General features: G+C 43.8%; 1 protein-coding gene across 1 annotated transcript; it reads right to left on the bottom strand.

Moving 5' to 3' along the window:
- Positions 1 to 34,034: 34,034 nt before the first annotated feature.
- Positions 34,035 to 173,366, bottom strand: SLCO3A1 (solute carrier organic anion transporter family member 3A1). Its single transcript, XM_064669054.1, has 10 exons — positions 172,761 to 173,366; positions 149,548 to 150,013; positions 69,097 to 69,195; positions 65,933 to 66,196; positions 57,621 to 57,785; positions 55,498 to 55,696; positions 54,472 to 54,610; positions 49,975 to 50,150; positions 47,449 to 47,513; positions 34,035 to 43,100 (listed from the first exon to the last, which is right to left on the bottom strand). The coding sequence occupies exons 1-10, from the start codon at positions 172,929 to 172,931 to the stop codon at positions 42,721 to 42,723; spliced, it is 2,124 nt and encodes a 707-aa protein (XP_064525124.1). The 5' UTR covers positions 172,932 to 173,366; the 3' UTR covers positions 34,035 to 42,720.
- Between the last annotated feature and the right edge of the window lie 48,203 nt (positions 173,367 to 221,569).

The following is a 221,569-nucleotide window of genomic DNA, read 5'->3' as shown; positions in this document are numbered from 1 at the left end:
AGCTTCGTCTTCAATATCCTGCTGCTACCGACCAGGTCCTGCATTTTGCAGCAATTTGCTCCACTTTTGCTCTGTTATGACACTTTAATTTACACTGCACAGGAGTCCATAGCCTCAATGCTCAACTTTGACCTTTACATTATATGCCATGTTATTTTTGGCTTTTAAAAGTAGGGGTTTCCTTGGCCAATTTATTTTGTACCTCCTCCTGGGGCCATGGGCAGTAATTTGGTTCCCTGCTAGCATAGGTTGGAAGCATACTCCTTTCTAAAGAGAGCAAGATTGTCACTAAGGTGCAGAACAGTTAAGACAGAGACCTTCCACCTCATCACATGCCTGAAACTCTCACCTCTACACCAATTTTTCAACTGCTGCTGGTTTTGCTTTCAGAGGCATTAAACTCCAAACTCTCTTTCCCTACTTTGCTGCTATATCTAAGCTGCTTCTCTCTGGAGCTGGATCACCTGAACAGAGAGAGCCACAGCACTCCTCATATTGCCTTGGCTTGGGAAGTTGTTCCTGCCTGCCCTTTCGTGCTTTGGAACAGCAGGAGCTGTCAGTGCAGGCTGCCGTTGCTGGGTGTGATAAGCAGAGTGGTCCAAGAATAGCCCTTGGTCCTGACAGGGCATAATCCCAGAATAGCTGGGATGTTAGGAAGTTACTAGAAGGGGAAAGAAGTCACTGAGAATTTTGACTTTCAAGCAGGGACAGCGAGACTCCCAAAATCACATGTATTGAGAAAGGCAATGAACTGAGCACAGGACTCATCAGGCTCTTGCCCTTGCACATCACAGAGGGGATTCACCTGCCTGAGGGAGGTTAATAGGACCTCTCTGGGCAGGTGGGGTGCTGATGCATGTTACCTCCCCAAGAGCAGATCTGGAAGGGGTGTTTCCAGTGTATTGTGGTCTCTAAACTTCTTTTTCAATTTGGCCACTGAGCATGAGCAGCCCCAGAGCTGGAAGGCTGAGTGCAAACCCAGTTAGCAGGGCTGGGAAGATCTCGGGGGACAGAGCAAGGGGGAGGAGAGGCCTTTTTACTTGTCTTTCTGCTGAACTTGTGCAGAAGCTTGTCAGTCTCTAGCCCATAGGAGCAAACTATCTTGAAATCCAGGAAACAGCTGCTAAATGACAGAGATGTCTTTGCATTTATACGATGATCATTACTGGAGTGTGTGAACTCAAGCTCCTGCACATAAGCTCTAAGAGTGGGTGGGTGCCACATCACTTTGCTTCTTCCTTCAGAAAGGTCTTTCAACAAATTGTGCCTTTCCTCCCCTGACTTTCTCTTCTCTCTTTCCTTCTCCTCCCCACTCCCACGCTGTTGCTGTGGGAAGTCAAACATCAAGTCAATTGAACAGTTTTCCATTTTGCCTTGACAGTTGCGGGCACTTGAGGCCACCTGGAGCTCCTGTGGCCCAGGTGATGGACCAGGCCAAGGGACCACTGTCTCCCTCTCAGATGAGCCTCGGTGGTGCTCCTGGCAGATCCTGATGGGTGCCACGTCAGAGTTTTCCTGCTTAGAGGTCGCCTCCTGGCCAGCTTAGGACATTTCCTGGGAGGGATTTATAACTCTGAGTAGAAGAGCTGTAGCTCTGAACTGAGCTTGATCTGGTGATAGAGAAAACATTCACCTTCCTGCTTTCAGAAATGGGGTGATGCTCAGTAAACCACTTGGGATGCCAGACAACATAAATGGCAAGGGTGAAGCACCATTATTTACTGCTCAGGTCTTTTCTGTCTGGTGGGTGCAGCTATGCTGGCACCTTCAAGACCAGATCTCATTGCAGAACCAGGGGAGAGGTGTTGGATGTGCCACAGATGAGTTTTTCAGAGCAAGCTCAGGGGTTAGTGCACCCCAAGACATCTCTTGGAGGTGTATCTACTGCTGGCATCTGCCTGCAAACAGGGAGAGGGAGGGATGTGGAGGTGACTGACCGTGCTTTTGCTGAGCTTTCAGGAGTGGGCACAGCTGATAGTTCCAGCATAAAGAAAGCTGAATATTCATTCCCAAGCGCTACCAGCCGCAATTCACTCCCCAAACACCTATTACAAAGTTGCTTTTGTGATGGGCTGCGAAAAAGAAAATCATCTGGCTAGTTACCTTCTTATATATTTAGGTGCCTATGGCCCAGTTCTACTGAAAAGGCTCTTCTGAAGTGAAGCATCTCTTAGAGATCATTTTTTTACTATAGCTCTATGTAAAATCTCTCTGCTTCTCCCCCATATTTGAATCAGATCATTGATCTTACACTGCAGGCTTTGCCTTTCCCTTTTCACCTGCCTCTGCCTCTGTTCCACATAGTCTGGTAATGATTTCGAAATACAAAAGCTCAGTGCCTTCCTCATAATGAGTCCACTTCTGTCACAAAGCCTAATTTTGGGTACCTAGATGGAAAATATTGTCAAGATCCCATCTATAAAAATGTCTTTAATTCTGAAAGAAGGATGATTTTGCAGTTCTATTTAGGAAAAATGAGGACAACAAAGGGAATTTAGTGCAGAAAGGCCTACAAAAGATCTGTTCCACATGCTGCAGGCCACAAAACACTTTCCATCTTCTTTATCTTTCTTAAGGCCTACAGGAAAGAGTAAGCTCACAATGTATTGTGCTGCAGGAGGTCTCCCACCATCTCAAGTCAGCATGTTTGGGAGAGAAAGGGACCTGAAAGATGGGTTTATGTGAATGTTGCTGTGGTGGTTTAAGATGTTGCCTCCTCCTTAGAGAGAAACATGGACATGGACCTCAGTTGCATCCAACCAGGTTCTGGCATCTTTCTTCAAAGCCACTGTCACCATGTGTAAGAAACAGACCTGTGTGCAGAAGAGGCTGAGGTGCTGAGCTTTGGCAGACAGGCAGCAAAAGAGCCAGAGGCAGTAATTTCCTAGGCTGTTTCAGTAACAATTCATCTGGCAATGCTCTGTAACCAGGAGGTCCCGGTGAGTATGTGGCTGTACACCCATTTCCAGCAAGACTTAGGTCAGTTGTGATTTTTGTTCCCCAGCTCTGTAATGGGGAAAGGCAGAGAAAAGCTGTCTTTCTAAGTGGATTGATATAATTGACTCAAGCAAACATCAAAAACTCCTAGGAGACCAGGAGTATGTTCTTCTTTGAGTGCAGATAGTTCCTAGCACAACAGAGCCCTGACTTTGGTTTGGCCTACTGCAAATTAATAAGCGAAATAAATTATATAATTGAACAAAACACTTCGCCCAAGAAAGTAGAAATGATTTTTCAATAGCACACTTTCCAGGTATTCAGCAGGCTTTGGCTGCTTTTTGAATAATGAAATACATGAACAAGTGAAATACATATGCTTAAACCACATTCTAATTGAAATACATTATGGTCAAACAGGGCATGTTCTACACAGGCGGAGATCAGTGTGATAAAACCAGGAACAAGATGGAATAGTACTTCAGGAGTGTTTAAAAGCTCTTCCCATTCTGCAGGAGTGGCTCACATTTGCAAAACATTTATTCAAAGTCTCAGTTGAAAATAAATCCTTGAATGTAGCTGTGCTACTGAGAGGTTGCAAAGTGGCAGTGGCCTCTTTAATCATTGTCCCATTCAAGCCCTAATCAGGGCAGCATATGCAGGAATGAGTGGTAGGAGCTGAGAATTCACCTCCTCAGCAGGGTGAGGTTGTCTGTGTCTCTTCTTTCTAATTAGAAGCTCTATTCAAATGTTAATCAGCAACACCATGATTAAGGAGGATTAAAGAGAACACTTGGCCATCACTTCACTGATGTGGCTAAAAACGTCTATTCTTTTTTGTAACAAATAAGGATGTTCTGCTCCAGGTGGAAGTCAGTGTTGTTTGACTCCACTTTAGCATCGAGAATGCCACCCCTCCTTCAGGATGCTGTGGTGATGCAGGGCAGTTGTTTTACTTCCAAGAGCTTCTGCCTTCTGCCAGACATCTGAGCCACCTGCCCTTGGTAAACACTGCTGATCTGCTGAGGAGTGATGAGGGACTCAGCCATCACAGCCGAGAGGAACTTGGGAAGTACTGGAGACAAAGTTGTCCTGAGAGAAGGTCACAGGAATAAGCTCTCTGCTCCCTTGACATTACCTTTGAGCTCTCTCCTCAGTTATTCCAGTGCTTTAATGCCATTTTTATTCCATCTTCTTGCCAATATAGGCTTCTAAATGGTCCTGCTTGGATTTTGCTTTAGAGAAAGGAAGAAAAATCACTGGCAGGGTAAGATGAAATCAAATAAATCTGAGACAAATGGGAGAAGTCAATGAGGAATAGTCCTATAACTGATGGAAATGGATGTAACCCTGCAACTGGAAGGGAGAAAACCACTGGAGATTATACCAGGATGACTCCAGACCAGACAGAATAAAGATGGACCACAGAACCAATGGGCACTTTTCCATCCAGAATTTCTCTTCTCTCCTTCAGTCAAAGGCAAAAGGCACTACATGATTAGAAATCACGTTCTTCTCCAATGTCCTCTCCCAAGGTGCCTGCATCACATGCCATGCCTTGCTCAGGGATACCACGTCATTCCCAGTGCCTTCCCATGCCCCATAATTAGGAGAAACAAAAAGCTCTCTTGTGTTTCTTCTGAGAAATAAGCTCAGCTGGCATAAAATGAAACCATTTGTCTAATGGTCTAATATTTGGAAAAAATCCCTTCAAAGAGACTGTACTGGAACTGGGTAGTCCTCCAAATACATGAAATGATTTAATTAAAGGTGACAATTTAAACAGAAATTTTGGTGGATTGTGACCTCATTGCAAGTCTGTATTTTGCCTTTACAAAAAGTTAGCAGCAGGTGAGGCTGCCCTCCCAAATCAAATGTCACAACATAACTGAGATCCCAACATTAAAATATTCCTCTGAACTCTGGGGCCAGGGAGAACTCCCTTCATTTGCATATTAAAAAAAAAAAAAAAAGAAAAGAAAAAGAAAAATTCAAGGCAATCAGCTCATTTCTGGTGGAGAATTTGGATGCTGCCTCCTGCATCCATGCATAATCCTCAGCACAGTGTTCATTAAGCTGTGATGATTCATAACTGGCTTTTCCAGCTGAGACACACGATGGATTCAGCCCCAGATTGCCCTCACTATCTGGAGGCATTTAACTCCAGGGATGACAACACAGAGATTGCTGTGGGTATTTTGAGACTGGCTCTGCTCTGCAAAGTTAAGTGTTGACTTCAGCTGAGTTTCTGGTAATACAAAAGCAGGCATGTAGAAATTCAAGCCTGTACTATATGTTATATGTAGTTTTATATATATATATATAAACTAGCAAGAGACTACCAGTGTCTTTAATACTTCTTGGTATTGTACAGGAAAGTGGTGGCAATAATAGGCTGTGTGCTTGTAGAGTCCTTCCAGACTGGATTCATTTTTAAAGTCAGCTAAAGGTTAGCACAGAGTCTTCAAGGACTTCCGAAAATTAGGGGTTTTCAAGGCATCCAATTCCCATGTTGAGATGCTGTTTGCAGTCAATATCCAGCCTGAATCTTAAAATATCAGGTGGGCCCTCGGCATATCTTTATGTCACACTAATAGACATTCACATCCCAGACACCACCACTAAAAGAGTGACTCCTTGAGCTGGAATCCTGTCCTACCTAATGGAGATAGACTGTAATCTTGGGAGGCACATCTATGCCAAAACTGATGTATCCAGCATGGACAACAACAATAGTGGAGGTCTGATGGAATAGACAGTTGTGTAAGCTATACAAACACACAGTCTACTGACCCATGGCAACACCCACATCCCTCCACTGTCACAGCTCGCTGGTACCTGCACTAGGTAGATTAAGCACAGCCGGATCGACCTGCCCACATTACAACATAGCTACACAGAAAAATCTGGGGAGAACTGGAAGTGTAGCAAAGTGTGCCAGAGGGAAGGTGAGTACGAAACAATTATTCACTGTTCTTGCAGCAGAAGAACAAGGGATCATCAAATGAAACTCTGAAATTGCAGAGTCAAGCAAATAAGCATTTTGCACACATAGTTAAACTGGAGTCTACTGCCACAGGATTACACTGAGGCCAAAAATATTCATGGCCAGGAAAACCTGTCAGGAGTCATTAAAAAGAAAGACTTAAACATTGCCTGAAGAAGTGCATACAGTACTACTGCCTAAAGGTGAAAGGACACAGAGAGTTGTTTTCTCTCTTTCTATACAAAAAGCTTTTGCTGCTGATCACTGCCTACAGACAGAAACCAGAGCAAAGCTGATGTTTGGTTCGGATGAATACAACCATTCTTACATCCCTATAAAAACAAATAAAAAATTCTGTTCATGGACTTGTGCTTTCTGGGGAAGTTCAGGATCTCCAGATATCATTTTGACAAATTTTGGGAACTAATCAGATATGCCTTTGACTGATGCTGGCCAAAGAGCATTTTCTTGGCTGATTACAATTAATCCCAAGAGTCCCTCCATAGCCTCATGGATTACCAGGACTCCTAAAGGTCATCTCCTCCCAGCAGAGCACTCCCAGCATAGATGAGCCCCATGTTAGCAGTGCCACCCATGTCCTGATGCAGCCAGGGTATCATTGCTGCTTCTCCTCACTTCCTGTCCCTCAGCATGAGCCAGCAGACTGAGAGGAGCCTGTCTCAGCTCCTCAGCTGCCCAGGTCCCTGACATTTTACTGCTGTCACTGTGGCCGTGTCTATGCAGCATAATTCAGTGCTCTGCAGAGCTGTGTCAGCCAGCTCCAGTCAGCAGCATCTGCACTGTTGGCATCTGAGCCGCACGCACGTGGAGCTCCCTGGCAGCTCACATCATTATTTCTGCCCATAGAGCTACTTTGGTGCCTCCTGCACCTTTGCACCATGGGGACACACCTTTGCTTACATTTAAGCTCATCGTGATGAGGTCTAACACCCCCTTTTGCTCATCACTGAGACTGTAAGACTGCAAAGAACCACCATGTTGGGCTGTGCCACCTCTGCACATCTTGCACTCCCTGCCAGCCTCGGGAAGGTGAGGAGCAAGACTGGCAGGATTAACAATGCACCAGAAGTACAGACTTACAGCTTCAGTTGTTGGCACAGCGCCATCAGATCCCGGGATGAAGCTCAGCAGGGCAAGCAGCATGTTCCTCATGATTTCTGCACGCACAGTCACCTCCTCAGCAGCATGTCTGGTGCCATGCTGGTCCCAGGTGGTCCAGGGAGTGCTGTCTGGACACATCAGAAGCCCACACTTGGAGACACTTTGTCTGCAGCTCAGGTGAATCACATCTTGTGGTAGCCTCAGGTCTCTCCTTATGTTCACTGTGGGCAAGGGTAAAATACTCTTACTAACAAGCTGGCTCTTCTTACCTAGACTAAGATCACCTGGTGCCACTTAGCAAGGGACAGCCAGTAGGTACCACTGCACTAGCACTGTTCTGGAGAACTTAGGAAAGGGACTGGGAAAAATTGAATTTCCTATCTCCATATCTTTTACTTAAAACATGGCTTTGCATCCTAGCCCTTCCATATGCCCAAGTGTTGGACACTTTCATCTGGCAATAAAATCCTCTTAAAGCATTCAATTCAAAATAAAAACATCAAAAAGTTACAAAACACTGAGGCTTTGATTTGAAATCATTACATTCCCACATGCTTAGTAACATATTCATATTTTTCTTGCTTGCTTCTTTCAGCTAACAGTATCTCCAGAGGAGTTCTTCCAACATCACCTATTTCTTGGCTTGCAAAGAAATAAAAATCCTGATTGATGATCGCAGGCAGACGTGATGAAAGCATCCCAGCCAGAGGTACAACACTGGTGCCTGAGTAATGGGTTTCCCACGCCCACAGGAGGCAGCACGTACCAAGTGATGAGGTTGCTCTTCTAGCAGGCAAAATTCTGCACCAACAGATCTACATGAACAGCCACAAGCTCACGTCATAGGGCCAAAGAAAGCAAATAGATAAACTCAAAATAACTCCCTGTGCTTGTCTTTCCTCCTGTTAACATCCAGGCGTGAGCAGTAGCCTGTTGCAGTAGGTCATTTGTTTTAAGATTGTATTTGGCTTGACAGGGAGTCTAGACAGAAGAGTGCTCTGTTAATCTGTCAAATTCCCATTGCTCCTCCGTGTCTTGAGCAAATCTTGGATGGGCTGGTGCCTTGAAGGCGTAGCTCAGTCCTGCAGGGAGGCTGAAGTAGAGGCTTTGCTGCAGAGCAGCCTAGAGGAAAGGTCCTGGCTGACCATGCCAGGACACCTCTGGAAGCAGGAAAGGAAGGAGGTCATCTTCCTCTGGAGCAGGGCTGAGACCTTTCAGGGTGCCATGACCATGAAAACTTTCTCCAAATCATGAGTTAAAAGACTGGTGAATAAGCTGCTAAGGCCAGTGTGAATGAATAGATAGGTTGCTTTTTAGGGCAGCAAGACTTTGCTTTACACAGAGTCAATAATAAATAATAAAGAATATTTCCATGAAAGACACTGGGTCCTACCTCAGACTGAGTTTGAGCCCCAGTGGGACACAAGCTGGATCCCTTTTCTGCTTGCAAACATTAACAGTGACTGGAAACAGCTGCATCTTATTGTAGTGCCCTCTGACATGCTGTAATTCCCACCTCCAGGCTCTTCTTTGCCACCCTCCTGGTGTGTCTTCTTTGGCACACGTAGGTGACCTCTGTCATAAAGTGGCCACCACATGGCTGCTGTCTCGTAACACCATCCATTCCCCTGGTCCCAGACAAGCTCTGAGCAGAGACCAGCCAACACAAACCCTTTCAGTGGTCACCAGGGATTCTGGACCCAATTTTGCATGCACTACTGAGAAACAGGCAGCCCACCAGGTACAGTGATCCAACTTTAATGCCAGGCTCCAAATACTGAATCTGTAATTCTTACAGCAGCAAAAATCAGCCACAGAGCCATGGAAAGACGGGCAGGCCAAGTTCATTTTAGATAAGGGAACTGTGAAAAATGACAGCATGACAGACAACTGCACAAGAGAGAACTCTTTACACAGTTTAGGCTCTACTGACAAAATGCTGCGACTTCCCAGCAAGAGCTGGTTGGTCGGCTCCAGAGCTTCAGCTGCTGGTGTGTCTCAGTTGATGCCATCCAGGTGGGATTCTTCAAGGAAAAGGAGACAGGGAGTGGAAGTTATGACAGATGTGGCTGTTCTGGGATAGAGAGCTCTGGAAGTAAGAATGAACATGCCCATGGCACTGTGTAGTCTGGTTAGGGCCTATATTTTGCTTTGTTGGAAGATGCTGAGGTGAGGAACAGGGTGCTCATCTATAAGCACCTATCCTCTGTCTTCCCACCCCATTTCTCCCCACCATGCATACAAATGCACAAAATTGTCAGCAAATTGCCAAAAACTGCTTCTGGGGGACAGTATCAAGTCCAAGCCCCTGGATGTTGCACAGAGCAGGGTGCACCAGTTTCTTCAGCTGCTGCAACTGAAGGGCAGCCTGCAAAAACTGCTGTGCACTGAGCTGGGCATGATGCTGGGTGAGAAGCCCACACCTCTTCCTTGCATGATCCTGGCTTTCCCTAGCCCTGGTCATCCCTTTGCTGTGTGGTATCCAGAGCTGGTGTGTGCTGCTGCATCCCTGAGGGAATAGGAGCAAAAGGGACCGTGGAGGCAGCTCCAGATGAAGATTTTTGGCTGCATCTCTGAACGCTCCTCTGACAATGAAATATTTATGATGACATGTTGCCTAGCAATGACCAGATTGCCCTGAACAGGCAGGAGATAAAATATACTACGGGATGTGGGAACCAGGGAGAGATTGTGAAGGAGGAAAAAAAATATTAAAGGAAATCCAACTCCAAATGGCCACTGATTTTGCTTGGGTTAGAATATTTTACTAGTAAGAGAGAAAAAAACAGGTTTTGTTCAGTGAAGTGTTGGATTGGTCAGACTGATTTCACCAGCTAGGTAGAAGCTTATAGGGATAAAAGCAGGCAGTCAGGAAGCACTTAGCTGTTATGTAGCAAAATGGTTTATTTTTGTCACTGCTTGGCGATGTGTGTCCAGACAGCACTGTCCTGTGGTGTTTTCTTTCCTCTCCTTGTCAACATGCCAAAGCTAATTAAAGTGAGCTGGGTCTATCTGTGAAGTGGGATTTACTGAAACAAACTAATCAGGAAGGCAAAAATAGCATGCATTTTTGTCATTTGGAGAGAATTGGTTGGCTCAGAAAGAGGATGGATGGAAGAGCTGATAGCTACCGGATGTCGTCTGTTTTGCCATCTGATGCTTCTCATTCATCCTGGTGTATATTCAAAGCACTCTCAGGTTGTTTTTTCATTTTTCACCTCCTACATTTAACCCCATTTCCAACAAACTGGAGAGCCAACAGGTGAGTGAGCCACTGAAAAACAACCACTTTAAAAAAGCTGGCGGTACATTTGCTTCTTGATGGATCTCAGTATAAAGAGGGGGGAAAAGGGAAAGAGAGAGGTTCTTTTTCTGTGAAAAGAGATCATCTTGCGACTTCATCCGCAGCATTTGTTTGCTGGAGCCTTTGCAGGGGCCAGCTGTTAATAGATGGGCTGCATGAGGCTTCTCATTCAATTTATCACCAGTCTTGTGCAGAATGATTCTGCTGCTTTCACTAGGGCAGTCAATCTAACTATCTCCCATATCTAGAGGAGCCCTGATTATTTTACCATCCATTGCCTGGCAGTCTTTATTCTTCCCATATCTCTGTGGGGAAGGGATGGTTGCTAGCTCCATTTTACAGATTCACAGAGAAGTAGTGCTTAAAGCCAGAAAGGAACTTTTCGTCATCCAACCTAACACAGAAAGGGACATTTCATTGCTTACCTCAAGTCTTGTGACTGACTGATGTCCTCCTTCCTCATAGCATCCCATCCCACTACCAGTCAATGGAGACTCCCTGCAGAGCTTTTTGCTTTTGGTTAAACTGCCTGGAAAACGCTTTAATCTTGAATTAATGCATATCTATTTGAAAAAATATAAAATATCATGGGCAAAGATTGACAGCCTCAGGTGGGTGCATGGCAGTGTGCCAGGGAAAAGTGTAGGCCAAATTACCCTCTCAGCAGGGAGATGTGGTACCCCGGGGAATGGTCTCCAGAGGGGTCAGAGGAGCCAATGTGTGTCTTTCACTGTAACAATCATTCTTGTAAGAAACCACAAACTCCCAGGTCTATAGGAGGGGCTTCCCTGGCCAGACCAGGGGAAGTGCTGTTGATGGGACCAGTATTTTCCCTGCCCAGGTTTCCTCATGCTCATGGGCTCTGGTCCCAGCAGGCTCCCTCAAGCATTTTGTCAACAGCTTGAATTGCTGCACCACTCTGGCTTCGTGGAAGCTTTTTTAGCTTTGTCATTTTGACAGGCCAATTCTATTACATTTCTCCTTTGCTGGGTTTGCCAGGCAGAGGTGACACAACATGCTCTAGTCGAGCTCCCAGCACTGTCCCTTCACAAAGCAACACCCAGGCACCTGCCCAGGCTGCAGTAAAGTTTGCCAAACTTGCAGTTTTTTCCCTCAGCTTTTATCCAGAGCAGATGTTTAGCTGGACCATTGCGGATGTTCATTCCACTGCTTGCATGGAGGGAAAAAAATCCCTTTCTTCAAGGTGGGCAATCACTGTGGAGCTGTACAAAGGCATTGGGGTTTTTGTGCCATCCTCTTGCAGCAGTTTTGGGGACAAGGTTACCTTGTCCCCTCCCAGCTCTCACTTAGAGTCAGCGTGGGGGAACTAATTGCTGCCACCTTTAATAGATAAACCAAGGGCTGTTTAACCTTTGATGACTGAGTGGATCTGGGAAATAAATTGAACAATCTTAAACACAACAAATTATGTGGTCAAAAAGAAGCAGAATGTGACGGCAGCTGCTAAAATCAAGGGGCAAGAGGCCAGAACGTGACTCTCCTTCCTCCATCCAAATAAAAGGCTGTCCATCAGAACAGGAGTTCAGGGGTGGGGTGATCAGAGGTGACAGGTCTGTGTCAGGAGCCAGGATCATCAATTACCATTGACAGACCGTCACCGGCAGGATATTCCCCTGGCACAGGATCAGATAATGCTGAGTCAAACCGTGCCCTTCAGGAGATTTCAAAGGCCCTCACTTCTTGCCCGATGCTATCGCTTTTATTAGCAGCTGGAAGTGTGAGATGCAGGGAGTAAGAACCAGCTCCCCTGGGTTCAGTGGCTGGCTTGGCCAGTGATTTGCTGGATGCCCTTGGAAAAGCCAATTAAGTTTTGTTGCCTCGGATTTCTCAGTTGTACAATCCAGAGCCGTTCTCAAGCATAATTAACTCGTGATCTGACCGCGGTTTCGGGCATGTGGTTTGTAAGAGGAAGGCATGATGTTTAAAAAATCAGAAATTGAAAGTACTAATAGATTTTTAGGGCCTGAAGCAATGACTGTGCTAATTTATTTATACAGCATTTGTTAACCAGACCACAGAACCTCTTCCAGCAGTATCTACACTGAAGGCACGCCTGTGAGTCCTGTCTGCACTATAGCACATCCTCCAAAGAGATGCTAACTCTTGACTTAAAGATTTCAAGTGACAGAGACTTCATCATATCTGTAGGTCTGCTGTTGAAAGGCTTATTTACCTGCCCCTCTAAAGCATTGCTAGTCTGAGTGTATCCAGGATCAGTTCCCACTGAGATAGGATTAAAGAGCTGTAAATGTGAGCAATTTCTAACCCAAGTGGAAGGCTGCAAACGGTGACTGAGTGAGCTCTTTGCATTCTGGTGGATAAGCTGAATAGATTACGGCTTAAGCCACTCACAATAAAGAGGGCTTTCAAGGTCTTAAATCATTCCTGGAACTCTCTCCCATTTTTCCAGCATCTTTCTTTGAGTTTTAGATGTCCAAACTGAAGAAAGAACCAAACTCATCTCACTGACATTTCATTTAGATGTAACATCTCTGCACTACTTATAATCTCTTCCCTTATTCATTCATGGCTCATATTTTTCCTTTTGGCTGTAGCTTTGTACTGGGAGCTTGTGTTTGAGTGGTTTTCTAATGTGATGCTTTATTTCTATTCCAACAGTGATTTTGAACACTCTCAGAATACCTGTTTTACAACCTGAGCAATGTTTAAACATAAAGGTAGGATGAATAACTGGATATTTTGATCTAAGATAACAAGTGCCCAGAAGTCAGTCTGAGTTGGAGAGGTGGAGCCAAATTCACAGCTGGAATTGTTCAACCAAGACTTGAAAGGATACCCTGGATGGAGACTGGAATTAACTTTCAAGGTGGGGTTTGCTGCGGAAGGACATCAAACCTGGCATTAAGCTTATGAAATGCACTTTTTTTTCTTTTTCCTTCACTGTGGCTTTGAGCAAGAACCAGCTTAGGGAATTACAGGGGAAATGCTGCAGACATTAATTCTAAATTTTTATTGCTGAAATGGGAATGTAAAGAGGATCCCTAATCTGAGACAGTAGACCAAAATACAGCCAGGAGCAGATGAGTTTGGGATACTGATGAGAGAAGATGGACAGTGAGTTTAACTGGTGTGCATATTAGATCTGTTCTTTGCTTACACCTTATTTAAGTAGAAAGTCTTTTTGAATTGCTGTGGGACCACAAATGACCTCCTCTACATCTAATTAGGACCCATCTCAAGTGCATGGCTGCAGAGCCACAACAAAAGAAATAACCAAAAATCTTTGAGTGACCAGGCTTTAGAGAAAGGTAGAAATAAAATGTGTCCATTAAAAATTAATTAAAAACCCCCTGTTCCTTCAACATGTTAAAGAAGTTATGGCTCTGGGTTGTGCCTTCTTGCAGGGAAGGAGGAGCTGTGTTTTATGATGAGCTGTTGGAGTTCTCTCTCAGAGGCCACCTGCACCTTCATGTGTTGCTCCTCTTCTGATCAGGTTCACAACTTCTTTCCTTTGTTTCTGTTGCTTTACATCCTCTACCCCACAGCTTGTGAGGAGAAGCCTGAATTAAAACAGCAGTGCCAAGCCCTGGATGGCCCTGGGATATGACACTGAGGTAAAGTGCTGATGCTCTCACATTTCTTCTGTGGGTCACAGCCAGTAGCTGGAGACCAACCTGGGCAGGAGGCTCCAGGGCTTGGCAATAGAAGCCTTCCTCTGTTGGTCAGTGCTGAGCTGGCACACGTCCTGTGCTTCCACCACAACCCTGCTGAAATCTCACTTCAAACAAATGAATTCCCTGACAAGTATTGCAAATGCTTCTTGCAAAGATAAGCCGGCAGTGCCCAAAAGCCTTCACCTTGTCACTGCCAACGAGAGCTGGAGATGGCTCCAGCTGTACATGGATCACTTCCAGAGCAGCTTGCACAGGCATAGGATGGTGCAAACCTCCAAGGAGCATCCATTGGCAAAGTCAGGAGAGGAAATGCAAGAAAGATGTAGGACAGTGGAAGTGCAGACGGAGGAATAGTCTCTGGGAAAAATTTTTGTGGGAAGTGAAAGGTATTGACAGGTAGAAAAAGGGGGTTTCACTAAATAGAATGTAAATGGTAAGAAGCTAAAATACCAGGACTTGCCTTAATAATACACCCTCCCCACACACACTGAAACCAAAAAGAGATATAAGAGATGCTTGCAGGGAAACCTGGAGCTGAAAAATGCTTGCTAACCTGAACTGAACCTAAGGATGGCTAATTCCAATTAATAAATCCAAGTTAAGAACCCCATTTTCTTGCCAAGTATATATATCCTGCTAAGTGGAATGGACAGTGAAGAAAGACAGTAGGCAGAAAAAAAAAAGAGAGCATACACTGCATATGAGGTGTCAGGATAGACTAGAGGCTATAACAAAGAAATAACAGATTTGAGTGTTCACTTTGAGGGGAATAAAGGGGAAACTGGGGGAAGTGAGAAATAGAGATGAGAATTGTCCAAATGAAATCATGGCTCAAAATCAGAAACTGTGAAACTAGTGGAAAGGGAAACTGAAGGGAATGGGGACAAAATCCTGTTCGACAACAGGGAAAGAAAGAGGGACTGCTGGCAGAGGAGGAACAGGGAATGGTTTGCAAGGGTGAAAGGGAAGTTCTTCTGCAAAATCTTGTACTCAAAAATCCCATAATGCAACGTTTTGACCTCTGGGAAAGTCCTTGAGGAGCTTTATACAGTTTCAGCTGCTGTGTTCAGATAGACAATCATCATCTTCTGGGAGGTTTTGTGTCACTGTGATGGAGCTGGACAGAGCAGGAGGCAGTGCCATGATTTACTGTGTCATACATTAATAGTATCAAATTATGGCTCCGTGGTTATGGGGGTATATGGTAGAATGTGTTTTACTCCTGGCAATAAATGTAATGTTTGCCTTGGGATGTCAATCAATAAACTATCTGCCTTAATTGCTATCGATTTATTCATTCATTATAACAGTGTACAATGAAAACCAACACTCCTGAGTTGTCACAGCCCCTGCAGCAACAGCAGCAAAGCTCTCACAAAATCCATTTTGCACAGCAAAACTCAGGATTTCAAATGGGAACAGACCTCTGTGAAACTCGCAGTGACTCCAGCTCTCCACTAGGACACCAAGGGGCTGCCGTCCAGTCCATCAGTTCTGGTGGTTGAGGACAAGTCCCTTGATGTCTATTTTTGCCTGTTCCATCATCTACTGCTGAATGGGAAGAGAAAGCCTCTCTCTCCTTTCCTTCTACCTCAGTCCAGTGGTGGAGAACAAACCTTTCCCTAAGTGAAAGTGTAAACATGGATACCTCATGGGCTTGAGGTGTGTTTCAGCCTGCAGAGATGCTCAGCAGTTTGGTGATTGTCTTTGCTTAGTAATGGTGCCAAAAGCTCCTTATCCTGCCAAAGCAGCATTAAAACCTGCCCTGCACAGAGGGCCACGTGGCAGGGGCAGTGCTGGGGGCTCACAGTCCTTCCCAAAGACACCTGGATTCTGCTGTGCCGTGTTTACAAGGCGAGAAGGTTTCATTCCACTTTTGGCTCAGTTGAATGCTGCCAGTTTAACAATTTCTCCTCTCTCTTACCTGGGAGAAGGCAAAACACTCCAGTCGAAAAATTAACTCTGTCATGAATCTGAAGCTGCTCCAAAGGGGCAGAAGGGATGCAGTGGTGTGTCCAGACAGGAGAGCACAAGTTTGGGATGGGGCTGAGGACTGGGTGCTCTGCTCATGTCTCTTTTTAAGTTAAAAAATTATGACTGAAAATCAGGAACTGTGAAACCGGTGGGAGGGGAAGCTGAAGGGGATGGGGACAAAATCTTGTATGACAACAGTGAAAGAAAGAGGGACTGCTGCCAGAGGGGGGAGGGAGAATGGCTAGCAAGAGTTTTAGTTAAAAGAATAAAAAATCTGTTTATTGCTATTCCCATATTTTAAACAATGCTCAAGATACCAGGCAGTCACAGAACTTATAGCACGATACAGAAAGAGAAGCCTCTTTTCCTACCTCACTGGTACCTCAGTCATGGCTTTGTTCTTTGTTCTGGGGATACCCTGCTCCTTCTGATGCCTTTCCCAGACAGGAATGTATGTGCTGGCAATTAGACTTAGTGCAGGCAATTACACTTCTGGGGTTTCTCTCTGGTCTCACCTCATCTGAGCGAGTCAATTAATCTGCCTGCATCTCAGTTTCTCTGCCTGTAAAACAGATAATAATGTGGGCACCACCCAGCGTGGCTTAATCGAAGTGCTGGCATCTCCCTGGCTGACAGGGCTGTGGAGGTGCGATGGGCTCTTCATCTGAAGCAAAGCAAAATGTTGCTGTCTGACTGGTGGTCATTATACTTGCCAAACCACTATGCTCCTCTGCCCACCCCCAGGATTTGCTGGGTCACCCCCCAGACCCTCCCACCTGCTGTGGCTCTGAGCCATGGGAGACCCTGCTAAAAATAGCGGTCCTGGCACTTCTGCTCCGGATGCTGCAGTTCATCTATTTTTTCTTTCTTTTTTTTTTTTTTTTTTTAAGTGCTGATTTCACTGACATTTCTTAAAAAAAAAAGAGGAAAGGAGAGAGAGAGAAATCGTTCAATTAGAGATGAAAATAATGGCCCCATTAGGCGGTCGCTGCTGCATCGGGCGGGATGAAGGTGAACTGCAAAGATCTCATGTTGGGAGTAAGGGTGTTCAGGGCGTGAGGGGTTTCTTTGCAAATAGTGGCCAGTGTGATGTGAGGAGAGCAAGGCTACAAAGGGAAGGAACTCCAGAGGGATGACAGAGCTTGCCCAGGGTTGTGCACTGTGGGTAGGAACAATGTCCATCCCTCCTGGTAGGACAGACCACCACAGATCACAAAACCTCTCCATGTCTCCCCACCCACACTCTTATTCCTCACAGCACTACAGAGCATTACTTTGATACCCCCTCGCAGCAAAAAGCAACCCAATTAGATCCCAGGATGAAAATTTTCCAGTTAAGTAACTTTTCTACAGAGAGAATTGCAGCAGACATGCCATGTCTCTTCAGGAGGAGATGTCCATTAATGCTAAATATGCTGGTGGCTTTGGTAATGGAGACATTGGTCTGGAGTTGGAGGGACAAAGCTTAATCCAATTTAAGTTATGCTACCAAACAGATAGTGGCTGTTAATTACTTTAGTTGCTAATTCTCTGTATCACAGTATAACCCATGCTCTAGAAGGGAAAAGTTTTGCATCCCATTATCATATCCCATGCATCAACTAGTGACTCCAAAAATAAACAACATGTTTAAATTAATAGTAATTTCTACGTGCTTTGCGACAACTCTATTTCCAGCATAGGGTCTTTAAATGTTCTGAATTTTTATGCAGAACATGTATTGTGTTAAAGCTGGGAAAGCTATTTATTTGGGTATTTTTGGTATACAATGAGTGCTTTTTTGGCATTAGTCCATCTCATGTCCACTTGGATTTTAAGGAGAGACTAAGTGGCTCTGACAGGAGTAGAGGAGGGTGAGCAAATGGAATAAAGTGTAATTGGAGTAGATGAACTTTTCAAGACTCAAAGAAGACTGTAAGAAAAACCATTCTAGAGTCTGGAGAATCTCCACATTCCCCAATAACAACCTACTCCAAGAAAAAGCCTGTAGCTCTGCAGCCAGTGGTGGGTACACAAGCAAGACACAGGAGCTGGGGCATGCTGGAGCCCTTCTCTGGAAAATCCTTTGTGTTCTCAGCAAAACATCTCCTTCCACACAATACATCAGCCATATTCCCAAGATTTCAAATTTTCATTGGAAAGCTATGGATTTGTCTATGGAAATCAATTTCTTCTCATAATTTGTGGTTTAGGGATGGAAAATGTTGGTTTACTATAAAATAATAAAAAAAGTTTTCCCAGATTCCCACATCTTCTCATTTTCTCATCCAGTTCCTGTCAGTCTCATCCATCTTTAAGCACATTAGGAAGGGCTCTTTTGGGTGGGGTTTGGTTTTTTATAATGCAACCCCAAAACAACATTTGGAAATCAGGCACTGACGTGTCTGAATGGGTGTGCTGAGCCTTCAGAACAATTTTTATGACAGGCAGACAGGTGAAAGGGAGAAATCACAGGAGGATTCAAATGTCTTATAAAATGCAAGAACCAACCTGAGAGCTCACACGGTGCTGGAACAGATGGCTTTCTGAGAGGTAATCTGTTTTCTCAATTTGGTGCTGTGGAAGGCACATAAACATTTCCTAAGGAGAAGATGACTCCTTGTCTTTTGATAAAAGGCACCTGCCCTCCATGCAGCCACTACCTGAACAAGGACGGAAAGAGATAAAATTAAAAAAAAAATAATACAAAAATCATGTTGTGTTTTTCAAGTTTTTGTTGGAAAAAGGATGTAGAGAGGGTGAACATTCTTAATTATTATCTGAGAAGCATTCACAGACAGTAGCTTTGGGGAAGCCTGTGGCAGGTTAAGAGAGCACATCAGCAAGTGCACACAAATGAAAAGGTACCTGCTCAAAGAAAAACAATGCATAAAACATCCTCCTTATGCAAATGTATGATGATGACATTACCAGGCACTGATTAGAAAATAAATCTGATTTGCTTAGAGCTCTTTTTATCAACAATGCTCTGTTTTTTAAAGATATCTTGTGGCTGTAACCTTGCTTCCTTCCTCCTTATTTGGCTGTCCGCTGAGGTTTGTTTCAGCACTTTGGAGATTAGCAGAGGAGGGAAGGCTCCAGCTTTCAGGGTGTCCTGCAAGGGATACTCCAGGCCTGACTGATGAACAGCTCAGGGTGGTTTTATGCTTGCCACAGGTGAAATGGCTCTTTATGCATCCTGTAGTCTGTGTGTCCTGCTCCTAAGGATGCTCAGCTGTACATCAATTCCCTTCCAGCCTCCCCCCATACACTAGTCATGCAGCAGAAGGATAAATACTGAAATAACTTACAGAATAGATTGGTTTTAAGTTCTTCTTGCTGTGTTTACAAAGGTTTACAACTTTCCTGTTTTCACTGCAGGGGCAGAGGCATCAGGAAATGGCAGGAATGCTCCACCCATATCAGCCGATATGGTCCCAAATACCAAGGTGCAGCATGGTCTTTTTTGATGGTGTTCATTGCTAAGAAGATTTTTCTGATAAACAGTGGCCATTAGCACATTCTGCAAGTGCCTTTTCTAAGCCTGTCTCATCTTGGCATGCATGACCTGCAGAGACTGGTTCCTAGCTCTACAAATTGGCAGCGGATCACATTAACAGATGGCCTTGGGTACATGCGTGCCAGGACTCATTATGCACCTCTTTTTTTTCTTTTTTTAAGAGCTGTGTGTGGACTCTGTCCAAGTATGTGGCAACATCTTTCACATCTGGGATCATGGCAGTAGCTCCTTCCTTGTAAAATGAAGGTGTGTCTCATCTGTGATGCTCTCCCAAGTCCTCACTCACACTCAGAGGGAGTGAAGCATCTGTCTGGTTGGAGTAAACAGCTGTGCATTCCTTTTGGATAGCCTGGAGTGGGCTGCTGGCAGCCTACACAAAATGGAGCTACTGGGATCCATCCAGTCCTCAGTACACTCCCAATCTCAGTAGATTTTCCCAGCCAAAGAAAACCTCAAACACTCCCCCAGCCAATATTCCTGGGGCAGCCATAGCACACTGAAAATGGAGCACAGAGTAGGAATTTTCTGGCAAACAGCAGCAGGTTGCAGAGAATGCCTATAAAAAGGGCAAACAGAGCCTTATCACCTCCTTCCTTGGGGATATTCAAAAGCTGTCTGGACACAATCCTAAGTAATGTACTCTCAAGGACTCTGCTTGAGCTGGGAGGTTGGATCAGGTGACCTCCAGTTGTCCCTTCCGACCTTATCCATCCTATGAATCTGTGATTTTACTGCTCAGAGCTCATGGATGGGGCTGCCTCTACTGCAGAACTGGACAGAAAACTTCTTAGAGGTGACAGCTAAAGGGCACAGGAACCTCCTGATCTAACAGACACTGGTTGTGAGGCTTTTAGCTTAATTTGCATAACTTCAGGTCTGTGTTATTTACCTGATGGAGAAAGACTTGTCCCTTTGTCTTCCTGAAGATCATCACGACTGCTGCCTTCCCTCTGTGTCAACCTCAATTTTTTTTCCTGGGAGAAATATGTCATGCACTGATCTGTCAGTCATTTCTTCAGGGATATGGAATCTATAAAAAAGAAAAGCCTGGTTTTAAATGACATGTCATACTAAACTGCCTCATTACCTCCAAACTGAGATGAAATGCATTCTCTCTATGTATTATTTTTTCCCCTATTTCCCAGTATTATTCTTCATTCATGGGAATGGTGCTTAGCCTGGAAGATTATAGAGTGGTCATAACCAAAGAAAAGGAGAGAAAGATTTACTCCAATCATGTCAAAGGGACCTCAGTGAATATTAACTGATAAAGCATCCACAGGTCTCAGCACACCCTCACAGCCCGCCTGTGAATTTATCCGGCTTGATAAATGGGAGCAGTTTACAGAGCAGGCAGAAATTGATATGGGAGAGGTTTCTATCTGGAATGCTCTGTATAAATTACTGGATGCTTATCTGTGAGTAATTCCCTTGCATATGCTAACTGTCCAGACATTTACAGCCTATGGCAAAGACATTAGATAACCTTCGATTCACAATTGCCGGGGGCAATCTTCAAGCTAAATAAATAGTCCATCTCTTTCGGACTCAAATGATATATCTGTTTGCAAGCACCACGAGTACTGGTCTAGAAATGGATACTTCAGCTATAATTTTTTTTAAGCTGTCCTTCCTTTTTTTTTTTTTTTGTGCCTGCAATTTGTGGCTGCACTTTGTATAATTCAGCAGCCCGCTACTCTTGCCGCATCTGTTTTATCCATCAGGTTTCTAATATCCTCATCTAGGTGTCTGTCAGGTAGGTGAACATTTAAAGATATGATTTTTTAGCTTACTCTTTCTTGCTATACACAGTCTATTGAAGGCACAAACTACCCCAAGCACGTTCTCCTGTTTGCCTCTTTGGCAACTTTGCCCACAACCTCTTCTTGCTTCAGATCTATGTGCTGAGCTGAAAAGGAATTATTTTTCTACTGAGCTCTGCAGTCTTGAGATCAGAATTCATCTGAGCAAAAAGGGAGGCCAAGATGCAGGCAGGGTGAAAATCAAGCAGTCAGTACATAAAGACAAGAGCATTTTCAGCACTTAGACAGGTGAGTGACAAATATCATCCTCTTCTGACATTACTCCCCCACCCCACCTTAATACAGACATTGCATAGTGTTTGTTTGGCATCAGCTGAATTTATAGCTCTATTTTCTAGAAATAAAATCACTATGTCTTCCTGAAAGTCAAAGCAGATTTTTTTTTCCCAAAGGAATTACATTGGCACTCTCAACCCATCTTGCAGCCCAGTGCTAACCAAGTGTAAACGATCCAGGAGGAAGTTCATCACAGTAAGAGGAAACAGGCTGTTGAAAAGCTGCAGGCAACATACAGCAGCAGATCCAAACCAGATGGGGGAAGCTGCTACTTCTCCAGCCATCAAGAGCCAAGCCAGGGATGTCCATCCTGTTGTGAACCAGCTCCTGAGCCAGGGAAACTTTCTACCTCTCTGTGAGGGTGAACTGGAGCTGTGATCAGCATGTGGCCAAAAGCCATGGTGTGCTAGGACATGAGTCACACATGGAACTTCTGTCCTTGCCTGGAGAGACACAGCCCTCCATGGAGGACAAGCACAAAGCTCAGGGGGTCCCAGTTGCTGCCTTTGATTAAATCTTCTGCTACACATCTGTCAAAATGAGCACCTTCAGGCTGATCTGCAACAAGCTGAATGGGGGGTCTGCACCAGTATCCTCACCCCAGCCATAAAATAAACTTGAAATTATTAAAACCTGGGCTTAAGACACTCTTCAGCAAACAATATTCTTTCATCTAACTTTTGCTGCCCAACAAGTTGTGCTGATAAGTGCAATTTCCCTTGGCTGGCCCTTTTCAGCTCTGGAAGAGGTGCTGATCCCATGCCTCATTCTTGGCATTGCCAGGGTCCCTGGCAAAAAGCTGTGCACAGATCTCTCCACAGGGGAATAGTTCATTAATCAAGTGCTGACAGAGCTCCTCACTGGTTTTTTCCCTATGATGGTCAGACATGTAATTTTTGCTCCTGAGCGATGCTGCCTGCAATCCTGCACAGCACAGCTGCATCGCACAGGCCCCAGCGGTGGCAGAGGGTCTGGTGCTCAGCCTCTATCTTTGGGGCAAGGAGCAGTGCTTCCCAGGAGCCCTCCAGGATCTGGTACAGATGCAGAGACAGAGCTTTCCTTTTGACAAGTTTCTTCCACCTTCTGGGTTTAACAACTAGTGACAGCCCATCTCTCATGGTCAGAGCCTCTGTGAATGCTGTAAGCTGTGGCATCATCTCAGGCTTGGCTGCCTTCTCTCTTAAAGTCAAGATTAACCCATCCTTTTTCTAATTTGCTGTGTGAAAGCAGCACTCAGCAGCTGTCCACAGCTGCAAGGCACAGCTAAGTACCTGGAGCCTATACCCCCAGTGAGGGGTATCCCACCCCAGTGTAGGGGTATCCCAAGGTATCATGGAAGCAAAATGACTCTCTCATTTTCAGTGGCCTCCCTGATATTTTGCAAAGGGTTTTTTGGCTGCCACTGCACATTGAGCTAATGATATTGGAGAGCTGTCATAATTAACTCCAGCTATGCCCAGTCCAAACTCAGCAAATGCAGAGATGGCTCAGATTGTTTCTCCCCACATTCATTATGGTTGGTTACACTGAAGCTCAGATTTACCTACTCACACAGATTTCCAAAGTCCTTCTGAGGTTCCCCACCACTCGGATGGCGTTTGGCTGCCCAGAAGGCCTGAGCTCTTCCCCCTCACTCCAGCTGTGTTGTGAGCAAAGGCACAGCTGGAGGGATGCCTAGTTGGTACAGATATTGGACCTCAGCTCTCTTTGGGCCTCTAACCCATCAATTCTTGCTCCCAAGAACCTGAAGGCAGATTTTACACCACAATTATTTTTTTCATAAAGAGCTGACATCATTGACTATTAAAGGTCAGTGAGAGGAAGAAATCTCTTTGCATTAGTCTCTTTAGCTGAAATCTGGGAGCTACTGCCTGTCTGCCAGGGTCCAAACTCAGCAGCAAGATAAATCTCCTCTAGATCTGGCCAGAGCAAATAACATCTCTTGCCACCGCTACGTCTGTGATTTGTGTCAAATAAACCTCTTGTTACATGCTTGCAATGATTTGCACAAATTCCTTTAGACCCAGGGTCCAACAAATGTTCTGTGCAGAAGGGAAATGGGCTCAAGTTTCTTTCTCTGTCTCAGCAGAAACATGCACGTTTCCATCTCACAGGAGAGAAAATCTAGATGCTATTTTTGCCTCCTCGTGGCTTGTTGCAACAAAGACTCTCCCTACTACCTTTCCCAGAGGGGAGAAGAGTTGCCTTCAATTCTAAATTTAGCTTTAATGAGTGCAAAATGAATAAGGCAGCAGGGGAACCTAATCTGGTTAGCAGAGCAGCAGTAGAAGCACAAGATGTTTGTGTATAGTGTTGGGTTTTGATTTCCTGTGCTGAATCCACAGGAGCACTGAAAGGACTTGAGGCTCCTGAAACTTCAGTGGTTTTGTGGATAAACAGTTGGGTATGAATTAGGCAGGTAGTCCCTACTGCCAGTGATGAGAGTGGAGCTGAATTTGGCCTTGGGCAAACACACATGCCTGCTGAGTTTGCTGCTTGGATGCTGTTTATGAAGGGAGAAAGAGCACAGGCTGGAGTATATAAATTTCTATGTAAAGTCACCCACTTGCCAGACTTGCAGATGTACTGTGCTCCCAACATGCACCCTCTGGGTGTCCCTGCTGTTGTCCTGCCCTCTGGTCTGGGAGGGCCTGTGTCGCCTTTTTCCTCCTGTCCTGGAGCACTGCAGAGCTCTGAGCATTCATTAATTTAAAGTAAAATTATTTGCTGCATTTATTCAACTCCAAGATCCCAAAATAACTCTACCAACACACCTCAGTTTTGCTCCATACCTGATTCTCCAAGTCTCTACTGATACCCTTCGGTCCTGACTTGCATCATCCTTATTATCCTTTCCATCCTTCACAGCCCAAAAGGAGAGTGCTGCTGAGCTCAGCTGTGCTGCATGGCAGTACAGATCTGCACAATATCTATTTGGATAGGATGCCCTATCTGACTTCTGCAGCTGGGATTTGGTATTTACATAAAGTCTTTCCTCCAAGGACCCAAACCTTTAAAACCCACATTCCTTGGTCCTCTGCTGGGAAGTAGCTACACAGGCCAAAAAAAAAAAAATAAAAAAAATTGGCACCATTGTAACCAAAGTAGCTTCACTGCCCAAAAGCAGAAAAAAGAACGTGTACACTGAGATAAATTATTCAGATTCCACTGCAGGGCATTTTAAGCCAGAATTAGCACCTGGCACTTGTCAGAAACGGCAGAGGATGGCTCAAGATCTTAAATGATCAAGGCACTTCCTTCGGTCTCATGTGAAAGCCGAAACTATCTTCAGAAATCATACATTCTGCTAATCCTGTGCTGATGCCACCACTTTCTGCAGAGTCCTGGGGCTTCCTCGGAGGTCTTTGGGCCAGAGATACATAAAGGATGAGCAGATTAAATTTCAAAAGCATCTCTGCACCCACAACTTCTAGTGAAGTCATCTGAGGAGGCTGCAATGCTCCGAATCCTTTCCTAATTAGATCAGCAGTCTCATCACCTCCTGAGAGGGCTTGGTATATCTTCTGTCTCTTAAAGGAATTCTGTATCAAAAGCAGAGATCTGACAAATTGGAGCCTCCTTGAATACAGAAAGAAAGGTAAAGACAATAAAGATCTTCCTCTCACCCCACTTCTGAGTAATGACAGCTGCAGAAATAACACTTGTTTGTAAATAACCCATGACCCTTTTTATCCAAAGGGAGCTTAGTAGTGAATTAATCAATGTGGTTTTTCAAGACATAGAGGGTATTAATAACACGCTCGGTCAGTTTTCTCACCTGGATTTCAACTTTTTCAAGGCTGTGACCACACATTCCCAGCAGAAGAAATAGATAATGTTATCTTTAATTTCTCACTAATTTATAATGGGCTTATTTTCACAGGGAGAAGCAGATATAATTTATTTTTTATACACACTTCTATTTCATGGGATGAATGCAAACAGTAAGCACCATCAATTATTCAATCAAGCACAGAGGCAGAAAATCAGCTGGGTATGAGCAAACCGCTCATATGAGCACCAGGGTCCATTGTGCCCCTCCATAAGATATTTCAGCAGTATATAAATGAATACAAAGGGATGGATTTGTGTTTCAGTGCTCTCACATTGCCTGGTGTCATGTAGATATCACATGTTTATTTATCATTGTTGGGATGAGGGTTCATTTATATGAGTGGGTGTAAAGATGACGCTGGATCTGTGTCTTGTAGCATTTGCAGGCTGAGCTGATATGGCAAGGAAACAGTACCTGGGAAAGGAGGAATTGTTATTACTCCCATTTTATGGGTGAAGAGTGAAGGTCTCAGGAAACAAGGCCAAGTGGAAGTCTATAAAGGACTGAGAGGTGAATCCTGTGCTCAAGCCACAAGGTATGTGTCTTCTCAAGAAGCTCTACACCTCAGAAATTCAGCAAGCAGCTGGGAAACTGCAGCTCTGCCCTCCCCACCTTCAACAAAATGAATGGGATTAGAGATGCTCAGAGATAACAGGTGGCCCAGAGGTCACCAGGGAGCCAAAACCTCACATCTATAAACCCTGTGGTGAGATCTGTGCAAGCCAAAATGAGCAAACAGTGGTGAAGTGTTTGTGAAGATTTATATAAATGATTCTTGAGTGTTTTCCTCGGGGATATTTCTGCCCTTTGCCATGAATCTTCATATAAATGATATTTTTGTGAGCAAGAATAATTGTGCAAAGGGAAATGCTTGGAAATATGCATTTGAGTGAAGTTTCACTACAAAGGGGCTTATACAGCCACACAGAAATCTTTGTGGTGTATAAAAGTTTCAGTCCCTCAGTGACTGAATTGAAGAAATACAATCTAGGTAATACATTTTGCAAACCAGAAAACAGCAACAAAAGGTTGGCAAACAGCCAGATGCCATGGAAATGAACTCAAGGACTGAGATACATCACAGACTGTGTTTGAATAAGGAACATTGTCATAAAAAACAAGCCTGTTCATTCATGAATAATACAGGACCAAGGGACAGGTCTGAATTTGTCATGTAAATTATTTACTGTAACTATGAAATGGGCACCTGTCTGGGCTTGTGGTAGCATTTGAACTACAACCCTTTAAATAAAAAAAAAGAAAAGATAAAGTTGATTAAACTGAAGAGGAACTTCCTTGCTACTGTGGAGTAGCACACTCTGCCCTTATGCACAGATGTGTGACTAGGGATGAGACCTCCACTGGGCTGAGCCCTCCCTGTTATTGAGCTGGAGAGCATCTTCAGGGGGGCTTTTCACTTTGTTCTGCTGGTGAGGCCAGTGATGAGTTTGTCCATGGGCCCAAGTTTGGGACGAGGCCACCAAAGGGATGCCAAGGTATCCCAGAACCCTCCTGAACCCACCAGCAGGATTGCTGAAGTGCCAGGAGGCAATGGCATGACCCCCCTTCAGAGAGGAGTTTGGGTTTAGGCTTAGTGAGATTGTAACAATGCAGAACAGTTATGAGCTCAGGGCAGAGATGTCTTGATTTGCAGAGGCACATCCTACATGGGATGGAGAGCAGCTCTGCAGGACACATCTGCCAAAACCAGTCTGACCTCACCCTGATCAGACAGCAGCTCTTATAAACACAGCACCCTCGTGCCCAGCTATAGCAATTTTTAAAGATCTAATGAAATCTGCGATGGAAGAAGTCTAAAACACATTTCTAAGGGTTCTGGACTCATCCTTACATGCCTGCCCCAGCCTGTTCCCAGCATCTCACCTCAGTCAGCTCCTCCATGGTGATGTGCAGCTCTGTGCAACCTGAGTTAGAAAAGAACAGAGCTGCTCAGGATTTGTAATCTTTTGTTTCTTGGTTTCCTTTTTTTTTTTTTTTTTTTTTTTACCTGTTACTCTCTAAAGAACTTCCAAAAAAATCCCAGCAGATTAATAATGAACAAAAGTTACTTCAGAAAGCCACTCGGCATACTTGTTTGAATAGCCTCTCTTACTCCTCAATTGCCTTGTTTTTCTCAGGGTTGTCATAGAGAGGAAGATATTGATGAGTTAGTGGTCTGTGAGGGAGCACAGATGAGAGTGAAGTCATTTACTCTGTTCTCAAAAGCATTTATTTTTGACCTATTTCTCCAGTGTTGTAGCTACAGCGTCTCTCTGTTCCTTGATCCAATTTGGTCATTGGGAAGAGCATCCTGAAGCAGAGGCAGTGCACAGACATGGTTAATGCTGCACTGCTGGGACTAGAGGAGTGTCTGTCATGTTTAATACATCTTGAGAGGGAAGACGCCTTGTAGCGGGATGTCAATAGGTTGTTTAGTTAATACTGAGCTTCTAGAAGGCAAAACCTCATTTTCACCTCTCTAAAGAAAGGAAAGGTCTTGGGTATCTGTGCATTAGATCTTAAGAATGTCCCATCAAAACACAGGCTGCTGTAAAGGTTGTTACCTTTTAAGAGAAATGTCTTACTGAAATCAGCAAGGTCTCTGCTCCTGTCTCATATAAGAGAGGCGATGAATGAAAGCAGGCAGTAGGTTCTCAGATAGCTTTCCCCAGAAATAACCCAAAACTTTTCTTCCTGGTGCATTGCAGTCTTGTTTGCACTTAACTAGAAAACTGGAAAAGAAGAGCTCAAAGGTGAATGATGCCAGGCCAGGCTGTCTCTGAGTTTCAACCATCAAAAGGCTTCTTTAGCAGAAGTAGCATTATGAAAAGTCCAAGCCAGCACATATGATGTGGATCAAGAGTAACCTACAAACTACAGCCCTTCTGGAAGCTACACTCGCTATGAAAGACTTTCCTCTGGATATTTTTTCCTGCTCTTGCTGAAATGCACAGTTTTATTTCTAACCCACACAACACACCTGTTCTCCTCAGGTGTGTCTAACAATCTCTCGGTTCATGCTGGAAGGCAGCACTGTCAGTAGAAGAGTTTTGACTGTAGCAGTATATTAACTAAACATCCTAATTAACTGATTCACCCTTTTATTGTCTCACATCTCCACTATTACTGGGCCTGCTGTGCTCTAACAATGCTTTAAAATTCTAACTTGTTTTGTCTCTCCTGGCTTTTAAATACCCTTGCATTCCCATTCAAGGCTTTTAATAGGGATATACATACAAAAACAAATAAACATGCATCTTGAAGACTGCTTCACCCTCTTCTGAACACAGCCCCGAAAAGGTGGCTGCCCTACTTGTTTCTAAAGCTTTAACCCAAGCAATGACCACATACAAATAAACAGAGCTACAGTAATACTGGGTAACTAATTCCAGTGATGGCAATAACAGAGCAGGGAAAGGAGGGGGGGGAAAAAAGGAATCAGCACAAATAATATTTTCTGAAAGGTGATCCTAGACGTTATTAATCTGATTCCTCTCTGCTCTCAAAATTACACCAAGGGATCTCTGGTTCAATGAGATTCAGATCATGAAAGGTAACAAAATCCTTTCTGTTAACAAGCCCATAAACTAATGGCACTTGAAAACTTAGCACACCAGGCTTTATGACCCACAGTGAAACAGATTAGAAGTACTGGAAGGGCAGAGTCCCCTCAAACCTCATCTTCTCCTCCAAAGAGCATTCCTGTGCTGAGCAAGTTTTGGTTTGCAGCTCAGCACCCTCTTCTGCATCTCCAGAAGGTGGTTCAGCAGCATGTTTACACAATATTGGAAAAAAATAAAATTAATCAATCACTTTTTTGTTCAAATGTAATTTCAACAAAGGCTGGGTTATGTTCCGGTTTCATCCAGAAATCTAGATATTTCTCAAGCTGCTCTGCTTCTTTCCAGAGGCATTTGGAACTTGTGTGGGTGTTAGCACTGGATGAGTGCTGATTTCAGTGGGGAATTAGTACATGTCCTGAATTGAGAAGATATGCTTTGTATACACCCAAAGCTTGCAGGAAAAGGTCTCCAGGATTTCAGGTAAAAGCATTCCTAATTAATCTGAGGGGCAGGGTAGTATTCAGCATCCTCCAAGGGCTGCCACAACATCATCACCATATCAATCATTCATATCATCGGCTCAGCAGTCCCTTTCTTCCTGCATGTGAGGGGAGGGTTGGAGAGATAACAAGTAGAATTCCAGAAGCCATCTCTAAGAGAGAAAAGCAGGATGAGGCTCCACTCCATCCCAGGCATTTCTTAGCCTCCTGGATTTCTGGTTGCTGAATTTCTGTTTGCTGGCAGCAGCTTGAGGACCCCTGTTCACTTTGCACAGGCCATCCTGCAGCCTTCTGGGACACATTCAGTCCTCACTGCCTTCCTAAGTCCATCCGAAAATAAGATAAAAGTTTCCATCTCTTTTGCTCTCCCACCTCTCAGCAGAAATTTTCCTAATTTGCTGTATAATGAGACCATTTTTATTCTTTCTGGCTACCTCCTAAAGATGAAAATGGGACCTCTGCTGAGCATCAGCATCCCAGGCTCAAGGCTTTTAATGAAAACCTCAAATTCCTTTATTTAAGGCCACCGAGGTGACTAATGGACTAAACAGCCTGAGAGATGGAGGAATGGCTCTGCAGAAAAGCACTGTGGCAGCAAGGTCCCTGTGCTGAGCTAATGTTCACGACAGCCAGCCAGCACCACAGACCTCAGGCAGGGAGCAAACTCCCCTGAGCTGCACTTTGTTCTCCTCAAGCAGCTCTTTCATATCTACAAGGCCAGTAAAACCTCTGTTTCTACAGCTGCATTCTCCTACTGAGAATTCTACGTTCTAAAAAATTCAGGCTAAAGCTACACAGCCTGTGCTCAAAGGCAGTGGGACATGAGCAAGCTCAGCCCCTGAACAATACTCCCAGTCTGAGGGTGAGCCCAGCTCAAGCATCACAATGGCAGCATCTTCCTATCCCCTGCTGGGAGGACCAGAGAGGGAAGATGCAAATTTGCAAAAGAATAGACACAAAGCCAATTTTAAAACCAATGTTGGCCTTAAGCTAACAGGAAAAATGCACCATTAGCTTTGACTTATAAATACATTAGTTATTCTATCAAAGGCTGGATCAATGGAAAAAAGAAACTGAGAGATGGATGAACCTTTACTTGCTTACAAGCAGGATTTATCCTCACACTGCCTGGTAAGAGCATGGCCTGCTGCTGGGTGACTATGTGCTCTTGCAATTCCCTGACAGCAGCTGTGTCTGCTCCCACGTCCCAGGTGACCTCCAGTCATGCACCCAAAGTACTTTTCTGGTGGGGTGTAGATTGGCAAAAGGCATTTGTGAAAAATTCCAGAAGGCTTTTGTGCACTTGTGTTTCAAAATAGAAGAAAACACTGAATTTCAGAATTTCCATATAAGTATAATGTTAAGCAGAAAATATTGCTTGAAGGCAATAGAAACATTTCATTTTCATAAAGGTCCAAATACTCTACTTTATTTTATATGCTGAGAGAATTCAAGCTACAGTTTCCCAAAGAAAACTCTAAGTGCTCCAATTCCAACAAGACAGCGCAAGCTCATCAGCTGTTGTTTGAATGAAATGCCACTGAAATGGAGATATTCCCACAAAAAGCAGTAATTTGGAGGAAATGATGTTTTTTTTAACTCACAGAGAATATTCTGACTGGTTGTATTTAGCAGTTTGGTTTTGCACCTTGCTTGCACGGCCCAAAGGCACTTGTGTAGAAGGACAATTGCTACCTCATGAAGGAGCTGAGACCCACCATGTCATGGAGGAGACACCTGAGGCTCCTCCTCGTGCTGCTGAAGTTTGGCTCACAAAACCAAGGGAGGTCTTGACTTGCAACACCTCCTCCAATCAGGCTAAAAAGATTAGTAGTTTTTCTTTCTCTCTCTCATTAATCAGCCTGCATCTGGTCACCTTTAGCGTGGATCACAGGCACTCCTGTTGTCAGATGCACAGCACTTGTCTCAGTTTCAGCTCATGCAGTGTCAGGAACTGGAGGTTCTGCTGCAGCTCATGGACAACAGCATCACTTGGGAATGTGCCAAGCACTTTCCTTCTGCCCCTTACAGTAGCAGCCTTACACCAGATGCCTGTATTTACTGAGCTCCATGTGCATCTCTCCCAGCTACTTGCATGACATAAGGTGTCCTTTGCCATGCAGGACACAGGGAGCCCATTTGGGAGCAGTGAATGGGAGGATGCCTGATGTCATTGCCTGACATTGCCACGTGAAGCAGGATCCATCCCTACAGAGCTGAGAGATAAGCAGCAGGAGGCACAAATGGAAGAGTTGTGGATCAAGAGGCAGCTGCCTCTTTCAGAACAAACCTTTTCTCCTGTTCAGGAGACCTCCATCGATGTGCAGTGAGAAGAGAGCACAGTTCTGGCTGCTTAGGGTCAGCCAGGACACAAGCTGCAAACAGCTTTCTGCAGGCAGGCAATTCTTGGTCTTGCAAGGCACAAACCCATGCTCCTGCCTGGCACATATTTGTCACAAGAGTGATGGGAAACCAGAAACAAGGGATAAATACCTAACTTTGCCCTGCCAAGAACAACATTGGATCTGTCTCTCTGACTGGCTGAGCAAGGCTCTTCAAATAATGTTTGGGGTTCAGAAGTTCACAATTGTAATGGCACATTTCATCCTTCCAGCATTCCCCACTCCTGACCACCAGACTGCTCTTTGCATGGTCCTCACTCCAGTACACACACAACGCAGGGCATGCTCTGGCTGCAAGCAGATGGAACATCAGAATGCAAAACTAAAACAAGTTCTTCCAAGCCCTAACAACTACTCCATGCCATTCAGTCAGCTCAGGGGCACCCTAAAGAGCACCCAAGGCTTCAGGAGCTGAGTAAAACTGGTGCAGAACTAAGACCCTCAGCTAAGCACATTGATAGGAACACCACAACCTCCTCAGCTTGGAGCTCCCCAGACATCATCACCAGTCACTGCCTTAGACCCAGCTCAGGCTCAGGCTAGCCTTGGGAAGGCTTCCAGCACACATTCTCCCTGCGATGGGCACCAAAACATCAAGACTTACCCAAGGTCCTGGAACAGCAAGGAAGAGATGGATCAGAGAGGGCTGAAGGAGGCAATAAACCGATGCCGCTGATGTGACCCATCTTTCAGTCCTTTCTAATTAAAGCACAGCCACACACAGCCCTGTTGCTAATTAGGGAGGGCTGAGCACTGACACATTAACCTCCCAGTCTCAAAACATTAACTTTACCAGGTGTAATATCTTCTAGGTGACATAAAGGTTAATAATCTGCATCCACAACAGAATTCAGCTCAGTAAATACCCAATTAGCCTAGCTCTGTCAGATGCAGTAGCCAAAATGCAAGGTCTACAGCAGCTGAAGGGAGGTCCTAAAATGCTGGGTGTGATGTGTGCTGATGTGCTCAACCACTGTGGGGGACAGTGGGGACCAGTCTGGAAGGACCAGTGGAGCAAGTAGGAATGATGCCTTTAGAGGGAGCCTGTGCAGGCTCCAACATCAGCAGTAGCTGGGCTGAGGGAAAGCAATAAAGTGAAATAAATAAAAGATTCTTTGCTGTCAACATTTAACAAAACATTTTTTCCCAGCCTTCCTCCCTCACTCATGAACTGTTTTCCAAAGCTTCTGCTGTTAGAAAGTGATTTCAAAGCAACAGTGGTTGGATTCAACTCATTTGAAGTAAAATGTTTGGGTTTTTTTTTTTCTGACTTTTAATCTTTGTTTTGCTCTCTGCCTTCCAGAAGAGGGAATTAGAACAGGGAAAGATAAAAAATGGAACAAACAAGGAATAACTGAATATTCAACTCAGTTGGAATGTAATTGCCTTGTTTAGCATCATTTTGTAGAAGCTCAGGAGAAAACTACTCTTTTCATACAACAGATTTGAAACATTTAAAAATAATGGCTCGAAAAAGTGCTTACTTTTATTCTGACCAATGCAGCAGCTAGAGCAAAGGGAAGTGGATATCCTGAATTCTCAGGATATCAGGAATGTGGCCTGATCCTACATCACAGGGCATGTCGATGGAGATGAAGTCCCTACAGCTGCATGGGCTCAGGGTGCTTTGCAGGGCTCAGCCACTTCACTGAGCTGTTGCTATTTCAGCTAAAAGCTCATTTTCTTTTTCTCCTCCACAGCTGAACTGACACAGAGTGTCAGACACATTCGTCACCACGGAGACATCCAGCATTTTTCCCAACTGCTCAACTCATGTTCCCTCTGAGCTCCTCCTCATTTTACTGACTTCCAGGTGTTCGAGTTCCTCCATTCTGCAACCATCTAGGATGTCCTCATTCTCCCTTTCCTTTCTCCATTAATTAAACTTCATCTTGTCCTTTCCCAAAAATCTGTCACAACCACTTCTTCAGCAGGACCTCTCCTCTGAAGGCAGCACATGCATAGGAACATGTTCACCCCCACTGTCATTTCCAGCAAACTTTCAACCTCAACATGCAACTTCCAACCCGAACTTTCTATTGGGTTGGATAGAAAAATCCTGCTTTTACTGAAACGGAAAACTTTCTGGGACAGTCTGAGCATGAGCCCAGCCAGCCAACCTGGGAGAACCAAAGACATCATCCAGTGAGACAGGAGAAGAATGAAAATAGTGATTTTAATATAATTTACAGCAAACTTACAGTATGTATTTCACATCACATTATTTCTAAACTGCTCATCTGGAAAATATAAGCTGCAAAAATACAGAACACAGTACTCAAAATATATCGAGCATGTGGTTTCTCTTTCTTTTTTTTTTTTTTTCTTTAAATCAATTGTACAGTGAAACATTTCCTTTTCCAAACCAGGTTTTGCTTTGTTTTGGAAGTGCTGCTAAACACCTGCAAAATTACCAGCAGTCAAACCAGCACACTTCAAAAACCTTTTCAAGGACTGCTTTTCCTTGGGCATCCACAGCCTGAGGCAGGGGCAGCGGCACATGGGCTCATCCAGGTCCCACACAAGCTGCTACAGACCATCTGTGGGAGATGTGCTGTGTAGGATGAACCTTCTCCACAACCAACCACCCACAAATGCTGCTCTGCCCAGGTGACTGTAAAGGACAGCAATGGTATGATGGTACAGAGGTAGGTAGATACTCCTCCAGTGTTGTGGACCCTGCAGAGAGCTCTGCAGGGGAGTTTTGAGCCATAGGTGTGACAAACTGCATGGGGTGGTCTTGTTCTCCAACAGGACAATTAGTGTGGAAGCATCCTCCAAGCATCAATGGAAGATTACAGCCACACACCGGCTGCAAACACTTGTCAGAGAAGTCCTGAACTTCTGAAGCCTGGAGAAACTCCCACCTCCAACCTAGTTAAGAGATGCCTCAGGATTTGGAGGGCACATGGCAGACCTGCCTCATAGAAATGTGTTATTTATTACACCATGGAGAAACAGAAGGATGGAGAAGGGAGTGGGTTAAGGAACAAAGTAAGTTCCCAATATTCTTATTAGCCAAAAACACAAGCCCCTCAGTCTCTGCCAGAGACACAGAGGAGCCAGCTGGTTTAGAGCAGAACTTCTTTCTCAATCTGCTGTGAATTTTAAGCTGTCAAGTTTGCTCAGCTGTAGCTGCCACTAAGGGATCTCAGGGGTGGAGGTTAACCAGGTTACACAGGCAGGGCATATGCTGCTGGTCACCCTCTGCAGCAGGAAAACAAAGCAAGGAGAAATCAGCCAAACTGAAACTTTGCTTTCCCTCCACCATGAATGAAGCACGGCCAAGGACTGGCTGGGCAGCAGTTGCTTCTGCTCAAAATCATTTCACGTCATGAGCTGTTCTCCTTCTGCCTGTTTAAGCTGCCCCCACTCCCTCCCTTCTGGCTGGTTTTCAGATGGTGCTCGGGTCTCATCTATACAGGGCAAAAGGAATTTTAAAACAGTCTTACTGCAAACATTCCCCATCTAATGCCATTTATGCATTGCTAGCTCACATGACTCCAAACATCCCCGTGCCTGGAATGTGATATAAGTACATACAGCAGGGAAAAAAAACATTTCTGCAGACTGCATTTGACTTGTATCAAAATCCTAACGAACACCACATTTATTGTACTTTATTTACATGGTAGTCACGTATAATATAATACAATACAGCGTTCCATTTGCAGTGGTAGGCACTATGGGTTTTAAAAGGTCACAGCTCTTCCCCTGCTCCATCCCCACCCCTCCTCCCTACAGATGTGGTACCGAAGTGAACCGAGAGCCCCCTGTTGTGCGGTCCCAGCGCTGCTCCAGCTTCCCACTGAACCCGCTCTGAGACAGCTCCTTCCCAAAAGTAGGTGAGGGAAGCTGCTTTCATGTGCTAACATGGAGACTCCCAAACCCTGGTGGTCTCAGACCACTGGCAGCCCTTAGCATCTGTCAGGGGCAGTCATGCACAACCTCCTCACCATGCTTTGCACCAAGAACATCATGAAGGCAACGTGGGGCTGTAGACAAGTTACAGACCCCTGAGCACAGCGAACAGGCCACCTGCAAACACAGAGCACCGTTTGTTAAGACTTCAGGGAAACGGCTGTGAGTCGTCCAGAGGGATCACCATCCTCCCCTGATCAGGCAGGAAGCATTGTGGGTGAAGAACAGGGGTCTTTTCTTCCCTTCAAGTTCACAGTTAAGAGTTGTGAGGCACCAAAAACATAGCACTGAGATGCAGTTTGCACTGAGGGGTAAATGCACTGGTATTTGTGCGATGCCGTACTGCAAAAAAAAAAAGGGGTTTCAAGGGCTAAGATATATGTGGCAGAGAAAGATGCCTTTTTGCTGTCCCACCAATGGGCAATTCAGCTGGGAAGAACTAAGATGTTAGGCCATATACAACTCTCTTAATTCCCAAGAGGTTTTTGCTTCCGATCCAAGAGCTGTGCAAACATCACAAATAAAATTTACACCACCTGCTTCACCTCAATACCAATTTGGTTTCATCTGGGTTCATACCCTTCTGGTGTTTGCTCTCAGTAATTACTCAAATGAATGTGTTAAGTGGTAGGAAGAGTAGGAAAGGCTGAGAATTTCAAGCATCTGTGAGAGAATATTCCTGGGAAGTGGACTGTGAGTTGGAAGCCAGCACTTTGGCTGTTCTGGAGCTAGTATGTGTCCAGTGGCTCCCTGCCCACTGGCACTGACCAAGGATCCTCCTACTCAACTCCTGATCCCACACTTTTGAACTAAACATTTGTACAGATGAGAAAATTCCTGTATAGGGAACTCAGGGAGCAGAAACATCCCATGTGATTTCTATGTCCAGCCAGAACAAACCAACGTGTATGAATTATAAGAAAGCTCTTCCAGCCCCTCCAGACCACAGATGATATGCAGAAATGACCTTGCAAATACACTTGGAAGCATTTTCTTGGTTCTCTCAGCAATTCACAAGAAAGAAAAAAAAGGGAAAATTCACTTATGAAGTTGCTATAGATTATTTGCTGAGTTGGAGCTGACAAGTTTCTTATTGCTTTCTGCTATTTGCAGGCACCAACTTTGTGTAGAACAAGCCCAGCACTACAAACTGTCAGGGCATGGCTAATCTTTTCCTTCCTAGGGTGGGACACCCTTCTCTGCCACACTTAATCTGAATAAAGTGGGGTAAACATCACAGATTCATTGTACTCCAAAGACCCCATCCCTGGGGTCGCTCCATTCATCAAACAAACAGAGACTGAAGAAAGGTTCTGACAAGCAAAACAGCATCAACACTACAAACATCCCATGGTCCTACTCCTTCAGCCATCTAAATGGATTCCTCTGTCCACGTGGTTTCTCCTGAATTCCCTGTGTCCTTCTGGGACCAAGGGATGCTCATAGATGAGCAGCTGTGACAAGACTAAAGCTGAAAGAAAAGCTGTCCATTTTCTTACTCTGCCACAGAAAATACCAGTATTGCTTCTGAGCAGGCAGAGCTTCCTCCTGCTCCACCGGATTCAGGAAACAGACAACGGCCAAAGATTTTAATTGGCATCACTAGTACCTCATGTCTAAGATCTGCTGAAAGGCCATTTTTCAGCAAAGCAATTGTATTAAGACTCAGATTGCCTAGAAATGTCAATGGAATGATAGAAAACACAATTTGCAGCCTAGAAGAAACAGATTTAGTGTATACGAGCAGAATAAACTATAATATTTTGAGCATCTGTAACACTGAGACCTGCTGGCATCCCAGGCAAATGTAAATGCCACTCAGTAACTCTGAATGCCTTGTTTTGACTTGGTATTGCTGAGCTGTGGTTTGCCATCAGGGGGAAGGAAGAACTGTGGCTGGAGAAAGGATGCTGATGGTCAGTTTGGAAGAAATGCCCACAAACCATGGGTCTAGGGGAGGCAGGGCTATCCAGGAGCATGGAAGGGTGGATAATCCTTTCAGAGACACCAAAGGGCTCAGTTACAATGTCTTTTTTTCCTCGGATCAATCTCAACCATCAGATAACCGCAGCTGGGCCTGGCTCATGCCAAAGACTCCCATCATATGATTGTCCATATTAATAAACTGCTGCCTATGTTCCACCAATTGTGTCTTGGCTACCTGTCTCCTGGAGTTGCTTCCAACAAAACAGGTGAGTACCATCATCAGTATGGGATGCTGGGAGAGGTGAACTCAGATCTAGGTAAGAAAACCCAGAACTCCTAATGCAGATGGGAGGTCAGTATTAATGCTTACACATCGAGGTGCTCTGCCCTATGCACAGAAAGCCTGTGAGCTTTGCATGTATTAATCAGATCTAGAGAGAGAACAACAACAAAAACTGCTTCTGTCTGCAAACACAGTTCACGTGAAATTAGGGGGACAGATGAGCATGGCTGTGTCTAAAGGCAAAGCAGGAATAAGTCTGGAAACCCTTGTCAATAAAGACACAAAGCTGTTATCACATCAGTCCAGTGAAGCATTTGCATGTATGTTTTATACTGACAATTCCCCACATCACCTGCCAAGAATAAAAACAACATCAAACCAAGAATGTCGAAGTCTTAAGAAAATACCAGGCCCAGCACACTGAGCTGTGACAAACTCACATGGCAGCAACAGCCAAGGCTGGCTCAGGGGCTAAAGCTTCACAGTGCTGGTAGCCTTTAGGTTGTCTTGGGTTGGCTGTGGAGTGAAACTGCTCATTGTGAGATGGAGTCACCTTTCTGTGTCCTAGGACCACCTTTACTGAGAAAAAACATGTGTCTGTCTGAGACTCAAAGGTGAACCTTAAGTACATTGCCTCCAACAGCAATGTGATGAACTTAAAACTCTCATGGGGATAGAAGGGACTCCAATCTCTTTCATTCCCTTATTTTTTTTTTCAAGGAAAAAGAAGTCAATGCATCTCAGCCATTTGGAAATACTCCAATCACTTTCCAAATGTCCGCAGACCATCAGTTCAATTCAGAAGCATTTTGAAGTGTAGCTAACTCAGCTAATGGAAGCTAATTCCTCTCTGCATCTTTCCCTTCTCACCTTCTGAGCAAGGTGAGACCCAATCAAGATGAACTGTAGCTGCCCAGAGGAGTTCAGTGCATCTTGCAGGGGTATGGCAGTGGGAGGTCCCTGTTAGCTGAATTCCCAAGGAATGGAAGGTTTGTGATATTCAAGTCATAATTCAAGTGATGGCCTTTTTGGGCCCATCCTACATCCAAGATGTGCTGGGCAAAGTCAGAAAAATGGATGATTTCTGTATATATAAAAAGAAGGTTGTGTAAATGCATCATCTTTTTAACAAGGGTGCAAAGAAACTGATTCTAGTGTCATCTGCACCAATTTTAGATTGGGGTCCCCTTCTGATTCCACCAGGGCTACGCCAAGGTGGGATCTGTGCAAGGGAAAGGAAACCCTAACCTGAAGTCATGCAAGGCCATTGGGCAATCCCAGAGAGACTGGGATTCTCAAGTAGTTTATTTTTACAAACATCCCATTCCTTAGCAGACAGCCACACAGGGAACACAGTGCTTGGAAATGTCAAAATAACATTTCTGAAGAGACTGAGGTCTCAACAAACCCCTGAATTTCAATGCCCATGAATATGGGGAAAAAAATTCCAGCGTTCCATTCTAACTCCATCCTTGCTCTTAAGTTTCCTGCATTGTTAAGGCAGTTGAGGGATGGAAGCAAAGTGCTGACAGGCAAAGGCCCATACTTGCAATTTGGGAAGCAGGAGGATGTGTGACTCTTTTAATTTGTTATTCTATAACAAACATTGGGTTGCAGGAAAAACTAGCTTGTGGTTTTGAAATCAGAAAAAAACCAAAATGCCTGCTGGGATGGATGAAGCTTTTGGTCTGTGTATTTTCTTAAAACTAAAGCTCTGTTCTTAAATCTATACCAAAGCACTGACAGCAAAGCCCTTCACGATGCAGGCATTGGATACAACCTTGGGAAAAAAAAAAGAGTGGGATGAGGAGAAAGCTTTTCAAAAGTTGCATTATCAAAAGAAATAAAATAACAATCACGTAGGAATTTCAAGTTACAGCTTAAAAATAATGTAAGTAACCCCATTCAACTGCATCTCCCATATATACTAAGAGAAGAGATCAAATGAAAAAAAAAGAAAACAAAAATAAAAACTAAAACATTCTGTGCCCTGGAATCCTGCTTCTATAACTCCGGTCAAGGGGGACTTTTGACTGCACCGACAAACCACAGCTTGTGAACGCTGGGAGTTTGTTTTGCATCATGTCAGCATGCTATTGTCCTTCACCTTGGACTTTCAGAGGGGAAAATAATGAAACTGTGGAAGGGGTTATGGAATTTCAAGCAATCAGGCTTTTAGAAAGGTTCTATTCTGTGACATTTGTGTTTGAGTCTGAATGTGTGTGTATAGTATAAAATTATGAGCTAACATTTGGAAAGATAGCAGTCTAAGTAATAAATCTGCAGAACGAAGAGAACTGTACAGAATGATTTCAAAGGCTTATACTTGACAATTACATATATTCTATGAGACAGTTATGCACCCTGTGCCTTTTGTAAATTCATTGTTTTATGGATGCAGTATCTCTATTTTAGCAGACAGGATACACTAAACCAATCTAATGATCTAAAAAGCATCATTTACCACCCAGCGTAACAATGGCACTGCATAGCTTAATAACCTTTTTTTTCCTTAAACTCCTTCATCAATCAAGTGATTCTTAACATGGCTGAAACCCAAGAATCAAATATCTGCAGTTACAATATTTGTGGAGTATTTGGCACAGTGGAGTTTATTTGATACACCCTTTTTTCCTGCCCTTATTGTTGCTGAACATATAATGCTGTGCATAAATTACAAAGACACATGTAAAGTCAGTCAAATGGAAGCAGTTTGATACCCCACACCCATGTTGCAATGCCTAGATAAAAGTAAAGTCTGCTAAAAAGATGTTGAACATGAGCGGCAAGTTATCAACCCTCTGTAATTGTGCCAACTCTAGGGTGTCCATTGCCAGCAATGAACAAGGACTTGGGGAAGATCAGCCCCTCCAACAGCTGCATGGAAGAGACATCCAGCATTTGACTCAACATGCCAGGTTTCTAAACATCCTCAAGTTCACAACAGCTTCAAAACTCAAACAAAAAAAGGAGCTTTTTGTTATGATGCTAACCCTTAAAACCCTTCTGACATTTAGTCCATTGGAAATGGGTCTGGTTCCTGGGGAAAGATTCATCAAACACCACCAATTTATATTCCTTCCCAGCAGGAATGTTTTGGAAAACAAAAATATGCATACAAAATAAGTCTGAATCCCATGCTTCTTGTAATCAGATGAAAGCTCCCCCATGATTTTTACAGGCTTAGGTAAGACTGCATTGCAAGAGCAAAGCCGAATCTGCTCCTGCATGGATGCTTCCCGGGGAGCTGAATGAAAGTTTGAGTTTCTCAATGCTGGCCAGCCTCTGCTCCCATAACCCAGCCTTCCAGAGGAACACTATTTCCACATCTAAGGGCAAAACGTGGCATCCAGGAGGGGAGGTTACTCCATCTTCCTCACATGGCTTCCACTGAAATCAGTGGAATTTCTCAGGTGAAGAATAAAATACCAGTTGTGAGGCTTGAAGGATTAAGGTCAGTATTCCTCTCATCTTGTACACGTACACACACACACACACACACACTTTAAAGAAAACATCCACCACACAATTTCTAGATTGCAAATTATATATATATATATCTTTAAAAACCGGAGAGAACATAAACAGCCTCTCCACATATATATGTATTCACTGAGTCACATAGAATATGAAAAAAACTATATTATGTAAATCATCATATTAGCTATAATTTTCCAACTGACAATTGTTTTTATAGAGACACAGTGCATTCGTTCTCTTTTTTAAAAACATATTATGTGTCTTCATTGGCTTGGTAGCATATTAGAATGAAGGCGTATGGATAAAAAACGCAGAGGATTAAACAAACCCCTTGAGTCACATTATGTTTGGGTGAATTAAACAGGATCCTTCCCCAAACTAGCATAAATAAATCCCCCCCATGGAAAAGTGTCAGCGATTTAAGGGTTAACATAGATCTGAAAATAATTTTAAAAAAACATCTTATTAGAGGACTACGCAGATAAGTATTTGGAACTCGTCCCCCTTTAAAAATGACAGCACGTTTGGCAAGTGTGAGCAAATGTCTTGAACTCTACTGGGTTTGAGATCTGAGCGCAGTTATTCACAGGCAGCCACAGAGCTGCAATCTGCGAATAAGCCTGGGCTGGAAGGACTTGGATACCCCTGACAGCATTGCTCGCCACCGGGAAGGTTTCCAGCAGCTTTCAAGGTATTTATCGTGGACTCGTGGCTGGTGACAGAGTGTGACTGGTGGAACGACTCCAGCATTGCTCCCTCTTTGCCACTGCAGAGCACAGCAGGTTTGAGCAGCAGCACCCAGACTGGCCAACCCTTCAGCCCGTGCTGTGGGTGCTCCACACACCCCCCAGGACCCCGTTTGCAACCGCAAACACCTATTGCCATCATCACCTCGCTTTCTCTACGCCTCATGCCCAAGCCTGCCCGTGTGCTGAGCTCTCCAATGAACCTCTGCAGACGCCCTCCTTGGGAGCTCGTACTGTCATCAAGGGGGCTGGTACCCAGCCACAAATGGCTCCCTGCTTTCTCCATCACCCTGCAGGATGTCACAAGTGATCCCATTAGAAGATGCTGTTCTCAAGAATCATGGCTGGGTCTGACTTTGAGGAAAAGACAAAAGTTTCCTGTGTTGCCGTTGTTGTTTCGCAGTTGTGTATCTTCATTCGTGCTCTCTCCTTGTTTTTATTAAAAAGGACCCTTGAATTATTAATATAGTTCACCCCTCCACAGTCACTATAAAACAGACTCCATGTTTTCACACCACTCATGATCTTCAAGGTTATAGATAAATTTTGTCCTATGTGGTTGACTTTGGGGCACCGAGTCCCGCCCCAGATTGTCTAGGGTGAGAGTAGAGGCAAAAAACTCACTAGTGCTGAGACCACCTTCGTGGTTCTTGATGTATCTTTTATAGTTTTTCCTCAAGCACTGCCAGGTGGTTGTGTATAAGATGAATGCAAAAGACTTCAGGGCTATAGCAATACTGACATACAGGTATCTATAGACCACGTTGTCGTACAGGGCGCAGGCTCCTTGCTCGCCGCAGAACGTGCTCCAGAACAGACACGTGGAGTCAATTCCAGCCCCAAAGATCAGCGGAGGTGGGATAAAACCTGTCAAAATAAGAGAGACAAATTATGCTTTTATGATCCTTATGATAGAGAGAGAGGACGTGACTGCAGTGAATGGAAAGAGGGCACTTTATCAAGGTTAATGGTCCCAGCTGCAGCCTGTGATTTTAATTTTTAAAGTTCTAAATCAACCTAAACCATGTCTGTGGATGAGATTTTAGTTTGGACTCGATGTCTACGGAAGGATTCCTGCTGATATCAACATGCAGCAAGGATTTTACTCAAGTTTAAGTGGCTTTTATTAAGCTTCTCGTTTGCCTAATGAGACTGAGGAGGGGTAAATGAATGAGGAGGAGGACAGCCCTGCAACTATGCCCTCTGTTTAGATACTGGCAATTCTGCACTTTAGGGTGTTCACCTGAAGGATGTCACAGCTCTCCAGTTCAGAGCCTGAAATCGGCTGGGACACAGAGTTTTGGACCTTTCCCTGATACAGGGAAAGGTTTTCTCTAGGTCTAAGGAAAAGAAACAATGACCTCTGAAAGATGTCAAAGATGTATTCTGCAATGAAGGGAAAATTTCAGAGTGCCATTAAATGAAATATCACAGCAGGATTCTCCCACAGCCACTGCAGCTAACTCCCAATGAGTGTTTCTCAATCATAGCTTGCAGCAGAGCTGCAATCTTAAAGCAAAGTAATCACTCCAATCTCATTTAACTAATAAAGTCAATGTTTTTCTTCTCTATTTTTCCCCATCCTACCATGACACTGTAGCAGCCCCCCCATTTCACATTACCCTGATGGTGATTAGGACATCCACGTTCCAGCTCTGCACTCCCCAGCCAGCATATGTGCACCAGGAGTGCAGCACTCAGAAGAAAATGTGAATGTTCTACCATAATGTAACCATTTCTCTTCCTTCTGCTGTATTTATGGGGGGAGGCTGGAAGCAGATAACCCTTGGAAAAAGACCCTGATTGATAAAGCCACTGCTGTGGGTTAAGACAGCAAGCAAAGGAGAGCAACGTATCCACTGAAATCCAACAGCACGTAGGCACAACATACCCCTGATGGTATCACTTCCTCCATAGGTGCTGTGATGCCTGAGACTCTATAAATATATATGAAAACAGACACAGGGATTGCAGTTTTTAGACAGGAAAGTGTTTAATCTCAGATCCAGTTTCATCATTAACCTGGATTTCCAGGCTTAAAAAAGATACTTTCCTTCAGCTTGTCATGAGCAAAGTAGTGACATTCATGATGTGTATCCTAAGACTACAAATAAATTGGTTGCCTTCACTGTTCCCTGTGGTAACTAGGATCTCTTTATTTTATTTTGTTGATGACTAGAGCTCTGCAGATTTTGTTTGATCTTCCTTCTATGTTAATAAATGCAGGAATTAAGAAAGGCTATATGGGCTTTTTGTACTCATTTTAACCAGTCATTAATAGCACAAATGTAGTAAATAAAACCAGATGATACGAAAGCAAGACAATCTGTTTGTTAGAAACACTAGTTTCTAAACATCACATCTAAAAACCTGGTTATGTTCCGGAAAAAATGTCAGTGCTAGCTCTCAGTTTGTCATTTCAATGACTGGAAATTCCAGACAGTTTAAGTTAAAAGACTCTTATTGTTGAAACCTGTGAACAACCACACACTGAACCTGGATTTTAAAAATTCAGCTGGGCTCAAGCAAGAGGATGTGCTGCTGACTGTGTGCCTACTGCTGCTGGATGGCACCTCAGGGGGTAACATTCACATGTGGCAGTGAGGAGCCTCATGCTTTCTGGAACAAGAGAAAACTGGATTGGGATCATAATTTTAAGGTGTGAGCCCCTGCTTGTTAACATGCTGAGAGATGTTGATACAAAGCTTTGGAGATGTACAGGCTGAACTTCAGAGAGAGCTACCATCCCCATCTGCTGGCTTCAGCTGGCTTGCCTGCTTTCCACAATAATTTGGCCTGCAAATTGCTCCTCATAAGACTTGAGGAAGGGCCTGTTTTCACTTAACTCCAAAGCTACTCCTCTGTGAATGCAGGCATGGATGTGGATATGGAAAACTTTTATCAACCAGTGAGTGTTTCGGGTTGTTTTTAGCAGAGGAGAGGACAAGACTCCCTGAGACAAGGGAGTTGAGGGGTTGCACCGCAGATTGGAAACTCCTGAGAGAGAAAGACTGTGGGGTTTTGTCATGTTAGAAGAAGAAGCAAACAACAACATGGGCTTGTAGGAAAAAATCAAAGGAAGTGCCCTGGAGGCTTGGCTAGGATGCATGGTGAACACCATCCAGAAAGGATGCATCCAGGATCTTACAAGTCTGAAACTCTTTGCCATTCCAGACAATTCCATTCCACACCTTTGGCTCCAATGGCATTGCTTTACTCTCTTCTCTGAGAAACTGCAGTAATGCTTTTATATGAAGACACTGTTCCGCTGCCCTCTCACAGCAGAATTCCTATGAAATAAGATAACACATGCAGGAGGATACCAGGAGTATTCAGTCATGTTTCATGTTATTACAGTGAATATTAAAGAGAGTCAATCATGTCTTACCTCTTACTGCAAAGTGTTGCAAAAATTTCATATATATATACATATATATTTCTTTGTTGAAACTGTAGGGCTGCATAAAAAAGCTGCTTCTGTCTTATTGAAATCTATTAGCTATGATGGCACCTTTGGGTCTCATACCTCCTGTATTTAATACTCTCCTTTGGTTCAAGAAACAGCTATCATCACTGTCTTCTTAAGTCAAAGCTTAAAGGTGAACTGAAAAGCTTTTAAAATAAATCAGTAAAGCTATTCTCAAACCGCAGGTTGTTAAGGGCACAATTTGGATACCCTTGCTCATATTGAAAAGTACCTTTTTCTTCATTTTCTGTGTGTTCTAAGCTACATTGCTGCTATGCTTCAAGATGTATTGTCTTATTACACAGGAATCTCTTAGTGACAGAGCAACATATAAAGATTTGAGTTTAAATTTTTACTATGGCTTCTTTACTGTTACGAAAAGAAGAAATCTGTCCAACTTAAGCATATATGCCTGAGCCTGGTTTTAGAGGAATTCAGGATGCTGCTATCTCAGGAGGCTTCTCTCTTTCAAAAGGAGCAAAGAAAAGAGAATAATCTCTCCCCTTAAGTACTTTTTCCTTTGGAAACAACAGCCCACAGCCATCCTCCTCCCACACTTGCCTGCTGACTCTCCACATTCAGCCAGTCAGAGCTGAAGACAGGTCAAAACCCACGAGCAGCACCAGCAGTTAAAGAAAATGCTGTGTTTGCAAGGCTTGAACCAGAACTGACCCAAGTCATCCCAGAAGCTTCCCTTTGAGTTATCTGAGCTCTGGATAAGTTTACTTGATGGAGCTTTTTGTATTACTGCAGCTACTTCACCAAACACAATGAAAATCTAACTAGCTTTACTGTAAGTTGGTCTGGGAGCACCATTTCCCCTTCAGCTAATGGGGAATAAGGTATTAAAAAAATAAGTAAATAAATGAGGTAATTTATTCAAAGCAATGTATGGTACTGCTGGATTTTCTGTCCTGTACTTCCCAGTGTCTTGCTGTAGCCTCAGTGATGGCACTGGGGGAGCCATGCAGGGAAGGTGCTGCCAGTGCCCTGCTAAAAAAAAGTAAATTGCACTCCCACAACATGCAGAAACCCTGGGCATGAGACGGTCCCATACAATGATGGATCAGAGGATTTTGTCCTGAATCACTGAGATTAATGAGCTGAAATAGAAGAGCTTTAAAATAGGAGCCGTTTCTTCCAAAGGGGAAAAAAATTCCACCCAGAAACAAACAGCAGGCAAACAACAGCCTGGTGTGTTCCTTTTAATTCATACATGAGAAGCACATACTGGTCCAGAGGAGCAGCCATATGCATTTTAATGGGATATTAACCCACAGGAGGATACAAGGACTCAGCCTGTCTCATTTTTCTGTTTTCCTTTCTGAGAGACCTGAAGGAAGGGACAAAACCACCATGTAACGCAGGTCCTGTCCCTCAAAGGAGGGTGAAAATACATATCCCTCTACTTCAGCAATATGCAATACAGCAGTAATTTTGCAAGCTGCTGACACGTTAATAACAGCTATAGAAGAGAAACTGTTTGTGTTGGGACCATGGGAGAAACAGTCATTTCTCATGCAACACTGCATTTTCTTCCATTAGTACAATACAAACGGCAGGAAAAGTGCCTTCAGGAGCCTTGATGTGATATCCTTCATGGAGAGGCTTGGATCCCTGTGTGTCAGACCACACTGATGACAACCATAGTACTACACGGAAGAGAAATCAACTTCTGCATGTTAAAAATAGAGTTTACCATGAGGGAAGAAAGGACAGGAGAGAAGGACATTCAATTTTTGTACCTACCCAGCAACCGGAGCAGTAGGAAAAGCACCCCCAGAGCGTAAGATTTGAGTTCAGGGCTCACGGTTCTGCAGGGAGGAAGGAGGGAGAGAGTGAAATCAATTCCTGTTGTTCTGCTTTGATTAACACACCCCCTGGCCATTCTGTGCTGTCAGCCAGGATGCCACCACCACCTTTTCAAAAAGTCATTAATGGGGTTTTTCTTCTGCCTTCGCCTGAACTGCCTACAGCCCCAAAAGTAATTGCCTATGTGATAGGTCCAGGAATTAGCTAAGTCATTAATAACAGCAGCTAATCTTGTCATTGGATGGGGAAAAATGTAATTCCCATCCCATTAAATCATTGTTTACAAGCTCCCCATCATGTTTTCAAGGCTCCAGATGTTCAAAATTGGAGGGAAAGAAAACTTTTGGTTCTGAAACTCCCCAGACTACTGGGAACAAGAGAGGAAAGGGAGCATGACAGACCAAAAGGTTTAGTCAGCCTGTTAATTCAAGTCTTCCAGTGAGGAAGTGCTCAGGACTAGTTTTCACAGGTGTGAGTTTAGCATGCAATTTTTTTTATACTGGGAAGACAGTGTTTGCAGTGTCTTTTGCTATGAACACAACCCCCTATTGTATTAGGGTTATCCTTCAAAGGCGCTTTAAAAAAAACATTCACAGCTTTCTAATTCGCTCAGCTCAAGGATGCTACTGGCATCATCCTCTTGGGGTAGGCTCAGCAAAGCCTTTGGAACTTTAGAAGTCATTAATTTGGTCTTGAGTCTTGTAACAGCATTTTATTTCCTACAGAATATAAAGGCTGGGAAAGCAGGACAGTGATCCCCATGGGAACAGATTCATCACACAGGGGAACTTCAAAGATTTAAGTTGCTTTTTCCTTTAGCTCCTTACAGAGGTCTGCAGGCATCACTGCTAGTGGCATCCATGGTGGCAGACGTGGTCCTCTATATAAATACACTGTGGGGGCATCAGACAAAACTGATAAAACAATTAGAACCAGCGAGTGCTTTTAAGTTAAGATCACCCTTCTGATCACCTGCCCTCCTTTCACACGTTCACAGGCCATGTAACACCATACCATGAGTCCTGCATGAAGCCTGTGACCTCTGAATGAATTTCAGCAGTTTTCAGGCAGGTCCTCAGGCTCTATAGAAAGCCTTTATGCTAGGAAATATCTGACCTTGGAAAAATGTTCCAGTGGTTAATGGCTTGGCTCAAATACAGTTGTGTGGGAAATGAAGGAAATGGAGTATTAGAAGTTTATTTTATGGAAAAAATAAATTATCGTGTGAAATATTCAGAGTGGGTTTTTAATTGGTGGTGGTGTCCTTCCATCCACTTTTCTGTATTTAATACCAAAGTCAACCCACACACCTTAGAGTGGAGTAAAAGGTGCCACTTGGGGACATTTCCTTTTCTCACTGAACAAATGACTTGCCTAGACAAGACATCCACTTTGTATACACTGAGTTCATTTTTAAATAATCATAGGAGCTGCCAATGCCACTTGTCCTGCCCTGGACACCAGGGACACACATACACATCAAAACTTCCTTTAGGCGATGCAAGAGGTGCTCTCTTGGCTAAGAGCTCTTCCCTGTACATTTTGGTAGCTATCAGTGATTCTGAGTGAAGTTACTAATCTGGATGTGTGAATTGTTTATTTCCTACAGCTGTGAACTGAGTATGTTTAACATTCCCTTCGGTTTTCTTATTCCCTTGTATTCTTCTTCCCGGCTAGTGCCAGACTTATCTCATTTGAAGGCAGCACTAAGATGTCTCCATGCAGGATCCTAAAGGTGCTGGCAGCTTCCTTGAACAAAGAACTCTTCAAACTTCAAATTACTTTTGCCACAATATTTATCATGAGAAATTTGATTTCCCTTCAGCTACCAGAGATGCAAAGAGAGAAGCGAACTAGTAGGTGGAATATCTCATTTTGTATCCTGCAGGGAGACATGCCCTCACAGAGCTGTTCTGTCCAAAATCCACTCAAGAGTGTGTTTCTAATACAGACCTTATTGATTGAATTTTATTGGAATTTTCCAGGCAGCAAAATGGATCTGCTATTTATGCCCCTGGTTATTATTCTCAGTAAGTGACAGCCTGGACAGCTAAGTAATTCTGGATAAATGTGGGCTTAGATATATATGTATATTATAAGGTGAAGTGTTCCATGTGTCTGGAAATAACACAAGGTCAGTTATTTGAGTAAGCTACTTTTGTCTACCTATTCACACTGGCTTAACTCAAGACATGTCCTTCAGACTTCCAAGTTCTTAGTGTCCTTGGACTTGGTCCAGGGTGAGAGAAGTTAAAACTCTGGACAGGTGGGTATTGACCAAAGCTAGCCTTTGCCACAGCTTTTCACTTTTCCGTGTTTTCTATGGTGTCCAGGCCCTATGGGACCCTCAGCTCCATGCAGCTCCCAGTGGTTCCCATGGCCCCTCCAGCCCTGCTCCCACCCCTGAGCAGCCCCTCTGGGATCACTGTGGGAACCCTCCGGGTTCCCCGGCCGTGGTCCTACCTGATGAGGATGATGACTGACGGCGTCTGCGCCATGGCCCCGATCATGCTGCAAACACACATCACGCAGAGGAATGTCAGGAAGGCCTCTTCGCAGCCGGGGCTGGGGCATTTGCCAGGAACCACGGTGGCATTTTCGGCAGGGACCGAGGTGAGGCACGAACAGCCACTGAGGTTCTGCAAAGAAGCACAAGGAGTCAGGAGAAAGGAGAGCTGTGATCTCCACCATTGACCTCTGTAATGAGGGCTTGTCAACAGCAACTCCTAATCCTCTAATGTTCAATTAAGTAACTCCTAAGTGCTTGTTTGGAGGGGGTTTGGAAAGAATTTCAGGAGCGCCAGCTCTGACGCATGTTACCAGCAAGGGAAAGCTGTCCCTTGGCTTGTTTCTTTTCTTCTGCTCCTTTCAAGTCTCTCCCATAAATGTCACTGCAACAAAATTATTACCAAGTTATACCTCTTTGGAGGGGAATAAAGAAACAATCTGTGTCTCTGCGACAAGGAAGATCCCCCAATTATGGTTCTAATTACTTGCTTATTTACTTCCGTCCTCTTGGCTGTTGCAATTAAACTGAAGTACATTAAAAGCAGGTAAATCCGCAGCCCTGTTCTTGGCTGCAGGTTCGGTGGCTGCTTCCAGCACCCTGAATCCTGGGAAGGAGCCACCCAGGATGGGTGTTGCAGCTCACCGACGGCTGAACTACCACCACTTGGCAGCACAGACGCTGCTGGACTTTAAAGCACTCCAAGGCTAATAAGTGACATCTGGTTCAGAGGGATTTGTGCTGAGCTAAGAGCTGAAGTCAAGCGAGATAAACTTTATCAATATGTGATCAGAAGGAGGGTGGAATGACTGCATTTTGCTTTGATCTCTCCGGCAAGTGCAGGATGTGAAAAGAAGCTTTGTTTGCCAGTCACAGATTTAAGGATTTACTTTTTTTTCCTTATTTTCCAACTCGCCCTCCTGAATTTCTGAGTGGGGGATGGCAGTGCAATTAAGGCACACAATACCACCAAGAAATCCCTTAACGAATACAGAATGAAACGGTCATAAATGATTCATGGCTTGTCTTCATCAGCCCGCTGGGTTTGCAGGTCACATGCTTGTATGAGGAGTAACGCTATAAAATAAAACATATTGAAAACCAGCTAAATCTCCTCCCCTTTCCCTCTACCATGTTTGAGCAGAAATTCCTTTGCTTTTCCGCAAAGGGCGTCCCCTTAGGACCATACAAAAGCACACTTACTGGTTCACTGCCTCCAAAGATAAGGATCAGCAAGGATACTATTCCAACCTTTCTGACACCAATCTCTTTCTTCTGCATAGGAGTCAAATGATTTTCTTCCAACTAAGTGCATAGAGGGCAAGAGAGACTGCTGTGCAGAACTCCAGGAGAGCTGGAGCAGACATGCAGTGCCTTTCCGGCTGGCAAGCAGTAATTAACATAACAAATTATTGTGCTGTGAGTTAGAAGCTGACACTCGAAGGCTTCAGAATGGTGACAATTAGCACCACTGATGTGGTGTTTGCACAGACAACAGGAATTTGTAGATCCTGGCACTTACTGCAGCGTATTGCTAGCAACCAGCTGGACACAGCCCCGTGGATCAAAGCCCATCTAAGTCTAGAAAAGTATATACCTGCACTGAAAACTCCTCGGACAAAATTCCCATCACAGCAAACATGCAGAACTGGGTGCTTATTTTCCATGGGTTCTTATCAAGGGACAGATGTGCCCCACCTGTTTCTGGCAGTGGTGGGGCAGATTCTCCTCCTATTGGTGTGATTTTTTTACAAACCGCAAGGCAGATCCCCACCTGCATCGCCTGAAAATTTGCCTCTCGATCCACTTTTTCAACCATTTTGCATCAAGGTTCTGGCCCGAAGCAGTGTGAGTAGTTTGAACCAACTACATCTGCTTCCTTAGCACTGCACCTCATTCTTACCTGGGAGATCTTTGATCTTTTATTACTCACACACTATACAACTCGCAGACATCAAACAAGCAAACATCAAAGATGGAGTTATAACTTTGTCCTGTGGAGAGGCGACTTTTTGCTACCTGTGCCAAAATTGCTATAGATTCCCTTGTCTGCAACCCCACTGCATTCAACCACATATTATCACAACCCTCTTCTGCCCAGCAGCTTGCACACCCAGATTTCTGTGTGCGTGTGAGGCTACACAGATGCAGAGTTTACACCTTTAACAGCATGCTGAGTTTGGTGTGATTATCTATGCAAATTACATGTTTTTAATTACTCATTCCTTAAGCTCTGGCTCTGACAGGGAAGGGACAGGCTGGTACTTCAATGCAAAGCTGTGAGATGCCAGCACAGTAATGCCAGGCTGGAATTTGTGTGTCTCCAACCAAAAGGCTGAGAGAATCAATGGCATCAAACAAGCAAGACACAAGCATCACTTCCAGGAATGGCTTGAAAGAAACACTCCTGAGGTTGCCAGAGCTCTGCCTATCAGCACCGATATTCCTGTGGCTTTTTAGACAGGTGCACCTCTGGAACCAGCTCAGTAAGAGAGAAGAAATGAAAAAGAAAAAACTAACTGAGCTACATATCGCTTTTAGAAATTGTTCACAGAGGAAAAGTGGAACGAGGCAGTCAGAAACATCCAGTGTAGTAAAGTTAAATAAAGCATTCAGAGAATTTTATGTCCCAGTAAAAAGCAACCCTTGGCTCATCTCAAGCATATAACATTCACAAGACCCTCTAGACAGGTCATTACCTGGATTATGGGTTTAAAACTTGGTTTGGCAGTTTGGCTTTGCCTCAAGGCCATTGCATGGCCAAACTGGTCCATAATTTTTGATAATGCCCTTTCCAGAGGATGCTATATTGCTTCACTAATTTGTGTTCAAAACGCTACTGCAAAAAAACCCACAAACAAAGTGATGAAAAGAACTCCAGGATGATGACGAAAAGGCAAAATAAGAAGGAATGAGTAAGAGAGAGGGTGAGGATCAGTGAGTTTTTTGCTGAGAGGTTTTCTCTTGCAGAACATGAGGTCAGGCAGCTGCAGACTGAAGGGGCAGAGCTGAATTTTTATTACCATACTCCTTCCAGAGGAGCCAGAGCTTTGACCTGAACTGCACAGTGGGGAGGTCACTCCCACACTCCAGCCACGGACCACACCAGCTGTATTCTTGCTAAAGGCTTGGTGAACTGGTGAGACACAATTCTGTGTGTCTGAAACAAGCTGGTGTCTTGTTAAAATCATCCTGCTGCCACCCCAGGTATTGACCTGTTGGGAGGAGGAGGAAAAAGAGGGCAGGAGGTAACACCTTCACATGTGTCACACACTCATGGAGATCCTTGTGGGGTTTTGAAAGCAACTTGAAACTGTGGTATTTCAAAGGGATGCCTGTGTCTCTGGGCTGTGAGGCTGCACTGACAACAGTGAGTGTGCACCTCTGCTCAGTGGCACTGGCATGTGCTTTGTCTCTTTGGGGCAGGAAGGGAGGTCTGATGCCTCCTCAAAAAGCAAGGATGAAGCCATGGAGGGATAATTGCATGTGGTGATCACTAATGTCCCTGCAGCCACAAACAGTCCCTGTGACCAGGCTGACTGACCTCCAACAGACTCCACACAGGCAGTGAGGCAGCAATCACCATGCCTGGCACGGCCCCAGGCAGGGAGCAAGGATGCAGGAATCCCACCAGTCCCCACCCCCGGGAGCAGCAGGCACTCATTTTCAGCATAACCCAGAAGACATTAACATTTCAGCAGCAAGAATGAAAAAGCTGGCTTTTAAGATATTGTTAAAAATTTCCCACATCTTTTTATACAGAGATGGTTTGGTCTTTAAGAGTTTTCTAAGGGAAATAAACTCTTAGATATAGAGAACTGAAAAATACAGAATGCCTTTGGATGGAGTCTCTGCTCCCCTGACAACTGCTCTTGCTGCTGCCTCAGAGCAAAGCAAGGAAAGAGAGAGAAGTGAGAGGAAAGAAAGGAAAGCTTAAAAAAGGGTGAATAAAACCATAATCTGCTCGTAGGTGTCTAGGAACCAGATTCAGGGAAAGAGCAAGAGGAAAAAGAATAAAAGTGTTGGGCAGGGCAAACATAGGCAGGTGGAGAAGAGGGGAGATGAGGAGCTGCAGGACAAAAGAGAAGCTGGTCCCACAGCCTGGGCCAGGAAGCTCTCACAGAGGATCTGGGTTCTGCCACTGGACAACCGTGCAGATCTTCATGTTCCTTGCTTCCACGCTGAGGAGAAAGACCAGAGGAGAAGGAGAAGGATGTGAAATCCCATCCTGCTCCATGGGTAACCCTGGCAGACTGTTGCCAGAGAGAGTGGGCATTTATGCAATAGAGTGAAAAATAAGGGCTCATGCCCACCTGAGGTGTGAGGTCAGCTTTTGGGGGTGAAACCACTGCTGGCTGTGGGTGAGCTACTCTACCAGATACGCACTAACCTCACTCACTTGAGCTCTCAGAATTGTTCCTACAGGTGAGAGGTCCCGAGGAAAGCCCACTCACCGTGCTGCTGCAGCCAGCAAAGCAGGCAGATAAGTATGTGACCCCGTCTGCCCCACAGACTGGAGTGAAGGAATCAGTTTGGCATTCACAGTTGTTATTGCAGGGGGAATATGGGTCCAGAGATGAGGTTGGAGTTGAGCTGTAAGAGAAACAGAAAGAGAAATTAATGGACAGTGTGATGATATCAGCCAGTTTTTCCAATCGCTGCCTCACAAAAATGGCTTTGAGAGTGGAGTTAACACACTACAAAAAAGCAGTGGGCAGGCTAGCTGGGTTCCAGCTTTAAGAAATCCAGGCTACAGCCTCTCCCTGGGGACTGAAATGCCATGGCCACTATCCCTCTGCAACGGGGAATCTAATGCAAGGCTTCAGCTGCCTTGTTACCCCAACAAGAAGCCCCAAGGAAGCCCAAAGAGATGATCTAGAGATTGCTCTGTATTTTTCTATAATACTGTGAGGAGCTGAGAAGCTGAAGTTTTCATCTTCTGAAGAGTCGCCACTGCATACTGAGGAGCACTCGAAAAGAAAACACAGAATAACTGTCTCCAAATCCTGTGAGTGCTACAGGGCACCATGGGCCTCATTTCTCACATAAAAATAGACCTAGAGCCACAAACAGTCTCTCTTCACCATATCTGTATTTCCAGGCATCCAAAACCTGATTCTACAAATTCCCCTCAGGCATTTAAATCAATGTACAAAGCAGTGCATGTCCCTCACTGGGAGTGGAAACCAGAGGGTGTGATGGACCAAGTGCTACACAGGTGGCCAAGGGCACAGAAGCAGGTCTGGTGCCTTTTGATTCAGTTTGACCGATTGTAGTAAAACTCTGTTGTCAGCTGCAGGTACTCAACTCTCACAGAAATGAGTGGCATGGAAACATTCCTAAGTAAGAGCCCTATATCACACTGCCTTCTGCATGCTTGCTCTGTGGTTGTCTGAGGGTCAGCACTGCCTGTCGAGGACAATAACATGGATTTATGTTGGTAAAGCTCTGTGAGACCTTGAAACTGTCTGGGGACTCACTTGTTTCCATAGGGAACAGTAACCCCTGCCACAGGCCCTGTGTCACATCCCAGGAACAGGAAAGACACGTAGCAAGCTGTGGACACCAGGTTCACCAGCATGGCCATCCTGATGGCTCCCAGAGCAGATAGGCTGAGCTTCTTCACTAAGAGGCCACCCAGGAATATGCCCAGACACGCACATGGGATTGCTGTCATCCCTGCAAGAGAAAAAATCAGTTAGCAAGAAGAATGAGTAAGGCTCAGTGAACTACACTATGACAGGGTTTTACTCTCCAGCAGCGAGATCTGTGCATGGGGAAACCTTGCAATGACCAACTGCTGGAGTAGCACCAAGCTGGGCTTGCCCAAAAAAGGAGGAATGGATAAAAATGGGTATGCTGCTTTGAACAGAAGAACCAGGACCTTCTTCCAGTTCTCATCCATATTGGAGGGAAATGCCAAACTTGCTGAGATTGGCCCAACTTAACCTAACCAACAGCCTCTCCAATGCTTCCTGCAACAGTTGGCAGAAAAATAATCTTCCAAGCTGTCTAGAAGCTTTGGATGAGCCCTGCTTGGTATAATTCACAGCAGTCTGAACTTCAGAGACTAGGCAAGAGTTGCATTTGAAAATATGAAGTCTCCCTTAAAGAATTTTAAACCGTAAGATGCGAAATCACTGCCAGAAGCAACTCTGTTTCCAGACACAGACAGGCATTATCACACTACGTTTATTTGCGTTCACTTTTATACCTTTGCTGCCAGTTATACTCTAGATCTCTCCTACCTAGACTAAGCTTAGGAGAGCATCCCAATCCTGGCATTTCTGGACTCCCCTAGATGTCATGTGGGAAATGTGGTAACAACTTTTTTTAATTAAGTTACTGTGAGAAACACAGAGGTATCAAAGTCTCCTTTCCCACAGTCAGGTCAGAAGCAGTACGTGCTCTGGTTCCCGGGTGATCCCTTCTTTGCTGCCCACCCAGCTGTACTCACATGTTGACTGCCCAGGCAACTCCCACCAAACAGCTTTTTTCCTTCTCCCAGTGGATCAACAGTGAAGTTGCTTTCCTTTGCCAAGCCTTTAATTTTCAGAAAAGATGGAAGACCCTAACATCTTTGAGACCTCTGGCCTTCTGTCAAAGCATATTAAAATTCACTAGCAAGTTCTGGTGTTGCCGGGGGAGGCAAGGCTGACTGCAGGGGATTGTTTCTTTTGGAAAACCAGGCCAAAACCAGAAAATATTGATGAGTTTAATAGGAAAATAAATAACTGTCAGGAGAGCAGCTTGCAAACTCCTTATTTTGATATTAAGATCCACCCATTTCCTGATGTCCCAGTTTTTGACAGATCACTGCCAGCTGCCCATCTGGCGAGCTGTGGTTGCAGATCATCCAAGATCAACTTGCAGATATCTTAATTGGGTGCTGCTGAGAGAAGGGCTGTCATAAATAAATGGCTGGGCCTACTAAGGAATGAGCAGCAGCCACAAATAAATGAAGATTCTGCCATCAGTGTCCTGACAGGGAACAAATGAACATTGAGAAATATATAAATGGGAAACTACAGCAGCATGGAATGGTCAGAGAAAAGGGGCATTTGAAAGACAACTAAGCTTCACTAGCTCAGGTTCTTTAACTGCTAATGGCAATCCCATCATTTCCAGGCCAAGGGGAAAGGTGTGACTAACAGGAGAAACTGGGCTTCCTAACCCAAATGGAGGTGGGATGGAGAACTCTGGGGTACCTGAACAAGCAATGGGCTGCTCAGTCAGAGAGCAACTACAGCCTTGGGCAACCAAATGGCTCAATTCTGCTGCATTCAAGGCTATCAGAGACTTTCATATCCTGTCTGTCCCATACCACTTCTGACACGATGGGCGTGGCTGCAGGGGAAGCAATGGCAGCAGGATGCAGTGGAGAGCACAGTCATGAAGGAGGGATGCTGGAGGTCTCCTCTGTGCTCTGTAGCCACGGCACAGCTGGATCCCACCCTCCCCATTCACGGACACATTTCTAGATGTCAGAAAAGTCACTTTTTGGGCAGCCTAACCAGAGAAACTGGGTGCAGTTACCAGCCATGCTGAACACTTTTAAATACCTTTGGATGCTGGAGATTTGGTGGCCCCTGTGGTTACTCACCCAGGAGCTGGTTGGCAGATGAGGTGGTGAGGTTGAACTGCTGCTCCAAGTACTTTCCAAGGAAGGCGGCGAATCCGGCCACCACCGCGATCTCCATGCAGGCTGCCAGGATGATACAGGTGAAGACGGGATTGGAGAGCAAGTGCTTAGTTACTTTGGGGATCACTAGAAGAGAGGAAAAAGGGAGAGATGTGTTTGTGTAGACTTTCCTTGAGGTGCTGGAGGTGCCTTTCTGCTCTCCTGAAGGGCAAACTCACTTCAAACCAGGAGGAATTTACTGTCTGCACAGACAAGCTGGTTAAAATGTGGCAACACCAGAAGAAAAGGAAACACCCAAACAGTGCCATCTAAAGATTCAGATATCAGAATGGTGAAAAAGGAAGTAACCTGTTGTTATAATGGAATATTCTGAGTTGCAAGGGATCCACAAGGATCACTGAAGTCCAACTCCTGGCCCTGCACAGGACAGCCCCAAGAAGGACACCTGAGAGGGAAGAGGACATGCTGAGCTGTTCACTGTGTAGGATGAACACACACGTGGCTTTGGTCTCATGATCCCTTGGCTACCCCCTCCCAAATCATTAGCGTCCAGAGTCCTCTCTCCTCCAAGCCTGTCTCAAGTTCTGATAAGCAAACACGAGTTACCTTACAAAGGGAAATCAGGCTAATGAATCAGATCGCACATTTTCTACTTCAGCGAACATTTTAATTATTGTCGAGATAACACAGCTTGAAGAGGAGAGGATCCCAGTACAGGAGAGAGCCTTGCTTTGTCTCCATACCTGATGACTAATTTCTTCCTGAATTAAATGTGAAAATCATTAAGTTTGAAAATTACCTTGCTGAAGTGTAGTGAGGCCTCAACGGACCTCTATTTGCATTTTGAAAATCCATCCCCCATATCCCCTATGGTGTACCAGGGTCTGGCAGATGACATTTCCCTGGTGTTGGCTTCTGTTTTCCCTTAGGGCTTTTTTTGCATTGCCCTCAGCAAGACAATGCACAGCTCACTGTCAAGGCTCTGTTTGGGTGCCCTTGGTTCTTTCTTGGGGAAAGGGGAAAAAAGGGTTATAATTAGGTTAGATCTAATATTTTTGGAAGGGGCCACTCCACAGTTTCTGGTCTCTTTATATCACAAATGTTTTTCCATGCTGTATAAAATTCTTGCTTCCTGAGGATTTTCTGAACATAATGAAGGTACAAGAGGCATAGCAATTTTTAGTAGAACCAGGGGGGTGGGGGGAGGAAGGAAAAAATACTCTGTGGGAGGAATGGGGATGGGGGAATTCAGACATGGATAAATTTCAGAAGCCACCTGCTGCCTCCTTCAGTTCTTTGGTGGCCACCTACAGAATTTTCCCTTCTTGCCAGGAAAAAGATAGAAAATGCAAAGGTAGACTTGGCACTGCTGAGCTTGAAAAGCCATATTTAAGGTATTAATGCCTGTTGTGCCTCTGGAGTTCAGCTTGTTCAAGATTAATGGATTCCTCAAGATGTAGCTTTGTGCCAATTCAACTCCAAAGACACAAAGGTCTACTTCTAACTTTATCCACCAAATAATAGTGATGACAGCCTGCCTTTTGCAGGAGGGAGTTAAAGATCACGCACATTTATTTCTGAAGTTGACAAGGCTGGTACCCGGCCATCATGCACTACCAAGGTCAAAATCCATCTTCTGTGCTTGGGGTGGACAGCGAAAATTTTGCAGAGTTATTGCACCGTCTCACACAAGAGAGGAGCCCCTTGTGACTGCCTTGCCTGGCAGTGCTGGGCTACGAGTCACATCACTTCATCACCTAAAGGGGCTACAAGAGAGCTGGAGAGGGACTTTTGACAAGGGCATGTAGTGATAGGACAAGGAGTAATGGCTTTAAACTGAAAGAGGGAGGAATTTGATTAGGTATAAGGAAGAAATTCTCTACTGTGAGGGTGGTGAGACACCGGAACAGATTGCCCAGAGATGCTGTGGATCCCTCTGGAAGTGTTCAAAGCCAGGTGGGACAGGGCTTTGAGCAACCTGGTCTAGTGGAAGGTGTTCCTGCCCATGGCGGAGGGGCTGCAACGAGATGACCTTTAAGGTCTCTTCCAACCCAAAACATTCTGTGATTCTATGATTCCATGATCATTGCATCTCCTCCCTGTGAGTTTTCTGGGACAGAACCTGCCTCCACTGCCTGTTTGACCACTGTCTACTGCAACAGGTCTCTGTACCAGCAGGTAGGTGTAACACAAAACCCAGTGCACAGACAACTCAAACAATGCCTGGCAGCCTCCACCATCTCCTCAGCCAGGGCCAGCTCATTCCCTTTCATCTTCTAAGGGAAATGACAGGAGGCTCCCCATACAAATGAATATACTTTCATCTTGCCGCTGTCATTTGTTAAGATCAATCATTTGACACCTGCTGCTGCCTTATCTGTCTCAGTTCTTGGGGTGAAATACCTCTGGGAACAAGATTAAAAGTCAGCAGTGAAGTTTAAAAATCTCTCAATAGACTAGAGTGACACACTTTCAGCTGCCTGGCATATGGTGCTGGGTATAGAGGGGGAATGGAAAATGTCTGATGGGGGACAGTGAAGCCCTGGGGAACACAACAGCTAAGGATGTCACTTCCTCACTGGAGCCGATCCCAGCAGAAGTCATGATAAACATTTGAAGGACATCTTCTGGGATCAGCTCCAGCGAGGAGGAAAGGTCTTTTGGAGCCAAAAGAGTCTCAAAAATCTACTTGGAGAATGCAAAAACTGTGCCGACAAGGTACAGGTAGACTCACCCTCCCACTCTTGGAAGGACCAGCTCATTTAACATCCTTATCTTAATGCACCTGATACGCTCCAGAAATGACGGCAGAAAAGCAATTCTTACTGGCACTGCAAGATACACTGAAAAGAACATGACACCTCTTTTTACTGCTGAAGTACTTTAAACCCTACCCTTCAGACCATTCACGTGTGGCATCGGTCATAGGATCATCCACAGATTGGAAGGGACCCAGGCAGACATCCGAAAGCTCTGCAACACCCCCACCAATCCCACCTTTTAACACTCAACACCCATGCCAAGGCATCAAGCATCCCCCACAGTGGGGCTGCTGTGGGTGACAGGCCACGGGCTTGACAAACACACACACTTATGTGCACCAAGTAGCTCTGATTTGTCACTGCACATCGGGGAGTACCGGGGATAATTGGCAACCTCATTACATGAGGTTTAACTACTCTCCAGAAACGACAAACTATAATCATCACGTTGGTGCTTGAAATGAATTGTTTGGAACATTACAATCACCAAGGCCCCTGTTTCTGGTTGGAGCACCCTACAGAGACGTGTTTTCAATTTGCAGTAAAGATGAGGAACACAGAAAGCAAAGTAATAAATTAGAGAGAGGTTTACAGCCCAGTCCACATAGGACAGTGCAGTGACAGAATGGCAAAATGTAGCATTGAGCCAAAATACAACTTTCTACTACCAATGTCAACAGCAAGCCTCAGGTCTGAATACAAAACAAAAGGCAAAATCTCCACCTGACTTGAGGAAAAGGGATGAAGCAAAATAGCATAGGCAACAAGACGAAAATACATTCTGGAAAGAGGTAGCTCCTGTAGAAGAGAAGATTGAGTAAGGCAAGAGGTGCTGAAAGTATCTCAGGTCAGTTTGACATGCTGAAGTCCACGTGGCCTAGGCAAAATTGTTATCATGAAGCATATGAAGGAAAAGGATGACACCTATGTCAAAAAGCCTTCCTGACAAGATGCAAGCTTGAAGCAGCAGTAACCCTGGAAAGCAGATCCTTATAGTCCATCAACCTGCCTCCAGCAACCACCTTTGCTCCACTTCAGAGGAGGACATAAACCTGCCTCACCTGAGACACAGAGGTCATGGCAAGGCATGGTATCTTTTCAGAGACATGCCTTTGGTCCCAAGGCGTGCAGGCTGAAGGCCTTTCTGAATTAATCAAAGGTGCTGAAAACAAGGACACTGGCTTGGAAACAGTCCAGAAGAACCAGACAACAATGCCCACACCCTCATGAAAAGCAAGCCAAAGGAAACTCAGGAGACTGATGGGACCTGATGTGTTTTATGATCACCCACCACCCTCTCACCTAGGCCTTGGATTTCTCAGCAAGCTTTTTAGATGTTGGTAGAGGGACAAGACCCAAAGCCAAGAAGGCATTAAAATCTTGGTACCTGCCTAGATCTGGGCCAAAGACTCATCACTGCAGGAAGGCACAGAGGGAGCTCTTTCCAAAAAGTTGCCGCTATCACTCATTAGTCACAAGTTTAAACTGTTCCTGTTACCCTTTTTCCCACCCAGTACTGTGAACTCTCACAGAGGACTACAGGCTCTCCATGGCCCAGGCCCTCCATGCACAGCTGGGAGCCTCTGGCCCAGCACTACATGTCTGCTCCCAGAGAGCACTTTTGGGGAGAGAAAACCTGGATTCAGAGCAGCTCCCTCCCTAGGTATTCAGCAGCTTGGTACACAGAGCAGGAAGGAACTGAACAGAAGACAAGACAGCTGTCAGCTGTACATCCCAGCTCTCCTACACTCTTCAAAATGAAGCTGAAGAGAAACCAAAATGTTTCCAAATCTAGGGAATCTGCAGTTTTGAAATGCATTTAATTCCACAGTGAGCTTTCTTTTAATTCCTTGTGAATGAGCTTCTCTCTTGAAACCTGAAGTATTCCATATCAATTTCAATCCTTTTAGGGTTTTAATCTCTCTTGCTAGACAGACAGGCAGAATGTAACAAATTTCTGGTTTAAATAATTGCAAAACAAAATGTATTTATAGTAGAACATTTCAGGGGTGTTAAAGATCAAGCCAAGGAAGCATTCTGAAATCAAATGTCATCAGAACTGAACGGTCAATTCAGTAGATGTGACATTTCTGTACGAAAAGAAAGGATTTTAACAAAATATTTCCAAGCATGTTGTAGAGCAGGTGGTGGGTTAGAGGCAGCATGTTAACACTGAGTAAGAGGGCAGATGTTGGACTTACACAAGCAGAGGGCACAGGTGCCCTGACACTGAGCATCGTCTCCGACCCCAAACAGCAGAGAGGTCCCCAAGGCAGACCAGAGGTAGGAAAGCAAAGGTGTGGCCCCCAGGAGAGCAAGGACTACCAGAGCCCATGCCTGAAGTGCTTTCACAGACCATACAAAGAGTCCGGGGCTGGAACAACCCTTCCAGGCTGCCAGGCAAGAGCAGAGAGCAATGGCAGCATTTATCCATCCTTTCCCGTCTATTAATCCTTCACTTCACTGAGCTCCCAAATGGATTTGCTTTGCTTAACTGAAATACTAGTCAGGTAAAGCAGTGCAGCATTCACATGCCAATTCAACAACGGGAAGCAGCTCCCAGGACTGTCCCAAAGCTTTCCTGCCCAAGCTGCAGAGCCCCTGTGCAGAGCAGCCGTGGCAGCCCCCCGCCGCCTCCACTGCCTTTGATTGCCTCTTCACCTCGTGCTGTTCAAAGGCACCACTTTTCTTTCAAGTTTGAAGCTCCTCTTAAGGATGCTACTTTCCCTGGCATGAAAATACCCCACAGGAAGAGATGCTATGGCTTCCCCCAAAGCTGGGCCCTCCCTCCTGCTTAGACCTTGAGAGAGATGTAAAAGATCGATACTTTCAGAGAGTTCTTTTTATATAAGTCCTAGAGTTTTCTGCGTGCTAAGGCTAGAGAAAGCCAAGGAATCTCATCCAGCCCTTCATCTCACTGACTTTCAGCAGATCTTGTGGTGTCTCGAGCATCCTCCCACGTGCCAGCCGTGCTGTGTCACTGGCTGACAGCCGTGACCCGGCTCAGAGCATGTCCCCAGCTGACACCACCCTGCTCCCTCTCCTACCATGTCCTCCCTCTTGTGGCAGTCACTGCAAGGCTTGGAAAAAATATGGAAAAAAGCAATAAAACCCCTTCAATAGCCCAAAAGGAGATGCAGCCTCTAAACCCCTAAGGATGCTTTGTTGATACAAGGGGTATTCACACAATCAGTCCAGAGAAACAACTCTTCCTCCCCACACTTGCCCAAGAGATGGACAATCCACACCTCCATTCAGACACAGACTTACAGCAGGCACAGCCCCACTCAGGACAAGCTACAGACACAATGCTTGATAGAAATGAAGTCAGTTATGGCCATACTAACCCCAATGAGCATCTCCACCCCCAACCCATGCACAGGTAAATCCTCTGCTGTTGCCCAGAGAAGCTCTGGATGTCCCATCCCTGGAAGTGTTCCAGGCCAGGTTGGATGTAGCTCTGAGCAACCTGGTCTAGTGAAAGGTGTCCCTGCCCATGGCAGTGGGGTTGGAACTAGATGATCTTAAGATCCCTTCCAACTCATGTCATTTTGTGATTCTATGATTCTGTTCAGCATCCCAAATTCATGTAAAGCCCAAGGCCCATATTAGGACAGAAGACATGACTATGCATGCACAAACATATTTTTAGCCTCTGTATATAAATAAGAGTCCTTCTTATCCTAGGAAAAAGACTAAACAGTCTAACTTTCCCCAAAGGAAAATACATGCAATTGACAAATAGATTAAGGATATTAGGTCCCACCACACAGGAAAGCATATAGATATTTCACGTGCTAGCAAAATAATGTATATCCACAGAAAGATTAAACCATCACCTGAAACACCATTCATCAGGAATGATGAGGTGTGTTTGCCTTCCCTTATGGAAGGTGTCTGAACATTTCCAGGCAGGCACTTTAGGAACACGACTCTTGACCACATTCCAACTGTGACAATAGTGGCAAGGGACTTAAAAGGAAGTGTCAGCTACCAACACCGTGTCATCTGTGACAGCCTCAAAGGAATAACTAAAAAGGTCATTCCTTGTCTTATTTGATGTGATATAAATTATATTTCAAAGTCCATCTACAAAAAGACTCCTCCAATACTGACAGATCCAAAATGGGGTTACCTGCAACGAGAGTACTAATGTGGAAGACTGTAGTGCCTCCTGATGTAATCAATACTTGAAGCATATGGATGTGGCAGCTTAATTTCTCTACTTCAATGAGCAACAGATGCTCAATGAACCCCGCTATGGCCTCCCTGTGTGCAAGATGCTCAGCACCATCCTCAAGCTGAACTGCTGCCTCTCCATGCAGCAAGGATATGTCATACTTTCCTTCTTGTATATGAAGACCTGCAAAAATTTCCAGTGCCCACTCCAAAAGCTCAGTGGCCAGAAGCAGACACTCTGGTGTATACACAACAAAAGACACAGAATTATCCACATGGACATACCATGGGAAAAGCCCATTCCTCAAAATAGAGAAAATCCTTGCAACAAGGATGAAAGGACAAAGAAATTAATTTTACTGACAAAGTTTCAAACAATTTATCCCTTTACCTTTTTTTTGAATTTTCTCAACAAGTCAAAATTTCACATCTTTGACCTTCCATTAATGAACAACTACATCAACTATTCAAGGCATTTTTATGTTTAGAAAATAGTTTTTTCCCCAAAGACTCTTCTTCCTTCCCACCTGTACCCCATTTCACTCCCAGTTTATCTAAACACATCAGGCAGTAATGAAACCCGCTCTGCCACAGCGACAGGGAGTGGGAAGCAGCCACCAGTGCTACAGAACCACCCTCTCAGATGAAGGATTTTCTAGTGCAGCCTACAGAAAGGAGATCTGCCCACACTCTCCCACGAAATGCTGGATCCTCAGTTGACTTTAATTAGTCAGCTCCATTTCTATCACTGCAGGACATGATGTGGGATTTTTTCTCTAATTTGCTACAAGTGATGCTCTGCCCTGTCATATTGCTGCTATTCTGGGCTGATATCTACCTCTTCCCTGTTCCAGTTTAAGAGCTGTGGTGATGCCCAGCACTGATTGCTTTGTATCTGGGATTGCACTAATCTGTAGCTCAGATGCTGGGAGCTCCCAATTTCTTTTTATTGCCCTTGCTGGCTCACTCTCCACTTCGGGAGGCAGAGGGGAGCAGGACAGTAGACTGGAGAGAAGATCACAAATTGCTCTGGCAACTGTATTCCCCTTCATTTTTTTATCAACTCCACAGGACTATCGTGCATTTCTGTAGCTTTGCAGTGAAAAAAAAAACCCACAAAGCTTTCAAGTGGAACAAGGTCTCTCTTTCAAATGAGGACAATGCCAGAGATAATTACAAGCGAGGGATTGAAATTTCAGGATAGCAAATTTTTTTTTGGAATTTCGGAGATAGAGGTAGACAGCCCAAATATCAGAGACCAATTATAAACCCAACCAGCTGTTAACCTGTCGCTGATCCCCACGGAAAACAGGACAAGAGCCAGTGCCTCACCTCGCAGCTGCTGGAAGCAGGTCGTGCTGCTCTCCCCATCCAGCGGGTGCCGCAGGACCCCGTTGCTCGGCTTGGGCCTCTCGTATTCCCGCTCGGGAAGCATGGCCTGCTCGCTCTCCCCGGCGTGCTCCGGCCGCGGGGGCAGCGACTGCGGGAACCCGAACATCGGCAGGGACGAGAAGAAGAGTAAGGCACCACACAGCAGGAAGCCTCCCCACCACGCACCGATCCACCGAGGGTCGTCCGGGGTTATGTCCAGCTTACCTGCGAGGGCACACATGGGTCAGTGGCTTGGCCACGGGGAGGGGAAGACAACAGTGTGACGATGCTGTAGGAAGACAGTTGCTGGGGGCTTTGTTGGCTGTTAAGGGATACAAGACACAAGGTGGGGCCCTGCAGTCCACCCCACACCTGTATTGTGTGAGCCACCACTGTGTAATGACCTCCAGGTCCAAGAGATCCTTAGGACAAGCTCCCATCACCTTTTCTATCTGGATGGTACATCCAGCTTCTGCAACACCCTGTAATCAGAGCTTCTCTCCAGTGTCTTGGCTCTGCCAGCTCTAGGAAGATACCATACGCACATCAGTGTCCCCTGTGCTGGCACCAAGGTTTTGGACACGCCTGTCTCAGCGTGTCACCTGTGCACACACAGCTGACACACCTACTGATCTGCACAGAGCACCAGGAGCGCAGACAAGGACGTCACATCTCCATCCTGGTCTAATCCTTTTTCCCAGGAGGTCAATGCTCTCCCAGCTTTGAATTCACAGCCCTTTTCAGCAAAAGACAGATGGGCATTTAGATGGGCTTTAGGGGCACCTGTGGAGGGTGAAAAAATCCTAAATATTGAAAAAGAAACTCACCCGCTGTATCAAATAGGCTTGGGAATGTAGAGAACTAATCAGAAAATGAAGAAAAGCAAAGTAAAAGGCAAGAGTATCCTGCAGACCATCACTCAGCAGAGATAAGGCAAAAGAAGGGTCTGGAGTCAGTTTAGGGGAACAAAAATAAACAGCAGCACACAAAAAGCTGTGTCCCCAACTCGCTGTGCCTCGCTGCCACAGCCACAAGGGTGCCCAGTGCCTGAGCTGACTCCTGGGGGAGACCCAGGTCCGTGTGGCTGGAATAACAAGCTCCTCTGTTCATGATGTCTGTCTGGTTACTGCCACTCTGAAAAATCTGTCTCAAGTGAGGCAATCAAGTTGTCTCTCAAGCAGAGATAGAAGGAAACTCTTTTCTCCTAAGGGAAAATAACATGTAGCTCTCAAATACAGATAAAGTTTGAAAAATAGTGTTGTGGAGGGACTGGATTCTTCTGCTATTATTTTCTCCTGCCTGAAGTGCATTTTTTTCACGATCTTGGGAACACAGCACTGCAAAGAGCCAGGTAAATCAAGGTGTTCTTCATATTCCCTTCCTAAAATAGCTCCTGTATGGAGGCCAGTACATCAGCATACCCTGGCATCCCACACCTGCCCAAAACAGGGAGCAGGATGAGGCTCAACCTCGTGCCACCTTGAGCTGCAAAGCAGATCCAGCTGCAACATGGAAGCTCCTGTACAAAAATAGACAGAGGCCATGTGTGCCCCAGCCTTCGCATGGCAGCAATGGACCATGGCCAATGCCAGCTGGACCTGCAGCTGGAAAGCACTACAACCACCCTGTAAGTGGCTGAGCCACAGCCCCTCTGTGTTCTCAGTGATAAACACTCCACTACTCTCCTCTGTGGCTCCATATTTTTCTGGTGCTTTTTGAGGTGTAAATATGGAGCAATGTCTTGTATCAAAAATGACCAGAAGACATCAAATTAACTTTTTAGCTAGGCCAGCATCTTGCTCTGATGGTAACCAGCTGCAGCTGCCCAGAAAGTCCACAAGAATAAAGTCAGCATATACTTGATATTATTCTTGTGATTTGTGGCTCGGAGGCTTTATAAGCTAGATTTTATCATGTTCATTTTTTCTTCTATAAACTTGTCCCATTGTTTTTGAATCCATTTGTAAATTTTTAACACTTCATGATGAGGAGTTCCACAACTTCACCTCCTGGGAGAGGAAATATTTTCTTCTGTACATTCATATTTTAGTGTAAATTATACTTAATGGTCAAATATCTAACAGGGTTCAAACAAGCTTCTCTGCCTACAGAACCAAAAGAGGCTTTGTTAAAGCTAAGGAATGAAAAGGGGCCAGTGGTGTTTGAATCAAACTGCAGCCAAAAGTCTCAGCCATCAAAAGAAGATACTTCTTTTTCATTTGATATTATTTAGATTTCTTCAGCTGCCATGTCTATGTGAGACCAAGAAAAGGCAGAAAAGAAAAGCTCTTTCTCAGGTTTGCACAATTCTGTTCTGAGTTCTGTGATCATGTATTTGCAATATCACAGAGCTGAAATACACCCTCAAAGGGGACAATACCCATGCAGAAGGGTCTGGAGGATTCGACAGAGCTGTGAAAAAGCATCTGAATAGCAGAGGGAAAAGAAAAGCATCAGGTTTGCAGCCAGAGGGCTGAGGGAGCAGTGGAGAACTGCCTGTTATATAGTGCCCTCTCATGGCAAAGAACACATAGTGCAGGTACGAGTAAAAGAATTTGCAGATTTTTGTCTTAATGAACAAAAAGTCAATTTACAAACAATCTGATTTAACCCAAGTGCAGTCAAGGTGAGCAATAATTAGCACAGCTTTAGGAAGAAGGAATAATACTGTGGGACTGAAGCAGAGTCATTGGCAGAAGGTGCTGGGCATGGGTCTTACTGGTGTAGCTCCACCAGAACCTGGATGGTTCCCACAGGTTCTGGGGTGGCAGCTCTCCAGATTTCATCCTGTGCTCTGGACACAGCTCCCCTGGCATGACTATGCATGGGTAGCTGTCTGCCCTGCCACAGTGATATTTCAAGGTGTCCTCTAAGAGCTGGGTGAACCTCATCTCACCTCCGAAAAACCAAAGGAAGAGAACAATTTTTAATGACTACAAACCTGTTTATCAGAACAGAGCCGAAAACTTTTGAATCCCAGTCATAAAACCCCTCTAAAAGTGACACCCATACATGCAGAAGGCACTCAAGATGGAACAACAGGCAGTTTCCTGCTTGTGAGCATCAACATCCTCCTGGCACAACTTTAGTGTATTCGATTTGAAATCAAACCCATTTCTCCTTACTTGTGTCAATGAAGACAGCATCCACATAGATTTTGGTACAGAAGGAGCCCAATATAAATCCACAGGCTGGTCCAAATACCAGCATCGTAAACAGGATCCCTACAAGGAGAGAGAAAAGAAAAAATTAGTACTAGGCACTGGTTATACATTGCAAGTGGTTCTGCTTGTCTCCTGCAAGATGCAGGATGCCAAATAGATAGGGCTATGTCTCTGTATTGAGTGCTTCAGGCAAAAGAGCACCTTAAATGTCTTCTGCTTTTCCATATCTCTTCAGGAAAAAGAACAGATGGAGGTGTGATAACGCTTATGGATTTCTATTGAGCTGAGGAGACAGTGTGGACATAATGCTGTGTTTTGGTCAGCTGGCTACTCTAAAAGGTGTCTGTCTTACCCAAAAGCATGAGATAAAGCAGACCTGCCTTCTGTGGGGAAATCTTTGCCTTTGCCACCTCTGGCTAAACTCCTGGTAGGCAGAAGTTTCAGACTTTAGGGCCAGCAAATCTATGAAATGAGCATTGTCACAGCTGGCTAGATAAAGTCCCTTTACAGAAGTAGGAGCACTTTTCCATGAATCCCTTCTCCCCATGATACCCACATGGCAAATATTCCCCAAGGCACATGGCTCTTCCAGCCTCTTACAACTGCTCACTCCCCCTGCAAAACCTGCATGAAATTACCACTGTAATGCCAAAAGAAGAGCTATTATGAGTAAATTAGTTATTTGCTTCAATACAGTATTTAGAAGCATTTATTCTCACTCCCATTTTGGCCTTGAAACAGGAATGTTACAGGCACACTGCCAGCTCTCAATTATCCAGGGCAGAAAGGCAGGGGGACACAAGGATAATCCAGAAACAGAAGCAGCAAAAATAACACAAAACATTTGTAAATTAGACAATAAGAACATATTTGATACCTTCACATTTGGGATAATAACAACATCTAGGAAAAACAACAGAAAATCCCCAAGGACCCTTGTAAATAGCTTTCTGAAGGAAGCAGAGACAAGGTCTGGTCAGCGCAGAGCACGAGCCTGCTTGTTCCCTCTGGGGCAAGACAGTGCTGATGGATCCCTGTGCCTGGGGAGGGGGGCAGCCTGTGCTGGCACCAGTCTTGGTGTCACTGCACTTCAGAAACGGCCCATGAAGGAGCTTATCTGCATCTGGGTGCTTTTCTCACTCTCCTCTGGGGTACATCCCACATCTCCCTCCAAATCTCTCCGGGGGTGCTGCCTGGCATCTCAGTGCATCCATAATGCACTTCATCTCAGCTATCTCAGCCCTCAGTTTCCTTATCTGGAAACTTTTAATTCCCAAGTTCTCTCTCTGTGCATTTCTCAGGAGCTGGAGAAATTACCAGAACTGCGAAATATTCCCAGGAGACCACCAGCCCTACACAAGGCAAACCACATCTGCTGGTGATGGCTCAGTCAAGCAGAATAAGCTGGTATGGTCAGAAACAACTGCACCTTCATTTTTAAAATGCAGGGTGCAAATTAATTCCTCCAGGTTGTCGGCACTGGGACCTGGCTGGATTAGTAACTAGGTACAAAGCAGCAGTGCCTCCAGCCAGCTGCTCACACAGAAACCCAGCGTGCTAATGCCTTCATGGCTCTCATCACCTACAGCAGCAAGAGGGGGAAACAAAGGTGCTGGAAGGAAAAAAAGTGACAGGTTGTATGAGCCACAGTAAGGAGTCACTGTCAGTGCAGCAGCAAGAGCTGCCATCCCCTGCCCTATTTCAGCCAAGCTCAAAGCTGCAGCAATGGCACTGTGTGGCAGCCGTGCTGCCAGCTTAAATTAGTCCCTAGAGTCTCTGCCCATGATGTCCATGTCCCTAGTGAACCAGCCATCTGCAGTCACCTTGTCCTGGGGTGTTGGGTTTGTGCCCCATAATCCAGCAGTAAACTAGGGAATTTGTGCTCCTTGAGCATCAGAGCTGGTTAGGAAGCCTGTGCTTGTTCCCTTGGGTATCTATAAAGCCTTATGTGGGAGATCCCAGTCCCTGGTTACATGCAGAAGCACTTTGTGGAATGTGAAATGAGGGAAGAGCTGGAGACAGAAGATAAAAAGGTTTTTTTTTTTTCCCCAGCACACCCAGCATCATTTGCCTCCTTCCCAGCCCCCAAGGGCAGCCTCACTTGGGGCTACAAGATTTCCAATGGCATTTTATAAAATATCCAAACCAAAGTAACAACAAAAAAAAAATTGTCACCTTTTTTTTGGTCACTAGATGGCATTAGTGTTTGTCATTCAGCCCACAAGTGCCACGTGGAGCAGGCTGGATGACAGTGCTGCTCACCCCGGCTCCCCCGACATGACGGTGTTCCTGGGGGTCCCAGAGCCCCTGGGAGGATGGCAGTGACAACGGGGCACTGTCATCACCCCCGTATTTGCCACATGCACAATCAGGTTGTGCCCTTTCCCTGTCTGCAAGCAGGAAATCACAGGTTTTAGAACTGTTCTAAAACTGTTAAGTTTTTAGTCAAAGAGCTTAAACAGACAGCATCTAGCAGAGATTGCCATGGCTACTACTGTGATGAACAAGCCAGCAATCAAAGAGCAGGTTAATCTTTGATGGCTGAAGATTAGTTATGAATTTCTAAATAATTATGGTCAAGCACATAAGGACACATCGGTTGGGGCAGTGACAAACAGAGCCCATGTTTTGGATGAAGAACTCTTGGACTTCAGGACTCCCGACATTGCTTTGCTCTTATTTCTCTGCCCTAGAATGTATAAAGGAAAGGAAAGTTCAGGCACATTCGAGCATTTCCTCTTTCCCAGACCCAGATCCTCAGCCCAGACCCTGGTATCCAGCACCCAGAGCTGTCTGAGGGTTCACATCCACAGGGATGGCCCTTCAAAGCACCCTGGGCTGCAACGGGTTCCCACAGGCACCAACCAACAAAGGGGGCTTCTGAGCTGCTGTGCCACTGCCCTGATGAGACCTGTGTGTGAGTAAAAGGACTGTGTGGCCATCAGACAGCTGATCTGGAGCACCCACACTCCAGGAGTGGCCAGCTCTGGGCCCCACAGGGCAGGTTTAGGTGAGACCTTGCATGACCTGCACTCCAGAGGCAGCAGATATTTGGTTCTCTGATTTTTTTTTGTTTGTTTGTTTTGTTTAGTTTAGTTTTAAAAACCTACTACTGGTTGATGACTTTCTGTGTTTAACAGCTCTATAAAACTGGGAACACATCAAAATTGTCTTGTGGCACCAATGTGTCTTGTCATACAGGTACGCAGGCAGAAGGACAAGGCCAATTCTAATCCTCTACACATCACTTTTGGATGCCTCAGTGTTGGATTAAAGAGGGATGGAATTTTGTCCCATGATGATCTCCAAACCACAGGCAAAACCACAGAACTGGAGTATGTTCATGGAGCAAAGAGTAAGACAACATGAAAAAAGATCATCCTTCCCCAAACCGTTCCCAGGGAATATTTTCCCCTTTTCCCAAAGCAGAAGAGAGCAGAGACCTGTGGCTGGTGATCCAGCAGCAGGAGGGAGATACTTGCAGAGGCAGATAGCTCAGATAAAGCAAATGTGCTTTATTATATAGATAAAGCTGCGGCCAGTGCACGTACAGGTGACAGTGCAGGTGACAGATGAATTCTGCCCCTCCTCACACAGTTGTATCACAACACCACCACAGAAACGAGCTGTTACAAGGCTTGAGAAACAAGCTCAGTTATTAAAATACCACATTTCATATCCTGGTGGCTGCAAGAAGGCATGATTTGCTCTGCAATGTCCTCACTAGAGGGCAATGTGGGATAGAGGATCCAGCAAAACACCTATCTAAGACCTTTTAAAAGCTATTAAATTATTATTCACCTCTAGGCTAGCTTAAAAACCCCTCAGGTTAATTGTGTTTTTTTCTTATTCTATAGTTTGTCCTAAAATAAAGAAACTAACTGTCTCACCCCATGCCCTTTGTGTTACCTTTTTTTGAGACTCCAACAAAATCCTACTGTTGCAATATTAGTATTTTACGCTTTAATTCACAAATCAAGTAGATTGTGGAAAAACAATGGACAGTCTGTACAGAGCAGGACTATGATCAAGGATCAACAGAGCATGCTATTGGGCACGAGAATTAGGCTATTAGGCAATTGGGATAGTGCCTGTGGTTGAACATTTATGTGGAATTGAGGACTCAAGGGGAAATTAAGAAAGTTAGAATTAGCTTAAGACATCCTTCCTCCTTCCAGAAATTCTGCACCATGGCTAGTCACTCCCCCTTATTGGGAAAACACTTTCCACATCATCCACCTAGTCATGCAACCACAAAGCTGCTGCTTAGTAGAGAAAGAGGTCTTGCAAAACCTCTCTTCCCAGTCTTGAGGTTGCTGCTAAGGATAAAGATGGGGCCAGCTTTAATACCACTTGCTCGATCTTTTCCCATGTTTCTCTCTAACTTTTTTAGATCAGCCAGATTTGAAAGAGCCAGAGGTCAATAATACCAGGAGTAAACAGATCAAAGATCCAATCCCAGCTCCACCAGCCTCTTGGGAAACTCCAATAAAACCAGTAATCAGTGTAGGTACAGCAATTTGGTAGTATTTTTATTTTTAATCTTAGAGTATTTTCTTTAATTCTTAACAAATAATGGTAATTCTTAGAAATACTCTAGAGATGCAAATTAAAAACCAAACTGACTCTGCCTTAGGACAATTGATACATTTTGTTTCATAACTCACAAATACTTCCTTTCAGTTTGGGTCCTTTAAAAACATGATTACATTTTAATTTCAAAACAACTAATAATTTTCAGCCTACTTGCTCTATCCCCTTCGTCAATCTCCCTGCCTCCCAAAAAGGCAGGGAAAAAAAGGCAGCAAGCCAGGCTGGACTGAGAAATCAGAAATATTTTCTTCCCCATCTTTTCAAATAGAACAATTTGCCAAATCCTACTTTGTCTTGTCAACTAACACTTTCCAGGGGCTGAGGAAAGGATTGGGACAGAGGGGAGTATTAGATCTGACATTTTGTGATGAGATTTTATCACTAGCAAGGCCCAAGACTGATAATGCAGTTTTCCATTAGTGCAAAGGGAAGGAGCAGCAGCAGGTACCACATCTGTGGGGAGATGGTGGCACAGAGGTGCCATGAGTGAGTCATGCAAAGTGTTCAAGAACCAAATTGCAAAACAGGGATAAAGGATGTCAGTATTTCAGTAATACAGAGCTGTCCCTTGGTGATCCCAGTTGCTTTCCAGCAGCAACAGGATCCTGAAACATGAGCAAACCTGTGTTGTGTGCAGGGTGAAACAGGTGAAGCATCAACTCAATCCCTGTAATGAATTAACTGGGGACAGTAACTCCCAGGAGAAAACCTCCTGGCTGGAAATAAGGCATTGGGGGAGATGCAGCAAGGCTTGCCAGTCTCACCAAGGTGCAGTGAGGAGGCATCTCAGGTACAGTTCACTGAGGAATAAGAGCAGGTTCAGTGCACAGTCATGGGCTGAGAAAAAAATACATGAGCAGCTAAAGAATACCAAGTCATTTTGCTTCAAATCTCAGCCTCACCAGGGGCTGAGGACACGAGGAAAGTTATGTTGGAGAGCTGCCAAGATGTGCCAGGCAAAGGTGAGCTGGGTAGGTGAGACAGGAGGAGGAAAAGCAGCATCTCCCACAGCGGGACCGCACACAGGGCTATCAGAGCAGCAACCATCAGCAGTGAATCATACAGCATTTCCCAACCATGGACAAATCCCTGGTGTTGCAGAGGATCCTGTTTTATTTAGCTATGGAGATGTCACTGGTATCTCCTGGGTTCTCTCGACCCCGGTTGCTCCTGCCTTGGCATTTGCACGAAATTAAAGAGTGTAGGAGATTATTCACTGTGCTCCTAAGGATCAGCAAATCTTCAGCAAAGCACATAGCCAGAGCAATACCTCTTCCCCTTTGCACCACCCCAAGGGTCAGCTTTGGTGGGCAAAAAGCCAACCAGTTTGGAAGATGTGGGAAACTCCAGTGCAAAGGTAGTGTTGTGCTTGCATCAATTAACTACATCCCCATGGAGGAAGGGGTCTGGGAGGTAAATATGATCTCTGTCAAGGATGACAGGAACTGGGTGGTTCAACAGTCATCACAAAACACAGGCACTGGGATATGTGGAGGAGGACAGAGCACACACACATGCTGCCATGGCCCTGGCGGTGCTGCTGCGGACATGGGACAGCATCCCGCCGGGATCATCACCCCCAGCCCCCTGCCTGCTGCAGGAGCAAGCTCTTTCTAAAAGCACAAAGGGAACTGGCTTTGCAAAGCACGAGATAATCTCAAAACCCTGCTTGTCCCACATTTCCTGCCGTGTGGAGGACTGGGCAGGCCAATGTGAAGGGATTACTGGAATATCGTAATTCATGTGCTCTGTAACCTGCCCTTAAAGAGACACCACCCCAGCACAGCCTGTGGGAACCAAAGGCATGCTGGTACAGATTGGAGATGGTGTATCCTCCTGCCCACCAGGCACTGGCCCTCAAGGGCTTGGGATAAAAGCTTCCACACTCTCATGCAGTGGCCAAAGCTCATTGTTTCAGTGGGTTTTCTCGGATTTCTATCACGTGATGTAACCTCAAAAACGCACAGTAAGGGTAGATGGAGGCTGTTTCCTAGCCAGATGGTTTCTTCTCACAGCACAACCCGCTGGAGTCCTCCAGCACTGCCCCTCCTCTGTGGCAGACAGTGTGCCCACGAGCCCCCCTGTGCCCATATGAGTGCAAGGATGCCTGCATTCCCACTCAGCCCCTTGGTCTCTCCTTCCCAGCTTTCCCCATTTACCACAGAAAGATATTGTTTTTCCATCTGACTCCTTGTCTACACAACCATCCCCACCTCCTGCTCCCTTATGGCTCCTGCTCTCTCACACCACTGTGACCAACTATAGGAAAGGTGAATGTGTCCATTTGTTCTGCTCCCTCAGGGCAACCACTGAAGCGAAGGGAATGTTCAGACAACCTGGACAGATGTTTTCAAGTGCCTGCAGTTGTCAATTAATGAGGAGCAACTTTGGGATAATTCACTTTAATGTTTAGTCTTTGTTCTGATGGGGATCAAAGCAGTTCCAGATCTGTATTGGTATGAAATGGGGTGGGGAGGAGGGAAGAGTTGGGGGGGTTCATCCCATCTGTACAGAGGCACACATATTATTTATTAGTTTTGCCTTTAGGAGCTCAAAACCAGTAGACCCCTCAGACATCTCTTTAGGGTTGCTCAAGTGATGCCAAACACAAGGAAGGATGTCCTGGCACTCCCCAGATAGTGAGAGGCTGAATTGCCTGCTCAGCCATCACCTTCCCATGGACCATTCACTGCATCTCATTACTTTTCCACCTTTTAACAAAAGCTAGTCCCTCCTTGTGAAGTGCTGCAAGATGCATAAATATTATGCACTGCCTGAGCAATCAGGGACACAAAATGCATTAGAACAAACTGAGCTTTGGTTCTGAGCTCTTCTCTTTGATTCCACCGTAACAGCTTATCACTTGCATCTGTGTGTGCAGTACAACACCTGGAGAAAGATCTGACAGTGGTGTCCCAAGACATCCTGTTTCTCACTGACTGACCTGTGGGTGCTTTTGGCCAGTGGAACAGCTCCAGCAAACAGCAAGCCTACAAAGCAAAAGTGTTGGATTGAATCTGATTTCTCCCATTTCCAAGGGATCACTGGTGATGGGAGAGCCATACAGGGATATTCACTATTTGATTGCCCTGCCTTTAGCCCGTGAAAGAAATTATTACTGAGTTTGAAATCAGGCAGCCTTGAACAGCTCCTGTCAGCTTCTTCCCCTCTTCTCTGATCAAACCTTTCAGTTGAAATACCAAATCACTTTCTGCACCCTGTAAAATCAGCTCTTGCTTCATGAAGATTTGTGTTTTTAATGCAAGCTACTCACCACTGTATGGAAATGCTGCAGAATGACTTATTTACCCCTGTGTTTAGTAAGAATTGACTGTATCTAAAGCTGGTTGGGGGGTTTCATTTACTTATCAAGAGGCAATAAAAAATGCATGCAGGCTACAGATATAATAAGCTTCTAATGTCATTCTTCCAGGGCTGCAGAGAGAGCCCATAACAGTGTCCTTCCTCCTGCCTGCTGGGAAAGACTATTTCACTACTTCACAGCATAGTTCTTTGTTCTGGTCTATATTTAGCATTCAGATGTTATTCCCTAAAGAGGTTGCTAGGACTTGAAAGCACCTTACATAGAGGTTTCTCCCCAGACTATCAGTGTCCCTTTAAATATTGATTTCTGTCAGAATTCAGGATTTCTCCAAGGAAATGACTGCTGACTTTGAGATGAAATCTGATTCCTATAAGCAGGTGTTTTGCCTGGTCAACCACCCAGCATTTTCAATTATTACCAAGCCTTAAGTTTGTTTTGTCAGGAAATCCCTGTCCCCAGCACCATCAAGGCTATATTTGCAAGGATCAATGTTATATCAGCAATTGACAGTCCCAGGGGATCCTGATGCACACACAGAATATTTGTGGAGAGGCACAAAAAGGGGACTGGACTTTTGCATTAGGAGCACAAGCTGTTTCCAGACCTGTATTTTCCATAATTACTAGGTACACTTGTGGCCACTCAAAACCACACCCATTAGCTGGCTTGTGCCCTCATTCTGATGAGAACAGAAATAAAGAACACTCAAGCAAAAAACCAAACCAAACCAAACAACTAATCCCAAACCAACCAAAAACCCATCCTGGAGCCCTATTTCTATTGGCCTTTAGGTCCCTGCTTTAGTCAGCTGCTGAAATAGGGTCACTGAAAAGATGGCACAGAAACAAATGACACAACATAAAAGCTCCACAACCCTAAAACCTGCATTTGTAAGCACAACAAAAATTAAAGCAGCCAATTTGTGAGCTCTGCAAGGTAAACTACGGGGATGTGCTCATCACAGAACTCTTGGGATTACTTTGGTCCCACCAGTTAACACTGGGAGCAAACTGTTCCCCACTCCAGTTTTCCTCCCCAGCATCCCAGCACCCTTCCAGGCAGTGGAGGGACCGCCTTGCTGCATTCCTCTCCGTACTGATGGGAAGCTGGAGAAGAAATTTGCTTATGCTAATCAATCCCTGGCACCAGTCACACAAGAGCTAATCCACTGGCAATCTCCATCAGTCTCTGCATATTTAACTAAAGCACTGAACACTCACGGAGGATTATGAATGCAGTGGCATTGTTGTACCACTGTTTTCCTACTTAAGCTGCAATCACTCTGATGCCCTGTCTTCTAATATTTACATACACTCTACATACAAACAGCCTGCAGAATCACATGCAAGCATCCTGGGCAGACACTGACTACAAAACCCCACACACTATGTGGTGGTTTAATACCTCACCCTGCACCCAATGCTGCCTCCATCACCCTCTGCCAAAATGCTCATCTTCATGGGGGGTTATTCCTACAAAGCAAGCATTCTTGAAGATATACGTATTGCTTAATGCTCATAAAAGATATGTCTCTTTCTCCAAAGGATTTACAGGTAGTTTGGACATGCATTGGAAAAGATTAGAGACTCAGGCTGGCTTAGAACTCTTGAAAAAAAGCTCTAATAGGTCATTTTTCTGTCACTTTCTGCAAAAAGCAAACAAAGAAAGAAAAACATGCCCAAACCCATGTCCTGCCTAGTCAGGTGTGTCGCAAAAAGCCGATGCTGAGAGATCTCTTAAATGTAAGGACAAGGCACTTGCTCCACCCACCCTGCTGGCTCACATTCCTGTCCCTGAAATTTGCTTGTTATCACCTCAGAAGAAGCCAACTCAGTTTAAGAAGTGGGTATGAGCACATACCTAACTATAGCGTGCAAATCCAGGGCAGGCTGTGCACACCCCGATGCACGAGCCCACGAGCTGCAGATTCCACACCTTCAACATACGGTGCAAATACAACAGCCGTAGCCGTGGGCTTGAACCAGCAATTTCCACCTTTCAAGCAATTTTTCTCCGTGCTAATTGCCTTGGGAAGCAGCCACCAGAGACTTTGGAAGAAAAAAACCCACATGCTCCAACGCCAAGTACAGTTTTTTGAAGGGCTGAAGTCGCATGCCTTCGAGCTGTGCTCATCTCCTCCCAGCTGCTAAACACAAACACCTGTTTCATCAAATCCATGATCCTGCTGTAGCTACACGCAGGCACATTTCCTTGTGTTGTTTCCCAGGAATTGTGCCAACTGTAGATTTGTATGGAAATGTACTTTCAGGGCACTCTTCCCTCTCTACAGGACTGCAACTCTCCTCTGAGTTTGCTGACTGATGTCCTGTTTAACACTGGGTGGTTTTGATCCTACAGAGGATCAAAAGTATATTAAAGATCTGCACAAAATCCTTCCCATCTCTCTCCTCTGCTTGGACAAGCAGTGCATGCCACCTGCGAGCGCAACCTCTGTTTGCCCAAAAGACATGAGTCCCTTCTGGGGCTCTTGCACACTTTAATCTCCATCACTTGAATTCTGTAACAGTCAGCACCTCTCATCCTCCTTATACTCTAAAATACACTAGTCTCATATGACTGAGAGTACATTGAGCTATTCCCATACATGATCCTCAAGAGCCTGTAAAATGCGAATTTTGGCATTTGTCAGTTTGGAGGTTGGTGCAACACCGCCTTCCCTTTTTATTTATTTATTTCTTTAAGCTGTGTACTGAGTTTGGCACAGACGTAACACATTCATTTGAAGATAAGGCTGCCAGGACTACCTCCCTCTCTCTTTAACCTCAGTCTTGGGGGTATTCCTTCCCATCCCACATACTTTAAATGAGAACCCAGCAAGTTCCATTTCTAACTGAGGTTTTATGTTATACAGACAGCTTGCTGCTTTTCTAAGCAATGATGAGTCAGGGAGAAAAGTTCAGCTCTGTTCCCTCCCTACCGGACCTCCTACACGCCTGTCTCACTGTTTGAATTTTCCCTGCAAAATTCCCCACTGCTCCTTCCCACATCTCATCTGACAGCAGCAGAGGGCCACTGCTGCATTTCCAGTCTTTTTAATGCCTCTAACAGTGCTTGCCATTTCTTCCTTGTGCTGACAGCATCTAGGATGTCAACACCTTTATTCTCAGCATCATCCAGAGGAGGGATTTTCCAGGGTTAGAATACACAGACTCATTCAGTCTGGTATGGTGCTGGTTACCCCAAATAGTCCACAGTTCCCCAAATCTCCCTCTCCTCCCAACTGATCAAGCTATTACACACACATACATGTGTAGTTCTCCAGCCCAAACACAGCACCTGCCACAGAATCTCATTCTGAACAATGAGTGGAAAGTTCATATTCCTGCTGTTCAGGCATTTCTGTGCCAAGGAAAACCTCCCATTGCCCCACAGTCCCAATCACTCCTGCTCCAGTGCTTCCAGCTTAGCCGATGGCTCCCTGGGAACATAAGCAATTCTAATTTCTTTTTCTCCTTTATTTAATGTCTTTTTTTAAAAAGTCTGGCAAGAAAAACTCAGGACAATTAAAGAGCAATGTAATAAATGGTTTGTTCCTCTGTGAAGGAGACCAGGAAGAGTGTCCAAAAAGCAACAGTACCCCAAGAACTGTCTGGAAACCTCCTGCCCTCCCAAAAGCCACAAGCAAGACTCTCACTTTTAGCAAGAGCAGTTTTCATATATTTTGTGGTGTCTCTTCAGATCTCCCTTTGCTTGGTTGCTGCTCAGGTACAGACCACACTGCACAGGATAACTCACAGGCAACTAGCACTGGGTAAGCCCATCCTAAATTTCTGAAGCAAGGAGAGGCCTGGGAATCATCTCATGACATCAGGCAAGATGCTGGGAACCCGGTGCTGATAACATTTATCTGTACCAACAATTTAGAAAAGTGCTGTGCTTTCCTCTGCACAATAGATTTAATCTACTCTGGTAATGGCTGAGCTGTCAGGAAGGAAAGGAAATTAAAAACAAAACTTCTGTTGCTCCACTTCCTTACATTGCAAACGCCATCAGAAAAAAGCATTTTCTCTTGACAATAGTCATTCTTTGCCCTGACCCAAATCTCACTGAGGTTTATGGGAACTCTGGCTTTGGGTCAAATCTTTAGCACATTTAGGGTGCTGCCCTGGGACCTGCCAGACTTTTATTAGTGAGCAACCATGGCTTCACACAGGTATCCTTGCACCTCCCTCCCACCCACCTCCTCCCTTCGAGGTCCTTCACTGCAGGGGCTGCTCAGCCCTCGGCTGTGCCCAGCTCACAGCTCCACCTGCTTCTTTTGGACAGTGACAAGAGTATTCTGAGGTGTCCCCAAAGTATCTGCAGGGATCGCTGTGGGAAATGTGGGCTTGTGACTCCAGGTGTGCTTTGCTTCATGGCAGTGTTACTTCTCGACAGGTTCTACGCAAACTTCTCAGCAAGAGAAATTTGGGAAGTCTTAATACCCACTATTTACCAGAGGGACAGCACTATGCTCCCACAAAACCTTCCAGGGCAGGCAGTGGGGGTGGCCCAGTCTGACAACCACATCCAAATATCCCCCCCCATTCACCCCATGTGGGGAAGTGTGAGGGATGCCAGATGCCAGTCTGTCCTGGGGGATGGGGAGACTGGCTGGATGCAGGATAATCCCCCAGTCTAAGATTACTTCCAATATAATTGTTAGCAGTCAGTTGCACTATAAACATAAACCCTGGAGGCTGGATCCAGAGGACCATGTTCCTGAGAGAATGTTATTCAGCATTTAATCCCTAGTGCACATCCTTCCCTCCACTTGCCAAAACTACAGGCCACGTGGATGTTTTCCTGCGGTTTCTTTCAAAGTCAGAAGCCGTGGGGAGCTGCCAGCCTCTTCAGTGCTGCTTTCATAAGAATATTTTCCTTTGTGCCAAGGAAGACCCTGTCCCTGAAGAGTCTCTTTCTGCCCAGGGGAGAGAACAGCTGCTGTTATCATTATGGGCTTGTCTCCCTTAATTAAGCATCCACAACCACAGCTGAAAGACGAAACAAAGCCCTTTTCCAGCCCTCCAGGAGAGGGGTGGGATGGAGGCTCTGAGAGAAGACAGCAATTCTCCCCCGGTAGACCTGGAATTACCTTTTAAGTTGGGAAGTGAATTAAAAGAATCTTAATATCCCATTTAAAATCAATCACATCAGAATGGCCCAGTTAAGGGTGTTTAACAGGAGGTTGCCCCGGCCTTAGGGAAGCAACCCTAATTGGACAAGTGGGATGAACATAGGAAGGTTCATGATGCCCTCTTGTTACTAAAACAAGTTGTCCAAAATTGTTTCTATTACTTCTCCTTAGTGACTTTTCAGGAGCTGGTGTGGCTCTGCACACTCACTCTCCTGGGGGTAATGGCTTTAATGATAAATACCCCATTTTTTTTCCCATTTTGTTCAGAAATGTCCACCTCTGAATTTGCTACTTTTTGATGAGCTTTATGTTTTCAAGAGGGTGGAGTGCAGGCTTGTTCTGACTTTTTTGTTGGTTGGTTTCATTTTAAAAAAGTAAATTAAATTTTAATTCTAAAATGAATACAAGTCCCTTAATTCCCAAATCTTTGGCTTCAAGCTGCTTCTCTTTGTAAGCATCCCTTCATCCTGGTTAGACAAAAAAGTGATTGCAACCAACAAAGTAACTGCAAATATCTGAGCAGTATTACTAAGAGTCACTCTGGTGCTGTCACTTACTGGCTCCTGCCCATCTGCAGTGTGGCTCTATTAATTAATTAATGGAGACTCTCTCATTTCTCTGACTGTTTATTACCCCACTTCCAGCAATCACCTCCTGGAAGACATTAACTCCTGAAGACTGTATAGGCAACTGCTCAGAAAATGAACCCAGCTTCAGACAACCAAGCTATTCTGGCTGGACCTGAGCTGAATTCAGAGGTTTATAGCACCCATATGCTGCAAGTCCTGCCAGCTGAACTGCCAGTGCTGGCATTTCCAAGCCCAATCCTGCAAAGCAGTCCAATTTAAGATACTCATACTTTTAAAATAATCCAGCTGAAAGAACTGCTACAGAGAGGAATCCTACAAAGTATGTGACAGGAGGCTGGAAACAGCAATTTCCAAACCAGCAAATAGAGCTGCCTCTTTTATCATCATTTCACAAGGTTTATCTTTATTGCAAGGTCCTGGTAAGTGGAATTGGTCAGAAAGCCTTTGATGGACCAGTGTGCCACTGGAAAAATGCAGCAGATGAAGTCAGGAGGGTTTATGAGACTATGGCTGCTTATCTTTAGTTTAGTTTTCGGGAGGAGGAAAAAAATAAAAAAAGGACAGGATGTTGAAAATTCTCCTCCTCAGAATTTCAAAACGGAACACATTGTTATTTTGGGGGCTGAAAAAACATTGTCACTGTTATGTGATAAACTTTCACATTGCACAATATATAGCCGTATACAAAATGAAGAGTCAATAAAAACAACAATCTCTCAGACCCTTTGTTCTAAAAATATTCTGTGTGGAAAATTTCAAAATTTGCCCCGTTTTCTTCCACTCAGAGGAACCAAGACCCATTTCATGAAAAGCCAGGCCCTCTCAGGAAGCAGAGCCGCCGCGTCCCGCCCCGCTCTGGTGCTGCCAAGCCCTGCGGGGCCGCGCTTGGCTGGCCCCCACAAACTGCCACATGTTTCAGCTGGTGTGGCTTTGGACGATGATCTACTTTCATTATTTTTGGCAGAGTTCGTCGCATTCTTTTGGACAGTAATTACATTTTCCAGGGCAGGCTTTCTGCCAGAGCTCAAAACGATGACCAACAGGCCCTTTTTAACCACCTGCTATGATTCCAGCCTTGATTAGTTATTAATGTGCTGTTAAAACCCATTGCAAGAACCACCCTTTCTGGTTATGCTACCAGGCTGGCTTCAGGGAGAGGGAGGCTTGAAAGGAGAACAGGGCAATACCATAAGCAACAAAGACAGAAATTCGGAAGGTCTGAAACCATGGAGATTTTGTACAATGGTACCTGCTTTTGTGAGCAAGGACCTGCCCTGTGGCAACTGTTCCCACACTGAGCAGCTTTGATATGATATGAGCAACCCGATGCTAATGATATCTAAAACCAGAAATAAAACTCCTTTGTCTTTTTGACCCAACAAATATCAGGATCCCATTTTCTTCTTGTGCTCTAGCTGGCTCTGGGAAATGAGAGGCTTGAAAGCCTTGGGTTTCTGCAGGGGTATGGGTACCTTCTGACTGCCTCCTCCCAACAAACACTGGCTGCATGGATTCATTTATATCTGACAGAGAGCAGGGGTCTTAAAACACACTAAATTTTTATGACTGGCATGAATATGGGTCATGGTGGTCATGGAAAGCAGCAATAGCTCTGTGCTAGCTCCAAAGTAACAACAGCCTGGCCACAAATGTTGTCTGTATTTAAAGGTATTGTAGATGTTTACTATGTGGTATCACAGAGAGATCTCAAAGCACAGTCAGAAGTTCATCTGTAGGTTCATAGGATGTAGCAAGCTTGCCCTGGCAGGAGAACAGGTCTTTCAGCGCAAAGAAAACCTCTCATTTACTCCATCCTTTAATTTCTCTCTTCTGATTTTTACCATCTCCTACTTTCCAAAAAAGAAATGATGGTTCAGTGGAAGAGGGGGATCAAGCCTTGCATGAAGGCAACTCACATCCTCTCTTGCTGAAGGCAAGTAAGAGGCTCCTGTCACTGCACATCACACACTTCAGGTATTTTCTTCATTAAACCACAGATAACAGAGGACTGAGGCACCAAGAGGCTAAGGGATGTGACCAAGGATATTCCCAGGGTTTTAGGGAATGAGGATCCTAATCCTACACCTCTTTTCTCCAGAACTGCTATCCAGAAATGCCCAGATTCCACATTAGATACTTTACAGTCTGCTCTGACTGATCCCTTCTCACAGTTTGTGCAGTCACCCATTTAACTGTATGTCCTTCTCCTTTTAATAATCAAGTCTTAATTTTATCTTCAGTTATCAAGCACAGAAACAAGTCAAGGGCTTGGCACACATCACAGGCACAAAGGACACAGACGCCTGGCACCTTTACAAAGCAGCAGTCCCAAAGAGAGTAATCACAATTACACTCAACAGGAATTTCTATTACCTACAGCTACAAAATTTTAAAGGAAACACGACTGACAACACTGCTGATTTCCTGCATAGAAGCTAAAATCCAGAAAAAACCTACTTAGGTTTAGGGCCTCTTGAATGGCAGATTTCTTTGTAGACTTGGTCATGAGTATATATTGTCCAGGGTTCATCAAGCTTCCTGACAACTATTTCACTCCTTCAAAGCCATCAGGATTTCTCCAGCCAGGTTTTCTATGGCATCCTCCCATCCTCTTAGGCTGCAGCTGCAGCCAAGGCTGGTTTGCAGCTTCCCTCTGAGCAGACCTCAATAAAACCACCCACAGGATCTTGATAAAAATTAATGTGATACTCTGCCATATGCCACCAAATTTGCATCCTGCAGGGGATACATGAAAATTACAAACCTAGTTTTGTGGTAAAGCATCACCAATGAAATGGTCATCTCAGGGGAACATTCCACCTTCACTTTCATTCATTCTTTTATCATCTCCTAGAGGTTTTTATTAATAAAACTGGCACTATGTTCATAAGGATCCAGAGCAGACACACTGAAGGCACTGATTATTAACTGTGATCATTGCTGCTTTGCAAAGCAGGCATATGTCTGCCAGAAAGCTTTGTTCTTTGCCTCTGCCACTGTAACCTGAACTGTGGGGAGGAGGAGGAGCGGACTTGGTTTTTTACATTATCCTAATTCTGCTCCTATTCTCAATGAAGCTGCAATTCTAAAAGCATTTAAAGTTAACTCTTCTCATTACTTGTTTTCCTTTACCTGGTCCAATCCATGATTTAATCAGGTTAGCACTCCATGGAGATAAACATCTACACACAGCACGGAGGTTCCTCAGTGGAGTCGCCAGGAGAAGGAAAGCACACTATTTGCAGCTTTAGAGGCTTAGGTTGCTCTATGGAAAGTTTGGCACAGCAGCTCAGTAAAAAGAAAAGATTTTTCCATCCCTGTGAAATACTTCCTTTAGTTGAGACAAATCATCGGCCCCTGTGATTTGTTCTGCCAAAAGAAACATTCCCAAAATGCTTCGCTGAAATTATCGAAACATTATGTGTTGATAAAGGGGAAAACCAGCTACCTAGAGTCTGTGTCATCTCATTATTGCATTATATAAAAAAATCTTTTGCCTCCATCCAAATGACATAATGTTGACAGCCTCCTGTTGAATATTTGGATAAATTTGATTCGAAACACCTCAATTTGAACCAATCGATCTCACAGAAAACTGCCACAGTGAGAAGCATCCAGCAGACACAACCCAGCAATCTCCCTGCAAGGTTTGCTGCGCAAACCTGATGTGTCTTATTTTCCCAGCAGAAAGGTGCAGGGATCACAAAGGGGGCTTCTGATCCGGAAGTGACCTTTATGAACGTCCTTAAAAATGGAGGTTGTAGCAGAAAGTTTTAATCATCACATCACTGCATTTTGGCAAGACTATGCACAAGACTGTAGCAGGGCATGTGTTTAAAGGAAATTACCTGGGCACTGAAATCATAGAGTGTATTCATCTCCAGTGCACTAATTGAAGCCTTCAGGCAAATTATTACACCTTTCCACTTAGGAAAGAGAAAGGTTTTCCTTGACACTGAATGACCATTAACCCATAATACTAATAGGGATAGTAGCCATTCAGAATGATAATTTATGTGTCACAAAGAACAATTTGGAAATATGCAATTTCCACAGTCCAAACAGATTAGAGTCCATCCAGTTCATGACTTCAGGGAAGTCAGCAGTATCATGGCAAAGCTGTTGGGTTGCATCTATTTTATCACCCCAGTCAGTGTACGACTGCTCTTCCTGGCATCTGCAAGGGAATAATTTTCAGGTGTTCACATGTACAATTTTACTATGCAGAACTCAGCATTCATGCTTATTGTTAATACTGAACTAATGAAAAAGTGGAGCAAATGAAGATAGGAAAAAAATGTACTCTATGTTGCCTGTGAAAACCACTGTTCCTTTCAATAGCAGGTGCTGTAACACAAACAAAAGGTGCCGACTGACAGTCTGAAATTCTAAAACCCTTATGGGGACATGCAGATCTATGATGCTGTTTATAAAGGGCCCTTCATCCATCCTGAAGTGACAACATTACACAGGCACTGCTGCAAACAAATCCTGCCTTTTGACTGCTTGCTAGCACTGATCCTGCTTTCTACACGCTGGGTAAGAAATGTGCTGCAACCTCCCCCCTCAGCCACAGCAGGGACAGTGAACAGAGCCCTGTCCTCCAAATCACCACTTTGTGCCATTCCTCCTCCAACACGGCTTGCAGAGGAAAGTGCTTGTGGTCCTGTCACAGCAAGAAAAGCTAATGTGGAGGAAAACAGGTCACCTCTTGCTACATAGTGCAGACAAGCCGCTCCACAAACCTTTATAGCCCTTTAATACTGGCATTTGAAATAAATCTGAGCTTACACGGAATTGCTGGAGTTAGAGAAAGGTTTTAATGTGTTTGAAAGGGGGAAAAGGAACTTGAAGAGAGCCATGCTGCATACCACAGATACAATACCTACAGATCTCCTCACCTGTCCCAGAGACGGGCACTGAAAGCCCATCCCTTTGTATAGGGAAGTTTTCTTTCCTTTCACTGTTCTCACAGCTTTTGTTACGGGTGATTATGAGATCTGAAAAACTCTTTGGACTGAGCAACTGCACTTCCAAACCTCCTGGGTGCTCCTGACCCAGCACTTCCAGAAAAAATTCCCAGTGAGGACTACTTTTTTTATAACCTGCCAAAGGAAGAAGAGGCAATATTACCATTACTAGTCCAGGCATTAGAGTATTCCTCCCTCACCTGCCTCCAGGAGACCACATCTAAACTGCTTCCCTTGCTGGGGAAGTACGTGAACTGCTCCCTGTCTGATCCCATATTTCATATATGACTATTCCTGAATTGGAACCAAGCCAAGGGTTCCCAAACTTTTCCCCAATTATATGCTGGCCAATGGTCTGAATTTTATTGCTCAGGAAGAAAACTAGGGAAACAAAAAAAGCAGCAGGAGCAGTCAGAAAAATCATATTTGTTACTCACTAAAAATCTACCTCTTCAACTAACGAGTGCTTCTCTCTCCACACAGAGGTTCTCAGACACATCTACATAAGAGGCTTGACTGAGCTTAACTCTCTGGAATATGTGTCACACCAGATCCAAATCATAGCACTGTGATGTCACGGCCAGCAGCAGCTCAATTCCCAAGACTTGCTTTTTTTGTACCAAAATAGCAGTTAAGCCTGAACAGGAAGTTCTGAAATATTCATAACGATGGAATTAGAGGTAACACTTAATCCTCATTACTCACTATTGGTATTTAGGCAGCATACTGTCTGGCTCGTGAATAATCCAGAGGCAGAAGGCAAAAGAAGTTAATATATGTGAACAGGGCACTGTCATTTCTGAAAAGTGACTCTGTGCTGCCTGTTGGCCCCGTGTAATCTTTGTGGACAGAGGGAATGCAAATTCCTCTCCCTTTACCTGTCATTGTAAGACAAATTAGAGCTGGCTTGAATAAAGAAAAGAGGAGACAGTTCCATATTCTGCTTCCAGCTACCTGGAGCTGTATTTACACTGTACAAATCACATTGAAACCTCCTTTCCTATTTAGGAGCAGTTTGGTGGGTGGTTCTTCATGCCTACACCACCATGTCTGCCCAACTGCAGGGGCAAATGTTGCTGTAAGACTTGAGCCACAGACCAATATTCCCTTTCAAGTGCAGCTGTGACCCCTTTTTACTTCTCACTATTCCTTTTGCTAGCAGTCAGGGGAGGCCAGCTGGCTGAGCCATCGGTGTGAAGGCATCCTACCTCATTCCAGTCAAGAGGAACCAGATTAGCAAAGACCTGTTTCTGTGCTCATAGTCACCTGGCTCACTTTGGTTTAGGGACGAATCAGAGGAGCAACTCTGCCTGCTGGGACTAAAGGTCAGCATCTCCTAAATACCAGCTAGAGGAATAAACTGCAGTTGACACGGTAGGGGCTAGAAAGGTCACATCTCTGTGGCCTTGGTTTAGTAACAACATTCATTTCAGGGACTGCACATTCCACAGCACTTGCTCTCAGGTTATTAAAAAAAAAAAAAAAGTCAAAATATTGCCTTTTTTCTCCTTGAAATACTACTTTGCTTCCCACTGCTGGCAAACAGCAGAGATGATACAAGCCAAGCTTTTTGGGGTCTTCCCAGCATTCCATCACCAAACATCTCCCACACCTTGTCTTGGGTACCATTTTACTGTTGTTTTTGGCATGCTAGATCTTTCCTTTACTTCTCCTATAAGGACACAAGAGCAGCAGCCAAGCTGAGGGTCCATCTGCCCCTATCACATAGGTTTCCTTTACCTCCAGCCATGCTTTCCTCTCTCTCTCCTAGATGAAAGCTCCTATTTCATCCCATTGCCACGACCAAGGCATCTCACTTCCACTCCACATACTAAAGCCCTTCAAGAATGGAGGCTGCCACATTCTGGTAAAGCCAGCAAGCACCAAGGTTTTGAGTAAAAGCTTTGAGCTTCCCATCTAAGGCATCAGCTGGCCAGGCTGGGGCATCCACAGAGGCTCTGAACAAATAAAAAATGGCCTAAAAATGGACTGTCAACTAGCAAAGCCCTTCAAAGCATTGCAGGGAAACAATTTTCCTTTTTTTTCCTTCTTATTCCCAGGAGTTTAAAGATTCATATTTCAGTGCTGTCACTGTAAATGAGGACATGTTGGGTACCACCACGTACTTCACAGGTTCTGCAAGTCATCTCAGTGGTGGGGTGACAAGGGCACAAGTTCAGGATATTGCCACCACAGACAGGGCTGTGACAAAGTTCTGGCTACAGCACAGTCACTCCAGCTGGCTTCCAGCCTGCCAGCACTTGTATCCCTGCACTTGCAGCCGGCAAAGGGTCAGAGAACTCATCTCCAAAGCAACTTAAGTGATGAAAGTAAAACCTGACTCTCAGCTTGTGAGTCCTGGCATGCATCAGGCAAGTTTAAAGGCAGTTCAGCTCCCTGTCACATTGCAGAGCAGCCTCTGTCCTAAGATGACAGGTGGTGTGGGTCAGTGCTCAGGTATTTCCATCTGGCTGTGAAATGCTCTATAGATGTGGGAGAGGAGGCAACGTGACAGCCCTCTGGTTTGTGCAGAGCATGCTGCAAGATAGGAGAGAAAAAGAAAAGGAGGTTCACTCATCAGCATGCGGGAGAGTCAAACTGCCAGAGCCTGTCCTTCCCACTACTGGATTCTGCCCTGTGGAGAGGGAAGCACAGAATAAAGCAGGATTTTCACCTCTGACATCAAAAACAAAACAAAAAAAGAGCAAAAAGTCTGCTGCTTACTCAGAGCTCCTCTGTGCTGCCCCTGTTGTGTGGGCAGCACAAGCTGATTGCAGATTGCTAACAGTAGTGGCCACTGCCATCTTCAAAATTGCCATTTGCAACTGATTAATTAATGCTGCCTGGGTACAGACTGTAATGTTAATTAAGCTAAGGGGGACGTTTTGAAAGCAATACTGACGAGTGCTACATGGCACTAGAAGGGGCTGAATGTGGTTGTCTTTCCCCTCCAGAAACAGGGAAAACAAACAAACAAGTAAAGTATAGACCTGAACAAAACGGGTCCTAGTACATTTTTAAACAGATCTCATTTGGTTAATTTCAAATAAATGCTATGCAATTTAATTTCCAGGGCTAGAAGCAAGAATAATACAGCCCTGCTGTGTTGTCTTCATCTGTCTTCTAATAAACTGATTAGAGCCCAACACGGTAAAGCCCTGTGCACCATTATCTATTATTCAGGTCCCTAAAAGATGTTAATTAACCCGCATGTTCTGAGAAGCTCCATTGTAACACATACAATAGGGAGCCACATGGCACAGTCAAAGCACGTGTTGCTTACTCGTTTTGACTTAATTACATGGGCATGATGCCAAGGTGGTACTGGAAGAAAAAATATAGTATGGCAGAGACAATGTCCAGACATACACATCAGCTTACAGTTCATTATTTTATCAGGAAAAAAATGAATAAATCCACCTTTATTCATACACAACAGAAAAACCCAAAACGTAGCTGAGTCAGAACTAGGTTATGTCAGGCAAATCTGATATTAAACAAGATACGCTTGGGTTCAAAAAGCAGCACTCAAAGGAGTTGATCCTACCATGCAGAAGATCTAAAAAACAAGTGTTTTTTAGGTTGAAATGCAAACTATAAACTAAAGCAATTGTAGGAGGAGATGAATGGGGTTTTGACTCTGCTCCTGCTCCCTCAGCCATTGAGAAATGAGTGGAAACACTAAGAACAAGAACCCTCTGCATCAGCTCCTGCAGCCATGGCATGTGTATGCCCATTGCAGATGAAGATTCCAAAGCAGGTGTGTAACCCAGACCCCCACCAAACATATACAAAATAAAATCTTTCAGAAGTTCAGCACAAAAGAAAGTCTTTCATATCTCAAAGTTCAGCCCACTTTATGATGAAAAAATGCTTTTCTAAGGCAACAAAAATCTCTCTTCCCAAGAGTAGCTTGGGAGTACATGATAACTGTAAGAATTACGTTACTATTTGAATATGATAAAATAACATGTATTCAACCAAAAACACTGAGCCACAGCTGTTTGCACTGAAAATTATATTTCTTCCTAAAATCTAACCCTGAGGTAGATACTTTGGGGTCAAGTTTTGAAAGCTGACAAAGTTATAAGCACTAAAACCAACACAGTGCAAAGGGATGTGATTGGGTGTAATACTTCTTACTCTGTCTCCAACACTGCAGGGCTCAGATTTAACAGGAGATCATGTAGACCACCCAGCCTCCTGCAAAGCCTGAAGTATTTGAATGGTGTCTTTTAAGCCCAGTCACCAAACACAGAGGTGAAGTCAAACTGGGAAGGTTTCTGAACGGCTGGTGACTGAATTCCATGTGTGGGGTCTCTGGTTTATGGGGTGGTCAGTTAGAGCTGCACTGGTGAGAAAGCACCGTGCTGAGCACCCATGTACTACATGGGTTAAATTACCTTACCCCTAAAACTGAGATGATGGATATCAACATAAACTACTGACAGGGGTAAACTGCTGATTTGGGGCCAAGGTAGTTATTACCAGATATGACAAACATCACCCCTACAATAGATCAGACAGAATGAAAGCCAGCCCTTTGGACATTAAACTCACTCACTTTTCTCTTGCAAACCTCTCCCGTTTTCTTTTTTTTTTTACAACGCTTTCAAAAAGAAAGCAAAAGGAAAAAAACCCACAACAAACCCACAGATTTTTCCTATAAGGCGCCAAGGATCACGGGCAGGTGAGGCTGCAAGAGCAGCACTGCAATCCCTGGCAGAAACGGGACGTCCCTCTGGGATGCACCCAAAGTAACTCCGGTGACTCGACAGGGCTCGGCCAGGAGCACACCAAGCCCGTGTTTGAAGGAGTCACAAGCAGCTGCTGACTCCACATGGGCTCCAGGTGCTCTCTGCAGCCCAGCACCTGGCTCGGGGCTCCCTGATAAGGGCTGGACTTTGCTCAGGGGCAGGAACCGACACTGTCCCCCAGGACTTCCATGTTTTTTTTCCCTGCCATAAATCCAAGCCAGCTCCATAAATCTGCTAACGTAAACTGCTGCTGGGAGTTATGCAAACACGACACACACAATGGGAGGCTTGGAGGGAGCCTACCTCTTGTTCATCTCCTAGCGCTGCTGGTATGTTTTTTTAAAGCTGTTTAAGAGCTGCTAGATCTGCCAAGCACCTGTGATGTCAGCCAGCAAAACCAGCAGCCTCTGGGAGCATATTACTTTGTGCGCTATATTTTATGGCCATATGAGACCTTTGTGATGGGGTTTCAGATGTCTCTGATGTTGGGATTTTGTGCTTGAATGCAGGAGGACAATTTGTTCCTCATTCTCAGTAAGAAGGAACTGGAAGACATGACAAAATTTGTATAAGAATTTAATGTTAAATTAAAAAGCTGCAAAGGTTACTTAACTCAAGATGTTCTTGAGCCCTTGTGTGTTCTAGAAAAGCAAGTATCAGGGACAAGTTATCCCATGTGTATTTATCAGAGATCTCACATCTTTCCTCACACACATAGAAATTTGAAGAGGAAAAGGCATTTTGAGGTTCTCTTCCACTTATCCTGCTGAATCAAAGATTTCTCTTTCCCCATGCAGTTCCTGCTTTCTGTAATACAAATGTCAAGCTCTTCCTGTGCATCCTCTGAAGCCTCAGCACTGCAGCCTTTAGAGATGGACCACTGGACAGGGCTGATCATGGGTTTGACACCTCCTTTTTAAAAAAAATATAATGGAAAAACCAAAACAAACAGAAGAACTTGGTAGTTGCTAAAATAGCTACTCAGCAACACAGACAGTTCCCATCTGAGGTTTATTCTGCTGGCAGAACTATGAACATGGAGCAGGTCCCTTGACGGGACCTGCACCACCAGGATTTTATTCTATCTTATGTTGACTCTTCTGCATATCCACCCACCAATTCCTACTGCTGACAATGGCAGTATTTTCACAGTCACCCAGTATCAATGCAGATGCCATAAATATGTCTGTGTCTATCAGTGTAAGTAATAGTGCAGTGTTAATTGAATGGCTCAGTGTTCATTTCATCACACATTAACGCTGCTAAAAGTTATATAATTCAGTTCCCAGGGAACATTTTACCATATACTATAAACTACCTCAACAAAAAAAAAAAAAGGGAAAGACAAAGCAAACCAGCAGATCAGAAGGCTGAAAGCTCCTCGTGGTTTCTCCCTTCTTGGAGGGCTGTTATTTAATCAGCTTTTATTTCCATAATTTATCATGTGGAAGCAACTGTGCTGTTTCAGTGGCTGTAGCTTAAAATGTAATAAAATATGGTTGTGACACAACAATACCTGGATCCTTCAGCCAAACCTTGCATTTCAGTGTCAGGATGTACAAAATATTAATCATCTGATGCAGCTGCTGCCGCCTTTGTGAACAGAGCATATATTTCACTGTGCCCTGGCACGTCTCTTCTCCTGAGGGCTTTTATTAAAAAGAGCCTGTGAGTTACTGAACCGTTAAGGTTTCTAAGCCAGAAATTTGACCCAATATCCAGGTTTATAATGCTCTTGGAAAATATTTAAATCAACAAGCAGACCCAGACCCCTAAATCACAGCAAAATAACACCCGACACACCATTATACAACAAATCTTTTTTAAGAAGAGGCGGCTGATAAAGCTTAGCTCCTGGCATCATTATTTGCAATGTTTTATAACCAAGGAGGCCAGGTTCCTACTTATGGTTTAGGTCACCAGACAGAGTCAGAAAACATTTGGGCTGACAAACCCCTTCTTAGGCTTCATCTTTGGGTCACGAGTTTCACAACACTTCAATTAAGACCATTAACACAATGCAACTGCACAGTAATAACACATGCTTTTCTTGGATGGGAGCACTGAAGGGCAATCTCTGATGATGATAATGACGACTATGAACCTTGGCTGCCAAGACCAGGTCAAGGCTCTGCTCTTGCCTTGGCCTGGCAGAGCAGTAGAAGCCCGACAGAAATGTGGCTCCACCTCCTTGGAGCTCCCCACCTTTTGGACAAACCTCACCTGTCTGTTCACCACAGACTTTCACAAAATGGAAGACAGAAACCCAAAGGAGGTTAAGAACATTTATTTCAGTGTCAGTGTCACTCCTGATGAGAACTGGGTCATTTCAGCCATTATATCTAATTACAAAAAGGAATCAGTCTCTAAAAATAAAGCTTCAAGGCTGAACTATATTAAAGGCAGATAATTAACAATCAAATAGAAGAGGCCATCTTCCCCAAGATGTAGAGTCTGAGTCTCTGATGAAACATGTCACTGAAGTGTATCACTAAAATGGGAGCTGCACGAAAAGAACAACAGCCACAGCTCCTGAGTGATGATACCAATATACAGGATCCTCATTCTTGGAGTTTTGAAAACAAAGAACCCCACAGCACTTTTATAATTACTGCTGCTGAAGGGAACTTGTCTGCTTTAAATTCACAGATATAACTGACCCATGAATTGGCCAAATATGTGGTACCTCTCTCCAGTATCCCTCCTGTGTAGACATGTAAGTGATATATCCATAGCTACTCCATCCTCCAAGGACTAAGACACATGCTCAGAGGCAAATCAGCCCACCTGAGACACAAACCATCCTCTGCAAATGCCCATTTCTTTCCATAGACTCCACAGACAGCCTTCTAGCTCAGAAAAAAAGTGCCAGACATTGAGACTGTCCTTCCACATGAGGATGTCTCAAGGCCACCCTTCATCCCAACTTTAGCAGGGAGCGACAAGTCAAACTTCCTGGGGCGAGTCAGAAGCAAAACACCTTTGGAACAAGAAGGTGGGAAACAGGGTGGAAGATTGCACAGCCAGCAATGGGCAGACCCTCAAAGCTTGTTTGATATATGTAAACATGCCAAAGATCAGACGTATCTTTGAAGCACTTGGAATTGCAAAGCTGGAGTGAAGTCTCACAAAAATAATTTTGTTCATGGTACATCTTGTTCTTCCTATTCCTGAATGTGATGGAAACACTGTGAGAACAGCTTCTGCCATCACAGAGCAGCATATTGTATTCCCAGGCCGCACAGCAACAGAAAAGCAGAATTGAATGGAGCAAAAAAAAGCATAACGCTTTGGCACTATCATTCTCAAAAGGACTGTAGGAGGTTGTTTTTTTTTAAAAAAAAAAAGTCCAAATGGCCTAATAGAGCCATTTGAAAGTTTTTTACACCCATTTTATCCTCAGAGCACTTCTCTTGAGGAAAATTCACAGAGAGGACCTAAAAGTGAAATCAAATTTGAGAAATTCATCTACGTTGGGGTGAATATCCCACCCCTCCTCCTTTTCTCCAGAAAACTGTGGGTGCAGTTTGTCTGTAAATACAAGAGAAAGGGCAGGGAGGACAGGAGGGAGAGATCCAGTCCAGCTAAAGGAGGGGCATCAAACACATCACGAAGAGCAGAACAGCATCCAGACACTGACAGAGCAGTTCTTGCCCACACATGGAGGAGTGAAAAGTTAAAAGCTGTGTCTGCTGCCTTCTTCCCCACTCTTTTTCCCCTAAAGACTTTCCTAGGCTATTACCTCTCACTCATTAAAGAAGAGTACAGCTTAAAAAAAGATAGAGTTGATGACACTTTTGGGGGATTCATGTAAGGTCAAAAGGAATCATTATGGACATAGACCAGACAGCCCGTGCAAACACTGAGAACATCATCTAGCAATTTTTGCATTCCCCTAGAGCACCTGCTTGAGCTACAGATGACACCACTTCTTTTAGATGAACAGCTAGGCCTGAACTAAGAGATTTCCTATGACAGAGAACTGGTAATTTTTTTCCAACGGTAAATCAACCTCAGCATTAAAAAAAAAAAAAAGGCAGCCTGTATTTCCTTTCATGCCAAAAATTTCAGCTTCCTGCCACTGGACCTTGTTTGGCCACCTCCTGCTCAGGCACAACCCCCACTGCTATTGGATATTTCATAGGATCACACAGTGGTTTGGGTTGGAAGAGACCTTAAAGGTCATCTAATTCCAGTCCCGCTGCCATGGGCAGGGACATCTTCCACCAGGTCAAGTTTCTCAAAGCCCCAGTTTGTCCTGGTAAAATCAATTGTTGGCTGTATATGTACCACAGTAATAGGTGATGTAGAAGATGGGATTAAAAAAGGCAGGAGATGGGACAGCCCAACAAGCTGCCCCAGATGACCATGCTCTGGGGTCAGCATGAGCATACTGAAATGCACTGTCTGGAAAGATGGCAAGGATGAAACAGAAGACCTAAAGTGAGAAGAATCAGCTGCAAAAAACATTCAAGCAGAGATACCCAGGCAGATCATGCAATTTGTGACAGCTGCTTTTAAGAAGGTTGTTCGGGTTCTGTTTGAACCACCCTCTCCTTTCCCCTAGACAATCATTGTCTTACACCCTCCTCTCTCGCTTTTGGTCAAACTCCTTTCATTCTTCTCCACCTCCTTGTCACACACAGCTGTCACACACACTGTTCACCTGCCTGTATATCACACCCCTCCCTGCCCTGTGATTATCCCCTCTTTTCAGATCCCAACTCTACAAAGGTGCTCAGTACATCACACCTGCAAAGGACTCTGCCAGCCAGACGTTCAAAAGCTTACAAGTGGGATTAAATAGCATCCAGTAGATAGTTGCAGGGAATCATCAAGTTTTTCATATAGGGCCATTCAGGGTAATTACTAATCACACATTCATTACAGATGCAACCTTTTCTGACTCGATTCTCAACAGGCAAAATCTGTCTGCCTGAAAAAATGCGCATCATTGTGCTACAGCTCTTATATGTGTAAAAGGGAGTTATTATGTACAAAGCTCCCCTTTTGCTCAGAAATCCTTTCTACAGATTGGATTGGTTTTGCCAGTCTCTGCCTTCCTTCCCTTGCTAACAGCCAAGGAACTTACATCACCAGTCATTGCACCTCTTTGTGGTCATGGGCTGTCCTGTCCCACACTTCCCTGCTTACCAAAAACTTGCCCTTAGAGTCTATGGGATGCTTTTTCCTGCTCCTAAAAGGCAGGACTGTCAGGGCTGTTGCTGAGGCTGAAAGCTCTTGAGGGTGCTGAAGAAGCAGGGGAGGGTTGTGTAGTATCTGATCCTTTCTATTACTCTCCAAACATCTTGCATCTCCAGTCACGCCAGTCTGTGTTTAACTCCCTGCTAATCCAAATTTGCTCACTGCTCACAGCTTAGCTCCCTCCTCCAAGAGCAGTACGAAGGGATATTAAAGGAAAGATGAAACTGATGTGTACCCATTTTGTCACTGGTTAACACAGTCCAATTACCACAATGCTCGTGTTCCATAATAGGCAACAAACTCTTAACAAAGCAATGTTGTACAGGAGGCTCCTGCAGATCACAGCTGGGAGCAAGGCTGAGAGCTTGGAAGCACTCCTGGTTAAAAATAGGACAGTACATGGAAGAGGTAGGATTTGTAACTTCTAAAAATAGCCTTCCCTAAAAGAATGCTTTTTACCTTGCTTACACATCCCATGTGCCTCAGGCCTCTTGGCCAGTATCAGCTGCCGCACCAGGATTTTTGCCTGGTCCTAACTTTTTATTTCAGAAACATCTAATCCTAACTCACAATTTTATTTTTTTTATTTTTTTTTTTTTTAGATATTTACCATAATGACTCATTCTGGAACTACATTCACAAACGCTCCCTTCCCCCTACCAGGAGACACATTCCAGCACCATGTGAGCACGAAAACACAGTGGCAGTCTCCAAACAACACGGGCTCTGCTTATTTAACAATTTTGGCAAGCCTCTGTTTCCTGATTCAGTGTTTCAGATTTGCAGTAACAGAAGCGAGAGATTACAGAGCAGGTTCGCATGGAGGCTGAGATAAATATAGGTCAACCAAACTGAATTTCCTATGAGGTGTAGGAGAGCAGTGTTGTCACACCATAATGGTCTCCAGCTGTTACGCCACCAAAATACACAGCCAACATTTACAATACATGCATATAGTGCTTAAAAGCATGTACAAAGCTGGCTCATCTGACAGGAGGTCTGCAGGGCAGAGTCACTAACACAGGACTGGGTATTTATAGAAAGCAGAGAGAGCAATCACTTGGTGACACTGTTTACATGGGGCTGTTCCTGCTATGTAAGTACCTCCACTAAATCATATGGGATGAGGAGGATTAAACGAAATGATGCTCCAAACTCCTGCCTTCTTCTATTGCTCTGCCAGCTTCCCTGCTAAACTTGATGTTAATGCATAGCAATGAAGTTGTTATTCCATAGGGGCAAGGAAAGCCCGACCTGTGCTGCTGGGCAGGGAGAAGGGGAAGGCAGATGTAATCCAGTAGATGCAGCATGGAACTAGCAATGGAGCTACTACTGTTCCCAGCCCTGCCACTGGCCTACAATGCATCCTTGTGCAAGGAAATCTGCCTTTTTGTTCTCTAATTTCCCACTCTCCAAAGTCAGGCTTCTCTGTTAAGATCCTTCAGATCCATGCATCTTCAAGAGCTACGCTGGTTTCTGCTAAAATAAGGGCAGCAAAGCCTCAGGGCCAATAAAGACACAGGGACCACCCAAGCAAAATGCTAAGTTATTGGAATTCCTACCATTTTTCATTTGTCCACAAAAACCAACAAGCCACAACGCTGGCAGGTTGCCACAGGACTCTGATAGCAGCTGGTAAAAATTATTAGTTTGGTTTTTCCCTTGGTTTGGGCATAATGAAGTAAGAGCACTGAATGCATCAATCTATTTTTAAGCCAATGCAGTAATGAGCAACATGTGACAAAAGTGCTGGGCATCACAGATTTCCAAAAGGAAAAGCTGCCTCAGTTTGGACTGTCCAAACTGTATTTCCTTTCTCTCAGTGGGCTCCACATCTCTGACTAGAAGACTGGTGGGATTCCAGAAAACACAAGGTATAAAGGCCAAAGGTATAAAGGCAATCAGAATTAGTGTCTTTCAAAACATGGCTCAAAAGACACTTTTTATAGGTACTTTGGCTTAGCCTTTGGCAGAATAGGAAGGAAAGAGAAATACAAGCATTTCTTTCACTCCTACCTCTTGGGCTGGCTGTACTTATAAGGCCACACAAACTGCTGACAGGTTGGTTCAAATGTCATAGTGGCAATACCTGGAAAAGCCTCAGTTTTCTCAACACACTCCTTCAAGCGACACATAATGATAAACTACACACAGTGACACAGCTGCTGTGTAACCAGGACTTGAGGTCTGCACTCCCCGTAGACAAGAGATGCATTTGCACTATTTGTTCCTCCCCGTGAGCTCTAGGAGGGAGCTCAGGAAAAGTTTACCCACTACAACTTGCCTCAGGGGTTTTCTTTTCAGCTTTAACATTTTACAGGGTGGAATGGCCTGGGAGCAACTTCAGACACAAGCTTGTCTACATGTTAATGACAGAGCACTGAAAGGAAAAGTGTATGACCAGCAGCTTTCCTGCTATGCAATGTCCTGTCTCCCTGGTGACCAGTCTGGTAGACCAGTTTCTAGCACTTGATGCTACAACTTTGTCCAAGAGCTGAAAATTATTCAGCAACAACAAATGGTGGAGAGGCCTGAGGAAACCATCTGCAGTTGAGCTTCCTCGTTACATTATGCCGGAAAAACCCAAAGCTATCAATTTGACACTGCTGTAGGTGGAGAAATTTAGCAATTCTTCTATCCTGTATAATTAACTGAAAGAATCAGAGGGAATTTTTGTTAACCAAAGGAAATAATTTCTTGTTCTTGGGATATGGGTGTAAATGAGGGCTCACGTTTGTATTTTAGGTTGAAAATCAGAGCAGGTGAGCATGTTTATACTGTACCTCTGGGCAGAAACACCTACTGCATCTCATCAGATCCACCACTGAGACAGAAGTGATGATAAGGCATCGATCTCCAGTAGAGCGTAAAAAGCAGCAAAAGATTTCTGTATTTTATTTTCCTTACTTACAACAACAGGCTAGTGTTTAGGCAAGCAGCTCTGATGGCATGCAAATGTGCGGGCTCCCTATATGTCCAAAGGAACAGAAAGAGAAGAATTTACTAAAGGATATGCCTTTGATGCACCCAAAGCTACACTGTCTGCCTCTCTGAACAACCGAGTCTTAATCACAAAGGAATCTCTTCTGAAGTTTATTTCTCCTCTAATTTGCATCTTGTTTTCTTGCTCCTCTTTTGTAACTTGTGCTTTGAAAGCACATTTCCCTGCCAGCAGCAAAGCAAAGCCGGGAGGTGAGAAAGCTCCCTCCCACCATTGCAAGGATTCCTTGCTTGCTGCCTACATGTCTCCCAAGGCTGGGCTGACCCTGCCTACTTGTGGGAAGGGGGAGCTCCCTCTCAGAGCTCACCCACTACTCACCTTCAAGGGCTCGGGAGAGACCTTCGTTCCCTGTATCGCACCCCAACATGTGAAAATAAACTGTGCTTCATCAGAAGGAAACAAATACAGAACCTTACTGTGGATTCATATAGAACCCATCACAATGAGTGCGTGCTCCTGTGTTTTTCTTAGCCTGGCTTCCAAGAGTATGGCTGGCCTAAAGCAAACTCTGCAGCTGGCTGGGATTGCAGAGCTTCAACTGCAACTCTGAGCTCAACTGTCTGACCATGACGGAGCATCACATTCTTGGGCCACAGTCCCGGGATTCGATTGGAAAAAACAATAAATTTATTAGTCCAGATATTTGCTGCATAAGGGCAGCCAGGTACAGGTCTATGATAAAGTGTTCCATTTATCTAACGTCCCTTACACAGTGTAATGTGCTTCCATTACAATTCCAACATCTCTCTAAGCCACAATTTGTTTTCACTTTTGGTCTCTCCACGGGACCATGTTGCAGCCTTGAGGACAACAGGGTGGTCCCACTCTACACCCCTACCCTTGTAGGGTTCTGGTGACTGCGGCCAGCTAGGATGTGGTTCAAAACACAGGCATTGTTTTGTGAAGGGATTTTAAATGCAACAACATCTCTTTCTGCCAAATTCCAGGGAAAAAAAATGCAATGCACAGGCATCATTTTTCAATATCTCTACTACCGCAGGCCTCTGCTTGAGCCGAGAATGCATTTTTAGAGGAAATCTATTCAAACAACCAGAAGACCATGACAAAAAGATACTTCAGTTGTACATTCAGACCACTGTCTGCAGAGCCAGTTATGCCCTGCAGGACTTTTTTCTCTGACCTTCAAGGGGCAACACATGGGCTGGACAGAGCTATGCCCACCTCTCCGAGTTCAGGGGTAACCTCAAAACTCAGCAAAACTGACAGCTCCAAAATTATGCAAAGTTTTTGCCTGAAGAAGACAGTTTTACCCAGTTCCTCAAATCCCATCAATAGCTCCATGCCTGCAGTCTATACATCTAACTCTAAATGCAGAAAGAGAAAAAAAAAAAAAGATTTCAAGGTCAAAACATTGTGTTTAATTTTTTTCATGAATAATGCAACAGCAACAGTGTGACATCTTGCCTTTTGCCCCAGTCATGGTTTCTCAGTCATCAGAATTCTAAAGGTGTATTTCCATCTCTCTCTGACTCTCATAGGTAGATACTTGACAATTCAGTAAACTAAACTGAAATGAAGGCTCAACAGAGCACAAAATTTGAGGCTACTTGCAGCCTTTGAACCAGACCATTATGATATTTTGGGTCAGTGAGTAGGAAAACAAGTTGGGATAGCCAAATGTCAAAGTGTAAAACTGTCAGAAAAAAAAGATGTCAGAAACAATATACTTTCATTCCTCCCTGTAGATGACTGTGTCTGTGATACCATACCAAGATCATTTTACACACCACAGATCCATAAAGTCCTTTCAGCTGGAATGGCAGCAACTGATATCTCGCTCTGGAGAGAGGACAGTGAGCTTTGTCACTCCTCATCTTGTGTTTCAAGAGTTGACTTCGACCACGAAATTTTATTGGTAGCACAAAAAAATTCTTCAGTATAGCTAAACTGATGGTTTTCTAGTGCTGAGAAAAGGAGACACATTTATTCTGATAATTTTAATTCCTCAGAGATAAGACTAAGAATTTAGAAAAATATGCAAACTTCAAATCACAGATCTTCTACATGGGTAAGTTGAAAGTCACGGTATTTTCTTAACTAGGAAACACAGAAGTGCAATTAATTTACTGAGCATTCAAAAAGCCTGACAATCAACCTTGTAACAGTCTATTTTATTTTTTTTTAAACAAAATTGTAACATAGAACCTACAACGTCATTACTAGAAATATGCTTATGAAGAGGTAGCAAAGATACTTGCTAAATCCTCTTAGGATAAATTGGCACTCACTCATGTATTAAAATCAATGACAAGAGATAGAAACGTGCATGAGCACTCGGAAATAACTTGGCTGAAGTTTTTCCAATTAGACAGCACTGGGATTCAACACTTAACTTTAGCCATTCATTGTGTGAAGCATCTAGTGTAAACTCACTGTAAAAGAGCAAATAATTTGTAATTGGAGCAAGAATGTGTCCCTCGACAAACATTCATGAATATATATAATACAAGGGGGAAAAGACAGCTTGAAGGCTTCTAAGAGCCTCAGAAAATCACAAAAGATGGAAGGTTTCAGATTTTACCCAAGAACCTGATTATCAGTAATCACAAGGGATCATTATCATCCTATGGCTATTAATGGATTTATGTAAAAATGCATATGAAGGGCTCCAGCCACAGCCTTATGTACCACTCCTACCGTGGCTTAACTGAAGTCTTTGCTGAAAGCTTGGTAAAAACACCTAAAAAAATCTCAAGATATGCAAAGTTTGAGTTTGTTCTGGGATGGCCACTGAAGGACCATGTAGAGGAACATCAGCAGCTGCACATGGGGGGCTCTTACCATCACCAGATGAAGAAAGACGCTCTTCAGGACAGATAATCTGGCATGAGCATTAAACTAATTTGAAATAGTTTAAAATGACAGATTTAAGCTAGCATCCACTTTTCTTCTGTACATTAACCATTGAAATGAGTAACCCCCTTCTTCAGCTCCCAGGAGAAAGCCAGGACCAATACACTTGGTCAATCACAATCTATCATTCTGCAGCCCTGACTTCCCTGGAGGTACCTCAGTCATTAAACCTGGACTGGATGAGCCATCAGCATATACACCAATGGAAATCATCTTGCATTCAAGCCTGAGAGGACAGTGTTGTATTAAATATTTCCAAACTCTCATTTCTCTAGTCTCACTTGATGTACTTTTCTTAAAAAGATGAAAGGTAAGAGAACAAGCAGAGTTAAAACAGCCACTTGCAGAAAATGCCTAGCTTGATCCATCCAGGTCAAGGATCCTGGAATGTAAATACAATGCAATAGAGGCTACAAAATAATGGACTTGATTGTTTTCAAGTGGGTCTTTCTCTCTCTAGGCTAACTGCCTTTACATAAGCCATGGAAATGCAGTGCCCTCAATTAGCAGAAGCAGCCTTTGAGAGATCTGTTGAATTTAATCTAGGATCTACAAATCTGTGCTTTTCTCATGCTTATTCCCATATCAGATAGTTATTCAGAAGGAGAGAACAGAAAGACAATTGTCAAGTGTTTTTATCAACTGAAATGGTGCCTTGGAGATAACCTCCACCCCACCTGTGATCACACAGGCTGTCACCCCCTCACCCACACCATTGTGCCAACCAAAGTGATGCCTTCCCAAGAAAAGAAATGCCAGTTATGTATCTGACAATGTATTATAGGGCACTTAATGAAGAAGAGAAAGACCAAGCATCAAGTAATCAAGCAGGGATGAGTCAGCTTCTGAGTGGAGGTAGCTCACGGGGAACAATTTGGCTAATTCTAATATTTCTTGTGTTGCTGTATTTCCAAAGAACTTAAACAAATGGAAGAAAATACCTTTTTGCCCCAATTAATTTTGAAGTTGTGGAACTCACTGCCACGGGATGAGAGCCAAAAGTTTAGATGAATTCAGAAAGCAATTGTACAAAATAAGAAATCTCTCTTACTGCCAAGTAACACAGTATGTGTGTGCAGACAGGGGTGAGCAGGGTTTCACTTCCCCTGCTATGAGATGGGGCAACAGGCAACGTAGCAAGGAGTTAACAATACACCAAGCCACCTGTATTCAAAATCCCAGCCCTGGTCAGCATATGAATTTGAAGAGACAGACACTCAATTTATATGACCAAAGTATACTCTTCTGGTTTGTATTTGCTCAGCATCTGTCCCATGAATCTTCCATCATGGAGAAGTTCTTGTACAGCCATAGAGACATGACAGCAGGCAAAAGGTGTGCTCCTCTCAAGCTTGTATGGATGGCATTGAGTCACAGATTTGCTGATATTTTGTTCTGACTGGCATTAGAGAACCCCAAGAAACCTCCAAACAGCTTTTGGGAATAAAGAAGCATTACTAATTTTGCACAGACATATATAGGGTGAGATACAGAGGTACAAAGACACCAAGCTACACAGGGTCCCAAACTAGGCAGCAGCAAAACAACAATGCAGATCCCAATCCAAGGGTCCTCAGTCCAGTAATTTAGAGATATCAGCATGAAAGCTCGAAGTGGATTCTGGCTGCAGACACTGTGCTTAGAAGCATTTTTCTTTGTCATTCCCTTCTAATCAGATGTTTTACTTTGCAGAGACAAATTACATTCCTAGCTTTTATTTACTCGGGAACTGCTGTGCCCAAGCAATCAGCTCCAGCCCTCTTCTGTCAGGTTTAAAATGCTAATGGTCAAATAACACAAAGGTGATTCATCTTTCAAATACATCAAGCTGCTTGCAATTGCCTGACTGCTTTTCACACACCAAGGAATAGCTGACTTAGGAGTCTGATATTCACAAGAAACAGGATTCCTCCAAGTGACTTTACACTCACAGATGTCCCACACTGTTATATGTAGGTTTTTCTCAACTCTCATTGCACAGGGGCCGGTATGGAAGTCATTCATCAATAGGCAGCACCTCTATAGAATAGTGAAAAGGTTCCAGGAACAGTCAGATCCAACCACCTCTCCTGGCACCACCTGCTCAAGATGGTGAAACAATCTCCCAGCCATGGTCAAACTGAGTCTAACACCATGACCGACAACAGAATGGACTGAAAACACACAGGCCACGAGATGCTCAACATTTCCTCATATCTTATTTTATGAAGAAGTTTTTCTATTAAAAGTAAAAAAAAAAAAAAAAATAAATCCTTTTTCTTTTCCCAATAAAAGCTCTTTTAAGAGACAAAAAAAATTAATTATCAGGAAATTTGAGAGGGAAAGAGTGACTGTCAGAGTAAAAAACTGCTTAAGTCTCAGAAAGAAAACTCAACCCATGCCCTTCCTACTGCAACTATGGGAACACAATGCAAGTCACTGGGAGGCCTCAGTCCCACAGACTGGCTGCTCATAACCACTGTTGAGAACCCCCAAACCCAAAATCCCTCCTTCTGTCCCAAATTCTCCTTCGACCACAGAAGACGGAGCTGACACACAAAGATATGGACAGATGCCTTTGTTCCAGCTGTTCAATAGACAAAGAAATCAGGGCAGTTAATTAATGCTGGCAGCTGGCACAAATGTAACTTTTCTTTGGAGATATGGACTATCAGCCTAAATCTCCATCTCAAAATCAAACAACTGCAAGGGTTGGGGTATGACCCCCAAAGGATGCATGTCAGAGAGGCAGTGGCTCAGCATATCCTCTTAAACTTTTGCAAGTGGAAAAAAATCCAAACCAGAGTCCAGCATTAATTCTTTTCTTTATTAGAAGTCAGTGCAGACCATATGTGCTCCAACTTTCTGGACTCAAGACAGCCACCTGGCACCAAAGCACTGCACTCAATTAGTGTGATGGATTGCTTTCTCCAAGAGGCCAAATTAATGCAAAGCATTAGTGTTATCCAGCTTGTATCAGCATCCCACAGTTCACAGAGCAGGTGACACTAGCCTGGCAATACCATGAAGATAGAGGGAAAATGTGCTGGCCAGCTGGTCAAGTGCACAGCCAGGATTTGAGGAAACCTCATGTGACTGCCACAGGACCTCTACTTAGGTAGGAAACTTCACTAAGCCCCTCATGTCAGCAACTCTGACTGCAACCTGCCAGGAAGTCTTTTCATTACTCAGTTGCTCTTTGCCCAGCAAACCTTACATCACACTTCAACATCTTGCCAAAAAGGACTTCTTTTCCTTCTCCCATTTATGCACAGACAATACATTTCTCTGCTTCTCATCATCGCTATGGGTAACCTTGGGGTCCCACGTTTTTGTTCACACAAGAAGTGCTTTCTGCAGGCAAGGGAACTGGCTAAATTCATCTGCCAAACCTTCACAACAGCAGGAACATGGATCACACTTAAAGGGTTACTTGGCAGGTCACGAAGGTCACAAAGTCTTTTCAAACTAGAAGCAGACAAACAGCCCTTCAGGAACTCTCACTATAAGGAAAAATAGCCCTGGAGACCCAACTGCTGTAACAGAATCAACAGCTTCAAAAATTCAGCAGTTTCACTTTTCCATACCCAAGACCAGATTTCTTTTTTCCTTTGTAAACCCAAAAGTGGGAGCAAACCACATGAAAAGGAGCAAAGGAAGTAAAGTGAGGCTCTCATCCCTGCTCAAGTTTGTAGGCGTTGCCGCAGTATACTTCACTATATGAGAATAATAGACTCTTCTCATGGTATTTTGGCTTCTGCAGGCCCAGTTGGAGTACAAACATGCACTGAAAGCCAAAAAAACAACAAATAATTAAATTATTAATTTTTAAAAAGCTGAAAAAATCAATTTGAATATGCCATACATGTTTATTTTAATTTTAAACTGCGACAACTGTACCAGCAAACTTATTACAGCCTCTTCACAGACAGACAGGTTCAGGGCAACTCCAAATGCTAAATTATGACTATGAAGCTGCAAAACTTCAGGTGCTAAACACAAACTCAGCGAGTCCAGTTCATGTTTAAGAGTAAGGCCCTAGAGACATAATTATAATTTAAACAGGGGAAATAACTTAAGATTTCCAAAGAACATCAACAAAAATATATTTACTTTGGGTTTTGATGGGTACACCTTTGGTCAGACCAGCAGGTAAACTAACACTGAGTGGTTTACAGTAAATGATGCTGCAAGCTATGCAGTACAGAGGCATTTTTCTCCCACCTGTGAGCTCCAGGCTCCCCAAGGTAGCTAGTTTGGTGTGATTTTGTAGCTAGCAGAGCATCAGAACAGACAGTGCAGGAACCAGCTTGGTCCTTTGGAGGAAATGACTCAGTGTCTTATTCCAAGAATCAATTCAAGAGAAAGCAAGAAAAGTAACATGGGTATCAAAAGCCCGATTTACTGATAAATTGCTATTTCCTCCATATGTTATTTTTATGGAACAAGAAGAAGGAATGAAAATATGTACAAAATAAAATAAGATCTCAAAATTAGACTAATTTACTCAGGTAAATATCTTCCCAGATACCCCATTAACAGAATGGCTTAGCAAAGTTAGTCAAGCAGTGATCACAAAGTCAAGCAGAACAACTCCTTACTTGCACTGACTTGTCTGAGAAGATATGGCAGGGGAGAGGAATAAGCATCACTTAGAACTGGAAAGGGAAAAAGTATTAACAGTTTCATAAGTCAGAAAAACATGAGGAAGTAAACATCTACAAATTTACATTTGGGTAAAGGTCACCAAGGCTTCTAACTCCCATGTTTCCTCCTTTCTTCTCCTCTCCTCCAAGATCCTTGCTAAAAAGCAATGCATGACCCCCTTGCAGGGCTTTGTTGTAAAGTGGCTCCTCGAGTTTTCTCTTCTTTGTTCATTTTAACAGGTTTGCCCAAGGGCATGTTGTAGCAGCACTTCACAGACAGCTGTTGCTCTGGTTCCCTTCTCTAGATTGCCAAGAGACATCAACTGTATTAGCAAATACAGATGGGAGGGTGCAACCTACAGGTATAACATCTATGGCATCCCTTTTATAAGTAAAAATAATAAAACAACCTACGTGCAAAATCCAGTATCTGCCCTTTTATAATAGCATGTTATGGAAACACCTGGCCACTTCTGCTAGTGCTCTGTTCTTTGGAAATTGGAAAACAGAAGCTTATCTCCAGGGATCATAAACTAGAAGGCTTTCATGTGCTGGAAACAGTGAACACCAAGAACAGTCACGATGGAAAAATCACCCAAAGACCGTTTGCAGAGCACTGATGGAAAAACGCAAGTTCAGCCTTCCCCACAGCATCACCTGCAGAGACATCTCTCTCCGTTGCCAACCACTCAGCTCTCAGCTTGACATCACCAATATCACATCTCTGGTTTCTGCCAACAAGATGTCTGCATTTCCCAGACAGGGAATTCTACACAGAAGAGGAAGCTTCCTTCTGTACATGAGACTGAGAGTCCCAGTTCCACCATCACTGTCCAGTGCAGATGCCACTTTCCAGAAACAGTCTGAGGGCAGTGTGGTGACTTCCACTCTCAGATGTAAAGAACAAGCTAAAATTGGATTTTGGAGGCAGCACGTGAGATATGCTCTCAACGTAGTGGGTGCCTGTCCATTGGATTTGGAATGTGCTGCTCAACAACTAGAACCAGGAGCAGGATGAAGAACAGCAACCATGAGTGCTGACATGAAGACAGATGGACAGAAAGGCTGCAGTCAAGCCTGTGAAGAGCAGTAGTAGGGCCTGATAGAGTGGCAGATGGTTACACAGCAAAGTTTTGTCCTCCTCCATGGCTTACAGCACTGCCCTTTGAGCAGCACCACTGTCAGTGCAAAATCTGTTCTCGTTCAGAGTCTCTTTGATTAATATTTGCCCCCCGGTCCTCCAGCACTGGTGCTGTTGATGAAGCACAAGTCCCAGCTGCTGCAGTGGCCATGAGCAAGAGAGGGGAGGGGAGGCTCTCAGACCTCGACAAATAAAGTGTTTGTCTTGCAGTTTCGATCCAAATCAGCCATTTGGAAACCTGCCCCAGTGATTCTGGTATTCTATAGACTCTGTCAAGTGCCTCATTGAGAAGCCAGGTGCATGGTTCCTATGGATGGGAAAAGTTTTCCTGCATATATCTGTGCACACAAGCATGGGATGATCCAGATAGCCTAAAATAACTGCCTTAAGCACTGGTAGTCAAAGACAGATGTCTCTGATGACCTTGATACTGAATTTTTTGGAGGTCATGGGAAAACCCCTGTTTTAGTCTTTAGTAACTGTGATCCTGAGGAATAACTGGAGAAATGGTCCACTGTCAGACCAAACTTACACAGCTGTACATACAGTATCACAAAAACAAGTCCCTCCACACTCCAGTGTAAGTGAAAAATATCATCAGTTTGTCCTGCCCTATCTCACTCCCAAGGCCAGGCTCTCAGCTTCTGGTACTGAGGACAGGTTCTGGAAGGAACAAGGGTTAACCTCTTTCCTTGGTGCACACAACCTTTGGCTTCCAAGGGAAAATCACAGATCAATCTTCAACAGCCCACAATAACCCACTGTGTAACTTGTATATCACTGAAGAATACTACTGATTCAAGAAGCAAGTTTAGTATTTGAAGGGAAATATTTGGAGTGAGACAGTGGGGAATACACCGCTGTTCTTCATGCACATAATAAATGTTATTCCCACCTTGCAATTCTCCAGCACAGGAATTCCCAAAGCTTCATACCCTCTCCCTAGGAAAGGCAGCAAACAGGACATTAAAATGGGCTGCTGCTCACATCCACATTCATTCACTACTGACACCACAGCCACGTGGGATCTATAAAATTACAGCTCTAAGATTACAGCACCAGTGATGGTATAAATAGATGGTGATGCACAGATGACGACAAAGGTGAACGGTCAGGGATTTATCGTCCGTCAGGTGCTGCATTAGCAAGTGATGCCAACAGCAGCAAAGAAGCCATTCTAGACATCCTCCATTCATATCTTGAGCTCCAAGTTTGCTGTAAGAGTTTCCACTTCCTGAGAAGCTTCCCAGAATTGGCACGGTGGTATTTCCAGTCCAAAGTTGAAGCTGCTGCCTGACCTCAGCTACACCAGGGGCAACGTGTCATGGGACTCTGTCACCTCCCAAGCACCAGGGATGTGTCCTGACCCCTGTGCTGCACTTTAAAGTCCAGTGTCATGCAGTGACCTACATCAACCAGCGTGACCACATAGGCAGGCTGCTTAGAGCTAAATGAAAGGCCTAAAAACTTGAAGATTTGGAGGATTACAAAGGAGATGAGGCTGAGTCAGGCCCTAATCCTAAGTATTTGCCTGATTTTGTGTGCTAAAATGAGATCTCTGTGACATTATGTACTGCAAGTTTTCTAGTTTGCATTTGTTCCTAACTTTGTAGTGTTTGCCATCTCAGCCTCTTTCCTCCCCATAAATTTCAGCATTGGAAGATGACACATCACTGGAGGACTAACCATTATGAGTGTGACACCCTGATTTGGTCCTTTGGATTTAGTGTTATCTTGAGACAGAGAGAGACCTGAATACACAAATCCTCCCTTCCCCCACTGCTCTGACAATAGTGCTCCTTAATGCCAAAAGTCAAAGCAACAAAAAAACCCCAGCTGCTGAGGAAGGCAAAAAAAAAGAAAAAGTTGCTTTTTTGCTGCATCTTCTCAACTAGGTACATGTAGAAACACCTTGATGAGGAAAACCAGGATCTAGAGCTGTATTCCAGAGGTACTAGTAAAATACTCGTTGCTCAAAACATGTTAGAATTGCATGCATTTATTGCCCATCAGAGTTGATCCAGTCATACAATGGGTCTATAAAGAAGATGTAACAAAAATTACTTCTACCAATACTGGAATCCTCAGCAGATTAGGTGAGCACTGTGAGCAGCAAGGCAGCACAGACAGCACAGGTAAGGTGTGGTGGTTGTGTGTCAGTAGGTACTCACTACTGCTCCCCTGTTGTCCCAGCCTGTCCCCAGCCATCCCCAGGGGATGAAGCCCAGTGAAGTGGCTCCAGTGGCATTTCACAGCAGCACCACGTGGCATAAACAGTCCTGCCTGACACCAGGAAGTGACCCAAAAGTCTTCAAACTAATAAAATTTATTTAAATACCTTAATTAGACACTTTGTCCCTCTGTTTAGTCACACAAATATAACAGGACAGACAAATGCAAGTCAGCAGCACGGAAAGAGGAGGAGGAAGATCAAGGGAAGAAGGAAGAGTCCTCTCAGCCATAAGCTGCCCAATGAAGGACAAGAAATTTAGAAGTGGGAATTTCAGTTTAAGCATCCTATTTCCATTATATTTTCATGAGAAAAGAAATATCCATGCTCCAAAGGTTCAATTACTGACAGCACCAACATGCAAAAAGGACTTAGATTCCCAGTAAAGTCAGGAAACCTTAACTATGGTTTAAAACCTAATCCGCCACCACCACATTGTTAAGACCCCAATGAAACTTGTACAGAGCTTTAAGGCTTTTAAGGGAAATTTTAGACAGAGCACTAGCATTTCATGGATCAGGCAATCCAATTTAAGGGTCTGCCTGTGCTAGGAAGTTCACTGCTTTCACTTGCCTGCGGTGGTTAGAGTGGCATCCTGCTCAGCCAGGCACATGCCTCAATATGGGTGCAGTTGTGCATGTAATAGTAATTGCATTTGTATAGTTTACTCACTTTTGTAAGCAAAATAAAGCGGATCAAACAGGACAGTGCTCCCCTTAGCCCTGCACTGACAAAACCACAGGTACAAAAATAAAATCTCATCGCTCACAATGTGGTTATCAGTCTGTGTTTTCCAGTATAGGCCAATATTTGAATACTTACAGAGACAGGAGGTGAGCAGAGAACCAGGAGAGAAGATAAAATACCTCACTTTCCAATTTGCATGGATTTACTAGTTCCCTAGGAGTGATATTACTCGGCATATTTTCCCCCAGGAAAGGAGGAAATGGGCTGACATTCCACTATCTTTTCTGCCCTGTGCTGTATCACATCCAAATTAGCTCTGCATGGAAATAAACTCTCTCCTAAAGCAAATAAAAAACTTTTCCTCATAGCACAATGAGTTTTCTTCTAACTCAAGACTCTATCATTTTAAACATAAAATTGCTCCCTTTACACTAATTTCTTAACATTAATGGTGTGACACACAGGCACAAAACAGGATTTCTGATAACACCTACTCTTCAGGCAGCTTTGAACCTTGGTCAGGATGTCACATGAGCAGAGCCCCATTCAACTATTTATTTGTGCCATTTCCACATCAGAAAACTTGGTCTCTCATGGTGCAAACTGAAAGGGACAGTTCAAGTCCCTTCTCTTCCAAACACTGTTTGGAAACATTTTTTTAATTGCCTCTATTTTCTCTAAGATGCCTCCAAAATGAAAAAATATAATCTTTTCCAGTCTGCCACAATGTTCTGCCCAGAAATTTCAAATGAAAAATTAAAAAGTAAATAAATATTCAAAAAGACAATCCTTGGTTTAGTAATTTGAACTTGCTTTTTGAACACAACATTAAGATTTAAGGGGTTCATTTTGGCTAAGACAGGGAGGGGAGATGGCACTGCTGCTCCAGTCGAAGCATCCCAGCTGGGGGAGAAGCAAGGCTGGTGGGAATGTCACACACTGAGGCAGAGTGGTGGGATTCATTCCATCTCCCCATCCAGTGACATCTTCATTTTGGAGGAGGAAAGCAAGGCAACCAGAAACACCATCCTGACACTCTTGCTGAGTCCCTGCTTTATCCTTTGGTTGCAATGTCTTCTCTAGCCTGAGCTTTGGTGGGATTGGGGTATGTGTGTGTGTGTGTGTGTGTGCTTGGGCACAATCTTGCCTCCTTCATCTGCACAAGGGTGCCAACAGTCACAGCACAGACAGAAGTGCTGGGTGGCACTGCTTAACCCTCCCAAATGCACATCTAAGGAGTATTTTATAGGCCAACACGGTTTCTGCACTGGAGCTATTTAGCTTGTTAGTCTTTCACTGTCTCTCTCTTTCCAAACAGATCCATGATATTTCTCTGTGTGGCGTGGCTTCATGGATCCATGCAAACAACTCTTGCCCTTCCCCAGAAAAACCCAGTCAGCAGGCAACACAACCTCCAGAGCATGATCCTGCTTCGCTTTCCTCTTTGTTGTTTATCTGCTCTGTATGTTTCTGGGATCCACAACACCCTCTTTATTAAATAAGGTAATTAGCTGCTTGGATCTGCAGCACTATCATTAGTCTGCAGCTTAACAACACAGATTAGGGAACATGCAGTTTGTAGTCGATGTGGTGTGGGGACTCTGATCACAGCTCAGTGTCAGGGCACGCTCAAGTACTGCAAAAATCATCTGAGCTTCCTGAGCACCCAAGTCCTGCTTGTCCCACAGAGCTGGATTCACACACTGCTTCAGGTACACTTGCCATGTGCACAAAACTGGGCTGGGACAGCCCTGGCCCCCACACCAGACCCTAGAACAGAACAGAGAAAGGGCTAATTCGAAGCTTGTGCAACTAGAGCTTGGTTCAAATTAGTCTAAACTTCCTCTGTGGTTTCTCCTGCCACCCCATCTGCTCTTGGATAAGCATGATTCTTCTTATCTAGATACCCATTTCTGCCTGAGGTTTCATCAGGCCGGTAGATGAGGTTTCCTTATCCTCTGCAACCGGCCAGAGCCGGGAACAGAAGTGGCACATGAATAACGGATGCTCAGGGGAGAAAAAAAACCAAACACCAAAAAATAAGCAAGCCAAGGCTCACTTAGCCTTTTCTTTGGGGGGAGGGGTTATTATTGAAGTAGGTTTTCATTAGCTGATAAACACTCTGACAGTGCAATTACTCCAAAAGAAATCATCGTGCAGAACAAATCAGTACATCCACGAGGCTGTCTCCATTCTCCAGTCTCCAAAGGGACCACTTCCCCCATCAATAAATGCAGAGGGGAAAGAGATGCTAATTCTTCCTAGTAATAATTTGCCTTTCATCTGAGATTTTCAAAGCACTCAACACTGAGCATTTGTTTTGTTAATGTTTAGAGGACCCAAGAGAGTGGAGGCTTCATTAGGAAATTGATACAGACAAAGCAGCATCATCCCTGTGCTCAGGACTATGGTCTGACCAGAGTGGACAGATAAGCTGCATGAGAGGAAACCGTGGCAAAGGAACCTGTATACAATTACCCACTGAGACAATTAGGAAGCAAATTTTGTTTCCCTGTGCTTCAGCCTTACTCACTGGATCAGACTCAACATCACAGCCAAGCTCCCCCTCCACAGAGGCACAACATTCCCAAGAAACAGACAGGAAAGGCCAAAGGAAATTTGGTTTCCAGGAAGTATGAGAAGTCAAAGAACAGGGACTTACTTCCCTGCCCCCTAAAAAAGGTGCCCAGATATCTCCCTGATAAGCTAAGGCTGAAATACCTGCACAGAGACAGTTCCACCGTAAATGCCAGGAAGGGATGTGTGGAAAAGCGTATATGTGAATAACAGTCACTTCTCTTTTCAATTTCAGTATTTTCTTCCAAGGGAAAATGTCGTGTATATTACTTACATCTATAAATAATTTATGTATCTGAAAGAAAGAAGGAAAGGTCTTACAAATTTAGGTACCATATGCCTTCATACACATATTTATGTATAGAAATATATGCACGCACAACAGTCTGCAATCCCAGCACTCGGATTTCTTCAGACAGCTCATTTCTCTCCTCTCTCCTCTCTTCCTTTGCAGGATCACAGTAATGAAGTTAGGCCTGGCAACATTAGTGAAGCACTTATTTAATCCACCCTTTCAAATTCAACTGATATCTGCCCAGATAATATCAAAAGAGCAGCTGAGGCCCCTTTGTCAGCAGCCTTGAAGGAGTCATAAGCAAGAAGATAATATGAAATCTTATTACCAGCTTGAAGAGAAAGAGAAAGATTTGGAAGAGACGTATAAGCCAAAATTGACCCTAGGCAAGTGCATGTGAATAAGGCTTTCAAATGCAGTACATCAGGAGAACCCTAAAATAGGGGTTTAAATGTGTACAACACACCTAACCAATTAAAAAGGCATTTTATCAAATGTTAGGCAGCTCTGTCTCTGTCAGGACACAGAAATAAATACTTACCCTCAGCTGAAGAAAATAATTTGCCTTTCTGTTTCAAGTCCAAGGCGTGAATTTTCTTCTGTTCTCTCCTCTTCTACAGTATCAATGAACAAAAATGGCATTCCTAGTTTACAGAGAATGCCTTTATATATCTCCTCAGAAACATGGAAACTCTTTGCATATATCTGGAGATGCCACCTAAATCTTGAAATCCAACCCCAAAGTTGGTTTCAGCTACAAGATGCTTTTGAAATAAGCAATCTTGAATAGTAATAGCACTACATGATTGCCTGCAAAGTAACCAGTTACTTTATTTCCTGGAATTTCTCAAGGACCAGAGACATAGCATATTTTTATGAATTATTTGTCTAGTATTTCTCACAGAATATTGGGGGGTTTTGGCATATTTTGACCAATTTTTATACTTGAAGCTGGATATCACTTTGAAAAATACAAACATTTTGTAGCCCTGCAAAGAAGAGACAATCACATAAAGAAACCACAAACCAGAGTCTGATCACTAAAATGACCTACACAAACCCTTATGGTAACTATTAAGTCCAAATTAGTGATTCCTTCACTTCTGTCCTCTTCCCTTAAAATAGGGTTGACACTCAACGATCCATCTCCTGGCTGAGCTCCAGCACACCACTGTTTCACTTGCCCAAGATGGGAGAGGAACCCTGGCTAGCAAAGGTACAGGAACCCATCATCACCACACCTTCAAAGCCAAGGCTAAGCAATGCTTTGAGGGAAACATTTTCACTGATCTGAGCCTGAAAAGCCAAAGGGAGAAAATGATGGCCTTGTTATTAGCAACAGATGGCTCTCAGAAGTGGATCTTCAGGGGAAGTTGTATCATTTCCCAGTTTGGGGGCTTGGAAACCTGAGACACCACGGAGGTGAAGTGCTTTGCCAAGGGGCACTCACAGTGACGCTGCTCCTTCTGATTTATTAATAAACTATATATACATTGACTCAGCTGGAAAATATGATAGCCTCTAAAGCCAGATGATAGCTGGTTTGTGGCCCAGAAAGGTAATACTAGTTGAGAGTATTTCTAAGCATGTTTTTAAATATAAAACCAAAGTTCTATTTAAGCACTCATATGTGATAGCTGATCTCAACCCAGAAGATAAAAGACTATTGTGCTTTGCAGCGTGTCCCACCAGAGGCAGAAATTGTTATCTATTTGTTTTTTGCAGTTTGGTTTTTAACCTCAAAAACAGAATAAGCAGCATTTTAAGTTGACCTAAATACTTGGCTTCATATGACCTATTTCTGACTACGATGACTGCACACACGTCGTTTACAGGTCACCGAAGTGTGACATGCAGTGAGGAGAACAGCAGCTGTGCAGCAGCCCAGAAACCAGACAGAGACATCCTACCCTTGTGCCTGACCACTGAGATTCTGAAATCTCTTCATCACCACAGATTTTGGTGCAGAAGGACCATTTCCAATGCTAAATGCAGATCAAAGATACAGTTATGACACGGATCCATCTGACCCGCTGGCAAGTTTGGATCTGACAGTTCTTCATAAGCTTGGGACATACTCACTTGATGAATCTCAGCCTACTCCATACCAGTTCTCCTTTTGATTTAATCCAACACCAGTAAAAGAAGAGTAAAGGTAGGCAGTGGCCTCCTCTGCTGCTATGACAAAGACCAACTACAGGCAGTAACTGGCTCGCAATGAGCACAGCTCACCCCTGCACCTTAACCTGCCCATCTAGGGGAAGGAGTGGACTGCTGAAGATGGTGATGGATCTGCTCTGCATCAGAGTTAGCATTTAAACAAATGGATCAAGTTTGCAATAGAAGTATGAACTGAGGGTGTAGGTCCATAAGGCAATGCAAATATGGCATATGCTGTTGCAATAGGATCCTTATAGGGACTGCTATGCAACCCCATGCTGTTCCAACTCCTGCGCCAGCTCTACCAGCGTGGTCACATCTCTTCTGGAATACACTTGGGAGCTGTGCTGGCTTAGTTCAACTCTGTGCCTAATCAAAATTAAAAGCCTCTCAGAAAGATTGCAGTCTGCCAAGACTTCAAAGGAAAGGTTAGTTAAACAGCACGACTACCTGCAGACCCAGAGGAATGAGATTTTCTTTTACTGCCATAAATGAAAGTCTACAACAGTGTGCTGTGGCAGGAAGCTGTGCAAAGAGCTCCTTTACCTCTCCATTTTTTGCCCATCATTAAAGAGTTATCCCTCCTGGCCAAGCAATTCTCTCCCATAGCTGCTGGGCACAACAAGGCACTTCTCCAGCCATGAGGATCTGCTTCCCCTCTTCAGTCTCTACAGTTCAGAAGCACCAACTTTATTGCTGAGAGTTTACAGTAATGGTGGATGTCTCCACATCCATCCATGCCTCACTAGCCCCCAGAAAGCACTTCCAGAGGTGCTTCCTGGGATCAGGAGGAAGGGAACTGCAGAGCTCTGTGTCATTTCTCCAGCAATCACATTCGTGTCCTGCAAGTGGATATTTTGGAACGGTATTGAGTAGTTACTGCATTCACTGACACATTTTCCCACTCTTCCATTGACAGATGTAACCTGACTTTCATGGACATCACTCTGTGGGCATCAGATCCCAAAGGGCAGGCAATACTTGAGTACAGTTCAGTGTAAATACCAGATGCCACAAGCCTTTCTTATTCTGCTGCAGGCTTGGTACCTGCCTGACTTTGCATATCCTGCCTGTCTTTTTCCACCGAAATTCATCAAGATGCTCACGTGCCCACCCTGACTGGAGCCTCCCTGACCAACCCTGAATTAAATCTAATCACCAGCTCATTGCCTAAATGTGATTAGTGTCTGTGAGTAGCAGGAAACAGGGAACATTCTATAAAATTGAGATCAGTGCCAGGCTTGATAAAACTTGATAAAAACTATCTCTGGAAATAAATGTACTGATGGTGCCTGAAAACAGAGGCTCTATAACAGGGTAAAATAGCCTGCCCAGAGCTCTAAGCCTCTGTCCTGCACCTTGTCTAGCTGGTATAAAGCTCTCTATATGACCCTAAGATGACAGGTAGCACTTTTTATCCAAAAATCTTCAGATAAAGCCAATCCAGGAGATAAAGACAGGAAGAAAAGACAATGCACAGGGAAAAGTAACAGAGCAGCCACTACATAAAAGGAGCAGCCCAACCACACTTTTGAGACAAAAGATCCTCTCTGTCATGCACAGTGTTTCCAAAGGTGTGGATTGCAAACCCATGCCAATGCCACTGCAGCATTCAGGGAAGCCCAGTGAGTATATGATACCAAAGAAGGCCCTGAGCAGCTGCATACTCTGTCCTTTTCAATGGGAACAACATTTGGGAATTACTGTTATGGAATGGAAAGTCATCACACCTTCATCTACACAGAAGGCACTCACTCAGCCTTTCATGTGCTACTCTCATGGCCTCCAGAGCTGTGCAGAGGTGCCCAGATGAGAATTCAGTTGGAAAAAGGAAAATAAACATCAGCTTTTCTGCTCTGGAATGTGGTTGTTTGCATAGCTAAAATATTTTTGGCAATATATACAAAATCCAATTTAGATGTTCCTCAAGTTCAGTTCTGGTAATTAGAGAACTTACTTTTATATCCTGACTGACCTTGTATTTTCAGGGAGGGTTGTGTTAGTTTTGGGTATAAAATACTGATTATCAGCTGCTTCTTTCACAAGTATGGACAATTATCCTGCCTCTCCAGCCTAATTTATGACTAGATTCCTGGGAAATCTTACTTCTACAGCAGGAAACGAGACACACAGTAGTGCTGAAGTCTTGTCATGACACCAAGTAAAACTGCTGCCAGAGTTAAACCATCAGTCTCTCCAAAGGCTTGAGCAGAGGAGGGTTGCCTGGAAATGAAGCAAGGAGGGGCTGTTTTATTCTGTGCAACAGCTGGGAAAAATGCTACAAGCTCCTTTTCAAGGCCAGCCCTCATTTAACTGAAAAGATTAGAACAATATCAAACAGTAAGTCACTCTCTAACTGACAGCAGGAGGACAACGCAAGCAAGCAAGCAGCCTGCATGCAAAAACAAGATAGCTGAAGAAGGAATGGCTTTATTCTCCTCCTAGAAAGCAGACTGAGGAGTTAGACATAGCTTGGCTGTGCAAAACTTTGGAGAATTATAATCTCCCACTTGATCGGCATCCTTTCCCACACCTTTCCACAGCAGACTTAAAGAGCAGCTTTCAGAGGATCACTGTAACTCTACAGAGAGGCAGCACAACAGAAAGGCTCCAGCCTGGATGGAAGAATCCCCCCCGAATCCCACCCCACAGCCCAGCCAACCCTCCTACGTGTGAAACCAAACTGGCTGTCAGCTCTGTGTAGAGTTGTAGAAAGCCAAGGAGAGAAAAAACCCCGCATTTATAAAACATACTGTTTAGGGAGAGCTACAGCAACTTACAGTGACACAGTTTTACAGAGAAACTGATTGAGCCCAGGCAGGATGCAGGAATTCTGCTCCAATCTCGTTCTCTGTGCCAGTGCTATAAAGACAGAATTAAAAGCAGTGAGTATGACTGATACGTCTCTTTGGCATGAGGGATGCCCACTGTTGGTGGGCTGTGCCACTAACTCATTTGGCACTAGGAAATCTGACTCTTGGGTAGATGACAACAGGAAAGGCACCGACTGCTTCCTTCTCCTCAGGGATACAACTGTAGGACCTTACAGCCCAGTGGAAAGCTCAGCATCATCTGGTTTCTGTATGAAATGAGCAAAAGGATCAGGTATAAAAACATGCAGCTCAACTTCTTGGACTGTCTCCAACTTCTACAACTCTTCCAAATCACATCGAGCAGCACATCTCAGCACTTCAGTATTTTTTTGCCTTGACTGCAAGTAGGAAACGAATGGATAAACTGAATACCAGTCATTGCCATGACCATTAAAGCATTTGACAGTATCCTAAATGAGAGCATTTCACCACCACAAATAAAACCTTCACTAAACACAGGAAATGTCCAGTCACAGTCCATGATGAACAATTAGTAGCTGCGCTTTAACAGACATTTCCATTCTAGTAGCAACTATTGCTTTTACCTCTTTGAAATTATTACTCAAAGCCCACAACACCCTGTAAAGTTTTATAAACAGGGAAAGCATAATTGAAATAATTCAGCCAGGGCCTTAGAGGAGGTGTGTCTCAAATGAGCTACAATCCAAGCAATTTTTCTCCAACCCTTCTCCTCAAACATGAGCTCATACTCAGTTGCTGAGGATTCAGTAAATTAATTTTTGCACCATAAAAACCTAGCTGTCTTTGCTGACAGAGTTCCCATTCTGCAAACTATATTATTGTTGTAGGAACACAAAGGAAAATATCCAGTAAAAAATTAAACAGATTCCACCAAGTGCCTCAGCTCCGTACAAAGAGCAGATGTTAAAAACCTTCAAGTGGTGTCAAAATATCTCTCTCAAAAGTGGCAGGTTTTGAATGGTTTGGTAATTAAAAACTCTGAAGATTGTTGGCTTTAGTTCAGCACACTTCACATTCACAGAAAGCCTTATTTCTTCCCTCTGCAGTGCCAGATATTGATGCACGACTGAGATATTTAAAAAGCCAGTCAGCCACCAACTTCCAGGAGAAAAAGGCAAAAGCCATCAATGCTAAAATCCCAACATCTGCAGAGTCTGTTCACATATCATCAGTCTGCCTGGGTGATAAACAGACAAAAACTTGCAAAACCACATTAATCCACAAGCAGTGTTCACACCTTGCATGTGAGGGAAGGGTTTCTTCCCGTGGGCAGCAAACAAAGAGCAGAGGAACCCCAAGCAGGACATGGAAACAACCAAACCCCAATCACCTTAAGAGCCAGGTATTGCTCAGAGGGAGCTCTGTTTTGAACATACTGAATAGGAGGCTCCAAAACTGTCATACTTTGGCCAAACTCCATTGCTATTTTAAGAGGAGATCTGTGTATATTCCTTCCAGGATATACAGAGCATTCTGAAACACGCAAACTCCCCCATAAATATGGTATAGATCAAGGAGAAAACCTAGTCCTCTCTTTACACCGAAAATGTTTTCCACACAAAAGCCATGTTAGTAATTACATTCTTTTCCTAAAGTGGCTCACACCAAGGGTTAGTCATATACCTCCCATTGACTCTAATGAGAGCCTTATGGTTAGAACAGCAAACAGCTTTTTCCAGAACATGGTGGGTGGAAGCAAATTCTATTTTAATAGGCCAAGAGTAGCGAGAAAGACAGAAAACCAGAAAAAAAATGTAATCCCCTTGCATGCTTGGAAGTGGAAGAGATATGGCATATGTGTTCTCTGCCTCATTTCAGGGACCTGAAATGCATCTTCAAATTAGTTCTTAAAACTTTGCAACGAGACAATAAACTAATTTTCAGAAGAGATGTTATTTGCTTGACTTGCTCCTTCCTATAGGCTGAACAACTTCCACAGGGAAAGGACAACCAAGATACAGGCATGAAATTTTGGGTTTGTGAAAATGATATACATTGTCAGTGGTTCAAGGCTGGCGTATCTAGATTACCAGAACTAGGGAGAAAAAAGAAAAAGGGTTCTCCAAAAAGCCACCACATTTCAAGCAAACTTGAATTCTGAAATGGAAACTCACCCCCTCGAACCTATACTTAGAAAGAAAATCCCTAAAAAGTACAGTCTGAGATTTCATTTGGGAAAACTGAAAACAATCTTGTAACTGAGGATTTTCAAAACATTTCTGAAGCTCCTTAAAATGCCTAAAGCTCAGCTGTTTGCAAGCTGACAAGCTGGGCAACAGACATGAGAACTAGGTTGTAAAGTGTATTTTAAAGCAGAGGAGCCTTGCATGGTGCACACCTTTGAACAGGGACATGGGGAGCCCTACAAATCCCACCTCCAGAGCTGCACACGTGGTGCAGCTGTAAAACATGAAGATAGTTCAACTTCAAGCTTCTTTTATTTGACAGTTCTGATATTCCACAGGGCCTATTAACAATAACCTTAATATTTGCATAAGGTTTCAAAACTCTGTCCAAACATCAGTTAATCCTCTCAACAAATTTGTGAGGTAAGCAAATGAGTATTATCTTTTCCATTTTGTGGATGACAAAGCTAAAATACATAGAAGAAGTTAAAGCTAGTACTTCCAAACAAGCAGGTGAACAGAATGAACCTGCATTTCTGCATGAGTGAAATGCCAGGTTGGAGACATTCAGACACACAAATATGCTTTTGAGCAGATACAACTCCAGTCACACTGGAGGCACAGCTCACGGGTGCTCACCAGGCTCAGCTACTTTGCTCAAAGATATATGGCGAGAGAGATACAAAGGCGGAGGAATTTCATCTCAAATTCAGTCCAGTGCTCAAACTCACACTGATTTCAACTGAGATTTTTAACCAAATATACGGAGCTGGAAGTTTCAATACCAGTGAGTTCCTTCAACTTTCACAGAAGAGGCAAAAGGCTCAACTTCTCTCTTCAAATGAGAAAAACAGCAATGGGAAACAGTATTTTACACAAGAGAAATTAATCTCAACAGGAGAGGGTTCAACTGGATGTATTAACTGTAGACAAAATCAATGAATCCCAAATCCATGGGCTTTATTAGTTTCAGTGTTCACAGAAATTCTTAAAGGATTTTTAAAGCTTAATCAGTGACTAACTAGGGAAAGCAGCATCAGGTTAAGGAGAGCATCCCAAAAGTGAAATGACATATCTTCCTCTAAACTATCACATTACTTGCAAGTGTGGTTAGATATTCAGGTTTCTGCAGGAGCAGGGGATGCACACCTTCATGCAGAGGGTGATACCTGATACTTACCTTCCTGTGAGAGGTAAATTCTGCTTGGATTTGATGGCAATAGGCAAGAAGTTGCTTGGTGAGTACAGCAAGAGATGGGTCCCAGGATCTGAAAATTACTCCAAGCACCACTCCAAATCTCCCTGGAAATTGTTCAGCCCTTAAATCCCAAAGCTCCTATCTGTTGATACACCAGTTACAGCTGGGATAAGAGGTTTGATTCTCACCTGGCAGTGCTCTTTGGGACAGACTCCAGTGGTTCCTTCTTCTCCAGTGCCAGCTGGAGCTCACCTATTGCTGTAGACAGCAGAGGTGGTTACCAGTTTTGTTTTCATATCTGGTTTGTTTTGAATACATTGGTGAGGGCACTTAACCATTTGGGCTGGGCACTTTATCACCTTGCTCTTATAAATCTAAATAAGCATCACATCTGCTAGAAAAATGGATTAGTTATTAAAAAGCACAAACATAAGCAAACAAGAATTATTTTTTAAGCCCTCAAAAAAAAAGGAATGTGTCCAAAAGTCCTTAATACTTGGAAGAATAAAACCCCAAAATGAACGGTGCATCAGGAGCAGCACAGGCTAATTTATATGAGCCAAAAATCTTTTGTACAGAGTACACAGAACTGTGAAACAAGTTTGATCAGGGGCCAAGCTGTGTTTCCTGGGCTGATGTGTGATTATCCAGCATGACTTTGCATTATAGCACAAGGGCACTGATGTGATCGACAGTAGAGAGCTGCAGAGAATCACAGGTGAAGAGCCAAAGGCTGAGCATTTTCAACACAGAAAAAATAAACACATTTCAAGTACAAGAAGCTTTGAGTTAGGCCAGAGTTTTAAATTTTGGTGTCAGGGAGGAAAAGAGTACATTAATTGTTGTTGATTTCTACTAAGCAAGAACCCAGTCCCTTATATGATTTTATTGCTGAAATACAGAGTAAGTATATTAAATTGATGACAATGACACTTCTGTTGAGAGTCAAGATGCAGAGTAACAAACACAGATTTGCTGTCAGAAGCACATGGAGCAAGACCTAGATTTTCATAAATCCCCTGTTGCTCAGGCAACAGCCACTCTTAAACAGCTACCATGCAGAGAGCATTTCCACAGACCCAGCCTGCAACTTTGACTCAGTTTACTTGCTGCAAGAAGGGATGACAACCTCAAAGTTAGAGAAAGCAGCATGTGCCCCATGGTCCCTGCATGACAAAACCCTCCCTGGGACAACCATAAAAGTTTATGCATCCCAGGGAGAAAGCTTTGCTGTTCACTGTGTAAGAAAGGTTTGGATCTGGACTGTTACCCTCCCTGGGGAGAGGCATGATATGGCAGGGCTGCAGGAAGGAAGACCTGCTCTGTCTTACAGTGTTCTTACAGAGTTGTAAAAGCCCCACAGACCAGTCTTGCCAACTATAAGAACTGACACACCTGAAGCAAAGTTCTTCCTGATTCCCATGGCTACAGAAGCCCAAGACTTCTCTAGAAAGCAGCTACCAGGCAGGAGAGCCTGCATTCCCAATTCCCTGCCTCCCCCTCTACTGGAGTGCAGCATTTCTATCCTCAAAATGCATTAGCTTGGCTATTTAATTTTCCTCCCTCCATTTCTCACTGCCCAGGGAGAAGCAGCTCCTTCCCTGCAAGCCTGTTCCCACTCACCTGATCCTTTTGTTTCAGCTCATGACTGACTGCGTGGGAAGGAGAGCTCAGTAAATGAGCACAAAGTGTGTTATTCTCAGATTTTTCTTTACGTTTTCTAGCAAGGTGGCACACGTATATCAGCGTGTTTCTACTTCTCTTGCTGAGCAGTTTGGATAGAGCCTCAGAGTTGTTTGGGATAGACACTTGGTAACAAAGCTCTGTTTCAGTTTGCTCTGCTGTCAGAACACAAAGCTGAATTTCTTCACATTTAAGTATCATACCCAAAAAAAGATACTTCTTGCAATAACCCTTAATGTTCAGTGTATATGTTCAGGAGCCTGCTTATCTCTATATACAACAAAATCCTCTCGTCTTTATTTCTCTCCTCTGATCAAATAACACTGGGCATTTTCAGACTTGGACACCATTAAAATCTGTATTTTTCAGTAGTCAGTAAAAGGTGCATGAACAACTGAATGGGGCAATAGGCATAAATAATTTTTAGGTGGTAAGTCCCACCAGTCTGTACCAAACACAGACAAGTCTGGAAACTGAGCTTATGCAAGGGCTGTAATTTCAAAAATTGGAACAAGATCTCTAAGTAACATTTACAGAAGAAAAAGGAATTGCAGATAAGCAAATAGAAGGACTAAGTGTCCATCTTGCCACAGGTGAGACTACAGTAGGCTTGCAAAGCAGCCTCGGGGCTGAGGACAGGAGACAGAAGGAGAAAGGGATTCAAATGTGGAGCCAAAGCAAAAATACCCAACAAATGTTGCTTTGATTTGCCTGTGCAGCAACACTCCAGTTACCCGGAGTGACCCTACGGAAGGAGCCCAGCAGCAATAAGGGTTATGGGGAGATGCTGTGGCCAGATTATCATAGAAACGCAGGGTATTTTATCAGGTTTAAAAGAGCACGAGGCAGTGCATGACAGTAGAGCAGCCTCCCTGCTGACCCCGCAGAGGTAAAAAGGCAGAAAGGCAGGAGGGTTTAGCTGAAATTAAATAGACAGTGGATTAGTATAGGATTTTTATCCTTGACCTGGCTTTCTCTTGCAGACAGCTCACAATCAAACACATTTGCAAAAGAAAAACCTGCAGACAAGTGATACAGTTTTGCTTTGGCACAATCAGAGGAAGGAAGGAAGTTATCCATGCTTTTCTGTATACAAGGTAAAATTACTTTCCTGCAGTCACAGGAAAGCTTCTACTTCCTCCTTTCTCAGAAAGACCTAACAGTACTCAGCAAAGCAACACTGAGACCTGTACAAGTTTGCTTCCACTCCTTTAGAATAAAGAAGAAACTAAACAATTATTTTTTTTTTTTAAATTCATGTCCTCCACACATCCAAGATTTACATTTGAAAACAAAGAGCTGCAGACAGTGCTATGAAGAAGGATTCTCCTCAGCCAGTTCAGAAACATGCACATAAATCAGAAATGAGCCCCAGGAAGTTTGCTGCCATCCTTTCATTCACAGCACGAGGATTTCCAGTCTTTTCCACTTTTCAGAGACAGAAGCTGCATCAATAATCACTTCATCCCACACTCCAGGATGAGATACTGTAGGCAGGAGTTGGCTTTCAGGAAGAGCACCGTCCAGAGCATTCTCTGCATTTAGCCTCACGGTAGAGCCCACAGCCCACCCTGTGCTGGCAGGCTGTGCGAGGAATGCTTGCCTAAAATAGTTGTGTGTCTTATTAACTACAAACCAGTTCTGCTTCAACTTCCTTCAGAGACAGCAGCTACTTCAAAACTTCTTCAGAGTAGGTTAAAATTGCAAGGTCAGGTGAAAAGTTCTTTTCTGCTGTGGCATACAAGACAGCCTCTGGCACCACTGCTTTTTATTCCCCCATCCCAATCCCATGCTGGCTCTGCATCTCAGCAGGATAAGGTTGGAGCAGCCCTAATGCTACAGCCACAGCAGACCCATGCAATCAGAGTAAGAGGTGGCACTAGGGAAGCTCTGGGAGGTAAGGCTCTCCAGCCCCAGCCACCAGCTCTGCCCCAGTACTGTGGGACTGTGAGACAGTGACATTTCTGCCAATGTGAAGGCTGATGCAGGTGTGAGGAATGGCAGCAGCAAGGCAGCTCCTGCATCCCCTTGACTAAAGACACACCATCATTAATTGCTGTGCAATGAACTGAGATTGTCCCATTTCTTACTATATTTAATTCTGAAACATGCCCCAGAAAAACCCTTTGCTGCTACCCTGAAACATTCCAAGCAACCAAAACTTTGACATACTTTCTTTTGAAGCTTTTTTTTAACCCTTGAAACATTGACTTTCTACTAAGTAAGAGCGCTCAATCTTGCACACATCCGCAGCCACAGTCCCTCCTTATCCTGAACTACTGTGCTCCCAATAAGTTTGAAACTCCACCAGTATTTCTAGGATGTTCACACGGAACAGCATCAAACCAAAGTGTGACCTGATTCTCAGGACAGTATGTTCTCTGAGCAAGCTACACTTGCCTTTCCTGAGAACTTGAAAATAAGGATGACTTTGCTACTGTGTCACAAATCCCTAGCCAGTATTTCATTTTAGTGGATTTAAATTACTCCGGCATACAACACAGCTGAAGGAAAAATGCTCCCCGAGCAGCTGCAGTTGCTTGTTTTAAAGCAGAATAATCCTGTGTAGCTCCTCAGGATGGATCACTGGAAATGCTGCAATTGTGTGATGTTAACAACCCATCCCAAGATGACACATGTAATCCTTTGGCTTTAAAACAAAAGCAAACTGAAGCACATAGGGGACATTCTCCTTCAGGTTCCCTCGTCCTCTGCAAACACAGTCCAGGAAATGTTTTACCGACTTTTGCATTGCAAACACCTCTACTATGAAGTGAAGCAGCAGATTAACATCCAACAGAAGCATCTTAGTGTGACTTTGAGGACAAAACATGGCTGTAACATTTTTGACAGGGTGGCCAGGAGAGAAGGAGAACTGCACAAGTGCTCACCTCTAGGGCTGTCCCTGAAGCCACAGCTCAAACATTAGCTCACACGAACTGCTGGAGCAGCTGAGCTTTCTGGGATCAGAGAAGGAAATTTCAGTCCTTGAGCAGTTTTGCTTATGTGAGTCAGATGCTCTTGAAGCAATCCACGTACACATGTGCATTTTTACATGCTTCTCCTCAGCCATATATTGACTACCAGCAGCATACTCTGTCCTTTCTCCAGTTCTTTAATACTGACACTGTGACTGCAATTCAGCCCTGCAGAAAGGAGGAAGCTCTAACAAAGCAGAGGGGAATCGATACGTGACAACTGTAATTCTCTGCTCAATAATTACACAGAATTTACACTGCTGAGCAGGCTCCCTTCATTGATTTTTACAAAAATATTTACTTCAGCAGGAACACAGGTGTAAAGCTAAGTTTTGAGGCTCTGCCTTTTCAGTGCATTGATTTCAAAATAATAACCAATTTAATACTGTACAATGGTTTAATACCTTCATTCAGACACACCTCCACACAGATCAGCACCTCTGCCTATAGGGTTCTTCTCCCCTCTCTATTTCTCTTCTCTTTATTCAAAAAACCCAGTTTAGCAACTCTTAAGTATTTACCTTAATCTCAGAAATGAGTAATGTTATAGAAGGTCTCGAGTCCCATAAGAAAGGAAAACACCCCTGGAATCAAGTCAACCAGCTCCACCCCATGACACAGCTGTGGCACTGTTAAGGTCATCAGACAAGCAAAATGCTTTCATATCAAGACAAGATGAGACAAGGAAATTAGAAATATGGAATGAAAATATGGAAGGAGACAGCTGCTGGATTGGGGACTTAATATGAAGACAAGAGATGACTGAAATGTATGGAAGAGGTGAACAAAAAACAACTACTCTCTCTGGGCCTGTGGGTACCCAGGCAAAAGATGTAAAAGCAACCTAAAAAGAAAAATTTAATTTGTGGCACTTGCTGCTGCAAGATGTTGCAAGACCTAAAATACAAATCAGCCTAAAGTCAGGTTAGAGAAATTTGAAAAGTATAGGCTCACCAAATTCATCAGTGGTGCAGATGGAGCCTCCAAACCAAACCACTGAACAGCCAGACCTGGTTGAAAATATCCAGGAGAGGATCATCCTGCCTTGTGTTGGTTCTTCCACACTTGAGCATTTGTTACTATGTGAGACAGGGCATAGGCCAAGGGGGACTCTGGCCACAGCTGTCTCCAAGTTTAATGTGGTACAGAAATACCTGAACTATTGCCAGTACCAATGCATGAATGTGTGTGTGAAAGGAAGGGCAATTCAGAAGCACCCAAGAAAGATGGACACGAACTCCCCTCAATGCAAAGGAGTAAAATCACCATCTAATGACTTGCCTGCTGTTGATGATGTCCACAGGGAAAAAACAAAGATGGACCATGAATGTATGACTGCTTTTCCACAAAACACCAGCGTGCAGCAGCTTCTGTGGACTCAACAAAAAATACTGACCTTTCTCTTTAAAATGAGAAAGGGAAGTATAAGCCTTTAACCCAAAAGCAGAGGTCTGGACCCAGAGTAGTAAACAACACTGGTAAATACAGGGTAGCTATATGGCACTCTGTATTTTCCTCTTCATCACAATCTCTTGAATTTCATTTTCTAATCTTCCATATGATGTAAAGAAACTGTGCTTTAATTCCATGAAAAAAACAATGACAGAAGGTCAATACTGCATGAGAAGTCTGACTTCTTTTGGTTTTCCCTCCTGAGAAACGCTGATGCCAATAATGCACCATGACTTTCATAAGAATGACTCATTATCTAAGTAATAAAACATAGTTTTTCTCCACTCTCCCTAAACTTCTCCAAGTGAGGGGTTTTTAGGAGCGTGATCAGGGTGACTCATCGCGGAGGGCGCAGGGACCACAGATGGACGTGAAGTGCTGGGTGCAGCATTCCCATCTTGGAAAACCCTTCCAGGTGCTTTGCAGAGCCATGCAATGATAAATGGCAGATTAGCATCTGACATGTTGGAGAAGAGCTTGTAATTACCAGCAAAGTGGAAAGGCAGAGGCAAACAGTGTTCCAGGAGACAAACATTATAAAGGTTTATTGAACAGTGTGTCTTGGGGTGGCAGTGGGCCCCTTCAAAACCTCTTGCAAGCCCTTCTTCAATTTTCCCTGTGCTGGGGCCACTCCAAAGCCACAAGATAAACTGTCACAGGAACAGTGAAAGAATAGCAAGAGGAATAAAACCTGCATCCAGGCTACAGAGTAATAAATATTTATTGCCTTTCCTTTCTGCACATTGTGGAAACAGATGCAAAATGAAGTTCAGTGACTTGTGGGAATCGAGCCAAAACCAGCTTTGCTGCTGCTGCAAACAAGCAGAGTCACAGGAACAGCTCCTATTTACCTTCTTAGTGTTGCAAAATTCTAGGATTTTGCAAAATCCATCCAGGACCTCCTGATCTCTGACATCCCTGTTCCACTCTAGGTGCATCATAGTGGGACCCAGTCCCACATGGTTGGGAACAGCAGATCCCTCTGTGCCAGGCAAGACAGTGCACTGACAAGTGGCTCTCTGAAACACTGGGATGTATGCTGCTCGATTGTCAAGTATTGCAAGACAGAGTAGCTGCTGCTACTTTGTCAGGAAGCCAAAATTTTAATAGCTTCTTTTGTCCAAGGCCCAAACATCAGCTTCTCTTCTCATGTACTGAGAACCTCTTTTTGTACCTTCACTCAACTCTTTTCAAGGAAGCCTATTACATTCTCTCAGACCTCTTTCAACACAACTGTGCACTAAGGAAACTGTTTGTTCTCTTGTCTGCTGCCAGAAGCATGAGAATACTACAAAAAGCCACACAGAAAAAAAGCCACAACTGCATTTTGTTTGTTGGTTTTTGTATTTTTTCCCAGATTAAAGGCAGGTCCCACCATCCAACATACAGCCAAAAAGGGAAGAGGCTTAGGACCAAATGGTGTCACAAAGTTTGAATCCAATAATCCCCAAATCAAACTTGTCTCATACTCAGTAACCTAGCTTCAAAAGGAGGGGTGGGAGTTTTAATTTCCATCCTTTCTCAGTGGATTTTGATTCCTCTGCATAGTCACTTCAAAATTACCAGTTCCATCTAATATCTCAAGTGACAGGTTCCTACTGGCTCATACCTCATGGGGTGACACAGAGGCACAAATGGATCTTTCTAATTATTTAGCTGATGATGCAGCAAGCAGAGAATGAATCTGGCAAACTCTTCCCAAGCAGCTCAGGCTTTGAGCACCCCATTCATCAAAAGGGTGACAAAGCTCAGGCCAACCCCCACAAAACAGACGGGGTAAGGAAGGATCCTTCTCATAGACAGCCACTCGAACAGCCTCACTAGGAGACCACAAGACTTTTGCTCCCAGGACATGATGTTTCCTCAAAGTAATAACAGGTGGGGAGACAAAACAGGCTATATATAAATTGTTCAAGATGCATTTCTTCCTTTAAATAGATGGCTGAAGCACATCACAGGTTACCAGAGGCCATCAGAGAAGTCTGCAATATGAAGCAGTTCAGGGAAAGAGAGAGGAAAAACCTGGGGCAGGGGCTGGCTGTGCAGAAACCATATGGGTCTCTGGGCTGGAGAGGAGGAAAGGCTGAACACACTGGGAAGGGATCACACTGACTTACAAAGATCTCCAGGTACCACAGGAGCAGCAGGTTCAGATGGGTCAGTGCGGTCTCACATGCTCATGAGAGGCCTCTGCAAACAGCAGCACCTGCCAGGCAGCAGGAGCTGCTGTTCTGTTCTCATGCACACTCAGCCCACTGTTTTCTAATGCACTTTGGGTTCTTTTTTTTCCCTCCTCCACATCTGTAACATCTCCAGTTGACTTAAAAAGCCACTTTCTGTTTTGTGGAAATATGAAAGCTCTCCATTATTCAGCACTTATTCCACATGGATGAAGGTCGTCGGCCTCCTTAAACAGCTTTCCCGCAGTGTGTAACATTAATAGCTGCACCAAGATGAAATTAATTTCATTTTCTGAGATCTTACGTTTGACACTGAACAAAGTGCGTGGGATGGGAAGGAACAGCAGTAACAATTCCTTGCGTGACTCAAGGGGAATTACACCTCCGGCACCAGGACCAAACCCTACAGACCATTTCTGCCCTCTCCTCCAGGGCATGCAAAGGGCTCTGGGGTGAGCTGGTCCATACTTGTCAGCACCAAATCCCAAATTCCTGAATACTTACAAATCACAGGTAGGAGCCTTCCATGAGTGACATTCACAACATGTGAGCATGTTGACAGAAGACTTCCAGGAAGTCTTAAAAACCCTTATGAGCTTAATGAGATTAATTATTAGGTAAAAAGGTACTTTAGTCATTAGAAATAAAACACCAGATCTAAACTATGTCCTCAAAGGAGGGGAAAATGGAAATAAATTGCAATGAATGGTGTCAGCTCCCTCTGCTCTCCCTGGGAGCAGTCATCATTTCCATCATATTCCCAGTGTCAAGGGCTGGCTCCCAACAGCTGCATCTCTGCAGGAAAAAAAAGGGCTGACCATCACAGCCCCCCCACTCCTACCCCCATACAGTTCTCATTGCAATGGTTTCAGCATTCAGAGCCTGTGTGAGCCCTTAAGCAGAAAGTCTAACAAACCTCTGAAGATACCACTGATGTTCATCATGACAGATACGGGCCATAGTGCTGGTCCCAGGATCAGCTCCACCAGAGCAGCAGCCAAAGTTAGAACCCGGGCTGAGGTTGTACCTCCATTTTACCAGAAGCTTGGCCCTAATAGGAGAAGAGCTCAGAGGTCAGGAGCTCAAATTCCCCCATGGAGAGCCCTGACTAAAGGGTGCAGCACAGCAGATGTGTCAGTGCTGTGGTGACAGATACTTCAGCAAATCCCAAGGTTAATGGGCACTGTTCTCATGGAACCTGAGCACCATGAAGGGGTTCTTGCTCCCTGCTGCTCCTCACCTTTCCCTGCCAGAGGGCACCTAGCAAAACCACCTGGTACAATCACCCCCAACCCAGTTCTGCCACAACAATCCGTACCAGCTTTAATCTTCTGAATCTGGATCTTTTTGACTGAGTAAGACATAGTGACACAACCAGGCCTCCTGGAGTCCTGGTGGGATGCGACATCCCCCATTAGTCATCCACAGCCAGAAAAAAACAAAGCCAGACCATTAGGTAGGAGCACCTGTCCAGCAAAGCAGCAAAAAAAGCCAGCAAGGGATACAAGGCTGAATGCAAAATCCACTCAGGATGGAAAGGAGAAGGTTTGGCAGCAGGGAGTTGCAAAGGAAAGAAGACTGAGCCAAAGGAGTGTAAAAATTAAGAGGAAGGCAGGGATAAAGCACTGTTGTGACCTGCCCTTTTACTACAGGTAAAGAAAAGGTAGCAAGGAAATGTAACACCAGTACCTTGCTTTCTGCTCTGCTGACCTAGCCCTGTTTAGGTCACCAGCATCAGATGGTAAAAACAGCCCAAAGGAGATTTGCCATCATCATGTAGAAATCATACAACACACATCATCGTGTAGAAATCATATAACCCTAACCCATTTAGAAGCCCTGGCATTAAATTGTCTTTGCAATTCAACAACAAACACAGAAGGAAAATAAATAAAAAGCCAGTGGGTTAAAAGTCAGGATCTCCCTCAGTGCTGGAAACACAGCTTGATTTTAGCTGTGCTGCACATCTCAAAGACTAAAGCTTAAGCTGTGATATCAATGTTCATACGGCTGAGAAGATATTGGCATTTGGGCAGACGTCAGCAACTCTTTCAAGCAAGTTACAGATACCAAGGGCTGGAAAGTCAGAAAAGCATTTCTGCTGTGTAAAACGTGACATTCCAAGCTATTTATTTTGTTGCAAATGATGCTCCACATGAACCTTAAAATATTTGGCTTCTTGCAGCTGAAAAATGGATATCCCATCCTACATACACACAGAGGTTTTGGTCCAGGTATACTGATGCTCCTGTCTGCTTCTGCTCACACAGTCTGTGCTCCCTCACAGGGCATTTGGGACTCGCACAGCACCCCAAAGTCCTTACACCGAGTGGCTCCAGGGGGAAAAATGACAGGAAAATGCCTCTACATTAGTTATAATAAGGCTTGTGAGCACAGACTGGGTGATGAGCGCATCTTACTAGCACTGAGTACAAATCAGAGGCAACATACAACCACATATTGCCTGCTAAATGATCAGCTCGTGTTTACAGCAAGTCTTTTCACCCCGTGAGCCCCCTGGAAACGGCTCCTTGCTTCTGGAAGGGCACGTGGAGGAAGTGGGACAAGAGAAGGGCAGCCCAGGACACTGCAGAGCTCCCAGCAGGAATGCTGCCAGTTCCCACGGCCCGCAAGACCACTGCCTGCAGCGGCTCTGCTTTAAAGACCTGGGCACGCTGTGACCCTGCGGGCCAGAGCTGCCCAAATGAGGTTCCTTTTAACCTCACTGAAAATAACAGGCTTTTCAGCTCATGGCCAAATATTAAATGTCACTTTCATGCTAATTTTCGAGCTTGGACACAAGCATTTGTTTTTTACAGAATGCTCCAGAAAGCCTCTGCCTTCTGCACAGATGGGTACAGCCAAGATCTGGAAAACAATCCACCAGAACTGATGAAACTTGATTTTCCTCCTTATGAAATTATTATATCCATGATTTTACTGAATATAAAAGGTTACATGGGAAAAATTAAAGCAGAATTTGGCTTTCATAAAAAAAATAAACATTGTCACTTCTTCTGCTACACAAAAAGCCTACTAAAGGCATTCCTCTATTCAAAAATTAATATTCAAGTAAAGTATTTGACTTGTTACATTCAGTTTTTGCAAGGCTTGTTTTATTGGGTTTTCTAATTCTAATAAACGCTCTCCAATTTTCTGATAGAAAACTCTGAAACAGTGGAAATAAAAGGGAGTCAGCATATCTTGTTGAGGTTTAGATCATGTCCAGCTGCATAAGAAGTGCAGAAAAACAGAAGGAGGAACTCAGCCAACAGAATTTTGGGCCCATGGGATGTCTGGGAAACACTTTTTGCCTCCTTGCCACGATTCCAGATGCCACAAACTGCAGAAGATAAAGCCACAGCTCCTTTCCCATGTGCCCAGGCTGGGTGTGCAAGGGCACAATCACTCATATCTCCACTGCACATTTAGATCTGAGTCACCCTTGAAATTGGTCAGGACCATAAAGCACTGATGAACCTTCAGTTTATTAATAACTTTTTTTGCTCCCTAGAGAAATGACATTAAAAATAACAGTAAAAAGGAACACTTTAATTTCCCTTTAAGTCACTTGGGAAATGATCATTCTGATTTAATCTTGGCATTCTGAATTTTTTAAATTTTTTTAAAATAGTCTACAACTTCCCCTGAAGGGAGCAGTAAACTTGTCTGAAAATGGAGATTTAGTTGGTCACCAAGTGGGATTAGACCTCCATCACCATTTTTAGAGCATCCTGGGTATATGCACAGCACTGCACAAATGAAGAACTGCACCAGACAAATAACAGGTCGCCCATCCAAAAGGGCTTACATTAATTATGTTAATCCAGTAGAGACAGAGGAGTGTGATTAAACAGTCTCTACTGCCTGGGATTTGGCTGTTATCCAGCGGTAATCCTGCACAATCTGTGTTTGAAGTCAGTGTGTAAGGAGGATACTCTAACCACCTATATTAAAAATCAAAGCCAGAGACTTGGGTATATGACAGCATCCTTTGATGGAGGTGCAGTTCCTGGAGAGCAGCATCTCCAGAGATGAGCCCCAAGTCTCTCAGCTCGGCTCCAGAGCAGCCAGTCTCTCCCTTGACTACTGTGAACTCAAGGACAACAGGGACTTGAAGTTAGGTAGTAACTGTAATTAAATCCCAAAAGCCTCGTTAAGGAAGAGCAGTAGACACCAGAAACACAAACTTGGTGCTAAACCATAACATTCACCTGTTTCCTACGCAGCTGATAGGGCAGGAAGATTCAGCCACACGGACCCTCCGTGCAGTCACTTGAGGTTAGATTGGAACCCCCTCTCCCAGAGAGGGAAAACTCAGTAGAGGAGGTGGTTCCTCCTCCTGCTGCACAGAGGAGCCTGTTAAATAACAGCAATTTAAGTATCACCACCGAATCTTCCCTTTCTTCAGCCATGACACAACAGTTATGAACTCAACTGGTTGAAAAAGGGATACTGATTCCCATGCAGCAACATAGCTTGGGACATTGACAGAGCCACAAGTTTGTGACCAGCAGAAAAGGAGAGGTCCCTTCAGGCAACTGAAGGCACTTTGTGCTACACAGACAGGTTATGACTAAGGAGCCCCTAACCTGGGTTGGAGGCACTAAGTCTCAATGGTCAATACTGGATCTTCTGCTCCCCTTCCAGTACCTTCCCTCAGAAGGCTGTAGATTACACAAAACAGAAGGTCCAGGTCCTGCAAAACCGAGCCTGTGACTGCTTTGTTCCAGTTCCCCACCTGCAGCAGTTTGCCAGCCTCACCCCAGCAAACACCCAAGCACATTCACTGTCCCCAGAGGCACAGAGAGTGGCATGTGGTGTGACACAGCTCTGACTCTGCTCCTGAAGCCTCAGCACAGCCAAAGGTTATCTCAGCTTCTGTCCCAGCTGGCAGCAGACCCTTGGCTGCAAGGACTCTGCTGATATATTATCCACCTGCTGTAACCAGAGCAGAGCTTATTTACTTGTTCTGTCTCTGGCAGGCTGTCTCCCATCCACAGGCATCTTCAGGGAAAAGGAACAACTGCCCCAGTTCACTGCTGGTGGGCACAGGGGGCTCTGCCTACCCACTGAGGAACTTTTCCCAGCCCATTCGGTCCTAAATATCACCTTTGGCAAACAGACAGCGGTTCTGTGCTACCTTGCACAGCTTCAGAGAGAAGCTGGCATGATAAATAATGAGTCATCTGCTGAACTTCAACAAGTGACAGTGCTAGCGCGGATTCCACTGTCTTGGGTCCAGCTCTGAAGACTGTGAGGAGCAGATGTGAAATGGGAAAGGTCCACTCCTAAACGTCAAAACCCATTTCTACACTTACAACTGACAGGGAAGCAAGCCCTTAAATCTAAAGGGATTCATTTAAACAAATTCCATTCCTCTCTCTTGCATCCCCCTGAGAGACAGAAAGTCTCCAGGGTATAGTGGAAGAACCAAGACACCCTGATAACAAAGACTGCGGTTCCAACTCTCCTTTTCACTGCTTTGCACAAGAGAAGGTAACAAATGAAAAGGCAGGTCTGAGAAGTGCACTTTCCCAAGTCTCCTGGACAGAGAACTGAGGTTGTAACTTCAACATATACACACACAGAAGACAATATGAACATGCCTAAGTGCTATTTCTCAATCCTCAGTCTCATTTCCAACTGAGATGCTACACACGGCAAGTCATTTGTCTTAGCAGGGGAGATGGGACAAAAATCCATAGACAATGTGAAGAAATGCTCCTTGGGCAGAAATCAAGAGTCAATCCTTGGGAAGTGCCTGAATAACGCACAATGCAGATCATTGCTACAGAAGTCTGGTTTGCAGTGTGTTCTTTCACACTGTGGTAGAAGAGCCCAGTCACACAAGCAGGGAATAATGTGAAAATATAGGCATTCTACTACTTTGTGGGGGATAAACCCACTGCAATTGTAAAAACCCCAAACTTGTAGGTTTGCTGTACCTGTCGCTCCCAGAAGCTCAATTCAAACAGAGGTGCTCTTTGATGACCTGCTGACGACTCATTTGTTCAAGGTTTGCATTTTGTTTGAAAAGATCAACATTCCCAGCGTGAAAAGCAACAATGTTTTCCTTGGGTCAGCAAAACAGGGCAAAGGCAGCTTTTTATTTTCCCCCCTAACCCTAGCTGGGGGAGGCACAGCTCAGGTTAGAGGCACAACCATTCTCTGCTACACGGCTGGGATTGAGTTTTTCTCTGTAGCTGTGTAACATCATCCAATTCACAGTTGGAGGTTTTCCAGTTAATAAAACGGCCATATGGGGCATCAAAAAACAAAACCAAAAAAACCAAAAGCATTTCCTTCCTTTGCCACCTTCAGTCTCAAAAATCCCTCCAAAAAAATGCCAGCCAAAGAGTAAACCAGCAGCCAGTGGTATGCCTGAAATTCAAGAGCCTCTTTTTTTTTTTTTTATAAGTTTTTACTCAACAAAAGTGTTATCAGCACCTTTAGTCAGCATGCTATGGGCAGAAGACAAATAATGATGGGTTGGACGCAGCAATTAGCATGTTCAGTAAACACTGGATCTCTTTTTGGGAACCAGGCTCCTGGCACACTCGCTTCCGCTCCTGACACCACCCACACTCACCATCAAAACACACTGTTTATTCACAAAACAAGCTTGCTTTGCAAGAAAATGGAGACCCGTGTGTGTCCCGTGGTCTAGGAGAAGGCACACAGCAATGCCATTGGGAACTGTGCAACAACTGTGATTCAGAAAGGCAACATTTAGCAGAGACTCAATTTAGACACCTGATACCCATGGGTATCGATTAAAATAAAGAGCCTGAATTTTAATAAAAATAGAGTCTTTTGATGTGAGGATTCAGGCTTCTGTAGACTTAATGGAGATGGCCCATACTATGTTTCTCCTCTATCGGCTGAGCTCCTCTCTTAACTCTGGTTTCTTCAATATCTGCCCACCCAGCCTTAATATGCTGCTGCTCACGTCTACGCTCCACCTCCCTTTCACCAACATCCTTATTCTTGCCTCTGCTGAATGCAGCCTTCACTAAAGCAGATTTCCCAAATCCTTACCCCATCCTAAGCCACCTCCAACAGCTCCCTGGTGCACTGTAGATTCAATTTCAAATTGCCTTCCTGGGCTGCAGTAAGCAGCAAGGACTTTCTCGAGCATATCCTTGCCTAGTGCTACACCTCCTTACTTGCCTCCTTCCCCCTTCTGCTCCTCTGGCTCAGCTCTAGAATTTACTGCCCCTCCAGGGCTAATAAAACCCAAACTTGCTGATTTTAAGGCATAGAATAAGTCTCATCTGTTTACTTAGACTTGGAAAACCATAGGACAGCAAGACTAATTTATTCAGAAAGCTTCGCTCAAGCTGCTCTAGTCTCTACATTACCACGGTTTTGGGGAGTGCAGAATGTGAGATGAAGGAGCTACACATGGGAGCATTTTACACAGTAATGGTGGAGAGCAGCACAGTTGCATTTTCACTTCTCTTGTATATCTGAAATTTTCATTTCAACAGGTCTTTGACACACTGGCAAAACCCATCTGAGACTGTATTTTTCATCTAATGGGATGGCTTGTCCTAATTTTTGCCAGCTGTGCCAGCCTATGCTTTATCTACCCATCCCAGTACATTTTCTCAACAGTCCAAGGAACTCCCAGAGCACTCCTATCTGTGATAGAATAAGGCAAGGCCAGGGCGATGACATGACTGCCACGTCTGGCAGCAGCAAGATTTTTGACAGGCAGACTCCACTTCTAAGATATCTTCACTCCAGAAATTTTGTGCCCACTTCACCACTTTCACAGCCTTAAACAAAATTCTAGACATCCAATCAATAAAGCAACAAACATGGGAAAAAACTGCACAGCCTAACTAAGAGATGAGAAAAGCCACAGGGAACTGTGGAATTTGATCCTATTTCTATTGTGCAGGCCAAAAGCATAAGAGAGCTTTCACAAGCAACTGGACAAATCTGGGATGCACATCGCTGTGCTGGTGGCTCCTGAAAATGAGTTATGGAAGAATGTAGAGCCTGTCCTCAAAATGCTTCTTGCGTCTCACTGACCACTATCATAGCATAATTTGTGTTGGAAGAGACCTTAAAGATCATCTAGTTCCAACACCCACCCCCCCCCATGGGTAGCGGGACATATTCCACCAGATCAAGTTGCTCAGAGCTCCATCCAACCTGGCCTTGAATACTTACAGGCATGGGGCATCCACAGCTGCTCTGGGCAACCTGTTCCTGCACCTCACCACCCTCACTGTAAAGAATTTCATCCTAATATCTAATCTAAACCTACTCTCTTTCGGTTTGAAGACATTCCCCGTTGTCCTGTCACTACATGCCCTTGTAAATAGTCTCTCTCCATTGTGCAAAGATAGTTTTGGTCTCAGTTTAATCATCCAGCTCTTGGAGACAAATTAAACATAGTTTGCAGAGGTGGAGCAAGCTAATGGTAGCAGACAAAAAGCCAGAACCACTAATCCCTCTGACACTGAAAAGGAAGGAATGTTTGCAGCCACTGAAGATACATTGCTTTGCAGGAATGCAGTGAAATGCTTTAGTTCTCAGACCAATTGCAGAGCACTAGTCAGAATTCCTGGGAACAATTCTCATCCTCCTGCCAACTTGTTTTATAACCCTGGAGACATTACTGGAGTAGGAGTATTTGCTTAACCCATGCTTAACTTGAGTTTTACTACTACTTATAAATCAGGTACCTTCAGGACACTAAACTCCTGCAGAGGTGTGGTGTACAATTACAGAAGAGACTGTTTCCTTTTGATACAGAATTCTCACCAACACAGGAAGCAAAGTAAGGTTTGGACGGACAAGAAGTATATTTTACCAGATCAGGTGACAACTGGGAAACAAAATGTAAATGTTCTTGAATATGAGCAGTCACACTGGTCAGAACAAGGTCCACCAAGCATGAACATGTCTGTTTTCTAGCTGCCTCAGCTGATCAAATAGATGTTCTCTCTCCCTAGGAACCTCTTACCCTCTGGCACCTAAGGGAAACTCTCCACAGCTTACACAGAACTACTGGAAATAATTTGGTTTCCTGCAATGCTGCTTCCTGCACAATCTACAACACAGCATGCTTGTCTCCCACCAGTACCAGAACAGCACATTTACAGAGGACATGTGTGAAGATATGCAATGAGACAAAACAGAAGTGAAGTAAAACATCTGTTCACTTGCATTGCAGGAACGTGAGTTTTTACGTAAAATGAGGAGGGGGAGTATTGAACACACACACGCCCCCCTCTATACCACAAAACCAACAAGTGCCCAAAATTAACAGAAAGCTAAGAGGGAACTGATTACTGAGGGCAGTAAAGCATTAATCAGTCTTCAAGACACCTTGACAGCACAGTCAGGGGACTTTATAGTTCACTTCTTGTATGTTACCACCCCTTCAGTCTATAACCCCAGCACACAGTTTATAACTGTCTGCCGAGAAAAAGCTTTCTCTAACAAGTGTTATTCTTGTGATGATCCGTCTGATTGAATTAGGACATCCATATGTTGCAGCTGATGGCTAACAAGATACAGGTGGTCTTTCATCACACGGGTAATTGGTCTCTGCAGCAATGACTAATATAGCAAAGTTGTCCCAGTTGTCTTTTTTTACCCACTAATATTATTTCTTTCAAACTCTAATAAGCACTATTTCTATGTTGTACAAACAGCTACAGTGGGAATGGTTTGTCTAACAATGAAGACAGGAATGTACAGAAAACCGCAGGGAAAAGGTGAGGTAAGCAGAGAGAGACAGAGAGGAAAGCACAGAGCATCTTGCTCTTCTACCTGTTTGAACTAAATTTAAGCTATTGCTTTGATCTGCTCCCTTTAGCCACATCCTGCACCTTGTCACAGAGACAGTCTTGTCCTGGCTGCACTCAAGTGCTCTGAGGTATTAAGTCAAAGAGCAACGTGACGTTGTTAACTTCTATCCAAGAAACTATTTAAATCCTCACATTTTAATTGGTAAATAAAGGGCCAAATTTGGATAGTCTCCTTCAGACAAAATCCCTATTACTGAAATCAAAAGGCGGTTTAGTGAGAGCAGGCCTCCCCCTTAGGAAAAGCTAAATACCTCATTAGCAGCACAGTTAATGACCTGGCTGTACCTTGGCAAAAAGAAATCTGAAGGAAGACTGAGTCCTTTCAAAAGAGCAAAGTCCAGTGACCTCTCCAAAGGGCAAAAAAACTTGATCGAGCGCCTCACCCAGCAACAGGAGAGGCAGTTTTGAAAGAAGGAAAGCAGGAGCTTGTGTGAAAGAGTTTTTGCGTTCTCCTATATGCTCATACAAGCACCTTGTCCTGCAGATAGCCAAGTAACACCTGGCCAGAGCCCTGAATCCTGCTGGCAAGGTACAGGTCCTGTACCTTATCTCAGCGTGGGAAGGCACACGCTAAACACAGCCCCAAGTGTCCCCAGTGCCAGCCTGCAAACTGGGATCAAAATATCTAGAGGCTCCTTATCTGCAATGAGTTGAGGAGCCTCAGTCAAGTTCCCAGGAGAAGTGCCAAGACTGGCACACACCAGCTCTCTACTGCTTGTGCCATCAAGAAGGTACAATAGAGCCTTCAGCTCTTGACATAAGCAACTCAGCACCTTCCAATCTATTTAATTAATTTTATGAACCTTAGGACTGTCCTCTGCATATCTGCCATTTAAATGACAAGGGCACTGCACTAAAGAGGCTGCCCCAGGAATGATGGCCCTCACTAGGCTCTCCCAGCTGATGGCTATTTTAAGTACCCTACAGAAAGAAACCAACATGCTCTGCAAATGGAGTGATTTTTACAGACATCAGAGTCAGCAAATCCCAATAAAGCCAAAAATCAGCTGCAGAGTACACAGAGAGCACAGAGTAACATGAAAATAGCTCCCACCTTCAATATGCTTTCACACGAAGTCATTTGTGTTGGACCCAAGCTTTATTTACTCAGCTCATAACAAAAAAAAAGCTATTAGCAGAAGGTTAAGATAACTGGAGCAATTGCTGAAAAATAATGGAGCCCACAGCAGTTATGACTTTGTGCATATATCTATTTAATTGAATAAATATATCCATTCAGCTACTGCCTTTCACAATAGCCTTCCTGCCTGCAGTGGGAAAGGTTATTCCCATTAATTGATTATTGCTACTGCTCTAAGACAACCTACACACTTGTTTGTGTTTCCATTTAATTTTCCAGGATATTACCACTAGTGCTGTAAAAGGGGACATGTGTAACTGAGCCAGCCCTGCTGACACACAGCAAATGATCTCTTCCCAAAGGGGCATAATTATAAAAGGCTGCAGGTTATCAATGGATCAGTGGGTTAATACCAGTATATCCGCACGAAGCCATGTAATTTAATCTGATCACAGTTAGTCCACGGGGAAGACAACCCAGTGAATCTGATGCAAAGACACCTTTCAGTAATGAACAGGCATCACAGCACTCACGCTGGCAGCAGCACTCCTTGGAGCTCAGCGCTAATACCGTGTCTTTGTCAGCCCCTGGGAGACTGTGACAGAAAGGAAAGGCTCTCCAAATCACCCGTAGGAGGATGCATTTACCGAACAAAACCATTACAGAATTCCATCAAGTCTTTAGGCTAAAAGTATTACATACCTATAAAACTGCCTATACCAGCAAGGAGAAAAGCAATTCTCTGGAAGGAGCGCTCACCCCTCACAAGGCATGTGCCCACATGGGGGTGGACAAACTCACAGAGTAGCTTGTGGGTATTGAGTGGGCACACAGAGGAACTACAACAGACAGGAGTCACCTAAAATCCACTACAAAAGACTTTGTAGCAGCAGGCTTTAAACAGAAAAGGAGTAAGGAATGCACAAGGCTGGCAGAGCCTTAAGTGGGTGAGCTCAGAGAAGCATGTTCCTGCAAGAAGGGCTAATGTGAATAAAGTACTCATGTTGTTTGCAGACCACAAATGAGCACACAAGGAAAGAGTACCATGTGGGAAACACTGTGAGGAGGGAAAGGATAAGCAGCCAGGATGGGCAGAGCTGTACAGACCTCTCAAGCAGGTTCTAAAGACCTTCCAATCAATACACATCAAAGGAGGGCCCCAAGAAGCTGGTGATGTGGCCTGTATGCTATAAACACACAATTATTCCACTTGCTAGAAGTAGGTTCAAACATACATGTCAAGAAATTTGAAATATTTGGAAAGAGTAAGACAGCAAAATACATTTATCCTCTGTGTAAGAGCCTTTTCAGCAGTTAACAGACAAAACTGGCAACCCCTGAACACATTTTTGCTTATATTTATAAAATCAGAAATCCCATTTCCTTTTTGATTTTTGTTTTAGTATTCATTACATGTATTAGAGTGCATCAATATCAGATATACAGTAAATGAATGGTTTCAAAATTCACAGCAACTGCTTAGCTTACCAACATGAGCTTCCCCCTGAGAAATCCAAGCACTATTTCTCTGTGTTACCACATAAAAAACGTTGACTCAAACTCTGATGAATTCGGCATCTTATGCTGATAACTTGCTATTATCTCACCACCATACACCACCTAACTCTCAGGTTTAATTTTTGTCAGCCGAGAAAATGTTTCTGCTTCTCCAAAACGCAATGGCTGCTGTCATTTTGACTGACATAAGCTACCACAAGTGATTTTTCAAATGGACAAATTTATCCCTGGAGACAGCAAGATTCCAACTAGGGCATGTTTGTCTTTCTCTGCAGCAAATCTTGAGTTGGTGCTTAGAGCAAGCAAGAAAGCATCAGAAGTGAGAGTCTCTGTCATCACAAAACAAGAAGTGCTTCTACAGATTTGATGCCAAGTAACCCCATGCTGCTACAAAGGTCAAAGCCAGTGGCTGCAATGCAGGGTCCTGTCCCCTTTACAGGGTTAGTCCCATCTGGGCAGATGTGGAAAGGACACACCATCCTGTTGAGTTGTCCTCTTACACCAAGGGTAACAGCTGGAACAACCATTTGACAAACAAAAATACACACGGAAAAGGCCAGACAGAAGCCTGGGAGATAATATAGAAGAAAGCAGCTAAACAGGCACATTCAACAGAGCTGAGTTAGCCATTTTTCCATTCCTCCACCCTGCCATGAAACAGGCCAAGGACAGCTCTCTGCCCCTGAGTGCACTGCACTCAGGCACACCCTTGCACAGCAATAACTCAGGAGCATTCATCACTCCTCATCACTTACTCCTTGACTCAAGACTTGCCCTTTCTGGGATTTCCTTTAAGTCATTCTTCATGTGAAAGCAGTTTCTGCAAGTCCCAAGTGGTGGGTCCCAAGTGAAGAGTCCCAAGTCAGCAGTTTCTGAGGAGTCCCAAGTGGTGGGTCCTTGTGAAGTATTTGTCCACAATGTTAACACTGAGACAACTTCAACAAACTTTAAGAGAATCTCTGATACATTAAAGATCAACACAGCATTCTGCTGAATGAGTCCCACAATCTGGCAGTGCTCCTTCCAACATCAATATCAATTTCCTCCATCAACAGGAGGCAGAATAATAGCAAATTCCTCTGTACAATACAGCCCTTCATTGTCCCAGATCAAATACTGGCTCCCAGAAGCTACTCATGCTGCTCTACAGGTAACCATGTCCTAGACAAGATGCAACAACTTTTATCAGCAAATGTTAAATGCAGCAGGAAGGCCAGAAGGCCTGTATCAGGACTGCTAATAACCTTATTAGCATCACTGCTCTGGCTCTAATGAAACACCCAAAGCACTGCCGAGAATGGCACAGGTACTCCAGTGACCAGAAACCATTTGCAAGGTCTTGCTCATCTGAGAGGCAGCAAATCCACAAAACCACTGTCAGATCAGGGTTTTTTCCCCTTTGTATCAGCTCCACTATGCCTCTGATTCCCCTCTTAATGACAAAGTCTTCATTGATTTCAGCAAAACTCAGCAAGACTGAGCAGAAAATGAACTAAAGAGGGAAATGTCAAGTGAGTCATTAGTGGGTAGAGAAAAGAAGGGTGTAGTAAGTAATCTTCAACATACTTCTCCTCCTTTAAAATAAACAATGCCACAAATTTCGTTGACGTTTGTGAAGATGGAGCAGTAACAATCCCTGCACAGTCTGCAGGAGTGATGAATTCCTCCACTAAAAGAGGTTACTTATGCCAAATGCCAATAAATACACCGATAAAATTAATCTGTTTGTTTGGAAACCTCTAGATGGGAGTTCAGATCTTAAATGGAAAATCAGACTCAGAGAGACACAATCAAACCAGCACCAAACGAGAACATTTTTCCCAACTTCCAACAGCAACCTGGTCTAGTGAAAGGTGTGCCTACCGATGGCAAGGAGGGTGGGAGCTAGAGGATCTTTGAGGTCCCGTCCAACCCAAAGTGTTCTGATTCTATGATTAGCCAGAGCAAGCACAGTCCCACAATCTTTCTAACTCTGTTACAGCACAAGTGCGTTCTCTTTAGAACATCCTTTGGTGAGTATTTTCGTGCAGTCATCTCTGATTTGATTTGCCTGGGTTACCACCACGCAGCCCTTTTTCCTAGGTCTGGTTACTAGAGCAACAGATTATGTTTTGGATTTGGTAGCAACATATTGCAGGCACCAAAAAAAATCTGCTATTAGCTCAAGAAACATGAAACTACAAGTCAGCAGCCCATGCCACAGAGGAATCCTCCTGTAATATCTCACTCATCTCTCTAATTATGAAACTTTATGAATCTCCACCTCCTTGGCAGAACATAAGCCTAAGCAACCTCTGCCTCAAAGGATGCACAAGAGGGGTGCACTGCCCACAACCTCCTGTGTGCTTGTCACTGCAGAGAAACCACATGACAGATTTAATGGACTTCATAGCCAGAAAAATATTATATTCCACAGATGCTACTACTTGCATTAACCATTAAAGTCAAAGCACAACTTTAAATTCCATGTGGTGTCACATCTGCATTAGTCTGCACACACATTAATACAAAAAGAAGGTGGTTTTGGGGTCAGTGTTCTTGGGGTTTGGATTTTTTTTTAATAACCAGGAGTCTTCCTGTATTGTCATTTCACTGTAAGGTGACTGTATTAGATACTGTTACTCCACTTAACTCCTGTACAACTCAGAAGGAGGAAAAAAAGCCCTCTCACTGCACAAAGTTATTTCTAATTCACTGCCTTGGGACACAAGGGTTTTTGTTGTTGAGGTGAACAATGACAAGTCCTTAGCTGTCAGGTTTCTTCCTCCCAGCCACAATACAGCCCAATGCAGCACGTATGTACTCGACATAAGCAGTGAACTAAAGACAGCACGAACTGGTCAATCCGATCATTTCTCAGGCACAGCCAGCCATTACAGAAAGTTCAGTCAGACTATTATCACTGCTATTAATAATTTTTTATCCTGAGAGAACAATCTATGCCAGATTTGCTCCTAATTTCAACTGCGGGAACTTACTCAAAAACATTTTATCTGGTCACACACAGTGTAGCCCCCACTGAGTGGGTGTGCTATTGTGAGAAAGCAAACTGATATAAATATAGCACAGTGACAGTATCCACTCTGCAGTTACTTCCTCTGCGAAACAGAGCAGAATGAAGTGGGTAAGATGCTCAGCCAGCTTTCTGCTAAGGCCACTGAAAACTGCATTGATGACACCAACAAAAATAATCAGTTAAAGACAAATCTGATCAAATAATTCTCAAACAACACTTAAACTGAGGAGTTTGACCTCCTCTCAAGTATCCACAAACATAAGATGACATTTCCATTACTTTCTTCTCCATTTATATTCATTTGTGGAATAGATTTTTTCCTGTTAGCTTTTATTTTCGCTAGCCAAATTGACTGTAGGTTGATGTAAGAATTAATCATCCAATATCTGAAACTCTACTTGTGACAGATAGGTTAGGACAGGGCAGATATTAAACCTCATTGCTGGTTGAGTGTGCACACACATCTACTCTTATGCAATCCATAATTCATATGTAGAAATTCAGATTATGATTTTGATAGCTAAAGCCAGAAAGCAAACAACCCAAAAATGCTTGTTTTCTTTTTTTTTTTTTTAAAGTCTACCTGTAGAAAGGAACATGATCAGAAACATATCTCTGCAGGAAAAATAATAAAGCAGCATATAGTAAGCAGAAATCATTTTCTGGCAGTATTTTCCCAGCTACAGTTGAACTGCCAACTTTAAAGATGTTATTTTAGCATACAAGATGAATGTACCTCAGGAACAAAAAGAATCACTCTCCCTAATCCTCCTCTCATGCACCCTGCAGTCTGTTCTCAGACATGAAGTATTGCTTAAAAATGCCCATGGAACAGACTGAAAGAAGTTGCTACTTCTCTATATAGTTATTTATAATAGATAATCTTTAGATAGATAATCTTAGAATCACTCTTAATTCCAGCTCATCATTTATGGTGTTGGCAGAGTTGCTCCAGTGAATTTAGTCTCATTATTCACCTTTGGGTTCTTGTATTTTATATATCACCTTTTTTTATCCAGTGGAACCCTCGCGAGCACTTACAGAACCAAGTGAAGGTGAATAACGATCCAAGGACAAGGCTCAATGGTGAAATACTATGATTTTATGGCCAGTTACAGAAAAACATGGACACACTTTGAATAGGGAGATGAACCTCTTGAAGTAGCAATACATCCAGGAATACCATAGCAATAGGCTTTCCAATAGGCTTCTGCCCTATCCCAAGACACTGAACTTCACCCAAAGTCAACAAGAGTGTTCAGTTTTGCTGTCGATGGCCACTCCCAGCTGCATTCAGTTCCACTTGGGAACTTGCTACAAATGTCTTTGGAAAAACCCCAAAGAGTAATGGGATCATCCATTAAGTCGAAAGTCACGTCAAGACAGTGATGATGGGACAAGTGCACAGTTTTGGTTACTAGAAACTAAGTTAACAAGTGCAGAAGGGTCTCATTAATGGCAGGACACACTTCACGGATTTGTTGCATTGGAGCAATTTATCTACTGACAAGTCCTGCAGAAAGAAGAATGAGCCAAGCTGGCAGGTTTTTTTAAAGAACAACTTCACCCACAGCATCCTCTTTAAACCTGCTGGGAGGGGGAACAACTGCTGAAACCCACAAGCACTTTACCCCAATAACAGAGATGTTTCACTGGGTAACCAAAGCCAAATTTCATAGCTTAACCATCTGAAAGAATTTTGCAATGTGATCACCAGAAACTACTTCAGGCTCATTGTATCTCAAAATAGACCTCATCAGCTTCCGCATCCCATTCCATTACAGGGATCACATTATCAAGGGTCCTGCCACAGCATCCTGGGTCACAGCACCCGATCCTTAACAGGCACTTCCTTGCTAAAATGTGACAGTGGGAGTGACAAGACATGCGTGTTCTCTCAGTCTCCTTATACTGCAGTGACCACTCAGACACGTGCTTTGGAACAGGAACAGAACTAGGGTATCTTGGGGGGGAAAAAAACCCCACCTCAATCATCATCACACATACCACTTGAAAATTTTTCAGCCAAAACTCAACAGTTAAGTCACCAATATCTGAATTTAAAGCAATCTGGGCAATCACAACAGCAGGAGTAAACATCTTCCTAACCATCCAGTAATAGTCACCATGGCCATCAACCTTTACCATTGCTACAAAATGAGCAAACATCAGTGTATTTCCCTGCTGCTTGATACAGGGCCCTATGCCAAGTTGCCTTCACAAGCACAGCAGCACATGGAGAAGAGACCTTGAGGCATCCCTTCCACTGGCATCAAACAGCAAACAAGAGGGAAAGCCTTCAGTGAGAAGCTCAGGGAGCCTTACCTATGTACAGGGAGGAATCTTTCCGCCTCACGTGGTCGTCGATGTAGGAAACTCCCAGGGGCTGGACAGGGGTAGCACCAATGCCCAGGAGGACCTGTGCTCCAATGAGCAGCAAGTACATCATGTTGGTAGCAGTTCTATTCCTGCAGATAAGGTCCGGGTCTGGTCCCTCATCGCTGGAGGACCCGTTGACAGCACACACATCCCTCCCTTCAGCCCCCCAGCGTATTTCTCCTGACTCATATTCGTACTGGTGGGTCAGAAATTCAGGCAACGCGGAAAGGAGGGCACCCAAGGCCATGACTATCCCTCCACATCCTATTAAGCGTGGCCGGTGTCCTCGGGCTCCAAAGTAGCTCACGAAGAGGATGAGGGCCAGGTTGCCAATCTCGAAGCTGCTGGCAATGACGCCCACGTCAGCACTCTGAAGGTTGAATCGCCGCTCCAAGGTGGTTAAAACACTCACCTACAACAGAGAAATCCAGAGAAAATTACTGAAAGGGAGTATGACCTGCCTTCTGCCCTCCCCATATGTACTGCTAAAGTGTAAATCTCCTTGACTTTTCTTTGGAGCTGAAAACATACACATCAAGGGCATCCAAATCACAGTATAGTAGTTGACCTCCAAGCATGACCTGACTATTCAAATACAGCCACATCAGAAGGTCCTAATACCAAGTGACATTTCCCAGCCTACCACCTGTCTGAGCACGTGTCCATTTCCAAATTCCTGCATCCATCAATGTATATTTTGGATGCCTGCAGACACCCTCGACTCCATGATTGGTTAGTCTTTCTTTGGGCTCGCTTTCTATTTGAAGGCACAACCTTCACAGTGCGCTGTCCCACAGAACCAAGGCACAAACCACACCATGCCTCACATCATGCCAGGCACTCAACCCTCCCTTTGGAAGGAATTACAGTTAGGGAGCAACAGACAACCCTGTGGATACTTTGTTTGCACACCAGCACAAGTCAGCTGGAGACAGTGACGTAAAAATAGGCAGTTTGGCTGGCACAGAAAGCTGCTACTAAAGTATATAAATAAAATGCTGATCAAAGGGTTTAAACTGTTTGTGGATTAGTTAATGACTGGAATCGTCATGGAGTATTTTTGAGAAGACAGGCCAATTAAGGTTTACATAGAAGATTTAAATCCACCATGAAGAAGAGATGATTTAACAAATACGGGTTATTTAACGTTAAGAAGAGAGAAGCACATGAATAGTCTTCAAATATTTAACATTGCTGCGAAAAGGAATGACCTGTTCTTTGAATTCAAATGGACAGGACAAGAAGTGACAAGTTTAAACTGCAGTAAAGATGATTCTGGTTAAATACAAGGTGGGGAGACTTTTACTGGTAAGGATTCTGAGGCACTGAAACATGCTGCCTGGAGAAGCTGCAGAGGCCTTTAAAAGAACAGAGACCAGCATCTGTCAGGAAAGACACAGGTATGACTGATCTTGCCATAGGGCAGGAAAATGAACCAGATCATCTCTTGAGAGCTCTTCCAATCTTGATTACATGGTGCAATGAAACACAACGTGGATTTTTTGCAACAGTCATAGCACTGATCAGAGCATGAAGGATGAACCATTAGGTACCTCACTTGCCGTCAGGCCTGCTCAAGGGAAAACACAGGGCATTCTCATGTCTATGGCAGTGTGCCTCTTATACAGTAAAAAAAAAAAAAAAAAGAAATCTTGAACATCACAGAAATGCCAAAAACTTTTACCTTGACTAAAAAACTATCTAGTTTTTCAGACTGGAAAATATGAAGATATTTAAGGTTGTCCTAAAAGAGGCAGGTTTCTCTATTCCAAAAAAAATGTGAAAAAGACCTCAGAGCAGAAGGTAGCCCCTGGATAGAATAAAAATAGCCTCCCACTGGAGGCACTGAAAATCTTTGCTGATAAACCTCACGAAGCAGGAGCCAGTCTGACCGACTTTAAAGTATTCTGACAGCAGCTCTTCTCCGGGGGCAGTTAGCCTCTGCTAGGGTACACCAGGGCACAGTTGGACAAAGACAGCCCTGTTGGCAACAAAATGGGAAATGGAAACAACCCAATCCTGCTGCTTTGCATAAGCAAGAGCTCCCAAACCTGACCGTGGTAAGTGTCCAAGTCAGATCTCCAAAACTGGACTGTTGTAATGTTTTCTGAAAATTCAGCTTTCTTCTCATACAGGCTGTTATTTTATACTACTACTGTAATCCTCCCCCACTGCAGAGCCAAGAACTAAGGAAGTAAAGGAGGAAAAACCTAAAAATTGAACCCTCTGACTGAAGGCAGTGCAAGAGCAATAATTCTTCCCACGCCAAAGCCAAGTGAGCATGTGCGTGTCAGAGGCAGAAGGGATCACCACTTCACCTGCAACACCAGGTGCAGGTCCCTGTTGGGATGAAACAGCTCTGTGATTCATGGGGGAAAATGATGTTCTCTGCACGAGGGCACAGCACAGCCTGTCTCCACTCCAGCCACCTCGGCCATGGGAGCAGTGCTCAAGCTCACACCTATAACAGGGACATTGCCGCTCCCACAACTCCATGGGAGCCGTGGCAGAGCAGAGCAGGTGGGGATGGACACTGCTAGAAAACACTGGGTTGGTATTTTCAAAACAAGGCACACCAAGGAGGAGGGATACAGACAACATCCCACTGCCTCAGGCAGTCCCACCAGGCACTCGTGTGACAGAGAACCACAGAATGGTTTGGTTTGAAAGGGACCTTAAAGATCATCTAGTTCCAGACCCTTTGTTGTGGGTAAGGATTTATCACCCACAACACAGGACTGCTTTTACTGCAAGGTATGATCTAATGGTGGTGCAGTCAGACTGGTGGGACTTCTGGCCTGAACACCATACAGCAAACACCAAACTTTAAACAATGCAAAGCCCTGGCAATAGGAACCCTCCTTTATGCTACTACCTCCAGCACGTCCCTAGAGGAACTCAGCTATAGCTAGGCTCCCATGAACACCAATTTTGGCAGAATGGGGAATCTCTCCAAGATGAATATGTAACTCTGACCATGCAAAATCATGTCTGTGGTGCTCATTTCTGAGCTGTACCTAGATGGGAAACTCATGATTACTCATTACAGCTGTGTAAACTGAGGTAGAGAGCCAACTATTAATGAGACAAGTACAGTAAACAAAATTAATTTCTGATAGAATAATTTAGGCTGGAAGACTGAAAGCCAACAGAAGTGATTTCCCAAGGCCAACTGGTATTAACTAGCTTTGGATGTCTCCCACATTTTGACCTGGCTGCCAAATTTTAGGCTTTTACCATACATATGGTAAGTGGCTAGAAAGTGGGATAGTGTTTAGAAACACATGGGTGCCAAGCCTCAGAAGGGTCAGATTCTGGACAGCTGGATTCCAGATAAAAATACTGCACCATTTTTAAGTGCAATTCACAGTGACAGAGAAGTAAATTGGTGACAAACCTGGGAACTAAACCCAGAGTCCCAATTCTCATTCCGCTGTTATTTCAGTGGGACTTCAGTAGTTCTTTTCCTTTTTACAAAACCTAAACCACTCAAAATAGGGAAACAGAGTCTCACCATCCCCTAGCACTTTCTTGCTTTACTTTGGTGAAGAGCCTGAAATAAAATGAGGAGGAGGAGGATGACAACACAAAGCAAACTCCAACCCTCCTGATAAAAGCTAGGAGTTGTCCTTAATCTTTTGGCCAGACCACACTGCATTTCCCAGTTTGCTCCTTATGACTGTAGCACTGCTACCCGGTGGTACCAGCTCTTTACTAAGTGGGTTATGAGGAGCAGGAGGGTATGGTGAAAGAACAAATCCATCATACCATCCTTGAGCATCCAGAGAGAAAGAGCATCTAAGTACAAAGTGCTGAGACCAGCATCAGGAGAGTAGCCTCAAAACACTGACAAGTCACAGCGAGGGGAAAAAAAACCCACCTAAATCCCAAAATAAAAATAGGGCTGGGAAATAAACTGTCAACATGCAGATTTTTAGCCAGAGAACAACAGGAACACAACTGCATTACATTCAGGGTGGCTGCAGCCCAGAGAGCACAGCCCAAATTTCTACTATGACTTTGGCTCTGACCTTACAAAGACCAACTACAAAATCAGCATTAGCACAGCAGAGATGTTACCTGCATTTATTCAAAATGAGCACCTGCCCATGGCTATCATCATTCTCTCACCCTCTATGCCCCATCCTGATAGGACTTCCTGCATATGAGGTAGAACCTGACTAAATACCTTCAGTTTCCATGTGGGATGCTCCTGGTGCTCTTGTAACTGTGAAATAAAAGAGCACTGTACTGCCCATATTTCCTTTCAAGAGCCTGCTCCCCAGCAGATCAGCCATCACTGCTCCCAAACACCTACTCTCTTTATCGAGAGTTACATAAAATGTGGCAAATGACACAGGTCCCTGTAACATACTGACGTCATGTGAAAAGGCTGTAAGGATTACAGAGAGTCCCTGGGTGCTGAGATCAGGTTGATCATTCAAGAGCACAGCCCTCATGGATGCTGGTTTAATAGCAGGGATGCAGGGAATGGAGTGGTGCGGCAGCACAGCGGCTTCAGATGGACAACCTCCTGCTACAACACAGCGGGAAACACCGGGAGCACACGTTATTAGCTGTGAAGCTGCTGTTTCCCGGCTCCTGTCAACTTACACAGCTGTTTTGCCACAGATGGAAAGAATTGATTGAGAGGATATTTAGTTAAAAAAAGCTTCTAGCCTAAGATCAAAACAGTACCAGGAAGCCAGTACAACATCCAGCAGAACTCATGCAGACAAGATACAGCAGAGACATGTGGTCTGAGCCCAAGAAGTCAGCGGTGTGAAACCACCCACGGCACCAGACAAGTCCATAACAGGCACGAGGACAGAGGTAGGGCCAGCCTTAGAATCATGGCAAATGCCAGAACCCACAATAATGGGGCCAGCACTGAAGATACAGCTTCCTATGGGAATGCACCTGTGCTAAAGACAGCTGTACCTTGATACCTTTATGTCCTTGTGCCTGTCCTGCAGGTCAGTGGAGCTCTGATCAGCAAATACTTCACCTGCAGCACTGTATACAGCCCTCAGTCCTGCCAGCCTCACTGCCTTTTTCCATGATTCCCATTTCACCCACTCCAGACATCTCCCACCTAATTTTTAAGAGCAGCTCCACTAGATTTAGCTATGGCATCGGAGACATCAGCAGGACTGTGAAGCTGTTGTTACTGCACAAGTTCATGCTCCTCCCTCCAGGTTAGTTCTACACCAGAGCAGTCAACTGGACCACCACAAACTAAACTGGTTTGGGTACCTGCACACCTTTTTCATGCAGAAAGCAGGCTGGGGATCTAGAAAGATCATGTAACTCAGCCTTCTGCCTTTATGTGAACACACCGTAACATACAATAACAAGAAGTAATTAAAACTTATACCATGATTGCACTGTCTCCTCTTCTTACCAAGCCACAGCAGGCTGCACACATGCATTTGTATCAGATGACTTCAGAGACTAACTTCAAAAAGGCCTAGGCTAAAGGGGCCTCCTATCACCACCCTAAAACACTCTTCAATGATTGAGAAAGGAAAATATCTCACATAACACACACAGTGATAAATGACCCACATCAAAATGGAAAAAAAAAAAAAAGAAATCAATCACCACCTTAAAATTTTCCAGCCAAAGCAACTTATATTGTACATCCTGTAACTAAATCCACAGAAGCTTATACCATGCCATTCTGGACTTACTTCAATAATACATGCTCACATTCATCATTCCTCTCTGTCCCAAATTTACAGATCTTGGCATTTCTGAGCCAAGGTAAATTTGTTTTCTCTATAGGCTGTTTATTTTATATTAATGCTCAGCAAAAATACAATCCACAGACCTGTTTCACACTATTGCTCCACTTTATCACTAAAGAAATAAACTGAAGGCCAGGAGCACCATTATGGAGACAGAGACACAGTGCATTGAAAATGAATATCATATTGTTCGTATCTCCAATGATCAAGTCATATTCACCCACAGAGTCTACAGATAAGTTCATTGTATTAATAATACAGGGTTATATATAGAAAACACACTGACTTTATGCCTGAAGGGCTATTTTAAAAGGCTTCTTTTTAATGTAAAATACATTTTCTCAGTTATGTGGTAATAGATTGGACTTGAAGAGACATGTCTGCACTGCTACAGGGTGTAAAATAATTGCCTGGCAACTATGTTCCCAAAGGAAAACAAACGCAAACCATCTCCCACTGCCTCCATTACGGAGCCAGGAAACACAAGATTCCTTGAAGAGCCAAAGTGACCATGCCAGAAACAACACCACTGCTTCCACACATCTCCACCCACTTCTTCAGATGTCACCTCCTCCTCTCTTCCAGCAGCCACGTGGGACAGAGCAAATGGCATCCTGTAGCTGGAGGCAAACTCTCCTCCCCATAGAGCTGGTACCCATGGGCTCAGTCCTCCTTCCCACCCACCCTCCCAGCTGACAGCACAGCCACCAGGCTCCAGTTTCAAGCCGAAGGGAATGATGCTGATCCTCTGCTCTGATGTTTTTCTGCTCCACAATTCCAGCATTGAGATGATCACTTTTTTAAAATGCAGACAGTTTCCTTGGCATTTTGCCCACTCCTCCCCCATCAGATGGTGGGGAGCAGGGCAATAAGCTTAATATCCTTTGCCCAGCCCCAGGGACCTCTCATCTCAGGCTGCTGATCGTTTCTTTGAACATCATTCCCGGTCCAGTAAAGTCAGTGGAAACTTAAAATTTGCTCTCACCACAGGTGCCAACACCCGTGCTGGCTTTGGGCACACGAACATAAGGGAAAGCAAAAAGCAAAAAAAAAGGGTGGTGATATGAACACACCCAAGCTGGCTCTGCTCAAGGTCTGGAAATCATCTCTGCATAGAAATTTGCATTCACATGACAGGGATAATAGATGCTGCAGCTGAACCACTGCTGAAAGTAGGGTGTTATTAGCTTGGCTGTTGCTGCATGTGCCTGTGCTGTTTCTAGGCCAGCACTCGAAAATCTGCAAGTTACTGTACTGCTGCCACGAGGAGTTTGCAGCTCGCATCTCTGCCTCACTGGTGTGAAAAATTAATTTTATATTCTAGTGACCAGCTCTGAGGTTACTGACACAGTCCAAATTAAGCACACATTCAAAGTTAGGATTTTCAGGGGCCTGAGAAGAAAGAGTTTTGCACCATGCAGCAAGAGAAACAGCACATCACACTCCCAGCTGAGGCAAACCATACACTTCTGGCAACCTCTTCTCTCCAGCACTGCACAGAAAACTTTTCTGCCGTCTCTTGCAAACCAGTGTGCATCTCCTCCCCACAGTTTGGGAGCCACAGCATCCTGTGCTGCTGGCCCTCAGCCAATGCAGGGCACAAATCAAGTGCACTTGGGCAACCCTTTGCAGGATTTCACAGCTATGCCACAAACACAGCAATGCCACATGCTGCTGCACGTTGCAAACAAAGTGAAGAGTACTCAACACTTGTAGAAGATATCCTGTTCGGTCAGAAGCTGATACATCAGTGCAAAGCCACAGTTAGTTTCAAAATAGCTTAAAACAGAAAAACGTCACACACCTCTGAAAGTTAAATGTGTATTTTCCACTACTCTAGTGAAACTGGGATCCATACTGACCAACTATGCTACATAAAAACCTAACCTCTCATCCAGGCACTCATTGCAGCAAACAGCAGTGGGACTGTCAATACCTTCCTCATTTGCTTCCTAAGGATCATGCACGGGACACAGTGGACTGACCCCCTTTCCCAGCTGCCCTGAGGAAGAGAATGAGCACTGCCCCATTTAGAGGGGTGTGAACAAAAAGATCACTGGGGTGTCATTTGCAGCTACCCCCTCACATTCATCACAGAAAGTCAGTGTGAGTCACCAACAGCTCAAAGCAGATCCAAGTACAGAGCACCAGGCCACACTGAACTGCCTAGAACAACCTGAAAGGCTTTTTCTGTTGCTTTGAAACAGATGCACACCATGGCCAAAGTCTACATTTTTTTTAACCTTTTGAAGTCACAACCTACAGCGATATAATCACATCTGCAGACTTGGTGTCCACGCAAGCTTTCTGCCTCCAAGTCTGTTCAACATCCACCTCACTGTGTGAAGGCAGGTGGTATTTTAGTCTCTGACAAGGTAACTACATAAAAACACCCAGTGCCAGAATCCATTTCTAGCCTACACTTTTCTTGAGTAGCACACATACAATGAAGCCAGTGGATGTTTGAATCCTTACTTATTTTTAAATGTTATGTCATTTTCACTGGCAGTCAAGTAACGCATAAGCGTGCAAAGTAGTACAACCCTCAACCCTGTGAGCTGCGTGTTTGTGTGCTTTGAAAACCATAGCACTGAACGGTGCTGCCGGCACATTTCAAACCTGGAGGATGAAGAATTCCATGTGGAATAAGCGCTCAGCAGCAGGGGTTGGTAAGCAGGGGCAGCCACTGAGCTCTGTCAAAGTAAACAGCCCAGGGAAAGCTGCTGGAGCATCTCTGACGTTCAGAGACGGATCTAGTTTTTTTCCTGTGGCCAGCAAGTAGCTAGCTGTACAAAGCCAGATGAAGAGGAATTTAAACTGTGTGTAATTCAAACATGCTGCTCCTGCAGCACTCTTGGCCATATACAGAACTGGCAGCAAAATTCACACACGGGTCCAGTACTCTGCAAACTGGGCACCATCACGCTGGATTCCAGTGAAGCGGAGGAAATGAAACTCATGTCTCTGGAAGACACTTAACAGGAGAAATACTATCATATGGATATATATACTATCATATGGACTAAGTACTACCACTGGAGAGGCGGGATCCCAAGCTGTCACATTGCAACACCCTCACTTCTCCACCTCCACAACTGAATGCAAGTTTGCTTGTTTATCTAATAAAACACTTCCTAACTCAACACTTCCATGCCTGCAGAGAAGGCTTTCTACTACAAACAGAGTGACTTACCACAGCAGAAACCATAATGCAAGCCTGATGAGAAAACATGAAGCCCTTTGCTTGACAGGTTGTCTTAATTTACGATCAAGATCTGAACTCGGGGCTAAGGGTTGCATCCCAATTATGCCAGAATGCAGATGAAGAAGCGAGGCCTGTGGAGCTGGTTGCAGAAGCATTCCCAGCTGCCAGGCATGAACCAGGGCAGAAGTGACACAGGCAGGACACTCTGAGGCAGCATTAATAAATGCTTTGAAGGAAGCTGAATTCAGTTTTCATGGTTGGAGGACAACGGTGATTATATAAAGGCTATATACTGAGAGAGGAGGTTTTCTGACAAGTCCTGCTACTTTTCTCTTCATCTGCTCTGGCTCTGCGATATCTCTCCTGCTCCACTCCCTACCCAGCAGCAAGGATGCCTGGCTAAAGCAAATGGGAACTCAGCTTAGGGAAAAGTTTGAGGCTTTTCTCCTCAACTACTATATGAAATGCTTTAATTTAGTAAATCTTGGGAGGAAGGAAGCCATTAAAAAGGGAACCAACAAAATGGCCACACTGTACTGGCAGTCCACAGCACTTTGTAACAACTCATAAAAGAAATACCAAATTACTGTAAACCTCTGCAGGTGGAATTGGGGTCTCTAGCACCTAACTAGCAACACCCCAAGCTTATCCCAAAGCCACATGTGCTGCTTTGCTTAGTCCCACCTCACACTCTGCAGCCCACGCAAGAGCTGTCCGTGTCATCCTGCTTATTTGCTAAGTAACACCCTCCTACAAAGCTGTTCACAAACAACTCATTTCTCCTTTCACATCATCTCTGTGCAAAGCCAAGGGTACGAACAGGAGCCGCGTGCCGGCTGCTGCCAAACATCCCACTAAGGAACGGGGCAGGCTGGGAGGTGAGCACGGGGGGGCCATGGTGCAAACAAACAAGTCAGGGCTTGAAGGTGATCTTAAATCTATTCACTGCAGAATCACCAGACCCTGCAAAACTTCAATGAGCACATGCAAGGAAAACAGAAGTCCCCACCTCTTCCACTTACCTACCAGAGTCTGAAGTGAGCAAAAGTACAACAGGAGAGGGGTTCCCATAGGGGTTCCACTGCTCCTATGGCAGGGGCACATCAAATTCTAGGAGGAATCCAGCAGTCAGGGAATGGTTTTGCATTCAATGTTCAACACAAAGCCAGAGGCATTTGCCAACCAATGGTTACTGCAACCAATATGAGCACTCTCTCTTCTCTCCTTTTACTTTTCCCAGTCTGGTTTCTCTCAACCTCTGCAGCCATTTCAAATTCTGTTTTTTCATCTCCTTCCAGTTCTTCACTCATCCTTTGCAGACAGCTTCTACATGAAGTTAATTCTCTTTATACTTGGCTTTTCCCTGGTTCCTGCCTCCCCAAGGTACTAATTACAATACAGTTTATTAGCCAGGCACACAACATTTAAGACTCTAATTTTGCCCTGCTTTGAAGGAAGCTAGACACCACTAAAGCAGTCCACTGCAGTCACTAATAGGGAAGGAGATTTTTAAAAAGCACTTTAGTGGCTTTGGAACAAGACTGCCATTTACAAAGAGACACTTAGAGTAAGTCACTTCTGTCAATGAGAGTATTGCTCAGAAAGCATCTTTAAAAATAACACCTTTAGGCTCTTTTAAAATCCATCACTACCAAAGAGCAAGTGAAGCAGTCTCAAGTAGTCTTTTCCAGTGAAGCCTCAAACAGCAAAGGGCTAAATTTTTCAACCCTGAGGTTTGAGGCAGATGTGAAGGAAGAAGGGATACCATTCAGCTGTCAATGAGGCTGCATCATAGGAAGCATAATCACAGCTAGGATAACACAAAATTACCATCCCATTAATTAATTTAGCTCAGCTTATTATGATAACTGATAGAGATCTGGTTCAGGGCCCAAGCCTGGGTACCTCTTTCATTCCAGTTACCATCACTGGAGCAGCTCAGTGCTCATAATCCTAGACCACAGGATGCCACAGGATGCCATGGAACCAGACAATACCACAGCTAGCACTTTGCTGATAGGGAGAAAAAGCCCAAAGAAGGCCTGGAGATGTCCACAACAAAGCCAGGAAATGAACCTGATCTGCATCTTCACCAGAAAATACAAATAGTAGTTGTTCCTCAGCCAACAAGCATTACCCCATGGGCTAAGCCATCCTCTCCCAAGTCAGCCACTTGTCGCTGTGTCCAAATGCAAATAAAACTAGATTTCTCTGGGCACGAATATTAGTCTTGACTGATAAAGGGAGCCAGTTTGGACATGACAGGTCTGGACAGCCAGCTGCAAAGTAAGAGCTTGGCTTAGAAACATTACCCACATGTGGCAGGAAAGTTCCTCTGTTCCTGCCAAGATGCCACCATCAACAGAACCTGCCTCGTCAGTGTTGGCTCAGAGGAATCAAACCGCTCTTCCCCCAGCATTTCATCTCTCACTTGCTTCAGCAGCAGGGGCAAGGGAGAGGTCAGGGAAATACACAGTGACACAGACTCCTGGAAACACTCCATGAACCTAATATTTTGTGACGCTGTCTGGATACCAAGAGTTCTGAGTGCAATCAGGATGCTGAGAATCAAATTGGAAGTGTCTGAATCTATACACTGTGCACCATAGGGGGGCGAATAAAGGAGAAAGCAAAGGTCATTTTAGCTTCAATTGCACTTCCAGTGTAGCAAATATCTGTGCATCTCTCAAGGATTCCATACCTTGAAGCCTCAGTCTGATGCCTAACACAAATCCATAAAGATTTGATCAAGTTCGACAGTAACATCAGTACTTAAGTACAAGTATTGGAGTAACCAGACACACTCCATTCACGTCAAAAGGCCTGGTTAGCTAAACCAGAAGATCACACTTTGCCACAAGCCATTCGCAGAACGTTTTGTTCATTTTGGCCAACCACTCCCCCAAAGCAAGTAATTTTGAAGATGGGGATACAGAAGTATTGAGCTGGAACATTACAGGAGAGTCTGGAAAGAATCTTCCAGACATGAGACCATACAACCTTACACTGAATCCCAGAGAGAACTTTGCATCTGCATTACCCTGCTAATCCATTGCTCACTGGATACCTGCCCACAAAATACCAAAGATGCAGTCTATTAACAAGGGACCTTGAGCACTGTTCAGAGATATACTTCAAAAGTTTGCAATTTGAAAACACACAGAACTCATTCTAGAGGCTGCATCCAGTATTTCCCATGAGTCATTATATACAACTACAGTAATTCATTAGGGATCTATTTAAATAAGAAAAAAAAAATCTGGCAAAAAGCTTGTCCAGCATTGAATTAAGCTGAATGATTCAAATCAATAAATGCCATCTCAGCTACAAGAGGCTACACCATAAGCCTCAAATGCTTCCACAAGAAACAGCAATAAGTTTGGAACTTCTGTCTTCTTGGTAAGAAAGAGTGAGAACTGAGATTAAGTGCAACACAGCAACATTGATGCATCATAATCCATGGAAAACACTGAACTTCTGTACAGGGCCAGCACCTGAGAAAGTTGGTGCAGTTGTGCCAAATGACACAGCAAAACCACAAAGCTGTGCCTCTAGCACGTGGTTTGCTAGTGTGGCTTAACTTCAATAGCCATCAAATAACTCCCAAGCTGATTTTGGAATCCATTTATTCAGAGTGATTTGTCAATGCAGAAGTGGCCTCCGTTGAGCAAATTAACTCATGGAAGTGAACAGATTATCTACCTCCATGGAATACTTGAATACTTTCAGCCTTTGCTCTTGAGTTCTCTGAAGTTGGCAGGTTTCAATCCCAAAGACTATGAGAAAGCTTTTCAGTAACCCAAAGCAGCTCCCCTGATTTACAATTTTTAATAGTATTAGATATCCCAGATTGTAGACAGAGAACAGAAAACAAAAGCCAACTTAGACTACCATCATAGCACTGTGACCTAAGGGCTCAAGCAGCCACATGGTTTTGGCATCATCTTTTGATAACAAAAATACAAACTTAAGGCCAAAGAACCACTCTTTGGATCAAAGCTGAAGAACACAAGACAGATTCCTGCAGGAACACAACTGAGCTCAGCGGGAATTCACTGCACTGAGCACCTTGGATGAGACCATCTACAGGAACACCCAAAATGTCATCACCACCCTTCGCAAACAAGCACCCCTAGACAAGGCATCCCTTCAGCTGAAGCTCCTGTTCCTCAGCCAGCAGCTGCACTGACTTCAGACATAAGGACCTGCATTATAACTAGACATAGGCAGCAGGAAACAAAGTGTGCATCTCATGCAGAGCCTGAAAGGCCCATTGTAATTAAGAGCTCTCGGCTCTGTACGTTGGACAAGACAAACACAAAAAACACAGTTTTCTTTTGCTGGTAAGCCCTAAAAACGCTGCCCACTATTTCCCATAAAGGGCACATACGTCCAACGCTTTCTCTGTCCATCACAAACCACAGCACTTGGCACAGGCTATGGGGAAGGTTAATTACCACAAAAATCAAATTTTAAAGACAATGCATTCAGGACAGAAAATACCACCATGTTTGAGTCACACAGACACATGTTTCTCCTTGGGCTGAACCTTGCTGTGCAATGGGACACCACAAAAACCAGTGACTGATCATGAAGTGCAGACAGGACCCAAGCACAGGGAAAACTATTTAACCAATGCCAGCTGACGTTTCTGCAAAGAGCATGTCAGTGCTCAAACATGATTAATGATTTACTTTAGCTCATGGCGAGGGTGGATGCTCTCTCAGCAGAGCACAGTGAGGATCCAATAGAGACATACTCTCAGGGAGCCTAAGAAAAAGGGGTGGGATGTGGAGAAGGTGGTGTTTTAATTTTTGGCTTTCTTTTAAACATCCAAATCTATTCTAACTGGCAATAAAAATTCATTTTGCTCAGTCAAGTCTGTTTTACCCCTGACAGTAATCGCTAGTCTTTATCTAAACCCACAAGCTTTTTCACCTCATTTTCTGCCCCCACCCTGTTGAGGAAGGAGTGAGAAAGCAGCTGGGTGGGCGTCTGGATGCAGACCAAGGTTAACCCACCATACCTCCCCAAGCAGGGTGGATACTCTTTAGAAGAAGAGTTAAAGCTTGAAGAATAACTTGGAGAAAATAGGTATACTAAACCACGACAATTACAGCTCTTCCTGCAGCTCAGAGAGACAAGGAGAAGCAAGCTGTAGGACTGAAAAACTTGAAGTCTAACCACAAGTTATCCCTCTTTAAAAATCAAAACCTAGTTACATACTGGTATTTTCTGTTGTTTCCCAATTACAGGGAAAAAAACGATCAACCCCTAATTTGGCACCTCAATACATCATGCAACAGAGACCATGTCAGGATGAGAAGTAAGCATGTTTCCAGCAGATGAAAGTTATGACCATGGCACAACAAGCAGCAGGACACCACTGGGGACATTTCTCCTTCATGTTTTTCAAAATCATTTTCTTTCAGTCAGTATTTTAGCTTCTCTTTCAGAAAGCTCCAAATGCTTCCCCTCTTCTCGCTTGACATTTCTCAGCGTAGGCATGCACGTGTGTACACACAGGCCTGATATTTTTCAGAGGTGCAGGGGACTTGCCCAGCTACTGTCCCAAGAAAGGCACATGCCAGTCCTCCTGCAGCCTCCCAGAGATTCCCTCCAAGCCAAAGCGTGAGGTTTGGTCCACACTCCAGCAACATAATGCTCCCAAGCAACTCTGCTCTCTGTTTGCACAAAGCTGAGAAGTGGAAAGAGGTAGCAATTATTTCACATCCTCCTTTTCAGAAACAAAAACAAGAACTCCAAACAACCTTCTCTGCAGCTCTTCCTGTTGAAGTTTTACCAGAGAAAACAAATACCATTCATTGTTTAACACGACAGGTTGCAAACCTATGAAGTTACGGTGTTTTCTCACTCCCTGTTATTCCTTTGGAGAATTAAAGGGATGAAATAAATCTGAAACTACAGAAAATTCAGAACTCTGTCCTGCTGTGGCAAACACATCCATCACTGCTATCCTCTGGCCATCCTGTTTTGAAGGTACATGCTCCCTGCCAGCTGAGAGCATGCAGAGCTCCATCTAATACAGGTTCTAAGAAGACTTCAGGAAAAGTACTTATTTTTCCTCTTACATAAATTCACAGAATAATTCCTCTGTTTTAGGAATGCAGGGAACACCACTACTTGTCACCTCAACTGTAAAGCAATTCCATGTTGTTTCATGCAATTCTTCAGGTATTAAAATGTTACATATCATCCTAAAATACACATATACAACATACACTTCAAGGCTGTTTCTTCTACATTGACCCAAACCCAATGCTGATTTCAATTCAGCCAAAAACCTTTTAGTGAGGGACAAAAAATAAATAAATACCACAAATATACCACTACACATCTTTAAAAGTGACAAGTGAAACATTTCTGAAAGGTTTATGTATTCTTCCACACCCACACCTCTTCTCAACCGCCAAGCTTTCTTTCAGTTTCTTTATGCCAGAGTTTGTAGTTGCCTTTTTATAAAAACAACTAAAGAAAATGTTGGATTCAGATGCAAACATCAAAGCACCAAAAAACACTTGAAAGCAAATCTGCCATAATTGCTTAAGAAACTGGGTGAGTCATGAAGACCTCAATACAACTGAATTATCCAGGTTCTGACAAAAACTTCACTGTCATATCACAAAACTTCACATCACCATAAAACTGAATTTTAAGTCTTTCCACTTTCAGTAAACTAAGGCATTATGAATTCTACAGGTAAACAGCATGGCAAGTGTTTTACAAGGACACTTCAATATTAAAATTAAGACAATTCCAGCAATCCTTGCACAGGAAACAGATGTAGCATGGAATAACAACTTCTTTGCTTCCACACTGGCCCTCACAACCACTATCTAAAAGTCACCGGGCTTGCAAACATGCAAAAATCATCCTGCAGACACCAAAAAGACGTTAAAAAAATACAGGGAAATGAGCTGGCTGCTTGGTGAGGAGAAAGGCTACTATGAAGCAAGAGGCAACAGAGAGGAAACACAAAAACCAAAGCAAATTGCTTTTCTTATTTAAAATAACAATGATGATAAATATTCAAGCAAACCTGAAATAAATATTTTGCTTTTATGCTGCAAACAGTCATCTAAAATTACTGACTGTGTCCGGGCACTGCTGCAATACAAGCCCAGTAAAAGATCTTCAATGCAACGGGCACTGTGCAACAGCAGGAGGGGGCTGCCTGCCTGCCTCACTTCAGCAAGGAATATTCACGTAGCAAAATGCAGAAGCTCATCACATCCTGAATATAGCTGGGGGGAAAAAAGAAAGTGCTAACTGGAGAGCTTAGAAAATCTGGGTTTAGTTCTGATGTGTTTCCTAGATTTGCTAAGTGAGGAGGGGCAGATCCAGACCTGTGCTGTAGATCTTCACCTCTATATAATTACAACTGCATCCCCACTTAAAATCTGGGAAAAAGGAACGGTTCCTTTTCGCTACGCTTTGATCCATCCACTCAAACTGAAACATCTTGATGCAGGGACCATCCCTGTAAGGACTATACACTGCTTCCCATAACAGGGCAGAGCCCTCTCAGCACTGATGGGAAGAAGTGCCAGATACCCCAGGAACTCCCTGAACAGCCTGTGATCGCTATTGGTCATATTGATGGTGTATGGAATGTGGCAGTGTGAAATCTTTTCTCAGTGGAGCAGGCACTGCTACTTGCTTTGCAGTGTGTATCTACAAAGAGAGTCTAGTGGTTGTTCCAAGGTGACCTGGAGAAGGGACTCTTGGGGTTCTAGTCCTGGTTTTTTGCTGCAGAGCTATAATGAAACCTTGTAAATCAAAATCAGTGGCCCACTTTTCTATGCATTAAGAAAAATTAAGTCTTCCAAACTTCACTGGAGCACTTAAACGAGTTACAACACAATGTACTATCACATTTATTTAAACTTCCTTGGATGATGCTTAAAATATATCACTTGTAGCTTCATCTGGTGTTGATCAAAAGACAAAGCTATACTAATTCAGCCAAGCTGCAACCTCACCCACTAAGTAGTATGCCATTGTTTGATCTTAATACTGTGAAGGAATAGCTGGAGACCAAGGAGTCTACAAGTAGGGATTATTATACACAGAGGACAAATTCATTTTGATGAATTGCAGAATAACTCTTTTGAAGCAATAAATTTACACTGCTGTAGCAGGACAGAAGCTGGCTTTTGGTCCTTTGCAATATCCTGAAAGGAAGAGAAAAGAAAGTCTGTGAAACCTGAGAGACATCCCTTTCTGGGAAACAGGGAATATCTGCTCTCCCTTGCAGAGAAGGGGAGGGATCACAGTTCCACTAAGCCCTCTGTGGGACAGGGGCTACAAGACCACTTAAAGAGTCACACTGCATGAAGCTCCTAAGCAAGAACAAGACAGCCCTTCAGTCCAATGCATTTTCTGCTCTAATTCAAGATCCCTTTAAACCTCAGCTGCAGGAATACTGCAGGCCATTAAAACCCAGAGAGCTGGCTTTCACAGAGGCACCCTGCAAGTGCTAAAGGGATTTTGAAAGTGAAGGCTGGCCAAAAGAAATGAGACATTGGTTTTACGACAGATCATAACATTTCTAACAGGCCGCTCTTTCTTTCAAGGCTTACAAATATCACTTGGCCCTTACAGAAAAGGAAGAACTGCCAAATGTTCTGCTAAAAATAATAAAAAATTCAAACACTAAAATCAGTGAGTCCACGCTTAGACATCAAGTGCATTTTGCCCTTAAATGCCTTTAGCCAAGAAGACATCAGATTGTAAGCCGCAAATTGCACACAGTATAGAGTGTAAGAGATAAACATGTTATCTCTACACCATTTCATCTATTAGTAGTAGATAAAAAAAACCTTTAAACCAAAGTATAAATAAATTCCAGTTACTCACAAGTTTTCTTGACACTCAGAGATACGACCTATACCTGGACTAGAATTTGTTTCTACTAACTTATAAAAAAGTTTTTGTGTTAATATGTCCATGCCACACTCCCAACCCAGGTCCTGAGGAGTCTGAAGGCATCAGAACCCAGAGCTGGCTCTAGTTTCTTCTCCACTCTGCAGTCAGAGACCCAAAAAACATCAAAAGGCTTCTTAGAAAAGAAATATGAATGTAGTCAAAAGAGCAAGTTTAGAATAACTTTCTGTGCAACTCAGCTGCAGAATAGACAATATTCTCTAATGGGAAAGGCATACTAGAAACAACTTTCCAGAAATAACATTGCCAGCATAGATATATTGAGGGAAAATGAACGGTAAGCAATAACCAGCCAATGCTTGGCAATCTTCATCCCCACTAAAACATTTATTTTCACTCCATGGGGTTTTTTTTGCCCCTTAAATACCTCAGCGACAAATAAATTATGAACATTACAGCTAATTTATTACTCAGCACTGCTGAGAATGGTGAGAAGAAAAAAGACAGCAGTATTTTAAAGCTGATTCTTATTCTAGGAAAACAAACACTTTATTAAAACCAATAATAAATTAAATGGAAAAAACTGCTCTTGCAGTTAAGTCTGCCCATGCCTAAGACATTCAGGCTCTGCTACTGTCAACCAAGCAAAAGCTTTATCATTGCTTCAGCAACAGAATCAAGCTCTTAAGCTCTGCCTCAGTTTCCCCACCTGCGACACTTCTCTCACCCACTTAACTCAGTCTGTGAAAACTCAGGGGAAAATTCTATTGTGCAGCACCAAGCACAACAGAAAGCTCTGAAGCACTGCAGTATTTCCAAAAACTGTCTTTAAGGACGTCCTCCACACAGACCTCACCACTGACTTCAAAGAGTGTTTGACCAGGTTTGTACAACAGGAGCACAGTATTCGCATTTGTCAAATTTAACATGGGAGGGGAAGGGCTTGAGCACCAATACAACTTAAAAAATCCAAGAGCCAAATTCTGCTCTTAACCCCTCAGTTCCCTGGTGTTCATCACACAGGACCCCTATTTCTGTTTGTTCCACCAGGAACCCTTTGATGATTAACTTCTGTATTTATCTTTCATACTTTTTTTTCCTGAAGATGGAATGTCAAGATTTTCATTAATATCCCAAAACCCAGTGGCAATAAAATTGCACAGAAGGAGCTTGTCTCTCACACACACTCTCACCTGGATTCACACAGCACTATTTTACTGCAGACATGTTAAGAGGGCTTTTGCAGGCTGCAGTGAAACACTGCTGCACAGGCAAAGCTCTCCCTGGGAAATTAGGTGTAGCTCAAAAGTTTTCATTCAGCAAAACAAGAAACAATTTGGCATTCATTCCCACGCAAACACCAATGCACCCTCCTTGGGACGGACCAATTATTTTCCTTTCCATCCCATGCTCAGGCCAGTCATCCTCTATCACTTGATAAAACACATGAATAGCTGCATTCAAAGCTGCAGCAAACAGAGACAGCTCAGTAAAGCTCTGTAAAAACAGCTCCGCAGAGCACACCACAGAACTGGTTCCCAACACACTTCCCATATGCATGTCCTTTATCTAAAGGAGCCCATGACTTTGGCAGATGTTGGATGCTTGCAAGTAGGTCAGTTTGAACCGGAGCGAGTCGAGGCTAAAGGCTAGGGAGGGAAATTAAATTGTGCTCCTGCTCCACAAACTGTGGCTGTCAAACGAGAGCTCTTCACCTTCTGCTCAAGCAATGATTTCACCACTGGCCAGGCAAAAGATTTGACTGGCAGGGTGATGAAATGCCTCAGTGATAAACCGTCAGGAGCACCTGGAACGTTATTACCAGTGAAAATATTCCAAAATATAGTGCACGTAGGAATTCATGGCAGGGGGAGGGGGAAGGACAGGGAGGGAAGTGTTGCCAAGGTATGTGAATCAGCCTTATCAAAATCCTCATCGCTGCACGGCCAGCATGACTGATCACACTGCTGCATTCACCCGAAAGGCACAAGGCTCCGGCTGGAGAGCGGAGGTTCCAGCCTTTCCCTCCTGGTGCCATCTGCACCAACAACGCTCAGCTCTTAAATCCACTGCCCAACGCTGCGGGAGAGCAACTGCACAGGGAAATCAGCTGGGCTTTAAAAAGTTGCTGCGAAAACCCTGAGTAACTTCTGCAGCAGGAATGCCTGCAGACTACAAGCAGCAGTTTCCCCACTGCCACTGCAGTTGCTGGGAAATTCAAGTTTCCAAAAGCGCAAAGAAGTAATTAGATGAAGCCAAATAAATGCATACACAAAACCTTACAAGAATATGCAAATAATAGGGTGTATTCAGCAGCCCCAGAAATTAAGGCAGCAGCACAGGCTTGTATTTGCATAAACTATGCAGGATATGGCACCAAGTAATTTTGGAACATGTGCATTTTGCAAACAGCAAGAATAATAATAGACAAATATTTTGGAACGTGACATTGATACATTGATCAAATACTCCCTAAAACTTCACATGAAGAACCTCAGAGGCACTGTACCACTTTACCACAGACATCCACTGTTGGCGTCCTGGGGTATTTTCACTGCTGAGTTCTGTGGGAAAAGAATTGGACTTTATATAGATTTTTATCAGCATTTATTATTTATAAAGCCCTGTTGGCAAGCACAATGTTTTATGAACGAATAAAAGTGAATGATCTTTGCTTCAAAACCACATAATGAATGAATGTATACTTTGTACATACATTCAAGTGGGCGCTGCTGGTTTATTGTACAGTGAACACAGAAAAAGGAAGGTTTTTTACGTCTCTAAAAAGAAATAGCAACATCCACTTCTAAATGTACTGACATGAAAGCCAAGCCCAATCCAAACTGAGCTCTTCAATCACTCCTGAGAAGCCAAGCCTCTGCCTTGTTTTCTTAACAAGCTGAGTTTTTGCCCTCATGGTCTCCCTGTGCAGAACAAGGCAGACAATAACTGAGGAAACCAACTTGTCGCCGTATAAGGCAAAAAAAGGTTTCTCTTCCTGAGTTACAAATAACTAGGGAAAGTCACAACTGTGGCCAAGGAAAGCAGAAGTATGAATACAGTACTCCTTCACTGCTGACAGGCTAAAATTAGTAGTTTATTCAATTGCCCAGAACTACACACTGTGCCTGTCCTACACAGCATCTCCCTATTTGTCTGTCTGTCTGTTTGCTCTCCGCTTTGTCTCGCCCGCTAATTTGTCCCTTGGGGAGCAGCCTGGCAGATCACAGCCAATCCCCACTCATCCCAGGAGCCTGAGTAAATGAATATCCACCTGCAGTTACACCTGAGCAACTCTGCAGTGCCTCCACTGATTTCACCCCATGACAGCACCTGAGAACAGCACTTGGCCTCGTGGGACACTCCGTCTGCAAAAACGATTACGTCCTCCACACTTTCCACCGAGCATCTTTCCTGCTCCTGCTCTCACTCCCCTGCAGCACCTGTAAGCACAGCACTGGCCAGGCTCGCTTAAAGCGCACATGTACCCTCCAAAGATAATTCCACATTTGCATCTGTTCATTGTATGAAGAGCTGCATGGCATTTGCAATGATGGCAGATAAATTATACAGGGAACAGAGGAACACTTGCCCAGTGCAGCTGGGCCACTGCTTATGCATGCTGGGGATTGTTTTTAGTTTGCTTTTCTTCTTCCCTCCCCTCCACTGACCAGTTGTCTGTTACTGCCTGTGGATCTGGCTGGCCACGGGGCATTGCTGTCATGCCGCTCAGGATACAGACATGGAGAAGGGCTGAGAGTAGAGACAGCAGCACCTCAGCTGAGTTTCATCCCTCGGAGGAGGGAGGGTACAGGAATCGTGATGGCAGTGGTCATTTCCAGCCTGTGGGGCTGAGGTGCGTGAAACACTCCAAAGGAGTGAGAGGGAGCGAGTGCTCTACTCTGGTACAAAGCACACACCAAGAGTTGGGGAAAACAGGAAAAGAAATGCTAAACCGATGAGGAGAGAGCAATGCAAAGGAGTTTGAGGAAAATGCCACACTAGGGACTATTGCTGCTGATCAGACACTGTAGTGAAATGTGCCAACATACAGTCCTCTAGCAGATCCATACATTTCCAGCACACTGGTGCCCACTGGGTGACATCACCCGTGGGCTCTTCCCTGGCTATTACTTTGAGGACGGATTACCCCACACTCATTCACACTGACAGCTCATTTTGCAAGCAGCCCATTGGAAACAATGTATTTACTTACTAAGGTATTACTCACATAAAAGAGGCATGTTCCTGTCAGGCTCCTACAAATTAAGTTATACCCACCTATACTCATGTAGGGTATAGAACTGCTAAATTTATCTCATCAGATCTGATGTAGTTTCCTTTGGAATTACAAATATGTTCCAAACTAAACTTATGTTTTATTATATGGAGATGAATTCTAATTTCCATTTCATATTAATGGAGAATATTAACCATGGTTAGTTTAGTCACATACCTTGAAAAATTATAGATCACGTTCAGTACAAATTTGCATAAGTAGTTTGAGCATGTGAGAGGAGCAATGCTAAATACTGAATGCAAGTACCGAATGCAGAGATCTTACACTTACTGTAGAATATATTATGTGTATGGCCTCAAAAAGCCTCAGAGATTATGCATATATTTCTTTTCCATGGAAACTATAATTCTCAAATCCAGCAATCTATTTTGAGAAATTTAAATCAACTATACACTTACATCTGCTGGAAGCAGAACATTTCCACAGGCTGTATGCTCCAAGGCACAAGCACAGCCGTATGGACATCTTCCCAACTCTTCTACTATACTTCTGCCTCTGACACCACATCTCACTATGCAGATTTAGCACTGAAGTCTTATTTTGGCTGTTCTGTACCCAACACCGGGACTGGCGGGGCTGCTGCGCTCAGCACCGCTGCATCACTTGAGAGGATGAGCAAAACCGGGTAAGGCGGGAGGCACGAAGTAAATGCCCCGCTAGAATTTCTCGGTATTTATTCACTGTGAAGCAGGAAGGCTGGCACCGGACCGGAGTGCCCGGCCGGCCAGGGAGCCCGCAGCAGTGCCAGCCCGCCCGCCGCGCTCCGGGCGCTCGGGAGTCCCGGGACCGGCCGCAGAAGTTGGGAGGCAGCGGGTGGGTGACCCCTGGGCACTGCTGAGTCATTTCAGCCGCCAAACGCCGAGCTGCCGTGACCCCTCCGGGCTGGGGGGCTGCCCCGCCGAGCCGCCCCGGCCAAACTTCCCCCGCGCTCCGCCGCGCACCCCCGCCCGCGGCTCAGCCCCGCCGGGGCGGGGGGCTGCGGGCCGGCCGCACTCACCAGGTAGGCTCCCACCGTGCCCTGGGCCAGCATCAGGGCGCACTCGGACACCAGGAAGAGCTGGATGCTGGAGAAGCAGGAGACCTTCCTCCGCCGCCTGCGCTGCCGCGGCGCGCCGGCCCCCGGGAGCTCGGTGCCGCCGCCGCCCGCCGAGCCCCGCTTCCCCGGCATCCTCCCGGGCGCCGCCGCTCCGCCGCCGCGGGATGGCGGGCCCCGCGGCTGCTCCGCGCCTTCCTCCTCCTCCTCCTCCTCCTCCTCGGGGTGCCAATCACAGCGGCAGCCCGCGGCGGCTGCCTCTCCGCCCGCGGGCTGCTGCTGCCATGGCCAGCTCGCCGCCGCCTCCGCCGCCGCCTCCTCCTCGCTTCTCTCCTCCCCTCGCCCGGCCGCGCTCCCTCTCTCCGCCGGCCCCGCGCAGGCCGGATCCGCGCCCCCGCCGGCGAGGGGCGGGGAACGCGCGGGGATGGGGATGTGGATGGGGATGGGGCTGGCGGAGGCTCCGCGGAGGCGGGCGGGGCGGCCCCGTCCCGGGATCCGCCGGTTCTTGTCAACGCGGGGGAAGCGGCCGCAGCGACCTCCCCCCCAGCCCCGAGTGCCCTCCGGACCCGCAGCCGCGAGCAGAGGGAGCGGGGATGCTCCCGCGCGGCGATGGGAACGGAGGTTCTTCACGCAGGTTGTGCCCCCGCGTTGGTCTCTCCGGCACCTCCTTCCAGGTGTCACCCACCCCCCTGCCCCGGGCGCCCTAATTTCATACAGCTGTAGTTGTCCTTTTGCAAAGGGGAAGGGAGGCCCTGCAAAAATTAAGCGGTCATTTAAAAGGACCGGCAGAAGGTGTCGTGCGTCGCGTTGCCGCTGCCACGTGGGCCACCCTGCCTGTCCTTCGTGTCCCAGCCCTTCCAGTGGTGCCCTTTGTGGTCACCCCTACCTCGAGTTCTAATTTCAAGAGATATCTTCTGTTAAAAACCACTAATCTTCGCTTCTACTATTACGGATCACATTCCTTGCTGGCACAATAGCAAAACCTGATCTATTTCACTCCTTGAGTGCACTTTTCCAGTTCATTTCTGGATCCACACTGGGGGCTGCTACCTGACTTCCTTATGTTATTAACCTTCCAGTTTTGTGTAAGTTTAAATCCATAATGATCCATTTAGTACTGAGATGCTCATGGCCTTTGAGAGGAACAGTTTTCTGTTGGAAACACAGGTTACATTTCTCAGAAATAAGTCATGATTTGGATCCTAAATTTCTTTTCAAAGGTGGCTGAGGCAGCAGTTGTTCAAAACTCCTGAACACCTCAGAAGATACCTGTGAAAATGGAACTTAAGAACATTCTAATTTTTCAAGGCACAAGCCAGTCATCACCAGGAAGTCAAGAGAACTGATATTTTAAATGAGCCCCTTTTTTTTTCCTTCCTGCACTCTTCTTGAGTTTCTCCTCCCAAAATACTCTCATCGCTTGGGGGCTTTTTATTTTGGCCTACTTTTATGGGAGTAACTTTAGTAAACACGATGCTGAAAATTACTCTTGAGCAGAGTCTCCACCCAGGTTGATGAATCTTTACCCAGATCAGCTGGTGCACATTGCCCCGCAGAACTGCAAACCATTGAGAGAAAGAACAGGGAAAGGCCTGGCACGGTCAGTTCCTGCCCTTTGCTCCTCAGCTGCCAACACCTTTCTCCCATGCTGAACTTTGGCTTGCCACAGCTTTTCCAGCAGGTCTGGGCCACATCAAGAGGTGTCAATAGTCCCATCTACCCCAGGGACACAGTCTCTAACACTGATGGCCTGAGGCATCGTTATCAAACAATTAGTGGGGAGAACAGCCTGGTGCTTGTAGCTGAGTGGTCTTCATTTTAATGAGATACAGATCAGTCCTTTAGACATTGCAAGCTTCACAAGATGCACGTTAGAAGCTACCTGAGGCCTCAAATGCCAAGGTTTTTGCATGAGGCTGTGAAAAACTGGCTCTTCCATCCATACTGGTTTCCGTGAGTTCATAGGGTGTTTGTTTTCCATCCAGGGAAAACTGGTTCTTCCACCAAAGAAGCCCAAAAAAGGCTCATTTTTTGGAAATCTTTTTAGACATTAGAACTGCTCATCTCCTTCCTAAGATGTTTATTTAGGGACCTCTGCTATAAAAGTCCTGAAGTTAGGAAGGTAGCGAGGTCTCTAGATGGGTAGATTTGCAGATTAATTCAATTAACATGGCTAGACAGATGCTTTGCTCCAGGTGGATGCTGTAGTGTGTTATAAACTGGATGGACAAGCTCACAGACTTTTAAGTAGGTGAAAATAGAGTGGTGTCTCTTAAATACTTCAGCATACAGAGTTATAGTAGGGGAAGTCTTAAAATTCCCTAAAAAAGATAACAACCTACATTTTTGGGGCATGCTGGTCTTTCCAGTCAACTTTTACCTGCTCTAGGTTAGATGCTAGAGGCAGCAAAGCTGTGAAAACTCATATAACTCATCAAGTGCATCAACTCTGGAGGCAGAAGGAAACCTCTGCACATGCTACTGCAGTTAGCAATATTCAAGTCTATGCTTTAAAGCTTTGAATATATATATATATATATATAATATTGCAAATAGCATTTTGTGTCTTGATCACGTCTTAGACATCCTGTTGGAAGAGTTTGTCCAGGCTGATAAACTGCTTGTCTTTCACAAGGAAAACAGCTGCTAGAAAAATTTGACTCTAATACTAATTATCTGAAACATCTGGTTGCTTAGTTTATTGCAGCAGAATACAATTATCAGTTCAATTTCTGTCCAGAAGAGACAGAATGCCTGAATTTTTTGCTCTTCTTTATGTTGTATACTCAATTCCTTTAGAAAAATTCCTCCTGGATTGCTCTGCTGCAAGAAAGAATGAGGGTCTTGCATCTCCCCTCAAGTCCATTGGTAGCCCTGAGTTTGCTTTTTAACATACCACATTCCTGAGAGATCTCAGTAGAGTGCTTCAGGGATGGACAAGTGACCTTTTTGGATTTAATAGTTAATTATTGCTATACCCAGACAGCTTTTCTGGACTAAATTGACGCAGCTTTAACTACTAATGTGTGCAATACTAACGTCCTTGGATTATCATTAGCCTAGAATGAAAAACGACTTTATAGCTAGAATAGTCCCTTTTCCTCAGGGCTCAGTAGGTTTGCCAGCGCAATTCTCAGCTATTTCCTCGACCAAAGCAAGCATTAACAACTTTGCCCCCCACAGTATTTTGCATTAAATATCTTGCAGATACCTTGTCAGGTTTTCATAAACACTTGAACATTCATAGCTGGGAGGCAGCAGTGCTGCCCTAGATAAGGTTGGACACCACAATCTGAAATGAGTCGGCTCCCCTGAGACCACCTTATTACATCTTGTCTCTGGCCATCTCCTTGCTGAGTACCTGTGGGCTCGTGTCAACATTCACCTCTGGGTAACCTTAGCAGCTGGAGTTGTCTTGATCTGTCACTACAGAATTTCTACGTTAGTTCCCTTCTTTCCTCCTGTTTATGGTTACTATTACTGAAAATTAGCTGTGTAATCATGTGTTTTGATACTAGACAGGCATAACTTTTTAGATGCATGTCTAGAATCGGTGCCTGTGTATATAGGGCTTATGACACAGAAGAACTGAGAGAGAACTGTGAAGGGTGAGGACCTTAGTGAAGTACTTGACTTGTATCTTACACCTCAAGGGGCAAAAGTGCACGCTGAAAATCTAAGCTTAACCATCAGCAGTGTTGGTAACAGGAGGAGGAATAGGAGAAGATGATTTTCCTTCAGTAGAGCTGGTGGAAACCACTTCTGTGAAATGTGCCAAAGCAAGCAGCTGAGCTGTATCATTAGGCATCTCTACAATTGCCATTGGAATCATATTCCCAAACCTTCCAGACATGTTTTACAGTCCAGAGAGCTAATGTGTGCCTCACCCAGTACAGCCTCACTGGAGCAGTGGTGGGCACCCAGTGTACTAATTCCTGCTGAGGATGCAGCAGAGAAAACCAAGGACAGTTGCTAAGAGATAATGGTCTCACAGGAGATATATCAGTCCTGTGGTGTTAAAAAAACAAACAAACAAACAAACAACAAAAGCAGTGCTGCAATCATTACTCAACTTCTGTCACCCAAACTGATCTGGGTATTTTCTGCAGGGCAACTGTACTCATCCCTCTCCTTTACACTGCTGTATGTCAGGAGCAGCTATTACAGTTTGATACTCACCCAAGTGTCTGCATCCTTGTCCTTCCCCATGGCTATGGTTTTATGGCAGGTGTTTGTGCAGTGCAGCTTTGGGGTTGCCCTCCTGCTCTGTGGCCCTGGGTGCCAGCCTAGCTGTAAATCACTGTTAATCTGACATAATTGCAATAGTGACTGAGGAACATCATCGTGAGAGCTGCCTTCGGGGCATGCTTGCCTCAGTCTGCTGGGTTGGCATTTGTTCTGCCCCTTGATCTGGCAGAGGAGATGCTTTCACCTGGCTGTGAGGATGTCAGAGCACTGCATTAGGTACTGGAAAATAGTGTTCCTGAGAGGTTTACATTCCACTCCATTCAAAACCCTGCCAGTGAAGCTACAAATGAGGCACAGCTGTCTCAGATACCGCTCTCAGACTACACCCGTTTGGGTTTCTTTCCAGGGCAGTATATCCATGCTGAGGCCAGTTTTCATTTGCTTTAAGCCATTTGGATGAAAGGAAAGCTCATGTGCTGCCAAAGTAGATTTACATGTAACATAAATCATGTCTCCTTGGCACCAGATCTGCACCCCTGACTGGTTCTACTTGGTGCATTTGTCTCAGGGAAGGCTTACACATTAAGAAAATAAGGAATAACTTCAGATATGTTCAAAGTACAAGGAAGAAAATGTAAATAAATAAGAAATCCCAGGACTTTAGCCAAGAGGCTTTTCCTTGGGATGGCTTTGAAATTCTGTTTTCCGATTCTCTGGTGCAAAACCCTGCAGATGGGCTGGTACAGGAGGGAGGTGACAGGAAAGGATTTTCATCATCTACCGGTGTAGAATGGGGGTATAAGTGTGCCCATCAGCCAAGGGTGTACAGCAGTAAGGAGAGCTGAGACTGGGACAGCTTGTGGATGTATCAGCAGCTGTCATTTCCAAGATACCACAACGCTAACAGTTTTAAAGCAGTTTCTTTCTATAAACACTTCTGACTTTACTGCCTTTCTATTTTGAGTCCTGCTGGAGACTTGGTCTCATTAAAAAGGCATTTCCTTCAGACAAGCTGATTAGATAGTTGTTCCTTCCTCCAGATGATGAAAGGATGGAGAACACCTCACTGAAGCTAAAAACTGCAGAAAATTAAGACATTAGCTTAACAAGAGGTGAAAGTTCACGTACAAATATCCATCTATGAAAAGAGTTAAAAAGAGAGGAGATCCTTCAAGAATTGGGTGTCTTTTCTGCAATCCACATTGCATAAACCTGGCTCCTAACCTCCAATTATGGTTTTCTCAAATAAATGAGATTCAGATCTGAAGGCAACTGAGTAATCTCTAGTGCCATTGACTCCATGAGACCTGAGGGCATGTGACACTTTTACAGCAGAACTAAGCACCCAGCAGGATCATGCTCTAAATGGAAATCAGAATGAGTTTTGAATTAAAGCAATGTGATTTAGCAAACACAGTATAATTGTGGAGTACCTGCAAATATTGACATCAGCCTAACGCCTCATTTAGTAGGAAAGTTAATTTGCAGAATCAGAAAATGAAAAGTAAATTACTGGACAATAGACTGCTGCTTTCCTCACTGTTAATCAGCATCTCATAAAGCAGTGATTGTCCAAACTGTAAGTCAATATGCAATAAAAATATTTAATTTCTTTGTTGTAAGGATGAGCCCTTGAAGCTCTAATTCTAGAAGATAATTTTATTTAGTCAGTCAAAAAAGGGAATGTCATCTGTTTGTATTTTACAAATTGATGTGCATTTATGAAACAGCTAAGATACTTACTCATGGTAGTAACACCTTATTACAAATGTTCTGCTTTCCTGTCTCTGTCACACTGAAAAATATTCTTGGCCAGACCCATCCATGGCTGATGATGCAGCAGAAGGCAATGTTCCCTGGAGTCAGTAAGAATTTGTCTTCCAGGTGGTGGGGTAGCACAAGGAGTGATGGTGACATCTTTTGTGTAGGAGGTCACACCAAGCTCTCACACAGTCGCAGTTGCCAATGACACGCGGACACTTCTGCCCCACTCCGAGCACTGATCTTAGTTGGGTCAGCCCAAAATTCAGTGCTTGGATTAAATTTCAATCCCTTACTTTGGGTTTTTTTGTGATAGCTGGACACGATTTGGTTCCTTCCACTTTGTAAGTAACTTCCTTTAATAGCAAAATGCAGCAGAGCTTTTATATGAAAGTTTGTGAAGTGCTTTGGACCAAGGGAGCTATAAGTACTTTGTAAGCAAGTGAAGTTCCAGACAGGCACTGAACAGTTGTGCCCTGATGCTTCTTGCTGGATAATAACCTGATGGACCCAATACTTGTAAATCAAACTGTCTCCTTAATAAAGAAGTTGTTTACAGAGATGCTCAATGGCATCTTGAAAGCCAGCCATGGGTGCACTGGCTGACTTCCCCTGGAGCCTTTTATTTACTGTCCATGACTACATTCTCTGCGGACCTTGCAGTTTGGCATGAATGCTTCTGATCTAACATTCGTGCTTGCTTTATTCAACGCAGTCATATTTTTTCTCTAGACATTATGTGCAGCATGTATCTGTCTCATGGTACTAATTCCTGAGTTTATTGAAATTGCTCTTGTATCTCTTTGCAGGATAGATTTTATTGATGTCTCTGAGTGGTTAAAACCTGGCTTAGGGCTTTGCTGGATTAGCTGGTTCTTCCCAATGCAAGAGACTTTCCGGTGTGATTTTGTGGTGAATTTGTAGTACTAGGGTCTCTCCAAGGCACATTGTAGCCACAGTTTAAAGGCCTGCCATGTCCCATTGTGGAGGGTGCTAATGTCTGTCAGGCTAAAGTAAAGGTGTTCATGGGACAATTGGAAGCTGAATACTGATCAGATGACAATTAAAATAGTGGCCTATGCTGTCCATGAAAGAATCAAGACAATTAGCAAACACAAAGTAGGACAATACAGACAAAAAAGAGAGGAACTGCACTGACAGCGTTGTGATGTTGTGGAACAGCTTTGCAAAACAAACCCAGCTGCCGTAAATCAGCCTTTTTTGTCGCCTCTTTTTTTGGCCAGAACTGAATTCTCTAACCCCTTCAACTGATGCATGACCCCAGTTCAGTTTAATAGGTTCATCTTAGGAGCAGCTGACAGTATTGTTGGGTGTTACCTTATATACTTATGTAATTTCAGTTGAGCGAGGTTGATGTAAAAGAACACCCTTTTGTCACCTTAGCTATACCAATGTCTTTGGGTACTATAAGGTCAGTCACAATCTTTTTGACTGGACACATATCCCTGAGTTGAGTAGTAATCTTTTGGGTTCATTTTAATAAGTAACAATGTGCCTTTCAGAACTGGCAGCAATATGAGTACATAGAGCATTTTTGCCAAAATTAAATGTTTTTCTTCTGTCCTGTACTCTACTGGAAGACCCTACTGTAGTTGAGTTTCAGCCTTCTTGACAGAATTTAGTCCTCAAAGGTTTGCACACAGACTAATGGAAGCAAGTAGAAACTTAAGAATGGAGTTGAATTTTTTTAAAAAACTTATGTTACTGGTATTTTAGTGGTTTATTGTGTGTTATTGGTTTAAGCTTTTAGAATTATCAGAATCTCTGAATTACTGCATGTCTATGAAAGCATGTGAAACTGAAATGTATATAACAGCCTCTTGTAATAAGTAATGTCTGAGTACACAAACTCATATTTAAGGCAATGGTCATCTGGTATAAAGATTTAAGAGTGAGGGGAGCCTTTACTGAAGGCACTGCAGTAGACTGGCTGAAGATCTTGCTGAGGATTCCTGTGGGTCTGCAGGCAAACTTTATCCAAAGAGCACCAGAGTCTTGCTGCATCTTTTTCATCCTTAAGGTCATAGAGGCCAAACTTTGCCTTAGGAAGGATCCTTACAGTGTTTGTTGGTATGAAGGAGTCTAATATCTCTGAAGTAATGATAAAAATGCAGGACGGAGGAATGCAGGGGAGAGAGGAGCTGTTGACCTCGCTGGAACTTAGCAAAGTCAGTGAAAGATAAAGGGAATTCACTTGTTCTTGGACTGACCTCCAATATGAAAACAGGGCAATGCAATGGAAGGTCAAAGAATAAAACCAAGTCTTTTGATAGCGCCTCAGTAAGGCAGCAAAAAGTTGCTCTAATTGACCTTGAAATAAGTAAGGCCACCAGGGAAAAAATATGCAATTCATTTACTTACTGTGAAGCAAACAGAGCCCATATTTTGGTTGACAGTAACAGAACAACTCTCCTGTAAAAAAAAAGTCAGGGTGTGAGAGAGGAAGGTGTCATTAAAGCAGATTTGTGAGCTTGTTATCTTGATGCTTCTCAAACACAGCCTTACCTGACGCTAATTCTAGAGCGTTCAATAAGCACAGAGAAAATGGAACAACAAGGAGAGTAAAAGCCTGACAGGTTCTTAACAAAGTTACATTCCTGCTCCACTTTTCATTGCTATTTTAAAAAGAAAATAATTGGGTTACAGGAAATATCCTGAAAGCTCTCAGATGAATGTTTGCTGTTTGGGTAGAGTGACCTGCAGGTGAGCCCTCAGCATTTATTTTTCATTAAGGAAGAGCCACAATTTCTGGTTTTTATCTCAGTGGGATCTGGTGCCATAAATGCACCGAAACTAATATTGACACCACAAGGATGGGAACTATGTCTCATTGCCAAAGAAAAAACACTTGAAACTATCATCCAGTATCAACCTTTGCACCTTTACTGTAGCTCACTTTCTGACTTTCAAAGTCTCTTTTCTGAGAACATCCTAACTATCAATTACTAAGGATATGTTTGGCTGCATAATTAGGATGAAGGACAGTTGTTCAGAAGGCGACTATTATTTTTATATATCTACAGTAATATAAAAATTTCCGGTAAATCAATCATAAATGTCTCCTCAGTGATTTATGAGCAGTATGTGAAAGCTGAGAGATGGCTTGAATGCAAATTTTGTAATAAATTATTTCCTTGAATTTTTGTCCCAAATGCAATCATTTACTGTTATTAATAGTCTGTGCACATCACATTGAAGCAAAATGGAGCACAACACCTTAAGACAACCAATGTACTTAACAAAACTTCCTTGCATAACTTCCTCCACATGGGCATATATCATTAGTCTTTTGACAAGGAGAAGGATCTTGACTCTTTCCTCTGTTTGCACCAAAATAAAAATGCCATTCTGGAACAGAGCACTGAGGTAGTACATCTGCTAAGGAACTGAGAATCAAGGTCTTCACAAAAGAATTTAGCTTTAATAATATTCAACTTTTTGACTTATATAAGTTGCAACAGTGCCAAACTTAACTGTTGTGGACTGGAGTTCTTGAGGTGCCACTCTCCCAAGAACAAAGTCTCAGTCTCTTCTCTGCTCTACATGGAAACTGATTTACCACCTGGACAACACAAATGATCATTCAAGAGAGTGATTGTCACCACAGTCATTCCATTGTATCAACATGCCTTTTCTCCATCAAGCTGAATAAGCCATCCATGAACTAATGCTCTTGTTTGCTTGAGAACAGCTCATTACCAGAGCTGATTAAGAGAGATGCTTCACCCATAATAAATACACATATTTCTGTGAAACTCAGCTTTTTACATAATTTTTTACTAAAAGCAATATGTTTTACTTACTTGATTTTCTATCAGAATTCTCCTTTCAATAAGTGAAAACTATGATTTTTAATACCTTTTATCTATAAATTTCTCTGTGTTTATCTGGGAAGTTCAATAAAAGTGTGAAAATATGTTCATTTTAAGTTTCAAAATGAAAACCAAGACATATACATTTTTGTCAAACTGCTTTCTCTGTCTTGACTAATTAGCCAGCTGTAGGGGCAGAATGTATCTTACAGCTCCTTGTGTGTTATGGATTAGTCTGCTACTGCTGACATTACCACGGTTTTCATGTCCTACTGAGCTTTTTGTGGTTTTAGGTTTCCTAGTAGAAGCATTAGAGGGATGCATTTACATGCTTGCTCTGATTTATGAGTAGATTTTATTTGTGGGGAAATTAAATTGTGGTGGGTTGGATCTGTTTGGGTTTCCTCGATAGCCTCTGATTAGTTTTAATACAGGTAGCCCTCACAGTAAATCAAGTGTCTCAGCTGATCCACAAGAACTGAAGCTGTGACTCATTACCTGGTAGATGAGGAAAGAGCCTTTCCTTGTACTGTAACTCATTAAACTGAGGGAATTATTTACGATGTTTGCAGTTGCTCCAGCTGATGGTGTCATTTAGGAGACTCAGATGCTCCATATGGAATGTGAAATATGTGATAGTTCATAGATAACTCATTAAGGTCTGAACAAATTCAAAATATGCTTTTCTGAGGAAAGCTCATCTGGGTGATGAATGTGACCATCACTGGGCTGCAGGGGTCACCTGGAAGCAGACAGAATGTCCCCTGCTTTTGCCCAGGGTTGATGTGCATAGGATTTTCTTGGAAACTTGATATCCCCACAGTTCTGTAACCTGCAGAGTGTAGTGAAGGAAGGATTTTTTTCTAAGTCAGGCATGTGAGTCTTGCAGAAGCACAAGAACAGACTTCAAGCTGGAATTGTCATGAGCTCTGCTGAAATAAAGAAGTTCTTGAGCTTGGAAGCATGACTAATGCAAGCCTGAGGGCATGCAAGACTTAGATACTGCCCAGTGCTTGCAGAGCATGTGAACCCAGTCTGAAAGATGGGATTTACAGCAGCAGTTTGGTCAGTTTATCATCTCTCTGTTATTCAGCATCTGCAATATATTTCATTACACTTCTTTCTTCCTAGCACGTTTTGGTGTCTGTACTAATGAAGTATCCATGTTCACATACACTCCTTGAATTCATTCACCATCGTGCCATTCTAAAAAACTCATGGCTGTACCATCATATCTACTTCAGCAGCAAAAACAACCCCCAAACCCTTCTGTGTCCACCAGTGAGCTGGACTGCCTCTCCTGATAACCCGTGCAGCCATGCCAGGAGGATCCTGGCCATTCTCTTTGCAATATGTGTTTTATTGTCCCTTGGACATCAGTCTGTCACTCGGATGGCAGGCAATCTAAGACAAGGTCTGTACTCATGTTTTCTGTTAAGTGGCTAATGCACAGGGGAGGCAGAGGGGGATATTAAATAATAATGACAATAATACTACATCTGATAGAGTTCAGTTCCACTTTAGCACTAAATGGAAAGCTGAAAGCCTCCCTATGGATCTTTTCCATCTCAAGCACCAATGATTGTAACAGATGCATCAGTTTAAATTTATGACTTGCATGATAAATAAGACTGATACATGTGTTTAGAAAATCTGTGCCCAATTGGCATGTTTTGATTAGCTGCAAATGACGGCACTGCCATGTCTGTAATATAACTTATAAAATGCATAGATATGATCCACTTTGCTAGTTGGAGCTAGTTGGACAACATAGATCCTACTGTGTCCTTTACCTCCAAATTTATAAGAACCTTATGAAATAAAAATAAAGCAATGAACAAAAGGACTTTCTTCTATGATTTTAAAAACACCCACAAACAACAAAGAATTAGTGAAACCTAAAAGAGGAATGAGGAAACACTGAAGATGAAAACCACTGATCCATTTAAACACAGATGAAACGATTTGACAATGTACTGGAAAGGAATATTAAACAGATACAAGCTATTAATTTTCACTGAGGGTCAAACTGGGAGCTTGAGTAGCACGTAAGGTTCAGGTTAACCCTTCACAGTGGGGAGAATCTCACCATCAATCACAGCTTTTTACTCTTCTGGGGGGTGTTGATACAGCTCATGTAATTACTGGAAAACGTTTTGGACAGGTGATAATGGAAGGTGGAAAGAGTTCGAAGATTACTAGGAAAGCTAGCAAATGGCAAAATTAGAACAGAAAAATATTGATCCCTGTAATTTATTTCTTGCAGGAGATGGGAAGAACATTGAGGGGTGAGACTGGCCTCAATGAAAAATAGTTTGTGTTATTAGGGCCTCTCATGGGAGCAGAGACCTTCCAGCTCGTAGGTCAGCTGCTTATATTGCAAACTCCCTGTGGGCTGGGCTCTCCTGGTCATTTTTAATGTGCTGACAGAGTATTTGAGCATCTTCCATCTTGAGCATAACAAACATGAAGCTTTTCCAGAACTTTAGAATGTCACTGGCTCATCCCTCATTTGGAGATACAAACTCTCTGATCAGTGCTTTTGGAGGGGAACGAGGATGCTGGGAAAAGCTGTGCAAGCAGTTAATGTGAGGAATTTCAGCCTTGATGCCTCTATTCTGAGCACTTCTGCACCTAAAACAGAGCATTTACCTCCTTTCAGCTGCCTATCCAGCCAACTTTTTGTCCTTGTCCTTAAAAAAAACCCATTAAACTGTACAACAAATCACTACACTCATCCAACAGGGAACAGTAAATGCGACTCTACTCATGCCTTACTACTCCTTCAATGATCCTATTGCCTAGTGCTAGAAATAATGATGTGAATACCTCTGTATCAGCATTTTCTGTCATGATTAAGACTATGCCAGTCATAAAGATCACCATATGATAGACTACAGACCCCGAGTCCCTGCAAGCCAGTGTGACTAACACATTAAATATTGGATTGCAGCTTGGTCAAGTGACTAGTGTAGTGTGAGAAATGAAATCAATACTCACCCTGGTGAGAAATGGTAAAAAGGGGCATTCACTGTTGGCCACGTTCAGATGGCTGCGAGGCTGGAGTGCCAAATTTTCATGTTCATAACCTACATGTTGGCTTAAAAATCACCCTGAAACTCTGTAGCAGTGGCAACACTGATCACTTACTCCTTCAAGTCTTTCTTCAACTTTATCAATGTCCTCGATTTACGTAGCAGCAGTCTCCTCTCTGGAGGTCTTGAGCCATCCTGCCCCAGCCATGAGGGACCTGTTCTGCCAGGCACCAGTTCCAGAAGAAACAGCTGTACTGGGGAAGATTCCAGTCACTCTGCCTGGGGAAAAAATACCCCCAACAAAACTGTTGTACCTGTTTCAAAGGTATTGTATTTCTATCCCTCACGAGAGAAATATTCCAGGTATAGCTAGATGCATTTTAGTGACTTGCACATCATGTGGAACAAAAGCTCTTACTCTCCCCAGCCTTCCTCCCTTCCCAATCTTTCCCATTTTTAACATGCACTCAGTACCAAAAAAAAACCAAATCCATCACTGGCAATGTCCTGGTTTCAGCTGTAATTCTGTTAATTTTCTCCTTAATAGCTGTATGATTTAGTATGAGAATAATGTTGCTTGATAACACACTGATATTTTAATTTTTGCTCAGTAGTGCTTCCTCGAAATCAAGAACTTTTCCATTTCCCAAACTCTGACAGTGAGTAGGTGCACAAGAAGCTGAGAGGGAGCATATCCAGGAGAGCTGACCTGAACTGGCCAAAGGGATATTCCATACCACAGAATATCATGCTCAGTATATAAACTGGGGGGAGGTGACTGGGAGCCACCAGTTGCTGCCTGGGGACAGGCTGGGCATAAGTCAGTGGGTGGTGAGCAGCAGTACTGTGCATCACTTGTTTCTCTTGGCTTTTATTCCTCTCTCTCTCTCAATTTCATCACAATTTTAATTATTATTCTTATTATTATAATTAGTACTATTAGTATGTTTTACTTTATTTCAGTTATTAAACTGTTCTTATCTCAACCCACGAGTTTTACCTTTTTCCAATTTTCCTCCCCATTCCAACTGGGTGGGATGGGGGATGAATGATACTTAATTACCAGTTGGTGTAAAACCATCAATTTCAATAATCTCTGTCACTGTGATACTGTGTTCCATCTTGCTGAAGTGGAATTAAACAGATATGTTTCTAGAGGGCAGGTTGATGTCTCAGTATCTGTGTTTTACAGTTGTATCCTTCTCTATTCAGCTTTCAAAGTCAGTTCAATTTTTTTTCTTCTACATTTTATTTTTGTTTGAAAGGTGCCACAGTTGAGCAAACAAATAGGATTTCAGATTGATCTTATTATCTGTTTACAACAGGTTAGTCTTGAGTTCAGAAGCATCACTGTCTAAAAAAGCACTGAAGTTGTAGTCATGAGTACTGGAGTGTATTTTATGTACAAACTTCTGGTCTTAAAAGCAAAGAAAAGTGCTCTTGCATATGTTTTCCAGGTCAGTCTTAAGCACAGCCTGTTCCTTACAAGAGCAACTCCAGTATTGAAGCTGTTAAGTCACAGAATCAACCGGGTTGGAAAAGACCTCCGAGATCATCAAGTCCAACCCTTGATCCAACCCCACTGTGGTTCCCAGACCATGCCACTGATGCCACATCCAATCTCATCTTAAAAACCTCCAGGGACGGTGAATCCACCACCTCCCTGGACAGCTCATTCCAATGTCTGATCACCCTCTCTGTAAAAAATTTCCAACCTAATATCCAACCTAAACCTCCCCTGGCAGAGCTAAAGACCATCCAGACATGCTCTTAAAACTTGGCCCTGTCTGAAAAATAATTAATAATAAGAAATAAAATTGTGTTTGTGTAACCTTTCTGTAGTAGAAGCTGCTAATTGGTACAGATGTCAGTGCAAAGAAGCACTCAGAAGAAGCATTGATTACAATTCCCGCTGGGATATCGCTCACTAAAGGGCAACCACTCCTGTTATTAATTGCTTTAAAAATAAGATTTGGAGAAAGCTGCATATGAAATAACTATGGGATTCTGGCAATTCCCATTGTAATCTATTGCAGTGTTTCCACTGACTTCAGGAGGAGAAAGTTTTGCCACAGCTTGGATGGGCCTTTTTTATTCTGTCTGGGTTTGGTTGTAAAGAAATTGGCTGCTGAGAAGCAGAGTGTGGTAAAGAAGTGCAGAAACCACAGATCTTACTGAGTGTGGTACTGAAAACACATTCATGGCAAACACCTCAAAAAGCGCAGGAGAGAAAATTAAGTCTGGGTATGTTTCATTTCTCCAGGCAATTTTTCTTCCTGGGTTACAAGAATCTATTCTTTTTGGTTGTTTAATAAGAAAAGTCACAGAGTGTAATTGTTAAAATGAGCGGTGGGAAATGCAACAGCCTGACAAGAAATTACATGTCTTATTTATCTCCACTGAAGTTGCTCCTCCAGGAGCTGTGTGCTGGTGGAATGTATTGCAGTGCTGGGCGGAGGTACTTCCCCCACCTCTGCAGCAGTTTCCTCCCCACCGTAAGTCCTAAAGGTAAATGCAAACCCAGGTCTGAACTAACCTATAAATCTTGAGAGAGACTTATGCCCCTCTTATGCCCTTGCTAGTAATGCTGAGGCAGAAATGAAGCAGGTCAGGCAGAACTGGAGCTCTGTGGGTGGCCTCCTGACTGTAGGAGAAATTAAATCAAAGCTCAAGGAATAGTTATCCCTGGGGAAGAGGGTTGGTGCTTGCAAGCTTTCCCTCTGTAGATGCTTGAAAAACTGCCCAAGCACGATGCATATTTACACAGCCATAGAACAACAAGCTTTGGCTGAAATAGAGATGAAAATAGATAAGAAAAATAATGTTTTGAGTACATTTATTTCATGGAAGTGACAGTATAAAATCAGATCCCGAATAACCAGATTGGAATTCTTCTGTGCAATGATTTAACAGCATGCTGATGTGGTGATAGCATTTGCCGTCAGCTTAGTTAAATGCTGGTACACAGTGCTCCAGTCCTACAAAAATTCACTTGTTTTCACAGATAGCAATCCAAGGGCATCAAGGCTCTTCTGAGATGGATAGCTTCTTCTTTTGAAGACCCTAGTTACTATTTTGATCAGCACAGCGTAAAAAACACGAAGGGAATTTAAATTAGATTTAAATTATTTCTTCATTTTGTTGTCATTATGTATATTGGGAGGAAAGAGAATGAGCAAATAATGAACAATATTGCAATTATACCTTCAGAGGGTTTGGCTTATGTAGGGCAATTGGGCCAACAGATGGTGAAAGCAATTTGATGTACAAAAGTATGAAATAACTGATCTGGACAGAAGGATTAAAGTAGGGTGCGTAAATTGAACATGGATCATGAAAAGTACATTGGACTATTATGGGAAGCTGGAGCACAGATGCTGCAAAAGAGCAAATCAAACTGCACTGGCACAGCAGTAGAAACAAAGACAAAAGGTGAGATTGTTATTGTTTTAGCCCTTTGTCAGTGATACAGGCTTTGATCTGCTGGAAGGAGAAAGCTGCCTTGGGGGAGAGGTGCTCAAAGAGCTGTTTGGGAGCAGAAAGTTCACAGGGGCTGGGCTAATTTGTACAGTAACCTACAGGGTAATGTGCTGATTTTAGAGAAACACCTTGAAGGAAAGGCTCCATCAGGGCTTTGCATTGCTAAACTAGCACTGAACAAGACAGAGCATCTTATTAGTGTTGGCAAAAGGGCCTGGATGAAGCAAAAAGGCCAGGCTGCCTCTTCCAAAGCATAATGCAAGCACTGAATAAGTAAAATGAGGACACACATTTGAGAGTACTTAATGGGAAGCACCAAGTTTTTAGTTGATAATAGCCACTTAATCAAACAGCCTTATATAAAGTCCTTCTAATCCTAGCTCATCAGCAGAAGCTATGCATCACCGGGGTATTCCCAGGACAGAAGTACAGTCTTGCTGACAAAGAAGACTAAAAGATAGCAGGAAATTCAGGCAGTGCTTGTAGCTGTGCTGCTCAGTCTCTAAGGGAATGTGTGCACCAGACAGGGGTGCATTGGTGGGGGTCCCCAAGGAATTGCTGTCCACGCTGGTTCCCAAGCTGGGCTGGGACATGGCAGCATTGATGTGGCTGCATGGCTTTGGGAGTCACCCCTCTGCATCCCTGCTCTGCTCCACAGTGCCCTGTGTTCTGTGCAGCAGGACAGCCCACTCTGGATGTGCCTCTGAGATGTCCACCCCAACCCATCTATATTAAAAAAAGGTATTAACCTGCTTCAGATGGATATTGTGAGGAAACTATCTGGGATAGCAATACTATCCATTCCTGGTTTTAGGAAAGAATTTCTCATGGAATTCCTCTTACCTGTGCATGGGACTGCAGAGCTGACAACAGAATACAGGCTCTGGGGATCTATTGCTGTGATCCAGGAAGAGATATTGGGGGGCTACCACTGGACAGGTCCTGTATGGAAGGAACACTGATGAATTCCCTGGAAGTAGAGAAAGGGAAAGACCATGAGATATTTGAGTTGCTGAAGTAGATCACTGCAGCTCTGTGTGTGTTCAACAAATGATAAATTGAATATGCCACACCAGAAAGCCATGACCAACCCATCTGTCTAAACCCAGAGATACTTTTGTGTTCACTGTAAAGCTCTTCTAACACAACTGTGGTGCCACAGAATCTCTGCTGATCTGAACTTTCATGGCATTGTCTTCCTACCTGGGGAGGATAACAGCATATGGCTGCCCTGGACCAGCAGGACATCATGGTTTTCCTTCTTTCCCAGCTGGCTAAATTACTTTTGGTTGGACATTTGGTGGGTAGAGAATTGCTTCAGTTCATTTTCCACCCAAAACTGAGCAAATCTACTCATTTACTCTTAGAGCTCTGATTAGCAGAACTGATGGAGAGGCATGAGAAAGTTTGTTTGCTTTTTCATCCACTCACAGTCACAGAGTCCAAAATCAAATTAAACCTTCACCCTAGAAATGTGTCCTTTTGTGAGATGCACTTAATTCCTGCAAGGCCCTTGGAGTGCTGAGGAGTCAGAACAGCATGGCCTGAAGGGCTGAAGCACAGTAAAACCCTGACTTTGGGATTTAGTGGCAGAAATAGAAAATAAGAGCGTTGGAGAAAAACAGTTTAAGGGAAGTAAAAATGGATATTTCCAAAAAATAGTTTTCTTCAGCTTTGGATTATTTACCATTATAAACTTTTCTCTTTTGTAAAAAATCAGTTCTAGGTCAATTTTTCAGTAAAAATTCCTGTCTCAGCATGAAAAGTCAAATCTTTTCAGCTTGAAAACATACCCCTGCAACTGGCATGCCTGCACTGAAATATGTTGTTTTGAAAATGTGAACATGAATGTTAGGGTATAAAAACTGCTCCACTCACTTTCTCTAGCCTTTTTTGTTAGCTCAAGTCAGCCCACATGCATTGTCTCACTCCATCTGAATTGCTATTTTTTACGGAAATTTTCTAGTGGAAAATAAGTCAGCTGGATCCTTCCCCGGTCTCCCTGAATCCTGGGGTTCTAATTCTGCTTTGTCTTCTTTATTCCCTTCTTTCAGAAATTTTAAGGCTGATAGACTGGAGAAATTTTCTAACTTGTTTGACCATTTCTTGCTCTTTCTCCTCTCCCCCTCTCTCACAGATGACCTCCACTCCCCCAGATCCCAAAACCTGCCCCACCTGGAAAGAAGGCCTCAAGCTGGAAGACAGGCCAGTAATATATAAGCCAAGAACAGGAGTAAGATTATAGTAATTAAAGTGTAGGATAGTAAACCTATCCCTGTAGGGATAGGTTACTGTTAGTTAGCTTTAAAAGAAATTGCAAGAGTGTGCTCAGGCCTTATTAGTAGATACTCCCTGGGTAGAGAATATGTAAGATACTTTAAGAGTTAAGCTGAAGAAGAAAAGCTTCAGAAAGGGCTACTTAGCTCTTAGGAAAGACCAAAAAGGATTTAATTTGGATTTTATCCAGTGAGAATTTTCTGGTGAAGAGATTCTACCTGCTCACGTTGCTCTTAGAGCAGGATTCACCAGCATGCCAACTCCCTGCCCCTGTCTGTAGGTGGTACATATTGATCATGACAAGTACAAGCCAGGCAATGATGTGCAGGACAGAAATCCCTCTGCTGTCCCTGAACTGAAGCTGAGGTGCCTACACCACCAGAGAAAACCTGTTGCATAAGTGCCAAAGCAGGTATTGGAAGGAATTTGAATGGTATCTGAAATGAAGCAGCAGGGAAAGGCTGGTGGCCCAATGTCCACCAGACCAGGACCTGTAGCAGAGAAAAAATACTGACAGTTGTTATACTGGACGTGCAGTATCTTCTGGTTCTCACTCAATTTCTGTCCCTTCATCCTGAATTTGGAAGACAAAATACAGTGTAGCCCAGCAACTGTGAGAAGATCTTGATCCCACGTCTCCATCCCCTTATGGAGGTGCTGAGGTGGGCCCAGTGGCAGCCAAGCTGTGTTGATGTGCTGAGCAAACAGCCTGTCCCTCCCTAAGCTGTCACAGTGCAGGGTTACTGTTTCCTGAGCTGGCCTTGCTGCCTGGGCACAGCTTAAGCCTCTCAACATGCACAGTGTGGACACTTTAGCTATCTTTTTCTGCTGGAATTGGCAGTGTCCTTCTCCCCAGTTTAAGTCCCACTCTGTTACAGCAATGCCATGTATCCCAGCTCTGGAGGAGAGGCTGGAAGTGTGCTGAGAGCTGTAGGGGTAAGTAACAATGTGTGTTCATCCCTGAAACTGGGAGGCTGGGGGAGCAGAGGAGAAGGAGGAGAAGATGTGACCTCAGCAGATGCTCAAGAACGAGAGGGGGAGGATGTGCACTGCAATGAACCAAAGTTAGCACAAAAGAGGGAGCGTTAGCCTCGTCACTGTAACAAATGCATTCAAATCTGGAGTGGGGGCTGACAGCAGCTCTGCTCTCTGAAATGTCTCACCACGTTGCCCGTGAGCTCTTCAATTCTTTGTAACTCAGCACTGCTTGGTGCCTCCTATGTAACCCAAACAGACCCTTCCTCCTCCCTGAGCAGTACAGGCAAGCCATATGTGCACCCCCCACCTGTTTCTGGTCCTTCTTCAGAACAAGCAGCATTCCTGAGGCATTCTACATCTTCACAGCATTTCACAAACAGCAACGTACATCAGCTCTCCGGCCAGTCAATGCTCTTTGACAGAAATTTGTTTCTTGCAATTTTAGTGGAAAAGGTTGAAAGGAGAAGGTGTTGGCACAGTGCTCTCGCTGGCAGAAAGCCAAATCAAGTGTGGAAAATCCAAAAGGGGTATAATGAGAGGGGAAGATTCTGTGCTTATACTGTTGGTGCAAGAATTCTGGTTAATTGTTAGAGTTTCTTATGCAACGTTTCTTATTCTCCATAGATTGTGTCTTGCAAAATGTGACCGTCAAAAAAATGTAATAAAAAAGGAGCCATCTTTTTGCCTGTATCAATAAAATAGTATACACAATCTCACATGACCATACTCCCTGATGTCAACCCAGATGAAGGATCTCTGTCTTCCAGAAGAAACAAAACGTTGTCAGATCTGTCACCTTTAGCAAACAGAGCAGCCTTTTTTCTTTCCACTGGCTCATCTCTGAAGCACCTCTCGCCTGAACGACTCCAGTTTTGATGATTAACCAGCCCATTTTCAAACACCTAGAAAATGCCTTTTCCAAACAGGGAAGGATCTGGGTATTAACTCCAGCAGCGTTGTGCTGGAATACAGACCCATTACTGCTGTTTGTTAATTATCTGGGGACACAGCGTCTGCAAACAACTGTGCAGGGACTCTCCTTAGAGTTTACAGAAGTGTTTATAGCTTCAGCTGTACCTGCAGTGAAAGGCAAAATTCGTGTTCATTGATACATGAAGTCCTCAGGCTTCATTTTGGAGTTTTTCTGCTGCAGCATAACAAGATGTACTGAAAGCGCTGTTGTGTGCTCTGCTGTAGCTCCTCAAATCCATCTTCACTGGCAGATCAGATGGATGGGGGGGTGCAACCATTTGCATTTTTAAATAAAGTCAAAAACTGTAAACTGGAACTTTGCTTTCTACAACAGCGTGCTGAGCACTTGGATTTGGTAGCATTTTGAGAGGTTTGAATTCTGCTCCGATCTATTGGTGTCTCTTTTCTGAGCACACTTTCTAGTGCTCTAATAAATATGAAAACCATGGTTGTGCCTTTTCTTCAGCTGAAATTTGGATTTAGATGACATCTGGCAGAATTTGACCCAAATGTTTGATAGGAACATAGAATAGTTTGGGTTTGAAGGGATGTTAAAGACCATCTTCTTCCAAGCCCCCTGCCACCGGCAGGGACACTTTCCACTAGACCAGGTTTCTCAGAGCTGCATGAAGCCTGGAGATAGTTTGGAGTCAGGTTAGGGGCAGACATGTAGATATAAGGATACACAGACAGAATGATCTCAGGAACCTTCAGAAACTCAACAAGAAGCAAACAGAAAATAATAATGATAATAAAAAAGCCAGCAAACAAATGCTAAATTCAGAGAAATCAGAATAAATGTATTCACAGGGGTCAACTCAGGGAAAACATACATAACTGGAGGGATGTTCCTGCCCTTCTCCTTTTGCCCCTTATTGTTTTGCAGCCACAACCAGAAACAATCCTCCCCCTTCTCCAGGCTGAATTCAACCTCCCACCATGTCAGCAGCTGGCACCTCCTCAGCACTCACAGAGGCAGTTTGGGCACTGCCAAGACTATTCACATTGCCAGAGGAAGGATTATTATCCTCTTAATCGATGAAACCTGTGTCAAACTCAGCTGTCCTTCCAATACTCTGAGCACTTTATCGCTGCATGTGTCTGAGGAAATTGGAACTATTTGGAAATAATATGGCACAATCTTTGCAATGTTGCTGCAGGTGTTGCATGCTCTAGGTTGGAGTCACCTACATGGGAACCTGCAATAGATACCACTCTGTACTCACTGATGCATAAATTTTGAGTTAGTAAAGTACAGAAAAGCACCCTGCCTTTCTGGAAATGAAGGAACAGTCACAAAGGTTAAAAATTCAATAGCGGCGTCATTTGGGCTTGAGTTATAAAACAACTACAGCGTTAGAGCTGTGTGTGGAAATTTTCAGGTGACCTCAGCGAAGAGAAGTTTGCACGAGTTCCCTTTCCAGTAACGCTTTACCCAAACACTTACTCACACATGCTACACAAATCCAGGCAGTTGGCCTCTCGAGTGGAGAGGGTTGAACACATGGCAGGCACCATGTGTGTGAAGTGCACTTTGCCTCAAGCTGCTTGAAATCCCAAAGAGTTCCAGAGAATTGCAAATGTTATACTGTTGGTTGGCCATTTCCACCCCACACAGTAATCTGAGTTCTCCCTCTAACTTCTGCCAGTATTTTTAAACAGGGCTGGAGCAGCCCCTATCTATAAATACTCCTCTTCTACACCAATATTTGAGATGCCAGATGATCAAATTCTGTCTGTTATGGCACTATTTATTATGTTAAATGCTTTTCAGTACTCATTTTATTTCTTTCCCCTCTTGTCTTTGCTAGGTGACTCTTGCTAGGACACACTCAGACTATGGAGATTTCAGAAGAAACCTGTATTTTTCCCAGACTAGGAGTCCTGTAGCTCACAGCCTGCAGTGTTTCCAGGATGTGAAATAACTCAGTCAGCAGGACAACATGTCAGTCACCAGCACAAGCCAAAAATAGCACGTGTAAGGCCAAACTCAAAGGGCTAAAATGGTGCTCTTAGAGCAGATGTTTAAAAGCTTTTGCACAAGCTGTAGGCCTGTTAGCCAGCATAGACCAACTGCAAAAGGCCTTTGGGAAGTATTAAAGCTGTTGGCTAGGACACTCACTTCTCTGTTGGAGGCACTGGAGATTAGTTTTACTTAATAATAAAAAGAGAAGCAGCAACCTGGGCTGAAGTCTTGCTTAGAGATCTCCTGGATCTGGCATCATTCCTGGTTTGGGCCAAGTGCTCTGTAAGTGCAATAGGAGTTTGTTCTCAGAAAGGGCTAAACAGGGATAATTATGGCTCAAGAGAGTGTTATCTTAAGGAAGATGGGGTAGAAGCAACTGCTTGAGAAATGGAGAAATTCAGTAAGTAAGGAAGGATAACAGATGGAGGGTTTACAAGTGTAAAAGACAATGTTTTAAAAAAAAACATTTGAAAAAAGAAGACCTCAAGGTTCCTGGTTGAGACAACTGCAGTGGTAGCACTCAGCACACGACAATCCCAGCCTCACTTTGCATAGCCTCTAACACCTATGGAAGCACGAGATCCTGACACATTCTCTGCAGTGAACAGGCAATATTGATGACTTTGTCTTTTTTCCCCACTCCCCCTACCAGGTATCTCAATAATGTTCCCTCATGAGCAAACTCTTTCCCATCCACCTTTACTGATTCTGCCGTAGCTTTACTGCTGTACATTCTCTTAACTATAACATCATAGTTTTGGCTTGTTACCATGGCAAGAAGGTGCCCTTATGTGTCATTCGCAGTGAGAAACCAGAAGCCCTAATAGTCCACATAACAATTTTATAGCCTAATGTGTGAAAGCATTAGCTCATCGGGAAGGAGAACGCCAGCTTTCACCCTGAGCTACGGATGGTTGGAGCCAATTTCCTCCACCACAAAACTTTTGGCCAAGCAGCACCACTTTTTTTTTCTTTTTTTTTTTCCTTCCTGTTTTTTTTTTTCCTTTTTTTTTTTTTCTTCTTTTTTCTCTTTTTTCCTCATCACAAGAAAAAAAAACTGTTCAAGTTTTTCCCAAGTGCCAGATTCCACAAGTAACAGGCTAGGAGTAATTACTTCATTAGTCTCCATTCCCTCCTTCCCACACCTATGAAGACCAGTTCATTATAGAAAGAGTTAGTTGGACTCAACAATGAATGAACAATTTAGCTGGGTAAAGAACAGAGAAGAAATAGATTGGAGTATTATAGTGGAAGAAAGCAAAATAATGCTTTCTTTAATTTCTCTATTTCTTTTAATGGAAATAAGTCATATTTATAGTTTTCCCTGGCCTTAGCTGAATTTAGGTAAGTGATTGGATGCCTGCTGAGTGAAACCCCATAGTGGTGGTGTTTGCTCTTGGTCCCATGAAGAACAAGGATTTTTTTTTTCCTGATAAAAAACCAATGTATTATTACAAATTCCACTCAAACAGATATAATTATTTTTTGATCTGTCTGGCATGGCTATGTAAGAGCTCTACCAAGGGTAGATCAGAGAAGGCAGAGTATTTTGGAGCTATTTTCTTGCAAAACAGGACAGGAACTGAGAAATGATCACTGGTGTGGCTGAAAAGATCAGATTAAGTGCTGTAACTGAAGTCCACTGAGGAATTAATTTGTAGACTTGCAGAGAGTAAGGAAATTAAATCTAGCTAAATGAGTTATTCATATTTTTTCCCTTAACAGTAGTAAGCATTAAATCCTGAATTGTAATACAGTGATAAACACCATCAGTCTATTAACTGGCTCATACTGAAGCAAGGCTGTGGGTAACAAGGAGCTTTTATTAACAGCTGATCTCAAAAGGAAGTGGGTTTAATAAGCATTTACCTTTCCCTGGGAAGATGTGTAGCTGGGAGGGATGTCCTGGGAAACTGAGTGGCACAGACAGGCCAGGAGGTTTGTCTCCTGGTGGTGGAGATTATAGGAACACTGTCTGTGCATTTTACTCCTCCCAGCACATTGGGTCTGGGTCCCTGCCATCACCTGAGCTACCTACATTGTCCTGATTGGTTTGGCAACTGGAAAAGATTTCTTTCAGGAGCGAGGAACCAGCAGTACAGTGTGGTGCAGCTGGTGTCATCCTAGGAGTGAGAAAGGAGGCTGGCAGAAAACAAAATTGTGACCTATATAGAGCGATCCATCTGTCCAGGGAAATATTTCTATACTTCCTAGAGTCAGCATCTTCATCTGCTTTACCTGTTGGTGTTCTGACAGAAATTTTCAGCATTTTTACCGAAAGGATATTTTTTTCCCCTGGTGGAACTCTTTTTCCCAAGATTGTTGCCCAAAGCATGGTGCTAGGGAAGGCTTAGCCATCCAGACTTACCATTCTTATGTGGTTTCCAGCAGCATCCCAGGAGCTCCCTTAAGGCTGTCCTGCTCAGTCATTGCATTGCCCTCCTGGCTGGGTTTTTCACTTTTTTTTTTTTTCTTTCAGCTGCTTGCAATTCACATGAACTATTGTATTAATAAGAGGACCCTTCCCTTCTCCAATCAGACAAACATATGGGAAATGGAGCAATAAATGACAAAGCAGCTCTACATCTTTCATACCATCATTGGCCTTCATGTCCTGCAGGAGAGGAATTTCCTTCAGCTGGTTCCATCATGGCTGAATGATCTCCAGTATTAGATGGAGGGCAAAAGTTAAAGGTCATGGCACCAGAATCCTTTGTACATAAAGTTACAAATGACTTGCCTGCAAATGAAACGAAATGTCAGGAGATGATATGAAATAAATGGAGATATCACCACAACTACTCATGTGGAGCATAATGTCCCAGACCTTCTCTTTTTTATTTCAAAAGCACTCACATTTCAAAAGAGTGGGGATTTCTTTTCTCCTCCTCATAGGGAAAACTGATGCTGTAGAATTGAAAACACGATTGTGGTGCATGCTGTGTGAGAAGCAGCCACTTGCTGCCTTGGAAACCTTGAAAAGACCGTGTCTCTAATTCCAGTTTCTCTTTCTCTCACCCTCTAATTATGTAAGCCCCACTCATTTAGGCTTGGACTCAGCCTGCTTTTCTTCCTGGTATCCATTACACGATTAGGCTGTTGCAATGATGGAGTGACCTGGTGGGAGGGTAAAAATACCTTCAGAGTTAATAGAGGAAGCAGGATGTTTTCCCTGGATGAGTGTTACTATAAGTGGGATACAATGGAAGACATTCTCCCTGTCAATGGTGGTGCCACTGTTACAGCAACAGCCTCCCCTTCCCTTCCACCATCGGGGGGCTGAACTGGTAATTTAGATGTAATTGGGCACCTCTGATTCCATTTAATGGGACTCCTGATAAATGGCTCTCCTGCTTAATTGATACAGTTACCACAGGAGGGCCTGGCCCAAAGTGTGAAGCAATGCAGGCCCCGAACTCCCACTGAAATCAATTACACTGAAATCAATGAGAGTTAAACAGCTGAATAGCTTTTAAAATCTGGCCCTCAGTGCACCCCAGAGCTATAATTTATCAAAACACCAAATAAATGGCATGCCTGGTTGATTTCAATAGGTGTGATTGGTTTATGGGAGTTATTCCTGGAAAGCCCCCAGCTTTTAATACATGTCCCCTGTTATTTTCTCAGAATCTGAGTCCGTTGATGCACAAGTGCAAAGCAAATGTGCTTGAGTTCAACTCTGTTCCAGGAAGGCTATCAGGCTATTAGGTGGTGTCCATATCTTTTGATTTTGGCCATGATGAAGGGGATACAGGATTAGACAGACCTCTGCTCTCATCCCATGCAGTCATTTGTGCAACTTCTTATCAGGGCGGTTGATTTGAGGAAAAAATTCTGTGGTCCTTGCCCCATCAAAACTCTCCTCAATATTGCTGGGCACAAAATCAGCAGTGACCTTGAGGATGAAGCCTTTTTCTGTATACTGTGAATTCAGTGTATACTTTTCTGTATACTGTATTCAGTGCTGTGAAAACTCTGCACACAAAACCAGGAGATGAGCACGAGTGCTTCGTTCTTTAAAAGAAAAAGATAATTCAATTAGGGTGTACTGGTGCTTGCTGGCATGACCTTATTGCTCAGTTACAGCTACTAAGCAGGGTACCTTATCTTTTCATAACTGTTGTAAAATGCTTCACTGCTTTGCAGGCTGCTGTATTTCTCCATAGCACCAGATATTAAACTATGTCTCAGTCCCTACATCCATGAGAAACTGAGAGTCACATCAGGACTGCTACTGAAAGGGCATTTGCTTCTACAAGGGCCAAGATTCAGGGGTGTCCTGCAGTGAGTGCTATACTAATTAATGTCTGATTTATGTACCAATGTAGTAACACACCACTGTTGTGTTTGGTAGGTTAATCACAGTACATTTCAGTCAATTTTCTGTCTACTCTTGTATTTCTTCGTGCCCATTGATCCTTTGGCTTCAGGGTCTTCTCAGTGCTGTGAGTTGAGAAGAAATTAGAAATTCTGTTTCCTGATATGGGGTTTAGGGTGCAGTATACTGAGTGGTCTTGGAGGACTGGCCAAACTCACCTCTGCTGCAGTGACAGAGCCCTCAGTTTTTCCTGAGAATCCCAGCACCTCTGGGATGAGAGAAGGGTCATTTATAGGGTCTGATGGATGAACTGAATTTCTTCATTTATGAGGCTGTTTTTGTGATGCCTCATAACCTGTCAAACCAGATGTCAAGTGTCAGTCTTTCAGAGCATGATAAATAATTTCTATTCTGAGATGGCTTCATGTTGCTGATTAGGCTGTTGATGGGACATCAAAGACATCAGATTCTGGCATCCATTCTTGATGACAATATGTAAACTCTTCAGTGATCTACATATTGGCTCAGTGACTGACTTTGTTCTTTCCTGCTCAGAATAGCAGTATTTCCTCACCCCTCCAGAGAATGACATGTTTCTCACATATTTTTGTGGTGCAGCTTGGTCAAAAGGCTTGACGGTGTGAAAGAAAAGTAGCAACAGAAAGTTCCATCACTCATTCCCAACATAACTCGTGTTGGCACTGTTTGTATTGTCCTTGTTAAACTTGCCAGCACACACTTGAGTTTTTTTGACGCCGTGTGGCACAATCTGCTCACAGCTGTCCTGCCAAGCCTTTTGCTCCTCTCATGATACCCAAGTGTCTTCACGCAGCCAGCCAGGTAATTTGGTCCAGCCTTGAGCAAGGCACTAAGGAGACAGCGTGGTTAATACTGAGGACCTGCCCAAATGTGAGCTGAAGCCCCATCTGCAAGGGAGGAGTCATACAGTCCCTGAAAGACTTGCTGAATGGAAGGCAGCTAAAGATCCAAGTAGTCTTTAGTTGTATTTTTTGAGAAATCAGAACACTTCATGACACATGAGGAGAGATATGAGTCCTCGGAAAAGAGAGAGAGTCCGGTCTCTTTGGAAATTGCACCTTGAGTTCCTGTTTAACACCTCCTGCTGAAATGCTCAGTTTTGTGCAACTGATACACAGCTGCTGCTAAGAGCTGAGATCATGGTTCAGGTGGGTTTCTCAGAGGTCCCTGGAAGTGGCACATTTTAAACAACAGTTGTGTATGTTTGGATTCACATGCTTTTCTTTCCTTCTCCACCTTAAATTTCTTTATACTTCCTTGAGGTAGAAGGCATGCTCTTCAATATAATCTGCTATTCCACAAGCTAATCTAGGTCACACTGTTCCAGTGACAGCAACTGAGAGATATCCATCAATATCTTGCCTATTAATGATATTACACATCCATGAAGTTTCTTCAGCTCCTCCCCACCTGTACTCACAACAGACTCTAAGCATTGCCTTCTCTCTCTTTTTTTTTTTTTTTTTGCTCCTAAACTGATGAATTTCTGACACTGGGAAACGTCTTGGTGAATTTCTGTATTCCTAGAATGACCTTGCTGGCATTTCAACCACAGGATGTGAAAGACCTGAAAAGCTTGCAACCTCATAAAAATGAATTTAATAAATATGTAAATAAATCTATGTTTATTTATAGCCTGGCAGAACTCAAAGACTCAGATTCCAGCCAAAAACTCTGTGTTATCTATCATTCCAAGTGGCTTAACACTTCAGAATTTCAAACACCAGTGGGAGACGAACACGTTCAAGAAGGATCTATTTTTTTTTGTAAAAACAACTAAATTACCCATCATTTCCTTTCTTTGTTTTTACTTACATGTTTACAAGGCACTAAGCAACACACCCTTGATTACACAGAGGTCACTCAGTATAAGGAGGTGTATTTCCATTCTCCTCCATGGCAGTTGACAGAAGCTCCACTCAGGTGGGCACAGGGACCCTTGTTAATGGTGCTGCCATAGATAAGGGTCACTATGTATGTTTGTATTTATTTACTTATTATAAAGGATGCCTGGATCAAAGGATTACACCAAGGAGTGAAATCAAATCAGCTTAAAAAAGGGAAAAATAAGAAGTCTCAAAATGAATGCAACATGGAGCTTTCAAATCCTGTTTATTTACTTTCTGTTTGTGGGTGGCATTTCCTTCATTCCCCATCAATCATGCCAGCTATTGATATTTTTTCTGTCAGACACTAAGAGTATCAGACTGACTGACATTATCTGTCTATTGACTGCCTCTGTTTTCAACCTTTTTGGATTTGCAGCCCCCCTGAGCATTTTCCAACTAAGGAATTTAAGCCAGCTGACTCTTCATGGACCTCTGAGAAGTAAATTAGAAACCTCAGAAGCCTTGGATAACCCTAATTCTATAGGATATATATTTACATAACACCATTGATGTCTCAGGTGTTGTCAGTCTCTAGCTGGATGCCATAATCGATAAGAGACTTGGCAGAAAATGCAGAATGAGATTGTTCTGAGCATTAGAAAGCCAGACCCATAGCTGGATCCATTTTCTGTCACTCTGGGCTCATAAAGAGTTTCTGAAGGGGGCATTCACTCATTCATGAGGTCAGGTGTGATCCAAGCATCTTTTAAGCCCTGTGTGGGTGGATAAGGAGTTAGGATAACCCCTACAACCCCTCACAGTCATGGGAGACAACACAGGATACTAGCTTAGTTGGATCCTGTCTCCATACTGAGTATTAACTCTTGTACTCTATTACACTTTATTTTGCACCTAAAATAATGTTGGAGACATATTCTCTGGGGTTCCTCACTGGAAACTAATTGGACACTCCTAATCATGCTAATTTAGTGTGTGTTTCCAGCCCCTCTGCATAGGCACCATTTAACGTGCAAGCTATGACTTCCATAACACTTCAGGACTTGATTTTCAGAGGTACCTTTGCCCCATGGGAATCAGCAGGAACATCGCATATTGCTCAGTTTTCCCATCATTCCTCAAATAAATATAAGAAAACTATGTAGTCATGGGCAGACACTCAGAATTTCTGCAACATTCAAATGTCAGTCAGATTGGTTACCTCTGCTAGACTGAAAAGCTTTTTCCCAGTCAAAACCTAAAAGCTGAAGCTTCAAGGGAGATCACTTCCAACAGTTTGGTACGGGTTCTTCACAGTCAAGAAGTTCGAAGGCAGATGGATGTATAAAGTTCTGTTAGTTTAATTTATAGTTTAACCTAGTTTTATCAAACTAATTATGGTTTCTGTGGTGGTTTACTTTTCCTGTATTTCATTTAAGATTAAATCACTAAGCAACTGATTTAGGCTGGAATATGATAAAACAATTTCAAAGTAGGAAAATATCTTGATACGGTAGGAAAGAACCCTGAACTTATATTTGTCTTGGTTACACTGCAGTAATTTGTGTGTAGAGTAATCCTGGGAAGTTTAAGAGCCATTCCTTTGTGGATATCATATACCAGTGATGAAGGAGGAAAGTTGTCCTCCACTGGTGTTCTAAATGTTCTTATGAGATGTTAATGAAGCATTTCATCCTTTAATAGGACCACTGGGATTGCAGTTGTCTACATTTTATTTTAAGTGTTGTTCATTTTCCAGAGATCAATACCTAGTTCCTAGAAAAGATACAAAAAATTCCAGTAATGTAAGTCAGAGTATTACTGTGTACCTTGAGGGCTGATATGTAGGTAATGAAATCTCCTCTGCAGTGTGAGCCAATTTAAAATTCTCCACAACACTGAACTTCCTTTTCAAGATGCAGAATAGAAAGAAAAATCACGTCACATAACATAAACTATCAAGACAGAAGAGGGGCCCAGTATCACATACGTGTTTGGGACTCAATTTAACAACACATCTTCAGTGGTGCTTTGGCAAGTGAGATAAAAAATCCAGTGCACAAGGCACCAGAGAGGCCACCAATATCTCAGAAGGTGATGCCAGGATTTGTTGCCACCAACTCTACTTGACCTTCTCCAGAAGATACAAGTCACAAGTGTACCACAAAGATGTTTTTTTGGCAAGACTTTAGTTTGGTCAGTTCATTACCCAGTTTCCATTACTTGAGAGCTTGGCACGAACAAAAGCTGCAGGATTCAAACACTTTACAGTGCACTTGTTGCATTTTTAAAAAATGCTTATATGTTTCCTGTGCTGGGGTAGTCTGGTTTTAATTGCCTGGATATCTTCTAGTACAAGAGGCTCCCATGGGAAATTTTCACTCAATAGAACAGAAACAAGAAATGCTGTGCGAAAACCATGTTTTCCATGTGTCATTGCTGAGTCCTGTCCCCAAACCAGGTTCATCCCTATGATCTGGCTCTGTGAACTTTCCAGTGTCATATGGCAAATGTGCTTTTCTTTTCCTACCTCAAACCATCTGGAAAAGCTGTTCCCAGCTGCTGTGTAAAACAGGGCAGGCTGGGAATTTTCAGACAGATTTTTTTCCCTGTGCTGCTTTGGGCTGGAGTAGAGATAGTTTTCTTCACAGTGACCAGTATGGGGCTGTGTTTTGGGTTTGTGCTGAAAACACTGTTGATAACTCAGGGATGTTTTTGTTCTTGCTGAGCAGAGCCTACACAGAGTCGAGGCCTTTTCTGCTTCTCACCCACCCCACCAGTGAAGAGGATGGGGGACACAAGGAGGGAGGGGACACAGCCAGGATAGCTGATCCCAGCTGATCCAAGGAATATTCCAGACCATATGGAGTCACGGTCAGCATATAGAGCAAGGGGAAGAAGAAGGAAGAGGGAACATGCATAGTGATTGTGTTTGTCTTCCCAAATCATCACTGCATGTGATGACTAGGGGTGGCTGAACACCTGCCTGCCCATGGGAAGTGGGGAATGAATTCGTAGTTTTGCTTTGCTTGCACAGATTTTGCTTTACCTATTTACCTATCTTTATCTAAACCCACAAGTTTTCTCACTTTTCCTCTTTTGAATCTCTCATCCCACTGGGTGGAAGCAAGAGGCTATGTGGGGCTTAGCTGCCAGCTGGAGTTAAACCAGAGCACTCCCCATCAGAAATTTGCTAATTCAGTGAAAAAGAAGCACCCTAGTCTGTGGAATTCCTGTGCAAATCCACCAGCTATCCAAAGAAACCTTCCTTACCAGCCATGTCTAAACTCTGCCTGGTTTTGTGCAGGGCTGGCACCTCGGAAGGCCTTTTGGCAGCCCTGGTAATGCTTTGCTTGGCAGCAGCTGTATTTTAGAAGTGTTTTTATTAAAAATTATGGCACATACCCCAGAATGGGATTTTCAGCTTCTAAATTATGGTACTGCACTGATGTGGTGGCTGTGTTTCCCAAACTCCCATAACGTGATCCTTGTACACGTGGTTGTTAAAATTTTTTGGTAAAGTTTTTCCCCAATCACTTGGAGATTTCAGGATTTTCCTGCACTGGTTCTTTTGTAATACTAATTGCTTGATTGCAGCTCCTCTATGTTGGAACTAGAAATAACATGGGTATAATAACCTGAAAGGAATCCTGTCCCCCATATTCCTCATTCATAAATGAAATAATGGTGTTCTCCATAGTATCCTAAAAGACTCAAAGCTTTCCTCCTGCCAAACTGAATTCATGGTGACAACCTGTCACTCAGGAGAGAGGTCAGAAAGAGCCTCAAACCTTCACTTTGACCAAAGTAGGTTTTAAACAGAGCGTGGATCTGTGAATTGTGATCATGAAGGCACATGGATTTTCATGGAGTCCAGGGTATAAAATCCAGAAGGGAGAAGATCTGAGACAGGTTCATTAAGATCCCATCCCAGCCTTCTCCACAAAAGGCTGAGTACTACTGCAGGTCAACGTTCTGCATAATTTTTCCCCTCCATTGCCTCTGGCCAGGTAAGATCTGCTCCTTCTTGTCAGGGGTATACACAGTAGTCTCTTTCAGGCCCAGAGATGGTTTCTCATTGTTGTCTGTGAAAATCAGATGATTTGTGCCCCATTGTAATGGAAATAGCAAAGCCTCTGCAGTGCTCCAGCAGCCATCCAAGCCCAAGAGGAGAGCTGGCAACTTCCCCCTGACATTTCCAAAGCAACTCGCTGTATTTTCCCTGCTAAATGATGCTACAGACAGAAGCCCTGAGACCATTCTTGCTGTCAGTTCCAGGGATGGGCAATTAATCACTAGTGATTACTGTTTTTTCCTAGCTAATAACTGCAAGGCAATTAAGTTTGGGGAAGGCAGAGCAGGGTGGCAGCATGGGTGGCTGTGTGGAAGGGGACTGTCAGCCCCCATGCCTGGCAATGTTAAACTGTCGCTACATCACCTGTGAGTTTCAGTTACCAAAGTGCTATATTTTGATACACAGTAATTATGCTCCCACCTCAGTTTTTGTCCCTTTCATTTGTCGCTGCCATTGAATTTCAGGCATTATGTGTCACGGTTGAGAAAGACTTGAGAAATCCATTAAAAGCTTTCACAAAGAGAGCAATTTTTCAGACAAATGTGCAATGAAGAAACTGGTCCCCTCCAATGATTAATACCAGTAACTATTCATCAAGTCAGGTGCCAGACTTTGCAGCAGGGTAGAAGCATTAAGAGCTGTGATGAGTAAGGTCTTCTAGCCCTGAACCTGGGAACTAAATACCTCAGCAAATGCACAGGCAGCAGCTAGCAGAAATACAACATTAGTTTTAGTCACTGTTCTGTTAAAACATGTATTTCCCCTGGCAGGCTGGAATTGCCAGCCCTTCATAAATCTTTCCACGGAGCCAGTGCCATAAGCACCACTGGTTTAGCTCTAATCCTTTGTGGTGTTGTAATCTTTCACCCTCGGGGGGATTCCAATGACCCCACACCCAGACTGTGCCTGGCTGATGTCAGTGGGAGTTTTGGACAAAAATACGGGAGAGATTAAGTCAACCAGATGTGCACCCAAGCTGCGATAACTTCTAGCTATAGATAAGTACTGGTGGTGAATATTTAATCTACTGGTTGATATACAGTACAGAGATCAGAAGTTTATTATGGTCACTCTTGAGCAGGGCTGGTTCAGCAGCTCCAGCTGTGCTTTGCACAGCCTCAATGCTTTGGCTCAATGCTTTGTGTGTCACCAGGCAGCACGGTGACCCCCTAGTATTCAAACAGAAATCCCCCTCCTTAAATGTCACTTCTTGTCTCTGTCTGCTGGGCTTTATTTTGTACCACATAAAGTGATGCCCCAGATTTCCAACATAGAACATCCGTTCGGTCAGACCTCTGGGTATTTATCGTAGGAGCTGGAGAATAGACCTTTTGACTGTTGCTTGGATGAGTGATCTATTTGATGAAATGTTCTGAGTACATATGCTATCTGGTTTTCTCCCTTTCAGTCTCCTTCCCAGAAAAAGGAGCCACAGGGATTGGAACACCTCTGGCGTCCTGCCAGCCTCCACTCCCAAGCCTCCTGCCCTGATCCCACATAAGCCAACTTCTCCTTGAAGTTACACTTGGGTAATTCCATTGAAATGAATAAGATTTTTACAGAGTGATCCAGAAGAAAAAAAAAAAGCCAACCAACGTGTATTACAAGTTAAGATATACTTACTTCGTTCTCTTTTTTTGCTGGCAAAAGTTTTATTTGGAACATTCTCCTTCCTTACTTGCTCTCTTGTGGGTGTACCTCTTGTGAAACTTTCCATTGTTGGAAGCGTCTGTAAAAAAAAACAAGACAAAAAGAGACAAGCTGAATGACATTTTTACTTTTTTTTTTTTCTTAAAATCTTTCCTTTGCAGAAGAGCTTGCAAGAATTGGAGAGAAAATAGAATTTAATGCTGCCTTTAGATACATGTAATTCTAAAGTTAAGGTATGGGTGCCTTTAGGGTGTCGGCCTAAACAATGAGCAGCATTTCTATCAGAGTACCCGAGGAAATGTTCACTGTTCCCTAGGGATGGAGACCTAAAATAAAGAGAAATTAAATGATGTGCTCCTAGTTTCCCAGACGTGCACACACACACGTGATCATGGAGAACTTTGGTCACCAAGCCATGGATTAGAACATGGGCCACTGGCAAGTCCTTATTTGTGGTAACTTGGCTGCTGCTAGGAGTAAGACAAAACCCTGATTTCCATCCAGCAGTCTGTAGGAAGCCCATGTTAATCAGCTAAACTGCTGTATTTGATCTTTAATTGCAAATAAAGGTTTTGACATCTTGTTGATCCAAACCATCTCACCAGCAGAAGGCACCTGGCACAGAGACTGTCCACACTGCAGCCCAGCAGAGCCAACAGCCCCCACTAGTTGCTGTTCAGTTGATTGCAATGACAGCAGCAGGAAATCCAGCTAACTATCCTCATCTGAATTCTTACATGGGACCCTGCATGGGTTTGCTGAAGGCTGTAATGTGGCAATCACACTTATCAGAGCCTGGGACAGCTAAGCGTGGTAGAAGGAAGAAGAAAGCAACCACTGATGAAACAAACCAGCAAGGACAGGGAAGTTGCACACCTCTGTCACATTCCCATATTCATTAGACAACTTCTCTTTTTTACTGCTAATTTTATTTCAGAGTTTTACGGCTCTCTAAGTGCACAATATTGAACATGTAATGGTTCATTTAATTTAGAATAAAGTCTATAATTCACTGACATGCAACTGAGTCTCGGAACAATCATTGTGCAGCAAAGTCAATCTTTCCTTCCTGACTGGTGTTTGAAAGCTGCAAACCACATGTAATCACCAGCCTTCTTGATGTTTATTCTTAATGCAAAAAGGAAGGACTTGGGAAGATACTGATTTTGGGAAAAGCAAACTCATCTCCTTCCTTAAAATGTTGTGCCAGTGTCTTACTTTTATTTCTCAAAATTAATCTGTCTCTAAAAAGCAAGATTATTAATTTTTAAGGATCTAAGGGTATTTCTTCATAGTCTGACCTGAACTTGGAACTATGTTTAATATATTAAGCTCAATACAGAGTAGAAACAGCTCATTTTTTATAGAAGTTTATCCTCTCTTCCCAGATAAAAGTACAGTGGAGTATATCCTGTGCAGCTGAGCCACATCAGGCTTTAGCCTGAGACTTCTCTCACTGAGAAAGTTTGCCTCTGCCTGTCTCATTCACTACCTGGTGCTGACTTGGTTGTTGTTCTTCTGTGAACAGAACTGTTCATACTCCTCATTCCTCATCAGTGAAATTGTCTTTAAAAAACAGCATTCAGAGGACATTAAGATTGTACAGTCAAGTGTTCCATTTGTAAGAGGTTCCCTGAGTTCAGCTTGCTTAACCAATCTTAATTCAGCCCCCTTTACACCTATGTTCCTTCTTCTGTCATTTGTAACCTTCTGTTCAATATTTCAGTGGATCTCCAGGGAGGGCCCCATTTCAGGTCAAGACAGAGACTCCAGGCCAGCAGAGCAGTGCTAATTGGGAGATGACAAATGTTTGCTGATGGACCTCTGATGATGCTTGTGATCCTGGATTCCTGCTGTCTTCTAGGATGACCAATTTATTTTGGCTGACTCAGATAATTAAATGCATGAGTAAATTTCTCCTCACTCAGCGTCTATTCTTTCCCCATGCAACTGCAGATACCTGAATTTTCCTTGCATTGAGTTGTTCAAGGACTATCTATTTTCTTCATTTAGGAAGCGTGAGGTTAAGTCAACTAAATATTTGGTCTCTTTGAAAGATCACCGAGGGGATCTGTCCTTCAAAATACCAGATATTGCCTGACAATGATGGAAAATGCTCTAGCATACACACGAGACACTGCATAAGCAGATCAAAAGGTCAAAGTGTTTGATCTGAGGAGAATAGCCAGTAAGTCCACGCCAGATGCTTTTGGCAGATTAGCTCCTGCTTCGAGGAACACAGCCTGTAACATCAGGGAAATAGTCCCGTGGCCCTAAAACATAACTTTGACGCTTCTCTGCTTAGCAGTCCTTTTTCCACCCTAGGGACAGATGCTGCCTTCATTTTAAAGATGATGAATCAACAGGGAAATGGCTTTGGTTTGAGCAAGTGGCTGTAAGCATTACTGGGATGGCATCCTCAGCACCGTGTCCAGTCTATGCAGGGTCCCAAGCCAGAGCTGGAAGTATTTCCTGAGGAAAGAGGAGAAATATTCCACTCTCAGCCTCTCTCCAGAGCACTTGTGAGCGTACCAGTGTGCATACCTGTGAGGCTTGGGTACATCTCTCTGCCAAGAACTACTCATACTCTCCTTTCCATACTATGCATCACATAATTTTTGCCCATTGATTTGCAGCCAAGTCTGAAGAGAGCACAGGAGAGAAGCTCCCCACATCTGCCAGCCCACCAGCAGTGTACACACCACAGGTATTCCTCAGACAATACTGGGTGAATCAGAAAATGAAGATGCTTGAGAAGACCCTGTAAACAGTCTACAGGAATGAAAGAAGAGAACTCAGCTCTTCAAATAAAACAGCCACCTAAGAGAATAAAACTGTTCATTAATTTATTTCAGGTGGAACATCTATACAAGTTTATGCACTCATTTTGCCTCACAGAATCATTTCAAGCATCATCAGTTCTCAACTAACAGGAGGCACATTTCTACCAGTGCTGGAAAGTTCCTCCCAGCTGCACCACAGGGTTCACAAACTATCACTGATCTTACACTGCACTCTCCACTCACATCCAATACTTCTGGTACTCATCAGCTCCTGATCCTTTTCCTTTTCTGCTCCTACTGTGCTTCTATTTTTCTCCAGAGGTACCAGAGCATCCATGAGCAGCAGGTCTGAGCTGAAGTGCTCTGGAGAGACCAGGCTTGGTCCTTGCTGATGCCACGGGTGATTGGCAGCAGGGAGGGATTGAGCTTCCCAGCCTGGAGGAAGCTCATCTCAAAGTCCCCCGTGTCCACTCACCATGAGTATCCTGCAGACTCACTTGCTTCTTGGTGACAAGCAAAAACTGATGAGAATAGCACTCAGGTCCTCTGAGCCACAACCTTCCTTCTCCCTGTGAAAGTCACTGCCTAGTTCTTACAATCAGATGGACTTCAATGCCCTGACACATCCCTTCCAGCAAAGAAAAACGCTTAATATACAAAACCCCTGCACCAGCATTCTTGAGAACATTTTTCCAATAAAATAAATCTAATAAAAATAGAGGGAAATTTCCAACTGATAAAATTGGTCCAGCCTGTCAGTGCTGCTGCCCTAAAACAATCAGTCATACCTGGGAGCTAAGCTCCCATGAAAGGCAATTGCATCTTCGTGTTCGTAATGCTTTTTGTCACTGCAGTATGTCTTTGAGGTTCCTCCGGCCCCAGTATGGCTGGTTTAACATAATCTCTTCTGATAGCAAATAGGAATTTTAGCTGTAGTCAAAAAGGCTTGATAGTGTTGCTTTCATCTTTGTACCATCCATGCTAAGGATATAAGCAGAAAAATATCACTAACAATACATCAGCTGGGCTTATGTTGTCACAAAAAATTCAAAAAAGACACTGCCACTTTCTGATGACACCGTCATTAAATCCAGCTACCCTGGAGCAGACAACACTGAGGACAGAAAAATGAACTTGCAATATCTACTTCTTGAGTAATTCTGAGTCATCACTGATTATCTGGTGCACGATCAAGGAAGGAAACAAGCAAACCCATGTTGATTTATGCTCCAGATGCAACATACTCTGCCAGGCTCGGGCTAGTGTGACTACGTTGTCCCCAGAACCCACTTCAATAACTCTACATCAAGCAAGAATTTGAATAAGCATGTGTTGAGAAATTAGTGCTTGCCAAAAGGAAATGATAAAAACTAGGAAAGGCACTATTTTGATCCATTTTGTGATGTGACGTTTTATAAGTTCCCTTGGAAACAGTTTGGTGTTTGACATCTGAGGCTTTCTAAATATGTCACCGTGTTTGTCGCGTGTTCAGAGAAAACCTGTAATCATCACAACCTCTTTAATGCACCACAATGAGATGTGACTGTAGCAATAAATCATAACTCATCCTATTCTATTCTCATTGATTTTGGTGGAATAAGGGTTTTGCCCAAAGGAATAAAACCACATGAACAGTTTGTTAGCTTCCCATCACCTCTTTCTCAATTCATTACCACTTTGCTTTCTCCTTTGATGCCTGGTCATGGAAAGTAATTCAGTAAATAATTCTGGTGAAGGATTCACATTGTTATTATATGTGAGAAAACTATTTGTGTTACATCTGCAAGGAGATTAGCATGGGTTTAAATCTAACCAGATATGCAGACTTTATCTCCCGATTAGCTGAGAAAAATGTATATTTTTTTACTCTCAGGTACAAACGTTTCCATCTGCGCCAAAATTTACTTTCTGGGAGGCTCTATGAGCACACAGTGCTCCAGGGACACAGACCATGAAATGGCATAGCTTCTCATATTAGCTTTTTCTGGGTATCTTTAGCTTGACCCTGCCATCCATGTCACAGCTCTATTCACATATATTTCAGGGAACTGTCGGGGAAATATCAGAGTGCAATAACAGAATTTTGTTTCCAAAATCAATTTCACAGCAGCGAGGAGCGATGCAGCCGGCTGAGCTAGAAGTGATGGCTGCCACAATGAACCAACTTTAATTTCCTACACAATTTCTTTTTTCAGTTTGCTGGACCTAATAGTCTGGCACAGAAAGAGGGATTATTGGAAAATAGGCTCATGTAACCAATGAGAATGTTCAATGTGTTTGATTAGGTTTCTATTTAAGGAGGGATATTATTTGGGAAATTGAGTCTTGCTCCTCCTTAGAGACTTACCAGCTGAGGAGAGGTTTAGGTAACATTTTAACTAAACAGCTGGAAGAGGTACAATGACCCTTGATTTTAAAAGAATAATTGTTACATCCAACTTAGACTGAAAAATGGAGAAAAAAAGACTTACAGGGCATGGCAAAGGAAATCTCACTTTGGTTTTAATTTAAAAGCAGCAAGAAGAAAGCATGTTGTCCTGTAGCTGTCAGTGGGATCTCAACAGCTGAATCAGAAAGACTTCAGACACTGGCATGAAGCAGCAGCACCAGTTCTGTGCAGATCTGTGCCTTCTGGATGGGGAAGGGGAGAAGAGGTACCCCCTACTTCCCTCTCCCCAATTCCCACAGCCTGCCACAAACCCTCTTCCCTGATGGTCAAGATAAAAGCCACTCAGTTCAAATGAAAATAAAGCTTTAAGAAGGGAGTGTTACATCTTTGCTTATCAGTTGTCATCCCAAATCTGGACCATGGGAAAGTTTCCATCTGGGTGAAATCTGTCTCAGAGAGCCTGTGATTCACCAGCGAATACATTGACATGAAGAGTATCCTAAAAGTATCCTGTTTAGCTCAGGTGTTAAGAAGCAGGCGAGAGGTTAAGAGGAACATTTTCAAAGCAGAGCAGAAGGTTTAATAATAGAACTTCTGTTGACATTAAATCCCAGACGTTGCTTTGAAAATTAACCACCTAAGTGCTACCTTAAGTCTATAATGCAGTAATGGTATTAAACAAGGCAGAGACATTAAAGCACTGGCTTAAATCTTGGATTTCCATAATGCTATTAAATGGGACGATAACAAATCTAGTGCTTGGTCTTGATTAATTATGTGCGAGGGATATGCTGGACTGACAGCACTGTCATAGGCAAATTGCTTATTAAAAAGGTTATGCTCTTTTCTTTTGCTTCCTAAATACCTCTTAAATGCTCCATCAGCTCCATCTGAATAGGAAGAGGGTACATCATGGAGGTTACTTGCAGGTGAGTGTTCCCAGGAAAAGCAGGACCAATCTTCCTTATACCCACAGGAATCAGATGTTGTTTTCCTAAAGTAGAGCACAGCTGCTAAATTTTCTCAACTCTTTAGAAAAAGTTGGATTCTTTTTCCCTGAGAAATGCAGTTAAGATTGGTTTGAAGCTTTTGAGAAGCTTAATGAACCATGGCTCTGCCTGTAGCTTTTTCACATTTGAAAACTTTTGTTGCTAATTAACTTCATTAATAGTACATAGAGGCACAGTGGCCAATATTTACCGAGCGCTGGCATTACTGCAAAGAGCCAATGGAATCAGTGGCTCAGCAAATAGATTCCCTGCAGAAAACTCTATGGAGTTGAACTCATTGTGGTCAGATTGTTTCTCTTTGCAAAAAAATGAGAGCCTTGTTGATGCTGTTGTTTAAAAAGCCACAATGACGTTAAATGAATAGAAGGAACTTCCTAATCCTGCTGTGGCTGTTATTGATAGCTGCATCCCCACAATGAATTCACAGCATGCACAGAGAGCTCGCTGCAGGATCACGGCCCCGAGCTGAGCACGGCTGCACAGAGCAGTCCTGCCTCCACAGAGATGCCTCAGTGCTCCAAGGAAGATGCTGCACAAACATCTGTTTCCAAATAAGCCCACGGACTGAGATGGGTCTGATGGCACCGAGGGACACGGCTGGGGAGGCTGGTGTGGCTCTCAATGCCTGGCCTGCTTTGCTCTGCCTGGATGACTCCAGCATCCATCCAGTAAAATTGTTGACACCTTGGCATCCACTAGGTAGTCACTGAGTGCATCCCCTGTGCACAGTGGGATGGTGGTTTTCAGTGAGATCACCCTACCCAAAAATAGTGCTTCCCTGCTCAGCTGAAGAGGGAGGTGCACCAGACTCACCTCGCAGAAGTGCCCTCTGGAAAGGCAGAGAGGTTTCTTGGGCATAACTAGCTGAAGCCCAGTACAAAGTAGAGCTAATTGGACATCACTGCAGCAACTAACTGATCTCCTGGTAAACTCCAGAACTGTGTAATTGTTAGAAGAAAAGTACCTAGAATTATTTATCCCAAGGATTTTCACAAGTTTCTCCCTATTCTTCTTTCTTTCCCTGTATTTTTTGTCTTCTACCTCTTTTATTTACAGTGCATCCTTCAGGGGACACTGTTGAGCTATCCACTATAAATCTAAAATATATACATCTAGGTTGGTATATATATACATGGAAATAGATTAGTCTCTTTTGACTTATATTTCTAGTCAGTCTGTCCATATTACTCTGCTCTACAAAGGGAAATCTACCGAGCAGAAAAATGTTTAAACTGTGTTTGCTTTTTAAAGTCACAAGAGCATTTCTATTGGTATGATGGTTCAGAGATGCTTCTCTCCAGTCCTTTTGGCACTTACTCCAGTGACAGGATTTCAGTATGTTCTGGAAGCTGCTGGGAAAACAATTTGCTGAAGTCCCCTGGGAGCAGAATCCTCTCTTTCTGATTTTGCTATAGCTCTTCTCTCTTTTTTTTGACATGAGAGTCCAAATCACAAGAGATTGCTGAGATGGTGAGCACATCTAGAGGAGGAACAGCTAGAGCAGGAAATGGCTGCAGAAGAAGGAGGTTTGTTAGAACTTTATCTCCACGCTGTTATCTACAACACAAGATCCTCTTACCAAAAAGGATATCTCAGGAATTCATCCCCTGGTATATTTTATTGTGGATGGCTGAATTTCCCTTAAGAATTATGTTTTTCCCTCTTTTATTTCCCATGAGGATGGGACATGGGAAAAAGCTAGAAAGAGAGTGAAAAATATCCTCTTGGATTCCATGGGTTTAGAGCATTGCCAAGGATCTGTGGGTGCTGATGTGGAGGAGTCTGGCTCAGCCCCTCAGTCTCACCTGTCCTCTGCAGATTTGTCTGTGCCTGCAAGGCCATGCTGACATTGCCTGAGGTCCCTTAGCACACTGCTGACTGTCATTGTAGTTGGGATCATATTCCACTCCTGCATGAAAAGCAGGATGGGCTTCTGAACCAATGGAAGGTTGAATCTCTGGAGAGTAATAAGCCTTTCAAGGTTTGCATTGGGTATTAACACCCCCTTGTCATCTTTTTTTTTTTTATTCTGAAAAATTGAAAGGGTTTCAGATTTATCTTTTTTTTTCTTCTCCATGGGAGAAGTACATTAACTAATAACTTAAAATCCAGGCTGCATGCTGATGCTTTCTCAGACAAAAAGGGAAGGATCAGTGTCAAATATGGTTTGAAATAATGTGAGAGGTATAAGGAAGGAAGACAGGAATGTAGCAAATGAGAGCATTGAAATTAACTAAAAAAAAAAAAAAAAAACCAACCAAACAAACAACAAACAAACCAAAAGGAAGCAACACTTGAATTATCATCTTGTGGCCCAATTCTGTTCCTGCCTGGTTATCACCTGCCAAATTCCCAGAAAGTGATTCTGCAATACTCTGGACAAGGCACCTCATTTCTCTGTGTGTCCAGTTGTGCTGCAGACTCTGCTATGAGCAAGGTTGGACCATGGTTGTCATTAGGAAATGAAGAAGAGATGAGTTGCTGCAATCATAGGGGCTTGAAGAGGTGCATGATGTAAACATCAGCAAGACATCTGGTGCACTCCTATGGCTTTTCCTTCACTGACCAACCTCTGTGGTCTGTGAATGGGTCTAAGGCTTTGGAATGGTTTAGCCATCTCTAAAGGGCTGTAGGGGTTTTATCCTCTTGAGCTTTCTAAGTCTTTAGTGCCAAATCCTGGTCCCTTGTAAGTCTCCAACAAAATCTCCAGCGGTTCCAATGGGTGCAGAATCGGGTCCCTGCAGCACTTTAAGTAATTTAAACCACCCTAAATCCTCGAAGCAGCTTAAGTGATAAGCTACTTGTTCCAGAGTTTGTGCTCCCAGATCCAGCCTGTAAAATACTCCAGGCAGCTCATTGTGTACTTGTCTGTAAGCACACACAGAGGCATCTGCTTCAGAACACAGAGATAATGTGGTGAGCCTCTGTTATCAAACTGTGCTTTACTTCTGGAGAAAGTGGGACTTTGTTATTTTTTAAATGTAATAAATAACTTTCCAGCAGCTCTTAGATGAGATGCTGTTCGCTGAGCTCAGGCAGGAGAGAAGGTGCCAAGGGCCCTGGATTCAAACCCTACTGGTGATGCCACTTGCTGCTACATTCCCAACCAGCCTATGCCACCAGGAGCACAAGAGGCTCTTTAATGTGCCCTGCTTTTAAATGACACTTGAAAAATCAGATAGCTGGGAAACTCTTCACAAACACCCTTTGGTAAAAAAGTCCCTTTGCACCATTGAGCCTGTAAGGGAACCTGTGTCCCTCAAACCAAGTGCCCTGGAAGTTTTTAAGTGAAAAACACTCTGCAAAGCTCACTTTGTTAACAGCACTGGTGCAGCAGATGAGGGAGGGAGGGAGATTTTCCCCTCCCTTCTTCCCTCCCAGTGCAGGTACTTGTGTGTTGGGGTGAGGCATCGCCACAGGAGGGAGGTTGAATGCTGAAGCTGTTATTACCCACAACCAAGGGCCCCTATTTTCTACAGGAATGGTTGTACTTGCAATACCACCATCTCATTGGTTAGGAAGGAAAATCAGGACCCTCCAGGGAGTCCTCATAGCGTGTGGGCAGTTATCAGCCCTGGTTATCAATGTTTGTCTGACTGAATGTCCTCACTTCCAAATTAAGTTTGATATCAAATATATGGCAAAAGAACTGAATGCTTTTGTGGCCAGTAGGAGTCCATGGGCAGCAGTGACATTTGTGGGTCAACACTTTTCACCTCATGGTTAGCTTCCAAAAATATAAAATGAACCTCATGGGGAAAAGCACTTATTTTCCCAAACCCTAATTCTACATGACAGGATGCCCCCATCTCTTTGTATCAGAGGTTTAAAGGGAGCTGCAGCTCTTCTTGAAACTTGCAGAGAAGGAGGGAGAGGGCAACAGATGCTCACCAGCAACAGAGACAAAGCCACAAAACTTTCTGCAAGATAATGAGAAACTTCAATGCCTGAAGGTTAGAGAAAGGTGTGAATTGGAAGCATTGTCCTTTTCTCCAAGCCCTGGGAAAGAAAGGGTCAAGCACTGCAGGGGCAAAAGTGTATTTCATCTGCAACAGTTAGAGCCCCTTTGGAAGCCCTAGGAGATCACCAAGTGGGTTTTGGACAAGACTGCTGCAAATAGATAAGTGTCTTTAAGGAGAAAGGGAGAGAGAGGAGACAAAAAAACTTCACTGCATTCCCATCCTTTCATTTGCATGACAGCACCTGTTTCACACTTGTCTTTTCATCTATTTTTTGCACATCTGCAAATCAAGGCAATTGTGGCCAGGCCTAGTCAAGGGGCTATTTTAAGGAACTTATTAAGTCTTGCTGAAATCACAGCAGTTTGCTACTTAGAGCATAATGGCAGAGACTGAGATGTTGTCTGAGACTTTAGCCAAGCTGTCTCCCTGGAGATGGATGTTTCTGTTCCCTGAAGGAGATGCAGAATTCCTGCAGTAATGTGGGAGGCTTGATGGTGCCCAGCTCACATTTTAGAGAGCTCCAGGAGTAGATACAAGGACTGTAGCTCTTCATTGGCTACCACAATATAAAATCTTTTCTAGGTCTGCTGTACAGCACCATCTCTACACACCATCTCAACATTTCTTCTCTCTTCTAGCCCATCTCTCTTCCACTGCTGATCCAATCTCCTTTCTTCCTGACTCCTGCTAACTTGAAGACACTGGAAATTTAGCTTCCAATCTTGCATATTCCTCTACTGCCTCTTTCTTTTCCACTTTCTCTTTCATTCCCACCATACTCATCACCTTCTGTCTTCCTGCTCTCCTGTCTTCATCAGCCTCTCCAGTTCAAACTCTCTTGGATGTCTAGATAAATATAATATACTGAATTACAGCTGCAGACCAGAGCCCAGGACACCTGGGTCTGATTCCTACCAGTGTTCATGATCTTTTGTGATTCAGCCTCTTCCTGACACTCCTTCCCCATCTATGAGCTAAAGCTGGAAAACATAAAGAGGGGCCATGTGTTTCTTTGATTCAGGGCACCATATAAATCCAGGGTATGATTGCTGTTAACATCTGTGAGAAGTTGGACTGGCCAAATTTTCTGGTGAGGGCCATTGGCCGCCCTTCTTGGTTGTAACATGTGCCATTTTTACTGAATTTATTTCCCCTTTTCCCTCCCAGGCTGTGGTGTGCTTGGCATAGGAGCTGCAACCCATGCAGTATTAATATTAGGCAATAAACAGTGTCAGTGAATGATTAAAACCCAAGCAGAGCTGCTGATATTGATTTTTTTAAAGCTCTGTAAAGAATTGCATGGAGTTTTTTAATGGGTGTTATTAGGTCATCCATGGGGAATCTTCAAAGTACCACTCTGCAACAAGGCAAATAGCAAAGCTTTTGATTTGAAGAGGCTCATGGGGGGGGCTCCATGCCTTGGGCTGCCACTGCCAGCAGCACTGGTAGGGACAAGGCACTGGCTCTGGGGGTACAATTTCTGTAATTTCCACCCTATAATGAGAACAAAGCTGCCACCATGCTGGGAAGAGCAAAGAGTGAAGCCTGCAGAGGGCATGCAGGAACAGACTGTGCAGACACTGATAGATGTTGTAATATTGACTGTTCTCCCTGGAGTTTCATGTGCTGAACAGCTTCTGGCAGAGTCCTTCCTCTTCTCTCGCCTGCTTTCCAGTCCAAGTGATCCCTCTCCTTTTCTGCTTTCTCACTTTCTTCCTGTTTTTTTAAACCATCCCTGCTGGCCTGGTGTTTCCAGCCATCCACTTCGATTCTCACATCCTTTCTCTGTATCTCATTAGTCCTTCAGGAAACAGAACATCCACTTGACATTCCTCAACAAGCAAACCTACACTGGTGGACTCTGCTTTGGAACAGATGAGGAACACTCACAACTCGTGCATTACACCAGGTGGCCTTTCACAATGTGATAACCTCCCCCAGAATACTGATAATAAGCAGGCTGGTTGAGAGGGGGCTCTTTAACCACCACTGTTATCTCCATAGCAGTTCTCTAAGCGGGGAACCCCTTATCCTCTGACTCTTGTCCCTAAAACATAATAATATAACAAGAAATCAATTTTAGCATTCAGATGTTATCTGTTCAGATTAATTTATAGGTATTTTTTCCTGTGCAGAGAGATAAAGAAACATTGCTAAGAATGCCCAAGGTATATATGGGAATTGAAGCCCCAACCCTTATTAAAAGTCAGAAAAATTGGTGCCTAAGCATGGTTCATGTCTTTGAAACTCTCTCCTTTTGACTTCAGGAGAAGGACATTCAGAGATTCAGGAGAAAGTCTCCTCCTGCACTGAAATGTCTTGATGAAGACAGAAGACATCCAGCTTTCAACACGCCTTTGTGACTTCGGAACATTTGACTTAGAAGCCAAATCCAATTTTAACAGTCATCTACACACCTCCAGGTTCAGCTTGGGAAAGTGCTCCAAAGGTGCCTCTGTTCATGCAAACCTCTCATCCCACATGGCTTTTGGAATTGAAAATTTAATGCACTGGCAAGCAGTGATCCCCTGGGTGTCGGATATAATCTCCTGGATCCTGTCCTTTGCTCCGATAAATGGTAAAAAATAAAAATAAGCTCCTTTGCAGAGAAGATATCTGAAAAGCAGGCCTAAAACCCAGATCGTGAGCAAAGCTGGTGAGAATTTGAGTTATGCACGTGTGGAGAAGGGAGCAGGAACACAGGAGCAGGGAACAGGAGCAGCAGAAGCCCCTGACACCACACAACAAAGGCGAGACCTGAGTGACACATCTGTGGACAGGAGTCGCTCAGAGAGAAGGCTTTTGTAATGTGGAGTTAATTTAATTAACCTTGAAACAATCAGGAGAAAAATCACTGCTAGCTATGTTGCTTTTAAATAACGATTTGAATGGGCCAAGATTTAGCATTCTTTATAGACCCATCTGCCTAAAGGCCTGTATCTTATCTGATCATTTCCATGGCAACGGCTCTGGGATTAGAAAAGGATGAATGTTTAGGAATAGTTGCTGGAATTTCATGGAAGATGATGAATTGAGGATTACTTCACTACCTACGTGTTACCATGGAAATGCACATTTACAAATTGCATAGGATTTAAAACCTCACCATTATTAGTATAAATTTGTGCTGCTTTTTGAAAGAGCTCCAGGAGCAGAAGGTACCTTTCACCTCTCTGGGTTCACACCTCTCTGCCCCACTGAGCACATACAAAATGCAGAACTAGAGCAGTACTGGCTGAGGAAGGAAGGGGAAAAAGGTGTCTGGTCTTGGATCAAATTTCTTTTACCAAACAACCTCCTAAATGAAACCCAGGTAGTGAAAAAGGGTTAAAAAAAATGAGTGTACTTCACACACACAGGAGCCACCAATTAAAAGCAAAAAAACTCCTCGAAATGTATGTTAATGAAATTTGATAAATGGATCAACAGGTTTATGAACTACCACATCTGACTTCATGACTTAGAAGACTTTTAGGTCTCACAAACCTAAGGTTATTTTAAAGACTGTTTTTATTACTTTAGTGAAATTCTTATTTTATGTGAAACAAATCTACTCAATCTGTTTGGTAAACTATTCACAAAATATTCCACAGTTTAATAACCTGCACTGCCCTACCTCTGGGACTGAAGTTGTAGTTAAGACTCTCAGCAAAACCTTGGAAAACAGAGTTCCCATCTCTGAACCCCAGGGCAAAAAAAGGCAGAGAAATGTTCCCCATCCATACATAAACCATGAAAATTCAGAGGGTCAGATAAACAACCACTGTAAATCCTTTTATCACAGGCACACCTGTTCTTCACAGGGCCCAAGGAACTATCTTACCATATAAACAACTGCAAATATCACAATAAAAAAGAATGAGACAATAACTCAAAGAAGGCTACAGTAGCTGATCCATGAATTTAATCTAAAGGGGCCAGAACATCTTTGAAACAAAACTGAAGACTTGCAGCATCTTGAGAAGGATGTATGTTAATGTAGTTTTGTGTATCAGGAAACTGAGTCCAGAGAAGGCATCCCGAAGGTCAGCAGCCTGGCTGAGGGTGTGGATCCAGCCTGGCATTACACAAAACTGACCCTTATTTGCTGGTTATAAGTCTTCAGTAAGGGATGGGTGTCATAATGATGGATGGAGTAGTGATGCAGACATAAGGGTCTCCTTGGAGGAGAGGTGAAGGTGTCCTATAAGGAGCTGTGTGGCTGAGACAGCTCCAAAATGAATCCATCAGC

Source organism: Pseudopipra pipra, chromosome 12 (assembly GCF_036250125.1).
Source record: "Pseudopipra pipra isolate bDixPip1 chromosome 12, bDixPip1.hap1, whole genome shotgun sequence".
NCBI classification, from domain to species: Eukaryota; Metazoa; Chordata; class Aves; order Passeriformes; family Pipridae; genus Pseudopipra; species Pseudopipra pipra.
Note: the sequence above shows the minus strand (reverse complement) of the source record. Positions and strands in the feature narration are given on the sequence as shown.

Bases quoted from the DNA above. Each gene is read 5' to 3' on its own strand.
- SLCO3A1 (XM_064669054.1), bottom strand. From the start codon at position 172,931: ATGCCGGGGAAGCGGGGCTCGGCGGGCGGCGGCGGCACCGAGCTCCCG. The intron at 55,697-57,620 runs GTGAGTAACCAC...TTTCTCTTGCAG, and splicing joins ATCTGCCAACCAGCTCCTGG to GGATGACAGCAATCCCATGT. The intron at 47,514-49,974 runs GTAGGACCACGG...TCCTCCCTGCAG, and splicing joins TCAGTCATCATCCTCATCAG to AACCGTGAGCCCTGAACTCA.